Genomic DNA, 288,358 nt, shown 5'->3' on the forward strand with positions numbered 1-288,358 from the left:
AACTTGAAAGAAATTATTTTACTGCTTGTTTCAAAGTATTTCAAAGATTCATTGTACTAGAAATAAAGTTTTTAGGAGCCATGACTTGGTAAGCACTAAAAATGGTATTCTATTTTATTTACAACTAGTTGAAGGATATATATTGTTCTTTCTAGGAGATTTTTGTTTTGAGCAGAATTTCACAGAGTTATTAGTTAATATAAAAATAACCAGAGAGATCAGGATGTCTCTTTAACAAGGGTGTTTTTCTTGAAACACTGAAAAGTTTTGGCAGGCTACATTTAAAGCGCAGATACAGAAATACCAGACTATGTTCCCCTAACTTTCAGGATTTTACTCTTGCAGAAAACTGGAGAAGCATTTGCCAGGCTCAAAACAACGAGGTGTGAAGTGGTTGGAGAACATGGAAAGCTCTGCCAAGGTGGGTGCGCAGCACCCATACCCCCTTGAGCCTGCCCACAGGAACATTTGACATGTCAGCTGGTGGTCTGCACTGTAATGGGGAACAGCCAACCACATGGAACTTCTGGGAAAATTCTGGCTACAAAGTAATTCTGATCCTTCTCTCTACTCTGAAAAAAGCCATCATGAGGAGCACATACAAGAATATATACAGGATTAGGTACCACACCCACATGAACAGACCTTATCACCAGTGGCTCTGCACCTAATACACAAATGCTTAGATCAAATTTGTTTCCAACCTGCTCTGGGCAGATCTGTTGTTATCATAATCCTTTGTGTCCCATATTGCACAGCAAATAAGGCTGTCATGGTTTAAGACTTGTATTCTTCAATTCAGTGCTCTAACGAAAACCATGCTAGTACCTGGTTACCCTCTTCTTTCAGTTGGAGGCACACACAAAAAAAAAAAAGATTCCAAGTTCCAAGTTGAGATAAGAACAAATTATTGGAAATAACAATGATAAAAGGAAAAAAAAAAAGTAGCAGCAACAATTACAAAAGTGTACAAAGAGAGAGGCTGATTTACATGAAAAATGCTCACCAAAGCTGGGGCAATGAAAAACAATGTTGGACAGATCCTCCACTTGCCATGCTTTCCCCCGACCTCCCCTGACCTCAAACTACACTCACCTTTTCTTTGGGACCAATAGTCCATTACTTCTCCCCACCGATGATGATGTGAGGCGGTATAGAATAACAACTTGGACATGTCCACATGGTTCCAGACTCTGCTGCCCTCATGGCTAATGGGAAAAATTAATTCTTAAGTCCTTGCCAAAACCAGGACATCTTGTGAGAAGAAAAGTGGTAAGGCTAAAACATTTTAGTAAATAATTCATTATGTTGGAGTTGCATGTCTTATTGTGTCCATGAACAGAATGAAACTAAATCAATTTTTTTTAATCCACCTAATTCCTTGCTCCCCTTCCCCCAGCTCTAGCAATACCTCTGTGTGTTAGTGTGTAGGTACAATAAAAAAAACAGTTCTCCGGACACACTGCTCCCTCTGCAGCCCAAGATGTTTATTTCTTTGCCCATCCATTCTTCTGCATTCTTCTGTATTCCCTTGTCGCCCTTGAAATCATTCAGGTTACCAGGACAAGGTTTAGTTGTACACAGCATATTGTAATAGCAGTCTCATAGAGAGGTTTTTCTGTTTTACCACGCCTTGATAGCTGCATGATCCTGTGAAGAGGATCTCTCCTGTTTTTTCTGCCATTGGTATGATGTAACTCAGAGAAAAATTTGCATGGCTGAAAGTATTTGGTTATTCAGGTGGTTTTCAGACAATGCCTCTTCTGCTCCTAGCCCTCCTGAGTAGGCTGAGAACATGATGCCCATCCAAAGTAGGTTTATGGGGATGAGCTGTCCACTTGACATTGCCAGATTTTGGGTAGACAAGGTGGCATGGAGGAGTCCTTGCTGTATGGGTACAGACAAATCCAAACCCCTACCTAGCCACTGATGTAGCAATTCTGAAGAGCCAGTGGGGCAGTGCTTACTATTTCCAATCTGCAAGTGAGAAAAATTACCCTGATCTGTCCTGGTACTTAACAATGAAGGGCAGGATTCAGCTCCTGTATAGCCACCGACTCAATTTTTAGGCAAACAGATAAATTAGTCAGATAGGCTCTTTTGGCATGGAAAAAAAAAACCAGTATTGAATTATTCCATCTCTGGAGGTACCTATGCTTCTTCCTTGGTCACAGAGGATATCTACCTGATTAACTTAGGCTAAAGGTCTGCTTTTCAGATGGCTGCTATTTAAATGAAATTAATTGCTTTCTAGGCTTACAACTTTCTGCAAAGTTCTGAGTCCTGGGATAGAGCTGCGAGTTGCAATACAGAGACTTCAACCAGAGTCTGTTAGCAAGAAGTAGATGGCAGCCAAATGAAATTATATTTTGTGCAAGATCTCTTAAAATAATATACAACATATCTGAACTAGTTTTGCTGCATCAGATGTTTTAGGAAGGTGTGGGGTTTTATAGATATATAAAAAAAAAATCTGTCTGGCAATTCCTGATTCACTCACTTTTCAAATAACTTTAAAAAACCAGATTAAAAGAATAAGATAAATGAAAATCTCATTACGGGTTTTGACAACAATGGAATTCTCCTTATGGAAAATATCCTGTTGAATCTCTGACTTTTTAGTAACAGTAAGATATTAGCTTACACTGTATATAATTCAAGGGAAGCTTTTTCACTTCTGTAGCTTAAGTATGCCAATGATTCAAGCATTCACTATGGGAACCTTGTTTTTAATGATTTGGTAGTTTGATCAGAGAAATAAAATTAGTTAATATTGAAATGGAAGTAAATCTGCTACATGCATGTTGATGGTAGGCCTGATACCTGTTGCTCATTTCCTGTAGCATGGCCACTCTACTGCTAGAAGGAACCCAGAGCGACTGCCTTTAAATTCAGCACTTACTATTGTATACCTGAAGCAGATAGTGTGCAAACCTCTTCTTCTCCTCTCTCTCCTTTCAGAGTAGTATTTGCTGATCTAATCCCTCTGTGAACAAGGCAGCTTTGCCTGACCTTGTCTCAAGAGATTGTGTAGAACAATGACCATTGTACTGCACATGCTATAAAAACTTGTTTGTGTCTATGTTGTTTTGGTTGTGGGTTTGTGCTATGTGTATATTTTAAATCATCCTTCTGAGGCTTAATTTCCATTTCATCAAGTAGATCTGTATCAACACAGAAAAGAGATAGTTCTGCAAATAGTATATAGGCTGCATTCATGTGGCATGAAGAGTGCTTTAATCTGGTCAAAATCATTAGGTCTAGGAACTGGGTAGCTGTAGCAGGCAATCTAGTTTTTAATACCTTTTGAAAGTTGTAGTTGTATCTCATTTTGCTTACTTGTGTTTGTATGATTGAAGAAAGAGCAGTTGCCTTAGGGAGGGAATGGCTTGGAGCACCTGTAGAGAATTAGATTGTCCATGTTACCTGGATGCTTCTTAATTTTTTAGATAACTTAATGAGTGTGGCTTTCATGGCAATTCAAACACATTTATTCAAATTGTGTTTTGAATGCATCAAGTGTAAAAATCTGGCCAGAAGTAACATCTGCTGTTCAGGTATACGAGTATACACTCAGGGTGTATGAAAATAGAGATAAGCAGTGCTCTCAACTCCTTTGGGAGGAAGGATATGTAATTAACTTACTGTGTGGAACAACAGGATATTAAAAGCCATATGCTGACATGAGTAGGCTGGCATTCCGGACATTGGCTAAGAAGCTGTTCAAACATGAAAGTTCAGTTTTTCCTCCAGGCTGGAAGCAAAGGAGCAGATCTTGATTCTAAGAGCTAAGGCAACTTTTCTGAATCTGTGAAGTTGCGCTGATTTGCACCATCAAATGATCTGCTTTCTAACTCCGTCTGTTGTAGCATGCACTCGAGATTTTTACATCATAGAAAAAACATGTCGGTGAATTCCTTTAGTAAAATGGAATACATTTAAAACTACATTTGTAGAATAGGGAGGACAGAAGAAGAAAAAATTTCAGGGTTAAGTGAGAGGAAACAGAATAGTGGTATAATGTGTGAATTGGAAAGCAAGTTATTTTTCTATATTTAACTGCTGTTGTGGTTTAGCCCCAGCATGCAGCTGCTCACTCATTCCTCCACCAGGGGCATGAGTGAGAGAGTTGGAAGAAAATGAGAAAACTCCTGGGTTGAGTCAAAGTTTAATAGGTAAAGAAAAAGCCACACACACAAGCAAAGCAAAACAAGGAATTAATTTACCACTTCTGATGGGGAGATAAGTGTTCAGCTATTCCCTCCATCACACGTAATGGTTAGTTGGGAAGACAAATGTCATAAAGCCAGATGTCCCCTGCTTCTTCCTTCTTACCTGCCACATACACTGGGCATGATGTCCATGGTATGGACTACCCCTTTGGTCAGTTGGAATCAGCTGTCCTGGCTGTGTCTTTTGTCAGCTTCCCATGCATCCCCAGTCCCTTTGCCAGCATGGCAGCATGTGAAGCAGAAAAGGCTGTGTCAGCGCTCCTCAGCAGTGATTAAAACATGGGCATTACCAGCACAAATACGAACACAGCCACATACCAACTACTGTGAAGAAAATTAACTCTGCAGCAGTCAAAATCAACACAACTGTGTTGGCTACAGCCCAAAACATCAGTAAGAATGATACGTACTGGGGAATCAAATGGGTTGCAATGACTAGCTCGTTACTGCTGTTCCACTGCGTGGTGACTTTTCAAGAGGGCTAGACGGAAGGAATAAAGGCAAAACCATGAACAAAGTAAACATGGTGCAAGTACCAGGAGGATCAGAAATCTCTCTGGCAAGATAGAAAGGAAATCTTTCAATATCACTTTAATTATGGTATATTCCCACGAATACTGTTGGAAGCAGGAGCCTGTCTTTACCACATGTGTATGACAGAACTGTGTAGTGTTAATTCTTTTGCAACCTGTTTTTAACACTGCTACCTCAAGTTTTATTTTGCTGAGTAATGGTATAAGTTTTATTGGTCCTGATTTTGGTTCACTTGCTTTCAACAGCTGCTTGCTGTAATACAAAGAATCACATTACGCTGGAGAATCATACTTAACTAGTGTGCTGAACAAGACCAAAGAAATAAGACAAAAATAGAAAGACAAATGAAATCTGATCAAGCAGCACTGTTTAGAAAAGACTGGCATTAGAGGATTAAAAATGTTTTGCTGTTGAAACTCCATTATTTTTTTAAAACCCTCCTCCTCCCTTCCCTCTGCCCCCAAACAAAGAGAAAATTTTCATTTAGAAAATTAAACTATACCTGGAGGCAGGGCTGCTTTTGGTCTTCATGGTACCAGGGACTGCAAGTTAGTGTGTGAAGAAAATACACAGGGATAAGTGTATTTGTGGGAATCTCTAGGGCCTTCATGTTCTCTTTTCCTACTAGAGCTTCTTTCCCACTGTTTACCTTTGCAAATATCCAGACCAGATGCTCCTCCACCACTTTGTTTTTCCTGATTGCAAGTTGCACTGGAAAGCTTTATGATTATAGTAGCTGCTAATATTGCATTTTTACTGCACACAGTACAAAAGATGGGCATCACTGCTGCTAGCAAACTGCATCTAGTTTGAAGAGGATCAAACTTACAATATTACTGTTGGCAAGCAATCTGAAGAAAGCATAAGCTATTGCTGATGATCCTGATGCTTAGCTTAAGCCTCTTCACTAAACTATCTCTTCCAGCTCTCAAATGCTTCAGTCTCTCTGGGTATTTAAGAAGGAGCTTCTCTAGAAGAGTGATTCAGATTTTAGGAGCTCCAACTCACCTTTGGGACTCTGTGTTCACTGCAGTGGGAATCACAGGATTCCTCATTTAGGCAACTCTGCCAAGTGACTGAAACTAGATGGTGTAGATTCCTTCTGTGCTTTTAAAGACAATAATGCACTTTCTCTGAGTTGTGGAGCTGCTTGAAATAGTTGAGATGAAGTCCAAGCTCAAAATAATATTACATTTTCTTTTCCTTTTCTGTGCTTTGTATTTACTGGATGCATTTGGATTTTCACCTATGGTGTAAAGCCACTTTAAATAGCACAAAAGGTGTGTTTATTGGGAATTATAAAGTAGCATGAAGCAAGAAAATACTCCAGCAAACTGAAGACTATTCCTTTTTTCAGCTTGTGGCAAGGGAAAAAATGGTGGCAAGCAGAAAACACCAGAACCTGTTGATTTAAACAGCTTTCTTTAAAAGTCATATTGCCTTCTGGCTGCTACACCTAAAAAAACATATATGTGGTGAATAGTCCTGACAATGCCAACCTCTGATAATATCACCACAACATGCAGATGAAATGCGTCTAGAAAATGGTAAAAGCTTTCAGGGAAGAATAGCATCTTTGCATAAACAACCTGCAATACCTAAGTTCATTGCTGATTGTGAGAAATACACCAAGCACCTCAGTGATTGCAGCTGAATTTCTTTTGTGAAGTTGGAAATTTTCTTAAAAGATTTATCAATTTTTAGAGCATCATGCTCATTCATATAACTCTTCTTTGGGATAGTAAATATTTTCAGGTGACACTGAAATTAGTGGTGAGACAGCCCTTTAAAATGTCTCTCAAAAATATATGCTTATAAAAATTATTCAATTAAAGTTTGTGGAAATTCAGTGGTGGAATCAATATTTTCAAAGGCAGGAGCTTCCTTGTGCTTTTGTAGTCTCTCTCACTGGAATCTACTATCTCAAGGGTTCCTTACCACTAGAAATCCTGCATGCTGGGGATGCCTCTGCCATTAATATGATCACACCTCACCTCTGGATTTATAGCCACAAGACTTCAGAATTGATACTGAGTATTAGGCTAAAGAGCAACCAGGTGGTGAGAAGGAGAAAGGTTCAAAACAAACAATAGCAGGAAGTGCTCATGTGATTTGTAGTTAAGCTGCAGACCTTTCTGATGGAGGATGCTGAGGGTGCTGAAGTTTAAGCTGATTGAACAGAAAATTTTGGACTGTTTATGGACACACAGAATATACACAGTCCATGAGGTACCCAAGTTGGCAGTGACTGAATACCAAGTATCACCACAGTCTACCTTGTTCTTGATAATTTTTAACATCTTTATAATTTTTGAAGCATTTACTTTTGAGCACTGATGGAGGTATGATACAAAGCACTGTTTTTAATGGACCTTTGGTCTTATCTAGGATGCCTGTATTTTTTTTTTGTTGTTGTTGTTGTTGTATTAAAAGTCAGATTGTCCACTGACTCAGGATACCAGAAATATTTCTGATAAGATAAAAATTCAGAGATCCTAATTCCGATAACTATAGTGTCTGGCACTACAAAAGGCATATGGGTACCTGAGACATAAATTTATCACTTTATCACTGCACCTGTGAAATTTGCTTGTGTTAGGAACTAAGTAAAGAGGAGCACAGATATGAAAAACCAAGAGGATAGAGCTCCAGCCCTGTTGGAGTGAGTGGGAATTTTGCCCTTGAGATTTGTGGAGCTGGGATTTTATTTAATGCTCTAATTTTCAATTTCTCATGCTACATGAGTCAGGGGATACAAGATTGAAAGAATAAATTATGCCTTTAGTTTATATGAAGAAGTATTTATCCATGCAACTGATTATTTTAGATTATATTTGGAAAGTGTAAACTGCAATTAAAAATCCTTCAGTCTTGCTGAGGCAAATTTAAATCTATATACTTTTTCATGCTAAAGGGCAGAAAAAGAACTGGTTAGAAATAGGAAGTGTTTCCTGTGGCTGTTTTTTCACCACTTTTTCTAGTATGCATTTTGGAGATTAAGAAATGATAGGAAAGATGTACATTAATGTCTTTACAAATAATTTGGTGGGTGAATGTATGGGTGTTAACATCTTTAAAATGAGTCCTAATGTCTCTACTGACTTTGGGCAGCATGTGTGTTACCAGACTCAGACAGTTTGCCTCCTGAAAGAGACAAGGATCTGCACAAGCCTAAACTTTTGAATTTTGGGATAAAATAATAAGTTCAAGGGGGAATATGGATTAGGCAGTTCAGGAAGGCTGTACCTTCCTAGTACCTCAGACTATGGGGGAAAAAAAAGGCAACAAGTGGCTGAGAGTTAGGATAAAATGGAGGCTGCAGCCTCTGAAACCCCGAGTGAGAGAGAGAAAACCCCATGGACGTGTGCCCCTGTGAACACTCTCCCTTTATTTGCATAAAGTTGAAGGACTCCTCTGTCTCCTTTTTGGACGTAAACCTCTGGTTTTTCTGGATATTCCTGACAGATTGGTATTTTGTTTAATTTGAGATGATCATTGGTTAAAATATACTTCCTGAAAACTTGAAAACTCTTCTACACATAAAAAAGTAAAAGGAAAACGTCAAAGCAACTGCTGTTTAATGGGCTGTCAAATCAAAAGTTATTATGCAGACTGTGGCCATTTTACAGCAATAATCATAAATATTTTTGATTCACACTGTGCTTTTTACCTCAAAGAATTCAGGTAGTTTACAAATGACACATCTATTGCTCCACATGACAGTGAACTGCAGCCACAAGAAGTGCCTGGTAATCTATATTGGTACTTCCTGGCAGTGGAAGGTAAACCACCTATACCTTGAATGAATCTGCAGGAATTGTTTGGGAAAGCAGGATGTAAATGCAGACTTGAAATCTAGCTGAGAGCCGAACAGCAAAATGCAAAGAATCAGATAGGACTGGGTATCAAGTTTCTGATACAATTTGGTAATTCTTTGAGAAGCTGGATTAAATTTTAACTGGAGCTGGGAAGAAACTGTTTTCTTCTTGGAAAACTTGCAGATCAAAACCTTTCTCTTTTCACCCCAATGTGATTACCTCTGCAGTTTTGAATGGAGAGAGGATCCCTCTGCAACTGGCCAGTTAAGGGCCCTCTCCAACAGTATGGATAATCAGGCTTCTAAACTTATTTGATCACTTTACTCTCCTGAGTGACTGTCTTTATTCTTTGTGGTGCAAATGTTCACTTTGACCTAAATGAGTTTATCAAACTACTACAAATGTTTGACTTAGTATTAAGTGGACCTTGAACAAGTACTGTAAGGTATCTTCAAAGTACTCAGCCACTAAAGGATCAGATCATTTTCTCTCTGGCAATCTTACAACGTGGCTGAAACACCAGTGAAGGAGCTCAGAAATTAGCATCACAGCAGTAGGTGATCTGGATGCTCTCCTCAGAAGAGAAATGCAAATACAATTCTCCTGCTTCCTGTGTGTGAGTACATGGTCCAAAGCCAAGGAGGAAGCAGGAGTGTCTCTGCCTGCTGTTTTTTGAGAAAAACATTTCTCCTCCAACTTCAGTTTCAGGACTGAAACTTCATCAAATCATCACTGGTATCTTCCCACAATTTTTCTTTATGAATAAGTGTTTTATGGTTTAAGGAAGAAAATGGTGTCAGCAAATAATTAAATTAAAAAAACCCCCAAACCTGATAGTTCCAAAATTTTGAAAGAATTAGGGTTCCTTACCTTTCATTTAGGTAACATTTAACTTTCTGCTTTCTAAATATACTATGAATCATTCTCTGTGCTTTTGCTGTCTTAGGAAGAGCATTGGTGCTTATATGATCTATATGACAGTGACAGACAAAATAATTCCTTAAAAATATTTTATACTTGGATTATTTTCCTGCCTTCTTTTGGACGGGCAGCTGCATGATGGATTTCAGTAAACTGCATGAGCAGTCTTCATTGCAGGGGCTATAAAGTGTCTATAAAGAGCAGCAACTATTTTTAATTCCAGAACTATTGTTTACACTTTTCATTGCAGTTGCAAGTGTTGGAAATGCTATATGTAAGTAGTTGGTTTTGTTTCAAAACAATGACTTATGAAAAAAGCCCAACAAACCCTCACTGCTAGAAGCTGTTTTCTTAATGAACTTGTCTTATATTACTGAACATCCAAATAAATAATAATTAAAAAAAAAAAAGCTCCACTTGGCTGAGGCTCTCCACTGTGATAGAACTAAGTGGAATTTAAATTAACTGCTGTAGTTCAGTAGTGATTCTCTTCCATCCTTTTAAAAGTGCAGCACTCTTATCTGACTTGATCTTTTGTTGAGAAACCAAGGTAGGGCTGAGGTTTATACCTTAAACATGACCACATTTGCTGATATTTTGTAAACCTTTAGGAGTGCATTGAGCAAGCTTTCAGTAAACCGTGTCCTGGCTATTGTTTTGATGGGGGTCTTCTTGCAACTTAGTGTTTCCAAGTGCTTTTGGTCCAGACCAATGCAAAATTTGATGCATTTATGTGGAATTTAAGTTTTTTCTTGGGAACATAAAACCTGGAACATTTAAATAGCACATTTATAGTTTTAATATATATGGCAAGAAAAAAGAAATAATTGCACAGATTTATGTGTTCTGGAATCATTAAGATGTTGACTGTGTTTCCTTAGATGCCTACTAATAAAACTTTGGCTTGCAGCTGGCCTTCTTGTGAAAACTTTGCCAGCTTTGACTCTAAATTTTGTCTGTTCTTAGGATTTGCCTGCCTTTTTCAGTGGATTGCTAGCATGTACTCTGAGTTAACATTTCTAAACATTGCTAAGTAAAAAAACTACAAAGATGAGCTTGCAAACCATGATAAACAACAAGGAGAAGGAAGAGCTTGGAAGACTGTGTTGTGTGTGTGCATGCATGAACATTTTGCTCATCTTATCAACATTACTGCTAAATTACATGTTGTTTACCTGTGTTCTTCTTTACTGATAATCCCTAGTTCTGTGCTCTCAGGGACTCGCTGTTTACATAAGTAGCAGATGACTGATGGTGTAATGTATTTGCGTTGATTAATTATATCTTGAATTATTAAAACACACTGCCTCTCTGAAGAGCTGAAATCTGAGCACAATTTGCTGCAAGTCAGAAATCCTTACGAATAAGAGGAGCCACAGAAACTGGTTCCAGCATAGCAAGGAATACGGAGAGCATCAGCGGGTAGATAACAGCAAAATCTAACCCTTCATTGTTTTTTTTTTTTTTGTGTGCTACCTCCTACACAGAGATTTGACAGCTACAGCTGGCTTATTGACTTGGTAGTTTTGCTCTAATTGACTGCTGGCTTTTATAGGGGAGCCTCTAACCAGTTGAACTCTGAGCAGGCATGCAGGTAACTTGCCAATGAGAGTGTTTGGGGGAGGAGAAAACTTTTGGGTGTGTGTCTCTCAGATCCTTGCGGGATGTGAGGCTGGTGTGTGTGTGCTGCCACAGGCACATCCTCAAGGGCAGCCAAGAGTGAGCTCGAGTGCTTTGCTTCCACAAGGGAGAGAGAGGCAGCTACTGAAAGTACAAGTTGGCAGGAATCATGACAGACCCAAGCAGCAGAAAGGAAGCATTTAAAAAACGCCAAAGTGCTACATTCAGTATTGATGGCTATAACTTCACAATTGGTAAGCCTGATTTTCCTTTTTCCTTTCCTCTCCTCTCCTCTCCTCTCCTCTCCTCTCCTCTCCTCTCCTCTCCTCTCCTCTCCTCTCCTCTCCTCTCCTCTCCTCTCCTCTCCTCTCCTCTCCTCTCCTCTCCTCTCCTCTCCTCTCCTCTCCCTTTTTCCTTTATTTTCCTTTCTTTCTTGGTACAGCTTGACAGCTGTTGTCAACTGCCATTTGTCAATAAGTGCCTCTAAAATGTACAGATGCCTGCAATTTTTTGCCTGAATTAGTTTTGCATTCCATCTTCTGTATTTCTTTTGCCCAAGAAACTTGCCTTTGATATACAGCCACTCTACGTTCTTTTCTTTTTCCCTGGGTTTTGGCCCAAGTTCACCAAGATATTTGCAGTACTTTTGTTTTGGAACCTTACCTCAGGAAAGCCTGGGCTCCAGGATTGCAGGTTTCCAGCTTGCTAGCTGCATTTCCTTCCTATGAACCCAGAATGTCATCCTTGGGAGCCTTGGCTTTCATTGCAATATTTTATTGTTTACTTAGCCAGTATTTCCAAATTCTGTAATCTTTTGTCATTTCTCACTTTGCACAGAGATATAGATGTAACAGTTCACAAACACAAGAAGTAAAATTGCTGAGGCAATGAGAAATATTGAGGAAAGATTAGGAATTTTAGGATGGATTGCTGTAGTTGTTTGGAGAGTGTTTCATGTTTATGTTTGCTGTCTTAGGGGAAAGTGAGGCTTCTCAAAGTGAAAGGGCTTCTAACTTGGGACTTGGTACACAAAATCTGAGGATTCTCTGAGCAGACTGCTTTGCCACAAATGCTTATCTTACTTGGGTGTGCGTACATATATATATGTACCCCTATACATATCCATACAGATCTTAGAAGAAAAGCAAGCTTACATCCCATTTGAATTTTTAGATTAAATCCAAGTTAAAGTATATGGATAACTTACTCATAATAATCAATAGAAATTCCTTTTGAATACTTTTAAGAGGACAGAGATTTCACTTCCTTGCCATTGTGAAATCAGGAAAGTTTTTCCTGGGAGATACTAACATATTTGGGCCAGTATTTCATCTAATAACAATAGATACAAGCTTTTATTGGTGTGGATGGACATACCTGTTTAGCCCTTTTATTCATGAAGAATTTGTTTTTGCAATCATTAACATCATGCAAACATTAGGCTTGTTGAAAAAAAATGGAGATATATGTTTCATTAAAATATCTTTACATAGTTAAGATATCCTAACTATCTGTTAATGTTCATACAGCACTTTAAAGGTGAAACTGCCAAGCCAATGCTACTTTTGAAATTTCTTTCTCTAATGGGAAGGTCCTCCACAGGTTGTTGCAATATGCTCACTTTTGCATCCCCTATCATAATCTCTTCCACTCTCAGCATCATTATTAGTAGTGGGTTTTTATCATTTTGTGTCAGTCTGGTGGATGAACATATTCTTTCTCTTCAGGTTTGGATTTTTTTGGTTGGTGGTTTGTTGCTTTTTGGTTTTGTTTTTGGAGTTTTTTGGGGTTTTTTGCTTGCTTTGTTGTTTTGTTTTTTTTTAATTCAGGAACAAAGCAACAGGATTGCTGGGTTGTTGCTCTGCTGTCTTTATTGTTACTCATGCTCGCAATACAACAGGATCAATTTTAGGGTCAAATGACTAAGGGTTTAGAACTGAAGGTTGTCTTGGGCAATCAAAAATGTTATAGTATTTCATATCTTTCTGAGCCCAAAAATTGTTACTGTCTCTTTGAGGTTACTGTCTCTTTAAGGTGGCATATCTGGAGGTCTGGAGCCAGACTCATGGGGCAGGCAGGTGTGGTACACTTTAAAAGGTTGGGGCACACAGGCAGAGTTCCCTTTTTCACCTGTTGTCTTGCTTTCTCATCCCTTGCACACTTCCTGGCTTTAACCTTAAAGCTGAGGTAGTGTGGGCAGAGGCTTCCTTTTTGTGTTCTCATGTGTTGTGGCATTTTGCTTAAGGCAGAGGTTGTTTTGAGGGGAGGGGGAAGGAGTTCTGGGCTAGCTACCAGAAAAAACTGCATTTCTGCAATCCAAAACTCTTTCAGAGTGAATTCTGCAAACCTCTATTGGCAGTGCAAAGCTTGAGCTGGTATCTCACCGGGCCAGCCCGTGTTGATTCTGGGAGACTGTTTCTCTCCAATTCAACACACCAGTGGCTCCGAGGACAGCAGCACCAGCACTGCTGGAATACAGTGGGTGACAGAAAGAGGTGGTGAGTGGTGGAGCTGACAATTCTCATACGCCACTAGAACTGCTTTGTAAGCTCCTACCTTCCCAAAAAGGTTTACTGCCATCCTTTCCCCTTTGTCTCCCCAACTGCGTGGTTGACAGCAAATGCTGCCATCTTGGTCAGATGCTGTTTCTGCTTTGTCTCCCTACATGCAGCTGCCTGTGATGGATGCCATCTTGAAAGGGGTACTTTGCCATTTTGGATTTTTCTTTGTTCTCAGGGAGTTTGTGAGATTTATTGTTTGTATCTAGTGAATAATTACTGTTATTTTCTGCCTGTTGCAGTTTGGCTTGTTAGTAAACGGTTATTTTTTTCACTTATATTTACTCAAATTTAGTTTCTCCTTATTGGTGGAAAGGGATTGATAAAAACAGTGGGAGAGAAATCATGTTAGAGTGATGCCCTTTAAATTGTCTTAAAGCAAGATTCAAGTTTTTTCTGCTTCTTGGGACAGTTGTTGCATTGCAGCTTCTGTACTACTTTTTTTCATGTGCATCTGTATTTGATGCACACAGTATTGATTCTGTGACCTGTGTATTATATAATATTTATTCTTGTATCTGGGCATGTTATGTATTGAATCACATAACCGCAAAAACTTTGTAACCATGCTGTGTAGTATTACCATCATTCTGTGGTAGATTGACCTAAATGATTCAAGTATTCGTTAATCACTATACTGAAGAAAATAAATCTATCCAAGAAACCCCACAGTAACATTAGTGTGTTAGGGATGGGCTTAAATGTATTTTTTTCCATCAGACGAAAATTCTATTTTTTGTGGCCTGATGGTTTTTAAGTTCTTGGGAAATGTTGAGCTGCTGCATCTGCTACTGTAGTATTAGCTGAGAGAGAAGCCTGATACCCTTGAGGAACAGAGAAATATCAGTTTGAGAGGAAGCAGCTTCCCTTTGGGTACAAAATGAATCATACTAGTTGTCATGCAAGATTTGCAAATTGTTGTCCAACTCTGTTGCAGACAGGATGGGAACAACGCTCTGGGAGTTTGGGTAGGTCCATGATGAAATATCTGTACTATTAGAAGGGAAGCATGGTAATAATTGTAACTTCTATCTTCACCGTTGTCATCTCTAACTGCATGGTTGAGAGCACTGGAAAAGGATGTGTGGTCATTCCATTGCTTCTTTTGGTGTATTTGGCAGTGTACAGTTTGCAATTGGTCTCAATGGTCTTAAATGTCTTTCCCAACCAAAATGACACTATGAAGAGAAAATATTATGTATATTGATTCACATTTATACTGACTTCCAAGAAATCATGATCTTCACAGTGTTTTGAAAACTTGAGATTCACATTTGTACTGACTGATATACTGATCATGAGACCTAATAAAAATTTAAATGAAAATTAGTGAAAGATCAGGCCCTAACATCGAACATGAAGTTATGAAGGCAAAGAAGAAACCTGGTGCAATAAGAGCTACTTGCTGAAGGCTTGTAGTTAAATTCCCTTGTGTCTCTAGAGTTGGCCAGCATCTGCTTACAGAGCAGAGCAAACTAGAGCAGGTTCTCAACTGTTCTGATTTTCACTTTAGCTGCTTACCACATTGGTGTTGGGACACAGCAGCTGTGGGAACTGCACACTTGCCAAAGACTTCACAGATCCCTGCAGAAGAGAGGGATGTGCCATAGCAGAAAGGCAAACCTTTGACAATACTATGTAGCTTTCATCTGTATAAAGAAACAAGGTAGTGGCAAATCCTTTTCCTCTAGATGCAGCTGTTTTGACAGAGACTCTGAAGAGGACTGAAGTGCACTGGCCCAGCGAGGATTTTGAATATTCCACTTTTATGGACTTCTTGCACTGGTGGTTGATGGAAAGCCACAGTGTGAGCCATTTAGTAGGACTATTCAAGAACTGGAATCATGCAACTTAATTTGATCTAGAAAGCTCAATCTGTCTCAGATGAAGGCTTCAAGATCTTTATTTGCCATTGTTTATGTTACAAATTTCAGAGTACATGGGGTTTTATATACACAAGATACTGTATTTGAGCTCTTGTTTGATTTTGGCTAAGTTTTCCCCCAAGAAAAGATAACAGAGAGAAAATTAAGGCCTTTTTTTTCCCCCTGTGGATTGCCTTATCACTGCTGTGCAAATGAGAGACTACTAGCTTAGAATTCCAGTTAATTGTTACTTGCTGTTGTAATTGACATTCTAGAGATTGGTCCACTGTCTTTAAACCTGGGAAAATGATAAACATAAATATTAATAGGAAGATATTTTCCTCAAACTCAAATTTTCTGCTTTTTATATCCAAAAGCATCTGGCAACGCTGTCCTATCCATTGTATAAAATAAATTTTTAAAAATAGATTTATAGAATGAAGTGAAGTGGTGAGGAGTTCTACTGTAACTTAGGTGTTGTTGCAGAGGAAGGATGTGGCACTGAAGCACTTGGTCTAGCTCACAGCAGTTCTTTATAAATCTTGTAGGTAATTTTCTTTATGAAAACACTCTATAACACTTCTTGCATGTAAAAACTTTCCCTCCAGTTACTATGGAAGTGCTGAGTTTTGCTTTGTAGTGATTTTTGATCCAAACTCAAGGTGCAAATAGGGCAGAAGGTGGAGACACCTGGCTGGAGATGCGGACACCTATTCTCCTTATGCCAGCCTCTAGACCAAGAGTTTGTCCCCCTATCCATCTTCTGTGAAGGAAGGAAAAAAATGCAGTCAGGCCTCTTTTACAGACAACAAATGATGTTACTCCCTACAAGGAGGGACCCGATCTTAACATGATGAGAAATAACATTGCTTCTGCTTTTTTCCTCTCTGGTTTTTGGCCAACTATTCCTGCTCACAGTGCCTTCTGAATTGATACAAAGGTATTATTTTAAAGATTTAAATTTTCTAGAATCCCTAAATTTCAAAAGAAATAAAGAAGTGTGAACTCTTCTGTGCCTTTTGAGCAGTTTTAGGCAGGCAAGCAGGCAGGCCTGTTCCTGAGCAGGCAGGCTCTGACAGGGAGAACCTTCTCTCAAGAGAGTTTCTTCTCCCATGCTGAAAACCAAATCTCCTCCTCCTCCTCCCCCTTCCCATCCCCCAGTTTTCTCCTCCTCCTCTCCTTCCCCCCTGCCCTCGCTGCTGCTCAAACTCTAGAAGCTTTCAAACTAACTGCCTTTGGGGATTTCTGGTTTTGCTGCAAATTTTCTCTTTCAAACCCTTGTGCTCTGCTAATTTGTCTATTGTTTTCATACAGTGTAAATACAAGTTCATTTTTCCTAGTTCTGTAGCTTTGCATAACTAAGAAAGCAAAAGGCTCCTGGACATATAATTCAATTATTTGTGTACTAGTGCAAATCAAATCAAGGGGCAGAATCCTAACCAGCAGTAAACATTCATCATGCCACTGCAGTCAGGAGAACTGCAATGATTTAAATGCGAAAAGGATCTGTCCTGGTCTTTTCCAGTTAAAGTTGCTGTATGTTGGAGAAGGAACTATCCTGAATACAAGGCAAGCAAATAATGCAGCTTTTCCATGGCTTGCTTGCAAGACTTCAGCAAGGTTATGCTGGTATCGTTTTGCTCCCTAGTTCTCCTTGCCAGGTGACAGAGCTTGTACCTAACAAATCTGCTGAAACTCAATTCCAAATTTCTAACAGCTACAGGCTTGAAATTTTTAGGACTGAGAAACGAACCCTCATGATTACATCCAACAGCTCTGTGCTATGACTATATGGTAATTTAGAGTTGTGGTGCAGGGAAGGATGCAGTAATTACTGAATAGAAGCACTTAATGAAGTCTCTACTGGCTTCCCAGCTGGTGAGTAGAATGGTTCACTGGAACAACATGAAACAGTCACTTGGGTCATTATGTCACATCCTCTCTCTTGTTGTCGTAGCAGCTGCAACCAGTCCCCTGAACATTTTTCTTATGTGCAAACATCATCTCTTTCCATTAAATGGCAGTGCATGGTTTTTCTCTTGCTGCGACTGCTGCATGATGATACATTTCATGTCTGTCGATTCAGTACCTTTCCAATCACCTCACTCCTCCTTCTCACTGTTGTGCAGTGATGAAACCTGCCAAGTGTATTGGGAAAGGAGAGAGGGTACACAACTTGCTCAGTCAGTACCACTTAATTCTGTTTCCACCCCAAAGACTTAAAGTAGATTTATAGCCATTGGAGACAGGGATAAGGATTCTGGATTAATGTCGCATATTCTTTCTCTTTTAGTATTGATAGTCAGTCATTATCAGGAGTCAAAGCATTCAAAAATCAAATTTTATTTGTTTCTTCCCCACATACATGAGTAGCTGAGGTCCTTGCAGTTCTGCTATATGGCATGCTGATTGCTTTTTATGGACTAAATTTTTCACATTCTTTTTTTTTTCTTTCCATTTTTGGGTCTTGCATTCTTGAAGTGTGGTAATAGATCTGGTCCCTAGATTTTGTTCTAGTGTTTTCCGCTTTATATTTTTCTCCCTTTTATTTTGTATTTGTAAATGCCAGTGTGATTTAGTTTAAATCACTTTAGTTTTCAGTCAACTGAAAACTAAACTTTCTTGCTCTGGTCTCCACACATAGCTAATCACATACAGAGAATTTCTAGGGAATTTTTTTATTGCTCAAGTGGAGCAAGTCATTTAACACTTTTGGAAACAGACTTGAAGTAGAGATTATAAATATGTTAACTTTCTCTGAAACTACTTACAGTAATTTTTGCTGTTTAGAAAATAGAGTTGCAATTCTGTTCTTTTTAAAAAATGGATCTTTAGATGAAGACAAATAATTTACACATATGAGGCAGACAGCCTTAAGAAAACCTAAAAGGCGACTTTACTTCAAGACATGATTCTGTTGTTAGACTTGCACATGAAACCTTACTGAAGTAACAGGATTTTCCAAACAAGTCGTCTTCAGTTAGTTACAGGATGAGAAGTTCTGTTGCATAGTGATTAAATGAGAGTAATTGCTATTCTTAAATGTCAAGTTGTTGTAATTGTAACTCTCTAGGAAGTGAGCAAATGGAAAGCCCAGGAGAAAAAAGACTCTCTGTGCTTTATCAAGGACCTTGCAAGCACAGTGAAATAAATTATTGGACTCAAGCCTTGGGTCTTTTCTTCTTTTATCACAGATTGGCATCAAATGGATGTGAACCTAGTGAACGTTTTAAAGATATAAATTTTAGATTTATGTTGTATTAAGACAAAACTGTCTCGTTTTAAGTGGGAAGGCAGCTTTGGGGAAAGTGTTACATTACACTTGTGACTGCTTTTATGGGTGTTGGTAGTTTATGTGAAGTAATATTGGTAACTCTGGCAAGATACTTCCAGTGGCATTTTTCATGTCTGAAGTGCTTAATGGTTTGGCTATACTTGCTTCAATGTAGACATTTAAAAGAAGGACTTAAAAAAAAGTATTGATTTAAAATGCAGAACATATTTGTGTGACTAAATGCTTTTGCATCACAACTGGACACCAGTTGCTAGAAAGGTGTCTCTGAGAAGAGCTGTCTGCTGGTACTCACCAGCAGATTGCCAGTGACAGTGAACTGTGAAGCAGCACTTGGTTTCTATATAAACCAGAAGTTTCTATATACACTTTAGTCATCAATCTTAAATTCAATTGCTTGAAACAACTATATCAGATGGCATCATGTCACCAGCCCACCTCTGTTACAAGCTTTAGAAAGCACACAACCTCAAAAGAAAAAGGATCAGTGGTCATAGTCCTAACATCTGCTCCAGCAGCTTATGAAGTGGTGTATTGTTACTGTATGGTATGGTTGACTTGCTGTATTGAATATTAATGAGAGGTTTATTTACCTGGATTATCTTTTGTAGTTTTTTGCACATATTGTTCTTTGTGAGAAACTCTTCCTATTTGTTCCACCTGGCAGGTGAGCCAAAGCAGCATTAAATTTTGTTAAATCAGATTTGATTTCATGAGTTGAAGGTGGCAAATCCTGCCCTGTACTTCCTCTCTGAAGTACAGGCAAAAATGCAGTCTGTTTGTATCCTGGTTTTAAGGTCATACTGTACTCCAGGGCAGGATTTATTACTCACATATTTTGACTCCTGAATGGAATCCTAAAAAACTCCTGAAGTCCATTATATCTGATCCCATGCTGCTTCAAAGGTACATAAAGAGTACAAGCACCAAAGTGTTTATATGGAAATTCTCAGCAACATCCATAGAGTGACAGTGAATAAAGGGAGCCAGAAACTTAGTGCATTTCCATTAAGTGAACAACTTTTGCAGTATTTCTAGATCCACAAAGCTGTTCACATTCAACCTCATGTTCCTGAGACAGTGCACAGAAGAGTGAGAAGGGAGAATTCTCTGATGATTAAAAGTGAGTTGCTGAACAGTTAAGGGGAGGAATTATGAAGAGGCCTCTTCAAAAAAGAAGTTGTAATGCTCCTTTTCTACTGCCCATGCAAACCTACTGGTCTTGGTAGATGAAAAAGCAGTAAACTTCAGGGCATTTTCAGTCAGAGCTACCACTAATATACTTGAGCTGTGAATCCACTCTGCTGTGTGGCATGTGCAATAATCAGCTATACAGGATTTATGTGATTAAAGGAGCTAGCCGGTCTGCCACTTCTTGTCTTTCTGTCAGTATGCAGATGAAGTGCTGATGTTACTGGCAAAGAAAGGACTTTCTTAGGCCTCATTTTAAATATGCATGTGTGCATTTGTTCAACTTTAGGAAAACAGAAAGGTAAAGCAACTATGCAGCAATTGTACAAAAATTTAGGAGAATTACAAATGATCAAGGGTCAAAGTCAGAGAAAACCTGGGATTTAAAGGAGATCCAAACAGAGGAGTCGCAAAGGCATCATTCACACTGAATTGCCTTCCTTCTTCTGTCCTGTTGGCTTTTTGAATTTCATGGGGAAATATTAGAAGTGATATGTCGGAAAAGGGGAATGGAGAAAATTACATGTTCAGGAGTAGATATAGGTGTCCTCCAAGGGAAACACAGAACAAGGTGTGGGCTTCCTGACACGTTTCCTCAAGTATTATCTAGGTGTGCTCAGGGTCACCTCTGGGCTTGGATGATTGCTGAGGCCCCTTCTTATCCAGGAAGGGAGGGAGAGCAGGCACCAGAGGAACTTCCTGAGAAGTCCCATTCACAGCCTAAATCTGTTTTAACCCCATAGGGCTAAATCTGGATCCCCTGGGATTTTGCAGAATGAAATAGAAGGGCAAAGGAAATGGTGTATAATTAGTCCCTATTGAAAACAATTGGATTGTTGCCTTGTAAACACAAGTACTGCATAAATAAAACTTCCAGAGACTGCATGTTTTGAAGTTCCTTTAAAGTGAACTCTCCTTGGAGCTGAGAGACAGTGCCCACAGCATGCTACTGTTTTGCAGAGCCTGTTCACGTGTAGGAAGATATCTGATGAAAACCCAAGTGGGAAAAGTGATGATCCCAGGGGTGCATACCGATTAAAAATTAAAATAATATACTGGGTAAAAAAATTATGTAAATCACATGCAAATCATGCAAATAGGAAAATAGTGAGTTTATCTCTTGAGAAAGAAAACTCAGAAATGCCTATTGCCTTTCCCAGTCATCTCTTTGTCTGATACAAACAACAGAAATCAGAGGCAGTGGATCTTCTTTTCCCTTTGGCTTTTGGAATAGACCCAGTGGGAGAAAATGTAGACATAGCCTGGTGCTTGAAATGTGGGTTTGACATATAGTTACCTGAAAGTCTTTTATGTGTGTTCTGAGCTCACATTTTTACAGGAAAAACAGCAATAATTAACAGGAATAGTAGCTCAGCATTTATACAATTTGTTCATTGTAGCACAGAAGTATATCCAACTAATGGAAAAAAAAAATCAGATTAGCCATGTTTCTTTTTTTAGTAAATCAACTAGCCTGAAATGCTTGTCTTTATGTACCATTATGGAAATCAGTCCAATCCAGGCTGTTGAGTATTGCAGTCTTTGCGTAGAGGGAGGATGAAAGATGATGTGTGTCCTAAAAGTATGTCCTATTCATCTAATGTACATAGAGAAGACAATATAGAGGAAGATCACAAGAGCTGACAGGTTTCTTTAGAGCCTCTGAACTCTCAAGGAGGTCTGTCTGCTCAGTGCATCTTGTAGCTGTGGGAAAAGGTGAAAGCATACAGAATCACAGAGTGGTTAAGGGTGGAAAAGACTTCTGGTGGCCATCCTGTTCAATGCCCCTGCTCAGGCATACCCACCTATACCAGAACTGCCTAACAGCATGTCCAGATGGCTTTTTAATATCTTCAAGGAGGAAAGACTCCAAAAGCTTCTGAGCAACTTGTGCTAGTACTTGGACAAACTCACAGTAAGAAAAAAAAGACATCTTTATGTTCAGAGGGAACCCCCTGTTCTTCAGTGTGCACATATTGCCTTCGGTCTTGTCATTGGGCACCACTGTAAAGAGCCTGTCTCTGTCCTGTCTGCACCCTGGTCCTACAGGTATGGCTACACACTTATGAGATCCCCCTAAGCTTTCCCTTCACCAGGTTGAAGAGTCTCAGCTCTTTGACTTTGCTTATCCGTGAGGTGCTTCAATTATCTCTGTTGGTTTTTGGTGGATTCTGTGTCCATCTCTCTCCATCTCTTGCTCAGGGAAGTGCAGACCTAGACCCAGCACTCCAAACGTGACCTGATTAGTACTGCATAGTAGGGAAGTATCACCTCCATTGACCTGCTGGCAACACTTAATGAAGCCCAGGACACCGTTAACTGCCTGTGATGCTAAGGCAAGTTGCTGGCTCATGTTCAAGCCCAGATAGTCATCTTACCACCCATCAGTGAAGCCAGGCTTTGCATCTTTGACATGACACTACTGTGACATCTCCTCTCCTTTATGAACCTCTGTGCTAGGGAAGAGAGAAATTGTGGCACTGCACAGTGTACTGGCTCCCTTCAGGTGTCCCAGCTGGAAAATGTATTTTCAGGCTGCACTCCTGTAGCTCCTCTCCAGCCTTGAAATGCCTCCTCCCATGGCATTGGGTTATGCAGTTGAAATAGAGCCGCTGGACAGAAGGTGTGCACACCTGTGCTGTAACTGCTGTGGGGGAATCAATCTAATACTGTGTGATCTCCTGTGTTTTGTTTTGTGGCATATATTGGGCAGAATCAGGGCAGTTGAAAACAATCCAGGGCAATCAGGAGTTAAAGGGAAATGCAGAGTACTGTGGTTAGGTTTTTTATTCTTTGAATGTTTCTGTCACTGCGAACATAGCCTAAGATACTTTTACTATGGATACAAAGGCTCTATATCTCCTAATTCTTCAGGAACAACTTGTTTACACCTGGCTGCACTAAGATCATAAAGATGCATGCTGTTGTTGATAGTTATCAGAAGCCTTCTGTCTTCATAGTAAATGACATTTACAAAAGCTCCTAATCAAGTGGCAGCTGGGGCTCTGCTGTCAGGTGTGAATACAAGCACTTATGCCTCTGTGATCCTTAAAAGTAAGACTTGCTCTCCCAAAGCATCACTTAATATCTTAGTACCAACAGAGAGCAATGCATCTGTGAGTCTTGTATTTCCAGGTAACAGAAGTGCTTCTTCAGCTGAGTGAGGATGCAGTTGTATCACTGCCAATTTAAGTATCTATCAGTAAAGTGCTCTGGAGTTACTGCATTTTCCCCATGCTAGAGAATAATTTGATTTGCTGTTGTATTAGAGCTGGCAGGTGCTTAAGGTTAAGGTTTGTTGCTCTTTGACAGTTACCAGATCCTTTATTTTGAAAGCCAGTTCCTTTGATGAACAGGAAATCCCAAACATCACACATCAGAGGCTGAACTTCTAGTCTAGCATTCCTTTAGCTGTGCACAGCTCAGTGAGTTTCTTTTTATATTCTTCTTCTTCTTTTTCTTTCTTTGTCAAGGATCACTCTGTTTTATCCCTGTAGCACACATTGTTTAATGTTTTTTGTGCATGTGCAGCAAAGGGAAAAATGTGCCTTTGAGAAATTAGCTGCTATTACAAAATTCAGATCCAGAGTCACAGCCACAAGAGCTTATGGTCAAACTGTACTCTCTCAATGAATAAAAAAAAGTTTCCATGGTAACTTTCTAATGAATCTACTTGAGAATCTTTCCAAGAAGAACTTTTCCCCATCAGATTAGACATTTGTGAGGTTGAGCTCCTATGCTGTAGCTACAACTGCTACATGGTATTGCTGGTAGTTTCTACATAGCCCAACTATTTTCAAGGAGAGAATCTCAAGCATGATCTGTACAAGCAGCATACATAACCAGGTCAGGGCAGGATTTCACTTAATTTAAGGCATCATCAGCTGAGGTAATTATGTTGGCTTCCTTTAGAATCAATGAAGAGAAATAGATTCTTTCAAGGTGTTGTTCATTTGGCTTGTTTTAGACATCAGTATTAGGCTGAGTTGAATCATGCCCTAGAAGTGACATTTTCTATTTTCTTTAAAAGGAGCTGGATAATTGTATCATACTTGTCAATATCTGTATCTGGAGAAATATCAGTATCTGCCCCTCTCACTCCCTATACACTTTTGTAATCTAGAGGTCTAGAAAATATGCTTTTAGCAAAAAAAGGGTAGAGTGAGTAATTAAATTGTCTGTCAAAGGTAAAATGAGGGACATGCATGCAACAGTTTTCAAATATATAAGTCATCTGAGAAGAACGGAAAAGTGATCAAACTGGACAAAAGTAGTGAACTGAAGACTTCTAATAAGGATAGAGAGACATCAGTGTTTCACTGAAAATTACTGAGTATCTACTTTTTTTTTTATTTTGAAATATTCCACAGTTTGTTTCATTTTCCAGAACTCTGCAAGTTCCAGCCTTCTACTTTAACAGAAAGTTACTTACTGATATTCATTTTTCCTGTTGTCTTGACTGCACATGCTTGTATGCCCTCACTTTGTTTCTCAAGAATGTAAAAAACCCCAAGCAAATGTTTTTTATTTTTCTTTTATCTTCTTTTCTAATGTTTTCTCCTTCATTGTAAAGGGATTTTTTAAGCAAGGGTTTTATGCTGGGATTTTCTGAGAGAGTGGCTGACAAAGATTTTTGTCCACCTAGGATATAAGAAGTGTAATAGCGTTTGAATGGAAATAAATTCTGAAAAATACGGTTAAAATATCAGAAAAGCTATTAAAAAAAGTGTATATAGTATCTACAAATTACAGGGCCTCATTGGACATAGCGGGGATGTCGCATGAAAAGGGGATGCTTCCTTGACTTTTAACGGGGAAATGTACTTGACCCTTACTATTTAATTTGGCTGTCAGTTCCCCAGGAAATCTGAGAACCTTGTGCCCAACCAGTCTGTCAGCATCCTGTTAGGGTGACTGACCCTTTAGTGAGCGGTCCTGCTGGATTGGAGGGTGTTTAACTGAGTTAGTCAGAGAAATAAACCAAAACAGCATATGGGACACTCCTCAGAGGGTCTTCCTCTTTATCTGAGTATATTATTCACTGCTGGTGAATGCTAGTGCCCATGAAGGCTTCCCACTAACAGTTTAGGGAATTACACTCTTTATTAATATAAAATTGTGACAAGTCAGTGATAGTAGCTGACTGTAAAAACATATTCAAAGCAATACTCAGACAAGCTCTAATCCTCAGCAAAAGTATTCAGCATGCATAGAGTATGATTCTTACCCTATAGGGGAGAAGACAGGTTTAGCCCATCAACTAATCCTAGAAATTATGATGGAGTCTTCCTTAACTTTGCCCCCATTCTCCACCTGCTTTTATAGTGTTTTTTGTATCTTCCCTCATTCTTCACTTTCTTTTATACTATTTCTTTGTGTTTAGGTAGAGCTTGAGTGACTCTAGTCATGCATACCTTTGTTAGAGATTGGTGTAAAATTATCTTGCTTTGCTTTTAAAGTACAGTCAAAAATATTATAGAGCATGTGCTCTATTACAGCTGGGGGTTTTCAGGGTCGGTTCAACCCCAGCAGCTGTTGGTGTCCCGGATAGAGAAGTACTGATAAGTACAACTTGTCCAGGTGCCTCAGGCAGGCTCCCAGCCACAGGCAATCTTAGCAAGCAGCTCAGCCTTTAAGTGAGACCAGCTCTTTGGTGGATTCAGCTCTTTAGTGATTTCAGCTCTTTGCTTGCGAAGTACCTCAGCAGGCACAGAGGTGAGAGAGGAGAAGCACTGTATGAAGTTCCACGGATGTGTCTTTATCGGCAGCTTCTGCGAAGGGTGACAGTGACAGCTCTTCTGCCAAACTAGGCAGAGGCAGGGATTCACATACAGAGGTGTAGGGGTTTTGGGAAACAGTCCCATAGTAAGGGTCGAGATGAATATGACCTATCATCTTACAGAGAGATAACGAGGGTTCAAAGGTGGAAGAGGAGTTTCTTTGGTCCAGTCATCATGACTAGGCATTTCTTATCTTAGGCAACTGACCGCCAGGGAGGCCTTGCAGGCCCTGTGGCCCTGTGGCTGCTACAGTACCCAGTAAGGTGTAGTTGTAGCATGTAGGTGGGTAACTTTGCAATTGTTAATATTACAATTAGGCTTTAATGAACCATGTTCATCTGAGGAGAGTGATTTCCCCACAGCTGTTGGCTCAGCAGCAGGACATCTTTCCCTATATCTCCTGGATGACAGGTGTTATGTGCTTTATTAGCTGAAGAGTACTATTCTGTTCCCTGGGGTAATCACATATCATCTGAACAGAGAGAGACATAATTCCAGAATTCTCTCCCAGGATTTTCCTGGGAAGCTGTGAGAAAGCTCACAGAAAACAATTCTTATCTCCACTTGCTGTCCCTGTTGTTGTGCACATGTGGAATGTGTTATGGAGATCGTTTACCAAAGGGTGGTTTCTTAATTGGACTCTGGCAATAGTGTTTTGGTTGATTGACCAATTAGGTCAAAGCTGTACCAGACTCTACCAGACTGTCTCACAAGGGTGATGGGTTTTTCATATAGTATAGCACAGTGTAGTGTAGTAAGAATCAATGCTCATTATTCCCCCATTCAGGGAACCAGTGCCACAATGCTTGCAGCCCTTCCCTGCAAGCATTTCAACAGTGACTGGCCTCGGTGTCTCCGCTCCACTTCTTCCTCCATTCCTTCCTGCTTAGCAGGAGCTTAGAGTTGCAGATCATATGCATAGGGAATCATCATGGAATAAGTTTTGAGCATGCCAACCATATTCCATCCTGGAGTAGCAACTGTATTTTACCCTATAATTTCCATAAATTTATAACTTCTGTTAGGATGCAAATATAATTTCTAAGTTTCCTCTAATTTTACCCCCAGCCAGCTTTCCACAGGGAAGATTTCACATGTTTCAAAGCAATCAGCAATAGTGCTATTAAAGATAAGTTTAAAACCTCTTTCTCATTCCTCTGGTTTACTGGTTGTATTAATAGGAAATTAATTAGTGAGATAATTAGAAATATGACATTGTATGTTTTTACTCTGTATATTACTTTTTTTTGGTCCCTTTGTACCAGTAGAAGTGAGTCAGTCAGACAAAAGATTTTTGACTGTACAAGGTGTTTCAAACCTCTGGTACCATCGAAAGAAGTAGTTCCGCTTTCTCATCACCTTCAGCAACTGCAGATAGTACTGCATCTGGTAAAGGCACCAAAATTAGGAGTTAATCCTGGATAAAGTCAGTGTCTTTGCTTTTCTTCCAGTGTCATCTTGGTGCAGATTAGGAAACAAATGCAAGACGAAAGGATGGGACCGCCTCCTTTGGTCACTAATGTAAAATATTGGTAAAAGCAGGAATCCAGTTGAATGACACTTGTTTATTTTGACTACTTTGTGGCCAGTAGTTGCTGCCTTCATCAGTAGTTGACATATTTTATTAACTTGGCCAAGGGTGAAGTTTAAATAGTCTTCTAATTGCAAAATACTGGGAGCAAATTGTACTATAACAAGAAAGTACATTTTCATCTTCCTTTTTTTTCATCAAGGCATCATGTGAAAACCTCTTAATGGCTTTAGAGTGGTGACGTCAACCTAGACCTGCTGTTGTGAAATTGCTGAATGAATCTAACTAATACTTGTCTACTGTCTTCCATGTGCTTACAGGTGAAGCAATCTTTAGATACATTGAAGTGACCTCCTGTTTGGAGAGCAAGCCATTTGCAAGTTGTCTCAGAGGAAATTTAGCAATTGAGATGACAAACATGGATGCTACTACTCTGTTGTGTAGAGAGCTACTTCAGACTGTAGTTTTTAGCATTACAAATACAGCTGAATTTTTTCTGGAAAGAAAAGAAAAAATACTTACAAAAATGTATGTCAAAAATACTATGATTTTGTTTTGGACAGCCAAGTTCTGACATTGTGTCTATTAAGCTTCATTTTCCAGTGTGCTTTTTCAAAGCAAAGAAGATATATTTGAAAGGGTGAAAATGTAATTTCAAATTTGGTCGTTATCCTCTATTATTTTTCTGTTTGACCCAAAGATCAGTTCACAATTTGATCATGATGAGGACATGCTCATTTCTGCAATAGTTAAGTTTCCTCAGAGATTAACCTTTGATTTCTGGATTGCTAGCCCAAAATTTACTGTGAGTTGGTGCAAGCTTCAGTCAATTTGACATATTTTCTTTTCTTAAAATGTTTAAGCTTTCAAACTCCTTTTTCAGTTCAGAGACCGAGAGCAGAAGGTGAGTGCAAATCCAATAGCATATATTCTGAAATACTTTGAAAGTTATACTACGTAATTTGAGACTTTCTGACCATTACCTTGAGCACTTTTCTTGCCTCAAGTGTCTAAAATTCACAGCTATTATGCATCAGCATTTAGAACATCAGATGGAGCAAAGGTTTACAACCTGCATCCTCCTTGCAGAAGAAACAAAGTGAGAGGGAGGGAAACCACTGAAATTGCTCCCACTTTTAAAACCTCAGAAAGAAAATGCATGGGAATTTCCAAACCTTTTCTTAAACTGGAGACCACGAACTTCTTGTCCATTACCAGTGAATGAGAAGATGATAGTGAAACTTGGAGAAAAACAGATTTATGTAGGGGACTTGCTTCGGGGACAGTAGTACACCTTCGTGCACTGGAATCAGGCACATTTTATGTGTCAAAGGCTATTAAATATGATATGTGCTGGAATGTTGACTATGGATGTTGCAGATTAGTGGCAGACTGGAAGTTTTGGAGAGAACTAATGGAATTGTACAGGCACCCTCTAATGAGTGGCTGGTGGACTGTGTTAGTTTTGTGTGGCCTGGTTTTTGGTAGTGGGGGGGACACAGAGCTGGCTTCTGTGGGAAGCTATTAGAAGTTTACACCATGTCCAGCAGAGCCAATCCGTGATGGCTCTGAAGGTGGACATGCTGCTGGCCAAGGCTGGGCCAATTAGAAATGATGGTAATGCCTCATTGATGGTAATATATTCAAGAAGAAAATCAAAATAAAGTGAGAGGCCATTTGAATTCCAGCTAGACAAGAGAAGGAGGTGAAAACATGTGAGGGAAACAACATAGGAGACACCAAGGTCAGTGGAGAAGGAGGGGCAGGAGGTGCTCCAGGCACCCAAGCTGAGATTCCTCTGCAGGCTGTGGTAAAGACCATGGTGACGCAGCCGTGCCCTGCAGCCCATGGGGGTCCATGGGGGATACAGTGATCCACCCATACCCCATGGGGAAGATGTTCACACTGGAGCAGGTGGATGCATGGAGGGGGCTGTGATCCAGTGGAAGATCCAGTGGAGAGAGGGAGCCCCTGCTCCCAAGCTGCAGCAGCCTGCACCCTGGGAAGAGTGACCCACTCTGCACTTATTTTGTCAGGACTATTCTCTGTGGGTGGGACTCACGTTGCAGCAGTTTTAGGAGGTCTGTTGCTCATAAGATTGGAGCCATGTTGGAGTAGTTAATGGAGAACTGTCTCCTGTGGGAAGGAACCCCATGGTATAGCAGGGGAAGAACTCCTCTCCCTGACCAGTGGAAGAAAACCTTGGAAGACGAACTGACCAAAACTCCTATGCCCTGTCTCTCTGCGCTGTCAGTGGGAAGGAGGGAGGGGCTGAAGGAGAAAAAGGTGTTTTAAGGCCTTATTTTACTTCTCCTTATCAGCTTCTGATTTTGTTAGTCAAAAACTCACTTTGTATCTCTAAGATGAGCCTTTTTTTGCCCTTGGAGAGTTTTCTCCCTGTCCTTATCTCAATTCAAGACCCCTTTGTTAATTTTTTCTCTCCTGTGAGAAATGAAGCTTACTTTTAAAATTTTAAAGGTTTATTATTACTATTAAACTTTTAAAATTTCAAAAACAAGTGATTGGTGTTTTTCATAAGCAGAACCATCCAATTCTCTAATGGTCCAATTGTCCTTAAGCTCCAATGGACTCCTGGAACAGATCCCGTGTACAACTTGTCTGGAGCTGACATTTGTACACCCAGATTACAGATGAATAATCTGGCCAAAATGATTATGAGGATCTTCTAAGTTTCATACCCACCCCAAGCACACTCCTGGAACTACATCACACACTCCAAGCATGCTCCCAGCTCTTATACACACAAATACTCACAATCCTCTAGATCTGCAGCTTTTCAGGGGCTTTTTACTTTCTTCCCCCTCTTCTTTTTCGTTATCCAGTCTTCGTTGTCTTTGGGGTGTCGACCTGCAATCACCGACAGCCCCAGGAAAGGTTGTTTGAGCTGCCAAATTTGGTGAGGGCACAACATTTGTACAAAATCACCTAGGGCCACAGAGATGAGGTTTATATCCTGGACAAGTCCCCATTTGTGAGAAATGAAATTTTAAAATTTCAAAGGTTTTTTCAACGTCTTGTCAGTCAACTCCTTCATTGCTGTCTGTTGGCGGAGATCACTTTCTTACAAGTTGATTGGAGATCAGGTGTTGTCATGACTCCTAGTAACAGCCTGCCCTCCCCCCTTGTGCCTTGACTAGTGACTACAATACAAGGGGGAAGGGATAAAGGACTATGGGGAGAACATACCTAAATAATTTAACTATAAAATTTTACCTCTATAAAATTTTCTTTTAACATGCACATAATATTTTTCTCTTAATTGTGAGAGCCAACTATCACATTATCTATTTATAACATCTCCCCTGCTCAGCTGTAGCAGGGGAGGGTGAATGAGCAGCTTTCATGGGTGCCTGGCATTTGGCCAGTGTCAAAACATGACGTCGACTTACCTCAGTGAATGTCTATAAGGTTGCATACACAACTTAATCAAGCTAGCTGTGAAGTGGAGGGACCCAAGCTGACTTCAGCTCGGAATTATTTTCTCATTATAGTATCACCCTGTCATACTCAAAAAATAACACTTTCTGAAAGCTTACTAATTTTACTTCTTAAACTTTTATTAAATTGTGCTGTTTTGAAAGGGACAAAAGCACTGTAAAGACTATTGGATCCTGAGCTGTTCTCGCTGTATGCTAAACCTGTTCAATGTGTACATTAGGGTTCACATGCACAGACCAATCTAAAGCCAGGTTGCAGTACACTTCATTTAGATTCATGATTTCTCATGACTTTACTTTTACAATTAGCTCATGTGACTCTTTTTATTGAATGAATGTACATATTCAATTTTTTGAGCTTTTCTTATTCAGCTCTTGAAGAAATTCCTGCATCTTAAGGGTGCATTTCAAGAATTGACATATTGAAGCTGAATACATTAAAGCCTTCTTATCTGACACTGAAAGGATACTGCATGTATTCAGGAAATAATCAGTTATATCTGCAGTTCTACTCTGAGAGACTTAATCTGGCTGTGGCTGATTATATCTGCAGCTGAAACTTATGATGTTTTGAGAAATCTTGATATGGATAGTTTGTAATTGTTCTTTGAAGTTTTATAAATTAGTCACGTTTTAAAATTTTAGTTTTCCTTCTGAATATACTGTGTTTACATTCTGGCTTGAATCCCGGGATACTTCTTATTCAACAAATAGTATTCTTTAGACAAGCCTCAAGAGATTAAAAGAATTCTTTCACACTCTTGAAATATTATTATTATTATTATTATTATTATTATTATTACTACTACTACTACTACTATTATTGTTATTACTATTATTATTATTATTATTACTATCCTCGAACGTGACCTTAGAAAATACAAAGAGTTAGGTGACTGGCTGTCATGGTTTAGGAGTGGTACTGCCCAGTTCAGTGCCCCCACCAAGACTCCCAAAGCAGATACTGCTGGTATCTCTCCCCCTCTTCTCCTCCCCTTGTTGCTCTGGGGATGGAGTTGAGAACTGGTGGCACAAAAGATGACAATCATGGGTTGAGGGTTGAGATGAGAGTAATTTACTGGAAGCAGCACCAATACTAATAACAAAAGTGTACAAAGAGAGGCTGATTTACGTGCAAAATGTTCAAGCCTGGGACAATGAAACAGCCTGGAGCCATCCCACCATCTGCAATGCTTGTTCCCCTGGAAAGGAATGCCCTTCTTTTTAGAAGTGGGGGCAGAAAGACAGAAAAAATAAGTTCCTTTCTCTCCACCCCCTTCCCCCTGTCCTGCTTCCCACAAATGATGCGAGATTGTCTTGATTAACTTTTAGCAGGCCCCAGGCTCTGCACCTTCACAGCTACTACAAAAAATTAATCTTCTCCTTGGCCCATTTCTGGTGGTTTGTGGGTGATGTCAAGCACACTCTTTGAGACAAACCAGGACATGTGACAGGCCTGACATTTCCTTGACTGTGCTGTGGGTATAGTGAGGCTGTTACTGCAGGCATACTGATTTTTTTTTTTCAGCCCAGGCTGGAACATCTCACCCAACATTTTGTGGGAAAAGTGAGACAGAGTGGAAATTTTCCAGGGTAGAAATCCATTTTGATTTAGATGGAATGTACATCTTTAAGTATGTAGCTTGCTGTGTAGTCTGGCTGCAAAAAAGCCTAGGCTCAGAGAAACTGCTTCAGTGAAGGACAGAGATAAGGGGGGGAGGAGACAAAGAGTGATAGAGAGAGACAGAGACTGCTGTGAGAGCAAGCCAACCTGACCTAGGAATTCTTTCTGATAAAGAAGAACTAGCGGCAAATGTCATGCAAAATTCATAAAAATGAATATGTATGAACCTGTTGCAGTGTGATGTAATAGCCTGTCTCAGCATCCCGGTTCTCTTCCCAGGTGTGCCAATAACTCCTCCCTTCCCCTCCCTTGCCCCTGCTAAGTGATGTCTGTCAATCTTGACATTCCAGAAAGGGCTTTGAGTGATTGGCGAAGTTCAAAAGCTGCCTCTCAGCCCTGGCAACATTGGGCCATCCAGGTGTCATTTGTCCCCTCAGACTCCCCCCTCCTTACCTGGCTGGTGGGATCCCTACCCCTTCCCTTCCCCTCTCTCTGGGCTTAAAAGACACTGCAACCATGCGGTTCATGGCTTCTGTTGGAGCTGTTGCTGCATTCAGGGGCCTGTGTGCCAGGAATAAAGCTCTGGATCGAAACCCTCCAGCAGAACCTGACTCCTTTTTGCTTTACCTCGCCTAAAGCCTTTCCTCAAGAGGTAAACCTGAGCTCCTGCATGCCTGGACTTGTAAAAACCTTCCATTTAAAGAGATGGCTTGTGAAAGATCAAATTTATAAAAAGTGAAACCAATTAAATGATAGGCCATAACTGACACTGCAGTCAGGTTTTGGCAAGATCTCATAATGTAAGGTGGATAAGCATGAAAAGAAATCTACTTTTATGATTATAAAACATCTAATATAATAGTCTTAGAGAAAAAGCTGCTGGAGTTTTCAGAGATGATATTACTGAAGAGTTTATCCAGATTGTGTATCCAGTGTAAATTCATCTATGTATCTGTGTTCTTCCCTTATCTAATGTATTTTTCCTCTTCCTCTTCCACTGACCATCTTATTAAAAGTGTGAAATTTATAGTTAAGTTTGTCTGCCCTTTGACAGATTAAAAAAAGTAGTCTCCTTGAAAGAATATCTTTACTGGTGTGTGAAAAACACCTGACATTCTTTTACAGACTCTTAGCTGCTTAATGGCAAAATATAGATGATTTGCTATTGTCTGTCAGTGTTGCTGAATCAATGCTATTTCAGTGGTATGGTTTTTTTGCATTGGACTAGGAGTTAGGCAAAGGGTATTGGAAAGCTAAATTGACTGAGGTGGCATTCTGGTGAAATGGATACCTTCTGTAGAAAATGGTGGCAAACTGTAGGAAATAGTTTAATGAGGCAATCACTAAAAAAAGGAACCTGCCTATAAGGTGGGCATATAGTGAACTTGAATATGAGTGATCTATGTTAATCAAAGAACTCATGAAGATATTTTAATAATTGCAGTTTGAAGCTTTTGAACTTTCCAGGCAGTTACAATACAACATAAAACTTTTGAAATTGAAGAAATTTGTCTAAGCCTAGTATTTTGTTGTCTACTTGGATAAGAAAGTACAGAGAGCATGTGAATATTTTCCCATAGTGGATTGATTACAGGATGAAGTCTCCTGCCTGTAAAGGCTGTCTTTCTGAAAGAACAGCTGTTACTTTCAAACTACTTGCACTTTGCTATACCATTTACTGAGATTTATTTGCTTCCAGGTTGGAATGGAAAATGTGCATGGTATTAAAAAAAAAAATAGAAAATGTTGCAATGGAAGTCAAAAGGTGTCACCCATTTAGGAGAATAAAGTAAATATCCATAGTTTTCATGCTGACAGTCTCATCTAATCAGATGAAAATCAGCCTAGACTTCATTCTACAAGACTCAAGAGTTGTTGCAGCTGGAATAGCTGCTAATAAAGTCTGGGGTAAGGAAGCAAAAAGGGCCTTTGCATAATATCCACAGATGTTTAATTCAGCTGCACAGTAAGATGTTCAGGGTCCAAGTGCACACTCATGGGGAGAGTCCAGGTTTCTGTGTATCAAGAGGTAGGGGCTGAACAGGGATATTGGGGCGGTGCAAAGATGAGGGCCAATGGGGGAATAGGGAGGGAGTGGCTGAGGGACATAGATTCAAAGAAAGGAGCCAATGGGATCCAGAGAGCTTTTGAGGGAAGCTTAGTGTGTCTCTCTAACTCAGGGAATGCCTCTCAGGGTCTCCACAGAGTGTGGCTGGAGAATAAGCATATCTAAAGGGACAGTGGTATGAGAAATATACGAAAATACTAGAAATCATCTTTGGTGTGGGTTGTGACTTTTTTGTCAGAAATTAATCTTTTTTCCTGTCCCAGATTGCAAGGCAAGATGTATTCTATTTGCCATCTGTATGGCAGTTGTCTTCTGTCAAGTGGAGAGTTCTCCTTATCTCTTCCACAACCAATCCTCCCTCCGGGGAGACATCTGCTGATAACAGGCTACTGAATGTCACTGCATGACTGATAAGACCTATAGCATCCCATTGTGAGATGCTCTGCCCAGAGGGAAGAGCCAAGCATTCCTACCGGGATATAATCTTGAGATTCTGGAACACCAGCATGGCTTCTCCATTGGATTTCCCAGAGGAACAGCTGCCTCTTCCACTGGATCTTCAGAGGAAGACTACACCCAACACAACCGCACCTGACATGCCAGGAGGACTGCAGCCACAATTCCAATTGGACTGTTACCAACACCCTGACCAACAGGGTGTCAGGTTGTATTCTGACTCTGTCAGTGTTGTTTTGGTTTACTGTATTGTTTATTTTATAATTTTATTTTCTTCCCTATTAAAGAACTGTTATTCCTGCTGCCATATTTTTGCCTGAGAGCCCCTTAATTTCAAATTTATAGCAATTTGGAGGGAGGGGGTTTACATTTTTCCATTTCAGGGGAGGCTCCTGCCTTCCTTAGCAGACACCTGTCTTTCCAAACTAAGACATTTCCCCAGCTTTATTAATTCATACCTGGTTTCACCCAAAAACTTATTACTATTAATAAACTTGAATAAACAAGGTGTTGAGAAGATTTCAGACCATCTGGACAAAAATTCTTATTTACATATATGTAGGATAAATAGGCAGAATTTCCACAGTAAAAATTGCATCAAGTAAAATCTTCTAAGATTTTCACAGTGAGCAAATGCAGAAATGCTCTTTGCTTCTGAATCCTTTCCTTATACCGCATTGGGTCTGGACCATTCCCAGGCAGAGGTTATCTCAATTGTAGCAGGAATATTTCTAGTAATGCAGGTTTAGCATCCCCTGTATTTCTGTTCTGATCATTGCTTTGCTGTTCTCATCACACCTTTGCTCTGTCGTGCATCGGGAATATTATGGTTAGAACAGAGATTTTTCACATTAGCAAGAAAAGAATATTTAATGGAGAGGAAATATGCAATGTACAGTAAATCAGTAAAGTTACCTGTAGAAACTGACCAGCCCACACTAGTGGTATTGCAGAAACAGGGAGTCCTGTAGCTGATGCAACTGCAGAGGCTGCTCTGATGCAATGTAACATTGACTCTGATGGCTGACCAGAGTGAAAGGCTAAATTTAAGACACCAGAAGACTACTTATGAGAAGGATTGCTCAACAGAAAAGCCAATGGGAAAAGTGGAAGGCAACTCAAAATAATGATGGAATTATGGTCATTGGAGCAAAACTAATTCTGCCAAAGAAATACTTCCTCAGCATGGCTGGATGATTTAATGACAAAGCCCATGGAAGGATGGAAGCAATATCTAAACCAGTACAGAAAGTATGGGTGGCTACAAGAATTTTTGCTGCTGCAAAATGAATCACAAATAACTGCCCAGCTTACCAGAAATTCTCAAGTATCAGACTGAGCTCTGAGACCACAGGCCTAGTTGTAAGTGATAGTAGATCATCTCTCAGGCTGGGCAGAAACCTTTCCAAAAAGAAGGGTTGACACATGAGTAGTAAAAGCCTTGCTAAAGGAATTTATATCTGAATATGGGATACCAGAGTAGGTTGAACTAATGAGACAGAGGTGCTCATTTTATAGCAAATATGATCAACAAGCTGTGTAAGTCTTTGGAAATTGAAAGGAAATTACATATGCCATATCACCCACAGCATTCATGAAATGTAGAGAAAACTAATACAATGTTAAAAGAGAAATTAGTAAGAGTATGTGCATCTACTTACCTGAAATGGCCAGAAGCCTTAAACTTGGTTCTGTGAGATGTACAAAATGCTCTACGGTGACCTGTAGGACTCCCAGTGTAAAATCTCTTTGGAGGCACTTAGCTCTGCCAGGAACTTATATCCCAGATAAGACCAACTTATTGGGTAGCACTTGATATAGTGTGTTTTATATATAAAAAAAAGGTTTGAAGAGCAGAGAAAGTATGCACAATGATATCAGAGAATTTCATGGGTTGGAAAGGACCCACTAGGATCATCAAAGTCCAACTCCTGGCCCTGCACAAGACAGTCCCAAGAATCACACTATGTGTCTGACAGCATTCTTGAACTCTGACAGGCTTGATGCTGTGACCACTTCCCTGGGGACCTTGTTCCATGTCCAACCATGATTTGGGTGAAAAACTTTTTCCTGACAGCTAACCTAAACATCCACCTCATACAATTCCCTCAGGTCCTGTCACTGGTAACCAGAGAGAAGAGATCAGTGCTTGCTCCTATGTTTTGTGTTGTGAGGAAGTTATGGACAGCTGTGAGATCTCCCCTTCTTCTAGGCTGAATAAACCAAGTTATCTCAGCTACTCCTCATATGGCTTCCCTCCAAACTCTTCACCCTCTCAGTAGTGATGTGGTATCAGCCCACACCAGCTGAAACACAGGTACATACATGTACAGCCCAGAAAGGAAGCTTTAAATGAGGTATTGTCTAGAAAATCCAGATTAGAACCCAAATAAGAAGGCAAAAAGAGTAGTTGTAATAGAAGACTCATTTTTTAAGGGGATCAGAGGGCCTGATATACAGACTGGACCCAACTCACATGGATGTCTTCTGTCTCCCAGCAGGCAAGGATAAGGGACATCACTGGAAAACTCTCCAGTCTACTAAGACCCTCTGACTATTATCTGTTATTGATTGTTCAAGCCATCAGCAATAAAATAACAGAAGTCTGAGGGCAATGGAAAGAGACTTCAGGACTTCGGGATAATTAGTTGAGGAAACAAGAGCAGAGGCTGTGATTTCCTTGGTCCTTCTCATAACAAGGAATAATATTGATAAGAATGCATCAGGTCAATGTTTGGTTCCAAGCCTAGTGTAATTGGAAAAATTCTGGGTTTTTTGACCATGAGATGATCTCTTCAACACCTGGTCTACTGTCACCTGCTGGGATGCACCTTTCTCAGAAGGGAAGAAGAGTTCTAGCACAGGAGTTAGTAGATCTTGTTGAAAGAGCTTTAAACGAGCATGGAAGGAGGAAAGGGGAAATACCAGACTGGCCAGTGATGAACATTGGGATGGTGTGCCAAAAAGCTGAAGCAACTGTGGACTAATAGAATCCCTCAATCTGCTTCATGAGGTGTTGGCTACACTCTAACATGCATGAAATGTTTCTACACTAATGTACACAGCATGAGGAACAAACAAGGGGAGGCTTTGGCCCAATCCCAGAGATTTGATGTCACTGGCATAACTGAAACCTGCTGGGATGAGTCCTGTAATAGAAGGGTCAGAATGTATGGAGCTCACAGTTGGCACTGGCACAATTGGGGAGATCTGTATAAGAATCAAGGCATAAACAAATAATGTTAATATCATCATGTGAATCTACCAGACCTCCTAGCCAGGATGATGGTACTGATGAATTATTCTTTGATGAACAAAGGGACACTTTCAAGTTAACTGCTCCTGTCCTTATAGTGGATTTCTGTTTGGCCTAAACCAACTCAGAGCTTCACACGGCTGGTCCAGCCCAGGCCAGAAGATTGCTAAAAGCCTGGATCATAACAGGTCCTAAGGAAGCCAACTCAGAAAAACACCCTCTTTGATCTGATGTTTGTCAGCAAAGAGGCTCTAATGAGAAAAGTGATGATTGGCATCCATCTTGGCCACGGTGACCACAAAGTGATTGAAATCTCCACTGACAGGAGGAAAAGTGCCAGCAAAACTTCAACTTGACATGTGGAGAGCAGACTTTGGACTGCTCAGGGAATTAGTATGTAAAATACCCTGGGAAAATGTTTTTGCAGGTGCTGAGGTCAATCAGTGCTCATTACTTTTTAAACATCATCTCCTAAGGGTACAGGAGGTAGGCATTCCCTGTTGGAAGTTGAGCAGGCAAAGGCAGAAGGCTGGCTTGGCTGAACAGGGATCTTGTCTTGGAAATAAGGCAAAGAAAGGAACGTGTATGTCCAGTGGAAGCAAAGTCGGGGGACATGGGAAGAATACAGAGATACTGCTCTCCATTGTAGGAAGAAAATTTGTGTGATCAAAGCTCAATTGGAGCTGAAGCGGGCCAGCAAGTGTAAGACAATAAGAAGAGTTCTAAAATATACATTAATGGCAAAAGACAGTGTAGAAATAACATTGGCCTGTTGAAGGATGAGGGTGGTCATCTCACGGTGACATAGAAAAGGCAGAGGTATTTAATGCATTCTTTGCCTCTGTCTTCAACACAGATGGTGGACCAAGGGGTTCTCAGTGCCCTGAGCTGGAGGACCATGGCTGTGAAAATGTTCCCAGCTGAGCCTGAATTTGTGTGGGACCTGCTGTTTCATTTTGGTCCCTAAAATTCTGTGGGGCCTTCATCCAAGAATCCTCAAAGGTCTAGCTGATGTCGTTGCAAATCTCTTTTGATGGTTTTTAAACAGTCTTGGGAATTTGGTGAGGTCCCAGATGACTGGAAGCTACCAAATGTTGTCCTGATTTTCAAGAAGGGCAAGAAGGAGCACCCTGGAAACTACAGGCCTGCCAGTCTCACTTCAGTGCCTAGTAAATAATTAAAAAGATTATTCTGCGAAGTATTGAGAATCTGGAGGAAGTGCAGTCATTGGTCACAGTCAAGCATAGTTTCGTGAGTGTAAAATCCTGCTTGTTGAATATGACTTCCTTCTACGACAGGGTAACCTACTTAGCTCATCTCAGAAAGCCAGGGGATGTAATCTTTCCAGATTTCAGCAAAGCTTTTGGTACTGTCTCTCACAGGGTCCTTCACAACAAAATGTCCAGCATACAACTAAATAATTATGTTACAAGATGGATAAGCAACTGGCTCACAGGTCAGACACAAAGAGTTATAGGAACAGGGTAACATCAGACTAGTGACCTCTCTAGTGGGGTGTTTCAGGGTTCAATCCTCAGCCCAGTTTTCTTCATTAAGGACTTGGATGCAGAACTTGAGGGAGTATTAACCAAGTTTGCTGATGACCCTAAACTGGGAGGAGCTGTTGACTGCTTGCAGGCTGAGGCCCTGCAGAGAGACCTCAACAAATTAAAGGGCTGAAAAATCAGCAACCATATAAAGTTTAACCAGTCAAATGCCAGATTCTGCACCTGGGACACGGTGTAAGGCTATGATTCTAAATGACATTACTGTTTTAGGGTGTTCCTATTTTGCTGTTAAAATTTTAGGTTAGGAAAATCGGATACACCATTCTTACTTCAAATGAGTAGTGGATAACCAACCAACCGGGCAATAATTAACTTCTGAGAATCCTTTTCTGTATTGGTAATTATTTAAGCACTTGTGCACAAGAATCAGTAATCTTGTACTCTGCCCTATGACAATCATCTTAGCCTGAATTTTGCTATGTTTGTTACTTGTGATAATTTGGTATATAAGGGTAGTAGTTAAATTTCTTGAAATGGTTACATTTCTTGAAATTTCCCTTTTAATGTATAAGCAGGTATGCTTAATAAAAGAAAGAAAAGACTGTTGAGGACTATACCTAGTGCAGATAACCTGGCATGCAAGTTACAGCTTGTGCCAATGGTGTGAGGAAATAGAGAGCCCCAGGCAACAAGACATGATCTGGTGCAGATCATTTACATAAATAAGGGCATGGGGACCTGGGCCATAGTCCAGTGAAGTGAGGATGGTCAGAGTGGCCAGTCACCCAGAGACTCTTGCAAGAGCCAGTGAAGGATGAGAAGACCTCAGAATAAATATCAGTATTTTAATGGGTGCATAGAATGTAAGGGTTAAAACCCCAGGGATTTCTTTTTTGGGATACCTCCCTGGAAGCACCCAGCTTCAGCTGTCATAATGTTGATCACCATGGGAGCCACGGGCGCTATGGGAAACCTGGGGACAAGCTGGTGAGGGAAATCTTCTCTGACTGTGTGATTGTGATGCATGTAGTGAGTCAAGTGGGGTGCTGTCAATTCACCAGGGTTGTCCTCTGCAAAGGGGCTTCAGTCCCAACAATGAAAGTCTTGGATGATTGGAATGTGTCTTCTGATAGTTAGACAGAAAAGTTTGCTAAAGTTTTGTCTAAAGAACAGCCATAACATTACAGGCCCTTGAATAATAACATTCTGTTGATGTTGCATATATTTCTGCTGGTTTTGTGTAGCCATTGCTTGGCTTTGGACTACACGGTGTGAGAGGTTATATTTCTAGCTATTGTAGCTAGAAATACAGCTAGAGGGCTTGGCACAGAATCTCTAGGCTACCTGTAACTCTGGGTCAATACAGTTCTTGCACATTAGGTAGCTGCTCACATTTAAGAGCAAAGAGCATGGAGTTTTCCTGATTACCTGGGAAATTGTCTGAACATAATTATGGAATGGAGAAAGTGGATAAGAATTATTGCTGATCTTCTGTCTTTGTAACATCTAGACTGTGTGAAAAAAAAGATATTTAAGACAATCAGAAAAAAATGCTGCTGGTTCCTGTCCACAGCAGCAGATATTGCTGCTTCCAACAGGATTGTTTTCATAATTAATTTTCTTGACCCATGGGATAACAGCTCTTCTGAGTGGTTTCATCTTGTGTATTTAGTGTGTATTGCATCAAAAAGTAACCCTTAATCCATGTATTAGGTCCACTGGATAATTGATATGAAAGCTGGGAAAATATCAGAAAATTTTATCTAATTAAAATCAGTTGCTGACTTCAGACACACCAGGACAACCCAGGACAGGTGTGAAAGACTCATGTTATCTAATAAAATATATTTATGGGAAGCATTACATTTCTGCATTTGGAATGACCCTAATGTTTGTGCTTATTTCCGCTTTGAACTTTTATTTAGGTTTTCATGCTTATTTCCAAACTGTGGTTATGCAAAGGTAAAATGATAGCAGACCACCTTTATTTTTCAGAATTTTGACATGCTGGGCAATAAGCCTATGAATTTATTTTCCTTCTCATTGTTTTTTCAGGGTCTAAATCACAAAACTGCTTGTGGAACGCCATTATCGGTGGGCTGACCAGCAACCTCAAGGAAAGGCCAAAGCGGACCATTATCAATGACCTGAGGCCTCCTGAAGAAATTTTAGCAGATGAACTACTGCCAGTGGACAACCCTGAGGCATTGGTGAAAGCATCTTTCAGGTCTGACTGATATGAATTTACTGCATTTATCTTTGAGAGGCTATCTGTTTAAGATTAAATCTGTGATGTGAGTTTGGTGACAGAAATTGATACGGAAAGATTCTGTAATGCTGCATATCTTCATACTGAAAAAGAGTGTAAAAATAAATCCATAAATAATAGTGACTGGATTGGCCTTTAATTTCTTACACTTCATTAGCCTCCCCAAAAGATTATTTACTAGGCAGAAAGTCTGTAACTAGTCAAAAAATCAACAAAGACAGCTCATTATACGATGATGTCTTTGAAAGTTGGTACTGTTTCATTTGCAAGGGATTAAATGATGAAAAATTGCACTTTAGGTCATATGATGTGCTTCATTGATGCAAGGGTGAGTTACATCTTTTCCTATTGATGTAATATCTTGAGAACTGCCTAGCATTAATATATGAAGGGGAAGAACTCTGACCAGGGTCTTGCAAAATAGTGATTTCTGCTGTTGCAGAGTGATATATCTATATATAGATCGATATCTATATATTCTTGTGTTTCCCACTCTTTTATTTAATGCTGTCAATGTACAGTTACCATTTTTTTCTTGGAAACATGTTTTCTGAAAAACTGTCTCTCAAAGTGAGGTAGAGAATCCATAGGGCATACAATGGATTTTTGACTGAAATTTGAAAATTGGTGTGAAATTGGTGTGCCGAGAAAAAGCAAAGTGAGTGGCAGAATTGATTTTTCAAAATGTTTTTTCAGCTTATTTTTTTGTTGTTCAAAATTTGTGCTCTGCTTTTCTTTTGTATTAAACATACCTGTGTTTAAAATAATGTTCCTTGATTTGGATAAATTTCTCTGACTGCAGTGATTTTGATTATACCTGAGTCTGTGAAACTTATTTCACTCTTCATATGATTATTTTGAAGAAAATTGATTAAGTCTTTAAATTAGTTAGTTATTTCAGGTATTTGTTCATGCTGATTGATGTTTAAAAGCATAATACCATAAAGTGAGTTTATGCCAGTCTGTATTAATAACCCTGTAATTTCATAGTGGATTTTCAGTCTTTAATATTCACAATTAAATGATAAAGGACAAGGATTTCTGAACCTTACCATCCTTTTATGATGGCCTATGGTATTTAATGACTTAAAAGCTTTGTACCTCTGATATTTTAAATCTATAATTTCAAGAGATCTAAGTATTTGTCAGCTTTTACTTTGGATAACAATATATGAGTAGCAACATTCCTTACATTGCTATTGTCAAGATAATTTGAAACATTTAATGCAGCAAAATAGTGTGACAGCATTCTGAATAGTACAGCACAATAAGGACTGATGAGTTGGAAAATGTTATTTAACAAAACAGTTTTGCTAGTACAGTTTAAAAGGCTTTATAAACATCACAGAATCTTTGTATTGTATCAATATAGGTATTACTGTGTAATGTGGCATTTTGAGGGACTTTATAGATGGAAATCCAAACAAAACTATTGTTACAAAATAAATAGTAAATGCCTAGTTTTCCAAAGAATCAAAGCCCTGCGTGTGCTTAATAGTTTTGTGGAGGAGTGGGAGGTAAGAGAGTTGTCTTGGTTTGTAAAAAAGGTGTCGGTCAAGGAAGGCAGGAACCTCCCTTGGAATGGAGAATATGACCCCCTTCCATTCAAATTATTATAACTTTGAAATTAAGGGGCTTTCATGCAAAGATATGGGAAAAGGAATAACAGTTCTTTACGAATATGTAATAAGAGGGCAAACAACAACAACAATGGCAGCAACAACTAACAAAAACAGAAACCCAAATAAAAATCTTCTCTCAGCTGTCAAACACTTTCCCCTTTGTTGTGATCTGGCTTAAACTCAGAAAAGCAGAGAAAACACTGTGTATAAACCAAATAAATAAACGTCTGTGTATAAACCAGAAATAACTTGGAAGGTTCAAAATATACCCAAAAATGAGATTAAAGCCAAATGACGTTAGATGCTGGTACCAAAAAAATTTATATATTTTATTTAATAGTTCAAGAGGCAAAGAGAAAGAAAGAGAAAAGAAAGAGATAGAGAAAGAAGTGTGCATAGGGACCAGGGAGATGGGGAGAGCGACAGGGCTTAGGTAGAAGCATGTCACCCATCCAAGGATCCCTACATTGTTCCCCTCTGTCATAGACATATATTATTAGCTTTTTGCAAATATTAAAATGGATGCTATATGTATAATGCTAAAGTAACTTTGCTATAAAAATATAGTCTTTATTTTTGTTAGATATAGTAGTGAAATAGCTGATGTAAATATACTTGTGTTAAAATGCCTGCTTGGTTGGGATAACATCCAATGAACATTTGATGAGGACCCCTGCTCCTGATGTGCCAACTATCAGCACTCACCATCTGAAGACAGTATGGACCAAAACCCAAAAACTAGAGGTGATGATAAGAATGGACTAAAACCACAATGAAGAAATGTGCATGCTCCAAAAAGGCAGACCTGAGGAGGGACCACACTAAACAGTTCTTGGAACATGTAAACTAGTTTGGGGGAAAGTTTAAATATGCATAATTGTTTATGAATATGCAACTGGCTGATGCAATAGAAATTGTATATAAATGGTGTTTCCAAAATAGCAGGTGTGCTCTTGGCTGCCTGCCAAGAAGCACCCAACCGTATTGGTCTCTATGTATTAGGTGTTTTAGTAATGATATTAATAGTAATTCCCGGCATACTTCAGTGTGTGTAGCAAATGATGAACAAAACAATCAGAGAAGTTTTTGTCATACAAGAGAGAAAATTAGGAAGTAGAAGCACAGAGAGTGTTCGAAATCTCACAGAAGTGACGGATGAAAGTATAGAAATAGAAGAAAATTTTGAGTTAAGACCCTAGAATCAACAAGAGTTTTTTGAACAATGACTTGTAACTATTGTCAGACGTGATTCATATCTTTTTCACTGGCTGAGCCTTCACAGCATTAAGTTGCTGTGCTGTAACATAGCAATGCTTAGTGTCAGCAAGAACAAGCCTCAAGCAGATAGAAAGCAACAATGCTATAGTAAAGCTATGAAATGCAAGAAGTAAACGACACAGCTATGAAGGTTTCCTTTTAAGTCAACAGAGATGGGGAATTGTGGGAATCCATAAAAATCAGAAGGTTTTAGGAAGGTGGTAAAAAGACAGGCCTCAGACAGCAGATTTGTGAACAGTGCTAAGGCAGCAGAAAAGTTTTCTAAGCTGTAGGAACGACATGGGAAATAGAACAGTAAGAGTTATGTAGATAGGCCTTCTAAATTGCAACAAGTTTATTTAGTGTATATTTTAGAAGGTTAATTATGAATAGAGCTCTGTGCTATAAACAAGTAATTGTGTTAGAGAATAGGCCATTATTGTTTTAACCAGAATTATGTGTGCTTCAGATTATTGGATAGAACTACTGTCAATATACTTTTGTCCTATGTGATTGGCTGAAACTTAGACTGAGACTGTTTTATGGTATGTTGTAAGACTTAAGTTTTTTTGGCTTTCTGCTGAACCAGCGAGCTGTTAGCATCTTTCCTCTCCATTGTCATAACAATGTAATGGGGTCTGATGCTGGAAAAATAAAAGCTCAAGATGCTGATTCCAGTTGCCCCGTCCTGTTCGTGTCTGTATATAAACTGCCAGCGTAACACGTATATCTTTGCTTTATTGTCTTTGTTTCCCATTGTCCTTGATTAAACTTTTAAATTTTACCAGGAGAATGAACCTTGTTTTTCACACCTCCATCTGGTCTTGGTGGTGAAGATTCCCCACTGTGGCTGCACCGCGCCACACTGCACCACAGGCTGCCACACACTGAAGAATATAGAATTCAGTGGATTAATATACACTTTGGGCTAGTTTGGAATGCCAAGTCCCTTGTAACACTGAGGGTCTGTTGCATGAAAAACAGAGCAGTGGCAGAGAAGTGGAAGGGCTGGGCAGTGGCAGCTGGGTTCCCAAACACAGCTGGGAAAGGTGATTTGTGGAAAAACGCAACTTGTGGAAGTTATAAAGTAGGTGTGTAATTATTCAGCACTGTGAAAAACACCATTCACTTGTGTTAAAATTTTAGAAGTTTAATAGTAATAAAATAATAATAAAGATTAAGGCAATAAGAAATTGGACAATCAAACTTAGAACAATAAAAGACAACAAAAAGCAAAGAATTACGTCCAGGTGCTTTTTGCACTCTGCCACAAAAGCAGGCTTTGCTAACAAAGGATTAACCCTTAAAAGCAATAGCCTGTTGCATATTCATATATCTCATACATGTTCCAAACAAAGGCTTTTTTCTGCTTAATTTCTGCTCCCCCGCCCCATCTTATAAATCAATGTCTTGGTTCTTCGCAATCTGGGAGAAGTCTGGATTTTCCCAATAAGGATGCAGTAATTCTTCTCTTAGGATCTTGGTGTCCTGGTGTTGTTATCTCCATGCAAAGAATTTCTTGCTTATCTTATCCATTCCTTGAGCTAGTTACAAAAACTATCTTACATCACAAGTTTGAGCTTACCAATTTAAGGTTAATTTCCCTTTTTCAATAGTTCGTGTGTTTTTCATATCAACTACTGCATACTATCCTATCAACTACTGCCTTTTCTCCTCTTTTTTTTTTTTTTCCTGTACCCATCTTACTGGTTTTCTGTCCTATTTTTCAAGATCTTATCTACTTGTCCCCTGCCTCTGTTTCTCACTTTCTCTGAATACCACCTTCTTCTGACTACACACACAAAAGCTCTTTTTTCTCACAATATTATTCAATACAATACATCTCCCTCCAACGAGATAAAGTGAAGCTTAAAATAAACAATCTACATTACCTATACTTTGATTCATCTACATTTACTGACTTTTATTTCTCATTCACTTTCATGCATTCTTTCACACCCTCAGGACCTGAAGTGGACCCCTGTTGCCAGAGAATCTCTGGTCCATGTGGTCCCCCCTCACCTTGGGGTTGGCCTCTGGGCTTCAGTACTCCTGGGCTTCTGGCAAGGGCCCTGAATCTGGTTGCCTCTGGTGCCTGCTCACCTGTGAGGCTAATTTGTGTGTAACTCACACTCTTTCACCACAGTCCCCCATACTCCCCAGGGGAACAATGGACTGTTTGCGGGTCACATACACCTTTTTCCACAGCCCCCCCTCCGCCCCCACCTGCCTGGGAAGCTGCGGCTGATTCTGTGTGTGACTCACTCTCACACACAGCAAGACAACAATAAGGTACCTTTTACTTTCAAATCACCTCTTACAATCTCAGATGTTACTGGCCAGCCCCAAATGTTTTTGGGTATCCCTCAGTCCAGCTCTGTTGTCCAACCCCAGATGCTCTTGGGCATTTTCATCCCTCAATCCAGCTGCGTTGTCCAACTCCAGATGCTCTTGGGCATATCCTCAATCCAGCAGAATTTTGCTCAACCCTGGATGCTCTTCAACATATTAATCCCTCAACCCAGCAGGTTTAATCCTGGATGCTCTCAGGATTCCCATCCCTCAACCCAGCAGAATTTTTAGGGGCCCCTCCCTTTTGTCCTACTTACCCGGTGGATTGAGCTAGGAAACTCTTCTACTCCCTTCCTCCAAGGGGTCCAACCCCTGGGACCCAGTCCCAGTTACCCTGAAGGATTCTCTCACTCCTTTTATCTCTCACTTCATCTCTTTACTGGCTGTTTTTCTCTCAAAAAGACTGAAACACAATATGGGAGACCTGCACTCAATTAGCAGGTCTGGAATGAGAGGTCTAGCCACCTCTCATTCACACACATACTCATCCCCCTGCTCCGTACCTGCCCCCTGAAAAAGAACTTACCAATCCTTTTTTCTTTTATGGGTTTTCATGCACACTACAAGTCTTACTGTAGTTTTAGGGAGCCTTTTCCCTTTTCTTTGTTTTATTGTCTCTTTTTGTCCACTGGTTGGAACCTGCATCTGCCCAATCATGCCAGAAGAAACAGAGCGAGGCTGCCTAACTTGGCAAGGTACGCCTTCCTCACTTGGAATCCTTTGAGGCCCTGGCAGAGAGGTGTTAATTTCTGGGCTTCAGCACAAAACTATGAAAAAAGCAAATCACTTGTGTTACAATTTTAGAAGTTTAATAGTAATAAAATATTACTATTATATAAAAATAGGAATAAAAACAGAAAAATAGCTATACAAATTAATATAAAAATAAAAAATAGTAATACAAATTATAAAAATAGTAATACAAATTAGAGCAATAAGAATTTGGGCAATCAGATTTAGGATAATAAAGGACAATAAAAATGCAAAGAATTATGAACGTTCGGATGCTTTCCTCAAAAAAGCACGTCCACTAACAAAGGATTAACCCTTAAAAGCAATAGCCTGTTGCACATTCATATGTCTCATACATGGTACAAACATTCTTTTCAAACTATGGATTTTTGTGTTTATTGTCAACTTCCCTGCCCTTCGTCTTGTAAATCATGGTTTGTTTGGCTCTGTGGTGTCTGTAAGGAGGCAGAAGGAGCCTGGTTCTTCCCGATAAGGAGGCAATAATTCTTCTCTTTGGTATTTTAGTGCCTTGTTGCTGTTATCACTATGCAAAGAATTTCTTGATTATCTTATCCATTCCTTGAGCTAGTTAGAAAAAGTATTTTACATCACATAGTTTGTTTTTTTTTTTTAATATTATGTTGTAGTCTAAAACTGTATTTAACACACTACTTAAAAGGATTAATGCAGCATAACTTTCCAACACAACACACATAATATTCATTTTAATATTTGCGAAAAGCCAATCATATATACGTATTTTTCAAAACATCTTATGTTTTGCTAAGGTCTATAGTGTAACACGTTCATCACACCACTATTTCTATAAGTGATAGATAGATATCATATTCATTACACTACTATTTCTATTAGCGATTGCATACTTAAACTGATAGATTATGTTATATTAACAAGCTAAAAGGAGTTATAATTCATACTGTATCTAAATACTTATGATCAATAACAACATGCAAAAGCTAATATATAAATGTGAAAGCCAATATTATATGGTCATTTTTACCTTACTGCATCTGATTCACTGCTGTTAAAGCAGTACATAAATCCTTTCATGCACAGTGTCTTGGGGTGATTTTATGATGATATTTTATTCCCTAATCATCTGCTTTGTGCCCGGAAATGTCTGCTGTAGCTTGAAGATGGACCCGGGGGTAGGGAGCCCTGGGGGCTATGGCAGGGCTTTTGTTCCAAGCATCCTTCTCCAGGGTGCTCTGGTCAACCAGGATGTTGCATTGTTCCTTTTGTTGGATTAGCTTTTCTTGCTAGCTTGAAGCAAGTTTTCCTTTTTTTCCTTCCCCCAGCCTGGAGGCTGTAGAGGCTGTACCAGGAATCCTCTCTGCTTGCTTTTTTTTTTTTTTTTTCTTGTTGGGCCAGGGAGCTGGCGAGGCGCTGTCATGAATCTGAGACCTTGGAGAAGCTGAACCAATATAAGAAAGAACACGAAAACCCACCAGCTTCCCTGGCTTTGAGGAGACTAATGCCAAAAAGGTTCGCATCTATTCTGAGGATCTGCATGAACTCCTGTTCCTGCCCTTCCCTGAGACAAATGGGGGCAGCTGCCATCTTTGCCTCCTGGCCATGTGGTCTGCTGTGGGAGGGTGGGGTTAAGGTTTTGAAATGTTAATATCCAGCATAGAAATAACTGCTCACTTTCAAAATTTTAAAGGTTTATTAAACCTTAACAAAAAAATTAAACAAAGGACTGAATAAGGAAAAATTACAGTGCTGGAAGCCCTCCCTGTGACTACCAGCCAGGTGGCTCATTCACAGAATGGTTGCATTTCCATTCACAAAATGGAAATGCATTTAAACATAAAAGAAGGAATGTGGTTATTTCAACGCTTTCATGTTTAGCTTTCCTGCATTAATAATCCATTGTAATCCAGATGTAAAGCAAAAAAAAAAATCAAACAAAATCAGTCTTCTCTTTACATCTGAAAAACATGTGGTGCATGATCGTTTAATAATTTAGAAGCGTTCTGATGGTCTTTATTTTTCTTGTATAATTATTTTACTATCGTTTTTCTGAAAGAGATTGTCATATATATTTGTTTGCAGTAATGCACTGAATTAGCAGTGCACAAGTAATTTTGTGTCCTGACTGGTTATACAACTGCAGTGCTTAAAGTACAGATTTTAAAATCCCTTCTCACTGGCATTTAGTCTGTTTGTCTATTAAAGACAGCAGAGGTCCAAGTTTGAATTATATTTGAAAATACAGAGGAATTGTAGTGGTTTATCCCTTTTTTTACAAGGGAAAAATGTAATTGGAGACATGGAAGTGATTAGCTGCTTGATCCACTCTTAATGTAACCAATCTGACACATCATTTCCTTTGCACAAACATACAAGTTTGATGTAGAGGCTGCATGCTCTAATTCCAGAAACATAATACCAAATTATAGACTTTTGCACGTAGCAAATCTGTTCTAAGCAGTATTCTGCTCATTGTCTGTAGGAGAATTGATTATAGGACATTAGGAATGAGGCTGCACTGAGCCTCATCCTTAATGGGGTGCAGCTGTGTAAGACAGGTGAACAGCGTTGGAGAAAAAGATGCATGGAATGCTGAGGTGCCTTGACCAATCACAAAAGAGTAAAAGGATACACAGCTGTTATGCACATGAGAGGCAGGGTTTAAAAGGTTGTACTAGGCAATACTGAAGTGCTGATGCTTGAAGCTATTCTCGGTGTCAGTCGTGTGTCCTCCATCAATTGCACTTTCAGGCAATAAAGGGGAAAAGGAACAGATCTTCACAACCATACGTGCTCAGTGGGTTTTCCTTATGGGCAATGAAAGGATGCACCTTAGTATTTTTAAGGTTTTCTATTTGTGCGGTTTTCTAGCCAACTTGTAATTTCAGTCATGCTAAAGCATCTTTTTAACTTCTCTGGGAATGTAAAGGCATTTACCTGGGCACATATTGCACACCTTGGAACATGGTGCTTGGTGCAAGAGTGAAAGACCTGTGATATAAATGAGCATCAGACTGGCAAATTTACAGATGAGGGATATTTTGGAGTTGCATTTATGACTGGATTGCTCTAAAGTTTAGAGCTCACGTTTAAAATTGGAAATAATGATTACAGTGTAAAACAATTGCAATTACGAAAATGAAGGCTCTTGTCCAACTGGCTTACCAATGACAGAGTTCTATGGTGAAGTTTTTAAAGCTATTAGAAATGCCTCTGCCCAAATTAAGGCGCAAATGAAACCATATGCCAAAGTCAATAGTATGGATTTTATTTGAGTAGGTGGTATACTTGTTTTCTCATGTTATGTTTCAGATATGTTTCCTCAGCTATGAAATAAATAACTGATCATTTAAAAGCAAGACATGCACATGTGTTTTATAATCTGAGATGTGCAGTTATAGGACAGGAAGTTCCATACTGCTGGGTAGCAGTATACGGACAAAACACAGCATATATTTGCAGTAATTGTTGGTTCTATGCCTCATGGGAGTCCAGTTTGGCTAGCTCTGGACCCCATTAGTACCAACAAGGACAAAAGCAAAAGACGAGAAGCGCTCTTTCTCCTTGGGAACAAAAGTCCCACAGTTTTATTGTGGAACCCATCCAAGGACGTCCAAGAAAAGAAAGAGAAAGAATGGCTCATGGAAGGAGACTTTAAACCCAGGGAAGGGGGGCAGAGGAGAGGGACCACAGCCAATGGCATACAACTGATGGGAGGGGTGAGGGGAGGAAGTTACCTGGGTGAAGATCACCACCACAAGACTCAGAAGAGAGGGGAGAGAATGGAACAAACCATGTGCTACAAACAAACTTATTCAGTGCAAAATACCAAACCACCCAGTGGAAAATAATAACTAAAGAAACTACTCAGTGCAATACAACAAGTAATAGTTCAGCTAACTTTATGACTAGAAAACATCCTTTCAACAAGTACAGTCTGGGATTCAGAAAGGAAAAAAAGACTGTCAGTGCAGAGTGAAGTATTTTCAATGTAAAATTATGTGCAAATGGTTTTCCTTTGGTGGCAGGGCTACAAGAATATGCAAGTGTACTTGAAGAGCTCTGTAGGCATTTACTATTTTCCTGATAATTTATTCTGGAAAAAGAAACAAAACCCAGTTAAGCCAAAACATCATCTAAGAGGATCCTATAATATACTTATCTTTATCAAGTGTGTATAAGTGAAGAAAGGACTGTTTCATCTCAAAAGAAGAGTCCTCTAAGCTGCAGATGTTTTTAAACAATTAATATAAGTGGCAGTTCTTGCCTTTGAAGAGAATGTTCCAATTTAAGTCCTCTTCTATTTTCTTCTTTCTCACACAGTAAATTCACTGTATCATGTAAGTCTTACTCTCATGTTTTTCTATGCTTTGGACAGACAATGCAGCATTCATCTTGGATGCACCAAATAAGGCTCATGTGTCATACCTCGTTAGCACAGGTATTATCTCACAAATTCCATACTCTATATGTGCAGGTTCCATGGGAATCATATGGATAGCTAGGGTTTGACTACTTGATGTTGACAATGAGACAGTATTAAAAGAAAGCTGTAATGAAACTTCTCTAATAAGTTACTTCACATGGTAATGCATTTCTGAACAAGTGAGTATTGGTTAAAAAGACAAGTAATTAGGATAGTGTATAACAAAAGTCCCTGTATGGGACTTTGTTGCACATATGCCTGTTAGCAGCTACACATCAGGTAATCCCAGCAGAGCATGAACTTACACAGTTGATTTTTATACTTTTTTTAACCCACAAAAACTTGGTTTTGTTAATTCATCAAGATTTTGATACTTTTAGAACTTAGGATCTCTAAATTGCGTAGGTTTTTGAGCTAACAAGAGCAAGTTTAATCTACAAATATTTACCTTCAACAACCTAGTTATATTATCTACAACACATTTCACGATATTCAATTTAATTATGAAACATCTGTGATGGAGGCTGCATAAAATCTCGCCTTAAAGACAGTTTTACAAAAACAGGACCAGTTTAGGAATATTGATGATGATATTTTGAACATGTCAATGATGTTTTGCTAACTGAAGGAGACATACAAGACCATATTGCGAAATATCATTCACAAAGATATTTTTAAGTGTAGAAAGGTGAAATCATTCTGTACTTTCTGAGCAACTTCAAGTAGTGTCTGTGGGTGTGGTGTTTCACTCTGGCTGAAGACCAGGTGCCCATCAAAGCCATTTTAACATTCCCCTCCTCAATGGAGCAGGAGAGAGACAATATAACAAAAGATTCATGAGCTGAGATAAGGATAGGGAGGGATCAGTCATTGATAGCTGTGATGAACAAAACAGACCCAACTGAACAAATTAATTTTATTTATTACGATTCAAAATCAGAGCATGAGAATAAGAAGAAAAACAAATCTTAAAACCAGCTTTCTCCCAGGCCTCCCTCCTTCCTGGTCTTAACTTTATGCCCAATTCTCTATGTCCTCCTCCACAGCACTGCACATGGGGAAAGTTTTGAGCAGCTTCTCAAAGAAGCTACTCCTATAGAACCCCCACTACGACAGCTTTGCCACATGAACTCAATAGAGTGGATCTAGTCAGTTTTTAAATATGTGTTAAAAGCAATCTCACCTCCTGTAAATGATAGGGAAGTTTATTTAGTTTGCCTAAATGGTGAATACATAATGCAGTTACTGGTAAAACATAAATGCAATATAGTTTCTTGGAAAATGCAGAATGAAAATAGCTTTGCTGCTATTTCATTGCAAGTTCTTTTGACCTATGAATCAATCCCTTCAGACAGCTCTAGAGTACGTAATTGGAATTAAGCTTTTTCACTTTTCCTTTAGTCCCATTTAGAGATAAAGGTATTTTACACACACACACACATATATACATACATACACACACACACATAGAAGTATAGTAAAATTTTTATGAGTATGCTTCAATCTTGAGTCTGTTATAGATGAGTAATGAAATGGTTCGCTCTCACAATTAAGGGGTGAACATTATGTGTATGTTAAGAGAAGTTTTGTAGATGTATGGTTATGTTATTGTAATATGCCTTCCCCTTGCATTGTTATGCCTTGGTAGTTGGGGCATTTGGGGTGGGTTGGCTTGTTACTATGGTAATTCCTGACCTGCATTTAAGATGTAAGAAAGTGATCTCCACCCTGGATGGCAAGGAAGGAGTAAACTGATAAGACTTTAGGAGGGAATAGAAGTATAAAAGGTGGAGCATCCATTTTGTGGACAAGCACGTGGTGGTATAATCCGTGCTCCCCGCGCTGCAATTTTTCCTTGCTTAGTGCTTTTGTTGTAGTTTTAATAAAGCTTTTATTAAAATCTTATAGGTTTAATACAGCTTTGAAATTTTAAAAGTGAGCAGTCATTTCTTACAAGTTTATTAAAAAATTTGATCTGATTTTGGGAGCAAAGCTTGGGTCAAACAACATCTGTCTGGCCTTATATAATATTAGTTGAAAACAAAATGCTTTATATATTTATCCACTATAAGATGTGAGGGTTTAAAATCAGCTGCAGAGTACATGAACCAGAATGAGTGGAATTACAGTAAAGATGTTCTGTGGTAACTCTAGTAATATAGGAGATAGTTGTACCCATTTAGCAGTGCAATTCTTCTTTCTTAAAAAAGATGCTGTTGCCTCATAATGAGAGGAATCCTAGTTATGTAATGGTCCAATATTTTGAAGCTTGTGGCATATGTCTGCTAGTGCAAATACTTAATTTACAAGCAATACTTGGTGGGAGAGTGTTGGTACATCTGTGTGTAGTGGACAGCATTGGCAGCACCCTGCTTCTTTGACAGAGAATTAGGCTGTTTACCTTTACACCTGTTTTGTCTGAGACATTTTTAGAGGAAACACATTTCAAAGTGTAGTGCTGTGCTTGCATATGCTAGAGATACACGTTATGGCTTTTCCTTCCTTTGTGAAGAGAAGCAGGTGGCAGTGCAAAGTATAGTGCTGTGCATAGGGTAGGTGTGTAAGCAGGAGGTAATGTGGCAATGGGCCTTCTGCTTGCATGCTCCACCCCAAAGTGTATTCCTGTTCCCTTGAGCTTCTGATGCACTGCTCCATCGACATCCTTTGCTGCTCTCTCAGATCTCCTCTGTAAACCTCATGTCTCTCATACATACTCTTCCAGACTCCTTCACAGAGTGGAAATCTTCTCAGCATTCTCCTCCCACAAGGCAGAAGGGGTGTGATAATACAGATGATAGTTGCTAAATGCAGACTTGCCCTGGGAGTCATCATCTCACCTGCCTCTGCAACTCCATGTCTGGCATCCCCTTCTTCTTCCCCTCTTCCAGAGTCTCACACTTCTCATCTCAAAAATTTTGTCCTCTTGCAGCTCTAGCTTCTGGCACAGATTTCCAATACTTATCTAGCAGCTGTACTTATAAAAAAAATCATTCAGTGAAGACCCCAGTAGCTTAAAAGAGCGGACCAGAAAGAGAAAATGGACCACTGCAGACTTTCTCAGGCCCTTGTTTTCCATTTGAAAAAGACTGTGGTGATAGATGTGTCAGACTCTGAAGGGGAACATTGCTGCAACGGAAGAAGGTGCTTCCGAAGTAGGAGGCAACTGAAGCCTGCCTTGGCAGCATCTGGAGGGGGCTAAGGGAAAAGATTATGAGCAAAGGAGTATCTGTTACAAGGTGTATCTCAGTAAGGAGACCTCTGTGGCACTGTGTTTATCATAGGGTTGTGTTTACCACAGGGACACTTACTGTTTTGTTTCCAGTCTTTATGCTTTTAGAGGACTAGGAAACCAATGGTACTTTGGTTTACATTTTACATTTTGATTTCTTGTTTTTTCTTTCATATTGTCTGCCTAAAGAAAGTGAAGTCTAGGTTTAATCAAGGGCTGTTTTTCTCCTGGAGGCTGATGTAACTCTTCTTAAACACAGATGTTGTGGTTTAACTCTAGTCAACTATCAAGTGATACACAGCTGCTCACTCACACCCCCACTCGCAGGATCACAGAGAGAATTGTAAAGGTAATAGCTAGAAAACAGGTGGGTTGAGACAAAGATAGATTAATAGGGAAAGCAAAAGCCATGCACACAAGTAAAGAAAAAACCAAAAGGATTAGTTCACTGCTTCCCATGGGCAGGCAGACATTTACATTTAGCTCTTTCCAGGAGCTAATGGTGTATAACCGTTATTAGGAAAGACAAATGCCGTCACTCTAAACATTCCTCCTTCCTTCTTCCTTCCAACTTTATATACTGAGCATGATGTCATATGGTATTCAACATCCCTTTGGTCAGTTTGGGTCACCTATCCTGCTGTGTCATGTCCCAAACTGCCATGAACCCACATCTTCCTTGCCATCTCTATATTATCAACACTGTATTCAGCACCACTATGAAAACAATTAATTTTACCCCATCCAAAAACAGCACAAGAGACCAAAAGGATTTTGTTGCAGCTTTTGCATTAGCATTCATGTGTCAAGATTTGAAAATGTGTAACCACACACTAGGCTCTAGGGTTTGAGAGCAGAAAAATGTTTGTCTGAAAACCAAGTTTCCTTTACAGTGCAGGAATCCATTTGTCTTTTGACTGTCATGGGATCTGCAAAGCCAGAAACTTGCTGACTAGATTTCTTCACCCTTACACTGAAGACCTTATTTCAGGGAGCCTATTTGTGAAATGAGCACTACTGCTCACATAGGATGCTCAGAGAGTGATGTTCTGTTCAGTAGAGGAGACAGGACCATCACTTCTGAGGCTCCTTGAGCTATTGCTTTATTTGTAAAGAAGCACTTTCATTCCCATTTGCTATTTTCTTTGTGGAATTTATTTATTAAATGTGAAACAAGGGATGCTTTGTGGAAAACAGATTAACATGGAATATATTTATCTTCCTATCATCCTTGAGAATCCATTTCTCTTAGTATTACAATTTGTTGTCTTCTCTGGCTGAAATATGGTATTATTATATTTATGATTAATATTTATTATATTATTATATTAAGTGCTAAAATTATATACCCTTAAATAAAATTTACATTGAATGTCTTAATATCTGCTGTTTTTTACTCAGGAAAACCAGATGTACCTTCTTAAAAAACCGTATGGTTGCAGATGACTTCACTTATTCCTAAATAGAGTTAAGTAAGCTTTCAACCTAAAGTTTTGTCTAAGTTAATAGCACTTCTCTAAAATAAAATATTTTCATGTCAGCAAGAATGAACAGGAGATAAAGAACACTATGCCCAAATGAAATCATAATGTTGGTTTTCAGGTAGGCATACTGAATTTGGTAAAATTAGAAACATTCCTGCATAACTGGGTTAGTATCTTTCTTATTACTTCTGCATCACCTGCTATGCCAACACAATGGCAACACAATAGGTATTTTCTGCCTGTGGGATATCAGTGCTGGAAGAATGGCTGGAGGCATCCTAAAATTTCTGGATCCGTTCCTCAGATTACTGTACAAAAAGCATTTTCCTAAATTTATCCTATTAAACCCAACAAGTCTGAGTTTTAAAAAACACCTTAAAAAACACCTGTCAGATGTGGTACCATCTGATAAATGTAATAGGGATTAAAATGTTAAACTTTTCTCTCTTAGACACATTTTAATGACATTTCATTATTTGTAACAAGAGAACACACATTTTAAATTTGACCACTTGTAGTATCACAGGAAACTATACCACAGTCACAGGTACTGCCTTTTTTGTGTCTTTCTGTGAGTTCATGATGATATAATACAACAAAAATCTGTTTTATCTCAGTGGCATCTTCCCTAGCTAAAAGTAAACAACCAACATGTGATCTGAGGCACCACATGTTTGCTTGAGATTCCTCCAGAATTTACTGAAGCTGAGGACATTTGAAAGATGAGCCGATGTTTCTAGCTCTGAATTTCTGCCCTAGCATTATTGGCATTTCAAGATGAAAAAAAGAAACTCTTGATAAGCTGCCATGCATAAAGAAATGTTTGCACAATTTCAAAATACAGGGACTGATCACAGGGCAGAGCAGAAATTTCAGTTAATTGGTAGGACTTTCTTTCTTACTTTTTAGCTGTGTTAATCTTCATAAAAGCACTAGAAAAGTAAATGATAGACTGAACCTCTTCCCATGTAGTTAAAGCAAAAGGACTACATAAGGAAAGTTGCAATGTTGGGAACTGCTTGTGTGCATACCACGTGGCTGGTTCCCAGGGCTGCAACTTTTTCCTTATGTAGTCCTTTTGTTGTATTTTTGTTAAAGTTTAATAAACCTTCTTAAATTTTCAAAGTGAGCACTTGTTTCTCACAATGGGGGTTTGTGCCCGCTATATAAAGCCTTTTCGCCTGTGGCCCAGGACATTTCAGATGAATGGCGCCACTGCTGATTTTAGCAGCTGTGCCCAGAGGAGCTAGCCAGAACTTCAAGCTACAGAAACTCCCCTGCGATATACATCAGCGTAGAGCCATAAGAACACAAAGCACCTAGTGAGTGGCTTAGCAGCTGCTTCCACTGGTGTTCTGAAAATATGATTTGCTTTTACTTTCCAAGAAGAATGCAAAGCTTCTTCTTTCTTTTTCTCCTCTTTCTCTTTCTTTCTTTCTTTCTTTCTTTCTTTCTTTCTTTCTTTCTTTCTTTCTTTCTTTCTTTCTTTCTTTCTTTCTTTCTTTCTTTCTTTCTTTCTTTCTTTCTTTCTTTCTTTCTTTCTTCTTTCTTTCCTTCCTTCCTTCCTTCCTTCCTTCCTTCCTTCCTTCCTTCCTTCCTTCCTTCCTTCCTTCCTTCCTTCCTTCCTTCCTTCCTTCCTTCCTTCCTTCCTTCCTTCCTTCCTTCCTTCCTTCCTTCCTTCCTTCCTTCCTTTCTTCTCTCTCTCTCTTTCTCTCTTTCTCTCTTTCTCTCTTTCTTTCTCGCTTTCTTTCTCGCTTTCTCTCTCTCTTTCTCTCTTTCTCTCTCTCTCTTTCTCTCTCTCTTTCTCTTTTTCTCTCTTTCTCCTTTTAACTAATCAAGGAGAAAAGTTCTGTAGAGGGAACTAGTAGTTATCTCAAAGTACTCCATTTTAGTTAAAAGGTAAAAGGTACCCCTTGACAAAACACAGCAGTGTAGGTGTGAAAGGGGTAGGAATACCATGACCTATTTATTTACTCTTTGACCAGTGCATTTGTAGGGATTTCTTGTTCACTGTCACATATTTAGATGTTGTACATCACTGGTCAGTTTTGTGTGCAGATCCAGTTGTGATCGATGTTGTGGGATGGGTTGGGAAGCATCTGCATTGGCATTCCTCTTTCATTGGTGTGTTTGGGATCACTTCATTCGCAAACTTGCAGGGCTTTCCAAGGAAAACAGTTTCCAGGTGCCTTGTAGAGATTTTGCACAGGCGTGCTGTTGGCAGCATGACATCTTAGTAGTGTCGGAGCCGAGCTGTTTTCTCTGTGTGTGGGGTTTGATGAACTGCCTGATTATGTTGAATAGTTTGGGTAGTTCAAAGACTAGTTTGATGAGAATTTTTATGTTGCATTTCTAAGTGCTGTTCATTATATCAGAAATCCTCTTAAATTTTACCTAGCGAGGGAGGACGGATGGCTTCTTGTTTGAGTGGCTGAGAGAAGGAGACTTAGGTTTAGTTTTTGTGTTGCCCTCTCCGAGAGGATATAGTGAGTCTGTACTTGGCCTTAGTGGAGTGGAGGTACAAGGTAAGACATGTTGATGTGTGCCACGGGAACAACTGAAAGTTTGAGGGTTTGGCACCTCTCCATTTCAAAGCCTTCAGTCTCTGCTAGGAAGTGCCTCAGTGTTTTCATCAGTCTGTGGGGAGAATGGAACAACAAAAAGCACTCCATTTTGTGCCCTCCTGGCATTGTAAAGTGAGAGATGGGGGACGAGAGTCCAAGACAGTCTTTCCTTAACCTTTCCTTTAAAACAACATTGTCTGATCCCACCTCAAAGGCACAGAGGGTAAAATACTACCTAGAAGTGTCAGGGTGGTAACAAACAGTAGATATCCTACTACTCTCTTCTCAGAAGAGGTCTGGGGAGTGCTTTACATGTATGTGCCAGTGTGTATCTATGGAGACATGCGTACCAAGGTGTGTGAGTCTGCACATGCGGTACCTGTGTGTGCCGATGTGCACAGCTCTGAGTACACACACAAGCACCAAGTCATACATGTATTGTTTGCATTATTATGTGCATGTGTGTTAAATTTTCCTCTCAAGTATGACTATGTTAGTGTACATCCCTGTGTTTGTGAGTGTGCACAAGCTCTGCAACTGTAAGCATAGATATATGTGTAAATAATATTACACATAATAGGGTGCACAGATTTATATGCTTGTGTTGTTGTACACAAGTTCTACATACAAGCAAGTCTCATGTTTGTGAACACATGCACATTAGTAGAGACTGTACATAAGTGAGTGTCTCTGTGGCACACACAGTGTGCTGGCGTGTGCAAGTAGAGCGTGCACAGTTCCATGGGTGTGTGCAAGTGTGCGCTGCTAAAAGGTACCTCTGTATGCCAGAGCTCTAAAGCAGTAAACAAATACCTGTGTGTGTGTGTGTGAGTGTGTGCTAGTTCTGCACATACCCCTACATGTAGACATGGGCTGAGCACACCCAGAAACACGGCTCTGAATGCAGAGCTCTGAGCATCTAGCTGCTGCCTCCCCTGAGAAAACAAACGTGTGTGTTTGTGTGTGTCAATGTGTATGTATCACTACTGAGCTCTACTGACCAGAGGAGCCCCTAACTCCCTGTGTACAATATGTAAAGTTCAACTTAATTTATAACAGGAATACAAACCGACCTATTCAAACTGTTGTTATTTACATTCTTACCTTGTGCCTTAATTTTGTTGTAGACTTGTTAAAATGTATAAATGTATACTCTACTTTGTGAAAGACACGTGAAAACCTCACAACTACTCTAATTTCTTTAAATAAGTGTTTAAGTAACATTTTTGAATGGGAAATTCAAATTGTATTAGTCATTAGTATAATTGTTCTATGAAAATTGCAAGTATCTGTTAAGGACAGTAACAATAAAAAAACATTAAAATAATTTGCTTTAAACTGAAATATAGTGAGACCCAGAGGGCAAGACCAGGTTGGCCCCTGTACTTGCCACCAAGAAGATGATAATAACCGTGCTGCAGGCAGCAACCCTGTAGGCATGGGAGATGGGGGTAAAAGCCATACTGGACCTCTGCTCACAAACTTCACCAATCATTTTGCTTAAAACTCTTTTCCACTGTCCTCACCCACATCAACAGATGCTATTAAAAATGAGTTAATTACTTGAGCCAAATAACTTATAAAATAGAAAAAGGGGGATTGTTACAGATGGATAATGAGACGATTGGCTCTCGCAATTAAAGGAAAACTATTGTGTGAATATTAAGAAAAACTTTAGTGATGTATTGTTATGTTACTGTAGTTTAGATGTCCTCTGTTCTCCCCATAGTTCCCTTTCCCCCACCCTGTATTGTTGCCATCAGACAGCTGGGGTTGCCCAGGACAGGTAGAGAGAAGGTGTGCACTTGTCCCTTACTTGGGGCAGTGGGGAATAGAAAAGCTTGTTGCTTAGGGGGTGCGGCATGACAACCCCTGATCTCCAATCAAGTTACAAGAAAGCAATCTCCACTGATAAATGGCAAAGAAGAGCTGACTGACAGACTTTGGGAGGGGCCAGGGCTGGCTGATGCAACTCCCAGTCTTCTATAAAAGACTGAACATCCAGGTTGAAGGCGAACCAGTCACATGGTATGCACGCAGGCAGTTCCCAGCGCTGCAGCTTTTTCCTTATGTAGTCCTTTTGTTGTATTTTTCTTAAGGTTTAATAAAGCTTTTTAATTTTTCAAAGTGAGCAGTTGTTTCTCACAGAATTAATATAAATAGGCATGATTAAAAATAGTAGCAAACATTGTTATCAAGATCAGAGGCTATATTGGTGTCTTGGGGATGGTTTATTATCCCATCCCACTTTTGGAGTCTTTGATCCTTTTTGTTTTGTGGCCGGGATGGTTGCGGTCCCTACCCCATCTTCTCTGGCTCTGGGGCTGTCTCAATGAATGGAAGCTGAGCTGGGGTTCCCGGGGGGAGTTGGGGGTGAAGGAAGAGGCAGTCTGCTCTCTTCCAGCAGGCAGCTGGACTGGACATTTGTGGGCAGTATCTCTGACCAGGGATCCTACTGTTTCAGTGGGTTTTGCCTGTTTCTTTTTGGTTTTGTTTAGCTTTGACACTGTGACTGAGCCTGCCGGCTTGGCTTCTCTTGCTGCTTTGCTGTTGGGAAGCCCAGAGCCCTGCCAAGGGTTCTGCTTCCACCTTCCACAGCCAGGATCTGAAGAACCAGCTTTTCTCAGCCAGTGATGAAATAAACAGGGCAGAAGAATTTTTCTCCTTTTAATGCCTTTATTAAAAGTGATCGGCTCAAGATTGGGCAGCTCAACGGGTCTGCAGTCTCCATTGTCTCTCCCAGGGTGACTCGGAGGAAGAGGAATGCACAGCTTTTTCCACTAGGGACAGAGCTGGGGGTGCCATCTTCACGGGAGCACTAGGGCTATACCCCGTGTTTCACAACTCTCCAGTGCCCCCAGCCAGGGTTTTGGCTTCAGCTGAGGTCTTCTTGCTTAGGGCGAGGGGCAACAAAGGTTTTCAGCATCTCTGCAGGCTCAGCACTCTGTTGCTCACATCCAGACATCACTCTAATTTCTTAATTCTGTATTGGCTCATTGTTTTTGGGGTCTTTTCAGTAAGTTTGGTGTAGTAGTTTCCCATTGCATGCTGGTCCCGAGGTTATTTTGCAGTCTCTCTGCTGTCCCCCTCCCACATCCCCTCCCCCCACTGTCCGGGGAGAAGTACAATTTAGCCCCAGGCAGGCATTACTGATACAGAACGAGGAATTAGCAAAAATGACCAGTCATTGTAATAACAAACAAGTAGAACTTCACCTTGCCAACAACTAGTCTGACTGGTTTTGCAACATTTTTTTTCCCAAAAAATTGGCAGATTTTTTGTTTATACCAGGTGAGAAAGGCCAAAGGAGCCTTTTACTGCGTTCAGGATCCGGAGACTGCTACTGCCCAATACCATCCCCCACTTCTCCCCCCCACACTTCTGCCCTCCCTGCCCTCCCTGTACCTCTGCCATTGCTCCGGGTTTGCCTGGAGGTTTGCAATAGAAACCCCTTCTCTATCCCCACCAGCTCAGCCCGTCATTACCGCATGGTCCCCAAACTCACCCTGGAATGCCCCCTGCAGCTGTGGAGGAATCATCGCACCTGCCCTGCCCACCAGTGCCCCTGCCATCTTTAACCATAACTACATCCAAGGGGAAAGTGCCTGCAGCCGAGAGAAGGCTGTTGTTACCGGGCTTTGCAAGGGTTCCTCAGGGTGAGAGAGATAAACGAGAATCTTGACTCCATGATCAGAGGGCTGGATTTATTATTTTATGATATATATGTTACATTATGACTATGCTAATAGGAATAGAGAGACAAGTTCAGAAGCTGCTAAGCTAAGAATAGAATAGGAATGAATAAACAAGGGGTCTCTCTCTGATTCTGTCCCAGGGAAAGCTTGTCTTTGATTGGCCCTTAATTGTACACAAGCAACATGGACCAATCACAGGTGCACCTGTTACATACCACAGCAGCAGATAACCATTGTTTACATTCTCTTTCTGGGGCCTCAGCTTCCCAGAAGAGGCAAAATCCTAAAGAAAGGATTTTTCACAAAAGATGTCTGTGACAGGCTGTCAATGGGTTTCTGGTTCTGTTTGATGTCGCCACCGTTGTTGATATTTTTTTGCATTGTTATACATACTTGTAAAGAATGGTTCTTCCTTTTCCCAAATCTTTGTCTGAAACCCCCTTAATTTCAAAATTACAAGAATTCAGGGGGAAGGGGGTCATGTTTTCCATTCCAAGGGAGGTTCCTGCCTTCCTTAGCAGACACCTGTTTTTCAAACCAAGACAATTGGGAATAAATTTATTGATTAATTCTACAAGGCATGATTTCACTCTCAAATCTTGCTGTCATTTAGTATTGTTAATGACAACATGTTCTTGAGTCATTAAAACAAAAGATCATGGACAAAGACTCTCTAACTAATCAAACTTAGAAAGTGCTATGTTTATTACACTGGCAGGTGGCACAGGAGTTGTCCCTGAAAGGTGTGACCACCCTGTACAAGGTTCTTTACCCTCTATTTATTTCCCAAGATCTTACATACAATACATATTCATAATCCCAGCACCGCCCATCCCCTTTTTGTATTAAAATGAGTCCTTCACACATGCGCAGTTCTTCCCTTGAATTGGGTCAGTGGTCTTGAATTGTGTCAGTGGTCTTGAAGAATGAAGTCACTAAATGTGACTTCAGTGGTCTTGAAGAATGAAGTCACTCAATGACTGTCTGGGACAATCCAAGGTCCCCTGCTTTGTAACTGATTGATGTAAAGCACAGTTACTAACCGTTGTTCTACTGGTTTCAACATGTTCTTATAACGGTCCACTTATTCCACTTTGTTCTATAAGCAAGCTCATAATGGAACAATCAGCTCTAGCATAAGCATTAACCTATTGTCTACCTATCTAACTTATGTCCTGATCAATATAAATTGTTTCTATCCCTCAGCTAAAATCTTAACTTTTTAAAATCATGATTCATTCTCATCTACAATAGTAATGGATATTTGTGCAAGCACACAAACAGTTTTTTCAGCCAGAAGTCTTTGCATGGAGCAATGCATTTGTCAAACGTATGTAGAAGCTCACGTAGATTGTAGTTTTGTACTTATTAAAATACCCCTCCAGGCCGATGTTTTTAATGTTATGGCATGTACAAAAAAATACTCAATGTTTTCTTAGGTGTAACCTGGATAAGTAATTTCACAAGCCGCTTGTGCAGAGTTCCAAAATCTTTTCATGTCAGAGATGCAGTGATTGTAGTTGAGAGATCTTCAAATCATAGTTTTCCATTTTTCCCCCTTTATATAAGTTTTCCCCTTCCCTACTACATTGCAGGTAGATTTTTTTTTTTTTGTCTATATGTGAAAGTACACAGATTTTTGTGTGTTGGCCCTACATGGTGAAACTGAGGCATCTGAAGAGGACATTCATAGTTGCTGTTGTGGATATTCTTGCACAGGATTTGGCTGAGACCTTTCTACGTATTTTCTGCTTATTTGGACATGAAGGTGAACAGTCAAGGCCTGTAAGGAAGGAGTCTGGGGAGTAACCTTTGCCAAATCAAAACTTTGCCAATAAACTGTGAGAAGGAGATTAGTGATGGTGACTCCCTTATGCTGTATATAGGAAACATAATGGTATTTTTTCCTGACCTCTCCTGCACTGTTCCTGTCTATTGCTTCACTTCTTGAATTCTTAAATCCATTCAGTAGTGGCCAAATTTGCACAAATGGGGCCACTACTGAATGGATTTAAGTGGAAATGAGGAAAGAGGTTAGATGTGAGTGTAGACAAAATTTTGCTGAAGTCTGACCCTAATGGATCTAATTTCAATGAAAATTTGAATGGAAATGGCAGGAATTAGCTTAAATGAGAATTTAGGTATATCACCTGTTCTTCCAGTGCAGGATTAATCATGAAGTATGATTTAGTAGATTTCTACTTATTGTTAACTTTTGGTGTTGCCAGTGAAATGCCATAAGACAGTGGTGAATATTATGGGTGAAGGGGAGGTTGTAAATAATTTGTGATCTTCTGGCAGTGCTTGAAAAATCAGTTTAAAACCCAGTCCTTATTGATGTAGAATGAACACTATGACTTTTAGGTAATTTACTGCACAATTTATTTTAAACATTTATTGGAAGTGTAAGGATTTATCTTAAGTTGGTGATTTTCCTTTCACAATGTGGACCAGTAGCATTGAGAAGATGATAAACAAAAGGCAAAAGGGACACTGTAAATCTCTTGCTATTAAGAAAGCTACTTATATTTCCTGTAGTTGTAATATGCAGTTTCCAGGATTTCATAAGTATTCATGTTCTTTGCAATACGTTAGTTGGTCTGTTTTAGGATATTTTTGTGTCCAACATGATAATGAAAAGGGAGAATACCAGTATGAAGCCCATGTAATTTCTCTGAATTATAAAGGCAATCAAAATCCTTTAGCATGTTATGTCTCAATGGGTGCATGCCTGGGAAACATTCTGGTCAAAGGAGACACCATCCACTTTTAGAGAAGACAAGGAGGATTTAATTTCACAGTAGCAGTATGGAGGGTATAAACTGCCTTTGAGTCCTATGTCCTCTGCATCCTGAAATGGGGATGCCAGTTACTTGCCTACAGAAGAGGACTGCTTCAACCCTTCTTCAAACTGTTCTGCAATACTGTTTCCCTGGTGTGAACAACTTCTTTATTTGGAAAGTGTCTGGAGTCGGCTTGGCTACATCCATGTTGTACAAAGCAACACACTCAATTTTCAGAAGGCTTCAAACCTGTTTTTATTTTAGCATGCATCTTTTTATACATTCTTACAAAACTCATAAGTTTACACTTAACTCATTGGTCATGAGAGACAAAGAAAAAGCTTATTAGAATAGGCAGTTAGAGGTTTTTCTTATTTATCCTTCTTTTTTTCTTGTTTTCTATGTCAATGACCTTGGTAGAAAATTCATTCAGGGGTAAACATGGATCCTTTTATCAAACTTCTCTCTGGCTCACAGAAGTTGCTGTAAAACCTCTTCCACACATCCATAAAGTGTTTTCTTGCTATGACATTTTTTCTGTAATTTTTTTATTTATTATAAGTGTTACTGGCTTTAAGCAGTGTAAGAATTAATAATTGCAGTAAGAGTAGTTGCCACAAAAGAGGATGGGGAACATGCCAGTACAGTAAAGTGCTTAAAGTACCTGCAGGCTCACAAAAGTCATATTTTCATCAAAGGGAAAAAGGTAATTCAGGTTTTGAGGATGGGCCTTTCCTTTTTCTATCAGAAGACAACTTATGAGAGTGGAGGAAGTTCAAAAGACCTTAAGCTGTTCAAGGCAGCACAGCCACTGGAGCTGAGAAAAGAGTGGTCTCTGAGGAACACCTTTTACGACTTTAAAGAAGCATCTTCTGTGAAGTAAAGAGTTATTTTTACTGAATAACTATTTGCTAACTTCTTTCCTCTCCTCCCAGAGGAGAAACTCCTGTTACCTTTTTTTTCCCTCTCTGAAGAGTGTGTTGCTCTAAGCTGATTGCCCTCTCCTGTGGTATCTGTCCAAGACCTCTCTGCAGAGGCATCAATATCTTCAGGGCACAAGTCTTGGTGCAGCTGGCTGGGTCTAGCCTGCTGTCTATATAACCCCTGTCTAGCATGGGGAACCTTCATCTTCACTTGAGTGAGGTGGGAATTTCCTTTTGTGCTGTACCCCTCAGGAGACTTTTCCAGAAACTCAGCGCTGAGGTAGAAATCTTCCATCTTTCAAGATGTACTCATGGCCTGTTATTTCATTTTGCTCTTGTGGCAAATTGTTCCTCTAAAGGTAAAGTTTGCTGGTTTTTTGGTTTCTTTTACCCTGGTGCTTACCTCTCATAACGAACAGAGTATTGCAATCCTTTTTAGCCTTCCTTTTGCTCTGTTGAAGCAGCTGATTCCTTAGGGTTTTCATGAGCAAGCACAAGTAGGGAAGACAGGTCAGCTGTGGCAGTAAAGAGTACTGTGAAAGTATTTTACCCAACATCCTCATTTTATGTTTAGCCATGTCCCTGCTAGTATTGCAGCTCTCTGTTCCACTGCCTGTTAAAAAAAAAAAATAAAATTGAGGCCTTCATGAACTCCAGATGTGCTAGATCTGCCACATTTGTGTGATCATATAAGTGGATTTAGGAAGAAAGAGACTAGGTTAATCACTATAAGAGCCTGAATGAGAGATGCAGGACTTCAGGCAGCTCTTCAAAGTGCAGTTTATTATATCCAAGATGCTACAGCAGTCCAGGATCGTGGGTGACAGAGCCTGTGCCTACAGCTGTCAGCTCCAGCTGCACACGAGCCTGAAGACCCCTTAGTTTTGGTTACAATGCATTATATACTTTGCTGAGCATCTTAATACAGAAGAATCAATCTATACCTTAACTTTTACCTATAGCCTATCATACCTACAATAATTACCCTATTCATGTTACTATTCTCCAATCACTAAAAGTGATTAGTATGTTACAGTTTAAGCTAGATGTTGTTTTTCAGTTTTCTTGCAGTGGAAAATTCTGAGACCTTTTATCTACTTGCAACATTGGCAGTCTTGTTGGCAGTGCCTGTGGTATCTTTCTGCTTGATAAAATGTCTTCTTGTTTGAGGTGGGTTTATCCTTTGCTCTAAGCCATAAAAGCCCCTTCTAGCTAACATACCCTTTGCCTTCTTAGTTATCCAGTAAAACTGGCTCAGCGATTCTTTTCTTCTATATCAACACTTGCTTTCATTTCTATTCCTTCTTCAGATTCTACATTCAAAAATCTTTCTGCCAAGCATACATATCTGTTAAACTTTCTTGTTTAACTTTCATCCTTCCCAACACTGGTATTAATGCCTGTGTGGCTCTGGTGTGTCAGTTGCCAACAAAACCCGGAAGTCTAACCTTGGGCAGAAAAAGAGACGAAATTTCACTTGGAAACTACTGTTTAAGAAGTACTAGATATAATTTAATAAAACTAAAAAGTGGAACTGTCTGAATATCTTCCATCACTCACCTAAACCTCAACATGAAAAATAAATAGGGCCAATGCAATTTGGTTACATAGCTGAACATGTCTCCCTCCTCCTAACTCCCTTCCAAACAAAACAAATAAAAAGTTGCTTTTAACTGAAAAGCAGGAAGAAGTTATTTCCTGCTAGGATAAAGACTGGGCAAAATCTGCCTAGTTTATTTTGGCATTAGCAGAATTAGAAGACATGTCCGTGTTTTACAACTGTTTGAATATAGAATTAGCAAAACATTTCGGACTATGTTATTGACTCACTCATCATACTGATATAACTGATGTTCAGGGATCCAACTCAGATTTGTAATAAATTTAGAAAAGACAACCTACTTTACTGCAATTTTGGTTGGACGCATTAGTGGTAATAGAATAAAAAGTATTCTGGATTATTTTTACATGGACAGACATATGAATATATTGTAGTTGTACTAATTATAGAACTTGTTTCAACATTCACACGGGCAATATGGAGCAATCACAATAGGTAATATGTAGGAATAGACACAGGCAATATGTAGGGATAGACAACATGTCAATACACTTCCAGTATCTCATGCTACCCCTTCAGCATGGAGTAGCTTCTCCATTTTGTTGCAGTCTAGCAAGGACTTTATATAACTTGCTGTCTGAAATTATTGTTTCAGTTTGCTCATGCTCACCAAAGTGCTGTTTCTGTCTTGAAGCATTTTTGGATGCCTTTCAGTTGGCCTTTTGAATGTTAATGCTATACCTACTTTGCTCTCATGAAAGTAAGGAGGTCTCTGAACTTTCTCACTGTTTTTCTAGTCTTCATTTAAAAATCTAAAGAAAAGGAACTGTAGGTTCCTTTCCTTCCTTAACTGTAGGTTAAGGAAGCTTGCTGCTGGTAAATTTAACATGAGGACAGAGTTCAATTTGCAGCCACATATGTCCGAGGTGGCTCTGATTTCTCCTTGGGCTATGCATGAGATACTTGTACCACCATTCTGAGAAAGGCAGAGCTACTCCTGCACTCCCTAGTATTTTGACTGTTTTACAGTAATGCCTGTTGTCATGGAGGCACAATGTGGATTCTACTCTTCTCAGCTGCCTTTTACACCTCTCTGCTGTGTGTCAGCATCCTCCTACATCTTCAGTCCTTCAGAACTGAAAGAAATACTTGTAATTAAGACCCTTCCTGCTCAATCGAAAGGCTTTTAACACGGATGTCACTATTGTCCTCAACCGAGGAAGAGGAGTAAAAGAGGACGAAGCCCCCAGATTTGCCCAAATCTGTGTGCTGTGATAAAGGAGACAATCGGTGTAGTGTATAACTGGCCTGCCTGGGACCTCCATCTCTCCATCTCATTGCTCTTCATCCCTTGCTGCCACTGACAGTGCTGACCTAGTGACCTAGGAAGGGAGTTTCTGAGCTGGCTGAGATGGGTGACCTGGCTCTTTTCCTACAGGCAAGCAGAGGAGGCAAGAGGGCTGCTTCAAGGGCCAAGGAAGGAATCATCCTGTGTTGTTCCTCATGCCAGGTAACAGAGCAGCAGAGGGAAATGCAGTGTCTGACTCAAGTTAGACCCGTTTGAAGGCAACAGTGGTGTCCTGGACTCCGCTTGAAACTGCTAAGAGCTATCTCTTGGGGAAGTGCTTGGATACAAAAAATTACTAGGATTAATTCAGTTGGTTATAACATGGGACTTCTAATGCCAAGCTTGTGGGTTTGATCACCATATGGGCCATTGACTTCAGAGTTTGACTCAAAGATCCTTGTGGGTCCTTCCAATTCAGAATATTCTGTGATTTTTTGATTCCAGGGATAAAGTTTGTGTAGTGTTGCTTCAGCCATAGGTGCTCGCAAGGGTACATGCACTGTGCTATCTGCCCTACCAGCTTGGTCATCACCTGTGTAAGGCTGAACAACAGATGTTTCTGACAGGCAGGTGGACATTTGCTCATCTGAGCTCCCCTCTGCTGTAAAGACATGGCTAATCCACCAGGAGGTGGCTTACTGCTTGTATCCATCAAATGGCAATCATGATTGTCAAGCTCTCTAAATGAAGTGAAACCAAGTGGTGCCATTTGGTTGCCTACAACTTGTTGCCTTAATGCAGCAATTAATGTGAGAACTGAAGGAGGGATGCTTACTTGGCCTGTAAATTTTGTCTTCTTGGAAGTTACTCTTTCACCATGAGGTGAGCCATAAGTTTAAGGACAAGGTAAGCAATATGATATGTATTCATGTCAGATACTTATGGCACAAATTCATAACTTTTTACAGCCACTGTCTTGGTGTTTGCTATTTTGATGACATCTATCACAAAATCAGACCACAGGACTGAAACAAGAAAGGGAATCCCAAACTTGAGCTCAAACCTAGTGCTACCAATATTCTTCATTCCCATTTCTCCCAGTTACTTCCTCTGTACCTTAAAATAAAATGTGTGAAAAAAGGACAATATTTTGTTACTATTTACTCACTAATAAAAGGCAGTGATGTATGCAACATGCTGACAGTTTACTGATGGGCATCAGTGTAATGGAAAGTAGACCAAGCAGTGAAGAATAGCACTGTGTTCTTAAAGAAGGGATATAAGAAGATAATATGCCTCAAACTTTTGTCAGAAAATGTGCAGTTCTTTGTATCACTCAAAAGAGATTCCTAGAGCAAACAATTCTTTGTATCGTTCAAAAGAGGTTCCTAGAGCAAACATGCTGGCTTGTCTTTTGTAATCCACAAGGGAAAAAAGGACCACCTAGAGAATTATTCATGTTTTTACCTCCCATAAGTTGTCTCTTTTCTTTAATGTGTACCATGTGTACCAACTTCACTCAGCTGCTCTCTGGTTATATTTGAGAATCTTAGTCAGCTGCAGAAAGCTAGAGATGGTTAACAATTGCAGCAGCACTCTAACTGGGTAACTACTTAAGAACTCCTAGGAAGGGATTGAAACTACTTAGAGTGATGGCTGATATAATTTGGCACCTAGCAATGGGAAGGATGACATTCATTATACAAAGAGCTTTCTGAAAAGCAACATCAAGCATGTCAGAGACCTGCCTTGGACCTAGCACTGCAGACTTATTGTTGAATGTTATTGCAAAGAAGAGGGGACTTCTCCAAGTCACAGGCTACCTGACTGTCTGAGATGCTAATTCTTTCACTGCAGGCTCTATTTCTCAAAAGACAGCTTTTGCAATATGCAGCAAAATGTGTTTTAAGGCTGAGACAATATTTTGACAATTATTTTCCCTCTGCTCTGATTGCTTTGGCTGAAAGCACCACATCAATAAAATTAACTAAAAAGAAGCGTGCAGACATTTTGGCAGAGTTTGAGAGATCACTGATTGGGCTGGTGCAATTAAAGAAATCCCTGTTCTTCCCCGTGCTCAGAGCATGAGCCCTGCAGGTGTAGAGAGGCATGTCTCTGGGGGCCAGTATGGGGATGCTTCAGGGGAGCCAGAGGCAGGCATCTTTTGCAAAACTGAGTTTTAACCTCCACTGTGCAAACCTCTTATTCAAAGACACTGACACAAAGAAACATCTGTGACTAATGTGTTGGACTTGATTTCTCTTCAAGTGACTTATCTTCTGAGCATTTTCAAGCACTGGCACTTTACTGATCTGTTTACTTTAAAAGTGGATTTTGCCCCTGTTGAAACCTTACAGCCCCTGCTTTGTGTGTCTCTCTCAGGAGAGCAGTCTGACTGCAAGGAAGTAGATAGCTGTTTGCCAGAAGTGTGTGGCAAACAGCTAAACTCCTGGCAAACTCCTCCTTTCTGTTATTTCCCCTTTTTCATTTTTTAGTCAATGATTTTTCTTGGTTGGGTTTTTAAGAAAATTCAGTCTTTCTCCAATAGCCTGTTCTCCCTCATCTGTCTGTGGATGTGCATTCACATGAGAGAGAGGGAAGCAAAGAGGGAGGCAGAGAGTGAATCTGTTCTTGGGCTGTGTTGACAGATTAATTCTTCCTCAGTTGTCAGGTTTCAAGCCTGTTTGCAGCGCTGCTGGTAAGTGGGAACAAATACAGCTAGGGAGAGAGGGTGAGGCTGACCTGGTGGGGACTAGACTGAAAGGGGCCTGTGTACTGCCACCTGCACAGCAACAGGCAGTGTGGTAAGGCAGAGCTGCAGCCTTGGGGACCCCTGCAGCTGTCAGACTGCCCACAGCAGCCCCTGCACACACAGCTCACTCGTCAGCAAGGGATTTTCCTCCCCTCCTCCCCAGATAAAGATCCCTCAGCTGCTATTATGGGTTGTATCCTTGGCTTATTGTAAAAGCAAAATGAAACAAAAAACAAAGGGAAAAAATCTGTGTGGTTTTGCAATCTGGAGATGAGCCTTTGATCCTCTCGCTCAGCCTGAGGATGGTGGCATGCTGGCACAACTGCCCCCCATGTACACCTGAGCTCTCCAGATCTGCCCACACAGTTCCATTTGCAGGATGGGGGAGAAGTGTGTGCCAGAAATGTTAACTGGTCCCCATCAGCATTAAAGGGGGAGAGTGTGTGTGTGTGGAGGCAGCAGTTGTCATTGCAGAGCTTTAACCAAAGTGATAATCTGCAGCTATGGAGTCACCGACTAAGGAAATTGAAGAATTTGAGAGCAACTCTCTGAAATACCTACAGCCAGAGCAAATAGAGAAAATCTGGCTTCGTCTCCGAGGCTTGTAAGTAGTACATTTTTTTTCATCTCCTCCAATTTTCTCCCGCTGTCAAAATTATTGTAGCACTTTTTTATTTTCTTTCTTTCTGTACCTTCAAAATCTCCATCAGTTTCCATATCTGTTCTCCATAAATAAAGTTACTTTATTTTAGCAAAAGATTTACTTCCTTAAATGGAACTGCTTCTTACGTTGAACACTTTCAAGTGGAAATATAGAAATGCTATTAATGAAGTATTTTAAGATATAAGTAGTTAGTGGAATGCTAATTACTTCAGATGTTATATTAGTAAAGTTTTGTTATAGCCTGAATGATACTTAATTGAATCCTCTGTTTTCAATAATCTTGCCCTTAGCTGCAGCATAGAGACTTTTCCCCCACTGCAATGTACACCATTTCTAGCACTGGCATGATGCATAAGGACAAAAATAGGCAGTGAAGGCACAACTGGAAAGCATTTCCAATAGCATTTGTAATGGCAGCAAATTCATCTTCCACTGATTTGATTGTACTTATTAATTTATATGTTAAGCCTGACTTGCCATGAGATGACTGTATACTGCCTCCTGAGCAGAAAAGATATCTGTGCTTAAAGAACTTAGCACTGCAGAAAAGAAAAAGTTATAGTGTGTGCCTAGCTTATTTGGAAACAATGTCTGGTGTTTTTCATTTTCTCAGTATGTAAAATCCTGTCAACCATTTATTTGCCAATAATTACTTACCTATGGCAAAGATGAGTGTTACCATATTAAACTACATGCACTTCCTGTGTTCACAACTGTTTATGTTTGTTTTTTTTTCTTCAGCTTCACATGTTAGAGTTATTAAAATTTCAGTCCTCAAGAGAAAGGTAGGGGAGAAGGGACCAAGGAGTCTTGGAAACAGCAGAAGCAAAAGAAATGAAGGAAGGGTAGGCCAATAGTTGAAAACAAATGGGTTCAATTTAAACTTGAGTTGCTTTTTGGGTCTAAACTTGAGTTACTTTGTGTGAGCAACTATGGTATGTTTTGCAAAGCATAGCCAAAACTTCTGTAGGACTTTAAGCAATACAAGAGACATGCATTAACATGTGTTTCTTTCAAAGCATCATTCCAGGAAGCGTGTTTTGTGAAGGAACCTAATCAAAGTAGATGACACCTGTCTTGTGAGCCTTCCTAATAGAAGACACACAAAAGAAACCCTGTATTAGGATTTATTTAATTTGTTTAATATAGAGTTTAGGAGCATGCTAATTTGGATTCTACCTGACTGAGTGTTTTTTTGTGGGAATGCTGAGCAGGTGTATTCCTTGTGCTTGAGGGTCACCATGTTTGGCGTGGGGCTTCCTCCATCTCTGAGTAGTGGGCTGATTAAAAGAGGCCTCTGGGGAGTGCAGCGACCCAGGGCAGGCAAACAAGGGCAGGGCAGGCTCTGAGGGCATGGCACAGCTCTGAGGATGTGGCACAGCAGTTTGTGAAGCAGTTTGAGCAGTCACAGTTGTAGGATTTCTTGCTAATAAGGTTTACTGTGGGTTGTGCATGGCATTTCTGTTGACTGGTAGGTTTTAGCATTTCTGGTAGTAATGGTTTGTACACGATTAAAAATTGTAGTTAATATGAGTGTATGTAATCAGGTGAAACCCTCCAAAAAGGATGCGTCTCTCCAGACCTTTCTGTGTGGACTGCTTGAGCTTATCAGTGGTTTCAGGAGATGTTGCAGAGGAAAGCTGCCTGTGGTGTGAACAGGTGAACAATCTCCTTTCACTGGTGGCCAAGCTTAGAGAGAAAGTTGAAAGACTAAGGAGTATCAGGGAAAGTGAAAGGGAAATAGATTGGTGGAGTTCAGCCCTTCCATCCTTGAAGGAAGCCCACCAAGAGTTAGAGGAATCCCATGCCTCTCACTCTCAGACAATAAAAGGACACCTGGTAGATGAAGGGGAGTGGAAGTGGGTACCTGCTTGAGGAGGTCATAATAAAAATTCCTCCCTACCCCCACTCCCAAGCTAGTGCCACTTCCGGATAGGTACGAACCCCTGGCTGGAGAGTCAGCCAGATGATTTAGAAGAAAACTATCTGCACAATGAGTCTCCAAATTATGACTCATCTGTGAGAAGGATTACTACCTCTAACATCAAAAAGGAAAGAAGGGTAATCATGGTGGGGGATTTCCTTCTAAGGGGAACAGAGGGCCTACCCCACAGAGAAGTCTGCTGCCTCCCTGGGGCCCAGGTCCAGGATATTACTGAGAGACTTTCTGGGCTGATTCAGCTCTCTGATTACTATCCACTGCTGATACTCCAGGCTGTCAGTGATGAGGTTGAAAAGAGGAGTGTCAGGGCAATTGAAAAGGACTTTAGGGCACAGGGACAAGTAGTTGATAAGGCAGTGGTACAGGTAGCCTTTTCCTCAGTCCCTTTAGTGCCTGAGAAAAATGGTGAAAGGAGTAGGAGAGCTCACATTATCACTAAGTGGCTCAAGTGTTGGTGCCACTGGCAGAATTTTTGACTTTTTGATCATGGGGCATCTTTTACGGCACCTGGCCTATTGGAACCAGATGGGCTCCATCTCTCTGTTAAGGGTAAAAGGTTTTTAGCTTGTAAACTGGCCAAACTTTTTGAGAGGACTTTAAACTAGGTTTGAAGGGGGAAGGGAACGTGTCTGGTCTCTCTGGAAGCAGGCCCAAAGGTGATAAACCTGAGTTAGGAGCAATATCAGCAGCCCAGCTGAGGTGTGTGTATACTAATGCACGCAGCATGGGCAGCAAACAAGAAGAGCTGGAGGCCATGGTGCAGCACTGGAGCTGTGATGTAATTGCCATCACAGAAATATGGTGGGATGACTCACATGGCTGGAGTGCTGCACTGGATGGCTACCAGCTCTTCAGGAGAGATAGGAAGGAGAAGAGGTGGAGGGGTGGCCCTTGATCTTAGGGATGCCATAGGTATTGAAACCAATGATGACAAAGTTGAATGCCTGTGGGTAAGAATTAAGGGCAAGGCCAACAAGGCTGACATCCTACTGGGAGTCTGTTATCGTCTACCCAGCCAGGAAAAAGTGGTGGACAATTCATTCTATAGCTGGAGAATGTTTCTGGATCATCAGCCCTTGTTGGCGATTTCCACTTGCTGTACATTTGTTAGGAACTTAGTACAGCTTAAAAAAGACAGTTCAGGAAATTTTTAGAGTTTGCGGAGAACTTTTTGTCACAGCTGGTGAGTGAGCCCACCAGGGGAGGGACTATGTTAGATCTGTTCTTTGTAAATATAAATGGGTTGGTGTGGGAGATGTGGTGGTTGGAGACCTCTTGGGGCATAGTGATCATGAAATTATGAAAATCTCAATATTTGATGAAGTCAAGAGGAACTAATAAGGCTTTTACACTGGACTTTTGCAGGGCAGACTTTGGCTTATTCAGGAAATTTATTCAGAGAGTTCCCTGGGAAGTAATCCTTAAAAATAAAGAAGTTCAGGAAGGGTAAGTGTGCCTCAAAATGGGGATCTTGAGGGCGCACAGGAACAGACTGACCCTATGTGCCAAAAGATGAGTCGACAAGGCAAATGACCAGCGTGGATAGGCAAGAATATTTTGGAGGAACTCGGGAAAAAGTCTGTGGAAGGAGGGTCAGGTTTCTCAGGTAGCATTTAAGAGGGCTGCAAGAGTATGTAGGAAGAAAATTAGGGAGGCTAAAGTTTAGTTTGAACTTAAAATGGCGACTTTCGTAAAGGATAACAAAAAATGTTTTTATAAATATATGAATGGTAAAAGAAAGGGTAAGACTAACCTTTGTTCTTTATTAAATGCAGAAGGGATCTTCGTTACTTTAGATGAGGAGAAGGCAGAGGTGCTTAACACCTTGTTTGTCTCAGTTTTTAGTGAGAAGACTTGCCCTCAGGATAACTGTCCTCTTGGGTTGCTTGATGATATCAGGGAGCAGAATGGTCCCCCCATTATCCGAGAGGAGGCAGTCAGAGAACTCCTAAACTGCTTGGCTATTCATAAATCCATGAGACCAAATGGGATCCATCCCAGGGTGATGAGGGAGCTGGCAGATGACCTTGTGAAGCCTCCCTCCCTCATTTACCAGCAGTCCTGGCTCACTGGCAAGGTTCCAGATGACTGGAAGCTGGCCAATGTGATGCCCATTCATAAAAAGGGTGGGAAGGAGGATTCTGGCAATTATAGGGCAGTTAGCCTGACCTCTGTACCCAGGTAAGGTTATGGAACAGTTTAATTTGAGTGTCATCACACAGAACTTTCGCTCCCTGGGTGCTGATGGGCTGCCAGCTGCCTCTGTACTTTGTTTCATGAGACTGGGCCTGCCTTTAATCAGTTTCCCCTTTTACCTAAGCAGTTCTCACCCTGCAAGAAATGTTTCTCAGAGATGTGTTGATTGTTTGCTTAATGCTCTCAATAGCTGCTGCTGCCAGAAAAATATCTTGAGTCTCTTGCTCTGTTCTATTCTCCTTGCTTCATTGATCCTGTCCAGAGGACAGTCTTTTATTCAGACATGTGTTATTCAGCTCTGGACTTGGACACCATGCAAAGCATAGCCAAAACTTCCGTAGGACTCCAAGCAATTACATGTTAGTCTTCCTTCCACTCTCTAGTGGATGCTAAAAACGCTGCTAAGATTGAAACATTCTGCTCTGCAAAATACATCAATGAAGATTAGTGGGAGTCCCTTACAGGTCACTGTTAGCAGTGGAGCTTGGAGAGCTTTGAAACATATGGTTTCAAAATTGCATGATTGCTTTTCAAGCTGATTTTTTCTCTGTGGAGGTATGAGCAGTGGCGGCTGTGTTGGGGTATTCTTGTTTTAGTACTTGGAACCCTAGCTGTGAGACTTAAAATCCATCTGCTACTTACAACTCTTAAAGCTTCATGAAGTGACTTCAGTTGCCTGCTGATTTCTTAAGAACAGAGAAAGCACTGAAGCCCTTTTCAACACTAGGATTAGATGTTGCATCTGAGGACAAAGAAGAATGCAGAGGCACATATCCAAGGAGCTTTATGAGTTTCATTAAAGATGTGCTAGTTTGTGGAAGCTGAAGATGCAGATTGCAGGTATTTTTGGTTTTATTTTGGTTGCTTTTATGCCATAAAACCCCACCTTTTTAGCTATTACAGTAGTGGTACATCAACACTGGCATCTGCTGGTTCCGTGCTCTGATTTACACATTGAAGGAGGAAAGGAGGAAAAATGGACTTTAACCTTCTTCCCAACTGCTGGGGTTGACTTGCTAAGTCCACAATAAATCTCTTCAGTCTCGGTCTTTCCTCATGCTGTTGATCTCATAGAATCAAGGTTGGAAGAGACCCTTGAGTTCATGAAGTCCACCCATTAACCCAGCATTACCACTGTAGCCCTAAACCACTAAGCCATATCAGCCAGTGCCAGATCCAGACACCTCTTAAAGACCTCCAGGGACGGTGATTCCACCACCTTCCTGAGCAACTTTTTCCAATGCCTGACCAGCCTAACAGTGAAAATTAAAAAAAAAAAAAAAATCTGAATCTCCAGTGTCTCATCTTAAGGTCCTTTCCTCTGGTTCTCTCTTTGCAGGCACAGTAGGAGAGACCAGCCTCCACCTCACTAAAACCTCCTTTCATGTAGTTATAGAGAGTAATAAAGTTCCCCTAACCTTCTTCTTCTAGAGACTAAACAAATCCAGATCTCTCAGCTGTTCCTCATAAGACATGTTTTCTAGACCTTTCATGACCTTGCCTTTCACTGGATAGGCTCCAGCACCTCAACATCCTTTTTAAAGTGAGGCACCCAGAACTGAATGCAGTGCTCAAGAAGGAATGCTGAGTACTGGGGGATGATAATTTCCCTAGTCCTGCTGGCTACACTATTCTTGATTCAGGCCATCTATAATTTACCATTTACCTGCAGGAGACAGCCTGCTCCTGAATATTTAACAATCAATTTTAAAGCACATACAGCATTCCTGGACTCCTTTGCTCCGCAGGACTCACAGAATCTCTGTCAAGCTATATCCAGGTCTTGTGAGGCCCACCTGGTGCACAGCATCAAGCTCTAGGGCCCACGATATCAGAAGGACTGCTGGAGCACCAGAGGAAGCCTTGACGATGATCAGAGGGATGGAGCATGTTTCCTGTGAAGACAGGCAGAGAGAGTTTGGGTTATTCAGCCTGAGGAAAAGAAGCCTCCAGGGAGACCTTATAGCAGCCTTCCAGTAAGTCTACAGGAAAGCTGGAGAGTGACTTTTTACAAGGGCATGTAATGATGGGACAAGGGGTAATGGCTTTAAACTTTTAGAGAGAATGTTTAGTTACAAGGAAGAAATTCTTCTCTATGAGAATGGTGAAGCAATGGAACAGACAAGTTGTGGACACACTATCCCTGGAATTGTTCAAGGGCAGTACTTTGAATGCCTGGTCTAGGTATATATCTGTATATACCTATATCTACTATATATCTCCCATGGCAGGGAGGTTGGATAAGATGATCTTTAGAGTCTTTCAACCCAAACCATTCTGTGATAACAAAGAGCAATCTCTGAACTGTGACATGAATGGGACGCTTGAAATTGTACTCACTAAGAAATTTGATGGGCAGATAAGGTATAGACACATGAAAAGCAGTGCCTTTGAAAACTTCATTCTCTTGCTGAAAATCTGGAACAATAATCAGCATTTATAGCATATCCTTAGCTTCCTCTGCAAAGCACCCTGCATCCTGTCAACAGTGAAGAGGTCCCAATGATAGATCTTGCATAAGAACAACTTTTTATTGAAGTAAATGATGAAGAAACAACTGATTTCATTGAAAAAAGATGAGCTTTGGCAACTGAAAATGATCTGGCAAGTGTTAGTGCCACTGCTGAGTTAGCTGTTTCACTGTCTTATCTGTATGTGCTTTACAATATTTTTAGAATTTCTTAGTTGCAAAATGTCACATAGGGAACAGCTGGTTCTATCTGTGACAGTATACTGATCTGATTAAATTTTATTTATGTGGCCATCATAAACAGGAAAACAGAGAACTCTTCAATTCCAGAAGCACACTCTACATCATGGCCTTTGTTCCTCAATATTTTAGCTCACAGAAAACATTAGGGTTTAATAAAGTCCATCAGAAAATACCACTTTGTTAGGAAGTGTGTAAATACATTGGATTTCAAGTGGAAAATAAGAATATGCTAATTAGTTTCTGGAGGTGAGAGAGTCCCAAAGGCTTTCTTTGGCCTTGGTTTCAGTCCTCCTGAAGGTCCTGAGTTTCTCGGTTTAAACTGAAGCCCTGTTTGCCCTGCGAGCAGAGCAGAGCTACCTTCAATCATATTTAAATGCAACTGCTACCACCCTTTTTCCTCATTTGGCTTTCTTGATGGACATAGAGAGGAGTTATATATCAAAGAACCATGTTAGAAAACTTCTCTGTAGATGCCTTAGGTCCGTGTTTCACTTTCATTATGGTTGTCAGTTCACAGAAGGATTAGGAAAGTCTCATTTGTCAGCCAGTGGATATTGGGCATGTGCTGGAGGCAGCAGTGCAGACTAGAAATTCCTGGTTTGGGTGAGCTGTGGGTATGGATATCTTTATTAGTTTTAGAGTTTGCCAGGGTCTGGTTGATCCATAATATTGTTGTTCACGTAGAGTGAAGAAGGGCTCGATTTTACCAGTAGACTAACATGTAAGTTAGTCGTGTTGTATACTACCCGTGGAATAGTCCATGGAGAGCAATGGGAACAATAGAAGTGTTGCCACCTTCTACTCTCATGCCTGACAAATGGACAGGGGAGAGAATGTGTTCCAATAAATACAAGAACAGAAACTTCAGAAAAAGTAATTAAAATTGATGGTGTTTGTAGCTGCATTTATTTAGTAAACTGATACATTTTGCAACAGTCCTTCTGTTACTTTGTTCCACAGACTGACTTTCTTTTGAATCTTAACTCAATATATGATTCCTGTAGGTAACTAAAGATGTAAGAGTTTGTGTTTATATTAGTAAAATGTTGCCCAAGCAATAATATGCATTTTGATTTTTTCCATAATTATAAAAGAGCTTTTATTCTTCTGAGGATAGTACAAATGAAACACATTCATTCCAAGCCCCAAAAGGAATAAAAACGCCACACTCTGTCATAGAAGAAGGGGTCTCCCTTTGTAATACTAATTTCAGTGCTTTTCAAGTATCACTGCTATAAAGCTTGCAGTCCTGCAAGAAATGAAAAAAAGTTATGTTTACAAAGATGAATTTAAACCCTAAGTCAAGGTGAAATTAAGAGTCTGTATCTGGAATTCTTTTAAAAAGCTGTCTTGGTGGCATAGGATTCCATACAGAAGGATGCAAAACCTGATGGAAGAAATCACTGAAAAGTCCACTGTGTGTGTTTTAAAAGCTGTAAGGAGAGGTGCTCTCCTAATCTGACAGCTTTTGGTGGATTCAAACACTATTAAATCCAAATCAGACCTTGAAAGGATTTTTATTTAATGTGTTTCTGTTTCTTCCTGCAATTCACACAAAATTTTCCTGTTTCAGTCCTTTTGTCTTGTTTCCTCAAAAATCACTTCAGCCTCTTCAAAATCCTAGAAAAGATCTGACTCTGATCCTGACTGGTAGGTGAGGAAAGCTTAAGGTTCACATATTAGGGCTGACCCAGTAAATACTACAGAAACAGTGAAACCTCTACAATGCAAATTATTCTCAAAATCCTGAGAATCTGGATAAAGCAGAGCTGGTCTAGAAGGGCATGTTTCATAAGGATTCATAAGGCTGTTTCTGGTCTCCTGAGCTGAGCTGTGCTGTACTAGAAAGCATTGATATCGATGTGTTTTCAGTTCCTGGTCTTTGGTGTGGTGGGGGTTGTTTTATTTTTTGTTGGGTTTTGTTGTTGTTGTTGTTGTTGTTGTTGTTTTGTTTGTTTATTTTAAAAATTTGTTTTTACTTTCTTTTCTGAGATAAAGCTAGGTTTTCTAAGTAATTCGGTGCTCAAGAAAAGTTTAGCCCCATGATGGTGCAAAAATTTCCTCTGACAGTTTTCCACCCAGAGTTCTGAATTGTAGATAAGCAATAATCCTTTCCCCTGCAGACCCTAACCTTTCCCAAAATTTATTTGGAACTGCCTTGGATATTTGAAAAGCAGATTAAATTTGAAGTTGATTATAAATAGAAAGAAACCAGAACTAAAATTTGCAATATATCAAGAATGCAACTCAAACTCTGGTAAAACTCATTGTAATTAACTCAACAAATTAACTTCAGTGAGCTCAGGATTCCTCAAAACAATTGATAAGGTGGATATTGGGGACTTTTGAATTTTCCTGGCCAAGAAGTTAGGTGCAGAGTTCTTGCTGAGAAATGGATCTATATGGTTGTCACAGAGAGGTTTGAAAGGCTTTGTCTCTACCATGAATTCCAATTCATGTCACAGTAGTCTGGCATGCCTTCTTTGGGAGGACTTCTATGCCTGTCACTCGGTTATGTGGGATGCAGGAGCTCACACAAGCTTAGGTAAGCAGCAGGAAAAGATTGTCATCATCTTTCTTGTCAAGAGAGATGTACGAGACAGTTTAGCTTTTAAGATGTATATAGAAATGTTTGACAACAATGTATGTACAAACATCCGTAATGGCTACTTGTGTTGTTTGGGTCATATGCTGTGTCATCACTTTAGGAGTGATTTCTTACACTAATAGAGATAGATACTGTTCATGCACAAAACTCCTAGCCAAGACATAAAGTTTCACAACATCCATTTGCAGCATGAATCCCGGCTTGGCACAAAGCTCATCTCAACACCAAGATTACCACAAGTTGGATGTAAGATCTGTGCAATTTTTAACAACTAAATCCATACAGTGCCCTTGAGTTACGGCTCTGGCAGGAAGGGCCAAGGATCAGAAGTAGAGCATCCTTGCAAGGCTGAGCAGTTCAAATGGTTGCTGTAAATGATGCTCAGACCATTCTTCCTCCCACGTCTCTCGTGGAGCAGCTGGTTTTCAGGGATTCAGTGGTAATAAGCAGTTACTAGAGTCTGTTAAGCAATGAGTCTGAATACACAATTTAGATATGCTTCTCTACATATATTGATGCAGCAGGGACAGCTATAGCCAGATGGAAGAACTCTCCTTTTCCAGACTTGCTTGAAAAGTAAAAAGGGAGGAACCTGTGGAAATTGAGACTGGGAAGGGAGAATTTGGAGGTCATCTACAAAAGAGCATACTGCATAAAAAGGTTGGAGAGGACAACCAGATAAAGCATTTTAAAAATAGAAATAAGAAAAAGTGATGGTGGGAAAAGAGATAATCCTGTGAGTTCTTTGGATTCCCACATGTAAACACCTGTTAGATTTATATCCTTCCAGATTGAAATAGTTCACAGCACAACATATATGCAAGTCATTTAGGAGTTTGAGTTCTGCCAAAAATCACAGGGACAAGGACTGCTTTCAAAATGTGCTCATTACCCATCTGTAATGGTTTTTTCATCTCTCAGATTTTAGTGCAGACTTTGAAAGAAAGTCTGGTTTCTGCAAGAACCCCACTGGTTGCAACTGCTGCCCAAAATACTGCTTCTGTATTACCTTCTAAGCATGTCCTTGTTCAGAAGAATGAGGATGTCTTCTCTAGGAGGCCATTGCTTTGTTTCGTTGGAAGAAGGAAGAGCTTATTTGGTACTTGGCCACATTTTTGTTGTACTATCTGTCATAATTCTTCCTCCCATGTGTTTCCATTAATGCTGTCTGGGCAGTTATTTTTCCTTTCTCTCATTACACTAGTTTGATATGTGCAGAGAGCCTACAGATTTGGATGCAGTTTGACTGGATGGGTAGGGGTAATTCATAATGTACAGGGAGTGTCTTCAAAGTGCTTTTCTGAGAAAGGCTTTTGCATAAATGCTGAGTGATCTCTAAAAGACATTTCTAATTAGCTGTACTTCAGTGAATATCTTGCAAATGGAGAAGAATGAAATTCCTGAGTTATGTAAATTTGCTGAATAACTTGAAGTAAATTATTATAATGGTGCTCCTAGCCTCATTCTGTGAAATGTCAAATTTCAGTTTGAATAACATATTTACCTTATGAAGGCATACCTGTTCCTCTTCTGAGCCAGAGGCAGGGAACTTGACTCATCCTTATAGGAAGCAAACTTTTAAGAGCTAGATTTGCTGTCTCAAGCATGGTACCTGGTATGCAGAAAGGACAAGACTTACTTATTTAAATATATCTTTATATCTGAGGCTTCTGAAGACATATCCCACTGCTTCCCCCATAGTTTCTGTGCCATCTAGATACTTATGACACAGCTGGTATCAGGATGGAGTTAGGGTCTAAAGAAGTAAAGATCTTGCACAGCCTTCTTCATTCTCTGTGTACATGCTCAGCACATGTTCCCATCTACTCATCTGCCCATCCCAGTTCTCTCTCCCAAAAATTCCTCCTGTATGGCAAGATATTCCCATGTTGGGATAGAGGACAGTGTTTTTGAGCTTGCAAATGGCAGCACTGCCACCTCTCTTCACTTTCCTCACTTTCTTCCCTTTACCCTCATGTCTAATTTAGTGGAACCAGCTGTGTGCCATCACATCTCTGCCATTTATGCCTAGGGAAGGGAGGAACAAAAGATGGGCAACCTTCTTTACTCTCTGCAGAAAATAATCTTGTAGTGATACGGAAATGGTGTGAACAGAGCAGCAGGCATCCTGCAAAAGATGATGAACCCTGCTACAACCATCAGTTTTGGAGATAGGAGCTTCTGTGAAACCACTTCTCTGCAAACACACTTTTACAGCTATCCTAGAAACCCATCATCATTCACATTACTTTCCTCTGTAAATTCTCTGTTCCTGAAGGTGTGCTGAGCTCTAAGAAGCCTAGAAAAAGAGCATTGGCTCTCCATGAGAAGTTTAAAAGTTGCATTTTCCTAAGAGTGACATTTAATATCTGGCCTGCTAGTGAAGAAGCATTATCAGGACAGCAGCAGTCCTGAGTTGCTACACAAAGTAGTGTTGCTAAAAGGCTTGAAGAATTTTCAAAGTTTACCATGGTGCTGAAGGAAGGGAAAGTTTGGATATGGGGATGGGGAAATGAACCTTCTTTTTGAAAGGGAGCACTGCCTCTTTGTGTAGAAACTTTTTCTCCCAGTGTTTAGGCTTGTTCAACAGTAATCCAAGTGTTTTAGATTGTAACCCAGAGTCGGGAAAGGATCTGGCACAAACCCATGAGATTTAAAATTGTGCGTCACACCAGCTGTCTGTTAACAGACAGAAGGGGTAGGTTATGTTTGGGGGGAGGAAGATTGGAGGGGGAAACAGTAACAAGCAACATTTAGATCTAAAAATAGCAACAAATAGATTTACTCAAGCTTAGGGCTAGATGCAAATTTGTTTAGTGACTTTACGCAAACAGCTTGTCTGGCCTGATGTAATTCCAGTCCATGTTTCCTGTCTTCATATTTCACCCAGAGTATGAAGAAAGATTCCCCCCTCCCCATGCATGCTATAACATCACAGTGCCATCCTGCACAAGAAAAGCTGGACAGCTGACAGCTGGCTCCTACAGAATCTGAATATGTTAGATTTACATGGTAGCGATTATTAAAATACATGCTTGTTTCTTTCAGGGTCTAACAGCTTTTTGCCACTGGGAGAGTGGAATGCCTGCTACACAGTATTATGTACTTCATAATACATCATGGCACATCGATATTACAAAAATATGTGCTCTGCAAAGTGCTGCTTTGTCTTATTCCCAGTACACTTCTTGTTGATTCATTTTCATTACTTTCTTCTTAGTGAAATGAACAGCTAAATATAGCTAAAGGATGCCCAGTAAAGACTATGTATTTCCTTTTCCTGAGACATTTTACTAGCAAGGAAAGGGCATCCCGCTAGTTTCCATCCCAATCAGTTGTTGCCATGTAAACACACAGTGAAGCACATTTATGCTACAAACAGCAGCTGGAGGTATTCTTCCCTGTTGGCTCCTCTCATTTCCTTGCGCACTAAGTGCCACATTGTCTTCCAGTGGGAGAGCCTGCAGAATAAGCATATTGAAGTACCAACCATCTTGTACTTTGCAGGCCATCACCTTTACTAATTTCAAAGCTAAAAGTTCCTCAAGTAATTTGTAGTGGCCAGCTAGATAGTAGAACTCAGGCTAAATATATATCTATTTTTTCCAATAATAAATATGTGAAGGCCATATACTATAATGGTTTGACTTTTTTTTTTTTTTTTTTTTTTTTTTTTTTTTTTTTTTTTTACTTTTAAAGGATGAATACTGAGAACTGCTCTATATCCTTTTTAGACCATAGGACTTTATTTCCCTGAAATGTACTGTCCTGTAACTGGATTTTTATGACCCCGCACTTCTCTTGATTTGCATGAGTTACAAGAGAATTTATTAGTTGTGTGCTGTGAAAAAACAGAATGAGCAGTAGATCACATTCTTTCAAAGGGTTAGATTTTCAGAAGCAGACTAATTTTCCTTTTTACTTCATATTTTTCTTTAACTGAATCCACACCAAATACAATAGCAGGAGCTTTTAGTTGTTGTGGTTGGTTTTCTTTGTTTATGGTTTTGGTTGTTTTGTTTCATCTTTTGCAATGATGGAAAACTGAGTAAATACAGACAAAGAACCTCAAAATGTCAGTGGTTGTACTGGCCATGTACAAAATCTACATGAGCAAAATAATATTTTTAGTTTTTAAAACAAAGTTTGATGACTTCTTTTATAGTTGAGAAGCCAAAAGCCCAGTCAGGTCTATTTTCCAATACAAAGCCATTTCACTAGTGAATTTGAATTTACCCTTCTGATTTGGTGGTACTGAAAACTATGGTGATACAGCTGAAGCACTAAGGTGTCCCTGCAGTGTTTCATCTGCTACTTGCAGATCCTTGTGCCTCAGACTTGTGAAAAATGCCAATAACTTGTTTTTAAAATTTTAAACATTTAAAAAATTTAAAATTTTAATAGTAATAAAATGGTTATAAAAATAGTAATATAATTAGAGTAATTATGACTTGGACAATTAGGATTTAGGACAATACAAGACAATAAAAGCAAAGAGTTACGGACAGTCCAAGTACCTCTTTCTGGGCAAAATAAGTTACAAAAAGTACACACGTTAAGAGAGGATTAACCCTTAAAAGCAATAGCCTGTTGCATATTCATACATCTCATACATGATGCATAAATTCCATTCAAACAAAGGATTCTGTATGGTCAGTGTCAATTTCTCCCTCTGAATCCTAACGGAGTCTTCAGGGCTGAGCAAAGCAGGAAGTTTGTTTCTTCTGATAAGGGAGCCATAAATTCTTTTTCTCTGAAAGATTTAGGTGTCCCGTGGCTGCTATCTCAGTGGGAGTCCTTCTTTAAAAAAAGTATCTTACATAGCATAGTTTCTATTTTAACATTATGTTATAACCTAAAACTATATTTAACACAATACTTAAGAAAATGAATACAGCATAACTTTCTAACATAACACATATAATATTAATTTTAATATTTGGAAAAAGCCAATCATAAAATATGTATTTTTCACAGACTGTCCTGCTCAAAACCATCCTAAACATACAGTATTCAATACAGATCAATTAAGTAAACCTTTCCTATGTTGCTTTTTCTCCTCTTTCAGTATACACACTGTGCCATGAAAAAATACACTGAAGTTAGCTTTCCTCCTCTGATAGGTGGTGTTATTTATCAAAGTTTGAGCAAGCCATGATTGTCCTTTATTGAAATGAAGTTAAACCAATTATGTCAATCATTTTTATGTCAGTGGAAAATAAGGTACCTTTAACTAATACAGCTCTCACACTACTGCTGCAATAAAAGTATTATAATTGTATATAGTCCTGTCCAAGTTCAGTAGGGGGTTGATTTTACACTCACCTTGGGAGATAAGATCAAGACATGGGTCAAGTTTGTAGTGCCAAATAGTTCAAGTCAGTTGCATCTTTATTATCTACAGGAACAGATCTCAAAAGCAACTCCCTTCTTACAAGTCTCCTTCCCCCTTCTGCTTTCCCCTCTCCATTCTTGAATCCTGCTTTGCTAGGGAGCTGGTGCCCAGCACTTAGTATGAAAAATGAAGTGCAATTGAAGATCATCAGGTCTCAAGACAGCATATAGTATAATAACATCATTAAACTCAGTCAACTCAGACAGTATCCATAATACCCATTTGTAATACCTCTAGGCTCTGTTCACTCTTTACTAAATGGTAGAGAAGGGATTTCAGCTCTCTTGAGCTTGTACTGTAGAAGAAATTCCTGACTGACTGTGATCACAGAGGTTATTTTGTAAGAAGAATTTAAACTCATTGCCTTTCCAGCTATGATTAACATCTACTCATTACACATATTAGACATGAAATGCGCAATAGGAAACTGATTCTAAGAGCCCTACAGTGGCAAAAGGTCACAGCTAAGCAGAGGCAGAACAAGAGACATCAACTGATCATATGTACTAATGATTGCTATCATTTTTGTAGACGAAGCTGTGCATTTCTTTTTTGTTTTTCTTTAGAAAACTTGGTAGTTAGACTGCTAAAATCCAATGCTCAGCCAGATGAACTAACATTCAGTAAAATAGTACTTTCCTTTGACAAAATCAGACTATATTTTCTGGCTTTGAATTACTTATATACATTATTTATTAACTGTGACCTGTTGGGTTGCTCACCTGTATTGTTTCCATTTCTATTGAAATAATTCTACCAGTTTCAAGCTGTGAGGGCTTCTTTTCTTTCTGTATCTTCACCATGCATACCCATACTTTGGAGCGCACAGGCTTTTCTAATCTACTTCAAATGAGACAAGTGACTGCCTCATCCTCACATGATTTCAGAATGTCCCCATATAGTTCAGGGCCAAATTTAAAATGGTTTCCCTTGTTTTTAAAAAATTCCACATAAACCCTCCACCAAATTGTGAGTATCAGCTGCAATTTTGCCTTCTTTCTTCACCCTTCTTTCTTCTTACTGTTTCTTCTCCTCTGCTGTTAATAGTCTCTGAGATTGTATTGTTTTTATCCTAGCATATTCTGATAAACAGCCCATGTGGCAGAATTTTTTTTTTTTTTTATTATTGACTGGAGTGTGAGTAAAGCAAGAAAGGGCATAATTCTGTTTAAACTAAAGAATTGAAAACCTGTCAGGAACTGATGGCATTGTGCCGTCAGTAAAGTCTGAAGTCTGGTCATCTCAACATATTTCTGAACTCTGGTCAGGGCTCCCATGGGATCCTGTGCTTTGCCTGATGGTGCAGTGTGTGCTGTGAGATTGGGGTTTTGTGAGCTGATTTATACTTGGTTATTAAAATAGGCTTTGTTAATGTAACATAAGTGCATCTCTAATCCTGTGGTGATGATGATTATTTGGTAATGCACTGCATGATTGAGAATATTGAGCTGCTGGGAGAGAAGATTTTCAACTTATTTTAAGTGATCCTGTCAATCAACTTGATCTCAGCCTCCTTTGGAGTGATGTAGAGGGACAATGCCTACCCCGTACTGCTATGCCACTGAGATACACGAGATGGCACCTGAGCTTACGAGCTGGGAAATGCCCTTAAATCCTTTTGTCTTGACATGGTCACCAAGGGAAAATCGTGGGAATTCTGGACCCATTAGCCAGAAGGGCCTGGGGGCAAGAGCAGTAAACATGAATTGTGGTTGGCTCTTATAGAAAAAGGTAGTGGAAGGAGATCATTCAGAAAAAGCATAGATTCACCAATGGGTAAAAAAGGACCAGAAAAAAAATCTTCCAGATGTGACTTGTAGACAGACATTTTTCTCTTTTGCCAAATTTCATTCTTTACATTACTGTTGATTTGCTAAACTACAAAGTAGGATTTTAGTAATGTTATCTTAATATCAATTTTAATATCAAGAAACCCACCTCTGGCAGGAAAGAAAGGAAAAGGACCTGAGAGAATGTGTGTGTTATGATATGGATATTTCACTCCAGTAAGGTATCTTTTTTCTTTCCAAATATGTTGGTCATAGGAGCCCTGCAGGGAATGATTATTAACCCTAGCTTGTGTGAGCTATGGATGTTGTGGGATTCCACTATTAAAGGACATTATTGTGTGCTTTTGTTAACATATTACTAAGCTCCCCCCTCATATCTTACAGATGCTATTATAAAGCTTTTTATATATAGGAGGAAAAATATCTCTTTCTCCTTGAGACTATGAACAACTAATTTTAGCTTGCCAGAGCTTGTGGCAACTATTTTCCTAAACAATTGAGGTTCCTCTGAAGAAGTAGCTTTTACAAAATGATCCTCTTCAAACAGAAAGAACAATCCCTTTTCTCTTATCATGCTTTACAATGTCAATGTCAACACTAAGGGTATGGCACACAAGCTCTGACGATGCTTGTTGCATCAGCTGAAGGAGTTTAAGTACTAGTAGTTTTTCTTCTCTGCAGAGTGGGCCCTAAGGAGTGTATTTCAGATGTGGAAGTACAAAATCTGGCATCTCTGCGAAGGTCACCACTGTTGGCAGTTTAAGGCAAAAGGTTGAACTGAGGCAACTGATGCCCAGAAGTGTCATCTCTGCCAGCTGGGCTGTGGGGGTGCAGACCTGTGGCAGGGCACCACATACAAGGCAGCTGCTGGCAATAACTTTTTAAACAGTGTAGCAGATTTTTTTTTCGCCAGTCTATTGGTGCCCTAAAGAGTTGTTGCCCTCTTTTTCACTAAGAAACACACATCCAGCCTGAAAACACATGCTATGCTAGATCTAGGCTTGTGCACTCTCAGCTGGTGGTACAAGGAGAGCACAAGCCACTGAGTTTTAGGGACTTCAAAAGATCCAACTGCTTTGACCAAGTGTGTGTACCCTCTGAACTCATTGCAATGGCCAAGCAATACTGCCGTCCTGAGCTGGTTTTTGGTGTTTTCCCCCAGCTGCTATGGGTCTGGATAGCAAGGTCCTGTTCAGCACAACCCGTCTGGGCCCGCAGGCAACTCCCAGCTGCAGGCAATCTTAGCAAGCAGTTGAGCTCTTAAGTGATCTCAGCTCTTAGGTGATTTCTAGTTCTTGCATGAATTTCCACAGAGGTGTCCTTTATTGGCCACTTCTGCAAAGGGGGATCAGTGACAGCTCCTTCTGCCAAGCTGGGCAGAGGAGGGCATTTATATAAGGTTTAGGAGTTTTGGAAATTGTCCAATGCTAAGGGTCAAGACAATTATGACCTATAGTCTTACAGAGAGATAAGAAAGGGTCTGAGGGCAGAAGAGGGGCTTTAGCTCCAGTCATCATGACTAGGCATTTCCTATCTTAGGCTGCTGACCACCATGGAGGCCTTGCAGGCCCTTTGGCTGCTATGAAGCAAAACAAAACACATTAGATGAAGCCACTGTGAGGGTTGTGAGCTTCAGCCTTAAAATTGAGCCATTCCACTGTCTCAGCAGCCTAAGGAGATGCTTCTGGTACTTCCCACCTTGAGCTGGGAAGTATCAACCTATTGAAAAGTGTCATCTGCATTCAAGTATGTGTACCTTAGGCCGTCAATCATGCATCCACCAGCTGGTGGCCTAAGTCTGATCACTGCAGTGAAGAAAGAAGCCTGCAGAGCCTTTTCCCAAGGCCCCTAATCTCTAGCAGAGTGTGAGATTAACTTTCAAATTTTAGTATTTATTTTCAAGGATGAAACTAGGCAAAGATCCTTCTATTACTTCTGCAGCACCCACAGGTTTATCCATATTTTGAAAAGGTGCCATTAATACCTAATCCTGTGGAATGAATGTGGAATAGCACCATATTAACCAAACCACTATTTTGAGTAAAAATACATTAAATGTTTAGATAATTTTTCAGAGGCTGTGTAGAAGTAAAATAGCAATTCATGTAGCTAGTTGATATTATAAGTTGTATGGTTATGGTGCAAAACCAGGTCGGCTGACAGTTGCTTAATTCCCCCTACCCCTCTGTCCTCACTTCTCTCTGTAGGTACTCAGTTGACTGATTCAACTGTCTCAGAAGACTAAGGTCTTTGAACATCACTACTAAATGCAGGCACAGATTTTGTATATTTATATTATATTCTCTTCATTTCCAGGTTCCTAGATGCAGAGGAAGGGCAGGAGAATTTTTGAAAAACTTGAATGTAGCGTTACTTTGGCTCAAGTCATGAACTGTTGTGTAAAACCCTATAGACTAAAACCACAACCCTGAAGAGATAATAAATTAATGGAAAAGTTCCTGAAGGGAAAATACAGGGAAAAGCAAATTGGCTGATGCTGCACTGGAATTAAATAACAAAGTCAGAAGCATAACCATGAGAACAGACAACCTTGAAATAATTGATGGGCATCAAAGCACAAAGACAAATTTTTTATATCTATTTATTTCAATGGGAATTGTGTGGCCATACATCATAGCAATCTACATCTTATTGAAGATTAAATACCTTCAAAAATCTGTCCTAATTTTATTTTGGGCCAGTATGCTATTTTTATTTCTCTGGCTACAAGAAGGATTCATCCTCAGAAGAGGAGACACTGAAGTAGTTGACTCAATATTTTTGTTAACTTTATGGTTTCTGAGTTTAAAATTTTCATTTTTCCTACCACTCCAATTATAAAATATCTATCTTTAAGTGTCTTACTCCTTTTTTTTTTCCATTAGGCTCTAGCAGCCTTCTGGTTGAACTAGGACTGACTCACTTCATACTATACTCATTCAAGTGTAACTGTATTAAGTTCAGTGAAGTCATTTTTAGTTTACACTGGTTGTATAGGGCCTATTTAGTGTGAGTCTCTTGATAATTCTCTTCAGCATGAAAAAAACCATACTTTGTTCTAATTATTTTTTTTTTTTTAGTGAAAGCTAAATATAAACCTCTGAATAATACATTCAACAGCTAGTAACAGGAATTGAATGGATGTGGCAGTCAGAGCATGACGGATGCATTGAGAAAAGAAACTGAACTTACACAGATTTGGTAATATCAATAAGCCTCTTTTCGGGCATGAGCACAGGATGGCTCACAGATGTGGGAAGCTGTAACATTACCTCCTTTAAATCTGTCTCATTCTTTCTCTCCTGGGAAAGTGTTTCTTCAAAAAATGAGAAGTCCCTTGCGCTTGACTGAAATTGTGCCTGTTTCCAGGTTTATTCTAGAGCATCTGCTAAAAACAATTTCATGGATAGTTGTCTCTTCATAGATGCATCCTGGGGACATAAATCAAGATATCTTGTCCCAAGATATATTATATTTTTAAATAAACGAACAAACAAAACCCCTCATAACAAAACAACCTCAAAAAACAAAACAAACAAACAAAAAAAACCCTGGAAACCCAACCAAATCTAAATCCAGCCCCCTCCAGTTTCCTCTTGTTAATGCACACATGATTGCTGATTCAAGCCAGTCTCTGATGCTGGCTGTGGTATTAAAGAAGTAATTTCTAATTCCTTTGTTTCTGGTGATCTCATTTAATGGAAGGCATATCTAAGCAGTGGTTTGTAACCATAAAGAAGATAGATGTTGATGCTGTGTTTCCAAAAACAAACTGAAAACTAGATTTACAAAAAATTACTTGTTACCAACACCATTTTTTTCATAAAGTGGCGAGCAGCACTGTTAGACCTTGTTTTTTGAGATGCTGGAAGTTCAAGCATACAGAATTTTTTTCCTGGATATCAGAATTTGCTAATGGTGTTCCTTTTAAAGCATGTGCATGCAGTAGTGATATTGAAAATATAAACAAGTGTTCCTCTAGTTATATTCTCTTCAAGTGTAAATTGCAAATTCGGTCAGTGCTTGGAAAAGCAGTCACTAACTTGGTGCATGTAAATTTTAACTGGTTAGACTGCAGGTGTGAAAACAACAACAACAACAATAAAAAACTGTGTATAAGTTTTTAAAAATTTCTATTACTTAGGCAAATTCTTTTTTTTTCCTAGTACTGTCATCTGTAATAGTACAGCTTTCTAATGTATTAAAAGTATTCTCGAATGAAAGTAACATTAAAGGTGTAACTGATCAGAAAAGTCATGCTATTAATCAAATGTAAAGAACACCTAAGACTGGAGTTAATGAATTTTATCTTTGCTCAAATGTCTGAAAGAGAAACACATTATATAACATTATATGAAAGTCACTAACCAATGAAATTTAAATTAGTTCAGACAGTGTTGGAATGAACCATAAGAGCCTCTCAGGGGAAAAAATTAGCTTGCAAATAACTTCATTTTAAAATTTAAACAAATTTGTATTTCTTGGGAATAAAATCTTCTAATAAGTGTGTATTAGACTGGCCAATCAGATGGCCTATTTTTCAGCAGGTTTTTTGCAAGAAAACATAATGAAATTTTTTATTTGTCAGAGTATAAAGTTCCTAATATACATTCTACAAAACAAAAGTTCTACTTTTCATCCTTCTGAAATGAAAATGAAGAATTCTCATAGAATAAGATTTGTCCAGTTGCATTTCTGCTTTTATGTGTCAACATTAATGTCAGTAAGCTATAAACTTGATACTGCTATGAATATTTTCTCTTTTACTCCTTTGCTTAATTTCAAGTTTAAATAAGTAATTCTTGACACAGTAAATTGTAAATAAAATATTTTTAAAAGTAGCTATTTAGTACTTTTATGATTCCAACGTGGTTGCATTATAGAAGTGGGTATAACCACAAGTACAATTTGTAAAGACATTTGTTGGATGAAACATTTTACAGTCAGGAGATATTATTCATGGCTCTTGTTAAGTAGAAAATAGCACTACATTCCATTTTGCCATGTTTCTTATTTGTAAAGAAAGTTATTCTTTGTTTGGGTTTCTTAGACCCACCCTAGTTACAATTTTCCATCTACAGTAGTATCAGAAATAAAAGTAAACTTGATGCTAATAGCCATACATCTATTTTAAAAATATTTATTTTTCAAACAACATTGAAAATGTTGGCAATGTCTGCTAGTGTATTGTTAAATCACAGTCCACATTGAAAATTGTTTCATTCACTACTTGTGAAGTTTAACTATCATTAATTTTACTTTAGAACATAAAAGCAGAGCTGAGTTCAAGTAAATTAATGCCATATTTAGCCAGCCTCTGTGCAAAGCCTTTGGAAACAGGTGCAGAAACAGCAGCTCACAGACAACATACAGTGCTGATACACCCCTGCAGGTAATTGTATAGCCACATAGACAGCTATACAGAAAGGCATGAATTGCCTTTTTGTGTATTGCCTTACTCTGTTCATTGGCAGCCTTGTCATTGCCCGCTGTTGAAGACAAAATCCACCACGCTAAGAGGTGGCTAAGTAATAGGTAAGTAGGAGGTTTAAGTAGGAGGTTTACAGCCTTTGCTGTAATTGATGTAGTGTGAATATTGGGGTAGAGAAGAGGTCCTATATGCTTATCTGCTTTTGCCATTCCTAGTCCGGGTTAAGGTCTGTAAGTTCTCAAGATGGGTGCAACAAAGTGAAGCTCGGTGGTGTGGTATCTGGAATTTGCTGGAGTACAGAACTTGCTAGGATCTGGACTTTCTTTTTAAAACCACTGAAGTTTTCCACTGAGTGACCACAGACAATATGGTTGGATACATTTCATTACTCCTTGTTAATGGGAACTTCACAGAACTTATCTTACTTATCTGTTGGATGAGAGATGTAAATAGTACAACTAGTAAATACAAGTACATTTCTGACACTTGGACTTCCTGCTGAGTCATTTAGAATAATAAATATTTTTTCCTAGTTTCCTAGTTGCAACAACCCTTTCTCACAAGAAAGAGTAGTATGTGCATACAAGCAAACACAATTTTTTTCTCCTGAATTTAGTTGCAACCACCACTGAGGTTAGTAGAAGGGAATGGCTACATCAGGTTTGGGACAGTTTTATGGCAGAAGTGACTTCACTGAATTGCTCCTGACTTCTAACCCTCTCCTTTTTCCTCCTTTCCTGTGAAGCCTTCTCATCTCAGTTGTATTTTGTTCTTTTCCTGCAGGAGAAAATATAAGAAAACATCACAGAGGTAAGAGTAAATCACAGAGGACTGGAAGGCATTTGTGAGTCATTTCTCTCTTTGGTAGGGGGTTTGAAAAAGGATTTTCCTGTTACCAGGTTGGTGGTTTTTTTCTTTTTTTTTTCCTGGGGAAATGCCATTCTACTGATTGTTTCCCACTTTAAGGACCATCTTGTGCTGCTGCTGCTCCCAATCTCCTTTGCTGCTAATGGTAGTCCTTCCCTCTGATGTTAGTGGTAGTTCTCTCTGAGTACGGACAGAAATATTTGTCTTTGAAGGTGAAATCCTAACATTGCACTGTTTCTTCTGCAAGATCTGCTGGCTCTACCTTGTATTGTTTGCTTATTCTGTAATAACAAAATGAATTGCAGGGTTGTAGACTTACTAATAATCTTTGCCATTGCAGTAGACTGAAGGAAAATGTGAATCCTGTTGGTTAAGAGTACATATTAAAGCCTCCAGATGTAGTTATCTTACTCCTTCCTTGTAGGAGGCAGGCTCAATGGGTGTCTTTGACAGATAAATTTTCTTGTTTTGGAACCCCTGAGCATGCTGTTAAGCCAATGTGATGCCTCAGTCGGCTGAGGCGTCATAGGCACCATTCCTCTTTGCTATAACCCTTTGGTGAAGATTATCACTCTAATGCACAGGACAGGCTATATGCATGCTTGTGTGTCACAGCCACAAGAAACTGAAGTGTGGTGGCTTGAGTCTTGGACAAGATGGGTTTAAGCTATGAGAGTTTAGTAAAAAATATTGATTTGGAGACTTCTATGGCGATCTGTGCAAGAGGGCATTGGATAATGTGAGACACAAGAACAGGGAGAAGATAAATATGGTCCCAGATGAGTCTGACACTGTAGGTCTGCTGTTGCAGGTCTACTTTTCTCCTCATTTCCCTTGCTGCTGCCATAATTATTAATCAATAATGAACATTTCTCTGGCCACAGGTCTTCAGCTGCTGCAAGAAGATTGTTTCCAGAATGAGTGATTGCACTGTGTGTTTGTGTGTATTTGTGAGTGCCTTGGACTGCTAGCATTGTCAAAGCATTGCATTGAGTACTGTGTCTTATTTAGATATCTCTTCTGTGTGCATAACTGTGACAATAGCAAGGTTTGTATTCAGCGTCTCTTTTCTATGGGAGACTTTCTGTAAGCCTCAGAAGAGAGATGTAAGTATGGTCTACAAGTCCAATTGTAGAACATACTTGTACATTCTTGTATTGATGACATACATAGAATACAATATATCAGGTTTTTTAAACATAGCATCACAGAGCTAAGTTTTGTGCCCTGTGGGACTTTGAACTTTGTGGTTTTTTGCTCTTACTGTTACACATGCCAGCTGCCTGCCTGATGGTATGTATCCTTGCAGCAATTTTGCAAATGTGCTTTCACGACCTTCTGATGTCTAAAACAATGTGAGCTCTGCAGAGGCCAAGAGGCCACTGCAGGGACCAGCATCTGGCAACTGCTGAGCAGCTGCTCCTGATAACCTTGCCCAATAGGTGCTGACTGCTGGCCCAGAGGGCTCTGTAGCACAATGGGCTGTTATTTTGGTCTAGGAACGCACATTGGCAGCACCTAGGGAAACCTAGATGACTAGTAAGATTCTGCCTTGAATTTTCCCCCTGCTGAGTGACTAAGTGTGATGCTAAATGGAAAATTGCATATACTGCCACCTGGTGCAAAAGTGTAAAATCCAGCAAAAAGAAGTGGTAGGACAGAAGTTCACTTAAAGTCTGGTTTTAAATAACACCTGTTGATTTAGTAATTCCAGCAATGTGCATAAACTGAAGATTTCAGTCCTGTTTCCGTCTTCATTTCTCACATTCAGGTTTTCTTTTTGCCTTTGATATGTTTTTTCAAAACAATCTTTGTGCTTCCTACATCATTGAGCTCTGAGGGTGTCTGACAGCTGAATTGAAATTATCTATAGCTTACTTTTACATCTTCCTTTTGTTTCTGTTTGGAGAGTGTCATTGCATAAGAATGCCTACATGATAGTAGCAGCAGCTATATAGGAGAACGGTGCTGTCCTTCGTATGTTGTAGTGAGTGTAAAGAAACAGTTTCTCCTGAACGCAGACCTGTTGGGAAGGAAAATCAAATACGTGTAAGAAAATAAATGAGGTACATAAAAAAATGTAATCAGAAAGAGCTGAGGTAAAATTTGAGCCATCCTAAAAGTGTAATTAGAAATGACAGACAGTGACTTTTACATTGATCATTCTGTTAATTGAGATGAGTGCTTTTGTAACAGTAATATATTGGTATGATTTTCCTTATAAACTTGGAAGTTTCACAGCTATCTAGGCAACCCTAACTTCACTAGTCCCAGCCTGAATTGCATCTGAACTACTGAATGTGATGTAGATTAATCACAGCAATGCCAGAGAAGTGGGATATTTAATCTGAACTCAAGTCATTTTATCATTCTGCTGTCTAGTTCCCTTTGGTAATTGAACAGTAGACAGCTTACTATGCAATGAGTGGAGAGGTAGTCAGAAAGAGGAAGAACTAGACAGCAAGCCAATGGTCTGAACTTCCAGGTCCTGAGTTGGTTTTGCCGTTTGGTTTTTTTGGTTTTCCCCAGTCATGTTTGATTTGACTGTTCAGACTCCTAGTTGTTCTGAAGACTGACAGCTAGGGGCTGTCATATATTTCTAGGATATACTCTGTCATATATTTCTAGGAGACACTCAGCACCTTCAGCTTCCTGGAAGATTAGAAGGGAAAGGAGAATTTCAAGTAGCCCTGGGCAATCTCCTCCGAAACTAGGTTTATTCTCTTGGGTGAATTCAGCTAGTGCAGGCAATTTGGCACTTCTAAAGACTCACTAAAGTCCATTTATTGTGAAAAAAAATTGTCAGATAAATAATCTGCATTAGTTTATGTGTCATACATTTTCCTCCATTTGAGTCCACCATCATGCATTTTTATTCCACCAGTAACACAGAATTGCATGTGTTGCTCTTTTAATTCAGCTGCATGTTGGTTAATTGTACAGTTTAATTTTCTATTAAGATACAAATGCTTATTTTACAGTGACCTTACTTTAGCTAAAAGCCAAGAAAGAGGAGTCCTCATATTTTATCTGTCCATTGTGGATGAATGAATTTCTTCCCTCTAAAAGTATCTTTTAATGCTTTACATAAAGTGCAAAGTAGAAAAGGAAATGTTAAAGGAGAAGTCACTGCTCAAACATTCTCACTCCCTTCAGGGAGTTACATGTACATGGCACCCCAGACTTAAACTGCAAGTGCCTTGAATGCATTTCTCAGTCCAATAGTGGGTTTTGTTTTGGAGTCTTCTACCATCTTATTGAATTGTTTCTCAAATGTTCATGCAGGCAGACCATTACCTCTTCATAACTTGTCAAGTTGCATCTTCTAGTGGCTTTAGTTTTCTTATCTTCCAATTTGTCATCTGGCACATGTGGTTGCTGGTAGAGCCTACAAAACTAAAAAAGCCCTAGACACAGGATAAATAGTACTTAGCAATAACCAAAACATCATGTTATTTATATTCTTCTCATACTAAAGCCAAGACACAGCACTATAGCACCTACTATAAAAATAACACAGAATATTAACTATCCCAGCTGAAAGCATATCTAGATGTAACTTCAGAGCTTGTGGCCTAAATCAGCCTAAGTAAGCTACTCAGGCTAAGCAAGTGGAGCTAAGAAAACTAAATTCACACTGAATTATAACTGTGTGTAACTCATTCTGCTTTAAATGTACTTATGCTAAAGAAGTAGTATGTCTCAGCAGGAAATGTAAACGAAGGGGCTTTGAAATATGACTTTGGCCCTGAATAAAAGCATCCTAATGGGTCCTGCAAAATACTAATGTGATTTCTTAAAAAAAAAGATTGTACTCTGATTAAGAAAGGTTGACACCTCATACAAACCACATGGCCAGAATATTAAGACCTCCCTAATCTTCAGAAGAATTTTGTTTTTTCTACTTCAGACAATAAGGCAGGAAACTCGTAAGCAGAGGTCTTTTCCATCCCTTTCTCCTTTTCTTATTCTTTCTCATCTATGTATGCGCTTTTTAGTTCCAGTTTGCTTCAGCATTTGGTTAATATTTTCTTGGAGAAATATATTTATGCTAGTGTGGACCGCAAGAGACGAAACGTAATTAATGTAAATAATTACAAAATAAGTGGAAAAGTGTGTTTTGCCCCCAAATTTAGTTGGTAATCATCAGGGTTGCTTATGCTGATGCCTCTGTTGGTAAAAACAATCCACTGTCACTTTTGAAATATATTGCCTTGCATGTCTCATTCCAAGTAATCTTTAAGTTTTGGCATTTACTTCCTGTGAGGAAAACTCTGTTCTGGGATTAATCTCATTTTTTAGTGCTATTACGCACACTAAAGAGATCTTTATTGGAATGAAGCATCAGTGCTCTCTTAAAGCTGATTGAGTAAGGACATTATAACAGAATGAGTAAAGTTGCAAGGGACCACAGTGGGTCATCTGGCCCAACCTGCCTGCTCAAACTGGGTCATCTTAGAATGTGTGTTAAAGGAGTATGTCCAGTGGTTCTTCAGACCTTCAAGGGAGACTCCACTCCCTCTCTGATCAATCTATTGCAGTATGTGGTCACCCATACAGTAAAGTCCTTCCTCATACACAAGTGGATAGGTAGTTCATTGATTTTTTTCCATCAAGCATTTATAGGGTATGAACTATAGCAACTTGAAATCTGGTCATTTAAATTACCCTAAGATGAAGCATTTCTATGACTAATTCAGACCTCCTATGTCTTAGCTGTGTCTCAAATTTGCTTTGGATTGATAAGGAGTTCTTTTAATCCTTCACTTTGATTTAGCAGTCAGACGTTGGGGAGGAGTGGGAGGTAAGGAGGAAAGAGGTAGAAAGAACATAATTGTTAGTGACTGATGTTATCATTACTTTTAATATGTGAACAAGCTTTTAGTTGGGGACATCCTCAGGGGGCAGGTGATGTAACTGAAGTCCTGCATAAGCTTCCAGACATCAAAAGATCTCACTTCTTAAATGTGTGTCTCTCTTGCAAATGATGACGGGTGAATCCTGAAGCATTTTGTTAAAAATCTATCAAATGGAAGGGACAAGGCATCTTTGCTGAGAGAATTTGCCCTAGGAGAGAATCAGCTTTCTCCCAGCAACAGGACCTTTTCTCAAGTGAAGTTTCTCACTTTTAGTGTGAATTACACTTAAACTATGTACTGGTTTTGGCTGGGATAGAATTAATTTTCTTCTTAGTAACTGGTACAGTGCTATGTTTTGGATTTAGTATGAGAACAACATTGATAACACACTGATGTTTTAATTGTTGCTAAGTGGAGCTAGCTTTAGAACAAGGACTTTTCCATTTCCCATGCTCTAACAATGAGGATGTCCTCAAAATCCAGTGAAGGAGTAGAGCCAGGACAGCTGACACAAACCGGCCAAATGGATATTCCACACCACAGAACATCATGGTTTATCTACAAACCAGAAGGAGCTAGCTAGAAGCTGCTGATTGCTGCTTGGTAATAGGCTTGACATCAGTCCATTGGTGACGAGCAATGGCATTCCTTATTTCTCTTGGGTGTTATTTCTTGCTCTTCTTTTCATTTTATTATTATTACATCTTGCTTCAATTATTATTTTCTTATCTCAATCCACAACTTTTACCTTTATTATAATTCTCTTCTCTATCCCACTGAAAGGGTCAAGAGTGAAGAGAATGAGTGAGCATCTGTGTAGTACTTAAGTGGTAAACTGGGGTTAAACCACAAACAGCCGCTAATAAGCCTTATCAAGTTAGGAAAAACTATAAACCCTCTTCCCTCATTTCCACTTCAGAAAGTCTATTGGTTTGATTTCTACTGATTTAACTCTGTGTTTTTCTTAAAAAAATTGGCAATAGACTATCCAAGTATTTTTTTCCTCCCAATAAATGCATTTTGTTTGCTCTGTTGTCTTGCCTATTTTGAGATAATAACTTGGGGATGGAATTTACTTTAATTAGACGATTGGTGATTAAGTTCTTTGTTTAGTTTCTACATAGATACTGTACTCCGAGCTAAAGGATTTATCACTGTTTTCACATTAAAGTGAAAACATCTTTGAGAGTCTCTTCTGATAACATTGTCAGATCCATGCTGAGTGCCGTATCATCTCCATAAGCACAGGGTAGCATGGCTAATCATGTATTTTGAGAGGCTGGCTTCCAACTGTTAACACCAGAAATGGAAAATAAGCCTTAATTATAAACAAGTATTTGGGCTTCCTTTGTGTGTGCATTAGTTTTAAAAGGAATCACACATTAAAATACTTAATACATGTTTCAGTGAATGCCATCACAGAGAAGAGTAAGAAGCAATTTACTGTAGCTTTTTCCTGGTATATCTCCATTCCTCAATCCCATCCATCTACTGATTTATTAGAAGAGATGCAGACCCTATTACAGAATTTCATGTGCACATTTCCAGGGTTTGAATTCCTATTATGCTCCAGCGGATGATGATGCTATATTTTCATCATACAGAAGAATAATTGTTCTCCTGCTGAGGAGAAGGTTCTCAAGTAGAAACTTCCATTTGTTATATACTTACCTGCACATGTTATGCTTCACAAAGGCTTTGTTAAAAGTCTCAGGTGGATATAAATTAATTGTGGATTATAGGTTTTATCATACTCCAAAATGTGCCTGACTGTGTGGGTGTATAAGTGGGTACATGTACAACAGGTACATTATAGATGCATCTAGATTATTAAGACTGATCCTAAGATCTCAGGAGTAAGATTTGGTACATTAATTTCCAAAGACATAGTGTGGATATTTTGTGTTGTAGTTTTAATTTTTTTTTCCACCTCAGGAAGATTTTGGGAATAATTATGGTACAGAAGTGCTTTGTTTTCTCATGAGAGCAGGATTTTGAGCATCTGAGCCTCCAAGGCCTAGTCAGAAAACCTTTTCTATTGCTAGTATTTTTAACAATTATTGCTACTTATTGCTAATCATTCTGATTCATAGAATACTTAAATCCACATCCCCCCTCACCTAGTTACAATCGTATCTTCAGAGAGGATATATAACAATTGTTTGAACATAATAGAAGTGCTGTAGTTAAAATTATTGTGTGTTTCTGAGGTTATTGCTCTTAATATATACAAGTAACATTTCTGAGCTGCTGTGCCACACATACAGATTTAGTGGTGCATGTAATTAAGGTTCAAACTTTGGAACCTGACTTGACTAATATTTACACAAACAAAGTTTTCAGCTCATTCTATTTCCTGTCTTGTTTCATACAAGTTATTTTTTAAAGAGGAAAAAATATTTCTCTTCTCTTAAGTTTGTTGTCAGAAACAATGCTTCATACAGTACAGACAGTGCTCTTTGGACTTGTTGATCAGTGATACATTCTAGGCTTGTATACCATTGTCTTATCAGGCTGGTTTTCAGACCCTGGCATGTTAGTAGTAATGAGTGGATAGGATGAAAGTGGTTCTTTCCTGGATTCTCACTTGTTCTTTCTGGGAAAATTCACTGTAGATACCACTTATTTTGATTTTTAATGAAAATCAAAGTAAAATTTTAAGAAGTGAAAGATGCTGACAACATTTCAACAATTCCATAAATAGAATTCTATTCTGATTTCTTTGTCTCCCAAGGGCTGGTTTAAAATTCTAGGGTTTTTTCCCCTTGCACTATCAAAACAGATACTACTATAACTGAGTTTCACATGAACTGGTATTTCCCCTGGAGGTTTTTTCAGTTATCTAATAACATTTATACAAACTCCAGTGGTACTGACTTGAGACTTCTTCTCCACTTCTGCCTTTCAATGAAGAAAGGAATGCTTATCTGCTACTGACTGCAAGAATTGAGTGATCCACACCCCAGAACATAGACAGTCCTGTAATTTACATCTTGCGGTTTTGCGAAAGAAGTCATTGGTATTGGAGCATCTGGTTAAGCCCTGCAAAGTGCAATAGCATGTTGATTTTCTTGGGAGTACTCAAGAAATGTCCAGGTGCAGAGACAAAGCTAGTTTACAACAGCTGCTGAAACAAACTCATTGTAGGTCATGACTAAGCAGAGTGATGGAAAAAAAAATTGGACTACAAATGCTGAGTTATGTATGGATGAAGAAATGAGTTTGATTTCCTGGGAAGCCAGTCCAACACCTTTTGATAGGAGCTGTTGATGTTCTGAAAAGTGATTAACTTGTTGCTGCTTTTTTGTAAGTCTGGCTAAGCCGCATGAATAGTTGTACTTCAGCTTTGAAATTCCAGTTGCAATTCTTTTTTTCTTTCACCTGGCAATACTGTGGATGTTCTCAGATCATGGTGACAAAGTCTCCTTCTGTAACTTTCTGCACTAATAAACAGTCACAGCATCACAGAAATGCAGAATGAAGTTGAAAAGGATCTCAGTGGGTCATCTGGCCCAGCCTCTCTGCTCAAACAGCGTCATTGTAGAGTCATAGCAAAGGATTGTGTCCAGATGGTTTTAATATCTTCTGTAAGGGAGACTCCACACCCTCCCTGGTCAATCTACTGCAGTGTGTGGTCACCTCTACAAAGTTCTTCCTCATATGCTGGTGGAACTTCCTGTGCATCAGTTTCTGACCATTACCTCTAGTCTTGCTGCTTGTCACCACTGAGAAGAACCTGGTCCTACTCTCTTTGCACCTTCCCTTCACACCTTCCCTTGCTACTTAGATATTGATAATGTCCCCTCTCAATTGTCTCATCTTGAGGATTACGTGGCCCATCTCCCTCAGCCTATCCTTGTAAGAGATGCTCCAGCCCCTTAATGGTCTTTGTTGGCTTGGACTTGTGATTATCAAGTTTGCCTTGGTTCTGTAACCTTTGAGCCAGGGAAGATCTTTCTTCCAACATTTGTTACCCTGATTCTCCAGGGTCAGACATCCCTGAGGGCTGGTCTTTTCAGTGAGGTTGATCTGCCATTCCCTGTTACCTGGGTCCCCCCCCTCCATTTAGGAAGAGGCCCACGTTAGCCTTTCTTTTCCTTTTGTTATTGATGTGTTTGAAGAATACTTCCTTGTTGCCCTTGGCATCCTTGGCCAGATTTAATTCCAGATGGGCCTTGGTTATTCTTGTCTTGTTTCTACTTATTCTGAAAATCCCTCTGTATCCCTTCTAAGTGGTCTGACCATGCTTCTACCTCCTGTGTGTCTCCTGTTTATACTTGAGTAATGACAGGAGTTCTTTATTCATTTACGTAGCTCTCTTGCCCCCTTTATCTGATTTCTTGCTCATTGGGATGCATTGCTCTTGAACTCAGAGGAAGGGGTCCTGGAATACCAACCAGCTCTCTTAAACTCCTCTTTCCTGCAGAGTCTGTTCCCATATATTTCTTCCTGGGAGATCCCTGAAGAGACTCAAGTTTGTTGTCCTGAACTCCAAGGTGACAACTACCTGCTGCCCTGCTTCCTCTTTCCCCATTACTGAGCTTCACAGTCTCATGGTCACTACAGCCAAGGCTGCTCCCAACTTTGACATCTCCAGCAACTCCTTCCCTCTTTGTTTGTATAAAAGTCAAGCAGCACATCATTCCTTCTTGGATTCTCTATTACCTGTGTCAGAAAGTTATCATCAATGCTTTCCAGGAACCACTTAGACTGTTTGTGTTTTGCTGTGTTGCTTCTCTAGTGGGTAGTTAAGAGAATTTCACAAGAACCAATGCCTATTTCATTCAAGCTGCTTCCAGCTGTCTGTAAAACGCCTTATCATTCTCCTGCTCAAATGACCTGTAGCAAACACCCACAACAATGTCACTATTACTAGTCTATTGGTGATGGAGAGGGGCGGGGAGACTGAGTGATGGTCATCAGAATCTGAATTTGTTGTGGGCTACGTATACTTATACAATTCTAGGAAGGCTAGTAATTTTTTACTACACTGATTGATTTAATCATCACATAAACAAACTTACACATTTTGGAACATCTCTTGCTTGTAGAGTTGACTCAATCTTCCCAATCTGATCCAATTTTCTTTTCCCATCAGTCAGTCTGATTTAATCTTCAAAGTTCTGTTTGTTCTTGCCAAGGTATCCTGATTATCAAATCTCTTATGCTAATCAGGTTCAGAGCACTCTCTGTCCTGCGTGCCTCAATACTAGTCTGATTATTTATTCTAATCTGTAAAGTCCCAACTTGCTCATCATCCACCCCAAGACAGAGCTTGATGCAGTATAAGTGTTGCACATAGAAAGTCTCCCTGGTCTGTCTCTCCTAGACAGTGTGTAGCCCCTCATCTCAACATTCCAATTATTTGAGCTATCCCACCACACCTCCATTATCAAAATTATATCAAAGCTCTGTAACTGCACACAGATCTCAAGCTCCTCCTGTTTGTTCCCCATATTGCATGTGTTGGTGTACAGGCACTTTCTAAAAGTATTTGATTTTATCAATATCCCAGCAAGTGTGCAAAGGGATGTCCCATAGTCCCTGTGCCCAATGTTGGTTATGTCCTTGGCCACTTGTGCTTGATTAAGGTATGATTTTTAAACTTCCTTTTGTTACTAGCATGGTTACTATAGTTCTTCCCTTCCCAAACCTTACGTCTGTTGAGCCTGGCTATGCCTCTGCAGCTTGCTGGTCTTGTGTCCCCTATACCCCGATTCTTCAGACTATGCTGTATTCTGCAATTTGATGACCAGCTACTCTTCCAGGAGGTGCCCCCCCAAGGAGCTGTGTTTGCTTCTATGTGCTCCCTGCCATCCACAGCCTGTGCACTCATCGCTCGGGTCTTGCTCTGCCAGCCAGTTCTTGTCTTGTTTTGTGCTGTCTTGCAGCTGATCGTAGCTATACTTTTTTGCTAGGTGGTGTGTTCAGTTTCTGAGTTTCATCTCACTGCAGGCTGTGATTCACAGCAGGATGTTCTTCTGCAATCAGAGTTTCTTTCACTGCAGACTGCTCACTTGCAACTTTGTGTATTCTGTTCTCAAGTCCTGTCTTGGCTTGGCCCATGTTGTTTTTTGCGGTAGGCTTGGCTGTCGCCTCCCACGATCACGTCGGGGTCACCAGAGATTGGAATAAATCAGGTGATACTCCATTTTCTTCATATAGGAAAAAGCCCATTCTTTATTCATATAACTCATTTCTATACAGTTTTACAGATCTCATGTGTGGCTCCAGTTGGTTAGTAGCTTTCTTGCCAATTACTCTATTGATTAGTAAAATGTATTTTACTTGTCCATCAAACATTCTCATTCTTAAATTGTTTACATATTTTCTTCCCTGATTCTCATGGCTAGATCTAGTGTTTATGCAGATCCTAGTTGTTTTTTACCCAGGAATAGACTGTTATCTTAATGAACTATTCATACCAGGATTGTTTTCACATGGGAACATGCAAAGTGCTTGCTTTACTTAGGAGAAGTGGCAGGCTAACTACTGATCTAACAGAGCAAACCTGATTATATGTGGCCTTTCTTTAATAATTTTAATACTTGACTGCAACAGCATAGCACTTCAACAGGCCTGTGATTATCCTCTGGATTGATATAGTTTGAGAGTGAATGAGAGACTTGCTTGGTAATACAACTGGTAAAATTCCATTTCCCAAAGAAATGGGGCAAATGATGTAAACAAAATCATGGCTACCTTTTTCAGATGTAGACTTTGTGATGTATATATGTAACTGCCCATTCTTAATTTCAAAAATTAATTTCAAAAAATTTCAAAATTTCAAAAATTTTGTTATAATAAGAGCAGACAATATAGCATTCACCCATCTCTTCTTCCAGCTGTTTGTTGAAAGGATGTAATTATAAGAGCATGTTTCTTCAAACCATCATATGCAACACTTATTCATCAGAAGCTTGCAATCTGAATTAGGAGTAGGCTAGCCAGGCATCAGGTTTTATTAACATATGACAGGTTTGTCTCTGTGAAAGGATTTCAACTTCAGGAATGAATGTAGGAACATTGATGAAAGCATGAACTCAATAGGAAACCAAAAAAACCCTATTATTTCTGCTTTGAACTAAAATTTGATTAGAACTAATATTATTAATGTTTACAAACGACAAGTATTTTCAGTGGATTAAGGAGTGGAACTCATGTTTTGGTTAGGAGTACAAAGAGATGTCTTCCAAACGCCCTCTTGGCAATCCTCCTTCAGACCCTTTCTAATAGCTTTATATTTTTATTATATTGCAGTGCCTAAAACTGAATCACTTGTCACTGTGTCTAGCTGAAGTATATTTGCAAATTGGGTTTTACTGAACAAGCAAACTTCTTATAGACACTATAGAGACAATATAGAGTATCAGGACAAATTATTTGAATGTTTTTCTGTAATGGGGAGTAGAAAATCTGTCTGTGAATACAAGTTTGTAGTCAAAGAAGCAAAGGAAGAAATGAGGGGGCAGTACTGGGAAAACAAAAGGGGATTATAGGGCTATTCAACTTTGTTTCATGGTATGAAAAAGTCCAGGTTGCAATTAAAACTTCTGAGTGGTTTATAGAAAATCACCTTGATGACTTAACAGTTTCCCACCTTACATCTATATCACATGAGGAGTACCAAGGTATGATGCTTTTCCTAAATGAGGAAATTATGGGTTCAGTGCATCTTATATATATTCATACTGTGTTTTTAGAAGTCTTTAAGAGTACTCTGCAATGCAAAGAGAAACAAAGAACTCTTGGCTGGCTAATTCATAAAGACAATGTGCTCTGTCTGCTCCAATTGCTTGCAACTTGTTAGCTAATATCTATATATTTTCATTCTGGTATTTGAAAACTATTTTGTTTCAAATTATATCTGTAGCATTATCAGATCTTTTCAGTCTCAGTTGGACATGGATTTCAACACAGGATGTTAAGGAGACACTGGCACAATTTTTTTCTGGGAAAGGCCAGAAACTTCCATTTCCAAGAATACCTTTTCTACAAGTGTAATGACCTCCACCTTTTCACAAAGTGAAAGAATGACAAAGTAAATAAGTGATTAAAAACTATTAAGTTTTTATCAAAAAATGTTGATTAAAAACTGTTAAGGCTAGGAGTGATAATTTTTGAAAACTGGTGTTTTTAAACAGTAGAAGGAGAAATGTGCCATAGACATTTGTTCAGGTCCAAATGCAGTTCTATATGCAGACTGTATGAGAGACAGACATAGCAGTTTTCTCTCACAACACATATGCATGGTGAGAAAACTTCCAGGGAATAATATTTTCAGAAATGTTTTCATTATACATTTACAGTTATCAGTGAAACTAATGGTTGTGAATGAAGAATCCATGAAGCTGATTTACTGCTTGCCCTTCAAATAAATTGTGCTCCTTCACACTGATTGTTTCTAAGCCATGCTAGAGCATGCTTTGTAGACAGCACACAGCCAGTTTTGTTGTGTATGACTGCAGTTTGGTGGCTACTCAGAATCTCTAATTGCTTAAAATCATCCTCAGTGAACTTGTGTCACAGAACACATGAAGCATCTTGGAAGGATTTGGTAGTATTATGCCAGAATCCTGTTGAAATGATAAAGATATAATAAAAAAGGAAAAACAATCCAGGCAACTGAGTAGATTATAAAATACACTGTATAGGTCTTCAAAGGATCAAACAACCTAAACTTAGTGCCCTGAATGGAAATATGTAGTTGTTTATACTTGCAATGGTTCTGTTTTTTTCAAACAGAAACATTATGTCTGAATCATTGCAGAGAATAATAAGCTACAGACCCTGCTAAAGGAAGTTATGTTTGCCCTTTCTGGAAAAATAAATTTGTAAAAAGGTATTGCAATTTGGGTGGCATGACCCTGACTTAAAACTCATATTTCTCCTTTGCTTTGTTTGATATGTTTATGATTGTCGTTCTCCTATTTGACAGTTTGAATATAATCAACACCGGGCTTGAAGATTTGTGCATGTGGAAAATCATGCTGTAAAAAGCCAGTGTCCACAAAGAGGACATAGGAGTCTTGCAACTTAATTTGAGTAAAGGAGAGAGTCCACTAGGCAATGACCCCATGGGGTCTCTCTGGAATTTTTGGAGGATGCAGCCTCTGCTTATCCTAAGCTCCCAGCTGCATGTTGCCCTCTTCCTTTACCCATTGGCTGAGGTACTAGGAAGGTACAGACTTCCTGAACTGCCTACTAAGTGTTCCCCCTTGAACATGTATCACACCCTCATCATGCACTTTATGATCATTAAAATTAGCTTTAAGCCCACCCTGGGCAGCGAAGTTAATATCCATAAATCTATTCAGCCTGTGTATTTTTCCCCAAAGTTCAGAAGTTCAGCGTGTGCTGATGATGATGAAGAGCAGCTTAGTGAACTCTTCTGCCAGCTCCCTCATCACCCTCGGATGGATTCCATCTGGTCCCACAGACTTGTGAGCACTGAAGTGGCTCAGCAGGTCACTAACTGCTTTCTCCTGGAATCCACGGGATCTGTTCTGTTCCCTGTCTGGGTCTACCAGCTTAGGGGGCCAGTTGTCCTGAGGGTAACCAGTCTTACTGTTAAAGACTGAGGCAAAGAAAGTGTTAACTACCTCATCCTTCCTCATCTTTGGTGACTACATTCCTCTCTGCATAGAGATTTTCCTTACCCCTCCTTTTGCCATTAATGTATTTATAAAAACACTTTTTATTATCATTTACAGAAGTGGCCAGATTAAAATCTAATTGAGTAATTTTCTTTTTGCATGACCTAACAACATCCTTAAACACTTCTTTTTCAAAAGATGATACACCCTCTTTCTTACCCTGAGTTTCCATAAAAGCTCCCTGCTCAGCCAGGCCAGTCTTATTCCCACATGACTCACCTTCTGGCATCTAGGGAAGGTCTCCTGTTGCTTCTTGAAGATTTCTTTCTTAAAGTGTGTCCAGTCTTCCTGAGCCCTCTTGTTTTTAATGGCTGCTTCCCAGGGGACTTTCCAAATCAGTGTCCTGAACAGGTCAAAGTCCACCCTCTGGAAGTCCAGGTTTTGTTGATGCCCCTCCTTACATCACCAAGTATTGAAAACTCTATCATTTAATGGTCTCTCTGCCCAAGACAACCTTCAAACACAGCTCCCACCAGACCCTGTCTGTTTGTAAACAGAAGGTCTAGTAGGGTCCCACCTCCACTAGGTGCACTTAGCTGTGACAGGAAGTTACCTTTCACACACTTGCAAGTCGTGAAGAGATGATCTAGTTTTGTGAGTAGTGTATTTCAAGACAACGAATACAAAGGAAGAGTGCATTGCAGGGTAATTCCATATTCCATATATGAGACATTGATTCTCTCACTGCATTGAGCAAGCAAGTCTCTCATAGCCTTTGGCTTGATGAGTTGGGGCTTTCAGCTCTGGTTCAATATAATTTTTGCTGCTGTTTATCTACCTTGATGTTATTTGACTGTGATTGCTCCTGTGCTGTTACAAAAATGAATAGATATTGCAGTGTGCAGCGCTTTTCATTGTCTGATTTTAGGAGGATAGAGTGATCTGATGTATTGCATTGTTATAGAACTTCCTCCAAAACTTAATAAATCAAGGAGAGGATGGACTGGCCATGCTCTTTAGAAATGCCATTCCTGTATTGCTTCAAAATATTTATAGTGCATGGGATTTGTAGCATTTTTTGAGCTTCAAGTGTATACCATTTTAGGATAGAACAGAACCTTACCTGCTCCTGGACTCTTGCAGATATTGTTATTAATACCTTGGCCTTTGCAGTACGTCTGTGGCATGGGTGCATGCATGTTTGTAACTTTTCAGTACTCTGCCATGATTCAGAACAGTCTCACAGCAGCCGAAACAAGGAGCAATGTTGTTTTCAAACTTTTTTTCCCACTTCAGCTGCAGCCTGTTTCTAGTTTATTACTTCTGACTACATTGGAGTACATTAATAATTCTTTTAATATAATCATATTGGTTTAAAAGGACCTTCTGTCAGGGGGAAAAAAAAATTTATTTTGGGACAGCCCTGTGAAAGGAAAGAGGGAAGGTAAGTTGGAGGATACTGGCTGGGTGCTTAAGTTACTGACTTGACCTATAAGAAAATCAAGTTCAAATAGCTTTACTAGGTTGCCATGTTGCCACTAAGCTTTTCTAGTTCTGGTACAAAAATTGTTACATCAAGTGTATATCAGTCTGAAATACAGACTGAATATTCTTCAGGTATACAGAGTTAAATTTCTTCTGGAATGCCGTGCCAATAACTGGCATATAATGGAAGCAATAAGCATAAAACCCACATAGATACCCATTTGTGCTGGCAGAAATAATGGAGTTGATTTTGTGAGGACTTTTTAAAATCACTAGCTAGCAAAATCCATTTTGTTGTTGGTTCTAGGCTTTCCCAGACACCTAGTCACACACAGAATCACATAATAGAATCATAGAATGGCTTGGGGTTTGAAGGGACCTTAAAGATCATCTACCACTCTGCTATGGCTGGGGACACCTTCCACTATAACAGGTTGCTCAAAGCCTCATTCAACCTGGCCTTGAACACTTCCATGGAGGAGAATCCATTGCTTCTTTGGGCAACCTATTCTAGTATCTCACCACTCTCACAGTAAAGAGTTTCCTCCTAACCTCTAATCTCCTCTCTTTTAGTTTAAAACTGTTCTCCTTTGTCCTATCACTATCAAGGATATGCTGAAGAGTGCCTGGTCAGGCATTTGCCACATACTGATACCAATATACAGGAAAAAAATCGTCTACTTTGATTGGCATTAGAGCTGTATATATTTTGCAAAAGGATATGTCTTGCAAGTAGTTCACAGGTCAAAGAACTCTTAATTTGTGCCTTGCCTTTTGTCCCTTTTTGCATGGGAATGTTCATTGCAAAGAGAATTTGTGGAAGGACAAGCTTTTCTTGGTGTGCAAAGATCGTCAGAAAGCAAGTGGATAATGGAACATAATATTTAAAAGATTGAAATAGTGGGCATCCTGCCCTGTGAATTTAGCATTTTGTAGCAACTGTAAATATAAAGATTAAAACAGCTGGAAGAGGATTCTACTGCCTGGTGATAAAAAAACCCCCCCAAAAAAAAAAAAAAAAAAACCAAAAAAAAAAAAAACCAAAAAAACCACCCCAAACCCCAAAAAAAACCAACCAACCAAACAAAACCCCCCCCCCCAAAAAAAAAAACCCAAAAAACCAAAAAACAAAAAAAACCCCAAAAATTAAAATTAAAAACCCAACAAAAACAACCAAACCCAAAAGGCCCCTGTATTTGTCCTGGTTTAGAGCAATTTTGGGAGGAAACCTCCAAAGGTTTTACTCTACAAAGCAAATTCAAGTGGCCCCTCCCCTACGTGGTTTGGGAAAATATTTCCTTGGAGAAAAGTGTAAAAAACCTGTTTATTTAACAGAAAAAGCATTCATCAGCCCAAAAAAAATGAACAATATTAAAGACCAAAACTTCTCACCGCTCTGAAGAGATGACAAGCTCAGGCTGTAGCTCAGCTCACTCAGTCTGTTAGCAGTCCCTCCAGTGCTGGAAATACCGTGGCCCAGGCCTAGCCCGGTGGGCCACAGGAGTGAGCTGCTGGTGCTCTTCTGGGTTTTCAGTCCAGAGCAGGTTTAAACAGGTCCAAGAAAAAGAAAACCCAGAGTCCTGGGAACTTCTCTGCCTCAGCTAACTAAAAACTAACTAAAAAGCAAAGGAGAGCTCTCTCTGGCTGTCAGTGCTGCAGACAGCACAGTCTAGGGGCAGGATCTGGGGAAGCAAGTGCAGTTTCTGATAAAAAACTCTGAGCTTCTTTTTCCCCCTCTCTTCACCCTCAGAACTAGTTTTAAAAGTGCAAAACTTATTTCTGGGCTGAACAGATAAATGTGGATACAAGCATCATAAAGCCATCCCACGATTTCGCCCCTGCAAAACAATCCAAACAAAAAAACACCAACCCCCCACCCCTTCCAAAAACCAGAGAAAATTTCATTTCAAGATGAGAGAAATCAGAGTAGATATTTCTGCATCAAAAAGTGCTGTAAGAAAGCCAAATTAGTACAGAAGTGAATGAGAAACAGCAAGATTATATTGAATGGACATTATTTTACATTAAGGCATACAGAACCACAGTGTGAGATTGAAACGATACAGTTTTTTAAAACCTTTTAAGGTGATGATGGAGGATACTCTTTTATTAAAAAAAAAATCTGTCAGAGTAAGACTACTGTTTGTATTTTATATCTCTTTTCAGTATACAGGATTATTAGAGAAAATTAGCTCCTCTTCAGCAACTGTGCATTTAGTAATTAGTTGTCATTCCGATATGAATTTGATTCAGCTGAGTGATTTTTAAAGAATGTGTGAGTGAATTCCAAAGGGAAATCTATTTCTCCACATTGATCTAAAAAATATGTTGGTTTTTTTTCAGTTGGAGAAAGGGGGAATAGGTGAGAAAAAGGTTGGCACCCTTTTGAAAATCGCAAATGATCCTACACTATTTCGATTTAATTTTAGTGCCTACAAACATTTTCATTAAAAACCTTTTGAAAGAAAGAAACAGGGTTGAATATCTCATGTATCTCATTTTCCAGTGGTGGTTGGTAGAAGGATGAAATTAAAGGAGAGCAAACTAAGGCCAAAGGAAGAAGAGGTTTTTAGACAAGATGAGAAGGTAAAGTGATGGTTTTGAACATTTAACTAGTTTTTCTCATAGGTAGTAGGTTTCTGGATGTTTAAGATGAATTTGCAGTCATTACAACTTGATGGATTGTTTTACAAAGTACAGGAAAATTTCAAAGCTAGTAACTTCGGAAAATGACCATGAAAACTATTTTCTATGTTTCTAATATGCTGTGGCTGTGGAGCAGTTGATCTCAGTGCCCTAACAAAATTCTTGGAAGCAGCAAGCTGGGACGTCAGGATGTTTCAGCAGGCAGGCGGTGTGAGCCTATGGTGCAGTAAAAAGCTTGGAGCAGTGCTGCAGATGCAGTGGGGACAGGGCAGCAGCAGCTCAGCTCCCAGCAGGGCAGGGAGAGATGAACTCAGGATCCTGGGCACCCAAGCAGATGGTGATAGGTCTCTTTTTTTGGTGGGGTAAGTGTTAATAAGGTCCCAGTTCAGCGGCTGCTCTCACAAGCAGAGGCTCACCCATGGCGAAAGAAGCAGGCAGCAGCAGCAGCTCTGACTGGCCTCCTCTGAAGCTGCGAGAGAGAGAGAGAGACAGCAGCTGCTCCAGCCCCTGATCTTTTATCAGCCAAATTCTTGTGGTATCTCTGTCCTTCGGAAGGAGACTCCCAGATAAGAGAAGTGCCACCAGACGCCCGCCTTCCCTTCACTACTTTTCTTGTTTTTCTTAAGCCATTATTGTTTCCTAGCAACTTATGGGGGAAAAAATTCTATAAGTAAAAAGGAACAAAAGGAAAGAAACCTAACCCCCAGTACATGGCATTGCAGAGAGGGCACAGACCAGGAGTGCTGTGCTGAGCAGATGTCTTGGGGAAGGTTAGGACCACGGCTCCCCATTCTCTCCTTGGCATTAGTCTTTTGTGCCCAGAGTCTTCCCATCATGCCTGACCACAGCTCATTCTTCTGAGACATGGGTATAAACACATGCAGCTTGGAAAGCTAGCTAGTCATCAGTCATATTTGTTGAAGAGTAGACCTGCTGAACATGTTGGTGAAAAGCTGTAACTGTTGTGGTGGTCTTTTTGTTGCTTGCTGTTTACCTAAAAGGTTGTTGTGTCTGTGTCTTCAACCCCTGTCTCCAGTATTCCAGTATTCTACAAGGCACATGTGGTAGCTGGCTGTTGTTTGGGTGACTTTACCACAGATAACAGAAGTAGTTACAGTTGGGGAAGTAACAACAGCTGTGCTTATAATAAACAGTATCACTGCAAATATATTAGATGCTTTCTAGTGTGGATTCTACCCTTGGGACCCAAGAAGCAAAAAGGCCTACCTACGTTCAGAGTAATGGCAGGCTCATGTCACCTTAGGTACACAATTTTCCTTTCTTAATTTGATTCTCTATTTTTTCAGTTTTGCTTTCAGACAAGAGTATATGTTCATTAGCTGTGCTGTGAGTTAACAATACTGATAAGCAAATAGCTTACTAGATAGTGTTTTCTGGAATTGTGAAAATTATGCCCCCTGGGAAAAAAAGAGAATCATTCTGAACATGGGCTTAGTCCTTCTGTATTCTGAATCATCATGCAAATCAATATATGCTGTTTTAAACTCATTTGTCTGTAGTGTATTGAGGAAAAAAAAGGATATTGAAAAGTTTCTGAATAATCTTAGCATATACTCCTCATTACACATTTAAATGTGTGTTGTAGTGGGATTTAATCCATGTTTTCCCCTCTTTTGTCAACTTTTGGAATGTGATGTAGCAAGAGAGACAGATTTTTTCAAATAAATTCTTTGTAAATTGCACATTACAGCATATCCTGAAAATTAAATTGCATTTCCTTTGATGGGATGTTTGAATAATGTTTTGTCAACATTATAATGTATTCTTCCATGCTTTATTCAGGCTGGATGTTTTTACATCTCTTAGCTTATTTTGTTACAGTGAATGTTTCTCAAATTTATTTTCTATTATTTTCTGAGCAACAAAGATGCTCTTGGACTCTTCACTACAGCTTATAACATCAAAAGATCAAAAATACTTTTGCTGAGTTAAATTTTGTTACATTTTATGAATCCTCCTTTCTCACATAAATAATGTTATTATTACAGATCTGTTTCTCTACCTTTGCTGTTGCTGACCTCTTTTTAATTGTCCATACCAAAAAAATTCACAGAGGCTGTGAAAGATTAAAGAATAATAGGAATAAATGTTGTGCAGCTGTGAACATTTAATGCTCAGAAGAGTCTTAATGTTTGCTATTTAAACAAATGGTATTCTGAAAGCAACCACTTCTTTTTGCCAACACTCACTTCTGGGAGGTATGAAATAGCGCTCTGATGCTGCTGGGGTCAGCCCTTATGGTGACATGTGCCTGCCAATTATCCCAGCGTCATTAGGCGCAGAACTGTGTTTCCCACATGTTCAGATAATGCAATTAGCTTGCTTATGTGAAACAGAATTGCAACATAGCAAAAAAGAGTCAGAGGCTAGGTGTAACTTGTCCAGCAAACTTTCATTTTGACAAGAAATAGCTGCTGTGCTGATGGTAGCTGCCACAACTAGAAGTGGAAGCTCCTCTCACTGTGCTGGTCTATGTGTCCCAGATGTCACCATCATATTTTCTAAAAAAATTCCTTCGCTAGGATTTCTCTCCTGGAAAGCTGAGAAGCCTCAGAGGAAAAGGAAAACAATAATTTTTCTGATTTGCTTATTCTGTGTTTTGCTGCTTTGGAATGTGGTTGGAGATTATTTATCCAACACATAAATTGTTTTGACTTAATGACAATCACAGTCAGGCTATGTTGGGACTCTGGAAGGAGTCATGAGTTTTTCATTATTATCTTTTAGCCTTCTGTCTGTATCCTTTCTCTATTCTTTAGTATAGTTTATATAGCATTCTTTAACATAATTTAGATAATAAAATAATAAATTAGCCTTCTAAGAACATAGAGTCAGATTCATTCATTTCCTCCTCCAACTGGGGACTCAGAAAATACCACATCCCAGACTCACCAAAAAATTTTGATAGAAAGGGACATTCATAAGCCATGCATTCCAAAATCATGGCCGTATCTCCTACTACTCCAATGGTGATATCATCCACAAATTCAGAAAGGATGGTTGCATCAAATAATCCAAATCAGTGATAATGATCTTGAATAGCATTGCTACCAACACCGTGATCTTGGTGTCTTGGGTTTAGCCATGTCTATGCTGCATTCAGAATGGACTAATTTCTCCTACCTCTTGAGTGAATTTAGTCTGTTTTGGGAGAAGTGTATCGTTGCAGATGGACTTGCCTGTTTCCCAAATTAAAAGGTAGTTCAGGTAGATCTGCTGTAGCATTAAAACATACACAGAGGGAGTTGGGGTTTGATGCACAGCAACTAGAAGAACATAGCACTTTCATGAGAAACGCTGGTATTTTTTTTGAGACATACTCACATTTTTTCACCTTCTGAGTTGCTTTTTTCTTCGTCTCCCTTTGAATACCACCTAGCTTTATGGGGAAGGGAGAGGATCTAAGGGATCCTCCTTTAATACTGCTGTCTGTATTAGATTCCAATTTGTGGAAGTTGTGGCTGAATGACTCTGAGGTGCAGAAAGAGGAAAATGGAAACAGTAGTGTGGGATGCAATCTCTGAAATACAATGTCTGTCAGTGGATCTTAATTCTTGCCTGAGGGAATGTTCTACACTCCTCATGTTTGTGGAGTTTTCTGCTTAAAGGGATTTCTGGCAGAAAAAGTCACTGAACATGTTTTGATCTTTGCTTGCCTCCATGTTCCTAGTGTGGTTGCAAGAAAGTTCTCTGCAATTCACTTAAAAGTTGCAGCAAAATTTAGCCTGAGATGAAATAAAAGTCTGAAACCAGTAATAAGTGTTTGGTAAACTATGAAGGAAAGGCAAGCCTTCCAGGTCTCCAACTAAAATCAGCAGTAGAGACAGGAGTTCTTATAGAGAATGCTTTTGTGAAAAACTCCATTCACTTGTGTTAAAATTTTAGAAGTTTAATAGCAATGAAAATAGTAATAAAAACTAGGACAATAAGAATTTGGATAATCAGAGTTAAGACAATAAAAGCCAATAAAAGCAAAGAATTACAGATGTCCAGGTGCTTTTGCATTCTGCCACAAAAGCACACTTTGGATTAATAAAGGATTAACCCTTAAAAGCAATAGCCTATTGCATATTCATATATCTCATACATGATTCAAACATTCCCTTTCAAACTAGAAGTGTTTCTGCTTCATTTCAACTTCCTCCCCCCATCTTGTAAATCAATCACTTTGGTCCCTCAAAGTCCGAGTTGTCCCCATAAGGAGGCAATCATTCTTCTCTTGGGGTCTCTGGTGTCTTGTTGCTGTTATCTCTATGCAAAGAATTTCTTGATTATCTTATCCATTCCTTAAGCTAGTTACAAAAAGTATCTTACATCACATAGTTTATATTTTATTATTATGCTATAGCCTAAAAACTATATTTACCATACTATTTAAAAGAGATCAATACAGCACTACTTAAAAGAGATTAATACAGCATAGCTTTCCAACATAACATATATAGTTTAATATTTACAACAGTTTAATATTTACAAAGAGCCAATCATATAATATACATTTTTCACCCTTTGAAGAGCTACAGAATGGGTAAGTCTGGAAAGAGCTACAGTAGGTCATCTGGTCCAACCTCCCTGCTTAAACATGGTTATCCTGGAACACATTGGACAGAATTGCATCCAGACAGTTTTCTAATATTTCCAGTGAGGAAGACTCACCAACATCTCTGGGCAATCTCTTCCAGTGCATAGTCACCAGCGCTACTCATATTCAAGAGGAACATCCTGTGCATTAGTTTCTGCCTGCTGCCTTTTCTCCTATTACTTGGCATTGCCATTAAGAGCTTTTTTCTGATGCCTTAGGAGGCTGACCTGGAACAGAAGCTAGACAGAGTTTAAGGAATAAAGTAGGTATTTTTTAAAAGGCCTTCAAGGGATATACCTTGTGCTGTACAAGAGCCTGGTCATGGCTCTACCCAAGATGGACACAATATGGATGACTGATCACTAGTTTTCACACTTTAGTAAGTTTTAGTCCATTAACATATTGGGATCAATTGTCCAATTACAGCTTCAGGTTATGAAGTCCCATCCTCCTGGTTTGCTCTCTTCAATTCGCTGTTGTTTATACTTTCTGAGCCTGAAAGTGCAACAGTGTCTTTGATCCTTAGGCTGTAAAAGGATTGTTTTGTTTAACTAAGCTGCGAAGAAAAAACTTAGTAACACTTCATATGAAGTTCAGAGTTACACTCTAAGACAGTACGGAATCTAAAAAATATGAAAGATAAAACTTTAAGGCATCAATTCCATTCTCTTGACACCCTCCCTTCAGATGCTTATATATATTAATGAGGTCCCCTCTCAGCCATCTCTTCTCAACTCTGAACAGGCCGAGCTCTTTCACCCTATTGTTTTAAGAGAGATGCTCCAGTCCCTTAATCATCTTTGTTGCCTGTCACTGGACCCACTTCAGAATCCTTATGTTTCTTGTTCTGAGGAGCCCAGATCTGGATGCAGCACTTCAGATGTGGCCTCACCATGGCTGAGTTGAGGGGCAGGATCACCTCCCTCAACCTGCTGGCAATGGTCTTCCTAATGTATCTCAGGATGCCATTGGCCTTCTTGGCCATAAGGGCACACTGCTAGTTCCTTGACAGCTTGTTGTCCACCAAGAGCTACATTAAGTTTCTCCTCCTTGCTCTTGTTTGTCTGCAGGAAGAACCTTCTCCTTCCCTCTTGATTATGAATAGTTATGCTCATTATGCCAAAGGTAGCTTTTGTGAATCTACCCTTAGCCCTCATGGTATACAGTTACCACAGCTCTGTTATTGGACTGTCTGGGTTGCACCAAGAGAAGGCATGGGCTCTTTATTCTTTCAGTGGGTATCCTCTTTGTCAGGTCATGTTGATTTTTGCTTTTCTCTAAAGTAGAGCTGTTTGCCTCTACTTTAATGTTTAATAATAGAAAATTGATGTGTAAAAAGGAGCAGTTGTATTATTGTGTAAAGCCCCATTCATTTCCATGTTCCTAAATAACATCTTAAATTCCTGTTACACTTTTGCCTCAGTTGCTCATTATAGTGTTTTCTAGTCAATTCTTGGAAACATGTACCCTGGCATACCTATCTCTTTTTGCATGGGAAGGGTGAACAAACTAAATCCTTTGTTGAAGAGGAGGGTCACAGCAAGATGTAGATGATGCCAAACATAGGGACAAACATTGGGGGTCTTGAAAATGAGTTTGGAACATTTCAAGTCCTTTTTCCATTCAAAGTTGTGATCTTGAGTGGCTGTGTATCTGGTGGCGCTGCTCAGAGGATGCCCAAAGCAGGTAGGATATAGTTGTGCACACTGCAAGGGCCTGAAAGTCATGATGAGGTTATTTTAAAAATGGCCAGCTGCCGGTCATGTCTTTTTGTCTTCAAGTATTTCCCTTAAATTTTCAAGTAAAAGACATCTGAAGGCTAGGAGAGGAAGAGAAGATGAGTTCACCTCAATATGTTTAATTTGGTAAAGGTCTGGTGTGAATATTAAAGGAAAAAAACACTAGTGCCTGTATTTCTGGCAGGGTGTACTGAATTTCTGACACAAAAAACCTGTTGCTGCCTTATGGAGACAAGAAAGTTATGTCAGCTCTGCTACTCCCTTTGTGATTATCATTTGTAATTTTACAGTATTGTATGTCTAATGAAGTATTTATGGAATCTCTTCTTCAGGAAAGATTAGAAATAGAATCATGACAATTATGTTGAAGTCTGTTTCCTTAAATATCATGCTGTAAAAAGGAAGAGACGTTCTTCAGGAAGGTGAACAATGTAGGACAGCTGAGAGAGACGTTAATTATGCATGTGATGAAATGGGGACCAGTTCAAGGTGCTTGCTGAAGGCGTGCCATGCTCTGTAGGTCCTCTCGTGTCCTTTAGAGGGATGTGAAAATCCACAAAAGCACATTTGACTCCTCAGACTCTTCTCAGTTTCTTTATTTAGGAGTGTGGTTTTGCTGCTAAACTGCCTACAAGAAATGACAGTACTGACTTGCTGTTTACATTAATTTGTTTCACAAGGAGCTCTATGGTTTCTAGGAGTTTATTACTGTTGTAAGAAACCCTTCCACCCAGAACCATAAGTGGGAACTGCAAACTTGAATTTATATGTTCTTGCAGGGTTTCTGAAACCTCTGCAGGAGCTGGGGTCAGGTGGGCAAATGAAGAATGATCCTAGGGGATGGCAGAATCTCTGCTTGACTGTTGTCTGAAAGTGTATCTCTACTCAACTTATGTGTTACCCTCCTACTTTTTTTCTTTATAGCACAAATAAGGCTGAGGTAGCTTTAAGGTCATGGTATTTCAGCTTACCCATTATATATACATAAAGTGACAAACACATTTCTTTTGAATAAGTTTCTGCATAATTCTAAAAATGTAAAAGTGTTTTTGCATTTCTTCTGGTTATCTTTTTATTCTTGTTAATTTTAAGAATATGTTAAGCCCACACATATTTTTTTATTATAAAACTAATGTTTATAACTTGCCATTAACTTGTTATATCCTTTGACTAGATTTAAATTTTCAGAATTTTTTATAACATAAAGGATAATGTCTTGAGCAATAGTTTGCAGACTAACAGAACTGTTTTATTAAAATCAGGTAAGGTACTGGTCTTTTTTTAACTCTGTTTTTAAGTTCAGTGAAGGAAAGAATAAAAGGGTAGAGATAAATAACAGAGAGAACAACAGCATAAAAAAGAGAAACATAAAGAAGAGTAGGTCTGCCTGCAACATTCAGGATTAACTTAAGTATTTACTGGCCTTTTTTCAGATTGCAGAATAGTTTAGGTTGAAAAAGACCCCTAAGAACAAGATCAACTATTAATCCAGCATTGCCAAGTTCACCACTAAACCACATATCCAAGTGCTACATGATTTTTGAACACTTCTAGAGTGATCATTCTAACTCTTTCCTGGGCAGCTTGTTCTGATGCCTGACCACAATTTCAGTGAAGAAGAACTTCCTAATATGCAATTCATACCTCCCCTGACTCAAGACCATTTCATCTCATCCTGTCACTTGCTACTTGTGAGAAGAGTCTGACCCCCATATTGTTACATCCTCCTTTCAGGCTGCTGTAGGAAGTGATAAAGTCCCACCAACAGCTCCATTTCTCCAGTCTAAATAACCCCAGTCCCATTAAGCTGCTATTTTTAAGAGTTGTGCTCCCCTCCCTTCACCCAGTTTTGTTGCCTTTCTCTGGGAATGCTTGAGCACCTCAATGTCTTGTAGTGAGGGGTCCAAAATGAACATAGTACTCGAGGTACATCCTCAGCAGTCCTCAGAGGGGGACGATCACTTCCCACATCCTACTGGCTGCACTATTCCTGCTAAAGGCCAGGATGCCATTGACCTTCTTGGCCACGTGGGCGTGCTGCTGGCTCAAGTTCAGACATCTTTCAACAGGCATACCCATTTGCTTTTTCTGCCAGGCATCTTTCCAACTACTGATGCCCAAGCCTGCAGCATTTAATGAGGTTGTTGTGACCCAGGTGCAGATAACTGGCATTTCACCCTGCTGAATCTCCTACAATTGTTCTCAGTAGATGGATCCAGCCTGTCGAGGCCTGTAGAGACTTCTTACTCTCAAGCAGATCAACACTCCCACCTAGCTTGGTGTTGTTTATTGACTATTGTCCATTTTCCCAAGAACTTTGGGCATTTATATCACTAAGTGTATTTCCTTCAGGGAAATGGCTGGCAAGGTCTGTACTTCTTCAGCTTCCCAAGACTGTGCTTTCTTTGGGTTTCACTTCTTTATCAGTGTTGAATTACAGTTTTTCTGAGCTCAACAGTGCTCTTTTCCCCTTTTCTGTATTTAGCACCCATCAAACTTAAAAATAGATGTCTAGTCTCAAGTACAGATGTGCTTTCTGCCTGTGATTTCTGTCCAGATCAACTTAATGTGGGGATATTGTATTTGGTTTGTGTGGCCTGGGTTTTGGTAGCAGGGGGCTACACGGGTGGCTTCTGTGAGAAGCTGCTGGAAGCTTTCTGCATGTCCAGCAGAGCCAGTCCCTGGAGGCACCAAAGATGGATGGGCTGCTGGTCAAGGCTGGGCCAATTAGAAATGATGATAATGATTCTGTGATAACATATTTAAGAAGAAAGAAAAAGAAAGTATGTTGAGCAGTTGTAATTGTGGCCAGAGAAGGGTGAGAATATGTGGGAGGAACAACTATGCAGACACCAAGGTCAGTGGAGAAGGAAGGGGAAGAGGTGATCAGGCATAGGATCCTCTGCAGCCTATGGTGAAGACAATGGTGAAGTGACTGTACATCTGCAACCCATGGAGGACCACAGAGGTGCAGACCTGGTGTGGAGGAGACACATGCCAGAGCAATTGAATACCTGAGAGGAGGCTGTGACCCCATTGGGGGCCGATGGAGATCCCCCACTTGAGCAGCTTGTCCTTGAAGGACTTGAACTCTGTGGAAGAGTGACCCATACTACAGCAGTCTGGGAACAACTATTGCCTGTGAGATGGACTCCCACTGCAGAAGTTCTTGGAGACCTGTCTCCTATGGTGGAACTCCTCAGTGGAGCAGGGGAACTACTCCTCTCCCTGAGCAGTGGGTGAAACCACAGGGGATGAAGTGACCATAACCACCATTCCTTGTCTCCTTGCACTGCTGGGAAAAGAGGCAAAGCTAGGAAGGAAGGAGGGGTTGGGGGAAGGTGTTTTTAAGGTTTTATTTTACTTCTCATTATCCTGCTCTGACTTTGTTAATAGTAAATCTAATTAATATGTCTAATTTGAGCCTGTTATTCCCATGGCAGTATTGGGTGAGTATTTTGTTAAATTCTCCATCTTGGTTGAAGTGTTTCTGAATTTAAAGTACTCAGCAAAAAGTTTAAAAAAAAGTAATAAAAGTCTAAAACCATTATTTTGATCAGCTGGATGGTTTAGCCTTGTGTTTGTCTAATAGGGTAGGATCTCTATTTGTGCAGCTGAAGACAGTCAATGTCTTTGTGCTTGCAGGACCCAACACGAAGAAGAAAATCCAGACTCCTGTCCCCCACAGCAACACAGTGGGGCATGTCCACAACTTCATGCTTGCTGTTTATTATCAACATGACAGAAATCAACTCTGAAATAGAAACTTCATAACTTAAAATAGTCCTGAGCCTATGGGCAGTTACCTAAAAGTGCAGGTTGATGATAGACTTTACCATTGTTTCTGGCTTGAGTGCATGCTAAACACATAGTTCCAGACTAGTAGGGCTGTGTCATGGCGAGGGAGAACTCGGACGCTCAATATGAGTGATCAGCAAGCTTCATTTATTGATGAGAGCATCAGATATTTATGCACAATAAGTAATAAGCTCATACATATTCTGTAAGCCAAGCAGTCAATTGGTTATACTATAGATATCAGCTCCTCTCTTACTTCCTCATTCCTTACGACTTACATCTTCTTTTTCTCATGTCTCTCTCTCAACTACAGCATCTTGTTATCACACCACAGCTATGCTCAAGGACACAGTGTCCTTGCAGCCCTCAGGGACTCAGATTAGCTGGGTCCAGTACTTTCCCAATTCTTGGTCAGCTATCCAGAGCATGTCTACGTGGCCTTTGTCATGTAGCCATTCCTCCACAGGGCTGTTTTGCTCATCATTTCTCCATACGTTGTGTTCAACTCAGGCATAACTCTGTCAGCCTATTACAATCTCTGGAATGATGTCTTCTGGTTCTTGGTGTGTGTTGTTCCTTGGGGTTCTTGCCCCAAAGTTTTGATGCTTCAGCTGCTGTTACTGAGGAGAACTCTGTCAGCCCTTTCTGAATATTGAGAGTTCTTTAGGGTACACACACTTCCCTAAAGGGAACATGCATTTTCTTTAGGAATGTTATTCTATTTATTTAAAAATAAAAAACATAAAAGAAAAACATACTTTTCTGAAAAGTATCCTGGCAGTTGGTTGTGCTATTAAATCTACAAGATTATTTTGTGAAAGTATAAAGTAATATAATGAATGGGGTTATTTTTAAAACATCTTTGTTTTCTTTCTGTATTTCTAGAGCAATGTCAGTGAAGCCATCAATAAATTTGTTGTCTGTAACAGAAAATCTTATTCAGCTCCTTTTACCATATGTTGCAAAGCAGCAATCATTAAAAAAAATCCTCTAGTCATTAATAGTATTGGAAAGACTTATTATGTGAAATGTCTGGCCTTAAAATACACATTACAGTCACCTTGAAGTCCCAGACACCAATATCAATCACATGGTATTCTGTCATTACTTGACAGTGGAATAATTTTGTATGTTGACTTGTATTTTGTATGTTGACTTGTGACTCCTACCACAGTAGGTGCTTGTGAGAACATATTTGAACCACATCTACAGCATGAGGCAGGGTTGAAATGATAACTGATCAGATGAAGCAGGGAAGAACCTTCGTCTGTGCCGCAATTAAAACCAACGTTTTTTGGTACTGTATATAAAGGAAGTTAAGTCTTGAGGAGCCTCTAAATATTCAAAGTATTTTTGATTGACAGTGTTTTTACCCCAGTCCTGGGAACATGCAAATAAAATCAAATTAATAAATTATGTTACTTAGAAATATTTTATATAAATCTGAACATTCAAGACTCTTTATGGATTTGTAACTGCATCCTAATGCTTTTCTTGTCAACACTAATGAGTGTCAGTGCTACAAAGACATAAAAGTGACCATAGTTTTGCTCACCTGCAAGACCCATTGTTTGCTTATTAGGAATCCCATTTTAGTGCTCTTTGCTGAAGTAGGAGCATCTCCCTTCTCTTCTGATGCCTCTGCACTGGTGCTATGCATTCATATATGGCAGCTCTAGTGTCTTATGCCCCCTTTCTTCTAAATTTTTGACTCTTTTGTGAAAAGCTAAAGCCACAGAAAAGTTCTTCAGTTATATTTGTTTTTCCTGGTCTAGCTTGTCATAGTTTTAATTCCAAAAGTTTAACCTGATTCTGTTAATTCAAAGCACCTCATTCAGTGAGGTGAGCTCTTGCGTTGATATGTAACGTGAAATTATCATTATGTCAGAGTAAGGATATTTGTACAATGTTATACCATCTGCAGGCTGTAGAGATAGCCTGCATCTTACACACAAAGATGACAAGTAACTTTGTTTTATCGACTTTTGCTCTTCAACCCTCTGAGGTACCAGAATTAACTCTTTTGTTTAGTTGTGACTGAAGAACAAGGAATTAGTGCTCACCTGAATGGAATTTTAGTGCTTTCATCTAAGCAGCAGCACAACCTAGCAGAATTAGGCTCTACTAAGGAGCTTAAAACAAATACTAAACTGTTATTTATCTGTATGAATAAAGTGGGAGTGAGGCTGCTGAAAGAAAAGAAAGAAGGAAGTGGGAAATTTACACTACCAGAAAGATAACAAAACTAATTTAATTTGCTCAGTTTTAACTTAATATACTTGATTTACAAGAGATTGGATATGTTTCCATTCCAAAATATTAAGAGAACTAAAATTCTGACTCTGCAAATAAATTTCAGAAATTTGAAATTTCAAATTCAGTGAAATAATTTTAATTGGGCTCCTGTGTCAGGCAGGGCAGAATTTTTTGGTTGGGTGATATTGAGCTACAGAACTTTGTGAGTGGTTTTAGGGGCTAACTTGGGATTGTGAACTAGAAAGATTACTAGGCCAAGCAAGTTGAAAGGAAGAAAACAGAAAGCTTGAAGAAAGGCTATAACAGTGAGAAAAATTGAGGACAGTTCTTAAAAAAACATCTTGTGCAATTTTGTTGGCTAATTTGATTAATAGTGGAAAGATAAATTTTGAGAAAGAAGATGGGCTCATCTTAGCAATGTGAAGAGGGAACTAAAAATACCACTTTTTATTGTGTTCACCAACATGTCTGGTTTCTCAGATGATGAATATCTGTAGTCTGCCTGTAGGGATTTGAAGTGATGTATGTTTTATACATCTGAACATAGTCATCCTCTCTAGTCTATTTTTTTGGAAGGTTTTAGGGGTGTTCCTATAGATTGGATTAGATGGGGAAAAAATACTCTGTTGGACAAAATGTTCTGGCCTGCCTTACACTGCTGTATAACAGGTAGACTAAGGTGTGTGGACTTGGAAGAATCATCTCAGTACCCTTTTCTCTTATGTATGTCAGCCAAGGCCTTAAACATGACAGAGGCCACAGAGAGGTGGAAATAAAACAGAGGAAAACAGTCCTTATGAGATAATTTATTTGATGACTTTAACCTTTTTTCTACTGATTCTTGAATGAGTAGTGAACAGAATGTGATTTGTGCCCATTTTTTCATTATTTATAATAATTAGTTAAATGATTATAAGGCTATGGGTATGAGGATATCAGTCTGGATTTGCTTCTCAACGACTCACTGAAATTACTTCTTGAAGCGAAGTTCACTGCTAATTTTCTATTTCTTCTGGTCCACCAAGGGCATGAAGTAGTTCTTTATTCCTGGACTGAAAGACTTTCACATTTTTTCAGATGGTGGTGTTCTTTCCTTATCACCTTGTCAGGGTTTGATGCTGGCACAATGCCAGTGCCCCCATGAAAATACATTCTCCCTGGTGTCTACTGTGAGGTGTGACCAAGAATAGAGCAAAGCAGGCTCCAACTTAGGAACAAAAGGAAAATAAAACCAACTTTATTAACTTACAATATATAAAAGAAACACACAGAACTCAGGATGAAAACCTTCCAAACATTCCTCCTCCCCCCCACCAAATTCCCAATACATCACAGTAAGACAAAACCTTGGATTCTCAATTCAGTTACCATCCCTCAGATCACCAACTCTCAGTCCATCACCACCCTTCAGTTCATCAAGGAGTGAGGAGTCCCTCTTGTGCCATAGGCCCCCCCTGGAAGCACAGTTGAGACCTCTTGTGTTTCCTGTCACATGTGGCATCACCCAGAGATCATTTGCCATGGTGACATCTTCCTTCCATGTCCAGTGCTCTCACCACTGTGCATGGACCAGAGCTGCTTCTAGGGTTCCCCTTTTAAGGATGCTTTGCCCAGTTCCAAAAGTCTCTCACTTTTGGGACACCTGTCCCCCCTCAAATTCACCCCCTGGGGCTGAGGGGTCTCGAGAACAGAGATCTTCTTCTTCCCTGAAGATGGAGGGCACCACCACCCTCCTCACCTGTTGTCTCTGTCCACGCACTCCTTCACATAACATCACTGCACTCTCTTGGCTCTAAACCATTGCCTCCCCTTAAATGCAGTCTCTGTGTCACAGGAAAAATGGTTCTGTCCATGGCTATACAAGAAAAGTCCAGCCAAAGGCCATTCCATCATCTCCTCCCACCTAAGATTCTTCTCAACTTCTCTCGGACATCTTTCACTTGCACAAACTTGCATCACACTTGCCCATTTCCTGCTATTTATCCCTATCTCCCTTCTCATTCAACTCCAGGAGGATCAACATCTGTAAGGTTTCCATCATGCAAGGAAAGGGTTAAAAATCTCAGGCTCTGCCTGTCCAGAACTCCCATGGCTGCCCTGCTGGGCACCTTCTGGCTTCGCCCTCCCTTCTCGACCCGGCTGTTCTATCAAATTTCAAGGTGGCACACAAACAGACACCAGCTCTCTCTCTCTCTCTCTCTCCTGGTGGGTGGGTGGCTGCCCGATGCCTCTTGATGCTCCTCCACCCTTCCATCCTGCAGGGGCCTTCACCTCCCTTCTCTGTCCAAGGCCTGGCCTACCTCACCGGGCCGCACGGCTTCCCCTCTCCCGCCCAGCCCGCAGCCGGGCAGGGGAGCTCCGACCTCCCTCACGGACTGGACAGAACCCAGGAGAGCTTCCCCCTGCGAGTTCTCTGCTTTTAACCCCCTGTGTTCTCAGAGGCGTATCCATGTCTTCAGTGGCTGCACCAGGTGCCAGTATTCAAATATGAGCACCCATTGGTTTGACCACAGCATCCCAAAAAACTCACTTCCTCTCAAACCAGGACACACCTGATTTCTAAGTGCTCATGTGCACATGCCATTATGCCCTTTAATCCCTTGGGGTTTTGTCCAAATATTCTATTGAGTATGAATTTTTTTCCTCAGAGACCTGCATCAGTACTGAAAAGAGTTCAGGAATGTTACCTTTTCCATCAATGGTTCATGATTTTTTAAAAAATGAACCCAAACTTGGTTTTTCAGTGCTTGGCTTGTGTTAATAAGTTACTACCGCACAGCATTTTATGCAATGAGTAAATAACTCTTCCGGGGATGGAGGATAGGAAACTTTTTTTATCTATTAATAAAATGGCTTGTAACTTTCATTTCAAGGCAAAACCAAAGATTAGTCTAGAACAGTTTTATTAACTTCTAAATAATGTCTTGTAAGAAACACTGTACCTTTTCCCCTTAGTTAATTTTCATTTAACATTGGAATAGTGGGTTAACATTGAAAATAGTGCATCAGAAACAGGTTACCAGCTGTGGAAAAGGGACTCCTTTTTGTTCCTCATTTAAATATAATCATGTCCACTTATACTCCTGTCCACTTCTATTAGGCCCCAACTCACACATTATCAATGCACCACTTCTCACTGTGTCAGGGAATTTTAATGAGTGCCCTTTTGTTGAGCATTCCTTAGGATTTCTCTTTAGTCTGTCCTTCATAGTTGTATGCAGTAACAGATCAACTGAAAGAGTATCATGAGGGATGAACCTATGGGATTATAATTAGATTTTACTTGGTGATTTTGTTTCACTGAATATGTAAATAAAAAAGCATAAGCAATTGCTTTGCTATGAGGCAGCAGACACTGACCAATATTCAGTGGTATTGCTGACTACTCATGAGCAGATGTCTGTTTCATGAAGTGCAAGTCATCATGCTACTGAGCTTTGAAAATGAAGCTGAATTTTGATTTCAAGCTGCAGTTGAACAGGAGATGTTTTTAAAATGCTAAAAGCTTTTCTTTTGCAGTTTTACTTTTGCACATCCTGCTTCTGTGTCCTCCTCCTTCTCTGGCTCTCAGCAGCCCCATAGGAATGAGGTCTGCTAAGATGTAGAAGTGAGTAATTTTCCCCAGAAATGATATATGCCTCTCATTTCTCCCAGACTCTGGAAGAATATAATTTCTATTTCAGCAGGCAATAGCTGAACTTTGGTTTCCAAATGATGAGGTATCTAGAAGGATTCAGCACAGTGTAAGCTCTACTATGTCAGTGATTTAAAAAGTGATTTGGAAGGAGGCTGCTGAAGTGAAAATTATAAAATTTCCTTTATTTTACAAACGGGGCAAACTGCAAATCCAAAACCTAATTTTGGCTGCTGCTTTAATCTAGTAAATGTCACTTAAAACAGTATTTCCTATTTTGCATAAAAGGGAGGCTTAAGTGAAACATTTCTCTTGTCAGCTTTCATGCTACCAGAGGAAAGTTTTTCCTTAGTATCTGGGGTCTCAGCTAGCGAGGGGATCAGGACAAGGAGTAGCTAAGGGAGGCAACACAGGTCTAAACAACTGCTGATGTCTCACTCTTCCTCCCCACCAGTGGTGGGAATTACAGCCTTGTGTCCTTGGGACCAGAGATTCCAAAGGCATCTCCTGATGCTTTCAGGGAAAAAGGCAAATTTGGGCAGAGACTGAAACTGGAATAAAAATATATTATAAGCCCTTCCCTGCTCTATTTCACTCTTTAGTGGTGTGTGAGAGCTTTGAATTCCTATGAGTGAAGGGTTTTTTGTGAAGAGTCAGTTGACTGTAAGGAAGAGTGATTTGGCAGGGTGGTATTTTAGGCCCCAGTAGCCAGTAAGTTGCAGTGGTATGTGTTATGAATGAGTGAGATTGCTTAAAAAATCACTGGTAAGGGTATAACTAAAAACTGATTAAATATTAAGTGACAGCACAACAACATTTGTTGGCAAGACTCAATCTACTACTTACTGGACAGTGGCACACAAGTGAAAAACCCAAAGAACAAAATCCAGTCTGTGTGTGTGACAAAAGGAAAGTGAGGGCAAGGATAAAAAGGAATATGGCCTAAAAGTGTGACAGTACTCAAACCTAACAGTACTTAACCTTTACTTATAGCTTAACCTTAACAATTTAACAAAGGAACAACACTTAGCTTAAGCCTAACTTAACTGATAACTTATAACTTGACTGTAATAATAAAACAGAAAAATTACACTTAACACCATTTAACATAACTTGTAGGTGAAACTTAGCAGCTTAGAAAGAAACAATACTTAGCAGCATTCTACTTAGCTTTTATACTTACTTAGATATCTAAGGTACTTAAAAGTCTAAGAAAGCAGCATTTCTCCCAGCTTTGCCATAGCATATGCACATGTGTATCACACAGAATAACAGGTTAGTGCAAGCAAGGTACCTATGAAAAAATTCTCCTTGAAGGTAAGTGAAATACTTGTCTTGGATACCTTTGCATTTCCCCAATGGGTGAAAGGTTGAGTATTGAGGAGTGAAGATATTGGCCTAGGATTCATCATTGTTCGTTGATCCTCCAAGTACAAAAACCTGAGAATTCACTAGCTCAGAGAAAATTCACTAGCCCACTCAGAAAATTTCTGGTCAAAGCCTGCTACACTCCAGGAGAGCCCAAAGCCCATTTTGGCTGCTTTGTCAAAGATTTCAGACAGGTCTGTTCCCCTCTGCACAGTCAGGTTGATCAATTAAGAGTCATCCTCTAAGGTGTCTGTCAGCAGCATACATGCCGACTTGTCCATGGACAAGACCATTGATTGACTGAAGCTACAGGTATTGGAGGAGTTTCAATTCTCAATAACTGACCAGCTTTATTCTATACAGCTCAAAAAGTTCAGCTCAAGGAACTCTCAGTTTACTAGTACCAGTGTTTTATATCTTGTTACAGTCATTTTTGTGTAATACATATTCTTCAAAGTAGAGTAACAAATGCAGTCAGTGCTCAGTATCACAGTGGAGGGAATTAATTCTTTTGAGATAACGAACTTGTCATCAGTGATAGTAGCTTTTGTGTTACAACTATCTTGTCACTGGGGTATACAGTTTGACCCACACACATCCTGCTGTTCACTTGACAGGAAATTTAAATCCAGTAATTCTCAAGAAAGCATAGGTTACTAGAGAGCATAGTAAGAGTTAGGTATTATTAGTTGCATAAGTAATGGTACTCACAAGTTTCTGCTGCTGTTACAGGTTAGGTTTTGACTCACTTCTGCTCAGGCACCTTTTAATTAAAAAATGTAGCCACAAAAACTGAACACAAACCTTTAACATGCCAAAAAATCATTAGCGTCATTATGGGACAACGAATTATAAGTAATACTCATAAATTCTGGTCTCTCTGCAGCTGAGGGGATGAGGACCTGGATCTCCATTCTGTTTTTCTAAGATAATTAAAAATCATCTTTGTACTGCATTTTTCTGTCATCTTCCATACTTAGGGAGATGCAGAGGTTTCTTTTAAATGACAGGAACTTCACAGTTTTTTCAAAAAATAAAGAAGCCTAAAGATTTATTTGGAGATTTGTTTTTAATCCTGGGACCTGCTCCTTGACCCAGGAAAGTAAATTGCTTACTCTCCTCTCCGTGGAGGATTTACTCACCAGGGCTGTCTCATTGAGATCTGTGCTGCCTCTAGTTTCCATGCCAATGTACCTGGCTCAAGGTCAGCTGGGACCGCATAGTCCTGGACAGTAGAATGATTTGTTCATCATCTAAGAGGAGCAGGAAGCAGTTGGGAGCCAGATAGCAATAAGTATCTGCTCTACTGTGTGATCAGAAGTGCTAAGTGATTGGCTTGGCATAAAACGCAGCTAAGTGTATATAACGAATTTTTTCCACCTGTACTTATTCTTTTCTTGGTTTTTAATTAGTTGATAATTTTTGTCCAACACTGCAAAGCTGAATGGAAATATGAAAACAGGGATCTCTAAAGGAGATATTTCTATGGAATTTAGAGAAAGAAAAATGTTAGGTTAAATCTGTGCTTACACTTGCCTTAATCTGGTGATTTCAGTGGTGCCCTTCTGTTCTCTGATGATTTGTGGAGTACACAGTGTTTCATGTTGTAGATAACTCCAGCTCAAAGCTGGGACATGTTGGTTTTAATAAAATGCAACTAATCCTTAGAGCCATTTAGCATCTGGAAAGCAAGTTGTTAAAAACGTAAAGTACATCTAATCCTATGAGCTGCTCAGAGACTAGAAGAGGAGCTTTTTCTTTATGGAGTGCTTTAAAGATGTGAACTCCTGCAAGTCTGCAAGTCTGGAGTGCTATTCAGGTTGTTAGGATTGTCTACCAAGTGCTGCATGAAAATGTTTATAGCATTGTCTATTACGTTCTTCATTTAACATATGTATAACTAATATATATTTAGAAACAGAGAATGACAATGAGTGCAGAAAAAATAAGCATTCTTTTTAAGAGTACATAAAGAGAAAATGCAAGAATATATGAACATCTGCAACAAAGATTTTTCCCTGCATTTATGATATTTTCCTGGTTAATGAAAAGGACTTTGTTCTTCTCAGCAACGTACTGGCAGTTTGTGGATTCAAACCCCTTAGCTGGTGAATATGAATTTTTTTTTTTTGCTCTAGCAAAAAACTAAAAAGTGAGAGCCCTTTCATTTGCTTTATTAAACAGCCATATATAATTCTCAAACCCTCTAGACTTACAGACATTGATCACATCAGAAGTCAAACACATATGTGAATACAATATAAAATAGTATTTTTAATTCATTCTTCATAGTGCTAAGATGAACCCATATTCCTTCTCAAAATTTGTCTTTTCACTATTTTATTCGTCATGATAGAAAACAAAATTGCACAACCTGTTTTTTGTTATCTTTCTTGAATTGACTTGACTGTTATAGCCTCTACTCAAGCTTTCTGTTTGCTTCCTTTCAAATTATAGTTTATAATAGGATACAGTGCTATAAAATATTCCTTAAAAATGAGGTTTAGAATTGTGTGATATGTAGTAAATATGCTTTTACTCCATCTATGCTACAGAGTAAAATATTTAAGAATATATTTTACCAAAAAAAGCTGTTTTGTTTGGTTGTGTAGGAAGTTGGGAAGCAAGAAATATTAAATGTCTTAAAAATGAGAAGATAAAATTCAATATTTTTAAAAATTTCAGAAATAGTTATATCAAAAAGATTCACAAAGTCAAAGAATCAACTATGTTCGAAAAGACCTTTGATATCATCATGTCCAACTTATGACCTAACACCACCTTGTCAACTAGACTATGGCACTAGGTGCTACATCCAGTCTTAAACACCTCCAGGGATGGTGACTCCACAAACTCCCTTGGAAGCCCATTCTAATGCCCAGTCATTCCTTCTGTGAAGAACTTCCTAATGCTCAAGCTGAACTTCCCCAGGTGCATCTTAAGGCTGTGTCCTCTTGTCCTGTCACTTGTTGCCTTGGAGAAGGACTGACCCCCACCTGCCTACTACGTCCTTTGAGGGATGTGTAGAGTCAAAAGGGCTCCCCTGAGCCTCCTTTCCTCCAGGCTAAACAGTCCCAGCTCCCTCAACTGCCTCTCACAGGACTTGTGCTCCTGACCCTTCACCAGCCTTGTTACATTTCTCTGGACATGCTCCAGCATCTCAACATCCTTCCTAAATTGAGAGGCCCAGAACTGGACACAGTACTCAAGGTGTGGCCTCAGCAGTCCTCGGTACAGAGAAAGAATCACTTCCCACATCCTGCTGGACACACTATTCCTGGTACAGGGCAGGATGCCACCGGCCTTCTTGGCCATGTGGGCACACTGCTGGCTCATGTTCAGGCTGCTGCCAATCAGTACCCCCAAGGTCCCTTTCTGCCTGGCTACTGTCCAGTCACACTGTTCCCAGCCTGTAGTTCTGCAGGGGGTGGTTGTGACCAAAGCGCAGGATCTGAAATTTGGGCTTGTTAAACTTTATATTGTTGGATTCATCCCATCAATCCAGCCCGTGCACGTTGATCTGCAGAGCTCTCCTACTCTCCAGCAGATTGATATTCACAACCAATTTGGTGTCATCTGCAAATTTGCTAATGGTATACTCGATCCCCTCATCCAGATCATCAATAAGGATCTTAAACAGGACTGGGTCCAGCACAGATCCCTGGGGGACACCGCTAGTGACAGGCCACCAACTGGGGACAGCACCATTCATCACCACTCTCTGGCCCGACCATCCAGCCAGTTCTTAACCCAGCAAAGAGTGCACCTGTCCAAGCCATGGGCTGTGAGCTTTTCCTGGGTGGGAGATTCTGTGGGAGATGGTGTCAAACACTTTGCTGAAGTCCAGGTAGACAACATCCACAGCCTTTCCCACATCCACCAGGTGGGTCACCTGGTGATAAAAGGATCAGGTTGGTTAGTCATGGCTGGCCCCTCCTAAATCCATGCTGGCTGGGTCTGAATCCCTAGGCCATCCTGTAAGTGCCATGTGGTCACACTCAAGATGAACTGGTGCATAATGTTGCTGGGCACTGAGGTCAGGCTGACAGGCCTGCAGTTCCCTGGATCCTCCTTTTGGCCCTTCTTATGGATGGGCATCACACTGGCCAGCTTCCACTCATCTGGGACCTCCCTGGTTAGCCAGGACTGATGATAACTGATGGAGTGCAGCTTGGTGAATCAGCTCCCTCATCACTCAGGATGGATCCCATTGCATCCCATAGATTGTGCCCAACTGAGCATCAAAACGGCTCAGTTGGTCACTAACAGCTTCCTTGTGGATTACAGAGGATCTATTCTGCTCCCTGTCCTCATCCACTAGCTCAGAAGGCTGGTTGTCCCGAGGAACACATCTTATTGTTGAAAATGGACAAAAAGGTTTCAAGTACCTTAGCTTTTCCTCATTTTTGATAACTATGTTTCCAACAATGTCCAATAGAGAATGAAAGCTTTCCTTGCCCCTCCTTTTGTATTAAAGTGTTAATAAATCTGCTTTTTATTATCCTTTACAGAAACGGCTATGTTAAGTTCTAATTGAGCTTCTGCCTCTAATTTTCTTTCTGCATGACTAATGACACACTTAAACACTTCCTGATTTGCCTGCCCCTTTTTCCAGATGTGACATGTCCTCTTTTTTCTCCTGGCTTCCTTCACAAGCTCCCTTTCCATTCAGGCTGGTCATTTTCTCTGTCAGCTCATCCTTCAGCAGATAGGAAGAGCCTGCTCCTGTGCCTTGAAGATTTCTTTCTTGAAGTATGTCCAATCTTCCTGGATGCCATTGTTTTAAAGGCTGTTTCCCAAGATACTGTCTGAATCTGCATCCTTAGTAGGCTGAAGTCTCTTCTGATAACCTTTAGCCATCCATTGCAGCACTCCAGTCATGCAACTCATCCCACCATGTTTCTGTGATGCAACTACATCATAGCTTCCCTCCTCTACAATGGCTTCCAGCTCCTCTTGTTTGTTACCCATATTACATGCATTAGTGTACATGCACTTCAGCTGGGTGCTGATTTCACCCCTGACTCTGGCTTGCCACTCTTGGGCTCCTCTCTGGAGACCCTGGTTTAATTCTCTTCCCCATTCAGACCTAATTCAAAACCCTCTCAATCAGCCCTGCCAACTCACAGCCTAGAATTCTTTTGCCCTTAATTATGACCTCTGTTCTACTTTACATAATGAAAAGACAACAATGCACCAACATAGTCAGCAGTGATTAAATTTGGGGCAAGAATAATGTGGGGTTTATAATGAATTTTAAAGTACTTATTGACCTGTAGAAGTGTGTTCAACAGAGTTGTTAACCAGGAGAGTTTAATGACAAGGAAGCCTGATGTGGCAGGCTAGAAAAATATATTGCTTTATTCTGAATATTTCAGTCTAGAAATATGATAGAGAAAATAAAGGAAAGATTACTTGTTCAGTTTAGTGAAAAATGCTTTTAAAATTCTCTTTTATTTTGCTCTTGTCTTTTCTGTTTAAGGAAACAAGAAGTCTTTTTCCCAGTTAGTTATAATGAGATTCATCTTGAAATAGGGTTTTCTTCAACCTATACAAAATGGATCTTTTCCAGCTAAGAGACATTAGTTTTTCTATATGCAATATAAAAGAAAATTTATGTCCTCTGGAAAAAGACAAATTTTAGTACAGTGAAGGTTAATTATTAGCTGTGGATATATTATTTTTTTAACGTGCAGGCTTTCCATCAGGAGGGGAGGCTGGAGACAGATGCATGTAAATCTCTCAAATTAAGGGATGTTGAATGAGTAACTAACTCTGCTTCTCTTTAATGACAGATTAATGACAATTAACCATTAACCTTAGGTTTCAGATGTTAGGAAGGCATAGCAGCCAAACTAGCTCCTAATAAAGTCCAGGGTAAGGAAGCAAAAGGGCCTTTGCATAGATCACAGATGTTTAATTCAGCCACGTGGTAAGATGTTCAGGGTCTAAAGGCTCCACTCATGGGAAGAGTCTAGGTTTTTTGTGTATGGAGAGGTAGGGGTTGATCAGTGCAATGGGGCAGTACAAAGATGAGGGCCAATGGGGGAATAGGGATGGAGTGGTTGAGTGACATAGGAGCAAGGGGAAGGAGTCAACGGGGTCTAACAGAACAGGGTATCTTTTGAGAGAATCTTCTTTTGTCTCCCTAAGCCAGGGAATGTCCCTCAGGTTATCCATAGGAAGGCATAAAAAGCATGGTAACAACTGCTCTCGACGTTATTAGTTCTGGCATCTCTTCTATATATTTAGCCCCAAGGATTTAAGAAGAAACAGGGTCTTAAAGAGAACTTCCATAGCTTTTAGGCTCATTTTAATACAAGTGTTTGACATTTGGATTTTTATCTATCAATCAGATTTTTTATTTTGTCTTTTCATGAGTTTATCCTTGTTTCAACCAACTCTACTATTTCTTTCTTTTTATGACTTTCTCAAATCGTAATTCATCAGTGTTAAAATAACTGAAATAAAGGAGTCTTCTCATGGGATAAAAGAACAGGTGTACTGTTAGCAACAACACTAGGAAGATGCAATTTTAAACACCTCATGTTTGGGAGTACAACAACTGAATACGTAGTCTTAGCAGCACTGTACAAAAAATGTAATTTTTAAAACCTGTGAAGGAAAATGGGTAAAAATATCAATAGAAGGAGTTTATATAAAAAATACATAATACAGACCGATTGGGAAGGTTTTATCCCTTTTTACTAGTTCAATTTACTGAAGGGGGTTACTGCTCTTGACTTTCCAGTAGTAAACAGGTATGGTGATAAACATTATACCCAAGAAAGACTGGTTTCATGTGGCTCTGGGGCCTCTTATTAGACAGATATAGCATCCAAAAACATTGCAGGCTTTTTTATGTCTTTGAAACATTTACAGTATCACTGCTACTTGGAAGCCCTGAGGTTTAGTAAAAGTTGTGCTAGTACTGATACCTCTCTCAGTATGCTTCTGTATATAGGTACTACTCAAAACTTAGAAAGTCTGTAACCTGATCAAGAGGGTGATCACACATCACCTGTGTATAAACACCCAAGTTTTAAAAAGAAAAGGATAGTATCTTTCATAGACCATTTGGAGAAAAAGCAAAGTATTTGAGACCTGAAGGTTTTTTTAAGTTAATAGCATACTTTTTTTCCCTTCAGCTCTTCTAGGTGATCCAATAAAATATGCTTCCTCTCACAATTAGCTTTATGGTTTTGCAGCCTTAAAACCTTATGTCTGCAGCCAGGATGATTACACTCCGACTGGTGTAGGAAAATGAATAATTATCACAATATCATTTTCCAGGACTAAAATGAGCAAAATTATTAATAATCTGTGTTCCTCTTTTTACTTGCAGAGGCCTTATTGTCACATAATTGCTTGGCTAACTTCTATATGAAACACACTCTCTGGGGCTAAGAAATATACCCCCACTCTTTACACATGTAGCTGATTATTTTTGTCTCTTGCATTCATCCCTCTTGATTATTTTAGCAGTAACTTAATGTTTTGTCTGTACTGACTTCTAAAGATTTTGTAAGATTTCTTTTATAATAACTTTTTCAGTATATAGTACCCTAAAGTATCAACAGTATTTAGTAAAGATCCTTACTCTTCTAAGAGGAAAATCAGTGTTGACTTCCATTAGAAATTGACATCACTGAGTGGAAAATGTCAAACTTGAGAGGAGACCAGAGAGTTTTGCTACTACTATTCTTCACAGAAGTAGCCTACCTTTTGCTTGTGTTGGGTTTCATTTGCAGAGTAATTTCTGCTCACTGATGTTAATGTTGTTATGTTCTTGGACCATGTGATAACACATATTGATAGTGATAGATGCTTGTGCTTGTGGTGCTGGAATGGAGAGCCAATTGGATCAAAGGGATGTTTTTCCCCAAAACTGACCATTTAAAGACTGAGCTCTCAGTCATACAGACTCTCTTTAGCATTTGTTCTACACTGAAGCTCAGAAAGTTACAGTGGTGTCAGATGTCTCTTCACTTGCATTTGTAATCTGGACTATATATTCATTCCTCTAGGCCGAGAAATGGGCAAATTGTGAGTGCACTATATACTTATTATTTTCCTCTTCCATTATTATTTGAAGGACTAATTTATGTAGATGCATTTTAAACAGTTTGGATAGATTCACTCCTTTTGAAAGCTCACCTTTTCATATAAGCTCAAAAGCTTTGCCTGTATAAATGGATAATCTTACTGACAAATTGAACTGTTGCTGAATGCCCTTGACAAACATGATAATTTTGTTTCTAAAGCACTTATTTTGCTCAAAGGCTTTCTATTTCTCCGATCCTCTTGCATGCTCATGGACAATATGAAAGAAAAGGAAGTATTGGCAAACAAGAATCAATCCAGCTCTATCTCTGTCTCAGTTTGAACATGATCCTTTTTGATTTCTTTTACAAAGTCCAACTTGGGTCAAGTAGTTAGTCAAAAGTCAAGAACCTATTCAATTTGAAGGCTGGAATCTGGTCACTGCCCATACTAGGAGGAAGGCTCCTTCTCCTGAAGATTAGATGATGGCAGGAGGATTGGCACTTTTACAACAGGAATAAGGCCCTGGAACTAGAAGGACAGACAACTGATGAGATGGACAAAGGTCCTTCTGGGATAAAGGGGCAAACAAAATCTACCCCCAAATCGCAATCTCCTCTGCTAAGATGAAATGAAGAGTAATTGTCATAGATGACTCCCTTCTAAGGGGAACAGAAGGTATGCAGCATGCAGACCAGACCCAAACCATGGGGAATTCTGCTGCCTCTGAGAGGTTCAGGTAAGAGACATTGCTAGATAACTCTACAGTTTAGTAGGGCCCCCTGATTATTATCTGTATTGGTTCTTCAAATGGAAGTAACAAGATAACAAAGAGAAGTGCAAAGGAAATCAAAAGGCATTTCAGGGCCTTGGGACAATTGCTTGAAGGTTTAGGAGCACAGGTCATGTTTTCTTTGCTTATTCCACTGGCAAGGAATAATATCAAAAGAAGTAGACAGATCCATCAGATTAATGCATGGCTTCAAGGCTGGTGTCATTGGAAAATTTTTGGGTTTTTTGGCTGCAGGATGATATATACAACTCTTAATCTACTGACATCTTGTGGGATGTGCCTTTCTCAGAAAGGCTCATTGACAGAGCTTCAAACTAATTTAGAAGGAGCAAAGGGACAAAATCTGGCTTGCTAATGATGAGCAATGGGATGTATGCAAAAACTTGAGGAAGTGAGCTCTAGTGGTCTCCCTCAGTCTGCTCCATGAGGTGTCAGATGCAGCGAAGCATATCTGAAATGTTTCTATACAATGCATACAGCATGAGTAATAAACAAGATGAGCTCAAAGCTTTGGCCCAGTCCCATTTGACATGAATAGCATAAGCAAAACCTGGTGGGATGGGTCCGGTGGCTGGAATGCCATGTTGCCACAGGCTCTTTAGAAAGGATAGGCAGGGCAGGTGAGGGAGGGTGGATGGTGTTGTATATAATCAGGGGACTGGCTTACAGTTGGTGATGGCATGGTTGAGAGCTTCTGTGCCATGGCAGCCAGAAAGGCCAGCCATGTCCTTGGGTGCATCATCCCTGGTCAAGGGAGGGGATTGTCCCACTCTGCTCTGCACTGGGGAGGCCTTGCCTCTAGTCCTTTGTGCAGTTTTGAGTGCCAAAATACAAGAACTATTTAAAGCTACTAGAGAGGTCCAAAGGAGGGCTATGAAGATGGTGAAGGGTCTAGAAGGGGATGGTATACAAGGAGGGGCTGAGGTAATTTGGTTTGGAGAAGAGGAATCAGAGGGGAGATCTCATAGCTGTTTACAACTTCCTCACAAGAAGCAGAGGGGCAGGCACTGATCTATTCTCTGTGTATTCCAGTGACAGGACCTAAGGGATTGGTATGACACTGTGTTAGGTGAGGTTTAGTTTAGATATCAGGAGGAGGTTTTTCACCCACAGGGTGGTTGGGCACAGAAGCAGGCTCCCCAGAGAAGTGGTCAAAGCACAAAGCCTGCCAGAGTTCAAAAAGCATTTGGGCAAAGTTCTCAGGCACATAGTGTGATACTTGGGACTGTCCAATGCAGAACCAGGAGCTGGACTTTGATGATCTTGATGGTCCCTTGCAGCTCGAGATGTTTTATGATTCTATGCTTCTACCTGTGTCAACACTAGTAGCTGAAGTCAGAGAGTAAGGGTCAGGCATATTATGGCTTTTACACTAAGCTAATTGGGATGGTCTTTAATATATTCTGATTTTCTAAATTAAGAAAAATTCTTTGTCTTCCCTGGTGGCAGAATTAGACTAGCTCTGAGCATAGTAAAAACTTTTTCCCTTTTTGGACAAGTCGGAAATGAAACTCAGGCTGTCACAGTTGCTGCCACTCAGGTTTGCTGGCCAAGAGCCAGAGGGCAGAGTGCTTTTGCATCTTTAGCTGAATAAAAAAATTTTTGTTCTCCTTCCTGAAACAAATATTACTTTTTACTATACAAGGTGATTAGCTATTTAGCTGAAATCTCAAATGTTTTAGTGAACTATAACACTATCTAATGTAACTGTATGATTGATTGATTTTTCATATAAATATTCCTATCCTTGCTTGTAAAGTGTTGTTAGCATGGTTGAAAAATGTTTAGTGAACAACGCAGGATTTGGGATTTGCTGCAGACACATGAAAGTATTTTTTTTTACAATTTGATGATAAACTGACATGCTGAGGCTGTCAAATCAAAATAGTGAAGATTCCTTCAGGATGTGCATGCAGCATATTTTAATGCAGAAAGGCCCCTCCAGGTGCGTATTAGGTTTAGACAGGATAGTACATGCTCCAGAATCATATTGCTGATCCAGAATAAATGGCCAAATCCCTAGTTTCCAGCTATCAGACCTGTGTTTTAATTGTCATGGTAATAAGTCCATGTATGTTTTTAAGAAAGCACACTGATTCTGGGACACAGTAAGACCATATTACATACTGAGGTCAGTGAAAACTAATGAAGCAAAGAAATTTTAAAAACTGTCCTGTAGGAATCTTCATTATTATCCTTTACCTCAACTTTAAGACCAGTTCAAATCTATGTTTTATTACTTATCAAATACTACTTTAGAGGAGTTCTGGGTCTTAACCATCTAGTGCTCCCTCTAATTACATTTGATTTATAATTCCTTAACTGTGTTCATTGGTTCTCCTGTGCTCTCAATCTGTTTCCAGAAGCTTTCAGTATCCCACTCTCTGCTAATTAACTCTTACTGACAAAATAGTTATGGTTCCTTCATTTCCTCTTTTGCAACCCTGAGGAAGACAGAGTGTTGTGGTAACAAGCACAGGTATTTCAGAAAAACATGTAAGTCTCTTGTCATCTCAGAGATTATAGTGAGAAGGAGCATGAGCTATTGGTGAGATTACTAGTTATTAACTCAAAAGAAGTTTAATGAAATGCAGACAAAATTAAAGTTACAAGGGGTTGTTAATTGTTAGAACTGAATCTGAAACAGCTTAACTTTAAGAACACTTCTTATTTGAGATAAAATTTCTCATTGTCTAAGGTGATCCACATGATTTGGGAAAACAGTCCCTCTTATCTGAAGGATCTATAAACCGTGTTTATGTAATGTTAGACATTTTAGCTTAATGAAGCACATTCACACCAAAGCTTTATTGGTTTTGTTGGTGGCTTGTTAGACTGTGTTACTAGTCATTGAGAAGCAGACAGAAAGATTTTTCTATATACAGAGAAATGCTAATATTTTCAACTGTGTATAAATATAGCTGTTGATTTATAGCTGTTAAGCTGTTAAACAGCTGTATAGCTGTCTCTCCTTATTCTGTTGACTCCAGTGTTACCTGAACAATTTAATTTTTAAAAGAGATCATCTTTTTCCAAACGATGTAGCTATATAGTATTCACCCATGTCATTAAGATCTGCTGCAACAGATCTTAATGATGTGGGTGAATACTATATAGCTACATCAAAAAATACAACATTTCTGTTAAAAACCCCATTTCCCTAAAATAATTTTGTTAAATTTTATACTTTTCAGTATGAAATGGGACAGGAGGCTTTTTCAGTTCTGTTGTATCTTTGACCTATACAAAAGTGTTTTCTCAGGCTGCAGACATGTTTAATTACTTATATTGCAGAAAATTGTAATTGGGGAGCTTAAAAGCCATAAAAGTTGCTCAGTCAACTATTGTCAGTGTGCCATTCACTATTTCATGTAGTTCTAACTCAACAGTGTGGAACCCAAGTTCTTATGTTTCAAGTATGCAAAAGATTTAAAAAGTAACTTCATAGAAATGCATTTATGTATGGCAATTTAAACACAAAGCAGAGAAAGAAGACACAGTATCCCACAGTGAAACAATGAATACAGATGGATCCACATTTATAAATTTTTGCATAAGCATTGCCTGTGAATCTCTTTTTTTACATTTTCTTTCCCAAAGTTATCAGTCACCAAGAAGAGGAAGAATGAACAGTATCATTCATGGGAAAAAAAAAATAAAAATAAACACCAGAAAAAACAAAAACCTAAAACTGCATGCTTCTGTGATTTTTTTTAATTTTTTTTTTTTACTCACTGGAAAGCAGAGATGGTAATTTTATTGGTTCTTCTGTTAATCACCAACTCTAAAAGGGCTTAAATTATTGGACTATGATACAGTAATATTTTTAGATGTTGACTAGTTTATTTTTAGGAATCTTAACAGCTCCTTCTGCTCTGCAAAATTAATCTCAAGGCATTTTACAGAATGTTTATTAGAAATCATCTTATAATTAGAAATAAATTAGTTCAAAACCCTATAGCTGAGGCAGCTCTTCTGTTTTTTTATATGCAGCAAACAATTTATTAGGGCTGTAGGAACCAGCATGTCAGGCGCCACCATGCCTAGCTGGTGGAAGAATGGCTCCTAGCTGGAGACCAGCACATGGAGATAATTCATGGTGTATCATTACTCCTGGGGCTTTTTAGAGGGTAAGGTGCTATAACATCTGAAGAACTCAGTACTCTACCTTTAAAATAATAATTAAAATGCTTACTATTTATTTTGTGATCTAGTATTTAGACCACTGTCATTGATAATGCCAAGAATTTGGCTCAAGGCCCTACATCTCAAAATACAATTTACATCAAGTGACACAGCTGGAAGATCTCTAGCCCAAAGAAGTGTCAGATTTGTGAGGCCATACAGAAAGAAAGCAAGAAGAAATCACAGAATATTCTGAGCTTAAAGGGATCTGCAAGTCCCTTAGGGAATGACCCATACAGGAACTGAACCCACAACTTTGGCATTATTAGGACCATGCTCTAACTGAGCTAATCTCCTAATGGTTAATGTTGAAAGAAAGATTTCTGGATGCTAATTCCAGCTTCCTACTTGGTTAATACTTTTGCTCTTCTCCTTTATGAAAATGGTAATCTTTAGCAACAAGGCCGGGCAAAACTGTACTTTTGTAGATGTGACAATCAAATTATTGTTGTGCTCTATTTTATTTAATCTGTATTCTAAAGTTACAAGTCAAAACATCATGTCTAGTTTCATAGACACCTAAAGGAAGGAATTTGAGGATCTAAGTGGGAATTGGATCTTCTCACAGCATGAAGTAGTCCACCACAGATGAAGTATCATGTTTTAAGAAGCAGGATGGAAAGCAAGTAGCTAAATCTTGGCTGTGGCATTCCAGTTAAGCCACCTGCTGGCAGGGAGCTGAGTTTAAACCTTTCATCACTGTTCAGAAAATATTAAGCTTCCAGTTTTCGAGTCATGAGATCAAAGGGAATTACTGTTAATAAGACCTTGAATTTAATGTGTGAATTGTGCCATGGTACCTGATGCTGCAAAACTGGGTTAAAGGCTCCAGGGGTGGATGTGGAGCATTGTGGCAGGGATTGGCAGGCCCTGCCAGGCTGGGATACTGGCTCTAAGGGGGTGGTGTATGCAGGACAGTGTGCTGCTTCACCAAGGCAAGGCCCAACCTGTCTCTTCCCCTCTGCATGCGTCCCAAAATGTCCTGAGACATCAATCTTTCCAGTCTCTCACATCCTGCTTGATTGCAGTGTATGTTTTACAGTTGAGGATAACCTGAGAGACAGTGTCTGTGTTTATGTCCCCTGCTCAAACATGAGCCTGCCTGTATGTTGCATGTCTTCCTTAATGGCTTAAGGTGTCATGGGTCCACTAAGCCAGAAATAATTCACACTTATGCTGTCAATCCAGATCCACCTGAGACACTTTAATCTTGGCAGCTTGATCCACCTATCCATTGTTGTGGTGTTCTTCAGTAGCCCTACTGTTGGGTATGTGTGCATCTCCATAACGTACCTTTACAGCCAAGTTCTCTACCTCTGCAGTGATGTGCTGCCACATTTCAGCAGCCCAAATTTGTTTCCCTCTGTGCTGCCAATGCGTCTTTCTTTCCATAGGTCTAACTATCACATAGAGAATTTGCAACAAGTCAGTCTTGGAGTAGAGCACTGGCCATTTATCTCTTTCAGTCACATCAGTAAAATGCAGCTGGACAGCTTTCAGCTCTGCAACCTAACTTGATCCACCTTCTTCCTTAATAGCTTCTGTGACTCACTGCATAGGACTCCATACAGCTTTTAATTTTTTATGTATCCCTACAATACAGCAGGAACTGTCAGTTAAGAGGATGTATCACTTTTTCACGTGGTTGATTATATGGTGTGTCCCCCTTAGCAGATGACATCTTTTCCTTTTCATCCTCTGCAGATAGTTCAAAATTTTTCCCTCAGGCCAATTCATGATGATTTCTGAGATCCCTGGGTGACTAGGTTTTCCTATTCAAGCTTGCTGTGTGATCAATGTGATCTACTTACTCCATGTATCAAAAGAGGCATGATGTGTGGAAGGGACTTTCCTTTTGAACATTCAGCACAGCAGTGGCTGTCAGAGGGCCAAGAGGAGCTGGTGCCAATCACTTCTTAAGCAGCTTGAACCCCTACATAAGCTGCCAGTATCTCTTTTTTGGCAGGGGTGTAGTAGGCTTTGCTTCTTTTGTATTCCTGACTCCATGGCTACTGCATGAACAGTCTCCTGTTTATTTGTTTAAAAGGTTGTTGTTGTTAAGGACCCCATTTGAAACCATTCTTCTTCCCCATCACTTGATAGAGAGGGCTTATGATCTGACTGTAATTCAGAACATGGATTCTCCAAAAACCCACAGCACTGAGGAAAACTTGTCTTTACTTTTAGCAGGTTGGCGGGGACATGGCTGCAATTTTCTTGACCACAGCTCTTGGAATCTGATGATATGCCATTTTATCCCTAAAAACTGATAATCTTGGGCAGGTCCTTTGACTTTGCTTTATGGCAATACCAGCCTTCAGGGGGTATGAATTATTTTCTCCCCTTTCTCAAAACTTCCTCAGCTGTTTTGCCCCACAAGAGGTACTGCACTGTTCTGGAGCCTCACCCTTTTCCAGTGCAGTCTGGATCAGCCCATGGCAAATAGTGGAGCTGTATTTCCTCCCTTTGGACAGCTGTCTTGCTAAAGGAATGGAGAAAAATGCATTAGCAAAATATCAGTGGTGGCACCATTTTTCTGCCTTGGACTCCAGTTTGTACTGAAGCTCCAGCATGTCCACAACAGCACTCAGAGGTGGTGTGACTTTGTTCAGGTCATGATAGTCCACTGTCAGCTTCCTCTCTTCATTGGACTTATGCACTGTCATATAGGGATATTAAAGTGTTGCTCTCCAGTTTATGAATCATCTCATGGATGGGGGTGACAGTCCTGGCTTGTTTGGTACTGTTGGTGCACTGTTGTGATAGCAATCAGTACATGTTGTTCTTCGATCATCACCCATCCCACAGCAGAAGATCCTCTGAGAAACCAAGCAAAGTATTCAGTTAATTTCCCTATCTCAACAACAGTTACCCCAAAATCCCAACAATCAACAATGTCCTTTTGGATCCTTGAAATACCCTCTCTTGAGTTAATATATGCCAAGGACACTCAGGGCCTCTTGGCCAATCAGAATTGGAGTGTTTTTGCCATTCATTCCCAGTCCGGTTTGTTTCAGCTCCTATCCTGTCAGCTGTCACCCCAGAAATAGAGATAGATTCTGCCTCTATAAATCTTGATGGCATCAGAGTACATTGTGTGCCAGTGTCAACTAAAGTCTTATACTCTTGCAGGTCTGATGCACAAAGCCATCAGATCCGCATAGTCTAATAGATCAGATTGTCCCTTTCCTCCTGCTGGAGGCACAGCTCCTCTAGTTGTAGTCATAGTAGTCATTGTTCGTGTCTTGTAAATATTAACTTTAAGTTCCTTCAGGAGGATCAGAAATAACATTCAGCCCTTCTGTTGTGTCTGACAACTAGCCCACTGGAAACTGGAGCAGCATTTATCCTTGAAGAATTTTCTGTGGTGGTTGTCCTTCCTCTCAACTCACACACCTGTGCTGCTGGGACAGAGATGGGTTTTCCATCCCACTTCCTCACGTCCTCTCTGTGACCATGCAGGTAAAAGCACAGGTTACCTTGTGGTGTGTACTGTTTCTCAAGAGCAACTGGAATTGTAGTTCCCAAGTAAGAGTCTACTGAGACCCTGCAAACCATGCTGCTGCTCCTTTTGCTTCCCCACCTCACCCTCCCTCTGCCCTCTGTGGCAGGCTGGAAAGGAGAATTGGAGGTACAAAAAGTAAAGGCTATGAAGATAAGAACAATTTACTGGAAACAGCATTTAGATAAGAACACAAACATAACAGCAACAATACTAAAAACAGAGGTGTACAAAAGAGAGAGATTCACATGCAAAATGCTCAATGCAGAGCCAGACCCAACTGTAGCCACATAAAAGACCAGAAAAGACCTCTTAACCCTGTAGGAGACTCCCTTTTCCTCTGGTAATGATGTGAGGTGATACAGAATACCCTCCAGGTTCTGGCCATGTTCCCTCTTACTTACTGCAAAAATCTTCCCTGTCCTTGCTGGAACCAGAACAAGTTTCAAGTCCTCTGCCATAAGCATGGACTTCTCCCCCGAGAACAGGTTACCCAGAGCCCCATCCTGCACTCTTAATGTTTTCAAGTATGGAGAATCCACAACAACCTGTTCCAGTACCTCACCACACTCACAATAAAGAATTTATTCTGTATATCTAACCCAAATTTCCCCCTTTGAATATGTTACTCCTCGTTCTATGTCTAGGGGTCCTAATGGAGAGTCCCTCTCCAGCTTTTCTGTAGGCCTCCTTCAGATAATGGAAGGTTGCTATGAGGTCTCTATGCAGTCTTCTCTTCTTCAGGCTGAACAGCCTTGACTTTCTCAGCCTGCCTTCATATGGGAGGGACTCTGATCCCTTAATCAACTTTGTGGCCCTCCTCCAGACTTGTTCCAACAGTTCCATGCCCTTCTTATGTTGGGGGCACTGGAACTGTATCCAGTATTCCAGGTGATGTTTCACAAAAGCAGGGTACAGGGAGAATCACTTCCCTTGACCTGCTGACTGTGCTCCTTTTGATGCAGCCCAGGATTCGATTCACTTTCTAGGCTGTGAGCATACGCTGCTGGCTCATGTTGAGTTCTTCATCACCTGTCACAGCCAAGTCCTTCTTCACAGAACTGCTCTCAATCACTTCTCTGCCCAGCCTATAGATACTCCTGTGATTGCCCCAACAAACATGTAGGACCTTTCACTTCGCTTTATTGAACTTCATGAAGTTTGCACTGGCCAACCTCTCAAGCCTGTTGAGGTCTTTCTGGATGGCATTATTCCTTCCCTCCATCATATTGAGGTGTGCAGAGCTTGGTGTCAACAGTGAACTTGCTGAGGGTGCATCAATCTCACTGTTCATGTTGCCAACAAAGATGTTGAACAGTGTCAGCCCCAACACCAGTTCCTGAGGGACACCACTTGTCACTGGTTTCCATGTGGACAATGAGCCATTACCACACCACTGTTTGGGTACAGCCATCCAGCTAAGTCTTTATGCACTGAGTGGTCCATCCATCAAATACATGTCTCTCCTATTTAGAGACAAGCGAGTCATGCAGGACAGCGTTGAGTACTTTGCACAAGTTCAGGTAAACAATGTCAATTGCTTTGCCCCTATCCACAAACTCTATAGCTCTGTCATAGAAAGTCATCAAACTTATCAGGCATGATTTCCCCTTAATGAAGCCATGTTGGTTAACACCAGTCATCTCTTTGTTCACCAACATGGTTTCCGGGAGAATATGCTCCTTGATCTTGCATGGTACAGATGTGAGACTGAATTGTCTGTAGTTCCTTGGGTCTTCCACTTTCCCCTTTTAAAAAATGGAGGTTATATTTCCCTTTTTTTCAGTCTGTCATGGTTTGATACTGGCCAGATGCCAGGCACCTACAAAAGTTTTTTGCTTCCTCTCTTCTGCTGCAGTTCAGTAGAGGATAGAAGAAATAAAAATTAACAAAGGGCTCATGAGTTGAGATAAGGATTGGAAGAAAAACACTCTAAGGGCAAAACAGGCTCAAATTTGAAGGTATAAGGTAAATTTATTATTAACACAGTCAGGGGAGGATATGAGAGATCTTTTCCCCCCAGTTCTCTCCCTCTTTTCCACTGACAGTGCAGAGAGACAGGCAATGGGGTTTTGGTCAGTTTGTTAATTGAGATCTTCTTGTGTTTGCTCAGAGAGAGGAGTCTTTCCTCTGCTACGCCATGAGGTCCCTCCTATGGGCAAATACTCTTCCAGAAAACTGTTGTAGTGTGGGTCACTCATCCAAAGGGTGCAGTCTTCTAAGCTACTCTAGTTTGGAAGCAAAGACCCTCTCTATCTCTGGAAGCAGGGGCCCTGTCTCTCTATTCAGATCTCCCAGTGGATCACAGCTTTCTCTGACATCCACACGCTCCAGCATGAGCACTTTTCCCACAGGCTGCAAGTGTATCTCTGCATCTCCCATGGACTTGATGTACTACAAGGGGACAGTTTGTTTTGCCATAGTCCTCACCACAGCCTGCAGTGGAATTTCGTCTCCAATGCTTGAAGCACCTCCTCCCCCTCCCTTGTTTTCCACTGAACTTGGTGTCACCATGTTATTTTCTCTAACATGTCCTCACTTCCTCCTCATCTGTGACTGGAAAAAAACCTGCTGCTTGTAGGTACTATTGGCGACACGTTCCACTAATTCAAAGATCTTGCAAGATCTTGCAGTGCTGAGAGGTCGATCTCATCTAGGTTCTGTGTTGAGGAGTTGCTTGTTATCTTTTTCTGCTGCTGGCTAGGTGACCCCGCCACCATTGTGGGGGCAGTGGTGGCTGCTGTGGCACTGGTGCTATTTAACGCCTCTCCTCATGTGGGGCACTGGGAAGGAGAAGCCGCCAGCGCTGCCCCTGCCCTTCTGCCTGCGGCATGGCTGGCTAGGGGCAGCCAGGCAGGCCAGGCTCTTGGGGCCACACCAAGATGGTGGTGGCTGCAGTAGCGCATCACCACTGGCTGTGCCAGGATGGCCCCTGGGGGCGCCTCGCCATGCCTGGAAACAAAAACTGCTTGTGTACTATTTTTATTTTCTTCTTATACACTTTCACAGGGGTGGTAACAACCTCTTCTAATTGGGCCAGCAGCATGTCCATCTTCAAAGCTGTTAGAGATTTATCCTTGAAGACTTTTCTGTGAAACTAAAGCCTCTTTTTTTAGTTTTGGGTATTGCAACATGATCTGGCTTTCTAGGTGTGTGAGACACAGTGAAAGCTTCTAGCAGCTTCTCACAGAAACTACCCCTGTCGCGCCCTACCCGCTACCAAAAACCAGGCTGTGCCAAATCAACACACAGTCATCAAGAATTTCACCTGACTGCCTCAGTTTCTCAAATATGGTGGATAATAGCTTAATAACTTTGTCTACCCTTAGGACCCATGGATGAATCTCATCAGATCCCATAGACTTGTGCACATTCTGGTTCCTTAGATGGTCTTGAACTTGATTCCCTCCTACAGTGGGCTTAGGCTCTTCACTCTTGCAGTCTTTGCATTTCCCTTTCATGACTTGGGCAGGGTGTCTGGAGCACTTGCTGTGGAAGACTGAGGCATAAAATTAATTTGGAATCTCAGTCTTCTCCATATCCCAGGCCTATCCAGGTAGCCACATCTCCCACTTCCTCCTAGAGAGGGCCCACATTATCCCTAGTAATTTTTTTGTTATCACAATACCTATAGAAACTTTCTATTGTCTTTGAAATCTCTGGCTAGACTCAATTCTAACTGGGCTTTAGCTTGTCTTTGCTTCTACCTTCAGTAAACTTCTTTTTTATCTCTGAGGTACTCAGCAGCTCCTTATACACATATGGATGCCTCTTGGCATTTTTGCCCCATATTCTCTTGTTAAAATGCATTGTTCCTGAGCTTGGAGGAAGAGATCTTTGAATATTAGCCAGTATTCTTGTGCCACTCTGCTCGACAGGGCTCTACCACAGGGTACTCTATGACACGGGTTCCCATAGATACCAAAGTCCGCTCTCCTAAGTCCAGGGCAGGTGATCTTATTGTGTATGGTTTTATTATATGTATAATATATTATCTATTTATTGTATATTAAATATATTTATTGACAGTTTCTTTCAGGTACCTATTTTTAAAGATGCAAATTAAAAATTGTTAGATTTCTGTGTGATGTGTTATAATGGATGTTGTTTTTTATAAAAGGCAACAGTGGTTTGAAAATGCTTAATTCTGGAAGGTATAGTTTGTTGTGTTTGGATGTCATTGTCAACAAATTCAGTGACTATATTGTGCTTGAACAGTTTCCTTGAAAAACTAATTCACACTAATAACTCAAATAGAACTAGTCTGCCAACAGGAAGGCATGCTTTGGGAAGTACTGATTAGAAGACTGCTGGTTGTGAAAAAAGAATATAGCAGCCTTTCTTTCTCTCCCACATCTGAAATTTATCCTTGTTCTGTTCTCACATTTATTCAGTGGAATGACTCATCTCACCTCATCTTAGCCTTCTGAAGCCACAATGACCACCTAAGATAATCTCCTGGCTCATTTCTTCCACTAGTGGGAGAAGGCAGTGCACACTTTCCTGAGGAAGTATATGACAGACAGGTGGTTTATCATTGCTATCCACCCCCAGTGACTTCCATTAGCATCTGTATGTCTGATTTCTATAGAAGGTTTGTGCTAGATGAAGCAGTTGACTTGAAGTAAAAAAAAAAAAAAACAATAAAAAAACAAAACATGACCAATCCTTTTAACTGCTTATAATTGCTCATTCAGTTCCCAAAGTTCAGAACCTGAGAATGAGGGGGGTGTTTGCATATTGGAGGAGTTCCTTTGGACTCCTTTGGAGTTCTCAGTAGCAGGACAGGGAGACAATGATAATTCGCAGGACTTGGCGCTGAGGAAGTGCCTAGGCTGTTGTTGTATTGAAAATCATTCAGTAAGCCAAAGTTTGCTAAAGTTTCCAGTGCAGGACTTCCTTTGATAGGCTTGAAGGATTTCGTAAATGGGAAGTGAAAACCTAAACTATTTAATTTCACTTATAGTTGATTAATGTTGTCAAAAGTTTATCTCAACGTTCTTTCATGTTCCACTCAAAGTGAGTTGAAACAAGCTTTTTACCATCCTGCCAAGGCCACTGAACTTATCGTTGTTGTACTTTCATGCTTCTAATAATAATAAAAATAATTGATTATTTAATTTTAAATGTTTGTATTTTATTCAAAGGAAGGAGAATATTTCAGGAAACATGAAGAAGGCAAAGCAATTACTTGGGAAATTGCATATAATTTTTTTGGATTAAAATGTGTAGCAGTACTGTGTGTTTGCTCTTTGCACACGTTTTTATTTCCTCTGAATCTTGTGACTTGCATTTTTTTGTATACAAAAGCAGTGACAGAAGATAGCTATCAAGCCTTATAAAAATTCATTTTGTCACAGGTTACCAGTTACTCTATTTTTAGTTTCAAGAATTGCAACATGATCTAGCTTTCTAGATGTGTCTTTTCCACAGTGAAAACATTACATATGTATGCAGAGCCTTACATTAAGATGCGGAAGAGTGTGGAATGAATAATACCCACTGACTGCTGTAAAAAGAGGTGTTGAACTTCTAGGTTACTTCTTGTGTATGCTGTGTTTCTCCCGCCAATTCTCTCTTGGAAAGGGTTTCAGGGACTTGCTATACTGTTGGGGAAGATGAAACAGGGAAGCCTTACAAATATGATTGTCTGGCAAAAGATTTTGAGAATATAGAAACTATAGGCGAGATTGAAATGAAAGCAACCTTTGAGACACCTTAGTTAGTGAACAATTGGAAGACAATGGTGTGGCTGGCTGAAGGTAATCCTCTTTTGATGAAAAAATACCCTCTGCTTGCAGACAGGTCCAAGGCTCAGAGCAGACCCTACTAGCTTGGCAGAAGGGGTCCAAAGAGTAATTTTTAGGGTTTAAAATGTAACACGGTATGGTAATGTAATGATTCTTGTAGGCTGTATGTAAATGCTGTAAGATTTATATATTGTACTAGATTGGTTAGTGAGAATTAGAATATTCAACACAGAAGAGGATTTATTGTATTATAACGAGAACTTTGCTCTCTTACCCCTTTTACTCTCTTATGCTTTTGCTCTCTTACCCTTTTATGCTCTTACCCTCTCATCCTCTCGACCCCTCTCTTTTCTTGGGCCTGCTCTGAGCAGTGGCTGGCAGCTCCCAGCAGGGCCCTGCATCCAGGCCCTTTGCAATAAACCCAAAGTTCCACGACCTGGCTTCAGAGATCTCTCATCTCCGTCCGTCCTGACCGTCCTATCCCCCAACACTCCTACACTATGTGTACACTGTGTGTACACTGAAGACATCTGTCCACCCAGCTGACTGAAACTACTGCACATGTGCATTACATGCATAACCAGTGTGCGCTGGATACTTTTGGACAGTGTTAAATAGCCTGTGTATTTGCTTTACAGTTCTTTTACACCCCAACAGGCAGACAGATACTGTTGCAGGGCATCTGTCACACTGTCTATGTGCTTAGATAGTCTGCACATGCTCTTTAACTTTGACATGACTCTCAGAATATCCAAGTTATCAAGCTTGTCAATTATAATGAGATGACAGACGCATGCCTATTTCTACATAGGAATTCTTTGATATGGTTCACTGCTTCTCAACTTAGTAAGAATTTCTTACCAGTAATTATGGTGGTTTTCCAGAGGAGAGCGAGGAATGTGCTGAAGTTCAGAAGGAAGAGTTTGTCTTTCAGTTCAGCTGATGCTCATTTTCCAAAGTTTTTTGTGTGTATACTGAAGCCAGCTTTTATGCAGTCAGGTCTATTTCTGATAATTATTTTGTTAATTTTTAAAGTTTGTTGTTGGTTTTACTTTTTTTTTTTTTAAAGCTATTTGATCTGACTCTCAAAGGAATGTTATCACAAATGAGTTGATCTTAGACTTGACTGCTAAGATCATTGAGTCTAACCATTAACCCAGCACTGCCAAGCTCTCACTTAACTGTGTTCCTAAGTGCCACAGGTGAATTTGATTGAATTTCAAAATTATTTCAGCCACCTTGAAGCAGAATTTTTCCGGCAATAAATTTACCTCGATTCTCTTCAGTCCATTTAGGATTATTTAAAAAAAAAACCAAAACAGATACATTAAAGGCAAACTATCACCAGGCTCTTATTTAATACAATTAATTGGGAGTAGCTGCTCAATGAATAGAGTAGTGACTCAATGAATCAGCAATAGTTAAAGATAATGGATGGTAAGACAAAGACAGTGTAATTTTTTCACATGATGGTGTGAGAAACAACAGTACTTCATTTTTTCTAAATGATTGATGCACATAGTACTTTGCATAATCTTCATTGAAGAATGTTGGTTTCAAGAAGCAATCATTACTCACTGTGCTATTATTGAACATGAATTTTGAATGAGTTGCAGCATAAAGCTACCAATTACTTTTATCAATTAGGTAAAAGTCAGGAAGAACCAAAGGTCATGTTCTTTCTGTAAAATTGACTGCTGTGGCTTGTACAGAGTGTTTCTGGTAGCTAGTTAAGTTGTCATAACTGCAGACTCCCCATACATGGAATGAAGAAAAAAGGAGGCATATGCAGCAATGCTTATTGTTCAAATGTGAAAGTAGTGAGTACTGTTTAATATACATGAGATATATGGTGGCTGCTTGATCTAATGAAAATCATAGCATTTCCTAACCTTGTATAGTATTTCTACAATAGTATTTCTAAGTATAGTCTAATAGAGTTTTGCATGTGTATGTCAATCATTAGGACTAAGAGTAATTTTTTTAACAGATACTATTCAAGAAGTTCCTTCTTATGACTGAATTGAAATTGTCCTCTCTTAGCTCCTGTGTTAAATTTAAAGTAATTTCTATTTTTACTTATTTCAGTTTTGAGTAGGGAACAGATGGCTGATCAATGGAAGTGATTGTCCTGCCCTGCTCTGCACTGGTATGGCCTCACCTTGAGTACTATGTGCAGTTTTGAGCACCACAATATAAGATATTATACTATTAGAAAGTATCCGTAGGAAAGACACAGGTATGGTGAAAGATCTGGAGGGGAAGCCTTACAAAGAATGACTGAGCCCACATGATCTGTTCAGACTGGAGAAGAGGAGACTAAGAGGAAACATTGCAGTCTTCAACAATCTCTTGAGGGGAAGTGAAGGGGTGGATACTGATCTCTTCCCTCTCATGACTAGTGACAGCACTCAAGGAGTCTGAGTTCAGAAGCCTTTGGGCACTGCTCTCAGGCATATGTTGTGATTCTTGGGGTGTCCTGTGTTGGGTCAGAGGCTGGACTCATTGATACTGATGGGTCCCTTCCAACTCATCATATTCTATCATTCTGTGTTGGTATGATTCTGATTCTGTGATAACCCATGGAATTATGTATATTTACCTGGCATCATTGTAACTGATCTTTAAAAAGTAATTTTTGTTGACTTCCTGTGTCAACATGAAAAAAAACTTCAAAATCTTGTAGACTTCCAAAAGTTCTCACCTGTCAGGGTGTATGCAAGGTCTCATCCTGGGAACTGACACTCACTTTAAACCTATATTGTTTTATACTAATCAGATTTTTGTTTTCCTTTCTTTAGATTACGGTCTTTGGTAAAGCAATTGGAGAGAGGGGAAGCTTCAGTTGTAGATCTAAAGAAGAATTTGGAATATGCAGCGACTGTTCTTGAGTCAGTATACATTGATGAAACTAGGTGAGCTAACTACAGGCATCAGCACTCATATCTAGCAGCAGTTGTAATTTACACGCCAGTTGTGAAAGTTGGTTGAGCCAAGATTTATTACTTGTAGACAATATGGTTTTAATCATTAGAATATTGTATTCTGCTTAGAAGAGATCTTCAGTCCTTCATTTATAAAGTTCTTTAGTTTCCTGGAAAAGGGAAGGAGATCAAAACCAAACATAACTGTAATACACTTTTTCTTAGAGAAATGCTTTCATAGTTATTGCAGCCTGAGTAGACTCAACTATTTCTTCTGAACAATGTTAAATTTTTCACTTGTATGATGTCTTTGAAATTAAAAAAAAAAAATTACTCACGAACAGAGGTAGACTGGCAAAACATTGCAGAGGAGTTTCCCCCTCTTGGTTTCATGCCATTTACCCAGTGATTAATGCACTTCTAGAGTCAACACAGATGACCAGAATGGGAGAGGAGAGGACTGTATGTTACTAACTCAGATGCTAGAAATTCCCAGAAATGACCATAAATTACCTTTGAAAGGCAGAAAGCTCAGAAATATGATGAGCTGAAGATGTAAAGATATTAGAGGATCACGTAGTTTTGCTTCAGAAGGCTGATACACCTTGTTCCTCAGCCGAGTAGCGAGTTCCACAATCTGAAATGTAAGTATATAAGAGAATAAACAGACAGTTGAAGAGTTGTACTAGTGTGTTTTGTTAGGGCTGATGAATCAAAGACTTTTAACAGCTGCTTTAATTAGAATATAGATGAGTTTCTTTTTAAATAATGTTGTAGTGCTCTCTAAAGAACTCTGTTTACCCTTCTGTTTCCTCATGCTTCTAGGCGTTTACTGGACACAGAAGATGAACTCAGTGATCTCCGGTCTGACTCTGTGCCCTCAGAGGTCCGTGACTGGTTGGCTTCCACCTTCACACGGCAAATGGGGATGATGCTTAAAAGGACTGAGGAAAAACCGCGGTTCAGGAGTATCGTCCATGCAGTGCAAGCTGGGATATTTGTGGAAAGGTGAAGTGTTATGTAATTACTTTATTCTACTATCTACCCAAGTACTGCAGTTTCACCTATAGTTGTCATGGCACCATGACAGGAGGTGGAGAGGAGTACCTTAGGCCAGAAGACCTCAGAGGACTTGCAGAAGACTGCTGAATGAAGGACACTTTAGTGTGCTTCTGTTAATGTTTCTACATAGATCTGGGAAACACCTAAAACCATGTGATTTAGTAAACGACTGCAAACTGAAACAGTACCTAGTCCTCTGTTCTACTATAGTACGGATGTAATAGCACACGGCATAATTTTGATGGACAATATACACTTCTGCATAGTCCTAGATCAGGAGTGACAGCATTTAAAATTTGGACAGATCAAACTCTCCCTTGCTTCCATTAACTTCTGTGGTCTAGTATTTCTTATGAAGAAGTTCTAAGATACAGAAAAAAGTCCTTTACCATATTATTACTGGAGCTAACCATAGATAAAACTGATGTGAAAATTCTGGACCTTAGAGAGGATTTCAAAAAAGCCTCTGAGTTCTCTAAGCCTTCCCTCTTGTGATGTACATCACAACCTGTTGCTAAAACTGATTTTACTTTTTTAACCCTTTAAAACATTTATTCATTTCAATTTGGACTCCTAATCTTACCTTTTCTTGTCAAGTAACCACTCTTCACTGACCTTTGTTTAAGCCAGGAGGAGGGCTGGCATGTGTGAAACTGTCAGCATTCTTTGGACACCCTGAAAGATAGCAGCTCTTATATCTCTGGTGTAATTTTGTAACAGCAAAATTCAAGTCAGGAGTGGAAGAGCAGAACACCTTTCACTGTTGATCACAATCACAGTGACAGCCCAACAGCCCTCTGTGCAGGAGGTTATGCATATCAGACAGTGGACCACAATCCACACAGACTCACAGAAGCCTCCTTTGTCATGACTATAGCCAATATTTTTGTCTGTGCACTAAAGTTACCGTACATGTGTTAAGAGCAGCAGCAAACTGTAATAAGACTAAACCTCTAATTTCTCCTTGGGACAGATTTCTCCAAGGTTTGACAGGCTACTTGTGAATTAACCCTCATTCTGTGGGGCATTTGCTCAACAAGGAATTAAATGCAGAAAGCTGGCTCAGTGGGCTCTTTTCCAGTTGACCTGGATCACTGTGATCCAAAGAAGGAAGTGTTCAGATATAATATGGCACTGGAAGAGGGTTGTGACTCTCCTGAGCTAAGGGAAAGGGGCTCTACCTCAATTGTCTCTTAAGAGAATGCTATGGAGCTTCAGACTAGAGAAAGGAAGGGATAAGAGATTGGGAATGGGCGAATATAAGTCTCCAAAGGTGAATGACTTTTTTCAGGTCTGAGTGCAGAATATGACAAAGAAAAATGGCAGTGAAGGAAGACTTTGCACAGGATCATTCAGAGATGAGAATTTTCCATCATCTCCTTTTAGTCCTACAGTGCTTTAGGGCAAAAAAAAGGTGACCTGTGGAAAGACCTAGCTATGACAGAGTTTCTACATTTCCCAAATCCTGTTAAGCACAGTGTGTCCTGAAAACAATTTGAAATACTTGTACCTACTTTATAATCTGTTTAAAATATACTTTATAATCAAGTTTAAAATCTGGTACATTGCATACTTTGTTTAATATGGTTACAGATGTTGATTATTGCCTTGTTCTTTTTCTCTCACTCCCTGAAACACAGACACATGGCAAACACTGAAAAGGTTTTATACTAATCTTGAAAACATGCAGACAAAAATAACAGCTGAATCACACTGAAGTTGATTCATTTCATACAAATGATTTCTGAAGTACACTCAGAATTGGCTTGCATGTGGGCCAGCAAGGACTAAGGGAATGGAAAGGTCAGTACAGTTAGTGCAATGGAAAATGGGGAGCACTTTGTTAATTTGAGTGTAGCCTTTCCATCTGATGAAGACTTGGTTCTGGCAAATTCTTTGTAATGTTCAGCTCAGTAACCAAGCTGTGAGATACTGGGGAGTGTATAATCTCAAATTAAGCTATACAATAAGAATGGTATTGAGAATATTGGGCAAGTTAGGAACAAAATAGAAGGAAAAAAGGTCCATATTCCAGTTAGGGTTTTCTATGCTAAACAAGGTCTCCTGTAAACAAGGTCTCTTTGTCAGTTGTTTTATGAGTTTTGTTGATTGTTTGTTTTGTTTAATTTAATTATATTTATGTGTTGCTTTATCTATTTAATCTTGGTAGAATGTACAGGCGTACTTCAAATATGGTCGGCTTGAGCTACCCACCAGCTGTAATTGCAGTGCTAAAGGTAATCCCAATAAAAAGGTGTTGAAGGGGGGTCTGTACAAAGCATAAAAATAATACTGTGATATTTGACAGGATACGGGGGGATCTTAATACTTGGTCTTTCTTTCTTTCTGACATTCAGTTAGTTCACATACATTAATCATTTAACAGGCCTAAGGGATTATCCTTTCAATAAAAGAAAGAATGAATTTTAAGACTGCGGTCATTTTCAGGTTGTGAAGGTTGCAATTCTATTCTAGATTACAGTGATTAAAATGAAGATTTAGGAATCACTCATATTTCACAAGGAAGAAAGAAAATGCAAATGGAGAGAGATGGAGAAGGGAAAGGATCTGTTGATGTGAGAGAAGGGAATTTCTTGCATTGTTCAGCTTCAGGTCTTCAAAGTGGCAATCGCTTTATAAAAATGGACCCTTCTTTGAGTTTTGAGGTTTCAGAGTGAAAACAGTTAGTCAGAAGTAGTCTGAAAAATAAACAGTGCTTCAATCCATGGGACAGATCCTTGACTTAGGCAGGAATTATCAAAACTACAAACAAGTTGACAACTATCTGCCAGTTCTGCAGATTACATGTTGCATGTGGTTCAACCATGTCATGCAATGGTGAAAAAAGGTGATATAGTGGAGCAATACCGAGGGGTATTAAGTATAAAACTCATTAAGACATCTTGCAGCATTTCTCCACACTGGAAAGATTTGCAATTAAGCTATCCTTTTAATTTGAATAATAGAACTCATCAAAAGATGTGGTGGAATTGCAAGAATGATCAAACATGCCCTTCCTATACAGAATCAAAGTGTTCACCCGGACCTTTTTCCGACTGCATGTTGACTAGTGCTAGCTTCACTTGCTTCACTCCTGAAAGGGGATATAAATTCTTTGTTCTTCTGCAACTACAGTCTATAGCATCTTATGAGAGAAGATATCTATAATGGTACCTCTTCTCCTAAATTTCTCTGCAGTAACAAGACAGTTGAAGAATCATCACCTACTCTCAACCGACTTAAGCCTTATAGAATCCCTCCATTTTTTCTATGTTTTCAAATGATTAGATTGTAAAAAGAAGTGATCATGTTAGAATAAGTTAAAACAAACCAATAACAGCAAAGGCATTGACTAATTTTCCCCAGAGTGAAATAGCATCTACCTGGTCATTGTGCACTCTAGAATATATATATTTTTTCCAAAACTGTTTTGAGAACATGTCTTTGCTTGGATGTTTTTGGAGTTGGTAATGGATTTGGTTAAAATAGGAGTTACTTTGAAGAAACCAAAACAGTCTCCCTAGCAAAGCAGTCACAGCACCAAGCCTGATGGAGTTCAAGAAGCATTTGGATGATGCTCTCAGTCACAAGGTGTGACTCTTGGGGATGTTCTGTGAAGGACTAGGAGGTGTACTTGATGATCCTTGTGGGTCCTTTCCAACTCAGCATATTCTATGATTCTGTGAAGTCTTCTGTCTTAAAAACCATATTTCGTCTGAAATTTCTCAGTCCCATTTCCTCCATTGAAAGTGGTGTATTTTGTTGCTTGCTTCAGTCCAGTAAGGTCAATTAAAAAAGCCTTACAGTGACCTGACTGCTCAGTGTGCTCTGTAAAATGACCTGATGATTTAAGCATGCAAAAGGATCTAGGAGTGTACCACACACACACCTTCAGCAGTTCTGAAATGCCCTAATCAACATTCCCCTCAGTCATGCTAATAAGGACAAGGACTGAGATGAAATGAAGTCAAAACAAGCTTATTTTTTAGCTACAAATTCTCATTTTTGCTGCTGAGGTCAAGAGGACACCTGCACTTAATAACTCAAAGCTGCGGAATCACAGCTTTGCGACAGAGGTTGGTTTTAAAAAGAATGGAATACTGCAATTTCTACAAAAAAATGAAGGCTGTAGCAGCACAAGTTCTAGATGTGTAATCTTTCCCATTTTTTCAGTTGATGAGAATTTAGGCTTTTTTTTAATTTAGTGCACAGCATCCCTCTCTCTTTATATATATTTTATACTAATTTTTCTACTGCAGTAATCTGTTGCCTTTCTGTGTGACATGGGTGTGAAGATAAAAGACTGGTTGCCATAAAAGGACAATCAGCCTTGTCTTTCATTTGAATAGTGGTTATACAACCCATTCATAGAGACATGTTTACAGAGTACACTGTGGTGATCTGCTGTTCATCAGTCTAGTGCTAGAGATGGAATTTCACCGTCTAACATTAATTACTGCTGAAGGAGTTACATGGTTTAGAATTGAATTTTTCAGCCTTTTTGATGACCATGCCATGACAGGAATATTTTCTAGGCTAGCAAATATACAGGTAATGAACACAGAACCTGTAGTCACTTACAATGTCTGCAGTATAGACTTCTGCTTAGCTGTGGCTACAAAAATGTTGTGCCTTCCAGTAAGGTTGAGCAGAATAACATCTATCCCTGAATTTGCTTGTTGACTTATATATCAAGTCCTCAAAGATTAAGAAGAGACAGAAAGCTAGGAAACTGAGCATTTAGAAAGTAGAGTTTCTCTTCATCTCTTGATAGATAATGAATGCTGTCACCTCCCACAGCCTTCCCTAACATTTGAGATTCACACTCAAACTTCTGCAAGAAGATTAGACCTTAAAGTTTAGATGTAATGGCTGAGAAGTGAACTTGCCCTCCTTGATATCTTGACTGACCAGCCTGAAACACTAGTAGGTAATTTACAGCTGACTGTAACTTTCCCAACTGGAATTAGATATTTATTCTTCTGTTATAAAGGTTAGAATTTTATATAATTGTTAGCACTTAGTGTATCACATCAGCCCAAATAGGACCATCTCAATGTCTCAGGTACTAAAACAAATAAGGATTTTTACCTTTTAGGATTCATCTTTTGGTGATTAAATTCCAGTGTAGAGAATTGCTGTGTTTAGAATAAACAAACAGCATATGTGTTCTTAATGGAAGCTTCTTAAACATAAATCACACTGCACTAATACGTATACTGATACATATTCATTGGTTAAATGGATTATGAAGAATATATTGAAAAATAAATTATACCTCTACATCACCACTGGAATTCTCAAATTGTGGGAGAAAGTGAAGAAATGGAATGATATTGTAAAAACCATAACCATATTAACTGCATTTTCTACCTCCTCTTGCAGAATGTAGACAAATGGTCCTTTGATGTATTTGCACTAAATGATGCCAGTGGGGATCATGCACTGAAATTCATTTTCTATGAACTTCTCACACGCTATGATCTGATCAATCGTTTCAAGGTCAGTAGTTAGAAGATGGGTATTTTTTTCAACTTCCCTCTCATCTTGCTTTTTTCAATTAAAAATGCAATTTTAGTGATCTTTGAAGAATTTGTGAACATTGCACTTTCCCTAATAAGCAAAAACAGATGTGATTTAAATAGTACTGTCAATGGCAATGACATGCCATGAACTAGGTGGGGTTCTAAATGAAATCCATCGGAAATACTGCATTTGATCCTCTGAGAATGATGGTGTCATTTTCCTGAGCTTAATAGGCACAAAAGAGAACAGGAGAGTATGAAAGAAAATTCAAATTCATTCCAATTAGATTGGCCAGCAGGTTAAAGCAGGTGATTCTACTCCAAGCTCTACTCTCATAAGACCCTATTTGGAGTACTGCATCCAGATCATCCAGGTCTGGAGTTCTCAGCACAGGAAAGATATGAACTGTTGGAGCCATTGTAGAGGAGGGCCACAGAAATTATCAGAGGGCTGGAGCACTTTCCTGTGAGGAGCGGCCAACAGAGTCAATGTTTTTAAGCCTGGAGAAGAGAAGGTTCTGTGGATTGCTTATTGCAGCCTTCTGGTACTTGTAGGGGACGTATAAGAAAAATGGAAGAAAACTTTATAGCAGGGCCTGTTGCAATAGGACAAGGGCTAATGATTGTAAACTACAAGTGGATAGATTTAAACTAGATATAAGGGAACATGTCCCTGTTCATTGCAGAGCAGGTTGACTAGGTGACTTTTCAAAGTCCCTTCCAGCCCAAACTATTCTATAATTTTGTAATTGTTACAGAGGTTTCCTCCAACTTTGAAGAGGAAATATTGCCATCCAGTTCTTGACCGCTGTCCCCATGCAGATACTCTGTCATCCCTTCCACTGTTGACATTTTCATTTTCGAGGGGTTCCCAACTCACTTTGACTGGAAGGAGTTTACAGATGCCTAGATTTTTCAGGAACTGCCTATGCCTGATGAAACATCAAGATGCCTGCTTAGAACTGCATCCTTTGCTTAAATGTACCTAAGAGGAGAAGAGCAGTGATCTTTTATATGGAAACCTTAGCGTTTAATATATTTGCTGTCTGAGCAGAGGAAACTGGAGAACCCATGTTGTCAGTAACACGTTACCACCTGCACAGTCTCCTTTCTAGAAATCCCCTTAATTGCATTTTGTCAGGTAATTGCAGTTACTCTTGAAGGCAGAAAAACATGGCAATCCCATTTGATGGGCAGGCTAGATTTTGCTGTGAAAACCCAGAGGTCTGATAAATTATAGTCCTCTTAGACTATCTAGGATTTGCTATATCGTGTGTTTCATTAGAAAATTTTAAATGTGAATAGTAAAGCAGAGATATATTCCAGTTGATTGTGAAGGAAACAGGCAGTTGCTTGCAATCTATTTGGAAATATTTCTCCATGGCAATCAATCCAGCTGTTGCTGTTACTTTTCATACTCTGTTCTCCAGACAACATTTCATAGTAGATATATTTTGTGTATTTATTTGTGAGAAGGAGTCACATGTAATGTAATTATGGATGGAAAAACCAATTTGAAGTAGTAACCTGAATTCACTCTCTCTCTCTTGAATGACTATTTAAAATGTTCTAGTGCTTTGTTTGTGAAGTACATATGGCTCTTGGAGAACCTATTATCAAAATACTCCTGTCTGAATGCTAGCCATTAAAGCTGGGAGTTTTTGTGGGGTTTTGTTTGTTCGTTTGGTGATGCTTTTTTGTTGTTTTTATTTTCCCCTTCCTTTGTTTCTGTGCTGCTTTACTTAGATTCCCATATCTGCCTTGGTGTCTTTTGTGGAAGCTCTGGAGGCTGGCTACAGTAAACACAAAAATCCTTATCACAACCTAATGCATGCTGCAGATGTCTCACAGACAGTCCATTACCTCCTTTTCAAGACAGGCACTGTGGTAAGTAAAAGACTTGGCATCCTGAATATATAGTGAGTTTACAAAAGTTTCTGATTATTAATTGAGATAATGCACAGTGGAAGCTGTCTATACTGTAGACACACTTAATTCTATATGGCTGGACTAATAAAGGTAAAGACTTTGGATTATTTAGGAACAGAGGATAAATGAAGTTGTTGATTACTCTTTTAACAGTTATGTTAGGATGAATGACAGGATGAATGAGAAACCCAAGCTTGGTTTTTCATTCTGCCACAGATCCTCTGTGTGAATTTGCCAATGCACATTTACTGGAATTCATTTCACCTAATATGAAGAATTGTATAGTCTAAGCTTTCTTCTTAACTTAAGTTAGGGACACAGTACATCCAAGTGATAATTCATTCCACTTATCTGAGCATAACAAGTGCTGGGATCTGGAAATGCTGGAAATGCTGACCTCAATCTACTTCTCTACAGCAAAAATATCTGGCTTGGCTTGCACAGAAACCTACAGACAGCTGAAGTCTGACAACAATGACAGGAATGAACAAGGGCATAAAAAAAACCTTAGTTCCCACAGTGGCTCTCAAGACAAACAAGAAAAATACATTTGAGGATGGACTAGAGAAATTGAAGGAAGATGGATTCCAGAGTGAAGTGATTCCATTACAGTTTGGATTTAGCTGGAGGCTCAGAAAGTTGCTGGCCCACACGGTTGGGGGGAGAATAAATAGCAGGGAAAGTTCAAAGGATACTTATGTATTCATTCTATTCTTTCTCCTGGCTACTGCTGCAGCCAGAAAAAAGAATGAAATTACCTTTAGTCTGATTATGTGGAGCAGATCTTTTCCCCACATTATTAGCCTCACTTTTTTCCATGCACCTAATTTGCCCTTGCTCTTGCACTGGCAGAAGTGTAGAGGCCAAAGTGACAGTGAAAGGGAGGTTAATCTGTTAAATGCTTACCAGTTACCTCCTGTTATACCAGGGCCCTTAAGTGCTTGTTCTGTTTGTGGCTGGTACTTGAATACATGTAATTCTGTTCTATTGCACTTCATTTCTCTGAGGTCCTTTCACTAAGCAGTGTGCAGTTCCAGGATCATGGAGTCTTTGTATTGCAGAGCAGACACATGAACCCAGGTCAGCAGATGTTGAGGCTCTTACTGCAGCTCAGGCCTTCTTGAACACTCCCCAGTTGTTACAAACTCTGTGTCTGGAACTGTTGAAAAAAAGGGTAAGGAAAAACCAAGTGCCTCAGTCTAACCAAATTCTAACACTTGCTCATGCAATGAGCACCTTTGATCAACTATAAAAATCACTATAAAAATTGTCTGTCAGCAATGATTGTGGTGATATTTGTTTGCTGATGATACATTTTTCTGTGCAGCTCAATAACAAACCCAAAAAACTGCCACCAGTGTCTACTTGGTGATGGAGTATAAGAGAGAGAGGTATAAGCTAACAAGGCATAGTGCAGCACTTGGTATGTCTTTTAGGCTAGTTTCAACCACTGTAGAGTTGCTCACACTTGGGAACTGTTTTGTGCATATGATCTGTATTTCTGCAGTTCTTTGATTGCCGCAAAGATGTTGCTTTCAATTCTGAAGCCAGAACTGGATGTTCTTCCTTGAGGAGTCACACAGCCTCCTGTTAAGTTTCCTGTGTTGAATGTAGATTACACTCGTGAATTGCAGTCACACAGTAATTAGAGCAGTAAATGCTGCTATTTATCAAATGCAGATTTGGAAGGACTTAGGTGCTATCTGTCTCAAGAGGTGATTCAGACAGGCTGATCCTGATGGAAGTTGTGTCACTTGCTTCTGATTGTGCCTGAAGTAGAAAGCACTTAGGTCAGAATTGCAGCTAATACAGTTACCTACTCAAAACCGCCTGTGAGATACTAAATTGATCACTGTTGCTTTTAGGACATTAGTTACGGAAAATGCACTGCAAGCTGTAGTCAGTAGGAACAGGTGCAATGTCGAGTAATGTGAATTGTATTCTAGTGGTATTCCTCTAGAATTGTATTCTAGAGGAAATGGATTTGCTTTTTCACCCCAAAACAATGGAAGAAGGGCAGTTTTCATGCTCCAAAAGACTACTGGATTACAAATATAGCTGATCTCCATCCTATGCATGTTCAGAACTACCTTTTTTTCCATCTTGCTGCTTCTTGATCTGTTAGTCATTTAGCAACAACTCAGATGTGAGTGAACAACTAGTATTTCGTTCTAGCCTGTGATGCACCAGTGCTGAATGGGGTTTCCTATGCTGCCTCTGAGTGCAATAAAGCAAGGAAAGTATTAAAAAAAAGACAAACAGAAGGACATGAAAATACATGAGTAAGCGATGGAGAAATGTGGACTTTTTTCCTCTGAGAGAGAGAATGCAGCAGACTAAAAAGAAATAAAAACCAAACTTAAAAGAACCCCCCCAAAACCAAACTGAACCAACCTCTGTTTCAGAGGAAAAGATGATCTGAAATCATAGAACAAACCAGATTGGAAAAGACCTTTGAGATCATTGAGTCCAACCCATGACCTAGCACTGCCTTATCAACGAGACCATGGCGCTAGGTGCTACTTACAGTCTTTTCTTAACCACCTTCAGGGATGGTGACTCCGACACCTCCTTTGGCAGCCCATTGTAATCCCCAATCACTCTTTCTGTGGAGAACTTTTTCCTAATGTCCAGCCTACACCTCCACTGGTGCAGCTTAAACTGCTCTTGTCCTGGAGCTAGTTGCCTCAGAGAAGACATCAACTGCCACCTGCCTGCTGCCTTTGAGAGAGTTGTAGAGAGTGATAAGGTCTAGAGAGACCATTGTAATCCCCAATCGTTCCTTCTGTGAAGAACTTCCTAATGCTCAAGCTGAACTTCCCCAGGTGCATCTTAAGACTTTGTTCTCTTGTCCTGTCACTTGTTGCCTCGGAGAAGGACTGACCCCCACCTGCCTACTACGTCCTTTGAGGGATGTGTAGAGTCAAAACGTCTCCCCTGAGCCTCCTTTCCTCCAGGCTAAACAGTCCCAGCTCCCTCAACTGCCTCTCACAGGACTTGTGCTCCTGACCCTTCACCAGCCTTGTTACATTTCTCTGGACATGCTCCAGCATCTCAACATCCTTCCTAAATTGACAGGCCCAGAACTGGACACAGTACTCAAGGTGTGGCCTCAGCAGTCCTCGGTACAGAGAAAGAATTCCTTCCCACATCCTGCTGGACACACTATTCCTGGTACAGGGCAGGATGCCACCGGCCTTCTTGGCCATGTGGGCACACTGCTGGCTCATGTTCAGGCTGCTGCCAATCAGTACCCCCAAGGTCCCTTTCTGCCTGGCTACTGTCCAGTCACACTGTTCCCAGCCTGTAGTTCTACAAGGGGTGGTTGTGACCACAGTGCAGGATCTGACATTTGGGCTTGTTAAACTTTATATTGTTGGATTCATCCCATCAATCCAGCCCGTGCACGTTGATCTGCAGAGCTCTCCTACTCTCCAGCAGATTGATATTCACAACCAATTTGGTGTCATCTGCAAATTTGCTAATGGTATACTCGATCCCCTCATCCAGATCATCAATAAGGATCTTAAACAGGACTGGGTCCAGCACAGATCCCTGGGGGACACCGCTGGTGATGGGCCACCAACTGGGTACAGCACCATTCATCACCACTCTCTGGCCGGCCATTCAGCCCAGTTCTTAACTCAGCAAAGAGTGCACCTGTCCAAGCCGTGGGCTGTCAGCTTTTCCAGGATTATTCTGTGGGAGACGGTGTCACAGACTTTGCTGAAGTCCAGGTAGACAACATCCACAGCCTTTCCCACATCCACCAGGTGGGTCACCTGGTGATAAAAGGATCAGGTTGGTTAGTCATGGCTGGCCCCTCCTAAATCCGTGCTGGCTGGGTCTGAATCCCAGGCCATCCTGTAAGTGCCATGTGGTCACACTCAAGATGAACTGGTGCATAATGTTGCTGGGCACTGAGGTCAGGCTGACAGGCCTGCAGTTCCCTGGATCCTCCTTTTGGCCCTTCTTATGGATGGGCATCACACTGGCCAGCTTCCACTCATCTGGGACCTCCCTGGTTAGCCAGGACTGATGATAACTGATGGAGTGCAGCTTGGTGAGCTCTTCTGCCAGCTCCCTCATCACTTAGGATGGATCCCACCTGGTCACATGGACTTCTGAACATGGAGGTGGCTCATCAGGTCACTAACAGCTTCCTTGTGGATTTCAGGGGATCTATTCTTCTCTGTGTCCCTGTCTACTAGCTCAGGAGGCTGGTTGTCCTGAGGATGACCTGTCTTATTGATGAAGACTAATGTGAAGAAGGTTTTAAGTACCTCAGCTTTCCTCACCTTCGGTAACTGTATTCCCCACCATGTCCAATAAAGAACAGAAGTTTTCCTTGCCCCCCTCCTTTTGCCTTTGATGTATTTATAAAAACATTTTTATTACCCTTTACAAAAGTGAATCTGTGCAATATGCATAAATATGTGCAGCGGTAAGAGAATGTACACATCCCAGACTTCCATCTAGAAAATAGGAACTGGAGTGTGTGTGTTACAGACATCTTTTCATAAAAATCCTTTCTTTAGGACTTTTCCCCTTTCTGAGAAGCTGTGGCCTCAGCAACAAAATGTAAACAATAGTTAGCTGCTGCTGTGGAATGCAACAGGTGTACCTGTGATTGGTCTTCTGTGAGTGTTTGGATTTGCTGACCACTCACAGGAGAGTTGTTCTTGCTTTCTGCCTGGACACAGAACTTTGTTAATTCATTCCTATTCTATTCTTAGCATATCAAGCTTCTGAACTTTGCTCTCTATTCCTATTAGCATAGTCTTAATGTATTATATATCATAAATTAATAAATCCAACCTTCTGATCATGGAGTCAAGATTCTCATCTCTCTCTTCACCCATGAAAGACCCTTGCAAGCCCTGTAATGTGTGCTTGCAGGCTAGTGTGTATATTCTTGCACTGCAGCCAGTGCCTGAACTGAGCCCATTACTGCAATTAGCTACATAAACAGTAGTCCATGCAAACCAGTATGATAGAGTTGTGGTCCAGAGGAGTGTCTTCTGCTTTCCAGGAATCATTCCCACACCCACATAATATCTGTAATTTGGTTTAGGATCAAATATAGCACAATAGGAAACCACTCCACAAACTCACAGCACTGTGATATTTCAGCTTTGCTTCTCTTGTTTAAATGCTTTTTTAAACTTAGATTTTAGGGTTTTTTCTTTCTTCTTTGTTTTCGCCTCACCTTCCCTAAACTATACAACCAATCTCAAAGTGCATAGAGTAACGTAGTTTGAAAATGAGAAGTTATCAGTCCTAATGTCCTGCTGACAGCAGGGCTGACCTCTTACATGCATAATGTGCTCACACACAATAAAGAAACATAAGATAAATTTTCCTCTTTCCAGGATTTGCTCACATAACTATCTTATCATTACTGTAGCATGTATCGTTCTTTAGTTCATCACTTCTACAATATTTATGTAAGTAACTTGGACATGTTGGAATACAAGATTTTGGTTTCAGAAGTATGTTAGGGCCATTGGTTTAATTCTTCACCAATGGGATAAAGATCACGTTTAAAAAGTTTTATACAAAAATAGGAAAAAAACCCCTCATTTTTCTTGCTAATCTTTCTAGTTAATTGTAATGTGGAAAATTGCTTTTTTCATATTTAAATAGTCCATATAGTTAAAATTTGTGCTAGTCTTAAAAGTAAGAAACATGTTTCTGTTTTGTCTTCACATGGTTCATTTGCCTTTGTCATGCTCCCTGTTATTTATGAACTCTCTGAAGAGTTTTGTTTCATCTCTCATTTTTTAAAAAAATTATTTTCAATTAAATCTTCTTTCCCTCCCCTTTCACAAAATTTCATCAGCTTTCCTGTTATTTTTTTCCCTCAGGATGATGCTTTGAAGTTAATTTGTTATACTTTACTGTATGAACTACAAAGATTTTGGCTCTCTCATAGACAAAATGTTGAAAGAGAATTTGGAATTAATCTGATGTTTATCTGTCCTGCTTTAGGGCAAATTTGGGAGAAAACCTCCAAAGGAGTTTCTTCTAGCAAAGAAGAAGTGGCCCCTTTCCCAGCCAGTCTGGGAAAAGATTCCCTTGGAGAAAAGTGGAAAAAAATGTTTCTTTAACAGGCAAAGCATTCACCAGCACAAAAAATGAACAATATTAAACAACAAAACTCTTACCACTCCGAAGAGATAATAAACTCAGAAAGTCCCCTTCATGGGTTGTAGCTCAGCTTACTCAGTCTCTTGTCAGTCTCTCCTGTGCTGGAAATGCCATGGCACAAGTCTGGCCCAGGGGCCACAGGTGTGAGCTGCCGGTGCTCTTCTGGGCGTTCAGTCCAGAGCAGATTTATACAGTCCCAAGAAAAGAAAAAAAACAAACAAAACAAAAAAACCCAAAAAACAAAAAACAAACCACAGTCCAGGGAACTTCTCTGCCTCAGCCAGCTAAAAACTAACTGAAAACAAAGGAGAGCTCTGTCCCGCTGTCTGTCTGTCCACAGACAACACAGTCCAGGAGCAGGAATGTGGAGGAGTGACTGCATTGTTTGAAAACAAACTGTGCGCTTCTTCTCTCCCTCCTCCCCTTTGCTCTCAGAACCAGTCTTAAAGGTGCAAACTCATTTCTGGGCGAGACAGACAAATGGGGATACAATTCAGCATCATAAAATCACCCCATGCTATTATCTCATAGCGGATTGGCATACAAGCATGATTTGCAGGGACAGCTTCCAAGAGCTGACACACTTTTTTGCTTATTTCATTCCTTCCTTTATTAAACTCTGTTGTTCAGCTCTGATTATTACTTTCTTTGGTATTGTTCTCTGATTAATCTTTATTACTGATTGGAAATATCACAATTTCTTTTTTAACCTACACAATGGTGGGAAAATTGTAAAGCTTAAGATTTCTTTCTCTGATACTGACAAGAATTACAGGAGACTATTTCCTGCAGCAGACTTGAAAAACTATGAAAGCGCAGGACTTCTGTCACATATTTTAGTACTAAAGGGAAGTGAGATAATCTTCTCCACTAGCCTGTTTTGATAATAAGCATATCATCATAAGCTTTGAAAATACCTGCTTTTGAATAGAATTAATAAACTCTTGGGAAGGAAACTAGTTAATTACATACATTATAGCAATTTCTTGGAAATGCATTCTTTTTTTGTGAGATTTGGATACACTACTCTTTCTTCTTCTTTCTTCCTTCTTCTTTCTATATTCATCGATCCTTTTGTTTACATGCAAATGAGCTACCCTAGGAGCTAATGCTTCACATTTATTGTATATTTTTGAAAGTCAATTATGCTTCCTTGCCCTTTGTTTTCATTCTGCAAGCAAATACTTGGTATTTCATGCTTTTTATCCTTCACCATTTCTGACCTACTACCATCACAGAAATTTTGATAAGGTTTTATTCTGGATTGGTTTTATTGGCCCTTTAGAAATCAAAACCTTTTACATTTCCTTGCTCTTTTCATCTTTTGTGATACAGTCCTGCTGGTCTTGATGGCTTTGTTCTTTAAAAATTAGCTTTCTGTTTCCATGATGAAATCTACTACAAAGCAGTGAATTGTAAAGCCAGCACTTTGATGGAGATGGCATCCTTTCTCTTCAGGATCTTTGCTGTCTTGTTTGCTTTGTCTTGCAAGGTTGTGGCAGGAGAAAAGGGACTAAGAGTTTCCAGCTACTTCCCTTGTGTTACTCACAAGCCTATTTTGACTTTGTTCTACTTACACTGCTTTATTTAATACCAAAAATTACAATCTGTAATTCCAGTTTTATTCTGGGTGATCTTCCTGGAATGCTGTTATGATACCTAATACTGCTAATAAAAGATACCGATAATAATAAGATTTACTACACCATATTTGAAAACCTTCCTTACCCAAAATTGTTTAACAAGAGATGCTTTGGTAAGGTATGCAAGTCAGCACTTTCCATGTATGTGCCTTAAGAGACAAGGTCGGAAACCTCAAACCTATTAGTGATGCTGTAAGACTTGGGTCATGAGATCTTGTTAGTGTGGGAATCATCAGATGCTGTCCAGGTGGTCTGCAGTGAATGTGTTGGACTAGCTGAATGTGTCTCGAATGAGTTCTGCAACCATAATACAGACTTGCTCTGGCTGTTTCTGAGCATGTGTGCCCTGATTTTTTTCTATCATTTGCAGTCTCTCCTTTTGGGAAATGGCAGACCCTTGTGGGCAATGAAAGTCCAGATCTAGACATATAGCCTGGAAATCTTAGTTCCATTCGCAGTAGCTGGGAATTGTTGCTTGAAAGTTGAACTAATGTTCTTAATCATTTGGCAATCATTCCTTGTTCACATGTCACACCTGGAAACAAAATTGAACAGACTTCTCCACCATCAGTGCTCTCCAGTCATATCCTGGATCAGTTATGTGTAGATATGAGAAAACAGTGACATTTCTGTTTCTGATAATTTCTTGCACTCCTCACCATGCTGTCTCCCTTGCTATTAAAAAACCCAAAACAAACAAATAACAACAACAACAAAAAAAACCAAAAAACAAAAAAACAAACAAACAAACAAAAAAAACCCACAAAAAAACCCAAAAAAACCCAAAAAAAACCAAATCAAAACCCACCAAACAAAAAGAAACAACCCAAACCAAAGAACTATCTTGATTATGGTCAGTAGCATTTGTGCAAAGTGTCTTTTCAAAAACATCTACATCTTTAATGTAAGGGGATCTTTAATACTGAGACTTGCTCCATTCTTCACTGGTTATGCAGAGATGACTGTGAAACACAGATAAAGAGCTAGACAGGTTGCTATGTGCAGTCCCGTTGTTACTTGTGCTTCCCTGCACATGCTTAACATACTAGCGGTGGCCCCTGAGCTCTAGAAGATATCTAGAATAGATTTTGGATGCCTTAGTGCCTTTGCTGGGCCTTGAATTAAAAGGCAGTTTGTATATGAATGCCTGTCAAAACATTTGCAGGTTGACAATGAGGTGTTACAGAAGTATTTGGCAGTCACTGTGATAAAGGCTTTACTAAATGCAATACATTTAAGCATTTCATACAAATATTTACAGCATCTACAGTATCTAAAACCTTTGACTCCTTTTCCACCTTTTCTGTGGAAAACCAGACAATGAAATTATTTGCCTGAGATACAAATTATTAAAAGCATCTGAATAACTTATAAATCTAAGGCAAAAGTGACTTAAGCATTGTCTAGGGAATTAGGAAAAATTCCACAAACTTCAGAGCTTTCTCAAGTGTTTTAAAAATGATAAACAAATAACAAGAGGTACATCTTTTGTAGTTATCTTCCTTGTTCTCCTCATGATTCAGTGATTGACAAAGACTTTTGTTTTCTGGAAAATAGTGACATTCTTCTGTATCTGAGTCTCTGCTTCTCAATTAAACTGAACTGAAAATACATACCATGGTGGTATGCATTTACCTGCACATATATCATCAAGTTCCCCTTGATGAACCTTGACTTTCTTGAGTTTTCCTCATTTCTCTCCTTGAAACATGGCTCTTTCAGAAGGGCACAGTTCCCCTTTCTCTGCCTTAGACCTTATTTGCTGTAGTTCAATTTACTTAGATGAAAGCCCAGGACGAACACTGGTTTGGCTTTTACGTATCAGCCAGAGAAGTTTCCTTTAAAACAGCTGTCAGACTTCAGGGGAAAGGTAATGACATGCAACACTGACTTTCAACAGAGGATAAATAACTTATTTTAGAAGACAAAAGCCTGAGAAAATGACACCTTACCTGATTGCACTGTAATCTCTTTTCAGCACTGGCTGACCGAGCTGGAGATCTTCGCTATGATTTTTGCAGCTGCCATACATGATTATGAACACACTGGAACCACCAACAATTTTCACATCCAGACAAGGTGAGGCCACTGTAAATCATGATGAAGGGTCAGGAATTAGAGGGAAAAATCTTTGGAGAATAACAGCACAGCCACCTTGGAAAAGTGCAGGAACTTCTGCTTTCAAGTGTTGCGGGAGGAAAGTTAACTTTTCCAGGTTACATTTGATTTTCTCTTGTTCAAACATTCACAATGGAATGAATGTATTCATCATTCTAGAGCGCTGTTTCATATTAATAACCAGGAAAAAGAAAGTTCCAAAAATATTTCCATGTAAAGTTTTCAAAGACATAAGGCTGTATAGAGTGATGTATTTTGACAAAGTATTGAAGAAGCTACTGTAATTTTACAGTTTTTTCTCCTTGTTGAATTTGAGGATTTAGACAATATTGGCATAAATCAGGCATTCAGTCATGTTTGTTGCATTCATCAGTGAATATGAACACTACACATACTATTTTCACTTCATTGGAAAGCCACACCTGCAGCAAGGGTATATGCTTATCACTACTTAATCAGGGAAATACTTTTTTAAATTATCATAAATTGCTAGAGCATAATTAACTGATCACAACCTAGACGGAGCTATGTATTTTATAAAGCTTCTGGGTTGATGGCAGAGAGGAAAATAAGATGAAGATGGCAGCAAAATTCAAAAGTGTGCAAGATTATGAAGTCTCTAGTTTCAGTGATGATTGGACATCCAATGTCTGTGTATAATTTTAACATTAGGAGTGTACTGGTAGAAATGCCAAAATGTCTAAATGTCCTCGACTGACACTGCATGCTTGGGCATTTTTAAAATGCACTGTAATTGAATTAGATTACATGTTTGTAATAAAAATAGATGTCTGTAGTGTGTTAGCTGAATCATGCTGTGCATCAATAATAGTTTCCAGGATAAAGCACACATATGCACACTAAAGACTGGGAATGTAGAAAGAAGTCTCTGTCTCTATTCTGGATGAAGCCACACTACTCTTCCTACAACTTTATGCATACAGGAATTAGGGATCTGCTGTACTTTCCAAATACTTGTAAAAATATTCAAGGAAGGACAGTTGTATTTTAATTTTTCTAACATTAAACATCAGATGGTGTGAAGTGTCAGGGAATAAAAATATACACTGCTCTCTTTGAAGCAGGTATGAGTGACAACTATAACAAAATTTATCACCTTCTGTTGCTGTTAAATTCTTTGTCTTCAGACCAGTTTACCCATTCATCAATCACAGATCTCTGCTCTGGGGCTTAACATCAGGCATGAGGTACCTTTGATCCTACTCTGTCCCACTGGCAATTGCCTTTCCAGACAGTATAGTCTAGCACACAGATGTCAGAAATCAGTTGAGTTATATCTTGCTTACAGCCAGTTTGCTGTTCTGGAAACTGTATTGGGTCACATCTTGCAATTGCTTACTTGGGTACAGTCAGATTTTAATATCATAGAGACATCCATAAGAGTTAGGAAAAAGCCACATGGTTCTACTCTAAGTTTATATATCTCTGACAGCATTCAGTACTTGTTTTCAAGTATGTAATGAGGCAGTTAGGTGAGTCTCATCCAGTGAAATAGATTTTTCAGTGTTCTTTAGATTCTTTTACTGAGTAACAGCAATTAACATAGTATTACAAGAACTTTTAAAATGCTCATATCTATTCTATAGACTTAATTGCTGTAGCTGATCAAAGGAAAATTCTGAGTCTCTTTAGACAGGGAAAAAACAACCTTTTCCATCTTTTCTTTTAAATGCTAGGTCAGACTCAGCCATTCTATATAATGACCGGTCTGTGCTTGAAAATCACCATGTTAGTGCGGCGTATCGTCTTTTGCAAGATGATGAAGAGATGAATATTTTATCTAATCTCTCAAAGGATGATTGGAGGTAAAAATGAGCATGGTGGCTGCGTAGGAATATTGGAGCACCATCATAGACTGGTATTACCTTGTTTGAATAAAAATATGCATTATTGTATATTGCATATTAGTCTTTCTATACTACAAGACAAAGAACTTTAAAAGGTGTTTGTTTTGTTTATTGCTGCTTTCAATTTTCACTTCTGATAGTAAGACTAGGCTTTGTGACAATGGGTTATAGGATACATGGGTTGACTCCCATATAATTATTAAGTATCACAGAGACACTCTTTGTATACATGTAATTAAGTGTAGACCTAGCTGTTTCTTTGTCCTAAAGTATAAATATAACCTTTATCTAATTTAACACTTCCTGTCTGGAAATTATAAATGGGACTGAAAGCAAAACATAATCCAGTCCAGGGAGCGTAGATCTACTACATATCCTTAGAAGATTTAGGAAGCTGTAATTTAAAATAAGCCTCATGAAATATATGATTTATGTGCCAAAATGAGCCCATGATTAACTTTCTAATAGCCCATTATTAACTTTCTAATAGTTCAAAGTGAGTTTTCTGTTTTTCATTAATTTGAAGGGGTGATAATTTAAAAACAGCCTAGTGTGCTAGACAGGAAGGATCCAGCCCCATGGTCTTTTTCATGGGAGTGGAAGCAGCTTATGAAATCCTATGTGACACACAGTGCCTTCTACATATTCTTAAATGTAGCATAGTGCTGTGTAGTTGTTTAATCTAATTTTAATATAAATGTGGGGAAATAAGCCTGCCTCTGGGGCTGACTTCTACCAAGATGGTCAGTAAAGGCTCTGCTTGCTAATGTGTTTCAATTGAGTTTCCTATTTATTTCAACTTGTCGACAGTGATTTGATCTTATAGTCAAACACCAGGAATTTATAGTGCTGATTTCAGTCAATGTTGTGGAGGAATGCCCTGAAAATTCTACTCTCCATATATAGAATAGTGTCATGACGAGCAGCAAAAAGAAACAGAAAGAAAATATATCCACTGCAATGTCAAAAATCTATTTTATGTACATATGGAAATGCTTTGGCAAATATTGGCAGAAAATTACTGCTTCATTTAATGTTAGTGACGAAACATAAGGAACTAAGTTACTAGAAACATCAGTCTTAGACCCACCATCTACAAGGAAAAGTCATGTTTTGGAGTGGAGCAGCTAATTGATTATGCTTCATTGCATAGATACTGACTTTAGGAAAAGACTTTAGCCTGATTTTGAGCTGATTTTGAACTGTTTAAAGTTTCTGATTGAATCAAAGCCGGTTTCAGATATTTCTCATTGAGTGCCAATGTGTGTGTTCTGCTGATAAAATGTACTTAGAACCAAAGTTCTAAAAATTAACCCATCCCTTTAAAAATATTTTGACTGCCTGAGCAAAAAATATTCAATGCTTTGGGTTGCTTATTTGTTCTCTCTCAAGTATGATTTTCTAGCTGGTAATCAAACAGCAGTGCTGAAAAATAAAGGACATTGTGTGGAAGTGCTGTAATTCCAAAACATTGTGATTTCTATGTGCTTTTCCTTTGACTGCCACTACAAAATCCCATAGGCAAACATTTGGGAAGTGCTGTAAACATCAACTGACTACAGCAAAGCCTGTTGAAACATAAAACCCAAGAAGCCCAGAGTTTCCCCATTCTAAGACTTAAAAGTAGGACTCTCAGTATTGAAAGATGATTTGGGCAACTAATATGATATGCCCAAATTAAACTTCGCATTTGTAGACTGATAAATCTCCCTCTGCAAAAGGCCTAAGTGATGTTTTTTGGAATATAATTCTTGAGTACCTTTCTGAGCTGAGCCCTGACTCCGTTTTTCACATTACTGGGAAAAGAAGATCTGATGATCTGCAATCCTAGGTATCTGTGTGGATTTTACAACTTTTTTGTATTCTGTCGTCTAATTAGGGAACATATTTTTCAGGAAAGATACATAGAAAATTGGAGACACATTTCACAGTTGAAAAATAAATGGTCATGGATTTTGTAAGGAAAGCAGATGAGAATGGAAGAGAAATTTTGGGCTACAGTCAAGAAGAAAAGAGTTGAATGCTTACTAGTGCTCCATAGAGAAATATGTACATTTCTCTGGTGCTTATTAAATATTAGAAAATTAATTGAGTTGCTGCATTTTGTGAATCCCATTTGTGCAAATTATAAAATGAAAAAACTCTAACAAAGCCAGATGACAGTGAGCTAAGAAAAGCTGCAAATTGAACATATGTTTTCCAATATAATGTTACAGATATCTTTTTTGACACTATATTTAATTGTTAGTAAGTTCCATGCAGTTTATTAAAATCTTTACTGCCAAGTATAAAATAAAAATAATAATTAAAATAAAGAGGTTGAATAAAGGCTGAATAAAAAGATATCTGCAAAATGTTTAGTTGTTTAGCTTTGTATAGGAGTACAACTTCAGGAAGTAACTTTGAATTCAATACTAACTTTCTCAGTAAAGCTGCCTGGTGTTTTGCCCCTCAAATAAATCTGAACCCTCTTTGTCAATCACTTTTATTTGTTTCAAGATTGTGGTGAGAAACTATGATTTTTTTTCTACTGACTTTGGTCATATGCTTTTTTTCATAAGTCATAGTGTGTGAGTGGTAGCAGGATCATGTAACATTTTCTTGTAAAATTTTGTTCCTATGCACTCAGGATGGGCACATGCATATTCTGAGTTTTATACCTTTAGTGAGAATTAGCCAATGATATTTCTTCTAATGTAGTGTTTTCCTAATTATTTCTGTAATAATAAAGTTCTGAGACTTTGACTGAACAAAATTAACCACATAGATCAGTTCAGGAGACATAATTATTGTAACTGTGCCGTAAGTTTTCCTGGTTTAGACTTCTATAAATTCTTGTCACTGTTAGCAGACTTCATTGTCTGTGGGTTTCTATGTAAGCCAGCTGAGCTCGTTTGCTGTAAAGACTGATGGAGATCAGCCTTTAGATTGTGGCTTTTGTTTTCTTTGAGAAGTGGAATTATCCTTTGAATTATCTCAGCTTAGTGAGAAACATGAAAAAAAATGATGCCACCAGTGGGTACTGTGTGATGAAGTATAGAAGAGAGAAGTGCAAGCTAACAATGTGTAGTGCAGCTCTTGGTATGTCTTTTAGGCCAGTTTCAACAACTGTAGAGTTGCTCACAGTTGGGAACAACATTGTGTGGCTATGATCTGCATTTCTGCAGTTCCTTGATTGCCACACAGGTGTTGCTTTCAATTCTGAAGCCAGAACTGGATGCTTTTCCCTGAGAAGTGTCTTGGTTAGAGACAATTCATGGGGTGGAGCTTGGGAAACAAGCTACCTTCTTTATCTGTTTAACCCCTCCCCTGTCACCAACAAAGAGAGACAAATGCAAGAAAATATAAGTTGAAAAGTAAGTTTGCTAAAATAAACCCAGCCATAATCAAAATATTTTTTTCTAAAATAAATCCAGCCATAATCAAGATAACAGTAATAACCACAAGATACAAAGTTCTGAATCCTATGGACTCCCACAAGAACAAAGAAAACAAGATGACAGAGATGCCCCTCCCCAATATGGAGACTTTTGTAGAAGACGATATCAGCCAGACAACAAAGACAAGATGGTGGAGAAGATCTGTTCTCCCAACCATGTGATAGAGAGACAGAGCAAAGGAAAAAAAAAAAAAACAACCAGCAGTACAACTGAACCTCCATGATTACAAAACTCCCTCTTGCCCCAAACAAAAACGAAGGGGGAACAAGGATAAAAGAAAGGAATCCTGGAGAACTTGGGGAGCTATTCTTGTTCAAAACCAGTCAAATTTTACTGAACCATTTGCTCCATACCACCTGACAGGGTTTTTCCTAGTGGTGGCAGCTCTGTCAACAGTGGCAACTGGATCGGGGGCAGCAGGTGAGTTACAAAGCTGTAACTCGTGGAGGAAGAGGGGAGGATCAGTTTTCAAGCATGACTGTCCTGCATGACAGTAGCAAAAACAAAGCTCCCAAAAAACAGAAAAGGTCCTATTCCAGCTTCAGGGACAGGGATTCCTTGTGGCAACTGTGACCAAAAAAGTTGTTAGGACATTTCCTCCAAAACAGTCTAGGATTGACAAATGCATTTTCTCAGAGACCTGCACCAGGCAATTTTCCACAGAGTTCAGAGAGAAACTAAAGAATGCTTCTGTTTCTCTCTGCCCTGGCCCGGAGAGTATGCCCAGGAAACTCTCTTGGCAGCCCACAGAGAAACAAGAAAGAGAGCTCTGCCTGCGTTCCCCCACTCTTAAAGGGACCCTGGCACCTCCAGTCTCCATGGACCCAAAACACTGGTTCTGGATCCACTTCTGATCCCTAGGTCTTAATGAGACAGTAACACAAACTGCATGGACTGACATAGAGGAATAATAGAACACAATTCCCATTTTTTGGGTCGCCCACCCAAGACTAGCCACTCTTTATTCCATATCATCTATATCATGTCCCAATTAATATATTTTAACTATATGTATATATATATACACATAAAAACAACTACATACAAATACAGGTATTGTTTCAGTAGTCACTAATGGTTCGCCCAAGATGTGGATTGAGTTCATTTGGTCCATGACTGATCTAATGGGAGCAGTTCATTCTCATTGTTCATGTTATTTCCAACATGGAGTCGCATTGCCATTCAGCAACAAATGTTACATATGCAATTCAACATTACAGACTGTTCTCATCCAAAGTCAAATCCCCTCAAGGTACATGACATGTTTCCCTGTCCCTCTGCATTACTCACCATATGTAACCAGGTCCTCAAGCAAAAACAACTCCATGACAGGGTTTGCCTTTGCTTGAAGTGGGATTAACCCAAACTGTTTTTCCTGACATCACTCTCATACGCGTCATGAGACATTATCTCCATCTATTGTGCACAGAGGTAATGATTGGGCTAGTTCAGTTAATTGAACCTCTGGTGTTAACTAACCAGATAGATAGCCTTTGCTAAATGCAGATGCCACAGCTTGAAGGCGCCATAAATCATTGCCATCAGTATTGTTTTTAACAGTCCATTGCTCTGCTTGACTTCTCCAGCAGCTGGTACAGGTGTCTGTCTATAAGGCTATTTATGGAATGACTCCCATTGTCTGACTTAATTCTTTCAGGCGTGCCATGCTGCTATAGGGCCTGTTTTTCAAGGCCCAGCACAGTGTACTGGGCAGTGACACGAAGCAATGGGGAACATCTCCAGCCATCCAGTGGTAGTTTCTACCATTGTGGGCACACAGCATTTGCCTTGGTGGGTTTGTAGCAGTGTGATGTAATCAATCTGCCAGGCCTCCTCATACCTATATTCTGACCAATGCCCCCCATACCACAGAGACTTTACCTGCTTGGCCTGTTTGATTGCAGCCCATGTCTCACAATCATGGATTACTGGGGATATAGTGTCTGTGGTCAAATCCACCCCTTGGTCACAAACCCATTGGTGTGTTGCAACTCTTTTTCCCTAATGACTTGAGGAATTATGGGCCCACCAAGCTAGAAATAACTTATACTTGTGTTGCCAATCTATATTTGCCTGAGACACTAATTTTGGCAGCTTGCTGTACCTGTTAATTGCTGTGAATCTCATAATCAGTTTGACTCTTAGGCACATATGTATCCGCATGACGAACTTTCATGATGATTTTCTCTACCTGGTCAGCAATGTCTTGCCATACTTGAGCAGCCAAGATGGGTTTTCCTCTGTGCTGCCAATTGGTTTTTATCCAACTTTTCAGCCACCTCTATAAAGGTTTGCTACCAGCTATGAGTCAGTGTAGAGACAGAGTTTTGGCCACTTCTCTTACTCAGTGATATGCATAGCCAGTTAGATGGCTTTCAGTTCTGCAACCTGACTGAATTCACCTTGTCCATTGGTAGCTTCCACAACTCACTGTTTAGGGCTCCATACAGCTGCTTTCCATTCCCTATTAGACCCTGTGATACAGCAAGAACCATCAGTGGAGAGAGTGTATTGCCTCTTACTCTCTGATAGCTGCTTACAGGGTGGGGTATCCTCAGCATATGTCACCTACTCATCTTCCTCTTTAAGTGATACTCCAAAATTCTCCCCTTTGGGCCAGTTCAGTATGATTTCCAAGAACCCAGGGTTATTAGGATTTCCTGTCTAAACTTGCTGTGTGATGAGAGCCATCCACTTAATTCATGTAGCACCAGTGGCATGATATGTGGAAGAGACTTTCTGTTTTAATATCCAGCCCTGCACTGGTAGTCAGTGTGTGAGAATGACCAGTGCTTCAGTGGTAATCACTTCTAAGGTGGCTCAAACCTCTTCATAATCTGCTAAGATCACTTTTCCTGTTGGGGTGTAGTTGGCCTCATATCCTTTGTATCCCTGAACCCAAAGGTCATCCTTGAGTTTCTGCAGGCACCTTCTGCCAGAGGCTCCAGGAAAGACCATTCTTCCCAGCTGCAGTGTAGAGCATGTTCTTCTCATTCTGTCCTATCCTGACTGACCCAAGGGCTACTGCATGGGCAATCTGTTCAAAGTACTGTTGTTGTTCCACATTAAATAATTTTTCTTCTGTGTCACAAGGTAGAGAGGGCTTACAGTCTGGCTGTACCCTGGGATTTGCATCCCCACAAAATCCATGTTGCCTAGGAAAACTTGTATTTCCTTCTTGCTGGTCAGAGGGGACATAGAAGCTATGTTGATAATCACTTCTTCTGGAATTTGTTGATGTCTGTCTTGGCACTTCACTCCTAGCAAGTGAATTTCTTGTGCAGGTCCCTTGATCTTACTTTGTTTGATGGCAAAACCGACTTTGAGGACAATGTGGATTATTTTTTCCCCTTTCTCAAAAACTTCCTGTGCCATTTTACCCCAAAGGATCATGTCATCAATGTACTGTAGATGTTCTCGCTCTTCACCTTTTTCCATGGCAAATGGTGGGACTCTGCTTTCACCCCTGGGGTCATTGTTTCCAGGTGAAGGGAATGCCCCTCCAAGTGAAAGCAAACTGTGGCCTGCACTCTGCTGCTAAAGGAGTGGAGAAAAATGCATTAGCAATGTCAATGGTGGCACCACTTTTTTGCCTTGGATCCCAATTCGTACTGAAGTTCTGGCATGTCTGACACAGCAATACTTAGTGGGGATGTGACTTCATTCAGGCCATGATTAGTTGCTGACTGCTCCCTGGATCTCCAGTAATGGATCATCATACTGATCGGAATCACAGTCTCAGTCAGTGTGGTATTGTCAATGGTGCACTGTTTGGCAGCAGTTGGTACCTGCTCTGTTTCAACCCTCAGGTGTCCTACTGAAGAAGGGTCCTTTAAAAGACTAGGTAAGGTGTTTAATTGTTTACTGTCTTCTGTCTCCACAGCAGCTATCCCAAAAGCCCAACAAAGTCCTTTTGGGTCTTTGAAATAACCACTCCTAAGGTAATCTATGCCAAGAATACATGGAGCCTCTGGACCAGTCAAAATATGTTGTTTTTTCCATTCGTACAGTACATTGATTACATGATCCTTTGGGGTAAAATGGCACAGAAAGTTTTTGAGAAAGAGGAAAAAATAATCCACATTGTCCTCAAAGTGGGTTTTGCCATCAAACAAACGCTGTTAACTATGCAACTGATTGTACATATGGGTTGGGAGGAGGAGGTGGTTATAGGGGGTGAAGATCAAAGCAAATTGATACCATCAGTGTTGCAGAACTGTGATGGTGAAGCATCCATTATGTGCCACCCATGGGATTAGGTAAGCACAGCTGTCTTGAGCCTGTGCACTGTGGTGGCCTGGGGCTGGAATTTGAGCACAGTTACTATGAGCAAGAGAGGAATCATCAAAATAGACTTTGTGAGACGTTCATAAAAAGGACAGTAGTGATTTCTTTTAAAATGAGTGCTGACCCATTTCAATCTTCAAAATCTTGAGCTGGTATGCTAAACTTGAGCTGTTCTTCCTCTGGTAATCTGTAGAGACTGAATTGAGAGAAAGAGAAAATAAATTTGTATTGTGTGCTAGATTACGACATTCTGGTATTTTAAACTGTTTAGGAACATCCATATCACCTTCAGAGAAATTTCAACTGGAGCCTAAACTACTGTTGTAATACTACTACTAATGGTGATGATGATAATTATGATAAGAGTAATGAAAATATGAGAGAGAGAAATAACATCCAAGAGAAACAAGTGATGAACAATACCATTGCTCACCTCCTGCTGACTGATGCCTAGTCTGTCACCAAGTAATGATCACTGGCTCCAGTTTATATATTGGGGATAACGTTCTATGGTATAGAGTATGTCTTTGGCCAGATGGATCAACTGTCCTGGATATGCTCCCTCCCAGCTTCTTGTGCACCTGCTCACTGTCAGAGTATGGGAAACTCCAAGGTCTGTGTTTTGGAGTAAGTACTACTTATCAACAACAAAATCATCAAGTGTGTTATCAATATTATTCACATATTAAGCCCAAAACACAGCATTTTACCAGTTAAGAAGAAAATCAACTCTAGTCCAGAAAAACAAAACAAACAGGACAGCAAGTTAGCTTTACAAAATCTCATACAGGAATATTTTGAATTAATAATAGCAGGGAAGTAGTGCAGGTTCTCAAAGGTCTTTATTTCATATATGCATCATATACACTAGGCAATTTTTTTAATGTGGTGAGTTTCCACCATATGACTCAACTTTAAACATGCATATTGTTCAGCTGAATCAAGGTATCTCATTCTGAGGCTTTAAACAGTCTTTTCCCTTCCTTCTAAGAATGCCCTAGAGAAGAAAACAATTTAGGAAGTTTGTGCTTAATTGAAAAAGGAATACTAATACCAATGTGCTCTTCAGAAAACATCTAATATTTCTCTTACCAAAGATTAGCCACCTGGCTTCATTTGCATACCTCCCATTTCTATGTTTGTGCAGAAAATCCTTCATCCTCTTCCCCATCCCTGAAAAGGAATGAAGAGTTACATACAAAATCATTACTGCCAATAATTTGCAGATAACAAAAGAGACTGGAGTGTGTCTGATGGTGGTTTTTGTGCTTCTCTTTCCTTGCTGCCCTCACTGTGATGCTATCCAAAAGGGAATTTAGAGCTCTAGTCATTGAGATGGTGTTGGCTACCGATATGTCCTGTCACTTCCAGCAAATCAAAGCTATGAAGAATGCTTTGCAGCAACCAGAAGGGTGAGTCATTTCACAACATAGCCTAGTGAGGGGGCTGCATTTCAGCTGGTGCTTTGCCAATGTGCTAAACTTCAAAAGCACCTCTCCAGAGGCCTTCTCTTTCTTTGATATCTACAGCAATTTTCTTTCTGCTGGTGAGTTTTGAATTATTTCACTTATGAAGGGATGGGCACATGCCTACATGCACATCTATATTCTTGCTGGTGGCCCAAAGCTTTCAAATGTCACCATTGTTGGGACCAGCCTCATTGGGCATTTCCCTGGTGGGTAACATCAAGGACATGACTAATTAGAGTAACCTCTATAACTGAGTATGACTTAGGTTATAAGACCTGCAGAACATAACTTGCACTTTGCCATCATGCAGATGGTATCAGCTGCCACCCCCAAAAGGGACCTTCTTCATAAACAGAGAACAGATGAAAACTTGAGATCCACTGAGGGAAGGACTGGAAAATAACAGATGGAGCACTATGGGGAAAGCCTTTTCTTCTCCCAGTATGCCACTGGGAGCTGTAGTATTTTGCCGACAGCTTTTTCCCAAAAATTCCTTCTACATTGCCTTGAGTGATGGGCAGTTATTCACCCTGGACACAGATATACCAGAATTATACCTGTATCAGAATTATATCTATATCAGTATTATACCTGTATCAGAGTGGGGTGTTGCTGGCCATCTGGTCCCCTCAAAAGCTACAACTCCTTCAACTATTTTGGATAGCCAAAAAGCAGAATTTAAAAATGAGAGCACCCATACCAAGAAAGCATTATTTACTGGGTTCATGGGCTAGCCTCTTAGGTTATGATAATCAGAAATCACCAGCACCTTTTTTCTGTGAAATCAGGATTCCCTTCTGTACTCATACTAGTCTTCTATCAGAGAAAAATTTGTAAGTTATTGTCTAGGTTTGTCAGAGCCCCAGATATCCCCACTGTTCATTAGAGTGGGATGATAGGGACTATTTTCTCTTCTAAGATGAATAAATACAGCACTGATTAAATGGGGAGCACAGCAGCTCTGCAAGACCATAACCTAAGAGGCTAGCCCAAGAACCCAGTAAATAATGCTTTCTTGGTATGGGTGCTCTCATTTTTAAAATCTTTACAAGCAAGCCTGTAAAGTTTCTGAGCAAAGCTGAGCAATATTTCTTTTTGCATTTCTTAGTATCTCTTTTAAACCAGGAATCATGTATGTTGGAGAAATAAGACAGTCTTTCACAGTTGTTTGATTTTATGATCAAAGAAACCACTTCACAAATATCCTGGCCAAAGATTATAATTACCTTATTTTCCTGTAGGTAAGATTTTTGTCATTCTTCCCTGCAAGAGCAGACAATTAATTTTTTTGATCCTTTGGGTTTTCAGAATTGACAAGCCGAAAGCCTTATCACTGTTATTACATACAGCAGATATCAGTCATCCAGCCAAGGCCTGGGATCTCCATCATCGCTGGACCATGTCTCTGCTAGAGGAGTTCTTCAGACAGGTAAAGCTAGGGAAGTTCTTTTCTTTTCTGCAGTTGAGAGGGAGTGTGTAGGATTGGGTAAGGAAGTAGGAAAATGTTAACACGGATATGTTTCTTTTTCTCTGATGTTTTTAAGAACCTCCCAAATAGTATGGAGCTTTGTCCTCTGGCACAATTAGCACTGGCTATTATGCCTCTTAGGCATAGGAAGCTAGTGTCTGATACAATCCCTATAGATTTAAACATTACCTACATAGAAAAAATTCTAATTTGGGAAGCTAATAAGTCTTTCAAATTAGGAAAAGATGGAATATATGTCACTCAGCTCTAGAACCATAAAACCATGTTTGTGTGTGTAGGTGTACTTCAGAGAACTCTACTTTCATTGTTGGAATGGATGTGAAAAAGGCCTACTTTGCCCTTACTTTAAAAGAAGTGAACTGATCAAAATTATAGTTAATTGTGGATCACCTGTTGACTGACCCACAAATCTAGACAAATCATTGAGCTCTGTGTGATGATTATAAGGTTCTCAAGTGATTAATAAAAAGTATTTAAAGAATTAAATGAAAACAATAAGTAAAAGCAAACAGAGCACTTAAGGAGTGTATAGGATACTTTTCTCCAGTGTGAGTTGCTAACCTAAGCAGTGCTAGCACTTAAGTGCTTATTTTCTCTGCAAAGTCCAATAACTTCATGTTCTACAGTAAATCTAAATGCAAAAGGGGAAAATATGACAATTCTTTAAAAGATCAGACAATTTTAAAAAATGGTATCTGTTTTTAAAGACACTGCAGTAATCCCTGTTTTAACAAGGATATTGCAAAAATTTGCTTTGAAATTTTTCCTTTGGTTTGTTTTTCAAACCAAGAGTTGTTTTACTGGGTGGAAGCAGATAGCTCATACCTGCAACTCATTCTGTCTTGCCACACAGGAGGCTCATGCATGTAGGATGAGGTTAACATGAATTTTAGGGAAAATCTGTGCATATTTATGCTTTTCTAGCTCAAAGTTATACTAGATGTGATAAAATACATGACTGCCAAAGACTTATGAGGAAATTAAGATTACTTCACTTTAGGATGTGTGACCACAAAACTTCCAAGTTTTGATTTATTTTACACATGTAATGAAGACAATCTATTATTTTATATGTTTTAAAGAGTATTTTAATTTCAGCCAACAAATTCTACCCTAATTTAGTAGACAGATTTATTTTTTTTTTAGATAACGCTATATATAAAACTCATATTCTAATTCCAAATTCAGATGCAGTAATAATTTCCTCTTCAGGAAAACCATTAAGCTTACCATGAAGCATAGACATGTGTTCATTGAAGTTATTGAGTACTAGATCAATGAGTACATCCCTACTTAATATTAGAAGAAAAACTCACATCTCACAAATTGCTGTCCTAGTTCTGGCCATGACAGAGTTACATTTTGCAGTAGACAGGAAGTGGCATGGCTAGGACCTGGAGGTTATTCTATCTCACTTCATTTTCCAGGGATGAAGGAAGGGCTGTTTTATGAGTTGGGGTGGTGTTCAGTGAGCATTTCCATGTGAATCACTTCCTCTCTCTTGAACTTTCTTATCTCATTGCTGTTTCCAGTAGATTACTGTTATTTCAATTGCTAATCTTTACCTTTGTGCCTCCAATTGTCCTTTCCAGCCCACTGCAGGGGAAGGGGAAGGGAAAGGGGAAGAGAGGAGTAAGTGAGCAGTGAGCAGTCATGGTTTGGAGTTTTTTGGTGGGAGTACTAAATTTAAGAATACCATTCTTAAACCAAAACAGCCTAGTTTGGCACCCACTGTGGGACTCAAAGAATTGAGATAACAGCAGATGTGGCCCCAGAGTGTTGGAAACAAATTTGATCTAGGCATTTGGTTTACTATGTATGGAGTGGTCACAGTGTTGCTTGGTCTGTTCACAAGGTTGTGGTACCTAACCCTGGTAGTGAAGCTATGCCACTGGGAGCCCTGTCCTGGGTGTGGGCATTGACAAAGGGTTTGGGAAGAGAACAGAAACTCTTAGCCTCTGGAGCAGCTCCATCAAGTGTGAGAGAAAGGTATTAATTCTTGCCAGTATGTTCTAGTAGTGTGGTCAAGCAGGGGGAAAGCTGTGGAGAAATGTATCTAGTACCTGAAAGAATTAGCTGCACTGTAGGTACCTATAAGGGTTCAAGAAACAAGCAGTCCCTTGCAGACTCAGATCAGGTCCAGCTTACACAATCCATGTGGCAGAAGTTTGTATGCAGCACACCATTGTTGTACACAAACTCATTAGCATTGATATCAATGAAGGAAAGATAATAAAGAGGGCTTCAGGTGACTACACTACCGTGGCAATATAAAATAATTTTTTTCCTTCCCAACTGCGGACAGACTCGAAAATTCAAGCATGTTAGAGGGGAAATGCCCTATGCAACTCCAGTATGGGCCACAGTCTCTGGAAAAGGCACACACCATGAGATAACCTGCAGTTTTACTTGACCCCAGAGTAGACATGAGGAAGTGGGATGGAAAATCCACCCCTACCCTAGCAGTACAAGTGTGTGAATTGAGAGGAAGGACAACCACCACAGAAAATTCTTCAAGCATAAATGCTGCTCCAGTTTCCAGTGGGCTAGTTGTCAGACACAATGGAATGGAATCCGTTCTTCTGATCCTCTTGAAAGGACAACCAGTTCACATTTACAAGACATGAACAATGACTATGACTACAACTAGAGGGGCTCTGCCTCCAGCAGGAGGAAAGGGACAACCTGATCAATTGGACTGTATGGATCTGATGGCTTTGTGCATCAGACCTGCAGGAGTATAAGGCTTTAGTTGACACTGGCACACCTGTACCCTGATGCCATCAGGATCTATAGGGACATATCAACAAGAAAGCTAAATTAATAAATGCAAAAGATTTTATTTTCGCGACTGAAAATACGGTCCTCAGAAGCCACAGTCAAAGAGACAGCGTCGAGCCTGGGATCGACACTGGGTGCACCTGGATCTGACTTCTGTCGCATCAGATCTCCCTCTGATCATGAATGCCATCTCCAGCAGGGCTATTTTATACAGTTTTTTATGCCTGAGGCAGAGGTGCCCCGATTTCTTTTGTTACCCTGCATTTGTATGAAGTTTCTAAAATTTTACTGTGCAGAGTTGGACAATTGCTGTTTCCTGGGTAGTGGCAGGCACTGATCATGTCAGGGGAAGTCGTATATTTAGATGTATGTTTATCGAAGACTTTGGTTATCTTGATTGATGGTATCTATCAAACACTGATTGTCCTTGGGTGTTCCCTGATGGTTCCAAGGGAAGCCCATCTCCACACCAGCCACGTTCTTTTATTAGTAAACGAGTCATTCTTCTCCTGCTGCCACCAGGAGTTTCGTAACTTCAGTGTGGTAATCTGTCTCCAGGTTGTCCGTGGTCAGAGTCTCGGTGGATGTTAAATTTATTTTACAATTTTTATTTTTATACTTTTTCCCCCTAAGCATGAATTACTTTACATTATATATTACAGACAGAATCTATTTCTGTGTCTGTGGTGACAGGGGGATCCCAACAGATGAATGTACTGGAAACAAAAGGCAGAAATACCCCATTCTGATTAGCGCAGAGGTCCTGAGTGTCCTTGGCATAGATTCACTCAGGAGAGGCTATTTCAAGGACCCAAGAGGGCATTGTTGGGCTTCTGGAATAGTTTCTGTGGAGACAGAGGAAATTAGACAGCTGAACACCTTGCCTGGTCTCTCAGAGGACCCTTCTGCTGTGGGACTGATGAAGGTTAAAGAACAGTAGGTACCAGTTACTGCCACAGCAGTGCATCATCAGCAATACTGCACCAGCCGGGACTCTGTGACCCTCATCCATGAGATGATTCATGAACTGGAGAGCCAGGGAGTGGTCAGTAAGACTCACTCACCCTTTAAAAGCTCCATATGGCTATTGTGTAAGTCCAGTGGAGACTGACAGTGGACTGTTGTATCCTGAACACAGTCACAACAGCACTGAGAGCTGCTGTGTTGGATATGTTGGAATTTAAGGATGATCTGGAGTCCAAGACAGCAAGATGGTGCCATCATGTACACTACTAATGTGTTTTTCTCCATTTATTTGTCAAGAGAATGCAGGCCACAGTTTGCTTTTGCCTGGAGGGGTGTCTCCTACACCTGAAACTTATGACCCCAGGAGTGGAAGCCCCACTATTTGCCGTGGACTGATTCAGACTAAACTTCAAGAGAGTGGGGCTCCAGAACACTTGCAACATGTTGATGACATTATTGTATGGTGCAACACAACAGAGAGAGTTTTTTTGGAAAAAGGAATATAATCCACATCCTCCTGAAGGTCAATTTTGCCATAAAGCAAAGTCAAGGGACCTACCCAGGAACATCAGGTTTTAGGAGTAAAATAGCAAGATAGATATCATCAGATTCCAGTGGATATGGTCAAAAACATAGCAGCTATGTCCTCACCAGCCAGCAAGAAGGAAACACAAGCTTTCCTCAGTACTGTGGGTTTTAGAAGGATGCATATTCCAGATTACAATCAGATTGTAAACCCTCTCTAACAAATTACCCAGAAGAAGAAACATTTAAAGTGGGGTCCTGAACAGCAACAAGATTTTTAACAAATTAAACAGGAGATTCCTTGGGAGCAATAGGCCCAGTTAGGGCAGGACAAAATGTGAAAAGTGTGCTGTACACTGCAGCCAGGGAGCATGATCCTTCCTGAATCTCTGGCTGAAGGTACCCTGGGAGACTTGAAGAAAACCCCTGTGATTCTGGAGTCTGGAATACAAAGGATATGAGGCCTGTTACCTCTCAACTGAAAAAGAGCTACTGGCAGTTTATGAAGAATGAGTTCTAACTGCTTCAGAAGTGATTGTCACTGCCAGCTCTTTGTGGCACCCTGATAGTCTGTTTGAGGCTGGATATTGAAAAGGAAAGTCCTCTTCACATATTCAGATGCATGCTAAGTGGTCTGTTCTGATCACTCAGAAACCCCGAATTGCCCAGGGATATTGGCCTGAAGGCAAAACCACAAATCACGAATTGGCCTCAAGGCAAAAATTTTAGACTATCATCATCATTGGAGGAGGAAAAGACGACATGTGCTGAGGAGCTCCCACCATATATAATCAGCTCCCAGAAAATGAAAAGTGATATGCACTCTTTACTGATGGTTGTTTTGTAGGAATATACTGAAAATCAAAAGCTATTGTGTGGAGTTCTATGTGATGAGTTGCAGCAATTAGACAAAGTGGATTTAGGCTGCAGTTGTTAGATGTCCAGCTGGCTTTAGATTTTTCTGAATGAGACAAATGGCCAGCACTCTACCTCTACACTGATTTGTGGATGGTAACAAGTGCACTGTGGGGGTGGCCCACAGACCAATGGAAAAAGACCGGTTGACTGTGTGGAGTAAACCCATCTGGACTGCTGAAATGTGGCAAGACACTGCTGCCTGGCTTGTAAAACTAAGTCACGTAGATGCAAGTACACCCAAGAATTGGGTTACTGAAGAGCAATGCAACAATGGATGAGTGGATTGAGCAGCCAAGATTAAAGTGTCTCAGGTGGATCTGGATTGGCAGAATAAGGGTGAATTATTTCTGGCTCGGTGGGCCCATGATACCTCAGGTCATCAAGGAAGAGATGCAACAGGGAGGAGATGGGCTTGTAACTGAGGGTGGACTTAACCATGGATCCTGTCTCTCAGGTTATCCACAACTGAGAAATATGAACTGCAGTCAAGGAGGCCAAGTGCGTAAACCCTCTGTGGGATGGGGGACAATGGTTGAAATATAAATATGGGGAGGCCAGGGAGATTGTTCACAAAACACTCGCTCAAACCCACCAAGTAGTATGTACTGACAGTAGTGGAAACAACCACTGGAGATGTGCTCACTGCCTGTAATGCCATCCTGGGCCTTGAAAAACAAGTTCTGTGGCAACATGACACCCCAGAAAGAATTGAGTCAGACAACAGGACTAATTTTAAAAATCACCTCAGAGACACCTGGGCCAGAAATCATGGTATATCATGTTCACTATCATGCACCAGCCTCTGGGAATATCGAATGGTAAAACGGGCTGTTAAAAAAGACATAGAAAGTAATATGTGGTGAGATATTCAAGCATTAGGATCTACATTTTGTGGAGGCATCTGGTTAGTCCATACTAGAGGCCCCACTAATTGAGCTCCTCCTGTGCAATTAAAACCCCCACATACCATATAAGGGAGCAAAGTCACTGTGGTGCATATGAGGAATATGTTTGAAAAGAAGTTTGGCTTAGCCCTGCTTCAAGCAAATGTGGCATTGTTTTGCTGAAGGATCTGGGTGCACTTGGTGTGTAATGCAGAGTGATAGGGAAACATTACCTTGAAGGGATTTGATTTCTGGGTGAGAAGACTCTGTAATGTTGAATTGTATGATACTGGCTGCTGAATGACACTGCCACTGTATGCCATAAGCACCATGAACAGTGGATATGGACTGCTCCAGATACACCAGTTGTGAGCTCCTGATGCATCTTGCACACACCCAACAGAACACCAGCCTTCCTGCCCTTGAAGACATCTAGGATGGATAGAATCCACAGTCATGGACTAAATCAACTTAACAGATATCTTGGAGGGATGGCCATTGACTACAAAAATTATAATAGTGCTTGTAAACACATACATATATATATATTTTCTCTAAAATGATATAAATATATAGTTGGAAAGTGTAAGGTCTTGGCATAATGCAAATGGTATAGAATAAGGAGTGGGTACTGTTCTGGTTCAAACAGGACAGGGTAATTTTTACAGCAGCCAGAGGAGGCATCACTAGGACCTGGAGGTTATTCCATACCACTTCACATAATTTTCCTGAGATGGGGGAAGGGCTTTCTTCTGGGTTGGGGTAGTGTGGCAGCAGTCAGGTTGGGCTCCACGCTGAGCATCCGCATGTGAATCACTTGCTGTTCTCTTGTACAATTCTGCTATTCATATTGTTGCGATTATGGTTTGTTTTCTTACCTCATTGCTGTTTCCAAGAGATTGTTCTTAAGTCTGTATCTTTTTTTATGCCTTCAATTCTCCTTTCCAACCTTTCACTCCAGAGGGAGTGTAATGGGTAATAGGTTGTGAGCAAGTAGTGAGTTTTGAGGTTTTTAGTGGGAGCAGTAAATTGGAGAATACTGTCCCTAAACCATGATATTGAGAACTACTACTAGCCAAGGGGACTATGATTGTAAGGAACCTGCTTGACCTAGGATTGGAAATGTATTTCCTTATGGTCACTTATTGCAGACCCTTTCCTTTCCCTTATGCTAAGTGTTCTTCAGAGACATAAAGCCTGACTTAACCTATATTAGAAAAGATCCCCAGCTCTGTTTATTTCCCAGTATTTTGAGATGTGACATGGCACAGGTCTTGATACATCAAGTGACCATGCTGTGGGTATGAAAGATTCTAAGAACAAAACTGTTTTTTTTATACTCAACATGTTTGAGCATTTCTTAAAGCAAACTCTAATTAATTAGTTCTACTAATGCATTTTAGCTAGCCATTAGGAAGCTGCTCAAACAGCTTAGAAACCAAGTGTCTTTCTGAGCAGTCACAAAGGCAGGCAGGTGTTCTTTCCAAGATAATTAGCCACTGTGATTTTTAGAAGGTCTAAGGAGTAAGAGAAGAATTATGAGCTGGCATTGAGAGATGCATCATTGAGAGTGACACAGTTGACACAGTAAAGGAATGTTACTTAGAAATATTTCTGTGTTTAGTTTGTGTTCTACCCTGATATTTGTATATCAGGCTCCTAACATAAATCAGAATTGTTCTGCAATAGAAGGATACTATTGCTTGTTGTTCCACACAAAATCCTAACAGAAAATATGCATCCCTTTTATGTATGTTATATTAACAAAAATAGGAATTCAGCTCTTATATCCACAGAAGACTTTCTGTGCCTATGTTTCCTGAATATTAGCTTCTATTTGACATTGGTCAGAACACTGGCAAGAAATTCAGCACAATTATAATGACCTGCTAATTTAAGTAAATTGTTTTACAGTATATTTAACAGGCTATTTAAATTTGAATGCTCTGTGGGGAGTACTGCAGCTGTGTCATCCTATACATATCTTCTCAACACAAAGCAATGTTACAGAGTGACTGAATTAAAATAACAGGCCTTTTGGACCATGTGACTTGAAAAACTGGAAAACTGGGAGATATGGGGTTATAACACTTGATCTTCTACCATCTTGTGATTCTAGAAAAGGACTTTCACTTCTGAGGGCTGGTAGGCAAGTTTGGATTTATGTAGTTAAAATGTAAATGTAATCTAAAGGTAATGTGAAATGTCATATTCACAGCATCATAGAATACCAGGTTGGAAGGAAGCTGAAGGATCATCTGGTCCAACCTTTCTTAGCAAAAGCACAGTCTAGATGATCCAGCACCTTTTACAGCTGAATCTTCAGAGTGTCCAATGCTAGGGAATCCACCACTCCCCTGGGTGGATCATTTCAGTAGCTGATCTCATTGTGAAAATTTTTTGTCCTATGTCTAATCAGAATCTCTTCAGGAGTAACTTGTATCCATTACCCCATATCTTTCCATGTGCCTCCTTGTAAAGTGGGGGCCTCCATCTTCTCTCTAGCCACCCTTTAAATACTGGAACCTGGTGATAAGGTCTCTTTTAAATTTTCTTTTCTCAAGGCTTAACGATGCAGTTCTCTCAGCCCTTTCTTACATGACAGGCTTCACAGATGCTTCATCATCTCTGTAGCCCTTCTCTTGACCCTCTCCAGCCTATCCACTTATTTTTATTTTTTTTTTGCATGGGAGGACCAAAACTGAACACTGTATTCCAGCTGTGACCTGGCAGGTGCTGAGTAGAGTGGAATAATGATTTCATTATCTCTGCTGGTGATGCCGTTGTTGATGCAGCCCAAAATTCTGTTGTTTTCTTCACCAGAGCACCACATTTGTATTAGCTTTTAGTCCAACAGGACCCTCAGGTCCTTTTCCACAGAGCTGCTCCTCAGCTGGGTTGTTCCCAGCCTATGTTGTGGTCCTGGATTATGTTTTCCCAGTGGTATCACCTTACATTTGTCCCTGTTGAACTTCATAAGGTTCTTGTAAGCCCACTCTTCCAGCCTATCTAGCTCTACCAGCAGGATGGCTCTCCCTTTAGAAGTGCTCCATTTCCCACTTGGTTTGTACAATCAGCAAACTTCACCAGGGTACACTTGATCCCATCATCCAGATCATTTGTAAAGATATTAAACAGCATTGGGTCCAGTATTGAATACTGCAGTATCCCACTTGTGACAGGTTGCTAGTTTGAAAAGATGCTACTTACCACCACTTTCTGACAGGCTGGGGCCTGTCAGCCAGTTCCCCACCTGCTGCATGCACCACTTGTCTATACTATAATGCATCAGTGTCTTTAGGAGGAGGCTATTGGAAATCATATAAAAAGTCTTGGAGATATCCAGGTAGACAATGTCCACAGCTTGTCCCAACATCAACCAAGCACGTTACTTTCTCATAGAAAACTTAGTGTTTTCTTTGGAAAAAATTACTAATCTGCATCCAGCCAGTCTTATCTAAAAGATGTGCAAAGAACTGCAAGCCCTGAAAAATCAGTCCTGACAGTGATCTTTGCTCATCAAAGATTTGCTCTGAGAACCGAGATCTCTGGAGAACTGCAGTGAGAAGCATTCTTGTGCTCAAGGGGTTTTTTAGTTGGTGCATAGAAGTACCAAACAAGCAGGGAAAGGTCTCATGAAAAGTCACTGGAATCAAGATATTAATTCACTAAGTTCTTCTTGGACTATAACTTTTCCATGAAGACTCAAATTCTCCACAATTTATGTTAAAAAACTGCAATCTAAACAAAATCCAAACTTAATTAAAGAAAGTAAAATGAGAGGCTTTTACAGTCATGACATAATATATGAAAAGTGCAATGTGTTTTGTCTTTTTAAAATTTCTTCTCAATTTTTTCCTCCAGGGTGACAAGGAAGCAGAACTAGGGCTGCCCTTCTCTCCTCTATGTGATCGGACATCTACTATGGTTGCTCAGTCTCAAATAGGTATGTCCCTTTTGGTGCATGCAAAGTAGCATCTTAAAAGAAAAACTTCATCTTCTCAATAGTACTAAGATCCTAGTGATATAATTTGGATTTCTATTAAAGAGAGGAAATAAGGCACAATGGCATTATTTTCCCCAGATCAACAATTCAAAGAAGAGCCATTAAATTTATGGTGATGGTTCCAATACAGTAATCAAATTACCTCTGATGTGTTTGCAGAAATAACTACAGTACCTGGTTATGACACTTACTCCATGATTTCATGATTTGTGAAGACAGGGCACACATGAGAATATCATGTGAATGAATGTCGTTGGTGTACATGAAAAGGGAATGCCTGCTCCTTTGATGACCTGGACAAAATATTTTATTCCTTTCACCCTTTCCCTCCCGATGCTTTAAACCAAACATTATTTTTCACTGAATCCAAGCAACTAGCAAATCTTTTTCTGTGCCCGCAATTCAGAAAAAGAGATCTTTCTACAGACTCACTAACAGCACTTTCTCTACCTCTTCTTCAGTTACTGAGTGAAAAAGCAGGGGAAGCATGAGGCAACAAGCCTCACATTTAGTGAAAGAACAAGAGGCGCTAGTAAAACTATTCAGGGGCCTTCGGACAATGAAGAGAACATGGAAAAGGTGGATTTGTGGGTGGATTTTATACCTTTGAAGTAAGTGAAGAAGATAGATGAATATGTTCCAGCCTCAACTGGAGAATAGGTAGCTAAATGGAATGAAAAGGGAAAGATAACATGGACACTAAAATTGAGAGAACTGAAAAAACCAGAAAGATAGAAAACATATTAAAGAAAGCAAACAAAAATTTAAAGCAAGAAATTTCTCTCAAATAATGAAAGAAAGATTTCGCTGAATCTAGGAAACTATAAATTCATATATTTGGCTAAGAGCTATTTCTGTTTAAAATTACTTCATTGTTCCTGGTAAGCAAGCCATTATCTCAGAGACAGCATCCCAGACTTTTCTGGCTTTGGAAATTTAGACAATTCACCTAAGAATCTGAGTCTGAAGAGCCCTATACAAGCCTGGCCTGGTTACCAGGCTTGTAGCATTTACTCCTCTGGAACAATAACCTACCAGAAACTGTGTGTTCTGCCAGTAGCTCGGTGGAGGAAAGCAGCAACAAAACTTGAAGTGCTACAGTCTCAGATGAAACTCATGTTGAAGACTTCTGGACATAGGCTTATTTCTGTGCTGTGGGAAAAGAAAAACTCTCCCTCTCTGATTGCTGTGAGAGAAGTTACAGATAGATACTTCTCTTACACATCTGTTTTATCAACTTTCAGACATGTTCCTCACTCCTTACAGGGAAGATGAGTTTTGCCTTCCCCAGGGTCCCTCCACATAGGGTTGTGTATGCTTGGGACCCCGTTCTCCTGGTCCTCTCCTTTCGGGCTCCTTTGCTCAGAAAGACCAGAAGAGGAAAGAATCTTCTGTTCTGATGCCCTTTGTGTGAAGCCACTGAAAAATTATTGTTATATTAAACCATCAGAAATACAATTTACCATAGAGGCACTTGTCAGTAGGCAAAGGCAGGCTTATTTAGTCATATATTATTTCATTTGTGCAGTTTAGTAATCCATTGACATTAATAGACTACTCTTTATTGTTGCCTTCTACCATTGTAAAATTATTAATTTCTCAGTCTGCTGCACTTTTTGACAGTGTCTTTCTTTATGTCCCTTTTGTTAAATTGCAACCACTTATTTTCTGGCTATCTGCTGAGATAAGACTTTCAAAGTTGTAGGGTAGATTCTCAGACAAATAATCTCCTTTCATTTATTAATTTACCCAATTAATAGTCTTAAAAAAATGTTTCCTGGAATAGTAATTACATTTCTTTGCAGGAGTAAGTTCTTACTGAATTCCAAATTGTGCTATTATATGGTTGGACTTTACGATCTTAAAGGTTCTTTCCAACCTTAGTGATTCTATGACTGTCATCTGCACTAAGGACTAAGCCATCAATTCTCACAAATTAAAAACTTTCATTCTTAGTGAAATATAATTGTGCTTTTGGTTCTATCAAGGACACAGCCTAGAAATTGTGTTCTAGTGGCTCAATTTGTTTGTAGTTGCTGGTTTGCTGCTGTAAGGTCACTGTAGATGCAACAACAGTAGGCACACATTTTCACTAATTAAAGATTCTCACACAGATGGCAGGGTATGGCAGTATGGTTGATAAAATTAAGCAATCCAACAGAAAAAAAACTCCTCAAAGGAAAGAATGTGTTTCTCCTGTTGTGCCAGGTTATGAAAAAATTGTTCAGTTTAAGCTGATAAATAAAAACCCAATGAATATAAATTATTGAACTTTATTTTGAAAACCTATTAATGTTAACAATGATCACCAATTTATCATCCCTTTTCTTATTCAATAGAATGAATATGGCAAGTGTTTCTGTACCATTGTGAAGTACAAAAACTGGGAGAGTTATGTTTGGAAGTCAAGCTGCTTGTTCATAGTGGGGGAGAGAAAAAAAATGCAAAGAAAACCGGACCAAGACTTTAATATTTTCCAACAAGCATATCAGGAGCTAAAACCTCTCTGGCTCAAACTCTAGGAAACTAGTGTAACTGAAGATCAGCCTTTATTGTCACTGTCCTCTTTTCGCAGCTGATATATGCAAGAGTATATTTTTTTGTCCTTTTACTATCAAGAAATAAAAATGTACTTTCAGAAAACAGTGGATGAAGGCTAATGAGTGCATGCTGCTGATTTTTTGCTTTATGGTGAACTTTAGAGAAACTGTCCTCTATCCATTTTTTTCAATGTTGGTGTTCACAGGTATAGCGAGTGAACACTAGGCATATGCCTGGAATTCACTCTTAACATGCAGTATTAACTGGTGAAATCATCTTAGTCTCTAGCATACAGAAGTGTTTATCATGTTCATTCTGTTGAAGGAGAAAAATGTTAAACTGGTCATTACCACTAATAGGTTTTAAAACTCAGGCTAATTTGATATTCAGGGTTTTAAATAGCAAACTAAAATACTGTGTTTAAATCTCAGTGTCTTCAGGTAAAGAGGAAGAGGAAACAAGGGGAGCAAGGCATGTGGGAATATGGCAAAAGTTACATAATGCTTAATAAAGTCCTAATTTCTTTTTCTACAATAGCAGATTATGATTCCAACTTTGTTATAATCCCTATTTTAAAGTAACATAGTTGAATAACTTATTAATGTTACAGGTAATAGAGGAAAAATATGCCACTTACCAAAGAAAAGTTGTCCTATGTATTTGAGTTTGTTTACTTGTGGTCCCTTTTGGGACCTCTGCTCACCTTTTTTGATGAGATGCAAGACCTGTCACAGGGAAAACATGATTCTTAAACACAACTGTTTAATGTGTTTATGTGTAACTGTTCAGTATCTCAGGAAACAGATCCCACCATCCTGCTGCTGAAGTTAGTGATGCATTCATCTGTCTGGTATCAGAGATTTGCATGTCTCAGGGTTTTTAGTGGTGGAGGAGCAAATGGCAGTGGTATTACTTGCTGGGCAAAATGACAAGGTGCTATGACTTGGGTTTCTTTGGTCATTAAGAGGTAAATAAGTTTTTGAGTGAAGGAGAATGGAAGAGACATATCGACAGCCAGACACACAAATGCCACAAAGGCGTAAATCAAGTCCTCATTATCCTTATGATTTCTGTGGCACATTTAACACTGTTCTAAGTTGGTTGCTTAAAAAAATTACATTAATTTTGCAGGGACTATCAGCATTGTGGTCTAGCATAAAATTTTCTGTTCAAGTTTTATACTGCATGCATTTCTGATTAACTACCTGGGAATTCTTTTTTTCTAAATTTTACTAGATAAGACTGATACAGTGTTATGCAGGCATGTGATTCACATGTACAGATAAGACTGCATGTGTCCCCAGATTTACAGCCTATAACATAAAAGTAACATTTTTTATTTGATTGTCATGAACATACACCTAATAGTCCATCCTTTTCAAAACTCAGCAAAAAGATGGGGAGGGAAATGGAACTAGCAGGATACTTAACTTCTTTGCACTCAAGATGTGGATTGAAGCATGAATTCAGGTGCCTGAACCATATGATCACTTCTTTTGTTGTTCATGTTATCATCAAGAATCACCAGTAGCATATAAATATATCATGACTTGCCCAGAAAAATTAAAATATTGTTAATGAAAAATTAATTGTTAAAAATTTAAAAATACCTAAAATTTGTAATAGTGGGGGTTTGTAACAGTAGTAATTGTAACCTGAATTTCAACGTACCTTAGGAGGGATCAAAGACTTTGTTGTTTTCTTGGCTACCTGCAGCACTAAGTAATTTCATAAATGAAGTACTAAAAGAATTAGGGAAATATGTAAGCTACTCACTTCCACACTTTATTCATGTATCTTGGGTTGGAAATGGAAGATGTGGTTTGGGGTGTATATTCTATTGCCATCTGTTAGAGGTGGAGCAGTTATCTTCTGTTAATTTGGCCACCTGTTAAAACCAGGTGGGACAGTTTTCCTTATCTCTTCCACAACCAATCCTCCCTCCAGAAAATATCCTCTGTTAAAGGACCATTGCGTCTCACTGCATGACTGATAAAATTACATCATCCCATTGTGAAATGCTCCACCCAGGGGGAGGAGCCAGGCATTCCTACCTGGATATGATCTGAGATTTGAAACACCAGAGTCAGCCTTTCCACTGGATTCCCTGAGGAAGACCAGGCCCATCTTCACCACCACTGGATCTTCAGAAGAAAACTACACCTTTCTACAGGATCACTGCTTTCAAAAGAACCATATCTATCACTTCAGGATGACTGCAGCCACCATTTAATCAGACTACTACCACCACCCTGACTGACAGTGAGTCAGGTCATATTCTGACTCTGTCAGTGTTGTTTTGTATTACTGCATTTTTACTTCACTTTTATTTTTTGCCTAATAAAGAACTGTTATTCCTACGCCCATATCTTTGCCTAAGAGCCCCCAGTTTCAAAATTATAATAATTCAGAAGGAGGGAGTTTACATTCTTTATTTCAAGGGAGCCTCCTGCTTTCATTAGCTGACACCTGTCTTTTCAAACCAAGACAAATTTTGGCACCCAACGTGAGGCTTGAGGGCACTGAGAGAAAAAGGGTAGAAAAAGGAATAACAATTCTTAAATATATAATTTTTGTGTCCTGGACATAGAGACATAGAAGGCTCTTTAGGTGTCATATTATGTGGTCTAGCTTACCCTGATAAGGGTACGTGGTCATGACTATATTTCTCCCATTTGCAGGGAGAAATATCAAATCATGGGTCCTATAACTAAGGCTACTGTGGCTGTTATCCAGTTTATGGGTTAATAAGGTGAGAAAATCATGGATTTTTAACTTCCTCTGGAAGGCGGACGCATCACACACTAAGTGTATTTTTCGAAAGTTACTACAATAATGGTACTTACTGCGACTAAATTACAGTGGGGCAAATTTTCTCCCAACCCTTATAACAGCTCTGGGTCTGCCCCACCAGTTTCCAATGATATCATACACGGCTAGTGTTTCTGATATGCCCATTCTATTTAGCATTCAGAGATAAGAGAAGATTGACTTGGATAACCACCCTGATATCTACCCCAGAAAATAGGGATGCTGCCCCCGAACCTGCTGCTGCCCCAGAGACTAGGGATGCTGCCCTACTGCATGACCCTGCCCCACAGCCTGCCTTACAAATTAACCACCCAGACTGGGTGGTAGTTCTGGTGAAGGAGATAGCCAGGTGCTGAAGGAGTAAATTTCCCCAGATGGTGAGAAGCCCTCCTCCTGCCTCAAAGAAGGAGAGTCTAATACTGCAGCAGTGAAACCCACAAATGCTACAACTTTTCAGGCTCCAGATGAACTGCAAGGGCAGTCACAGCCAGCAGCAGAGATAGCCAGGTGCTGAAGGAGTAAATTTCCCCAGATGGTGAGAAGCCCTCCTCCTGCCTCAAAGAAGGAGAGTCTAATACTGCAGCAGTGAAACCCACAAATGCTACAACTTTTCAGGCTCCAGATGAACTGCAAGGGCAGTCACAGCCAGCAGCAGTCACCCCTGTGGAAATGAGGAAGTCTAAAATGAAATCAGTGCACCCAGATAAGGATAAGAAAGGAGGGCCCTTGCAAGCCACAGGAGAGTCAGAGATTGTGATTATTTCCGAGTCCTTGCCATAGGAAAATCTCTGTAATCTGCACAAAGACATTGTACAACAGGAATGTGAGGCATATACAAGCTGGTTACTTCAGGTCTGGGATCTTATGGGTACAGGCGTGCAACTGGAAGGTGGTGAGGCCACCATCAGGCCAGGAATTCAGGGTCCTTGACCCAGGACTCAGGTGTGAATCAGATATTCGTAAGGGAACCAGGGTCCCTTTCCTTCTGGGAGCAGCTTTTAATGAGTGTAAGAGAGAGGTTTGTCCACAGAGAGAAAATGCAGGAGTATCATCATAGAATGCACTGCAAGATCCTTGAGGAAGGGATCCAAGAGCTGAGAGAAGTGGCAGTACTGAAAGCACTCTTTGGGAAGGATGGATAGCGTGATAAAGACCCTGTCAAGGTCAGGAACACAGGGCAAATGTTTTGAAGTCTAGCAAATCTAGGGTCATCTCAATACATCACCTTCATTGCAATGATTAATGCCAATAACAACCGAGAGACAGTGCGTTCTGTCAACAGCAAGCTTAGAAATTACGAGAGTATGATCAGTGGCCCAATGCAGGCTCATGTCTCTGCCATGGTTATGGATCTTGAAGAGGAGTTTAAAAGGAGATGAGGAAGGAGGTGAGGAAGATTAATGCAGCACCAGTGCAACTCATAGGCCCCAAAGTCAGAGCCCAACATCCCCCAGCTAGAGAGAGGGTACACTCCACAAGCTGACCTCTAGTTCTTCCTGCACGACCATAGGGAAGACATGGGAAGGTGGGATGGGAAACCCACTTCTGTCCTGGCAGCATGGGTTCATCAACTCAAGGAGGAAAACACTAACTGAGGGAGTTCCAGAAAAGTGAAGGTAGCCTCAGCCTCCCATGACTGAGCTACTGGGTATGATCAGTCAGATCCCCTTGAAGGTATGTATGCCCAGGAAAGAAATAATAACCAGGGCTACAGGGGCCCTGCCTCTAGCCAGGAGGAGGCACAGGAAAACTGAGCCTTTTGGATGGTATGGATCTGACAGCCTAACATATCAGGGCCACAAAAATATGAAGTGTTAGTTGATACTGGTGCTCAGTGTACCCTAATGCTACGTGGGGGCAGAACTGGTTTCCATTGCCAGAGTAATGGGGGATCACAGAAACTGACCCTGTTAGAAGCCAAGGTGAGCCTGACTAGGAAGGAGTGGCAGAAACATCCTATTGTGACCAGCCCATGTATTCTGGGCATAGACTTCCTCCTGAATGGCTATTACAATGACCCAAAGGGACTCAGGTGGGCGTTTACAATAGCTGCTGTAGAAGCCGAGGACATTAAGCAATTAAACACATTACTGGGACTGTTAGAAAACCCATTTGCAGCAGGACTTGTGGAGGTGGAAGAGCAACAAGTACCAATTACCACCTCGACCGTGCACTGCTGGCAGTATCTGATGAATCAAGATGCTGTGATTCCCATCCACAAAATGATCCATGAGCTGGAGAGCCAAGGGGTGGTCAGAAAGACCTAATCACTCCTCAACAGTCCCATTTGTCCTGTGTGCAAGTTTGGAGATTGACTGTAGACTATCATGGCTTGAATGAGGTGACTTCACTGCTGAGCGCTGCCATGCCAGATATGCTGGAACTTCAAACAAGTTCAAGTCCAAGGCAGAAAAGTGGTATGCCAATACTGATGTTACTAATGTGTTTTTCTCCATTTCTCTGGCCACAGAGTGCAGGCTTCAGTTTGCCTTCAACTGAACGGGTGTGCAGTACACCTGGAACAACTGCCCCAGGGGTGGAAACACAGCCCCACCATCTGCCATGGACTGATCCCAGCTACAGTGGAAAAGGGTGAGGCTCCAGAACATCTGCAGTCAATCAATGAAATCATTATGTGGGAGAACACACCAGCAAAGTGTTTGAGAAAGAAGAGAAAATCATCCAGATACTGCTGGAAGCCAGCTTCACCATCAAGAAGAGCAAAATCAAAGGACCTGCCTGAGAGATCAAGTTCCTGGGAGTAAAGTGGAAAGACAGACACCATCAGATTCTCACTGAAGTCATCAACAAGATCACTGCGATGTCTCCACCAACCAGCACCAACAGGCTTTCCTGGGTGCCATGTGTTTTTGAAGAATGCACATTCCTGAATACAGCCCAATTGTGAGCCCTCTCTACCTGGTTACCTGCAAGAAGAATGATTTCCAGTGGGGCCCTGAGCAGCAACAAGCCTTTACACAGATCAAGCAGGAGATTGTTCATGCAGTAGCCCTCGGCCCAGTCAGGTCGGGACCAGAGTGAAGAATATGCTCGACTCCGCATCTGGGAGCCATGGCTTGTCCTGGAGCCTTTGGCAGAAGGTGCTTGGGGAGATTTGAGGCTGACCACTGGGATTCTGGAGCTGAAGTTACAGACGTCTGAAATCAACTACACTCCCACAGAAAAGGAAATCTTGGCCACCCATGAAGAAGTTCAAGTGGCCTCAGAGGTGACTGGCACAGAAGCACAGTTCCTCCTGGGATCCCAACTACCCATGTTGGTGTAGATGGTTAAAGGAAAGATTTCCTGTACCCACTATGCCACCTACAATTACATGGAGCAAGTGGATTGCCCTCATCACACAGCACACCCATACTGGAAACCCGAATCACCCTGGGATTTTAGAAATAATTACAAACTGGCTGGAAGGTGAAAACTTTAGTTTCACTGATTAAAAGGAGCAAGAACGAGTGATATGGGCTGAAGAAGCTTCACCATACAACCATCTACCAGCAGAGGAAACACACTACGCTCTTTTCAGTGATAGTTCCTGTGAAGCAAATGTGGAAAGCAGTTGTAGGGAGCCCTACACAAGTTGCACAAGCCACCAAAGGAGAAGGTAGATCAAATCAATTTACTGAACTCAAGGCCATTCAGCTGGCCCTGGACATGAAAGAAGGAAAGAAGGAAAGAAGGAAAGAAAGATAGAAGTGGCCAAAGCTATACCCTTATACCAATTTGTGGATGGCAGCTAATGCTCTATGAGGCTAGCTGGAAAGGTGGAAAAAGGCCAACTGGCAGCATAGAGGAAAACAAATATGGGCTGCCTATGGGTGGAAAGACATTACCACTCTGGTAGAGAAGCTACCTGTAGAAGTCTGTCGTGTAGGTGCCCATGTCCCCAAGAGTCGGGCTAATGAGGTACACCAAATCAAAGAGCAAATAGATCAGGCTGCAAAGATAGAGGTGTCAAAGATAAACTTAGATTGGCAACATAAGGGAGAGTTGTTCCTAGCCCAATGGGCCATGATGCCTAAGGTCATCACTACCTATAAGTGGGCATGAGACTGAGGGGTGGATCTAACCAGACAGTATTTCTCGGGTTATCCATGACTGTGAGACATATGCTGAAATCAAGCAGGCCAAGCAAGTGAAGCCCATATGGCAGTGGTCCAAGTACAAGTATGGGAAGGCCTGGCAGATTGACTACATCTCACTGCCCCAGACATGCCAGGGCAAGCGCCACGTGCTGACCAAGGTAGAAGCCACCACTGGATAGTTAGACCTACCCTGTGCCTCACACTACTGCCCAGAAGACCATCTTAGGCCTAGAAAAGTGCTGTAGAGACACGGCACCCCTGAGAGGATCGAGTCGGACAACGGGACCCGTTTCAAGAAAAGTCTTATCAACACCTGGGCCAAAGAGCATGATGTTGAATGGATATATCATATCCCTTATTATGCGCCAGCTGCCAGGAAAGTTGAACAGTGCAACAGACTACTTAAGACTATCTTGAATGCGCTTGGTGGGGGAACTTTTAGAAATTGGGAAATTACCTTAGCAAAAGTCACCTGGATGGTCAACACCCACGGGTCCATCAATTGAGCTGGTCCTGCCCAGTGTGAACTCTTGCACACAGTACATGGAGACAAAGTTCCTGTGGTACACATGAAAGGTATTTTAGGAAAGACTGGATTACTCCCATCTCAGGCAAAGGCAAATCCATCCATGGGATAGTTCTTGCTCTAGGACCTGGTTACATTTGGGTAATGCAGAGAGATGGAGAAGCCCATTGTGTACTACAGGGAAACCTAGTCTTAAGTGAGAATTGTGTGTAAGGTTCCATGGGTAGAGTTTATTGATTTGGGTATGATGCAGATGGTACTAGAATAAGGGGTGGATAATGGGTTGGATCTTGAGTTGGAAATGGAAGATGTGGTTTGGGGTGTATATTCTATTGCCATCTGTTAGAGGTGGAGCAGTTATCTTCTGTTAATTTGGCAACCTGGTGGCCAAAAAACAGGTGGGGCAGTTTTCCTTATCTCTTCCACAACCAATCCTCCCTCCAGAAAATATCCTCTGTTAAAGGACCATTGAGCCTCACTGCATGACTGATAAAATTACATCATCCCATTGTGAAATGCTCCACCCAGGGGGAGGAGCCAGGCATTCCTACCTGGATATGATCTGAGATTTGAAACACCAGAGTCAGCCTTTCCACTGGATTCCCTGAGGAAGACCAGGCCCATCTTCACCACCACTGGATCTTCAGAAGAAAACTACACCTTTCTACAGGATCACTGCTTTCAAAAGAACCATATCTATCACTTCAGGATGACTGCAGCCACCATTTAATCAGACTACTACCACCACCCTGACTGACAGTGAGTCAGGTCATATTCTGACTCTGTCAGTGTTGTTTTGTATTACTGCATTTTTACTTCACTTTTATTTTTTGTATTACTGCATTTTTACTTCACTTTTATTTTTAATAAAGAACTGTTATTCCTACGCCCATATCTTTGCCTAAGAGCCCCCAGTTTCAAAATTATAATAATTCAGAGGGAGGGAGTTTACATTCTTTATTTCAAGGGAGCCTCCTGCTTTCATTAGCTGACACCTGGCCTTTCAAACCAAGACATCATACAATTTAGATTTTCCTTCATCTCATAACCTTATGTCCACAGAGCTCATCAGTCTGCATTTCCCAACATTCAGATCAGGCCCATATTCATTTCTGTCATAATATATACTGAAGTAGAAAATATTTTTGTCTTTATTTTCTCTCTCTTTTTTTTTTAATATTAAAAAATGTGGGAAAAGCATCTAGATCTCTTTTATTGCCAGCAAGAAAAAACTGGCCAAGCACTGAGGAGAGGGAATTCACAGCAACATATTGATGTTGTAAATAAGGGAGGTTCCAGGTTATTGGTATTATTGCTGTTTCTTCTTTAAGAGAGTTCTTCTTTGAAGGTGAATTTTAAGTTTTATCGAAATATACTAGGAATTTGACTTTAAGATCACACTACTCCTCTTATAAAATAAGTCTTGATGAGTTTATGTTCTGATTTGCCAGAATTTCTTTCCAATATTTAAAAATGTTCTTTTCATTGCATGCTATATTGAGGGTCTTGGGTCAGGGATTAATGTATAATTCAGTTTTCCCTTTCTAGTATTTGCCCGTCCTTCTTTCAAGGTATAATTTTTTTACTGTCATTTACAGTGTGGTCATCTGTATTCACTGAAGCAGAGATTCCACATAAATCTTCCTCTTGCCTGCTTGACTCTGCTTGTGTTTCTGCTCAGGTTTCATTGATTTCATTGTGGAACCCACCTTTACTGTGCTGACTGACATGACAGAGAAAATTGTGACTCCGCTAATTGATGAAGCTTCCCTCTCTGGCCTGTCTGGATTTAGGCGTTCCAGGTGAATAACCTTGCACTCTGTCCCTTCACTCTATGAGTTGCAATCAACTGCCCTGATTTCCCCCCTCTTCAGTGTATGTCTTTCTTGTGGCTTAAGGACCTATTGTCAACACTGCAGCTCACCTCGTGAGGTAACTTTGTGCAGGGAAAGTGCAGCCTGGAGGAGGTCCAAGAGGGAGGAGGGTGGCATCAGCCTGAGTCATACCTTCTAAGGCAAGAAGCACAAATGGCTGTAGCCATGCACTCAGATACACTCTCAGTGCTCTCTCAGTCACTGTCACAGAGAATGTAATGAGAGTAATTGGGAGGAACTTGTTTCTCCACGCCTAGGAGTATGAATGGGATTGAAACAGAAATGATAGCTGGAAAGAATAAGCACACATTTGTGACAGTATTTAGGGTTATGCAAATGTGCAAAGAATCACCACAATTCACCTGGAGTTTAGGTGTAGGAAGTCTTGGACCATTCAACCTGTACTGCTGTTTTAGAGATACTACTCTTTTAGTAGTTTAGTTGACAAGGCATATCTTGGAATTCAAATGCCACGTGGCTAGTGATCCCTAGAGTAGGGCTATCAATTCAGGATTCGCTTTCCCAGCTGACTTTGCTCTTGGGCAAACAAAGACCAAACACTAATATCTTTCTATGTCAGTAATCTTGCTGTCTTTGTTAAAATGTTCACAATAAAGCATCAAAAGTCAGCTGTAGAATCTGTAACAGAAATGAATGCCTAAGCCTCAGGTGAGGTCCCCAAGCCCTTAAATGAGATTTACCTGTGCCTAATACCTGCCATTGGTGAAATTAGGAGATTCCTTCTGTGACATATTTGATTTCTAGAATTGGCTGACTCTCCGGTAATATTTAGGGAGTGGAGATACACAAAAAAAGTAGTTACAGCACTTAGTGAGAATGAATGCCAAAAAATAAGATGGGGAAAAGCAGCCCTTTATTTCTAATATTGGCTCAGGTTGTACTCTTTACTTTAACATTGTTTGTCCTGGGGTGGGAGAGATAGGAAGGATAAGGGATTCAAGCTTAGTTTTTCCAGGGTAGCTCTGTTATCTGACTTTCAACCATTATTTTTTCTTAGCTGTATTTGAGTGTATGGGATGCTAATTTCTTCTGTGTTTTGTGATACTGTGTCCTAGTTTGAATAGCATTAGTCACTCTGAAGTAAAAAGATCAAGTGTCAAGAGCACTGGGTCCGAAGGAAGTGCCTCACTCAACTGCTCCATACTCACTGAGGACTTCAAATGTTTTAAAGCCACCTGGACTGAGGTGGTGCAGCAGAACAGGGAGAAATGGAAAGCACAAGCCACCAAAGGTAACAGCCAGGGTTCTTAGTGAAAGAATAAAATTCTGTTGACCTCTTCTTTCTCAAACTCATCTTCAGTCCAACCATTCTCAAACTGTTAGTTGGAAAGAATCCACCTATTGAGTTCAATGACCCACTCTGAATCCAGAAAGATAGGAACATTGGGATTCATCTGTGCCTTATATTCTTCTTATGCTGTGTAAATGTACATAACAAAGAGAATGTGAACAATGGGAAGAGAAAAAAATTTAAAGGGAATTCCCCTAAAGTCACAGATCAGACTCAGTGGGTGCAAAAATAGTTGGAATGGTATTTGTAAATCTATATTTATCTATATTTATAGATAAATATAGATATAGATAAATTTAAAAGATATATAGATAAAAATATATAATTTTATTTATTTATTTATTCATTGTTCAGGTTGCAAAGGGGTGGTACTTTTAGAGATGGATGGTAGTTGGGGGATAGTTCAGAGGAGGACAGAATATTCTCTATTCATAGCTGGTTTCGTATTTCTGATGATAATTTGGTAAATTAATTAGGAAGCAAGCTGAAATGGTGTGTGGTGTCATCGGTCTGGGAAGGACTGCTAATATTTCAGAAGAATATGAGGGCTGTGTTGGTTGAAGGTTGACTAGGGTTCAATACTGTCATGAAACTGAAAAACATCCTGACTAACATCCTACCATCACTGAAAAAAACCAAACAACAAATCAAAGCAACACTCCCCACATACACACACTAAAAATCCCCCCAAAAGACTTTGCTTCTAGGACCCCTTTGGCATTCTTCTCACCTTTTCAGCAGTGACAAGGCCCTCAGTGTTATCCTGTTTCCAGTTTTGGCCACTGCAGTTGAAAAAACATATGAACCAGTTGTAGACAAAGCAGAGTACAGCAATGAAAATTATGATAACTTGTTTATTGCTAAGAAGGTGAATAGCTGAAAGCAGATTTTGAAGACTACTGCAGCTGCAAAATAAGGAAATTATTTTTTATTCAAATATCCTGGACCATTAAGAGGAGAAACAAGTGGCAGGTTATTATAGACATTATTATAATGTCTAATAAGTTAGACATTACCAAATCTCTATTATTTGAGATCTTTCGGAAATACTGAGAGCCATCTTTTGAGAATTATTTAGGTATAAATTTCCCTCAGCTCAAGGGTATGAATGATTGTGCAAGGTATCTTAGAGCCCCTAGGTGATTCAGACCAGATTTGGAGCGAAAAAAAAGAAGGAATAGGTCACTGTTTTTTCTTTTCTCCATGAAACTGTGATACAATTTATTCTCTGATCTGAATGGTTGTTGCTCAATCCCTTATTTAATGGAGTTGTTCTATTTCATATAAATGGAAGGAGTTTGATTTTAATGTAATATGTGACTGTGATTTAGGGATTTGGCACAGTTCTCCAAAGTGTCAGAGCAGATTTTTTTCTCTCCAATTGAAAGACCTGTCTTAAGATTCAGGAAATCATGTATTATTCAAAACAAGTTTTCCTTTGTGATTTAAACTTGCCATTTAGGAAAAACTCTTCATGGGCTTTCCATGAAGATGAAAACAAAAGCATAATTTAAAAATCTATTTCCCAGGGAATTTTTTTTTTTTTTTTGGTTGTTTAGATTTGGTTTGTTTTTTTTTTTTTTTTTTTTTTTTTTTTTTGTTTGTTTTTTTGTTTGTTTTTTTCCCTGGTGTGTGTTTTGGGGTATTTTTTTGCTTGTTTTTGGGTTTTTTTGTGGGTTTTTTGTTTGGTTGGTTTTGTTTGTTTTTTTTGTTTTATTTAATATCTAGCAGTTCCCTATGGACCAAATTAAAGCTAAACAAAAAAGCAAAGCATGTAACATGTTCAGTGTCTTGCGATATAAAAGTGATGAGTGAATGAAGTTGCAATACAGGTAACTAGTTTTAAGAATTTAATTTCACCATGTACCACATATATTTTCTTGACTAAGCATAAACGGTATAAAGATGCTATGTGCAAGACAGACTTGTGAGGGACTTTTACATAATTTCTGTGTTTCTAGGTACATTTAGCAGTACAAGCATGCATATTTTTTATATCCTGAAAGAGTTATACAACTCTTGTATATCTATACAGGAGTTATAGCCCAGAATATCTTTGTATGGGCTAAGGACTAATTAACTGGTTTTGCACTCCACTTGCCCTCAGTATCTTTGCTCAGCTGCTATTTTCTATTGACTTGCAGCAAGTTTTCTGCATCACCCTCCTTGCCTGCCTTGTAGCAAGGCCTACCACACAGCAGGGGCTTAAATTGCTGACCCTTGACAAACTGGTGTCTTGCAATCAAGATGCCTTGCCAATAAAAAAAAATATTATTAAGAGAATACAGAAATATTCACTGTTTGTTGACAGCAAATAGTAATTTGGGGTCAGAAAGGAAGGAACCTATTAGCGCTATTTTTGTAGCTAATAGTATAATAAATTATTTGTAAAATACTGTATTCCCTTTGGTAATGGCATTGTCCCTAGAAGCCTCAGTGAGCTGTTTTTAACCTATGATATTTATAAAAATTTCTCATACTGTTTGATAAAATTGAGATAATTTCTGATTGGGTTTTTTTGCCTAAATGGTCGTCATGAAAGAGCAACAAACAAAAGAACTGACAAAATAAACACTCTAGTGTACAAAGCACCATTTAGATAAAGTATTTTCTGACACTACTTTTGACAAGAGACACTTATCCAATGGTGTTGTAGCAGGTCCAATTCTCCTGAGACAAAGTTCTGTCCTGTAGTTCAGGTGCAGAATAAAGCTTTTTTTTCAGATCTCCAAATGAGAGGAATGCTTCTGTATGCCATGAGACCCTGAGATTAGCTCAGTTGTTTAGAGCAGAGCTTGACCTCTGAATGGCTCATTCACTTAAGAGTTGCATTCTATGGATCCCTTCGGACTCAGAATATTCTGTGAAATCTGTGAGACATCCCTACAGCCTTCAGTAGCTAGTATCTCTTTTTGCCATTCAAGAATTTTGGGTTCACCTTTTCAAGGTGAACTTTAAATGGGAAGAAAAGGACATACACATAAAATACATTTAGGACAACCAGGGTTGTCCCTGAAAACCAGTTGTTTTTAGAATATTTTGTTAAATGTCCTCTTATGTTCTTTTTCCATTCTCAGATCAGTTCCTGTATTTATCTAAGTAAATTTGTTTCATGTGAAAAGCTGAAGTAGATTTAGATACGTGAGTTGTGCTTGTCAAATTGACTGATAGCTGTGACTTCTTTCCTTGCTTGGCTGCCCTCTTTGCTGAAGATGCAGAAGAAAAGGCTAAGAGAGAAGCAGAGGAAAATGCTTATCAGGGAACACATGAAAAGGAAAGAGATGAACATGATGTGAAGCCAGGTGAAGATGTCACAGAAGCAAAGACAGAAGAGAGTAAAGAACCAAATCCTGGGGAAAGCAAAAGGACAGATTCCAGTAAGAATCCTGTAAATGGCACTTGGCAAAGTGGCATGAGCAAGCATGAAGCCTATCAAGGGAAAAATGCAGCTAGGACAGATAAGAAAATGGATCTTCATCATACTGTGGGAGAAGAGAAACAGCATGTCCAGAATGGTGAGTTCTTTTCTTCTACTTCTCTACTTCAAAACCTAAATCCAGCCCTAAAATCAGTAGCTCACTTTAGTGATAGGGGAAACTGATGCCCTGAAAAAGCACTCCTGGGCTCAGAGTCTCTTCCTGAACATAGGCATAGTCACCTACATATGGGAATCAGAAACTAAATTAAATTCCAAGTAGTGTTCTTCTGTAGATGCGGTTCACCATCCTTGCTTGGAAAAAGGGAAAATTAGTTTTTTCATGGAACTGAAGTATCCTCTTATTATACAGAGCATGAAAAGCTGAAACAAATAACCTGCTTTAATGAACATTGTCATTGCTTGAGTAACTGATAGGAGAAGCCAAAGTGGGCTTCTAAACTCATTTTAAAGCAAATTAAATGCATCTTTGATTTGAACCTCAGAACAAAATATGTTTTGGAACAGAGAATTTTTCTCCACTCTTTTTTTAGGATTTATTTTATCTATCCTTCCTTTGTTCAGTTTATTTTTTATAAGGACAACCACTAGCCTTTATTTTTTGAGGGTTGTTTTCACAGAAATTTTATTCCAGTTTTTTTAACTTGCTGTGGAACTGAGTTAAAATAAGAATCCCATTCTGGACCCAAAAAAAGGTGGAAAAAATGTTTGAAAATTCCATTAAACATGAAAAAAAACTTATTAAACCCAACAGAAGAGATCCCTTGTCTCTCAGCCATTACACTGTCCTTTCCTGCACAGCTCCTGCTCCCTGGAGCCAATATCAAAAAATAGCATTACAGCCGCATGTGTCTTGTCACAAACTTGGCTAGTATCATGCAGTCCAAGAGCAGCAGTAAAACCACTCAGAAGCCTCTTTTTAGAAAAAGACTGAATGGGCATTTAGGCTTTGAAAGTCCAGGCTCAAGCAGTGAGTTTAGATGGCAGGAGATGCAGAAATTCTGTTTAAAACATTCCTGATATTATTCTTAGGGTTGCTGGTCCAGTGATTCCTTTTTAATTAGGGTATTTTTTAGAATGGAACTGTTGCGGCATCAAAGCTGTCAGTCTCTCTAATGTATGGGATGTTTCTTCAGACAGTGTTACATGTGTGAACATGAATGGGCCCCTCGGGAAGACAAAAAGGTCAGGGACATATGAAATGCGAGTTAGACTACACCAGACTTTACTTCTGCAATCTTTCGTTTTGCCTGCTTCTAGCAATGTGGGAACTAAGTGTGCTCTAGTGATTTTGCTTTTTTCGACAGTCTGTCCCTGCTGCAGGTGTCAAAAGTGCTCTGAAAGGAATGATAATGATTTCTGAAAATTAGTGTCTTCCTCAGGAAAAGAAATTCTTCTCCTTTATTTATGGGATAAGGCCTTTATGAGGAGCAATCACTGCAGAGTCTCTGGGGACTGATGAAATCTTAACATTCATATGTCTAGATTTACCACGGCTTCCTTTATGCCTACATGTTAATATCTCATCTAATATATTTGTCTGATTATTTCTCTGCCTCTGTAATCTCTTTCAAAAAGATCATTATAATCATTATTCTGCTCTGCTGCTGGCAGGGTAGATATTACATTACTTAAAAGTCCCCTTTTCATAATATTCACTGAAAGTTCAGAAATTGTGTTATGCAGTGAGTTTAAAGGCTCTCTGTCATACACTGCCCTGTGCTTTCTCTGAGAGATCAAACTCTGAAACAGTGCATGTGTAGATGTTCCTGCATTTTTTCCTGCACACACTTAGGGTCAAGCAACTTTTTAATGCAATGGTTAAAAAAGGTTTGTTAGCTTATCATTACCATCAGCTGTATGATGGTGGAAGAAATGCAAGAATACTTTTGTGCATGTTAGTTTCAGTTGAAGACTATGCCATTATTTTTTAAGACCACCTTAATCAAACAGACACCTAAACTTGGTTGGATCTGCTCATAACCTCTTTGTACGAAGACCCCAGGTCACTGGCAGTCTAGGCAGCTGAGGAGGGTGCTGCTTGTCCTGTATCATCTTACATTCATTTTTTTTTTCATCCACACAGTGAGCTTAGGAAGATAAACATGAAAAATTTTGAATAAAAACTGAACAGAACATACTTTAGTTCCATCTTGTTAAATATTTTAGGGTTTGAAAATCATTCCTCTTTTATACTATGATGAAATGTAATTGGAGAGAGAGATTGATCCACTACCATCCAAGAATAATGAATACGCTAATGGTTAAGGCACATGGTGGAAGAGGGAGACCTCATTTCTCTACAATTTTTCTTTTTTTTGAGCTGTTCCAAAAATAAATATCCACTGCCCATGAGTATTTGGAAGGCAGATAATATCCTCTTTAACACTTAATACCTTTAATCTTGATCTAAAGACTAGGAAGTCGTTATAGTACCAAAAATAGTAATAAAAATGGAATAAGCATCACTGTAATACAGCGTCACATGTAAAAATTCTGAAGTGAGACTTTTACAGCTTTTTGTGTTGAGGTGTGCATCACAAAAGGAAAAAGACCATTCTTGCTGTTTGGATACTGCAGCTAAAATATCTCTATTCTGCTACAGCTTTCCATTTAAGTTTTTATTTGATCTAGCATGCAACATTCTCATTCAGTGAAGGGGTGGTCTGGTAAGATCTGATGTGCTTTGCTGTATGGCTAATAGAGGACCAAAAAAAGAGTCACTCTTGGTTGACATTCCTAGCTTCATAAATTGCACCCCATCTTAAGCTGCTATTTTCATTCTGCATGAACCATTGCTGTGCCAAAGGCCTTGATTTTTTGTTTGCTACATAGACTCTAAAGGCAATGATCAATGCTAGGATGATTGTTTCCTGATACCAACACAAATGAATCGATAGATAAAAGGAATCTGGTAAGAGAAAATAAGGCAAAATTACATAGGCGCGTTAAGGGTATCTAAGATGGTTCTTTAAAACAGACACTTATGATGAAGCCTTGCAGGTTCTCATTTCTTTGGAAAGCGTGAATGTTTCAGACACTGAAATGAAGCTTATGATCAAGTTTTTAATGGCCAACACACAGTCAGAGACATTGTGAGTTTGCATATAACTTTATAAGTGGATTTTAAATCTTGCTTATTTGTAGGAGTTGGATACATGTTTTCTGGTGCTTTGTTCTATGGAAATGAGTTAATTAAGTTCTTTTTGAGCTCAGACCTTTCCTCCTAAGGAACAACATCTCCTTTGGTGTTGCAATTTCATTGAGTTACAAGCATTAAAATGCACTCTGCATGCATTAAAATGCATTAAATGTTTCTTATTGCTTCTTTCTAGGTGAATCAAAGGAAGACAACAAATTGGACAGAAAATATAAGTGTAGTGTGGGGGATGAATCAAAGAAAACAGATGGTAAGGACAACATTTTATTGGATTTTTGACATCTATTTTTATATGTAATCTGTTGTTTCCTTAACATCTCCAGTTTATTCTAAAATGAAAAAAATTGTGTGGTAACCAGAAACAAACTTAAACAAACAAACCAGAAACTGTCATTAGATTTGAAAAATGCCATTGAAGCATTATGAGGGAAAATCATTCCTTTCACATAATGCTTAGTACTACTAAGTTCTGCTGGTAAGCCTTATCCATCAAATTTTGTGCAGAGCCTGAAAGAAAAAATCCTGGATTATTAGAGTTGCTTAATGGGAAAAGCAGATTTTTGAGATTCTATCCTTCTGACTTTGTTCTGGCCATATTCTTCTGTCTGTAAGAACAGGACACATTGGACACGAAGAAAGCAGGCTGAAAAAAAAAAAGCTGCACAAGAGATTCTATTAAGGATGCTATTGAAAAGGGAGACTGCTGAAATATTTTTAAACTGTAGCAATCCCAAGCCATAGGATGGTTTCATGGGCATCTGGGAATAATTTCAAGTGAGGCTGAGCCTAGTGTAGAAGTCCACAGCCTCAGCAGTTTGGAAAAACATCTCTAAGTTCTGCAGTGTGTTTATACTTTTGCACTTCCTCACCTGTGTACCACAGGCCCATGAGACGGTATCTGAACCCACATTTCTTCAAAGACTATTGGTGAATTATTAGGTAGCACAAGAAATGCAAACAAATTTTTCTAGCATTTTCTTTGTGCATGTATCAGTGAAATTCACTGAAATGTAACTATTCCTAAGTAAGTATAATACAGTGCTTTGTTTTGATAGTCAAACAATCAAAATTATTTAATTTCCTACTGCCCTAGCAAAGTGGTAAGTAGGAAGAAAATATAATAACTCAACTAAACACATAGAAAATTTCATCCAGAAGCATGTATTAATTTCAGACACATAATCATGTACTTTTTCTTAAGAGGCCCCTTACTAATAATTGTTTAAAAAATCAGTTCTTTAAAGAGGTCATGTTACTTATATACTTGAGTTAAATGTTTGTCAGGAAAAAGTCTTGAACAAGTACCAATCACAGCTCTTACTGCAGTCATGCAGAAACTAAGTCTAAACACTGAAATACCACGTGACTCTCCAGCTTTTCAGGTGTATGTGCAGTTCCACATGTAACTATCAAGACTCCAGAAAGATTACGGGGCAGAATGACTGCTCTCCCTACTCGGATGGGTGGTGGCTGAGCAGCAGTTGTGCTGGAAGGGTGCTTCCTTGCAGGACCAGGTGAATGCAGAAACACTGGTCCAGAAACGTGGGCTTTTTAGGAGGACTCAAGAGCACCAGCTCAGCCAAGAGGGCAGACCCATGACTCTCTAACTTTGAGGAAAAGGTTACATTTGAAGGCCTTCACTCTCAAGGTCTTAGAAAGACTAGGGCCACGTATTTATTTGGGCTTGAGGACTATGAAATGAATGTGTCACAGTAACTTAAGGTTGAAGATTGAGGATGTGAATTTGGTCTTTGCAAGTTGCTTATCTTTGGTGTTATTTATATTCGTTATCTATTGTCCTGTACAAGATAGCTAAGTTAATCTCTTTAGGGAAAAGACTGGTACCATGGGACCAATTGATTACAGCGAATAAGCAATTCTGATCATGCAAAAACAATTTGTAGGCAGACTGCTTCTGTCATTTAGACAGTGTAGAGGCAGATTATAGCTAATTATCTAATTGATGAAAATCAGAAAAAATACTGTGAATTATGCACCTTAGAAAGAAAAACACTGGAATGGCACTTTGCCAAATACTGCACAACCTGTTCTATCCATTACCCACTCCAGAGCGAATCTCCTTACCAGCCATGTGAGGGGTGTGGAGAACGGAACATTATCCATGGATAATACATAGCTGTTGGCAGACTACTAAAATGTTTACTTGAACATATGCTTTCTCTTGTGCCAGTGCATGGTCTTTCACACATCACATGCTGGAAAAAAGATTAAAGAATTAGAAAGATTGAGATTACGGCTATAATGTGCTTACCACATGCAATTTGCTGCTGGGTGAAACTCAGCCTGGACTATTTTCAGGGTCTAGGGTTCTTGAGTTTCAAAACCTCTGTTCTGTTCTTGGGTTTTACAACCTCTGTTCAGTGTGTAGCTGGGGAATATTTGTATTAAAGAGGCCCATTTGTGTATGTTTAAAATAAAAGCTTTAGCTTTCTCACCACTACCCTTTTGCATCAGCTGACAACCTGAACCCAACTGACAACACTCTGTCCTACTGCACAGGGATCTTGCGCCCAGAAAAGAAAGCTGCAGATAGTATTTTGCATAAATCTTTGTAGGATATGTATCCAAGTTGCTTTTTAAATTATATACAAAGGAAGATATTGTAACATCTACTTATAGACATACATAAATGCCACAATAATTCTAATATGTTTGGCCTTCTACTACATGGGGAATCTAGTGACTAGTCTTCTTCTCATGTTAATCTGATCCTCATATTATTGTTGTTGGTTGTTTTTTGGTTTGGTTTTTTTTTCCTGCAGGAGATACTGCTTGTTATCCACTACCACCTTTTTTCTGTTTCAAGAAAATAAATATGGGGATGCCATTTCACAAATAAAGATATATACCTGTCAGAAACATCATCAGCACAAGTGTTTCCTGTGAGATAGAACATTGTTAAACCATTTTGGAAAACTGAATTTTCTCATGTGAAATCATTGCTTGGCAAGTCTTTGAATGGAAAATTATAAGCAGCCCATGGACATAATTTTTCTTTACTTTCCAAACTTTTTTAAAAATAATATTATTTTTTAATAAAACTAACAGCAAATGAAAAAAAATATTCTTCCCCATCACAGACTTGATGTAAGCAAGAAATTTTTTACAGTAATCATGGCATTACTACTACTGGAACATTATTTCCATTGAGGTGGTAGAAACCTCATTCCTGGAAACATTCAAAGTCAGGTTGAACAGGGCTCTTAGCAACCTGATCTAGTTGTAGATGTCCCTGCTCATCATTGGGGTATTGGGCTATATGGCCTTTAAATATCCCTTTCAAACCAAACTATTCTGATTGTATGATCCTATGATTAACACTTTCACAGGTGATTTCTACCACATCCTCATTTTTTTTTTCCTCACTGGGAAAGGATTCTGCAATGTTAATGCAAAATTTTCAGTATAACTTCTTGTTTTGGGGAAAACAGTCAATTCAATCAAATTACTGTCTCAGGTACCAACTGTACATAAATATAAAGTTCCCTTTTTGTGCGTTTGTTCTAGGAACTTATTACTCTAGTGGTAATGCGCATTTTTAGCATGGAAATATACAGGATGTTTGCATCTTCAACAGCTGGTACATACCGTGAAAGCCTAATGCGCTCTGGCCATGTGATGAGCCGTACTGCCACCTCATGGTCAAATCAAAACGGGTGTTTTGACAGATCTGCTTCAGTACTGCATTCTTCTACGCAGTGCAACACACTAGAATAGAATATAGTCACTATAATATAATGTAATATAATACTACATGTAGACTTTTTAATATATGGACTATATTTCAGATATGGAGGTTTTAGCTTTCTTTATTTTGATTTTTTTTTTAAGATATAATGTTGCTTTTAAGTAGTTAAAAGCTTTTCCTTTGAGTTTTTACATTGCCCATGCCAACATGTAGAGCTACCTTTCAGTCTTAATTTTTCTTGATAATGATTTCTTGATCAGGAAGTTAAATTTTTCTGATTATTAAGTTAAAGCCTTCATTTCTTTCTATCCCAATTATCCCAAAAATAAAGTGGCAGAGTAGCTGGCACAGAATGTTATCTGACAATGCCTTTGGTATAGGAAAATGGTGGTGAAAAGACCCCGTGATAAGGTCTCTACAATTATTCAGAGAGAGTTGAATTAACAGGATTCTTCCCAGTTTCATTCGTCAAAACCTCTCAACCATTGAATATTGACTGTCTTTGCAGCCTTCTGCAAGATGCAATTTTTGTATGTGTCAATCTAGCCAAGACCCCGCCATAGCAATGAGCACTAAGCAGATGTCTAATGAAATCCTGGTTATGTAATATTCATGATTCTGATGTTGTTTTAAAGCAGGTTACTCAAACATATAAATAAAGAGCATGTCTATGTCTCCTTGAGAGAGGTAAAAAGGTAAATTACAGGTCATATAAATAATGGTGTCATTTCTAATTCTGCTTTGAAAGATAAACTGATCTCTCCATTATTTTCAGAAGTAAAAAATCCATTTCAGTTTATAAGGCAAAGACATTATATTTTTCCTTGCTGCTTGATAGTGCTCTGCATATTATGTGTCATCATCCAGCAGCACAGGAAAATTGGAATGACTGTAGTTTAAGTCTACTTACTAAAGACAATTTCCTTCCCTTTCTCACTTCTTTTTTTATGGCCTGTTACCTGAATTACATTAACAGCTATGGCTCCAAGTTACAAATCAGAAAGGCTTGTTAGGTTCTGGAAAAACTTGTTTGAAACATGAAGGAATTCTGCCTTCCCAAAAGACATATTTCACTGTAATCTGTCTCTGCTGAGCAATCGTTCCATAGTATTGCAGTATAGGATAACTGAGGGGGGGTGGAACAGTTTCTGTGCTTTTTAAAATCCTCTTTGTGCTTTTTTGAAAGAAACCGTTTGCCTAATTTAGCAAGTGGCACCTGAAGCAAGCTGGAATTTGCATAGAAGAATGCATTCTGAAGAAGGTTTTATGCTGTTTTAATAGCAGATAAACATGATCTTTGATGCTAAGTGCCAAATGCATTGTTAGTATCTAGACAGGCCAAACAGTACATCACCATGGTATGCCTGCTTGGTGAGAAAAGATACGGAATATGTAGAAAGGTATCTTTTATAATTATGCAGATGATTTTGCAACATTTTTGTTTTGCGTGTTTGTAAGTCTCACGGAAGACACTTGGTTTTCCTTTGAGACTTTCATGTGTCTCTTGTTTAGCCTGCTTTTTATTACTCATAGGAGGCTAGATACATGGTCGTTAAGATGCTGGATTGCTTTTTGAATCTACTTTATGTGCATGGTGAAAAAAAATCGTCACTGGAGGCAACTTAACTAGGGTTTTTTGAGTAGTTACCTGTATGGGGAACATTTTTCCACATTAAGTCTGGTCCTTTAGATATATTTCTGCTCAGAGGTGACACATGGTTGCATTGTTCCTCAGGGATAACATTCATGGTCCTAGAGACATGGAGCAATGTGTAACTTATACAGTGCATTGCAGAAATTGTTCCTTGATTTTGTACCATCAATTAATTTATTGCACCAGTCAGGGAATACAGCTGTGATTTTGCTTCTATTATAGTCCTTATCCCATTTAGGAAAATTTGCCTGTGCAATGATGCATAGAAATTTTCCACTTCAGCAAGAGGAAAGTCCTCCTTGCTGCCAGCTGCAAGAATTATGTTTGGTAGAGTGACAATCAGGCTTCTTTTTCCTGATGCAACACTTAGTCCTGAAAGAGAAACAAGATCATGTCTTCTCATGAGAAGAAGGAAGAATATGAAATGGCTCTTTAAAAGACATTGGTGACATTTAGATTGCATTTTCAACAACTCACAAAACAGCTAACTTCCAATTTGAGCACACCAGCTACAGGAACCAGTCAGGACGACTCTTATAAGGTGTGGCATCCCATCTCAAAAAAGCAACATGCACATACCCAGATATTCATGTCTGAAAATTCTAGTCTTTATTACTTATAATCATTAATTGATCCATCACTAGGCTATTCATTATTTTCTCTCCTTCTAAACCACTTCTTTCCTTTTCTTAACTTCAAAACCTGGTACTTGCAGGCAATAACAAATATAGAAGAAAGACCACAACTGTTATCAGTTGAAAAGTGTTTTTTTTTTAGTCAGGCTGAAGTTTTTAGGAGTTTAAGTGGAATTAAAAACAAGTGATAAACAAAAACTGAAGACATATTGAAAAAATCGAAATGAGAATTTTTGCTTTGAAATGGTGTTTCACATTTTTTTTCACCATTATGTAAATGGTAAATAAAAAAAATTTGTTTTAGTTAGATGAAAATCTCAGGTTGATCTTTTATTTTCTATCTATCCACCTCACTACCCTACCCAAACCCCAATCTCCAACAGACATTTGGCCATGCAAAAATACACCATTTCCTTGTGTCTGACCCAGAGCTAGGCATTATCCTAATTTTTTTTTGTTTTGTCACTCAGCCAAAGATGCCCAGTGTTTATTACACAATTCTAATTCACATATGTGGCTGGAAACCTTGCTGGCTTTGATTCTCCTAATTCCTGTGGAAGGTTCTATGATTTGCATGGTTGGAAAACTGGCTTTTCTGCTAGCTTCTTTCTGCTAGAAGCTTCCCTCATGTCTGACAGAGCCACTCCCAGCCAGCTCCAAGATGGACCCACCCACCAAGGACAAGCCCATCAGTAGTTATGAGAGGAAAGGGCAGCAGAGACAATGTTTGAAGTATTGATTCTAACCTCCATTCTCCATCCTTCTGTTCCTTATGGAGGAATAGGTAGAGAATCAAGAATATAGTTAAGCCCAGGAAGGAGGAAGAGGTGGGAGAAAGATGTTTTAAGATTTGGTTTTACTTCACATTAGCCTACTGTGATTTTAATAATAAATTAAATACATTTTTCCAAGTCAAGTGTGTTTTACCTGAGACAGTAATTGGTTAACGATCTCCCTCTGCCCTTATCTCAAAACATGATCCTTATATTTTCTCTCCCTGTGCCAAGCTTAGGAGAGGAGTGATAGAGTAGTACCTTGGGTCTAGCCAAGGTCAACCTACCACACAATTCATCCCCCTTGCTCCTTGAAAAGGACTGGGGTTCTAGTTTGCATCCACAATGGAATATGTCTTTATGAAAACAATTATCTAGCTTTTACCCCAAACACATGCAGAAGTTTGAATTATGTTTGATTGTCAAATATAGAATGAGATTTTGCACCTAATTTTCTAGGTGGCTTTACCTAATAGGTATCTAATTCCATTCATACATGCTTTATTCAGGAAACTCAGTGTTTACTTTGCATAATCAAACCTTTGCCAGTGTATTAATTATATTTTTATCTGCTTAGATATATTTCCGTAATATGCTGGCAGTCAAATAACATATATTAAACCAAAACTGATCTCTTTCATCACTGATGTTGTCCTAGGTCAAGTGGAATGCAAACTGTTAAGCCAACATAAAACTCAACATTAGTGTGAAAAGAACTAGAAATTTTTAGCTTCATGAATGATTTAGGCACAATTATGTGCCAAAGCTCCAAAAGCAGGATACCCTCTATGCTAATGCTATTTCTCATCATAGAAAAATTGATATTATGCGCTTGAGTCATGTGCTAAATTGGAGTGATGTTATTTAAATTCACTTACTAAACAAATATTCAAAACTTTTTCCCAAGAGCATTTATTCTTGTTTTCCCTTGCTTTAAAGAGAATGGAAGCACCTTCAAATAGCATTTTGTTTTCTTTGAAAAAATAATCACTCCAAAATTTCTCATTCATTAGACATACCAATAACAGAGATGAATTAACTTATGATGCATATTTCTTCTTTATTTCATTGATCTTCTGGACTTTGCTTCTTAGGCCGCATACATCTCTCAGGCAATTGAAGAAAGAAAATACCATACTATACGGAATTTATTTCTTCATGGCCATAATTATCTTTGAAAAGGCTTTCAAATGGCTTCAGTAGGAGACAGGGTTGTCCAGTCTGAGAACTGAGTTCTTAGATTTCAACATCTTTGTTTTATTTTGAGCACTAGAAATAGCTTCAATGGTCCTTTTCAGGTGGAAAAACTGCAGATTATGACTAAACTCACTTTAGTACTCAGGGAGAAAAAAATAACAGGTTTGGGGGAAAAAGCTTACAAAAAAGAAAATTCACTCCTTTACAAACTATAAGATGCTGAGTGAGTCCACAAAGGAATTAAAAAGGAATTAAAAGTGGCAGATTTGGTAATCTGTCTCAGCAACTGCAAATACTTCTGTCATTCGTGGTGGGAGAGACTGGATTATAGATTATGTGAGATGCAGTTACTCAGACTACTATTTCACCTCATTGTCCACTGCATCAGTAGTAATTGTTTTATGATATCAAAGGCCATACAAGAATTTGCAATTTCTTTTGTCATTTTACTCAGCGCTTCGATGGAGCTGGGTTCTGGAGACACCAGGGCTTGCAATAAATAATCTCATTTTGAAAAACCTGTGCTTTTAATTAGTTGGGATAGAAGCTACTTTCAAACACCATGTCAGCTTTGTTATGAAGGCTTGAACAACCTCACTGGTTGTTCAAGCGTTCATAGACCAGATGTCCCTTCAGCTCTCCATCACCTGCATGACAACATTTCATAGAAGAGACCTTAATGAACAAAAACCAGAATTAGAGCAATGGGTGTATCCCACTACAATGATGTGTTCCCACTACCCCTTCTGTTCCAGAGGGCCCAGGTAGAGGTCAAATCTCTGACTTGGATACACTCTAATGAATCTATTACTTCATTACTTTGTCAAATTATCTTTGGAGCCCTGGTACTTTTGTATACTGGGCACTGAGGCAACACAATTCAAAATTTACACAGGCATTATGTGATAAATCATATCTTTTTATCCTTCTCAAATTTACTGTTTGTAAGTTTGTTTGGTAATTCCCTTCTTGGATTGCGAGAAAGAGTGAGTAATTGTTACCTTTCACATTCCTGGTACCACTAATAATTTAATTTACTTTTTATTAGACTCTCTCTGCAACTCTGTTTCTAGGCTAGAGTCATAGCACATGAACTTTGTGTATTGAACTTTCCTTCAAGTGCAACCCTTTTGCTAACCGCTATGTTGGGATGTAACACTGACAGTCTGTGTTACACGTGTTTATTGCAATGTGACAAGAGAATCTCAGGTTAATGAAAATGAGATAACCTCTCTTTTTCCCCCTTTTGTTTTCAATAGTATAGTCATGGATAATTGTGCTGCCCTCCTGTTCTTCCTTCAGAATTAAGTATGCTTATAATCCTTCAGAATCTGAGCAGAGAAAACAAGGACCCTGCAAGAACCTCACACTTTCATTCATGGGGATTCAAGCAGGCTAAATAGATGGTGACAAAAATGCCGAAACCCCTGCCCAAAGACTCCTTAATCTACACCATACTTGTCCCGCAGTCTGCATTCAGCATTTATTTTTTTTAGGAGAGAAAAGTGATTTTTCTTTTAAAAGCAATTTGAATACCATAGGGCTTGATAGGGGTCCTGATAGCCTGGCCTGACACTGGATGCCCCTGGGAAGTGTCTGTCTTGGTTTAAAATAATTTTTTTTAATTATTGTCTGCCAAGGAAGGCAGGAACCTTCCTGGGATGGAAAATATGACCCCTTCCCTCCAAATTATTGTAACTTTGAAATTATGGTGCTTTAAGGCAAAGATCTAGGAAAAGGAATAACAGTTCTTTACTTTTATATATATATATATGTGTCTGTGTGTGTGTGTGTGTATGTATGTATGTATGTATGTATGTATATAAAACAAGACAAACAAACAACAACGACGGCAACAACAACACACAGAAAATCAGGAGCCCAGGAGCGGCCTGTCTCGGCTGCAGGCCCTTTCCCTTTTGTAGTGTAGTTATAGTGACAGCCAGCAGGGGCGCTGTCGGCTCAGGGCCGGACAAGGCAGGTGTGCTAATTCCGCCGCGGCTGCAGGGGGCGCTGTGGCGCAACTTCAGCCCCTCCCCGCATGGCAATGGGGGCTTGGGCGATGAGAGAGAAGGGAAAGGGGCTCCCCTTGCGAAACTTACGGGGAGCCGCCGGTCTCAGTGCCTCTTGGGTAGTGAGCTGGTCTGCAGGAGGAGTCTCGGAGCAGCAGGCTGTAACAGGAGAGACAACCACACCCCAGGTGGCAAACAAAGTGTAGAAGAAGCGCCAAAGCCATGGCAGGAGCAGCAAGAATCCAGGTGGATGAGGGGTGTCGAGTTAAACTGTAGCAAACCCCCCCGAATTAGTGGCAGAAAACAGCAGGTACAGGGCGAACCGAGGACGAGAGAGAAGGTAGAGGGAAGGTGTTGTTTCAGGTTTTCCTTTGGCTCTCACATCTCCTGTGTGATATCCTGGGAATATCCGCGGCAGCCGGACTCCCTCAGGCAACCCGGAAGTGCTCCCTCCAGAGGGTGGCCGGGGGTCCGGGTTCCGAGCTTCGCCTGAGACACGCAAGCAGATGGTGAGGGTCCCTCCCAATGAGGTGAGGTGAAAAGGTCTCACTTCAGTGATCACTCTTGCTAGCAAAGGCTTACCCACGGCAAGGAGAAGCAGTGAAGGACAAAACTCCGCAGTGGCAGCAAATCCTTCAGGCAGCAGCAGTCTGGCACCAAAACCACAGCTGTCAGCCCTCTGATCCAAAGAGAAAGAGAAAGAGAAAGAGAAAGAGAAAGAGAAAGAGAAAGAGAAAGAGAAAGAGAAAGAGAAAGAGAAAGAGAAAGAGAAAGAGAAAGAGAAAGAGGCCAGCCCCTCACCCCCAGCCATGGCTCCTGGCATCTCTGCGCTTCCCAAGAACGCTGAGCTTCCCTGCCACCACACTCACTCCCCTAGCTGCAGCAAGACTGAAGCAAGCTGCATCCCTTCCCTGCCCTCCCCTATCCAGGTCACATCTTTTGTCTCTTAAGTACCCGTCATTCCCATCTCTTAGACAACAAATGGTAGAAGACCCTAGCATTCAACAGTGTCCTAAGCCCTCTCTGAGCAGTACCATGGTTTTGGCAGCTGGAGAGGAAGGGGAGGAGGTAAAAGGCGGGCATTTATCTCGAGCAGCAGAGCTGGCCGCTACCAGAAGCAGTGCTGGGAGAGGTCAGCTCTCCACTTCCAGTTGGTGGAACCAATGTAGTAATTATGTATCCTCTGAACAGAGACAGACATGATTCTCCCAGGATTTTAGAAGCTGTGGGAAACTTAGACAGAAGAATTCAAACAACTGTTATCTCTTTCTGTAACCATTGTTTGTAGATATGGTTCTTCAGAGTGTGCTATTCAAAGTTCACCAATAGTGTGAGAGAAGATTCCTAAAGGCCAATCAGGTCTTAGGTCCACCATTGTTTCTATAAGAACTGTAGATTTCTAATAATAAAGTGTCTTTTCATGTCTTCTGAGAATGGAGTCTCTGTATCACCTTTGGCTGCCCCTGATACCCCTTCGGTGATAGAACCAGTACCACGTCTGTGAATTATACTTGGTGAGGAGAAGGAGTCAAAACAGAAAAGATACTTCTGAGTTAGTTTAAACTCTCACCACAGTCTAAATGTTTCTGTGTGTCCTCCAACTGTGTTGAGAGAGCAGATTTTGAAAGTTTGATCTGGAGCAGATTTTGAAAGTTTGAATTAGACAGGCAGAATAAATGCCAACTGTTAAAATGGAAAGATCTTCTAAGAATTTGGACTCGAAAACATCATTAAGAGAGTATAATTACTGTGCAAATCTGACAGTCAGCTTTCTTGCTGTATGGGTATGCTCATACACTAATTCTGTGTGAATTAGCAGGCAAAAGTTAAAAATGCCTCAGTATAAACTAGAAACTGATAGCAGAAATGGACTCACAGTGGGTGCTGGTATCACAACATGGAAAAGTTGTAGAAGTCACTGGCATTCACATTAGCAATCAAAGTGAAGGCCAGTACTCACCCTTGACAATATAAGTTCCCCACAGACACTGAAGGACTGAGATGTGTATCCAGGCAAGGCTATTTCAGATAATGGTAATCAATATATGCTAAGTGGACTACTTAAAGTCTTAGATGTACAGAGCACTGCATATTCATTCTTTTTCCTCTTTCCACTACCTCTGTTGATACATGCTAGTATTTACACTAGAGCTGTTGTATTTAATTGAGAAAGAGGCTGAATCTACCCAAGCTAGGGTAGTTGAAGGAAGTTCTATTACATAAAATGGGAAATTTGGCAAGAAAACCAAAACTTCTGCTCCACCAAGCAGAAAAACAATTCAGAGCAAGATCTATGCTGCTATGTTCTTGCTGGAGCTGATGAGGTAGCTAACAGAAAATAAAAAGCTATCACAGAATCATAGGAAATTAAGGGGTTAGAATGAACCTTAAAGATCATCTAGTCCTAACCTCTCCTGCCATGGACAGGGGCATCTACCACTAGACCAGGTTGCTCAAGGCCTTAGCCAATCTGGCTTTGAACACTGCCACGGTTGGGACATCCACAGCCTTTCTGCATTGACTCAGTTCTCCACAGGCAGGGAACTTCCAGAGAATGGAGAAAACTGCATTTTGCCTTGCTTCATTAACTGGGATGGGAGGGGTTAAAATTATTGTAAATGTGGATGGCATAGGAAGAGAAGCATGTGTGAGGTGGTATTTCGAGCTCTGTTTCAGATCCCTGGTGTGATTCAGCAAATCCGTTAAGAAGTTCAGAAATACATACTGCTCAAATATGTCATTTAGTCCACCTGCCCCAAATAATTACCCTTCCTTCTGGGTCAGTCTTTTCTCTTTAAAATGTGGCTAATTATAAGTGTCATGGGATTGTTATGATCCTGTTAATGACAGTAAATCAGGCTGAATGTTTCAGCTGGGAAACATCATGGAAATGTACTACTGTTGTTATGGCTGTTACTACTGCCTGTTGTAGATTATGCTGGAAATGTGACAACTCATTCTAAATAAATCAAATAAAATGCTGAAACCCTAATTCTTCTGAAACCCTAATTCTAATGTCTTAGAATTGCATCAGTGAGCAAGATTTGGTAGCAGCAACTTACGGGGGACCATCCTGAAAGGAAAGGTTCCCCTGCTATCTTTGTGGTAGAAGATACCAACTCACTAGTAGATCTGTGCAGTTGCTGTATACATTCAACACAGACAATGCAGTCCAGCAGTAAAAATCTTTGTTTTGGCAGTCCTTTTTCTCCTTTGCCTAAATGCCATTTAGGAAAAAAAAAAAAAAAAGATTATTGAATGCAAAAGAAATTGGTTTCCTGAAAGGAACCAAAAGATATTTTGATGCAATAATGTCTTCCAATGCATGCCCAGCCCTACAGGTACATTCATCTCTCCTTGGGCTGAATGTCCTTGGTTGAGAGACGCTTTCAAATGTTCTTTAAAACTCCTCTGGTATAAGCATTGTCAGAATTACAGCAGGTGCCAAGTGTACTCAGAAAGCCAGTTAGAACAGCCAATATAGAGTAAAATAATCATGTTCCTGTTTGAAGCTTTTCCAGAGGATTTCTAGTGATAGTTATGACACAAATTGGATGGACTCTCCTCTTTAATTAGAAACTGTCAATTTTCACCAGAAATAACAAAAAAATTTCTTGTCTATACTTCTTTCTCAAGGAGATCTGTTTATTGTGAAGATGCACTTGTAGTATAACTACATAGAAAACAGTTATGTTTGTATATTCAGGATAATATTAGTCAAACATAACCTAATTATGAGGCCAAGGGATTATAAATATTTGACAGAGGAGTCAAGCAGATTGTAAAATATACATCTTTTGTTATATCTTTGGTGCCTCTCCATACTTAAGGCTGTGTTTTTCACTGAAAGCTCAATGGGAGAAAACAGCTTTTAAAATGTAGCATTATTTTATGTTTGGAGCATTTTCTTCATTTTAAACCACATGTACAATGTTCTTGCCTTCATAAGCAAAAAGGTGCTGGAAAAGCTGTTGATGAAAGATGATAAGGGAACCCCACAGCAAAGAAACCTAATAAAATCTCTTCATCTATGCATGATGGACTCTGTTATGTGATCTTCATTCCTAAGTTTGAATTCTAGTTGGATTAGTCTGATCATAATAGATTTCAGTTTGTTTAGGACAGAATGATATTTCCAGTTGTACCTGTAAGAGGAATGCATTAGCGTGCCTCACCTTGTACGCTTTCAACAGTTACGCAAACTTCACTGCTTGCAGAAAATAAGGCTGTCTAAACTGGTACCCTTGTTTTACTTTCCCAGATTATCTACCCCTTGGACAAAGTGGAGAAAGGCAGCATTTGACACTTTTCTATTTATTTTTCTTTTTTTTTCTTTTCTTTTTCCAGATACGGAAGAGTAAAAATATATTTAAAAAGCCACTGCAAATCTCTTTCATCATTTTATCTGACCTTCATTCCTGTTCTACTCCTGCAAAGACCAGATTCTGGGAAAGGGATTAAACAGCTTTCAAAACACTCCTCCTCTCACTGGCTACTTCACAGCTATTGAATCTGGTTCAAGGGTGGGGGCCTTGGTTTTTTTGTTAATTTTGTTTGTTTATTCATGTATGCACGTTTTTTATTGTTGGTTTTTCTGGAGGGATTCTTGTTAAAAGGTCAAATTGTGATTTCATTGTAAGTCATTCCATTTTACTGGACAGGTCAAGCAAATAGAAAAAAAGTATTCTTCAAAAGCTGTTTTTGCCCTTTGCTGTGCCTCAGCTGGTGAAGCCAACACTAGGATGATGCAAAAGGATATAAAAGAAAAAAAAATCAAAAACTCCCTGATAATAATTAACTTTTTCTTTTTCTTTTCACTGAAAGCCTTTTCCAATTGCTACGAGACAGAATTTGACATCAGTTTTATGCCCATAGAAGATTTTATTATTAAGAACAGTGAATTTGTAGAGCCATTTGACTATTTCTTGGGATTTGGTATCTTTTGCACGTAATACAATGACAGAAAAATGTTTTTCTTTCTAAAGAGCAGACTCCCTCAACCCTTGATTTTGTTCTTTATTTGAAGTTAGGAAAGGAATAACCAATGAAAGCAAAATTCTCTTGAGGCAAATTTTGTTTGTCAGACTCTGAGCACATGTATTACTGTATTGTGTGATGTGCCTGTATAACTGGATATTGCAGAAAACTCTCTGTTTCCCACATTTTTTCATGGTCCACTAGTAGTAGCTGTTTGTCTGACCTGAAGATCTAGGAGAAGAGGAGCATCAGGGAATCACATGGGTCAGTTCTTACTTTCATCTCAATATCTGTCTAAACTTCCATCACTGACTGAATGGACAGTCCAATGAAAAGGAAAAGCATTGTTGGATAAGGATGGACAAAAAAGAATCAAAATAAGAATGTATGAGGAACATCAAGCATGTTTGTGTTTCTGGCTTGGTATCTTAATTGGAATCCAGTTAATGGTAAGCAATTTTGCCTGTTTGTGTGGAAGTCAAGACAAACATATACATACAATATACATATACAATACATACAACGATTTTTGCTGAACAACTTGCTGTTCAGGATGAGATCTTGCTCTATTACTCATATATGTATTTTTTAAGGAATCATACTCCTGTCATGGAACTTTTCTATGTAGAATGTACATGCAAAATATTAGCTTAGGAAGGTAAATCTTAGTATTTCCTTTTCATGTTCAAAAGCCCAGAACTTAGCAATCAAAATTTGGGTCTCTGTTCCTTCTTAAACTATGCATATATAGGGAGGTGCATCCTGTGATACTAGGAAAAATTACAGCAGTAAGCTTAGACTAAATCCATTTAAAAGTGAACATATTCATACTTAAGAGTGTTTAGTATTTGGGATTTTCATTATTTGGGCTAGAGATATTTTAAGGGTTTTTTTTCTACTTCAGTTTGAATTTTTTCAAAGCCAGAGATTTATATTATATTCATGCTGTGAAAAGGTTGCACTTCAATCACGTGTTTTCAGAAAGAAGTACAAAAATAATTCCCGAAGTTTTTGGAACTCTCAATTGGCTTCACTAAACCAGCTCATTTAAATGAAACAGAAGGGGAGATAGTGTTCCCATTTGTGAGTTTGTGGTTCAATAGTAGCTCTGGTGTAAATTTTTGAGGAAAGGGAAGGGCTGGGAGGGCAGTGGCTCCACCACCTACACTGAGTACATTCCATGTTGTGGCAGGCTGTCATCTCTTAGCATTTTTTTGACTCCTCTTTTTCTTCCTCCATCAGCATTCAACCCCAATGAGAGTAGTAGAATATTAATTCCAGCCCTGAGCAGGTTCTTTGAAAGCACATTGATCAAATAACAATGATGCTCAACTAAATACCATAGTGGTGACAGTCTGTGCTTAGTTAGACTTCTCTGTGGAGTCAGGGAAAATATACCCTAACAGAGTGTTTGATCAGAGATGCAAAATGATTTAGTCAGTATTTTTTGTTCCTCTTACCTTTTACAGTGGCTAAAATGCCTTAGATTAGGCACATTAGAAAAATAACATTTTTTTAAAAAAACTATATCGTTTTCTTCATCTCTTTCTGATATATACTTTCTTTCTTTCTTTCTTTCTTTCTTTCTTTCTTTCTTTCTTTCTTTCTTTCTTTCTTTCTTTCTTTCTTTCTTTCTTTCTTTCTTTCTTTCTTTCTTTCTTTCTTTCTTTCTTTCTTTCTTTCTTTCTTTCTCTTAATAGCTGGTCAGGCCTTGTTTATCATGCACTGGCACAAAAGTGTGAAATCAGGCTGGAAAACATTTTTCCTTGATTATTAGGTTTATTCACTACTGACAGGAGCTAGTAAAGTAAGTGGTAGATTTAATATCTCTTAGGGGCTGCAAATCAGACTTGCCGTTGAAGAAGAGATGCTATAGGGATACTTACTGATCTCAGAACAAAGGTGTACAGCAGAATGCTTTTTAATATATAGACAGTCAGAGACAGGCCTAACAGTCTCCTTCTTTTAACTTATTTGTGTAAGCTACAGTGGATTATTAGAATTTTTTAGATTATTTTTGTTGTTTTAAAAAAGAAGTGAAATCTATTAGCTGGGAAAACATATAAAGTGAAAGTGAAATCTAGAAATCAAAACCCTACAAAGAGACTGGGCCAGGTGAAAGCATCTATTGTGGGGTGGCCTCCTTACTTTTCCCCCCTCACCTTCCTGAAACACTCTGTACCCTTGTGCTGGTGCATCAGGATCATATATGCATACATAACTTCTGGGTATTTTTCAACACCTCCTAGTTAAGCTAGAGATCAGCCACTGTGAAAATGTGCAAAATAATAATAAAAAATAATAATCAAAGATACATAGATGCTTTTCTCTTATTTTATTCCAAAGGAATCAATCAAAAACTGGAAAATAATTAGGTGTTCATCAGCTAATGGCCTATGTTTATAGTGTGAGAAAGGATTTCTGGTTTTGCATCTTTACCTAAATTTCCTAGGTGTATAGAAATTTTGTTTTCAAATGCCTTTCTTTCCCATCCTCAATAAGACTACACAAGCAATGAATAAGCCGAAAATTCTTCAAATATTGGGTTCATTTGCCTCATACCATTTGCCTCATGCTGAAATTTTTTAAAATTATATGGGAGAACCCATCTGTAGGCACAAAGGAGGCAGAGTGCTTTTTGCAGAGGGCAGACCAGGCTAGGAGACTGTGTGATAAAAATGACATTCTTCCACCTCTGCACAGAGACTGCTGGTGCTCTCAGCAAGCTCTGCATGGCTGAAAAAGCACCACATGTCTTCTGCTTCCCAGAAACTGATATATAGTTTGAGAGGAGGAATCCAGGCACTTTCCCTTCCTAAAACAGAGAGGATGCAAGTATCAGGGTTTTGTTCTTTATCTGGGGCTTGTATTCAGAGAACTAGCAGACCTTGGACTCGTGGTGACATAGTGCTTGGATTCCTGAACACACTATAGAAAAAGAAGTGTCAGTGTGTTTTCAGAGAATTCTAGTATTAGAGTAATTTTGGTTGAAAGGGACATAGAGGATATATAAAGCCATCTATTCCAAACCCTCCTGCAATGTACAGGGACATCTTCCATTAAGTAAGGTTGCTCAGATTCATCCAACCTAATCTTGAATGCTTCCAGGAATGGGGAATCTACTGCCTCTCTAGGCAACCTGCTCTAGTGTCTCACCAGTGTCTTAGTGTTTCATTGTATCCTGCTAATTATTTAAATGTCTCAAAGAGCAACAGATTAGGGAGGTCACTAATGTTTTCCATGTTTGAGAAAAAGTATAGGTAAGGGAAACCAACCTTTTTATTTTTCCTTGGTAATAAAATATGAAGTAAATTTTTTAAAAAAATTCAATTTTAGATTGATTTAAAACATTTCAGATTAATCAAAGCAGACAGAAGCTAGCTGCAGCCTTTTGTATAGCTCAGGCTAGAGTAAATACATTTCCTATTTCTACTCTAGGATGTTTAGCATCAGAAGGAATCTGATATTTGGGGACCTGGTTCCTGATGTGTGGGTTAAGGAGACTAATACCTTTTTCTAGGTGTTTCTTTTTTCAAATTTTGTAAATTTTGTAGTTGGACAGAAGCTTTCCAAAATGTGGTTTGTTATGCTAGAGAAGAATGGTATACAGTGGTGTTTTTTGCAAACTACCCTTCGAGTATGAAAATATTTGCATGTGTACATACAAAGTCTTACAAGCTCGGTCTGGAAGTAAATATATTTCAAATTAGATAGCTGATAGTGCTATGCTGCTTTGTAATCAGAAGGTCCAAAAGCGCACCTAGCTAAAGGTAAATGCTACCTGAATTTTCTGTTAATACTTGCAATTTCTACAAGGGCTCCCAAATCTGCTTTTTAATTGAAAAGTGCAATGACCTATTCAAATTAGTAAAGATGGAACCTGACAAGTATAGTAGTAGTACCCATTTATACTCAGAAAATGAGAGATTATCAAGCCCTTTTCTTTTACATTTTTACAATCTATCACTTCATTTAATAATTAAAAACAGAAGGATACTTTGCTTTCATGTATTGAACCAGTGATGATCTCAGAGCTTTACTGGCATGGTGTCAGAACATCATCACTCAAAAGCAGAAACATGCTGGCTGAGGAAGAGAAGGATCCCTGTGGCACTGACTACTTGCAAATTACTCCATGGACCTGACATCAGTGCTGGCCAGATAGAAAGGAGGAAAAAATCTTTGTCCTTTCACTTTTCATAATTCATCTTCCTCTGAAGTAAGTACAGAGGATTTTCCCAATTGTGTTAGCCACAACACGAGCAGGTCTTTTCAGTCTCAGATTGCTTCCTAATATGACGAGCAGCTTCTCCTGCTCCCAAGGGTTGGTAAGTTCTGTGATCCCAGATATCCCTTTTTCTGTCTGACTACTATGAAAAGCAAGGTCAGCACAGAAGCAGCACAAGTGACCACTGCCAAGGTCATTATTTTCTGTTAAAATTAAATGCTCTCTGTGCATGTCCACTTGATGAGAACTGCTTTCCTGTCACTGAAATGTCTCTTTTGATCCCTAGTAAGCACAGAGGATTCTGATCTGTACCCAAGCAGGACCAGGATGCAGGCTTGTTTTGAGGCATCAGCTCACCCTGCTCTGCAGACTTAACCACTACGTAGAATAAAACTTTCATGCAAGCTGGCTGAGGACCTCAAACTAAGTTTTAGCAAATTTATTTACCCTTGCACCTAAGCGCAAGACTGCACACACTCACAAGTTTCATAGCACACTCTTGGCATTTTTTATTATTTTGGTTCTGTCTTCCAAGCACATATGCATTATAACACCCTGAGTTTAGATGTTATCCAGTGGCAGGAGGAGAATATACAATTCCATTGTCTTTGCTGCTGGTTGTAGGAGTGCATCTATCAGACCAAATTACTTATTGGGGTTTTCTAGTATAAAATCTAGCAGTAGAATGACAGAGTAAGCATTTTGCTTTTCTTCTTGCTTGGTTGATATTTTATACAATTTTATATGCAATCTTTAAAAATCCTTACTGTTGTTCTTTTAGTGTTCTTGTTAGGCTTTTACCAGGTCTGCTGGTATTCTACAGGCCCAGATTCTCACAGTAATATTTCACTGCCCTTTTCTCCTCCCTATTCTTACTTGGGAGACAAAAGTCTTTGCATTTGCATATAAGCTTAGTGCAAAATAATACTTAGGTCCTGACGACTCTTTCAGTTGCACTGAAATCAAAGGACATTTCCTGCAAAGTTCTTTTAGTCCCACAGTAGCATCTAGGTACAAAAACTAAACAACAAAAACATATACAGCTCACTGCATACAGGATATTCTGTGTAAAGGCCATCAGGGTGGGGCCACCTTCTTGTTTTGTGGTAGGAGCTGATTGCACCACCATGAGTTTTAAAAATGACAGATTATCTGTCTTTGTTCCAATTATACAGTTCATAGTCTTGCCCTAGCGCACTGTCTACCTTCAGGTAGGCACTGTGGTTTATTTGTGACAGCAGATTTCACTGCTCTTATGGTTAACCTGACAGTGACACATTTTAAATAAAGTTAAGAAACATTAAACCTCTTGTTTAAGGGGAGTAAGGGGAAATTAACCAAATTCAAGGATCTTATAAAATGACCTTTTCTCAGCTGGCATTTTGCAGTGAATTCCATGTATGAGATTGATAATATACTTTAGAGTAGGTTTATATAAGCCAAACTGATAATAGAGATGTCTTTCCTGAACTGAATTAAGATGAACAAAAGACTACTGTTGTCTAACATTTTTCAAGGAAAAAAAAAAGGCAGGTTGTAATGCTATATTTTATATTCAGGAAATAGAAAACAAGTTAAAATGCAGGCTGAAAACAAAACTCAGTGCAAGTTTGCTCCTGGGACTGAGTGGATAAAGTAATGAAAATACCTATTTGGCTTGTAAAGACTCACAAGGGAAAAAATGGAAAACCAAAATGAATGACACCAAGTAATGGCAAATATTCTCAATTGTTCTGAAAAAAAATTTTAACAATATGCATTTATTGTTAGTTCTTGATTTGAATGAAGAGGCTTGTGGTCTCTAAAAGATTTTTCAACATTTCCAGTTTTTCTGTAACTGAGTTTGTGTATGTTCATCCTATTTCTAAATATAAACAATGAGATCTCCCCTGCATTTGAATTCAAGTTGTAGAAGGGTTAATTTTTTTTTTTTTTTACTTTTTACATCTGATGCAGGCATGGTTCTTGCTGTTTACTTTTCAGCATCTGGTGCCCCAGAGAGTCCTAGTAATAATCAAGGTATTTTTAAGCATAGTGAGAATGTTGCTTGGACAGCTGTTATTTCTTACCACTTGCCCCCTGGGAGTAGTTACTGTCATTACCAATGTAATTTCTAAAGATAGGGAAACTGATGTGGAGAATTCAACTAGCTTATTTAAGGACCCCAAGGTAATTCTCACCTTTCAACTTGTCTCTTGACTGAAATCACAATCTGAGAGAGCATCTCACCAAGAACAGCACACTGCAGCTCAGCAGCCTTTAGCTTATCCGCTTTAGACATGCTATTAGTACTATAACTTGTTAGTTTATCCACAGTTCCTTTATTGGGAACTTTGTCTGTCCTCACTGGTGCCAGCTTCTGTCTGAAAAGAGTTGGAATGTTTAACCTTGGAATTGTTGAGTCAGGTTACTCTCAGCATTCTTCAACACCAAAAGCAGCTTGATCCCCCTTATCCATCCACTGCTGATAACTTTTGCAAATAGGGTAAAGGTAAAGCTGCCCACTTTGGCAGAGCAACCTTCTAGAGTGGCTACTACTTTTGATCACTCAGGATTTTCTTGCAGGTGGCATTTAGAGGTCTTGCTCTTTGGAGAGATCTTGGAGAGGTCTTGCTTTTTGAAGAAAAACATTGTTTTAAGGAATGAATGAAAACATTAATGTCTCTCTACACCTATAAGTCTCATGTAATATAAGCAGATCTAATATTAAAACTGACTAATTTTTATACTTGTTGGCATATTTGCATTGGTTTTTTTCGTTTATTTTTAATAAGAATGCTTACACAGGACTTTTCATTAATTTCTCCAACTCTATCCCACTTTTAACCCATTGATCCATTAATGAGAACCTGCAAACAGCAAATTGCACATCCCTTATATGTGGTTCTTCTGAGCCTCCTGACCACCATTATAATAAGCAGGTCGAGGTATAAATAAGCAGACTGGCAGAAGAGAAGGTTTTGGCATAATGCTGTAAGTCCCCAAACAGCTTGCTCCATGAGGTTTTGAACAGGGCTCAGGGTTCTTCATGTACTCTGAGTTAGATGATCAGGAGAAATATGGACAAGATATTCTCAAGAGGTCAAAATAACAAAAAAGACTTTGCTGACAACTTCAGAAGATCAGAGGAATTTGGCAAAAGGTTTAGTACAACATTCAATCAGCATAAAACACTTCTCAATCGATGAACTTGGCCCTTCAGCTTAGGAAATTCTAAGCCCATTCTATTTTAAGTTACTCAAAAATTCCAAGAAAAGAGAATTAGAAGAAGAAAGAGAGAGAACATTTAGAAAAGCACACACATAGCTACCAAATTCGGAATTCCAGTTGTGTTTAGATAGAAATTCCAGGAGGTGGTAGGGTGAAGACATGATTTCCTCCTTAAATACGGCCTTAAATACCCCTTGGTCTTCCTGGGCCCATCCCCTCAGGTGGGACTTCTTGTCATTTGGCCACTCAAGAGTTTGATTAGGGGCTCCAGAGGTGAGTGAGAATCATTGCCTCTGATAGTGGGGCCCTGGAAAATGTTAAAGATGAACTCTGAAAATGTTAGGCTTTGTGTTTTGCCAGATCATTGCACCTGCATAAGCAGTATGACAAATTATATAATTGTTAGATGTGATGATTGTTTAGTAATTAAATATAATTACTGTATAATCATAAGAAGAATCATGAGAAACTATGTTAGAAATTTAAAGGGAGGCCACAAGGAGCCATGCTTGACTGAAATCTATGCATACAATAGAACAATAAAGTTTAATGATTAACATGAAAGTTATATAACGATAGAATATAAAAACATGTTCATCATGAATGCATGTATGAGTCAGATTTGGGTTTGTACCCCTGACACCCAGAGCTCTTCAATAAAGGCACCTACATATAATTGCTCTTGTGATTAAAGGTTTCTGAATGCTAACACCTCCAGGGATTGACAGGTTCTGCCAGACTGGAATACAGGCTCCAGGGTGGTATGAGGTACAGGGGTAGTGCATTGCCTTGCCAGGGCAAGGGCTGACCTGCCCCTTTCCCCACATACATGCACACCAAAATGTCTCGAGACATCAGTCTTTCCAATCTCTCACCGCTACCAAGTACAGTCCCTTCATTATGGCTTGCTAAATGACCTTGCTCAATTTCTTCATTTGTTTGAGAATTTGAGAATGATAACATTTAATCCCCTGTAAACGTATCTCCCTACTAGGGATCTGTTAGCTGTTTTGATTAGAAAAATAGCAGTAGGGAGGATCCACCTTCAAAAGAGGGGAGCAATCAACCTAATAGTGTTCCTTTTTTGAAAAAACACATTGAATTTGTTGCCAGGTATGCCTTGCTTCCAATAGCAATGCTCACTGTGATCATGTCTCCTTAAATTATAGAAAGGTGCCTTCTGTCTGGCACTTCCACAAATGACTAGCCAGTGTTTTATTTCTCTCTTTGTTAAAGATCTACTACCTCAGTGTGTGTTTTGGCACCAATTGGATTAGGGATAGAGTGGAGGTTTTTCTGACTTGGCTATTTTAACACTGGTAACTTCCAACCCATGCCCTGTTACTGTGGCTTATACAGAAATCAACTTGCTCGGGTGTGGCATGAAAATCTGCCCTTTTTGTGCAGTTATTTACAGTATGTGCTGGGGAGTAGATAATAGTACAATGTTTTCCATGCATATAGTCCAGTGCTGATGACATTTTGTTTTCAGCCATTATTGTGTGGTTTTTCTATGTTCTATATAGATCTTGTTTTGGGAGGGTTGGTTTTTCTGGAAGTGACCACTAACATGTAGTTAGGAAACAGTCTGGTGTTAATACACACATACAATACTCTAATTGAGTAAATGTTATTGTCTTCCCGGTTTTTGTGCAAATTGCACTCAGTATCTTGAATTAAAAAGGGAAACTTTATAACATTTTGTTTAATATCAATTCTAAAGGTGTGAGGGTGACCAAAAAAGGCATGTGTGTGTATGATCCCATCCATCTCTTTGTCAGCAGGCCAGTCTGCCTCACTGCTGTGTTTTGAATCTGTACCTTTGTAAATTTTAAGTATGAGAGAGGAAGAATCACCCAAGAGGTCACACAGCTGATCAAGTTTTATGAGGTGAGGTAGCCACATACAGGAGAGAGCCCTGACAGTGTTCCTACCTTGACTTGACCACTGGTCAAACCAGAGTCAACTGGCAACTCAACAGCATATCACAGCACCATAGGGAGCCCAGAGGCCATGGGCACATCTTCTGCTTCTTAGAATGACTCCTTTTTTGAGTACAAAGTGGTTGAACTAAACATTTCTTCAAGGAGCCTGGACTAAATGTGGTGAGAAAGCACAGCAGGGTTATTGATGTACCCAGGTTGTTATCATTTGCCATCACTGAATGACCATATTTTCATTTCTGTGGCTTGGAAATGGAAGTGCACATAGTTCTCAGTGTATCCGGCCAGCCTTACCCAATACCCCCACCATCTTCCCCCAAGGATCCAGGGCTGATCCGAGCTCAGACTGGAACTTTCAGTCTGTGTGCTCTGTCCCTGTCTCCTGGAGAGGCCTGGGACCTGCACTGCAGAGAGCGGTTCTCCAGGATGGAGCCCTCAGACCTGGATCTTAGCTTGTCATAGAGAATTCTAGGAGTAACACGCTCTGTTCTATTTCTAGATCTATTTCTATTCCTATTTCTAATTACTATTAGAATTTATTTCTATTTATTTCTATTTCTATTCCCTGCACACCACGACTTAAATGGTGAAAAGCAATTTCATTTGCCTGAAATGCCATGGGTTTTTCAGTCCCAAAATTGCTTTCAAGGACACACAACGCAAAGGCTACAACTGGAATCAGGATTTTATTTTGGGGGTTTTTTTATCATTATTTTTCTGAAACCATTTCACAGCCCTTGCTCACAAGTGTTAACACAATGCCCATGTGTAGCCTGAATCTGGGTGATGCATTTCAATTTAGTTTAAAAAAAACATCCTTTGCAGTCTGTCAGTCTAACAGAACTACAGAAAGCTTTCTGTATTCATTAGAAGGAATACAGGCCTAGAAAACCCTATTTTCTAAAGAGAACATGAATAATTAGTTTCAGTAACAATCACACAAAGGAAGAAGACAAAAGAAGAATGAATGTGGGGCACAACAGTCTATCTTCACGGTGCGTGAGCAGCAGGCAGCAACCTGGCCAAAAGGGATTGGAGGAGGCTGACCAGTGGTCAGGTTTGATACTGCGGAGAAAGGCAAAAAGCCCCCAGGGATGAGTGCAAATCTGCTCAGGGGAAAAATTGCTTTCTGACCTCAGCATTAGAGGTTTATTATTCCCTGCACATGAGAGAAAAATCCGCTTCCACTTCATCCCACAGGTTGGTCAAACCTCCCAGGAGATGTCCAAACCCTATTCTCCCTCAGACTGGAGCTATCTCAGGGGCCACAGTCCCTTGTTGGGGGAAGAATTCTTCCCATGCCTGGCAGCAGTGGGTGCTGCAAAGCACTTGGAACACTGGTGACATCTCTGCATCCCAAATCTCATAGCTTCTGCTCCTGGTTCCACAGAGGAGACCTCTCTAGTGGTCATATTAACTGACCAAGAGCTAGCTATCTTTGAACTTTCGTTGAGGTGTCTCATTGGAAGAAAGTGAATTTTGTATAACCACAGATTTTCTTAACACTCCTGGGAGACTGGGTCTCTCTAAGTTTAGATCATTTCTTTAATCACTCTAATGAAACATAGGCTTGGTACTCCTGCTCCTCTGTCCTGCAGATCTTTCTGATAATTACAGCAGAAAACCTCCTTTCTTGACAAAGGCTGCAAAAGGGAGAAAGATGATTTTTATTAGCAGACTAGGTTTGTTTTTTATGTGCAGTTGTCTACTAAGCATCAGCTATGACATTTTTTCTTTCATCTGGTTTGCAAATCAAGGTGTAATGTAAACATAGGCCCAGGTGTTTATATGCATTGGCATTTGTCCAAGAAGCAAAGAAAGAGTTGTATGAAGGAAGGGTTAAGAGGAAATACGATGTGCATGCTATCCTAGCCAAATCTGAGGTTTCAAATATAAAATGCTGGGTTGCACATCCCACCGGTCAGAGCAAGCAGAGCAGCTCATGCACTCAGCCTCCTTGCTGAGTTAGTGTCTAGCACACAATCTGCATGATGTTACTGGTGTAACTATTCTTGTGCACACTGGCACTACCAACATAGTGCTACTATGTTGCCTTGATTATAGACATGATCTTAAAAAATAATTATTTTCCCTAAATTAAAATGGAAAAAAATAAAAGAAAAAAATACTTGCATCACTCCATGCACGAAGGTCCTGAGAATCACAACCAACCTACTGAATTTTAATGAATGTGAAACGAATCTAGTTGAGAACAGGAAGGATTAGGATTATGCAGAAATCTGGACACACATTTCTAAAGTTTAGAAAATCCATAACTTTTTGTTCCCCAATACATTTTAGGGTATGATTAATCTCTTGAGGAGTTTAGCAAGATGGAGTGTGACTGTTGTAGCATTTGAATCAGTGATGTTAGCTAGCTCCCACAGTGGAATATTTTTTGCTTCTCAGGATTCCTGCTAAGAGCAATGAAAGTTTATTTTTAAATCCTTGTCACACTAATTATTCAATTGGTCATTTTGCAAATAATAAATAAGCATAAGATTAAAATATTTTGATCATGGTCATGGTTAATTTTTTAGTCTATCTATGTAAACAGGTAAGAAAGCAAGATGCAGGTTCAAATAAACAGAGTCAAGAAGTTGAGAATGGTCAGATTATTATGTAGACCACTTCAAACTTTCACAATGGCCTGTAATTTATTGGAAAATCAGACAAAATGCCTCAAATCCACCTATTCGAGAATTCTGAGAAACATTATCTCAAATCAGATTTCTTGCCTTAAAATTACCTTGACCAACAACATTTTGAAAATAGTGAAGTGTTTTGCTGTATATATGTAGATATGTAAGTATAAAGTTGCTTCTTCATTTAGTTTTGGCAGTTTCATCTACTGTCTAAACTGTTGTTTACTAACCACAAGAATGTTCTTTCCTGTGCTGATGTAGTCTGCTGAGATGTAAGAATAAGGGCATGATTTCAAGATTCAGTATTCTTAGTTCTTAATTGCCCTACTTTCAATTTTGGAGTTGTCTATGTTTCATTTTAGAGTTTTACATCTATAGTTAAGATTTATATTTTTAAACTTTTTTTTTTTTCTGTGAACTTTTTCCTAACTGTCTGTAACTGCCCATTAACCCAAAAGAATCCTGGCTCTTAGGCTGAGAAGCACTCTTTTGCACAGACAGGCTATGGGATGGACACAACTTCTGAGGAATCCATTTCTTCTCCACAAGTGAGTGAAATCTAGGCACAGTAACCATCATTGTTCTTCCTTTGTCACCACCAGCCATCAGACCTCAACTGCATTACCTCAGGAGGCCTACTCACAACCCAGGAGAGTATTTCCCTGTTTTACAGAAGAAATTGGAGGAAAATCCAGTGAGAGGTAAGGTGTTTGACACAAAGGGAAGAATGAAGAAAATTCAACATATTCCCCAGAGTTGGAAGAGGAAATAGCAGAAAAGGTAAAGAGGCCTTCTTCTGGAATGGCAGACAGAGAACATTGTGGAATCATTGCACAGGCTACACTGCATTGACAGCAGCAGCAATTTAACTAAAACCAAGTCTATGATTTAACTATACGATATAATGGACATTTTGTTAGAAATTACTTCAATAGCCTTATTATTGCAGCATATGCTCACTTAGTACTAAAATATTGGTCTGTTACCTTAAAAGAATTACATACACAAAGTAATTGTATGTGACTTACCTCCTATCAAATTAAGTCAATGCTTTCCTAGATTGTTGGTTTCCTTATGGTGTTCTCAATGTGACCTTCTGCCTACCACAGTTAAAACTACTCCTATTTCAGACTGTGTGGGAAATTTTTTTCTTTCCTAACAGTACTGAGAATAAATGTCCTCCTCTCAGTGTGATAGGTATTCAGGAGGATGCAGGTAGGAGGCTGGATTACAAAGGGTCCTCTGTCTTCACTCACTAGAAAAGGAACATATAGCACAACATTAAAATTGTTCTTTGCTCAAATTCTGTTGAATGTTAAATAATGCTGATTGTCTTTTATGACACTAATTAAGTTCGATTTGATCCCATGCATTCTTTCAGCACACAGTGTCCCATGGGCCTGAGTTTCACAGTTGAACATGTCCCTTGTGAAAAAGTTCCTCTCACCCCCAGATTTTTGCACTTTGAGAAACAGTGGCAAATTGTTTCCCAAGAGGAAAACAATTGTTTCTCAAGCCTCTTTCCCCAAGCCCTGGTGATTTAGATACTACTTCAACTGTCCCTTTGCAGTCCTCTTTTTACTTTCATCACAGGCAAACCTAGTCTACTGTTCATTTTTCTTGCTGCTCTTCTCTATATCCTTGTTGGTTTTAATCTCATTTTGAAAGGAGAGAACAAGCACTGCACACTGCTCAAGTTGCAGGTATACCAGAAATGTTTAAAATAATGTAATTACACTTTCTGTTCTACCTTCTATGCTTTTCTGAATAGATTTTAAAGTTGTACTTTCATTTTTGAACCTCCTTCAGGACTGAACAGTTTCTGTAGAATTTTCTGTAAAAAATCCTAATTAATGTTTAGCCCAAGTACACACGTGGACATGTGGAGTTAGTGTTGCCTCTCTCTATATGCATCTTTCTGCACTAACCAACCCTGAATTGGTGGATTGCCAACTACACTTAAGTAAGCTGCTGCTTCTTCATCTTTTCTACTTCTTCACTTTTTCTTCATTTCTATTCCCTACTTGCTTTCTTCTTCCACCCACAACTTTTCCACATCATATCTTCCGGAGAAGCACATTGAATAGCAGAAGCAACAATCCTTCTTTACTATGAATGCTGACCATTTCATCACACTTTTAAATTTACTTATGGATTTTGATTTTTCTCCCCATTGTTATCTAGTTATTTAACCAATTTAAGATCATATGTTGCAATTCTCTTTTAATCCATGACAACTCAGTAGCTTTGACATTGTTTGGATCAGGACCTTGGAAAAATGGAGAAAACCATTGTTGGCTCCTCCAAGGAGTGTCAAAGTTTGTGAAGCAAAATTTGTTGTATAGAAACCTGTCTGAACACTCTTTGTTTTAAGTGTTCTTGTTAGAAGTATCCCTGACAACTACCAATTCTATTATTTCTATTTCTAAAAATTTGCTCACTGTTAATTAGCATTATTATACACTACAAGTTTGTAATCATGTTCAACATTAAAACTGCACCAGCTGTCACCACTAGGTACCACTAGTGCTTTACAGTCACGTTAAAATCAAGGCTGATTGTTGCATGAAAACAGCCAAGGTATTTTCCCAGTGTTAGCGATGCCCTTCACTCTCTTAAGAGAGGACCAGTTCAATTTCAGGTGCACTCCCCTCAAGATTCACACCTTTTTATAATATTTTGCTGGTCATATTCACTGCCCAAGTACTCTGATGTTACCATGTTTCAGTTACCTTCATCCTTTATACTCTGCTTCATGTTTGTGATGTTGATCTTAACCACCACTGGAATTTGAGCCTCCAGCAGCAGGGCTGGGTCACTGCCTAAACACAATGCTAAAGGAATGCACTTTAAAGCCTCCTGCTTAGGAAATGTGATTTTTATCTAGGAATTTTCTAACAACTGTATTTTGCTTGTAGAATACCCTAAAATGTTTTACTCAAATAGCCTGTATACTGCATATATTGTATCCATATATATATATGTATATGCACAAAATTAGATTCTCTTTCCAAATATATTTTCTGTCTGTGTCATTTCTTCCCCACAGGACTGTGGCAGCAGCTCTCTGGCCACTGAGAGAAACATAACCTTCCCAGGCATCGTCCTGGGGAATGCTATGAGAAGATCAGAGAAAAGAATGAGAAACAATTTTTATTTTAATTTGCTATACCTGGTATTGTGAACATGTGGAATGGGTTATGGAGATTTGTTTGCCAAAGGGTGGTTTCTTAATTAGCAATTAAGATGGTGTTGGTGATGGTGGTGGTGTTTGGATTAGATGACCAATATAATTAATACCTATAATTTATTAGTGGGTTTGCCATTCATTAGGGTTTTTGGGATCCCTTTTTGTAAGCCCATATTCCACATGGTATTTCTTTTTCCTTGTGTTCTTCCCCTGCATTAGCTCATCCTCCTTGCCCAGGGAAGGACATGGCCTTTTGGAGTTTTACAGTTGTTTTGCACTCAGTGTGTTGAATTGATTTAAAATCAATTTTACTTGAAGGTATTGGGTCATATTTTCTTCCATAATAAATTATTCTTATGCCACCTACCCCAGGTCCAAATTTTCTCTCAGTTATGGTTGGGAGTAATAGCTTCCTCCAAGGTGGCTACAGCTCTTTCCCCTTTCATGAGCCTTTCTACTTGTCCTTTTAGCTGGATGCCCATGCTTTAGGGCAGCCTCTCATGAGAGGTATCATTATTTCAGGATCCACAGTCATAATCATAGGGGATTCATGCATGTTAACTCCCTATCATGCATCATTTGTAAACAAGCAGCCTCTTTGTGCTTTTTACAATCTGATTAATGTTTCCTACTATAGCCAGGGGAATCTCCTCTCTGCAGGGGGTTGAATCCACCAGCCCAAAAAACTGCTTTTTGGGTAAGAGATCAGGGTCATTCCCCCCCAGAACCCTTCCCTCTTTTTCTGATAACAGAATTTGGTCACTCCAAGAAAGAGAGACTCTCCACTCAGTCTCAGATTCTTTAGGGGTTTCCTTTTCTAATTTAACCAACTCAGTAGCCATACATGGGATTTCTTTCATGATTATATGAATCAGAGAGGCAAGGTGGTCAGTGCCACTACCTTCCCCACAAGCATCCTTGGAGGGAGAACGTTTGGGCAGGCACACAACAATCACGCACTAAAGCACTCAAGCACACCACAGCTAGCAGGCAGATGAGACACAGAAAGATCTGTATGGGGTTCCAGCGAGGGTTTGTTAGGGTCCGGCGCTGAACGCATCCAGGAACAGAAGACAATGGGCTGTGGAGGGCCCAGGGTATAAATATGCAAAAGAGGAGGTGGAGGAAAGCATCAGAGCCAATCAACTGAGCGCATAGGTGCAGTACAAAGGGCAGGAGCCAATAGGGAGTGCCAGGGTAGACAGGCGGGTTTACATTAACCAATGGGGAAACAGGGAGTGGGGAATATTCTAGAACAAGACCATGTAGGAGTAAAAGAAGTAGAGATGGCCAATGGGAAATGCAGAACTGGGGTAAATTAGCATAGTACTGCAATGCACCATGGGGAAAGCCTTCTGTCTCACCCTAACCTAGGGGGATGTCTGGAGCCTATGGTGTATTCCTCCAGGATATTGCCAGTGCCCTTTTCCCAATGGGCTCACGGGCCTCCACAGTTATGTTAAGGTGTATCATCATCCAAACCCATGTGTTCTACCTTATTTAAGGGACAAAGTGAGACTGGCAGCTTCTCTGATTGATTATGCAAAGATTCTAAGTCAGAGAGGGGATATGTGGTTTTGGATAGCTTCAGCTCTACCTCCCCTTTTTGTTTCACTGGCTAATCTCACATGCAGCTCCTCTCGAAGCACATGGGTGGTAGCTTTCTGATTTCTTATTTCCTCCTGGAGGAGAACATGGGTGGTAGCTTTCCGATTTCTTATTTCCTCCTGGAGGAGACAGGTGTTAGTCTCATCTTCTTCTAGCTGCAGTTGTGACACTGTAACCAAATCTTGTAATGATGCAATAATTTCCATATCAGCTTTTTGTTGACATTCATTGTGTTCAACTGCAGCTAAGACAATAGCACCTAAGACAGAACAAACAATAGGTTTTCCTTTATTTTGTTTTTCACTTTTGCACCTGCATGCAGGGTAGAGATTAGCTCAAAAATTTCTTGGATATTACACCAAGTAATTTTGTGCCCATTCCTGGAGGAGACAGTTTGGCACCAAATTCATCCAATAAATTGACCAGAGCTTGTGCATTATGTTTCATGTTACCACAAAAATGTGGTAGATTTTTCTGGAGGGTACCTTGTGTAATTTCTAAATTAACCCTTTATCTCTGGAATAATATTTTACAAAGTTGCATAACGAAGATGAAGTGATTGTTTCCAGAGGGTACCTTGTATAATTACAGATAATTTTCAAATTTAAATCCTTCACCCTAGAAAGACACTTTGTATACATTTCATTAAAAACACACAGGGGTGATCATTCCTGAGGGGCACCTTGTTTAAATTATTTTTCAATGTCCCACTCCTTATGCCTCAGGAGCACCTTATTTTAAACACTTAAACATAGTAATACACTCACTTTTGATGGGCACCTTGCATTAATGTCTTCAAAAAGCAAACAGCTACAATGTTTTACAAAGCACTTTACTAAAGAAAAGGAAAAAAAAAGAAAAAGAAAAGGAAAGAAAAGGAAAGAAAAAAGAAAAGAAAAGAAAAGAAAAGAAAAGAAAAGAAAAGAAAAGAAAAGAAAAGAAAAGAAAAGAAAAGAAAAGAAAAGAAAAGAAAAGAAAAGAAAAGAAAAGAAAAGAAAAGAAAAGAAAAGAAAAGAGAAAGACTTATAAGGGTATCTTGCTTTGTTTCTCTAACACAAAATGATCAATCATAAAAATTAGCAATTTATTGATTTTCTGGAATTAACACTCGAGTTTTAAGGGTTTTGTGCCTTGTTATTAAATGCTGCAGTCCACTTAATTATGGAGGAGCATTCACCCCTGTGAGCTGCGGAAACCATTTCAGGTTCAAATATTCCCCAAAACATAACTAAAGCACCAAAGAATTTACATGTTGGTACCAAAAAAAATTTGATATTTTCATTTTATTAACTGTAAAAGAGGCAAAGAGAGAGAAAGGGGGAAGTAGAGAAAAGTTGGAAAAAAGCTAAGATTACTTTACAAGCATAGGAGAGTTTACCAACCACACTTGCTACCTTTCCACTGAGGGGGGTGGTGGGCAAAGCAGTTTTTGCCCCGTTTTTTTTGTCTCTGCTACTTATCTGCTTTTCCAGTATTGTAGGTTAGCAGCTTTGATGGAATGCAGTCACTTACCTTCTGAAAAGTAGATGCAGCATGTGGTCCCTGCAGCTGACTTTGGTCCACTCTTGTTGCTCACATCGGAGGATGCAGGAGCAGAAGAGGGTTTTCACAAGTTGTGTGTGTTGCATAGGTTACTGTTTTTCCCAGGCTGGAGGCATCCAAGGCTTGGTGGCATCTCAGCTTTTGGAGGCTTTAGGTTCTTTTTCCAGCTGTGAAAAACCTTGGATGGCAGCAGTGGAGGCGGGGGCGGGGGGGTGAGAAGGCAAAGGCCAGAGTTTCTGTCATTTTCTTCCTCCTCCCTAGTTTTGCACAAGTTTTGCCTTCCTTTTTATGGACCTCAAGGTGGGCTGCTCATAGTGTTCAGGTATTCAAAGAGATAATGATAATGATGAAGCCCTTTTTGAGGCATTATTTTTACTCTCAGATCCTTACAACTCCTTGCTACAAATATTAAAAAAACTCCTATTTACTTAATTGATCAAGTGAAAAATTACTTTTAATTGCTCATGTTGATCCTGGGTGGAGAAAAAAAGAGAAAATGCTGAATTGGCAGGCTGTGAATATGCCATTTTTAAAGGAAGCAGTAGCATTCTTCTGTCTGGGCTTCAATTTCATCAATACGGGGATGATAAATTAGGCTGCTGTGCCATTAGAGATGTCACTCAGACTGTAACTCCTCTTCACCAAGCAATATACAGTGCTACGCTTAAAAGAGGCTCTTTTTTATTATTATTTTTATTTATTATTTCCCATAAACTGTGTCAGCATTTTGCAGGTTTGGAAACAAATCCTTTTCAGAGCAGTAAAGTCAGTCACATTATATCTGTGTTCCTGCTTTGTATTGTTAAGCTCCTTCATGCCTAAACATGTCAATTTCATGGGTAATCCATTGCTGATGTTAATTTGAATATTTTCAGGACGCCACACTTCACTTGCTTATTGTGCTGTATTGGGTCTAGCTGAGATAAAGTTCTTTTTGCCTTAGCAGCCCTCACAGTGCTGTGCTTTGCACTGGTAGCCAGACAGTGCTGGTAACACACCAGTGTTTTTGCTACTGTGGAGCAGCACTGTTCAAGGAACTGATGGGAGGCATGAGAGTGAACAGTGCTGCTGTGAGCACTCTCAAGTGAGCAAGATCCTGGTAGGGGACACAGCTGTGCCAAAATAGCTGACCCAAATAAACCAAAGAGATATTCCCTACCATATGACATCATCTCAGATATAAAAGCTATGAGAGAGAGAGGGAATGGGGGATATTTATTATGTTACCCCTTTTGCCTTCTGAAGCAACTGTTCCAGAAGTGTGTGCTGAAACCCTGCTTCTCAGAAGTGGCTAAGGTCAACCCACTACAGTCTTTTTGGCATCCAATGTGTGCTGTGAGTCAAAATCAGTAATATATAAATATACATATTTATAAATAGCATTTATCAAGTAGAAAGCTTATTTATGGGACATGGAGTTTGTCAGCTGCATTGCTTATCTCTCTTTTGAGTTTCGAGAACATGTTAATACAAACAGCGGCTGTGTGCTTTTCCTTTACACTGATGACCTTGTTATGCTGGGGGAGCTATCTTCTGTGGAGGATGAAGTAATATACCTCCTTCTCCCTGCCCGAGACTGATTTGAATGCTTTTATAATGCAGTCTTCCAGAGTCTTTGCTCATCCTTATGTAAGCTATTTTATACTGTTAATAATATCAACTAATACTGCTGGTTAACTATGGAGTTTATGTAATCTGGTGCCATCCTGATGTAACAGAAAATAAATTTTGTGAGGAGATAATGAAATCTGCCCTGAGGCATTCAGTTTCTGGGTGACAGAGTGCATGGAAGGTTTCGGGCCTATTTCTAGGGTAATTATCACCTCCCATTACTGGGGCTTTACAACTGAACAGGTGATCAACCCTGACAAGCTGGCTCATCAACTGATAGAAAAGTGTCTTGCCTACACCAATGAACACTAGCAGCTTCTCACCCTGCACTGGGGCCTGGCCTGTGCCTACTGAACCATAGTTCTGTGTTCTCAGAGGACTGTAGTTGTGGCAGGAACCCAAACTGCATTTGAGGACACCATAACTGAGACAGGGACTCAAACCACAGTAACTAAAGTAATTACCCCAGCAGTGAAAAAAAAAAAAAATGACAATGTGAGTAACAGGCCCATACCTTTGATTAGTAAGGGAGGAAGAAGAAGAGGAAGAAGAAGAAGAAGAAATAGGAGAGGAGGGGCCAGATGGAAGAAGCAGGTCCTTCAACAGTATGTCCTTCAACACAGAAATTTAAAGGAGTGAGGCAAATCAAACAGGAAACCCAAGTTATTCTGACTTCATCAGAACTTTGAGACTTGTGAAAAGACTACAGTCACCAGCCAGATGAGCACATTTCTTTGATGCTGGGATGATGGAGCCAACAGTCAGCATTTAGAAGGACATGAAGTCCAACAGCTGGGATCCCTTGTTAGAGATCAGGAAGTTGAAAGAAGAATTGGAAAAGAAAGAGCAATTTTCAGCCTCTGTAGACAGCTCCTCTCAAGTGTGAGGACAAGATATTAATTTAAGGAAGATCTTTAAAGAGCATTTATGGAAGCCTCACTATTTGCTATGGAACAGGGTAGAGCTCCAGAACACCTGCAATGTCTTGATGATATAATTGTGTGGGGCAATACAGCAGAAGAAGTTTTTGAAAAGGGAAAGAATAAAAAAATCCGAATCCTTCTGAAAGCTGGTCTTGCCATAAAACAAAGTGAAGGGAACTGCACAAGAGATCCAGTTCTTGGGAATAAACTCTCCAGGAAAGTGGACCACTACAGTTGAAGTTATACAGTATCTGAGAGAATTAGCAGTGCTGGAAGTCATCTATAGAAATCTAAAAATGGATAAGATCCCTTAAGATCCAGAGGTTGTCCCTTGCACAATGGCCATGTGGAGGAAGGTGGTTCAAAGAGCCTCTGCATCATATTCCATCAGCTTCATATCATATTATTACCTGAAAATGCATTCATCAGCTGTAGAAATTGAATTCTCCTGGTCTGAAATGCAGCATAAACTCTGCATACTTTCGCACACCTCTGAACCAGCAGCCCAGCTTTTAGGGGCAGCCCAAGAGATCAGTTCTGTCCTGCCTCGCTCAGAGAGAAGGGAAGCCCCAGGTGGAGGCCAGATAGCTAACTCTGGTTCTTTCTTCATGACTGGGGAAGGACATAAGGAAGTGGGATGGCGAATCTTTAAGCTAGAAGCTTGTGTCTGTGGACTGAGAGGGAAGAGAGACAGAAGAAGTCACCCAAGAAGACTGTCAGTGTAGTTGCTGCAGAGAGACAAGAAGGCAATCAGCAATCTCACAGACATAAAAAAACTAAAATAGTTTCCTTTAGCCCTTAAGAGAGACCTTCTGATCTGGCATTGCAAAGGTCAGATATTGAATATCTCTGACCAGGAACAGAAATAGAAGGTCCCTGCCTTTGGCCAGGAAGAGGAAAGTGATGGCCAGACTATATGGATTCAATGGCCTGGCACATCAGATACACAGAAGTCTAAAGCTTTAGTACACACTGATGCCATCAAGGCACAGGAGTGCAGAACTCATCTGAATCTTTGAAGTGATGGGGGAACACCAGGAGCTCTCTGTATTTGAGACTGAGGTAAGTTTAACAGGCGGCAAGTGGGAAAAGCCCTCCATTGTGACTGGCCCAGAGGCCCCTTGTATCCTTGGCATCAACTGCCTGAGGAGAGGGTACTTCAAGGATCCCAAGGTGTATTGATGGCCTTTTTAGTGTAGCTACAGTGAATGCAGAGAAGATCAAACAGTTATCCACAATGCCTTACCTCCTATAGGAGCCCTTCATTGTTGGATTGCGTCAAGTTGAAGACCAGCAAGTGTCAATTGCTACCAGGACAGTGCACCAGAGGCAATATTGCACCAACAGAAATTCTTTAACTCGTATCCATGAACTAATTTGTCTACTGGAGAGCCAAGGAGTGATCAGCAGGACACACTCATCCTTTAACACATGGCCAGTGCAAAAGTCTAATTGGGAATGGAGGCTGATAGTAGACTATCTTGGCCTGAATTAAGTCACACTGCCTGAGTGCTGACATACTGGACATATTGGAACTTCAGTATGACCTGGAGTCAAAGAAAGCCAGATCGTATGGCACAACTGATATTGCTAATGCATTTTTCTCAATTTCCCTGGCAGCAGAATGAAGATCACACTTTGCTTTCACTTGGAGAGGTGTCCAGTACACCTGGAATCAACTGCCCCAGGGGTAGAAATACTACCCAATTGTTTGCCATGGATTGATGCAGACTGCACTGGAACAGGGTGGAGGTCCAGAACACCTGCAATGTCTTGATAATGTCATTGTGTGCGGCAATACAGTAGAAGAAGTTTTTGAAAAAGGAAAGAAAATAATCCAAATCCTTCTGAAAGCTGTTACCATAAAACAAAGTAAAGGGAACTGCACAGGAGATCCAGCTCTTGGGAACAAAATGGTAGGATGGATGCCGTCATGTGCCTTTGGATATAGTTAACAATATAGCAACTAAGTCTCCACCAGCTAACAAGGAGGAAATCTTTGTCTAGGCCTTGTGGGGTTATGGAGAATGCACATTCCAGGTTATAGTCAACTTGTTAGCCCCCTCTATCAAGTGACCTGGAAGAACCAAGTTGAGTGGGTCCTTGAGCATCAACAGGCCTTTGAGCAGATCAGACTGGAAATAGCTTGTGTGGTAGCTCTTGGACCTGTTTGGACAGGATCAGCCATGTGAAATGCACTCTACTCTGAGCTAGGAAGCATGGTCTCCTCTGGAGCCTCTGCCAAAGAACATCAGGAGAAACCCAAGGTCAAGGTTTTAGAGCCGAGTTTATAGACCATCAGAAGCCGACTATACTCTGATGGAAAAAGAAATATTAGCAGCCTCTGAGGAGTTTTAAACCACCTCAGAAGTTTTTGGAACATAAATATGTCTCCTTTTGGCACCGTGATTATCCATGCTATGTTGGATGTTCAAAGAAAATACCCCTTCGACATATAATATAACCAGTACTACATGGAGTCAGTTGGTATCACTGATTGCACAACGAGCCTGAATGGGAAAAGCCAGTTTCCCTGGAACACTGGAAGAGATTATGGACTGGCCAGAAGGCAGAGATTTTTGAGCATTGCCTGAGTGATGACTAGTGCCCAAGAAACACCACCATAAAACAAAAGAAAGAGAGAAAACGAAAGAGTCTATGCCCCGTTTACTGATGGATCCTGCTGTGTGATAGGAAATCATCAGAGGTGGAAAGCTGCTGTCTAGAGTCCCACACAAGGAGTCATTGATGCTGCTGGAGGGGAAGGTGAGTTGAGCCAATTTCAGAAGTGAAAGCCATCCTCCTAAGCCCTTGAGATTGGTGAACAAGAAAAGTGTCCTGTACTCTATCTCTTTACTCACTTCTGGATGGTGGCTAATGCCCTATATAAGGGTAGCTGCAGCAGTGGAAGAAGACCAATTGATGATGCAGGGGTAAACCCATCTGGACTGCTGCATTGTGGCAGGACATTGCTGCATGTGTAGAAAACATAACTCTTAAAGGATGTCATGTAGATGCTCACATGCCCAAAAGTCATATCACTGAAGAATATCAAAATAATGAATTAATAAATAAGTGTGCTGGTTTTTCATTTGAGCCACCCATGGAAGTGAATTTTTCTGAGGAGAGCTACTGAGAGCTTCCTCTGTATGTAGCAACACCAATTGCTAGCTAGCTTTGAGAACAGGCATGTTTATAAGCCAATTAAAAGTTAGATACACCTCTGTGACATTCACATTTTAAGACAAGCAAACCCCCAGGAAGCTTTCTTTACTTCCTGCTTTCCTGCATTTTCTTCCCCTTCCCAGTTATGCTGGCCTGTGCTGGGCCCGTGCAGCCTGGCCATTGGGATGGGGAGGGGGTAAAGAGACACCCAAGCCAAGGCAAGCCAAGGCAAGGCAAGCCAAGCCAAGCCATGGCACAGGCTGTCGCTGAGCCCTGCCCGCAGTTGCTGGGTTGGGCCAGCTCTGCTGCTGGGCCATACTGGGTCCGCCAGGCCCTGGGAGCAGCCCAAGCTAGTTCTGCTAAGCCCCAGGCTGGCTCAGCCGTGATTCTGCCACCGTTGAGGCTTCTCCCTACCACTGGGCAGGGGGAGAGGAGGCCATCAGCCTACAGTTGAAATTTAACAAAGCAGGGGCCAGAGACAGCCGTGTGACCAGAGCAGCTGCTGCCATTCTGGCCGGGCCCCCTGAGATCCTGACTCAGCCCCCCAGTGCAGCCTGAAGATCCATCATTGCACCTGCTTCAGCCGCCCACCACCTGGCTTGGGTCACACAACCATCCACAGGCCCCAAGCGAGACATTAACTCTTTTAGTGCATGGATGAAACCTACAAACATCAATTATCTCTCTCAAGTGACAGAAAAGGAAAGAGTGAAGATACAGAGAGAACAACATTAGACATGAAGGTCAGTAAGAAGCCACGTCTCAGATGGGAGGGATTGAGGAGATGCCTCAGTCCTGAGCTGAAATCCTCTTGTCAGGCTATGGAGTAGATATAATCGATACATCAGACTCTTTTTCCCTGTAACTCATTGAAAAGTACAGGGGATGAAGTTCAAATTGAAGTTATGAGCAAAGGCATCTGTGCTAAAGATGGCAGATATTGAAGTAGCTGTGATCCCATGAGAAGTTTTAACAGACAGAGAGAGGAGTGATGAGGACACTTTACCCCAGGGAAAGAAGAAGAAGACAAAGACCTCTGTTCCCAGAGATGAAGATGATCTCTGGGAACAGATGAGAGATTAATAAAAATAAATTAATTAAATCAATAATTAATTAATTAAATGTTCTCTTTATTAATCTCTGGAAAGAGATTAATAAAGAGAACCTTTGCTCTTGAGCAGTTTGTCCTTAGAATAATACCCTGTAAGCTGACATGGCCCATGAGCACTGCTGTGGGAAGGCTGCAAGAGCTGGGAGGGGCTTCACAATTGCAGATTCCTGGGCAGCTGTTATTCATGAACATTAAAAGCCATGAGAGAACAGTTTTCTTGTAGGGAAGTCTCCATAGCATGACGAGAGACTCCTCTCCCCAAGTGAACTGATGAAAGAATATTCTAGAGGTGATAAACTGACTGAATTGTTTTTGTATGTTGTTAGGGGGAAAGAAAAGAGGGTGTGAGGAGGAGTGTTCTAAAGGTTTTATTCTGATTCTTGTTATTCTTTATTTTAGTTACTAAATAAAATTTTCTAATACTAATAAAATTTTCTTTATACCCTTTTAAAGTTTTGAGCCTGCTTTGCCTTCCTTCTAATCCTATCTCACAGGAGGAAATGAGTGAATCATTCTAGGGGGTACATGGACATTTAGCCAGGACTGAACCCACCACAGTAAGGCTGCCAAAACTGGAATTGCTCAGCTGGACCTAGACTGGGAGAGAAAGACTGAGCTATTTATAGCCCAATGAGCCCATGAAGCATCAGGATATTCAGGAAGGGATGCAATATATAGGTGGGCTTGTGATCGAGGGGTGGACCTGACTATGGAAGCTGTCACATAGGGTATTCACAAATGTGAAATATGTGCTGCAATCAAGCAAGGTAAGCAGTAAAATCTCCTTGGAACTGAGGGTGGTAGCTGGGTTTCCATTATGGTGAAGCTTGGCAGATTGACTACACTGGACCACTGCCACAAACATGCCAAGGCAAGAGCTATGTACTCACCATGGTAGAGGCCACAACTAGCTGGCTGGAAACATAAACTATAAACCATGTCACTGCTCAAAACACTATCTTAGCCTTTAAAAACACATTTTGTTGTGACATAGTACCTCAGAGAATAAAATCAGACAATGGGACTCATTTTCAAAATAGTCTTGGAAACTCTTGAGCAAAGAAACATGGCATTGAGAGGATATATCACATCCTTTATCACTCACAAGCCTCTGGAAAGACTGAGAGAAGGACTGCTGAAGACTATGCTAATGATGTTAAGGTAAAAGGGCATAAATTTGCATTAGGATGCAAATTTAGCAGAAGCTTAAGCTGGTTAACAACAGCGGATCTGCTGGCCACCTGCTCCTGCCCAAACAAAACCCTTCCATACTGTGGGAGGAGATAAGGTCTGCTCCCTACACATGGAGAGGTGGCTGGGGAAGTTGGTGTGGATTTCTCCTTCCATGGGAAAAAGCAAACCCATTTGTGGGATTGTTTTTGCCCAGGGACCAGGGTGTATTTGGTAGGTAGTGTGGAAGAGTTGGGAGACCTGCTTTGTGACTCAAGGAAATTTAGCCTTGTGGGGAAAATAATCTGTGGCATAAATTATGTGTTGCAGGAAGTAAAGTAGCAGGAATGAATTGAACTGATGAAGAATTAATTTTGTGAAGGGCAAGGAGGATGCAATGATGACTCAAGCCAGGCTGGTCTTGGTGACCGATGATAAAGTATGCTTCTTCTCCTGTCTTGACTACCCATCCTGCTTGAATGGAGCCCAAGTCATGGATCTGGAAAAATGGAGGAAGCCCATGAAAAGGGAAAGTAATATCAATCTGTGAAAGGACAGGGGTAGTAGTTAGTGAAAGCGTATATTGGGTATAGAGATGGTTGAAGGATGTAGTTTAAGTTGTAAGTGTGGGTAGAAAGAGATTCCAGTAATGACAAACATAATGGAAGAATTGGAAGATATATAAATTATGTGGGATCTGAGTGGGACGCAAATGGTATGGAATAAGGGGTGGAAATTGTATTGGGACTGACAGAAATAGAGTTCATTTTCCCACAGCAGCCCTCACAGTGCTGTGCTTTGCATTGGTAGCTGGAAAGGTACTGGTGACACACCAGTGGTTTTGCTACTGCCGAGCAGCGCTGGCACAGCATTGGCACTGTCTCTAACAGTGTCCTGGTAGGGAACACAGCTATGCCAAAATAGCTGACCCAAATAAACCAAAGGGATATTCCATACCATATGACATCAGCTCTGATACAAAAGCAATGGGAGAGAGGAGGAGTGGGGGACGTTTGTTATGTTACCACTTTTGTCTTCTGGAGCAACCATTCCAGAAGTGTGTGCTGAAATCCTGCTTTCTGGGAAATGGCAGAATATTGCTTGCTGATGGGAAGTAGATATTAATTGTTTTCCCTTTTGCTTATGCATGTGTAAACTTTTACTTTTCTTTTTTTTTGGTTCTTTGCTTTTTTAAACTGCCTTATCTCAACTTACTAGTTGTTTTGCATCTTATTTTCTCTCCACTGTCCTGCTGTAAAGGGGAGTGATAGAGCAACCTGGTGGGCATCTGGCATCCAGCCAAGGTCAATTCACTACACATGCACTGAAAATATTCACTAACTTCACTGGTAAAGGTGAACCTGAGTCACATATATTTCTTGTCACGTACTTGTTGTGACATACTTTACTGTAGAGGCAGTTGGTCGGGGGTCTGATGGCTCGACCTGGATGCCACAACCTTCTCAGAGAGAGGTCCTGCAAGAGACAACTTTCTAGGAGCCTTAGGAAGTCCTTCAGCTGCCGGGTAACCTCAACAAGGGGCAGCTAGCTCAGCTCAGCTCTTAGCAGTGATTTCAGCTCTGCCTTGTGAGGCGTACCCTGGCCAACACAGAGACAAAGAGACAGGAGAGCCATGTGGTTGTTCCACAGAGGTAGCCTTTATTCCAGCACCCTGCAAAGGATGCCAGCAACAGCAGCTCTCTCCTGAACAGGGCAGAAACTGGGTTTTTTTCTGGGGAAAAGCAGGGGTGATACAATGAGGGAAAAACCAATCAGTCCCAACAAATCTACATGGGGTTCCAAAGCATGCTGGGAACTCACCATGACCAAGGAGGATTTCTCAATCCATGAGACTTTGAGAGGATCTTATCTTATCATAACCCATTCAAGGGATACCTCTCCAAGGGAGAGGGCTGGCATGCACATCTGTTTCCACACTTTACTATGGATCTTATATTAATGTTGTTACTTGAACTATTGATTGTTTATATTTTAAGTATTGTCTTATGTCACTGTTAGATTAATAGGATAAAAACAAGTACACTTTCTAAGTAAGAGGTATCCCATTAATCATATAGTGGACCTCTTGTGCATTTTAATATGCAATTATTTATTGTAAGCTCATTGATTACATCTTGAGAGTATACATTCACATATATATGTGAATGGAATGCATTCTCATGAAAGATGTTGGGTCAGTTACAGTGGCAAATGGAGTCCAAACTAGTATGGTCCTCAGCTGTCTCTATAAGCGACTTAAAAAGATAACTAAATTCAGTCTGCCAGGCTAGATAATCTTCAACCTCTCTGCTTACTTCCCTAAGGGTTCAGCTGGCAGTGCTACTCCATCTATCCCAGAGTTATTAAGATAAGCACACAGTGTCCTGTTCTATCTTTTTTTTTGGTAAAATATTCTACCAATACCCATCTCTCTACAAATGCTGTAGCTAGCTGTGAAAGCAATTCTTGTTTGAATCATTGAGGTAAACTATTTAAAAAGTCACATGATGCTCTTCTACCTTGCAGTAAGCATATGCCATTAAGTAACATTATTCCTTTTACTCGATTTTTACCTTCCTGCTGTGATTTTGAATTTTTAAAACCTCTCCTAACTGATTACCTAGGATTCAATTTAAAAAGCAGATGTGAAAATAAATTATTTGGAGCAAAAGCATCAGCTATCCCACAATTTTATCTTTCAGCAATCCAGTGGAGACAATTACCAGCTGGCATTGCACTTCCCTAGTGTTTCTCCTCTGAGATCTCTGCTCTCCATCCTGTTTGATGTATCTGTCAACGCTGAGAGCCCTTAGGTGTAATTTTAATTCTAAAGTAAATTTATCTTTTCCTCTTTACAGACACAAGTCATGAGCAGATACAGGCAGAGGAAATATTTGCTTTGCTTTCAGAGACTCTAGAATTGAATCCTGACCCTCTCACCTTCTTCATCTATCCCATCAAGTCTGCACTTGGGAATTTTCACTGTGGTCAGTGTTATTCCAGGAAATGAAAGCTGAACAAATTAGGTCAAGTGTCAGGCAAAAAAAGCAATTTGAATCACTAGCTGATGTTTTACTACTCTGCGTTACCACTTCTAGTGCCGGGTACTGTGTGAGTACCGCACCGCACAAAACTAGATCTGATCTGAGGTGGATTCCTTCTTGACAAAAATGCTAGGAAGCCCCTTCTAGTAAACCGACAGAATCCTTCAAACCCTGTGTAACTGAAATTTCTGCTATTCATGTCCAATAATGCTTGCTGGGAATTATGAGATGCAGATAAGCAGATAAGCACTTGGTGGTAGTTTAAATTCAAGTGTACAACTGAGAAAATTATTTATAAAGGTGAAAGGTCTTTTTTAATGTGCTGCCACTTTGAATGACCCATGATTATTTACATTGTATTATTGAAATATCATTGTAATCTAACTGTGGATAGTGTCTCCATCCTTTTCTTCATCTTCCATAATCACTGTTTGTTCTTCTTCTGTAAATAGCTTAGTGCCTTAAAAAGAGAAGAACACAAAAAACAAACAAAGAAACAAAGAAACAAACAAACAAAAAACCAAATAAAAAAAGGTGGAAAAGTGAGTTGATTTAATATACTACTTTCTAGAAAACATCAGGCAAAAGAGAATTTTCACTTTTCTCTTATTTCTTGATTTTACTGTCATCACACGAATTACTCCTCATTTCTTTTTGGCATTTCAGTCCCTTAATACTTACTGAACTAGAGTTGAATCACTGCATTTTTAGCAAAAATTATTAAGCATTCTTAAATTCAGTATATTTTTGCTATCTGTAAAAAGAGACTGAAGTTTCATTTGGGAACCTGTTTGTTAGAAGGGTTTGGGTAGCTAAATAAGGGAAAGAGCTTGCATGATGAAGCAAATACTGTAATTAATCTTTGTAACAGGAACAGCTTTTATGGACAAGTAGATTTTCTCTACGTCTATAGCATATTACTTAGATCTTGCAAGTGCAGGTGAAACAAGAGATGTTTAAATACCCACATGACAAGTGCAATCTCCACTGAAATGATAAAGCATCAATAAATTGCAAAAGCTACTAAATGAAGAACAATGTGAAAATAGACTTGGATTGTAGATCATACTTCCCACAAATCTGTCACTTCTCCTTTCTCTGTGTCTCTCTCTTTTTCTCTGTTAAACCAGTAAGTCTGTCCTTTGAGGATCCAGAGGCTTTTATATAATACCCAGATGTAACAAATATTGTAACTGCTTTCCTCATTAAAAAAAAAGTAAGAGTAATGGGAGAACAATGCATTAGATACAAAATATTTACCTATAATGCCCTTCATTTAAGTTAGCTCCTGCTTCATTTATATTCTTGTAAACTAGCTGGTTTCAGCAGCACTATGAGATAAACTGAAAGGCATAAATTATTAACATTCATTTATGTCTTTCAGTTAATTTGAAACACAAAGGACTTCATTTGTTCAAGCAGCAATTAAGTAGCTCTTGTTAACTGCAAAGAATGATCACATTTTATGGAGATAGATGTAAATATTCCTCACACAGATTTCTATTCCTATAGGCAACCTAGGCAAAGATAGACAAGGGTTTTTTTTCCTGATGCCTTTGTGTTTTGGGTTGTGTGTGCTGCAAAGGAGAGTGGGGGTTATTTTTTGTTGGTTTTCAATGGCCATTGAGGGGCAGGGAAAACATAATATGTGCTTAAAATGTACCTTCAACTGTGTGATGAAATTCAATCTATATGCATTTGCTATTGAGAGAATGACAGAAACTAATGCAATTTTCAGTTACTTTCAGTTATACCTCCAATGACACTTTGTTGCCTGCTGTTGAAACTGCCTTTGAACACTTGGCATGGAATCAAAGCAGTCTGCTAAGATGCTGCCTGTCTGTACAGAGCTTTTCAGATCCTGTATTCTGAATCTGTTTTCAAGTGATTACCTGCCTGTGGCAGACTGGTGCCTGTGTCAGGCAAAATAACCTATGTATTTAAATGCCTGAATTCTATTCCCTTCCTATTCTAAGGATGCATATTTAACTTTCAAGATACATCCAAGGTACATCATTCTGCCAGCTGAAGTTCACCAGTGATGGCTCCATGATTTGCTATGAAAAGCCTTTGGTTGAAGGCTGGCCCAATATTTGCTACTTATTTACTTTCAGATTTATTCCATCTGGTAGCACACACAAAGAAACTAAGCTTTTATGGAACTGCTGTGCAAAACAGAACCTGAATTATAAACTTGGAGACCTGAGAAGACCCAGCAGAGCTATGTGAGCTAAGTAAATATAGACAAACCTTTCTGTTCTGTCTCCTTGTCATTAGTCTTGCTGAAGTAAGCAGCACTCAGTGCTAAATGGTATTGATGTCTTGGAGTGGCTACCTAGAACAGAGGCTTGACAGAGTTAAGAGAATAAAGTGGGTATTTTTTAAAGGCCTTCAATAGCTACACCCAAGTGTAAAAACCTCATGGAGGCTACACCCAAGAGGGACGGCAGTCAAAGGTTTTTCAAGCAGATAGAAGTTTTGTCTGTTTGCATTTCAGGGGTTAATTCTCCAATTACAGCTTCAGGCAATGAAGCCATATTCCCACAGCTCGCTCCTCCCCAACTCACTTTTGGTTATCTACTTTTCAGGGCCCGAGGCTGTGGTGTGTCCTTGGATCACAGGTCCAGAGGGATTCTTTTGTCTAACTAAAATGTAAAGATAGTTAACTACACTTTATATGCCACCATTTCTAATATTTCTCCTTGAGATCCCCTGCAAACCACTTCTAGATACCAATTCAAGAAACTCCACTTAATTCTAGTAAAAGATCTTATTTAATAGTCTCTTGAACAGCTGTCCACAAAAATACTTTTTTGTAAATGCAGCGAAAATGGCAGATGTGTTATACCTCTTTGTTTTGACCAGCACTCCTAGGACAGTCCCTCTCCCTTCTGGGTGGTCTGAGAGATTTTCTGTCACAAATAAAAGCCAGTCAAATGTACTGTGTAAAATTAGGAAAATTAATGTATCTGCTAGGTGGCATGTGGTCCAGATGAGAAGCAGAATCAGTTTTACACCTCGAGAACATCCAATCCAATTGGGAAATGCAGTTAAAGAAAGGGGCCTACTAAGTTAGTTATCTGAAATCTCCTCTACAAGGGTCAGGCTTCTAAATGTATTCAGCCTTCAAACTTCTACTGAAGTGGCACAGTTAATGTTATGCCACATCAATACAAATGAGTCATGAGCAGATGTCTCCTTCAGTAGCAAGTTCTCCTTCAGTCAGCCAACACCTTGTCTTTCTGAAGGAATTAGACCAGAAGACAAAATATAGGCAAATTTCTAATGGTAATTTTTTCCATATCACTTGACAGTAAATGGCTTGAATCTGATCCAAGCCTGTAGTCAACTCTGGAACACTCTGTTGCCATCCCCGCTTAGCATTATATAGTCCATTAACTAAATTAATGGTCTTTAGCCCTGTGGGTTTGAGCTAGAATGTAAATACATGTGTAAATATGGGAATACAGTTCCTGAAATGTCACTGAGGTTTCCTAATCAAATGAGAGATAAGTTGTAAACTTAGTTTCAAATCCTCATTCTTTCTCATAGCTTAGAAAACCAGTTAAGGCAGCTCCTTTAGAAAAATACCACACTCCCATTGAAAACATCTGGGTAAGAAGAATGGAAGTTTAACTATTCACCTCTTCCCTCTCCAGCTCAGCTGCAGGCATTGTCCCTAGGCAGTCTGTAGGCATGTGCTATCTTGTTTCTCTGATTTGTAGCCCAAGAGGTATGGCTTAAATCTAGGTGGCACCTGACAAATAAATGATTTAAGACAACTTTTTCTGTCTAGTTTTTAGCTTTCTAACAGAAACACTCGTGTTTCTGTGAGCCATTGTGGTTCTAGAGTGTACCTAAAAATTGCAATTACTTGCAAGTTCTGTTGGGAAATTATGGTGATATTGTATATTTACCCTCTGTTTTCTTTAGCCAGATTCCTTGGCAGATATTAACAGAACAATCTAATAATCCTTAAAATAGATCTGCAGGATGAGTTGCATTTCATAATACACACAGCTAGGGAAACAGAGGTAGGGAGGCTAAGTGACTTTTTAAAACAGCAAACAGAGAAAGACTAACTTACAAATGTTTAGCAAATCAAACATGCTTCTCACTCTTTGAAACCCAGAACTTCCAAACTGCATTCAGTAAAACACATTTTCTTCACAAGTGATCAGAGGCATCATATCAAAGAAAAAAAAAACGTTTTCCCAGTGTTATACAAATCACTACCATTTTGACTTCCTGTTTGTATTCTCTTTCTGTTGTTTTGCATTAAAATGCTAATTTGTCCTTGAAATTGCTGGTGGTCCATGGAAAATTTATAACATGCATCTCTGGACTGCATCCCTCTGAGCTTTGAATCCTGAACTCTACTGGGAACCTCTGGAGTTCATCAGTTAGCAAAGTGATTCATTGCTATTTACCGTGGTAAGCATCAGACACACTACTAATATGGGTTCCTTTTACAGCTGGGGACCTCTGTTTGGGCCATACACTTAAGCTGTCTCTAGAATCTGCTCTAAAAAAGCTGGTTTGTATGCTATAACTAGGTAATCAGAATTACATAAATATACTTTTCCTTCATCACTTCTTAATTTAAATAAGAGAGGGAATTTGTTCATAAAGCATGATGCAGCTTTATTTAGTGTATGTTCCTGAGCTCTGACTCCTGAGTTTACCCAAAAAGCAGGTTAGCTCTTTCCAAATGATCCATGGTAAAGTTTCCCTTCCCTTCCCTTCCCTTCCCTTCCCTTCCCTTCCCTTCCCTTCCCTTCCCTTCCCTTCCCTTCCCTTCCCTTCCCTTCCCTTCCCTTCCCTTCCCTTCCCTTCCCTTCCCTTCCCTTCCCTTCCCTTCCCTTCCCTTCCCTTCCCTTCCCTTCCCTTCCCTTCCCTTCCCTTCCCTTCCCTTCCCTAACTTTCCCCATTGGCAAGTAACATGGTGTCTATGTCATTCCTGATACACAGAATTATCTTTAAGGTGCTGCTAATGAGAAATTCATCACCACTTGGCTACATCAGTGCCTGTGCCTGTCAGGGACTGCCAAATGAAGGAGGGGATTAATCAGTACAGCTTTGCTCCAGGTTGTTGGAGGCATTTTAGTGCCGGTGACCTAAAAATTTCTATGTGCTTAGGTTTGAAAAGCAGGGCAGTAGTTGGGTTTTCAGAAAAGTAGGATTGCAATTTGCAAGAGACAACCAAGTGACCAAATGCCTATTCTTTCTACCTGTTCTTTCTATCCTTGGAGCTTGAACATGGGATATGTATTAGACCTTTCATTTTCACCCCACTATTATTATATACTTAGACCAAATAGGTCCAGTTCAAGAACTGCTACTCTACTGAGCAGAGGGCAACCTCCTTTCAGCCTTCTAAGTATATCTCTGACACTAGCCACTTTTTGCTGCCTCCTAGGAGGGTCTTTACCTAAGTTTCTTACCCATTATCAAAGGTGGGATGTGTATTGCAGGTGTATCTTTTCTTCTGGGCTTTTTCTGCTCCCGTCCAGTGATTTGAGAGACTGGAGACACTCTCTCTCTCTGTGACTTCTCTGGGATACCATACCTTTTCAGCAGATTTTCAGATGAGTCTGAAACTATGCCTGTAAGCAAGCAATAAAGAAAATGCTACTTTAGCCTGTTTACATTGAAGAAATTTCCACCTGTGTAGCTCTCCCAAAGACTACTCTGAAGTAGAGTGGCACAACTGCATGGTCTGCTGCATGATGTACCTACCCTACATTTCTTTCAAATTCATTATTTCCCATAGGCTCTAGAAAATGATGCTATCAGGCCAGCTGGCTTCTGATTATACATAATGCACTAAAAATCGTGGGACAGATGAGTGTAATCTCCTATTCCAGAACTTTAGACATCTTACCACAGTAACTTAATCACACAGACGTTCAAGAGGTTACTTGGGAGCAATATGACCACACAGAAGAGGCTAGTGAAAAAATTTTTTCTTTATGATATGACAATTGCAGGAAGTAAACACAGCTCTCCAGCCTCTGAGCTGCTCTTCCTAAGAGAGAATTGCTGATGGAAGGTACATGTGAAAACTGAACAGAATCAAATATCTGGATTACAGATACTGGAAAATCCCGCTGCTTATTTTTGACTTGGTGAATTGTTGCAGATATACAGAGAAGCACACAAGTAGTTTCAGGCTAACTCCTCCATGTATGTGCAGCATGGGAAGAAGAATTCAATAATGTAAGAGCACAGCTCTCTTGATGGAAATTATAACACTGCTTATTAGCTGAGAGTGACAAACATTTATTCCCACTGCTGGTTTTGGATCATTAGGTTTCAGTAGAATTCTCCTGCTTATTCTTCCCTTCTCCAGGTTGGTGGCATTTGGGTCTCAAATATCTGTATTTGTGCCACAGTAGGGAGCATTCCACAAGAAGCCCCTTCATTGCTGTGATGTTTTCTGGCTTCCTGAAACACCTACCCTTTGCCAGAGTCCCCATAAACACATGATCCCTGTGATTTCCGGGAGAACCATCCTGCAGGTGGCTTGTGTGCTTGACTGGTCTACTCCAAGCCTCAGCCCCAGCCTCCTGCTGGGCACTGGATGCAAGTTTCATGGGAAAGTGCAAGGGCTGGACTGGATCCTTTTTTTGATTTTGGACCATATCCAATTGGGACATCTAGTATGGCTCAGCAGCTGCCAATACATAGACATAGTATCACGCAGTAATGTAACATTATTTATCAGCAAGTCTATGAAATCCACGGAAGCAGGTTTTTCAGAGCATAAACCTATCCACCTTGGTATTCCCAGAAGTGAGACCAAACCCTTCAACTAACAGGAATATCTTTGAGAAAGACAGACCTTTTTCTTCCCCTGCCTTCCCAGGTGCACATGCAGGAAGCTGTGTTCGTGTTTGCATCCAAGGGGACATAACTGTTTGAACGTTCCATTGACTTTCATCCCTCTCCAGTCCCCAGACATGAATTGGGATTTCAAAGTCAAGAGATTTACTGCTCACATGTTAGAGGTGGTGGAGTATGCAAAGCAGGTGTATCTTTTCTCTTTGGCTTCTTTTGCTCCTGTTCAGTCTTCTGAGAGGCTGTGAGAATTTTACCTTTTCTTGGTTTATTTTTGAGGTCACAGCTCTTAATCAGCTGCTCTGAAAGATCTTCTGCAGGGAAAAAATATAATGGAAATTAAAACTTAGGGGACATAAAAAAAACAGATGGTGGAAAGAATAACTTTGATAATAGTGCTTTAATTCAAATGCCCAGGAAGAAAAATCTCTTAAATATTTAGAAAGCAAACAAAAGAGGGCTCTGTGCCATACTACATGGAAGTCAAGTGACTTAGGAAGTCCTTCTGTGTTGTTGGCAGTACCCATAAAACAGAGAGAGTTGTGGGCAGCTTGTGTGTTTACATGTCAGAGGAGAGGCTGCATCATTGTGTGCAGAGGTTCCATAGCCACCCCTGTTTTATCCAGTGGTAACTGTGTGGATTGTATCTTCAAGAGTTACAAGGCCAGTTCTGTGAAGTAAAGTTTTATACATATATAGGGTCTTTTATACATATATAGGGTCAGTCTATTTGTAAAATGAGCCAGTCAGTATATTGTTCCCTTCAAGAGTTACCTTTATTTCCAGAGCTAATGAGCAATTGGTGTTTGCTTTTTATTTACATAACATGATGCTGGATTTTTGGTTTTCCTTTAAAACAATCCTTTACTCAGATCACCCAGAAGGTCAACATGACTTTTTCTGCAAGGGTCTGTATTTCTGGGTGCTCAGGCAAGCTGAAAATACAGAAGATAGTTTGTTGTGGTAGTACATCCTTCTCCCTCAACTTCTCTTTAGGCCTGCTCTACAATCTCAGCAGCTTCTGATAAGCCTTAGTGTAATCAGCTGAGTGGTGAGGCGCCCCTTAACTGTGCCACTTGGGCACTGAAGCATCTATGACCATCCTGGGTGCTCTTGTATGGTAAAGGTAGGAACTATTCTGACCATACCAGGAACATGAGCAGTCCGACCAAAGTAAGGAACAAAGGATAATCAGTCATTCTTATTAGCTTTGGTAAGTCATTTACCCAACTGAAATGATACCATTGTTATGAGACTTTTTCAAAAAATTAATCATAGCCTGAGTGTAATAGTACTATTTTTACTGGAAGTTTTTGGAAAAATCATCTTATAATGCTACAAACAGCAGTGTAGCAGCAAGGAGAGCTGTTTGAGCTCTCCTTGAACACAGTGGGCCTCTAAGTAGGATGCCTCTTGGAGCTTGCAAACCCTCAAGTTTGCAATACTTGAAAGACTGTTGCTGATAAAAAGGTCTAGGCAGATACCATCCCCACACATACAATCTCCTTGAAGTGCAGCCCAGGCTGGTTGAGAAACACTAAGGGATTTGATATGATTACTGCACTGAGCCTGACAGGAATTTTTGATAGATACCTTTACACTTGTTAATATAGATGTATACATCTTTGTTCATGTGTTCATGCAAGTGAATAGATCATGGTATGAATGTTGTTATTTTGAGTATATAATTAACTCACTGTTATAATTGTAGCAAATCTATTGAATTATTTTTTCAAATATAAAATTAGTCAATGATTAAGTGCTTTTGCACCCTTTTCTTACATCCATATCCTCTGCACCCTTACCCTCTTGCATCCCCAGTCTTCATGTAAATCATTCCAAGTTGCTTCTAATCCAATTTACTTATGTATGCTTTGTCTACATAGTAAGTAATAGAATGAACTTTGCCACTTAACTCTGTTAAAGTTGCATTCTCATGAATTCGTATTAAACTCTGCTTTTTGCCAATAACCTTGACAACGATTCTTTAAGCATTTTAACCACTCATTTGTGAACATGTCATTAGTATCATCACAGAAACCACTGTTTTGAATTCTTAAAAGCAGCTTGTTTGCCTTCAGCTGGGCTCCTCACATGGTTACCCAGCCCCTGGCTGCAGACTTTCAGGCAAGCACAACTTCATTGCAGGCTCTTTCACACTATGTAAGGCAGCTGTTATATCTGTGAGCCTGCAGGTAGATGTGGGAAGGATGGCCTCTGGGTTAAGTCCCTGGAGATGTGGGGCTTTTTTCTGACCTTCATAGGCTTTCTTCATAGTCCTAATGAGATCGTTTACCCTCCCATTGCCTCTGTTTTCCAACAGTATAAAGAAACTCATTCTGTATATATTTAAATAAGCAATTTTATGGACCAACTATGGTATACTAGCAGTTGTAAAAACAGTGTCTGTGGCTAGAAATGCCACGTAGCAGAGATAGAACTAGGATACCTTCCTTGCAGTACTAATAAACAAAATTTATGAAACCCGTGGTGAGACTTTTTTTTTACAAGGAAGTGAAATTGCATTTGTGTTTCATTATTGTTGTCACAAAGGTAACAAGCAAACAGATTTTTCTTTCTGGGTTGCTAAATCTTCAGGACAATTTTGTAAGATAAGAGTGAAATCATAGCACTAGAAGCAGAGGCAAAGACCATGAATAAGCAAAAATTTATCTATCAAGCATGAAATCTAGTATTCTGGAGTGTGACAGAGCAAAGACAATCCTAGTATGCTCATTGTGAAAGCTGTAAGAAGTAGCTTCAAGAAAGGAAACTGATGAGGAAGGAGAAAACTGTGGGAAAGAGTGAAGGAAAGATGATTTTCACAAAGCTGGAAAAGCAGGCCTGAGAAGGAGAAAGAGCAGAGAAACTTAGAACTAGCTACAGCTGCAAAGTCTGAAGGTAGAAAAAGTTACAATGGTATAGCAAGCAAGGACATGAAACAATAGCTTGAGTTTTAGGTTTGGCTAAGATAGACCTTAAGACTACAGAAAATTATGCTTACCAAGATAGTAGACAGTTTTAAGCTTAATAATGGTGTATGGTGTATAGTTAATAGAAAGGAGACAAGCAAGCATTGTGTGAAGCAGGTGTACATGTACTTTTAGTAATTGGCTAAAACAATTGTCTGTAAGCTTTAGCAATACACTGTTGGCTAGGAAGTATTTTAAATGCTCTGTAACAAAGATGTCTTTGGCTGTTGCTGGCAGTACATTGCTGGCAGAGCTTCTGCCATCTTTCTATTGTCTCAACCATGTAATGAGGCTGCAATAAAAGCTCAGGGAATGTTTCCCAGCAGTCCCGTTCCATTTGTGAAAAGAAAAAAACTTCCCAACACAGAAAACATTTTTAGAAAGCTGTCTCAGTGATGGCAAATTGAATGCTTGAAATCTTTTACTCAAATTGCATATGGAAGATATATTTAGGGAAAGTTCAGCTATATCCTAACTTTCCATTTGCTGTGGTATAAATGAAGAAACTGCTCTACCAGGGAAAAATCAATGACTCTTTTTCCTTTCTCCTCTTTAATTAACTTCACTCTAGAGATTCAGCTGATATTTATATGCAGAAAAAGTGCTCTTTGTCTTTCCATCTGGCACTAGAAGTGTCAGCAGAAGGTGTAATCTATGTGTTTTCCTGGAAGGTTAGTTGTATCACTGGACTTTATTATGTGAAGACAATACCCTCATTAGAGCAATGACATCATCAAACAACACTTACCTAAATGGTTACACTGTGAATTTTGCTTGTCCAGTCTGTCATCTGGGATATCAAGTGGCTGAACACATTCTGTTGACATCATTGAAGCAGCCTTTTCTCCTCCTATGAAGATACTACACCACATTAATGAAAAAAAAAATTAAAGAAATTCAGCAGCATGACATAAAACAAACATATTGGTGTTACCTAACAATTGATGAAGAGTTCTTGTCTTCCAGCAGTCTGCTGACCTGATTTTTTACTCATACATGCTGCGATTCACTGTCTTGGTTATACACACAGTAATCTGTTTCTCCACCTACCTTGCTATAAGCAACCCACACTAGCATAGATTGACTCCACAGAAAAACATACTTTTTATTTTGAGCACATAGAAAGTGCTATCTCATACACAAAGTAAATGCTAAGGAAGAGGATGTTTTGTTTTGGTTTTCTTCTCCACTTGTTCTTAACAGTAAACTAAGGATCATATTTATTATATGAACTAACTTAAATCATTAATTCTGTTGACTTGGTCTTTTAAGTCCAGCTTCACTAAGATACCTTACATACCAGAAAAATCAGCTGTAAAGTGCTGCCTCAGAAAGATGGCCAGTGCTCACAGATCCCAAAGCCATCATGAAGTAAACTTACTCATCACTTTGGTAAGACCATGGGAACCCATTTCATGGAGCTATTTAAGTGTCCATGCTCTGTAAGTCTCACTGGATTGCTGTTTGGGCTATTTCGTCTCCCTTTACTTATAGCTGCAGTGGGTGTAGAAGTGCATCCTCACCCATCCTCCTACCTGAGCTTCCTCAGCACCTTGCAAGCTGAGACTTGATCCTGGGGCTGCCACAGATGCCACCATAGAAAGAAGAAAATTAGACCATTTTTCACTGCTGATCATTTCTATTGTTGCTTAGCAGAAACTCATCAGAATGACAAAGGCAATGTTAAAGGGAAGCAACCTTTAACCTGAAGGTGCAGTCCAAGTGATCTAGCAACAACTGGGGTAGTTTTTCATTCATAACCTCCTTCTCCATTTTCAGGGAATAAGAGCAGAGTATGACTTCCTTGTAAGGAGAAGAAAGGCAATGAGGAAAAGAAAAAAACTGGAGACATTATGAATAGAAGATGAAAGAAGTAATTGAGGAAAAAAAGAGGAAGGGGAGGTAGAGAAGACAAGGCAAATAAAAAAGAAAAGTAAGAAAAGAGGCAGTTGCAGAATAACAGTGAAAAGGAGGATGGGAAAATAGGAGACTAAACTCTGGGAGTTTGGTTTTATCTTGCTGGAGGAAAAGAAATTACTTATTATTTCTTTGTAAATTGCATTGGTTGTTTGCTGACAAGGGACAGAACAGTAAGGGAGTTAATCTCATTTCCATGACTAAACTTGCATCTATGTGAAGAACAATTAACCCTTGAACAAAGTATTTGCAAAAGAAGGTGGAAAAGGTTGCACTGATGTAGTTCTTCAGTGAATGGAACACGTCTTAAATGACAGTGACTTACAAATAAATAGAATAACACTGCTGTTATGATTCTATGTGTTGGTTTAGATAAGCCCTTGCCTTTTGCCCAGGCCTCTGACAGCAGGCAATAGCTTTATTGAGGTAGCCAGCACCCCAAAGCTCACTCTCATTCACAAGTTCTTTAATATAGGCTGATTCAGTCTATTATAGAATGAATTTTTTATGTAATAGACAGAAAACTAACAGACATAAGATTTAAAACAAAGTAATACTACAGAGGAATAAAGATCAAAAAAAAGACTAATAGTAGACATATACAGAGCAAGGTTAAATGTACCTATTAATGTTACATCTAGCAAAGAAATAATTTGGATTCAATGTATCTTACCATCCATTTGGTGATGGGGCACACATCATAATCCTTTCCCTCAATCCTCAGGGAAGTAACTACGGGTTTGAGTCCACAGTCCAGGGAGAAATCTCCCACAATTTCAGGGTGTGTGTGTAGAAGGTTTCTACCTGTGTGATAACTCATATATCTCTTACAGTTTGTAAAACACAGTCTTTCAGTCAAAAATATTTCCTTTATCTCTTCCCACATCTGCTCTCTAGACTAAGATGCTGATTCTTAGCTGAGGTCTGAGTACTTTTGGTACCAGGGATGACCTCTTGCTGGGCCTTTCAGCCCTTAGGTTATCTCTTTATAGACCAAATGTCAGTGGTAGAGAGGAGGGTGGGATAGATGTCCTGCCACAACTGGCTGGCAGCATCAAATTTGACTCAACTCATGTCAACATCAAAAGTTAACATTGACTGATAATGTATATATGGAATTAATTCCCTTATGTTTCACTATTTAATTTGTAATATTCTACAAATTATTAAGATCTTACTGAATCAGGCCTTGATGAGGGATTTCACCTTCAAATGTTCACTATAGAAATGTCCCAGTCCAGCCTCACATCTGTACTAAAGTGTTACACTGGCTGAAGGCTCATTTGCCTTCACTACAAGAAAAATTCCTCACTTAGGAAGACTCTAGAGAAAGAAATCTTTGAAAGCACCTTGAATGGTTGCTTGATTTATTCACTGTATAAGTAAGCTACAGCTGTGGTTTAAAATAAAGCAGATATCATTTTATTTAATACAAAACTTATCTGTCCTTATGAAGGCTTGCACTACATTTTGTGATTTGAGGGTGTTTTATTCTTTTGATGCCATTTGATTTTACTGGATTTGGTTAGGGCATGCTGGCTAAATATTATGACTGTAGGTAAAATGTTATTTTCAGAAGAATACTCTGTTTACAAGGTTTTCAGTGAAATCAGGGATATTATTTCAGACACTATGGACATTTTTGTTTTTAACATGTCTTAAGGCAGAAAAGACTGGGGATAGATAGCAAAATTTAAATGTAAGATTGGTAGTAAATTATATTTAGTGGAAATAGCTTATAAAATATGATTAAATTAGGTTAGATTTCAATAAGTTGTTTCATTGAATTATTTCACCCAATAAAATTTAAGCTTTGTAAAGAGACTTAATGTAGGATTGCTTCATTATTTTTTCTTATTATGGTAGTTTGGAAAATATTATCTAAAATACATCTCTTAGGTCTGTGTTTATATTTTCACTGTCACACATGCCAAGCGCTTGGCATCTTCAGTGCTTTAAAATTCTGGTTTGCAGGCTAACTCATGACACTCCCCTTCCATTTCTTTTCTTTTGTAAATCTGCCCTGAAGCAAGCATTGCCTTGCTTACTAAGCAAGCACTGCACTTTGTAACAGTCTATGTGACAAAAGAATAAAAAGATAGAAATTGCCAAAATAAATAATGGATTTTGGTATCTTGGGTGCATATACATTGTGTCTGACGTGTGAACCTGTGAGCGCTGTTACATCCTGTCATCATGGATTACACACAGAGCTCTCCTTCAAAGGAAAGTTGCTGCATGTGACATTGTTATTGTGCTTTCCCAAACAACTCAAATCAGTGCCTGCCACTAAGGAAACAGATTCCCCAGTAACATTTTATGTGGGAAGAGAGCCTGCTATCGGGGCTGTATGAAGCCATTAATATGGCTTTACAAATTGAAGCATGTTCTCAGATTTTCACGCATTAGGTGCAACACTTTTCTTAGCAGCCTTCACATTAGTGTGGTTTGCACTCTCTGCTGCCATCAGTCACCTTGGTAGCAAATGCTATTCATGTGATGAAGTAAAGTGTTTTTTTCTTGTGCCCTGTTATGTCTCTTGACATAATGATCCACATTAATCCTTTGTGAATCTGTAATGGTTACATTGGTGGGCTGCTTCACACACAATAGAAGATACTTCCTGAGATACTATAGATTTTCCTATATGATTTAGGATTCAATTGTCATTTAGCCAGAGACTTTGGTACAGTGCAGCTCGGCTGTACCACCTTCTTCGGAGATATGTGCCTAAATGAGTCACTTCAAGTCTCTTATTTCTTGGAAAAGAGAGAGCTGATAAGGACAACTGAAATGCTTTGCTTAAAGCTGAGGCAAGTTCTATCTTTGCCTACATAGTTTTGCTTGTTAAAACTTTTGGCATGAGATTGGATTGGCTCTACTTACAGACAGAAGAGGGCAATGAATGATAAGGCAGACTGAAAAGTCCAAGTATTACTAAAAGCTGCTTCAGCCTCATGTTAATGAAATCTCATGCTGCATCACTGTCATATAACAGCATGACTCCCTTAGGCATACACCCTTGTAAGATGTGGTGATTCAGATGAAAAATATCTGAATTTTTCACTTTCTGGATATCAGACTTTTGGATTTTTAGATAAGTTAAAGCACATACTAATTTTTTTCAAAATTCTCAGTTGTTGTACCCACTTGATTAAAGTGTCCAAATAAAGCTATCTTATCACTCACTAACACAGTTCTAAAACACACAAATATTTGCAAGTATATGATTGCTTTCTTTGTTTAAAATTTTGATTTCCATAACAAAATTCACTAATGTAACCAGTTCCAGGCTTCAAATAGGTAAAAATATTTTGCCAGATACAGATAAAGATACCTGTTTTAGTTAACTATTTTAAACACAGTTGGTTTAATGTAGATGTGTGCCACAAGTAATCAGCTTAGAGTTTAGGGAATACTCAGCACAGCTACTCCCACATATTTATAAGATTATGTAAGTCTTTCAAGGCCATCTGATAATGTGACATTTAAACTGACTTAAAATGAAATCTCATGAGAAAAAACTCACCTTGTAAGATAGAAAACTAAAGCTTTGAGAACAAAACTGAAGACCTGGGCTTATTTCTCATTTGATCTTGAATAAGGCATGGAAATGGCTTGGGGGGAAAATCTCCATTTCTCTTAGGGTTTGAAGGGTTGTAGGGGCTATGCAACTATGTGGATATTAGGTACTATGGATAGTTGTATGTAATCTGAAGGGACAATGCAGTTCTCAAATGAGTCACCCATAGGTGATCATTCTTACCTATAAGATGGAGAAATGAAGTTGTGATATGGAATTCTTATAAAAGTTTACAGGGGTTATGTGGGCATCAATGTCAGTACTCCTTATCATTGTACATTAAGGCTCATTATTTCTTTGTATATTGAATACTTAGAATATCTGAACTTGCCCTTTATAAGGTATCCACAACCTGCGCCTCTGCAGATTTCAGTAGACCATGTGGTGTATGTGGTATTGTATGTGTTGTTTGAACTCTTGTTCAGGAGAGTGTTTTGTTTCTACAAATGACAATATCCTGAAGAAAAATGCGCTAATCTCCAGGGCATGCATAATTATTAAACAAACCATGGGCATGTTGACATGGATGCTAGATAAATAAAAGTACTTGTGAGAGCATCCTTGTTGGGTGACAGCAGTCAATGTGAATTTAATAACTTCATTTTGATAGTTGGTAATAACATTGCCACAGAAGCCTGTTTGGCCCTATGTATTTATCTTCTGAAGCCAGAGCAATTCCTAAGAAGAATTCCTCTATTCTTATAGAGGGAAGCAGAGGCAGAAACAGAGGCAACTAAGGTCCTAGGGTGGTACAGTGTGCACACTTGTTTGTCCTCATTCTCATAGGCAGAGCCTGACCTTGCTGCTGCTGATGTACTCAATAGCTGGAAATGAAAGTAAATAGGGAGTATCTCAGAGGCTGCTGCCCAATGCAGACACGAGGCAGAGGCTGGACTTCATCAGTTACAGTCCAGACTGGACAAAAATCAGCATTTTGCTGCCCTGCCCAAAGAGCTGCTCTGGCATGGGGGTTTACCTTTTAAGACTGGTGCCTCCTCTCTCACTAAACATGCACTTACAGTTTCCTGGGGGAGTTGATTATTATATCATTTTAAATTGGTTTGCCCCTTTCTGTCTGGTTGAAATGAGCACATAAGCAAGGAGGGACAAACGGGCTCCCAACATCCTTACCTGCTCCTTTATCCCTGCAACCTTAAACTTATGTGGGAGGCAAAGAGCAAGACCTGTCATTCCTTCTGTAGCATGTCCCCTGTGGAGGGCCCTAAAATGTGAGTAGGCTCGTTATTTATTTGAAGTCATTTACAAATGCAGAAAGAATGAATAAGATATTGGATGAAGCCATCTTGCACACATCTGCCCTATTCAGAAATAATGTGAAACAGGACATGGGGAATGTTACAACATCTGGCTGCATTTGGCTTCTTCCATCTCTACTCAGCAGGCAGCCTTGGTACCTTTATCAGAAAAGATGCACCTTCACCCATACCCCATCCTATCTCAGCCCATTACAACTATTTCCTGGCAAATCATCTGAATAAAGCAAGATTACAAGTCAGAGGAGAATATAAATGTCCTACAAGTAGAAATTCTCAGTGTTGCTGCTCCAAACCTTTTAATTACAAGTTTTACTATATGTTTAACATTATTCTACTGGAGTGATGCCTTCGAGATACAGGAGACACCTTCATGTTAATGCACAAACTTTCTTCTTCAGTTACTTGGGCACTAGGCTGCTCTCCACAGGCATCCTGTCAGATTATTCACTTTTATAGCATATTTAAATCTTCTTAGCAAACTGATATTTGAAAGCCTGATCTGAATATCTCCCTCTATCCAAAACTTTTGCTACTAATACTAGCATGGGTGAAGTACCACAGAATTGTCTTGGAGCAGTTTCTTCTCACAGACAGTGTGCTTCTGGGTGGTATTTCAAAAACTGTGGCTGGGTGGTAGACTAATTCCCATTACTAGCTTGTAAAATAAACTCGTAAAATAAAAACATTTATTTGTTTGATTGAAAAAATGCAAGATACATTTGCACAAGTTCTGGTTACAAGTCTTTGTCTTTGGAGATCATAAAAAATACAGTCTTCCCCAATTTTTTCCTTGAGGTATAAATTAACGCCTTGCACATGCCAGACTTAGTAGTGAGATAAGAAGTGCTTAATACTAGCTCCCACTTTGCTGACTTACAAATTTGGTTGTGAACTGTCCCACCAGTTAGTGCTTTAGTTTGCTCTAAAACCCTCTCCTCCCCATTTCCCTATCCACAAATCCCAGACTCGGTAGGTCATACCTTAACTTTCCCCACATAGGACCATCCCCAGCCCATTCCCTATGCATTGGGGATCCTGTGCTTTCCTGCTCATCCCCAGAAGTGATAAGGCAGCTTGCTGATGGTGGCTGCTAAAAAACCCAAAACAAACAAACAAACAAACAAACAAACAAATCCACACACCCCCTCAAAAAAAAAGGAAAAAAAAAGGAAATCAAGAAGCCAACCAGCTGGGAGGAAAACACATTGCTGAAGTACTTACTGAGCGGTGTGAGGGGAGGGTGCAGTTTGTCGTTGGGGCTCACTGGAGGATCTTTCTCCAACCCAGTATTGGGGCTGCAGCTGATGCTCTTGCCTCTCTTATCTACGAACAAGTGGAAGCTGTCTCTGTGGCAAGGCCGCACTTGGGCGTCCTCCTGGAGGCTAGGGAGCAGCAGCACCACTCCCTGCCCCACCAGCAGATTCTAATCCTGTTTCCGTCCTCTTCCACAAGCTGCAGGGGCCAAAGGAAAGGCAACAAGATGCGTGGGAGACCAGCAGTGCCTCAAGGCTGAGGCATCATTCCTGCCAGATGATCAAGAGTCACAGATGCTGATGCTCTCAAAGAAGAAAGAGAGGATGTGAAAGCTTTGGCACAGAGAGCCAAAAGGTGAGCTGCAGCTGCTCGGTCTAGAGCTGCAAGAAAATCACAAGGGCAGGGAGTAAGGCTGATGCTGTCAGGGTCCCAGGGGAAGGTTGAGAATAGAAGTGGAGCAAGAAGGCAGGGCACACATCTAGAGCAGTACTATAAGCACAGAATCTGATGGACACTGTCTCCAGCACTGAGATTCAGTGATGACTGCATTTTTTTTTGTATATATATCTGGCACAACTGGTTATACAAGCATGGTGTTTATGGGGCCAGGCAGGGAGTCTTCCGTGGCTGCCAGTTGTTTGCCAGCAGAGCCAGTCTCTCCTATTTTAGCCCATGCCTTTGGATGGAACTGTTATTTCAGCTGAGAGAAAAACATGCCTGACATTGGAAAAGCTCTGGAAGAAATACTCTAATCTGTGGTGGGACTGTGAACTGCTCCTCTCTTAGTATTATTTGCAACAAAAATGCCTTTGTCCATAAAAACTGTGGTGGCTCACAGTTGTCATTGTCTTATCTTCTTTTCCCCCCACTCAGTGACTGCAATTCAAATGTGCATGGCATACTTTCTTTCATAAACAGAATATTGTACAGAAAGCCCAAACAGGCAAACTGCTAATTGCCAGCCCTGCAAACTATGCTATGCCTATGGGTCCTTTAAGTATCATATGTGGTTCTACAAAATGCCAGGGATGTTAAATGCTCTAAAGGAACAACCTAAAAGAACTGTAAGCTTTCTTCATCAGTGCCTGGGTGAGACAAGTATGTTCATTTGCTTGCAAAGTGTAAGTTACCTGTGCTGATGTGTCTCAGTGGCCCATCTTTAAAAGTAAGTTCATAAATGTTTAAATTATTCCTGAAAAAAATGGAGCAGAGGCTCCTAAGAATTTTTTTGGTGAAGAATAATACTTCTAAATTCAAAAAAACCCCAGAAAAACAAAAAAGCAAAACAAAACAAAACAAAAAAACCCCCCAAACCTCCAAGATCCTCAAATCACACAAAGCCCAACCTTGCTTTTTATGAGTTGCCCACCTCCACCATTGTCCAGACCTCTCTGTTGCAGTGAATTTTAAATTAAAAACTACCTAATTTTCACTGAAATGTATTTTATTTAAATACAATTATTTCTTATTTTTCTATGAAGTCAGAAAATCAGAATGAGGTGGATGAAACAAAGTGGTCAAATCAGGAATATATTTTGAAACTCAGCTGAAGATTGCCTTTTTATTGTCCTGATTGAAAAAGTCAGCCAGTCATTTATAGCACTAAAGAATTCTCTGAGGGTAAGAAAATAATTTCCTGTTCTAGGCACCAGATCCCAAGGTTGCTTTGGGAATGTTACAATATAGGTTTAGTCAAAAGGAAAGCAGCCTATCACCTATCTCAGCAACATTGCACATCCAACCCTGGTGACCTTTTAGGTTTGTTAGCTACCATAATGCCATGAGGCATTTAACTGCACCAGCCGATTTATCCCAGTCTCTACAGAATGTCTGTTGCTTTATCAGTGTGATGGAGGATTTACTGTCAGATGTGGTCTTTTAAATGTCTGCAGTTGTTGTCCTACTTGTAGGAGGGTTGGGACTCCTGCCATATTTCTAATCTTCTCTGTTCAGTTATTTCACAAACACAACCTGGAAAATAGTCTGAGTTTGTAATAAATCTGCACTTTAATCCTCTTCACACGTACACAAGTGCTCCCAATCTTGGGAAAAGTAGCTATTGGAGAACTACTAATGTAATTAAAGATAAGAACATGTCTAAAAGTTTCCAGGCTAATGCTTTAGAAGATAAGCAATGCAAAAGGAAAGTAGGAGAAGATCTAACTAAAAATTACACACACACGCGCACACACACGCACACACACACACACACATATATACACACATGCACATATGTACATATATACATGCATGTATGTATATATAACTATAACCTTTCTGTGCATTTGTTATTGGTCATGGGTGTGGAACAGAGCATCTGATGCTACCTGAAGAGGCTAGAATGAATCTGCTGGAAAGGAGAGAACCAAGAACACTAGACATCACCAGGTAAGCCACATCATAGTACCTTCCCATACAAAAACTTGTCTCTAAAGAGTTAAAGGTGAGCATTATTATCAGTACCAGGAAGGCCTGTGGCCTTAAAGATTACATAGTTGTCACCTCTGTATGTTCCATATCTACTGCACATGGTTATGAAAATCTTACAAAATAGTATACTGCTAATCTTGTGTACAATCCAAGACACTGTGGCTCTGTGGGAGTTTGTTACATGAAGTTTACATTAAGGTAAGATTTTACTATCAACCCTGGCACTATTTTCAGATGAAACAAGAGATGCTGATAAGGTGAAAGTGAAGTGCTATTTTACTTTAACTGATCTTAGGTATCTAAAAACTCCTCGTGATTCAGCCTCTGTGCAGTAGCATGTGGTCACATCCAAGATAATACTCACTTCAGGTAAGAAAACTCAGGGCTCACACTCTCCTGAAGTGCTTAAACCCACATTCAGCCTGTGATGTGTAAAGCAGTACATAAAGTTTGCTCCAGATTTATGCTAACACATAAGCTGCTGCATGCATGTTCACGCTCAAAGTAAATGTATACATGGAAAATCAGGGAATTGTATCTTGTAAGGAACAATTTATTAATTTAGTCCCTTTATAAATGCTGCCATATGTATAAAACAGACTAAAAAAACAGTTGATTAAATAAAACAGTTGATTAAATAATTTACTTTGCAGCTGCAACAGTTTGATCAATAGGTCAATGGGCTGTGCTGGATTTTTAATCAAACAGATTGCCTCCTATACAGTGAACACCTGTCTTTGGCAGTTTCCCTTTAAGTGGAGGTTAAAAGTTCAGAAGATCAAAACCTGCACTCAGTGCACCTCACTTTTCACACTTATTATTATAAACTCCTACATTTCCCCCTATATGTAATTGTATATCCATATAGGGACACAAGTTGCATTTATCACAGACACAAACATAAAGATATGTCATATTTTTGAAAAAGAAGGCTTGATGAAAATCATTGCCACATCCTGAAAAACTGCATATTTGTCCCAGATCCGAGAGGGAAATAATTTGTGTTTATTTTACTTCTGAGTAAAGCCTTTAAGGCTGTAACACTAAGGCTCAGAGGAGTCTGGGATTTGTATCTACCCTGATGGATGACTATCATGGAAATGTCTTTCCTGCTGCCCCTAAAAAGGTTAGGGGCATTACCAAGGAAACCTAAAAGTCTGGAAGACAGTAGCCCCATTTGGAGTGGCAAAGGAAATTTCTACGTCAAGAATAAGGGTCATGCCCAGATTCCCTGTGCAAAGCCAAGGAGTAAAAACTACCACACAAAGCCAAGGAGAAAAAACTATCACACTAAGGAGAAAAAGCTGACATGAAAATTAGTACAGTTTAACCTGTGCTTCACATTTAGACTAAAAATTAACATTTTCTGATGTATCTAGTTTACAACAAAGTCTTCCTTCTTATTTCAGAAGAAGCAACCCAGGAGAAAAGATGAAAAGAAAAAGATGTGGCTTTTCATGAGGGAGAAAGATTTTCAAGTTTGGTGCTTGTAAAGACTCCAGTGCACATTTTTCATTAATCTTTATGTCAGAGGGCTTTGGGAGAACTAATTTTAGGGAAAGACAGATGTAAAATCCAGCAAATGGCAGATGATAGCAAAAAATTATGTTCCAGGGAGACTTAGAACAAAGCAGTAGCAGATGACCTCTGATCCATGTAATTTGTGCTTCTCCTTATATCCATCAGTCTTATGCAGCATGGAGCAAGGTGAGAGCTGGGATGAAGTTAAAGCTAGCCTTTACCTCCTAGAGAAGTGTTTCTCCCTCTCTTTCCAGGGGCATTAGAATTGCTCCTTTTCCTGGAGTTGCTGCTTCTCACTCTTAGCTCTTGCTCTGGTTAATTATGTGCTGAACAAGTGTCTTCCCGTGTATGGATACAAAGGGGTTTGTCTGCTAAAACCCTGTGGGCTTGTCAAGATTACATAACTTCCAACTCTACATCCAAGGATCTTTTTAAATAGCATCAAAGTCCTCCTGCACTTAGAGCTTAAAATATTAGACAGCTTCTAAAACACCACTGTGTTCACTCTTCTTTTTAACCCCTTCCACATGGTATGCTTTATTTCATTAGACTGAGAACCTGGAAAGAAAACAACTTCTCTGACTGGAAATTGCACATATGAATGTGAGAAACATCAGTGCCTACAACATATGCCTATCTCTCAGATTAGAGACAGACACTCATTGGTGAACTTAGGCTGTCCCTCAGCCTTTTTGTGCCTTGCAGAAAGATGGCAAGAGTTGTGGATGTCTGACACAGTCTCTGAACTTCCCTGGCAAAGAATATTTTTGCATGTGTTATCCAATAAACAATTTATTGAAAGACGAATACACTGGACATGATTGAAACCACACCAAAACTCTATCAACACAGAACATGAAACAAAGAATCAAGAAGCAGAGCGATCCACATAAGAGGGTCTTCACAGAAACTCAGGGAAGGTGAATACTGCCTCCTCTCAAACTTCCCTGAGTTTCTAGTTTACTGCAAGCATCTTGAAAAATCCTTACTCACTCTCTGTTCTTAACATTACAGCAGCACCACAAACATTTTGGTAGTTACTTCCCTGTCTTGTGATGAGACTGCATTGCTGTGCTGACAAACTTCCAGTTTGCAGGTGACTCAGGTCTTGAGAAGGATATATGGCTGATTTGTTTAGCATTGCTCAGTCAGTGGTAAGGTGTAAGCTGCATCTTTGCATTTTTCAGCACTTCCCCTCTGTAGGAAGAGACAAGAGCATACCTTTCCATTCCCTGAGTATTTGGTTTTTCCCTTACAGCTTGAGAAAAAGACGGTCTGAAAAATGTAGTAGATGAAAAACTGTAATAGTTTAACTGTTGCTGGCTCAAGAATATAGAGGATGAGATTTCAAGGGAGCAGTCTTCTACATGGCCTTGTTACATCATTCTGGGTATCATCAGAGATTACTCTTAATCCTCACCTGGTCAACTGGCTGGCCAATTGGAGCCATGACAGTCATCATGTAGTCCTGATTTCTGAGGAGCATAGCTCCTCTGAAAGCTGTCAAAGAAGTGAGGGGAAACAAGGGGATATTGCAACCTGTGCTGGATCCTGAGAAATCTTAGCTGGTCCAGAGGACAGCACTGGTGATACCGCAGTGGTGGCAGACATGCAGGGCTTTTGCCATTGTCTTCATCCTACATCCCAGACTTTCAGACTGATGTTCCAGCCCACACAGCAAAACTGAGGGAAGGAGGAAGGAAGTGTGCTAGTGGTCCTTTCTTGGGTCCTATTGCTAAGCAGATTACTGCCTGCTATTCAGAGCAGGATGGTATCCTCTGTCTGAGAACATCTGTCCCATAACAGGAAATGGTACTAAGTGGTGAGGCAAAGTATTTCTAAGGGAGAGAAGAACCCTTCCATAGGAAGAATTTGAAAGCAAGTCTCAAATGCCCCTAATTTCACTGCCTGCATTTCAAGCTTGTAATTGTAGTAGCAAAAAGCTGTGTTAGTCTTTAGCATTTTATCATTCATTTCTATAGTTTCATTAGAACTGAGCCCACCCAAGCAAGCTGTTGAGCCCAGCCTGAGTACAACATATTTCATTCATTCAAGACATACAAACTCTACGTCATGTGGGGGTATTTGTGTAGACAGAAGATTGTGCTCCTATAGTTTCCATTCCAATTATTATAGAGTGCGCAACATACTAAATCTACTGCAGTTTAAGACAAAACTCCTACTGGTTTAATAGGGCCAAGATGTCACAAAGTTAATTCCCTAAGACAGCATAAAACCTGAACACTGTTCCAGAACAGTGATTTCAATGGAGTCTGGACCTCAGGAAATTAAATTCACAGTTGGCTCAGAAAAACAAATTTTGTGCCTTACCAGAAAGATGCTCCTAATGACGCAGTCATTAGAAGAAACATTGCCATGATACACATAAAACATGCTTGATTAAACAGCTTAATGTGATCCCTTTTTTGTTGTGCACACAGAGTTTGGACATCACCAGGATAAACTGGGTAACTTCATTCTCTAAAGGCAGTCACAGATATTTTCAATTTCAGCAGTATTATTCTGACCCAGAAGACATTGAAAAAATGTCTTTCCTGAAGTAGCATCATAGTGAAAAGTGACCATTTGGCTTATATAGAGAGAACAATGCCAGGGTAATGTCATAGAGAGGCATGTTTGTGAAGCTGATATGCAGCTGTTGGTATCTATTTCTGTTACATTAATAATGACTTCAGTTCAAGCAGTGCCCAGCCATAAAGTAACTCTTTGCCTGTTATTTAATTAAATGCTTGTTCTTTGGCTAGGTTATTTCAATAACTAATCTATGATGAAACAGCAGAACAATATCTGCTGACATTAGGAAATTTTGAAGGACAGATGAGAGCTGCCTCTTTTTTTTAATGGTCCAGTGACATCGCAAATGACTTATTTTTCTTTGCCAAGGCCAGAAGATAATTAATATAAAACATGAAAGAAAAGGCAGACAGATCTTTCAACATATTGCTTTTGAAAGCAAGTTTGTTACCAAACACTTGGTAAAATAAATAACTCCTTAACACCAATGTAGCATTAAGAAGCAGGCATTCTTTATTCGGCCAGATGCACAGGGGGACAGCTCCTCCCAAAAGCCTACCCATACTGGGTACATGAAAGTTTCTGTTTCTATGTTGTATTTTGCATATATATTCATTGATTGTCCTGGACTAAATATATATATATGATAATAATTTTTCCAAAATCATCATATTTTCCCTCCCCTTTACACATGCATTTTTCTATTCTGGGGGTCTCCCTGGTAGACCCCAATGTTCCAGACCACCTGGCTGAGTTGGCAGGACACTGAGGCTGATGAACTTCCAGTTCTTCTTCAATGGGCATTGTACAGTGTCCATGGGCCTGTAGTTTTGGAGAACAAGCGTTATGTTAGCTCACCAGGTGTAGGCCATTTATCATCCGGTAACAAGTTGAGCTAAACCCTCTTTTAACTACATAAAGTCTTATCCATCAAAGGTATGATGCCTGTTAAAACCAAAAACTGGGAATTTCCAGCCACAAGCAAACCTCAATGAGGATCCTGCAGAAGACTAATAGCAGGGTGACAACTTTCTACAGCCATTATCACAAATGCTCTTATATATGTGGAAGGAGGACCAAAGATATTGTGAAAGCAGCAATGTGGGTCCCTGCTGAAGGTGCTCCAGTGAAAGTAAATCCAATCTTTCAGTTAAATATTTGGATGCACTTAAAAACCCCAAATAAATGCTCAGGTGCATTTCTGTAAAGCCAAGAGGGAGGAGAAGCGCTTACTCTCTTCCCTGCTCCCTCTGCTGCCCTCCTCTGGAATAGTATTTTTACAGCTTCCCCATTAGAGCAGCAGGAAGAGGAGGAGATGGTGTTAGAAAGATGCAGGCGAGAAGGGTGGACATATGCCAGTGTGTGTTCCATTTAATATTCAATTTTTTTATGTAAAGTGAAACAGCTCCATCAACTTAGACTGCTTGCATTC

The 288,358-nt window shown here is 39.7% G+C and overlaps 2 protein-coding genes across 4 annotated transcripts; one reads left to right on the top strand and one right to left on the bottom strand.

Annotated features, from left to right (window-relative positions):
- The first annotated feature begins 11,294 nt into the window (after positions 1 to 11,294).
- Positions 11,295 to 218,529, top strand: PDE1C (phosphodiesterase 1C). The gene is made up of 17 exons (XM_058021381.1): positions 11,295 to 11,379; positions 41,768 to 41,939; positions 96,166 to 96,192; positions 157,308 to 157,421; positions 158,256 to 158,438; positions 160,663 to 160,729; positions 163,878 to 163,994; positions 165,764 to 165,904; positions 175,718 to 175,818; positions 177,555 to 177,683; positions 186,763 to 186,864; positions 188,230 to 188,350; positions 198,349 to 198,430; positions 210,150 to 210,270; positions 211,419 to 211,594; positions 214,873 to 215,169; positions 218,426 to 218,529. Exons 1-17 carry the CDS (start codon positions 11,295 to 11,297, stop codon positions 218,527 to 218,529), a joined length of 2,139 nt encoding a protein of 712 aa, XP_057877364.1.
- A 43,590-nt stretch (positions 218,530 to 262,119) lies between these two features.
- PPP1R17 (protein phosphatase 1 regulatory subunit 17) lies at positions 262,120 to 280,742 on the bottom strand. 3 transcript variants are annotated; one of them, XM_058032114.1, is made up of 6 exons: positions 275,000 to 275,087; positions 273,158 to 273,270; positions 269,599 to 269,751; positions 268,042 to 268,203; positions 265,446 to 265,509; positions 262,995 to 263,057 (listed from the first exon to the last, which is right to left on the bottom strand). In XM_058032114.1, the coding sequence occupies exons 1-6, from the start codon at positions 275,026 to 275,028 to the stop codon at positions 263,051 to 263,053; spliced, it is 528 nt and encodes a 175-aa protein (XP_057888097.1). In that variant the 5' UTR covers positions 275,029 to 275,087; the 3' UTR covers positions 262,995 to 263,050. The 3 variants fall into 3 exon arrangements, with proteins under 3 accessions (XP_057888105.1, XP_057888087.1, XP_057888097.1); XM_058032122.1 differs by lacking the exons at positions 265,446 to 265,509; positions 275,000 to 275,087 and adding an exon at positions 280,408 to 280,742 and having other exon boundaries at positions 262,120 to 263,057; XM_058032104.1 differs by lacking the exon at positions 265,446 to 265,509 and having other exon boundaries at positions 262,120 to 263,057.
- Between the last annotated feature and the right edge of the window lie 7,616 nt (positions 280,743 to 288,358).

This window comes from Melospiza georgiana, chromosome 1 (genome assembly GCF_028018845.1).
Source record: "Melospiza georgiana isolate bMelGeo1 chromosome 1, bMelGeo1.pri, whole genome shotgun sequence".
Taxonomy (NCBI): Eukaryota; Metazoa; Chordata; class Aves; order Passeriformes; family Passerellidae; genus Melospiza; species Melospiza georgiana.

Coding starts and splice junctions, on each gene's coding strand:
- PDE1C (XM_058021381.1), top strand. CDS start 11,295: ATGACAGACCCAAGCAGCAGAAAGGAAGCATTTAAAAAACGCCAAAGT. Junction 41,940..96,165: donor TTGGTGAAAGCATCTTTCAG/GTCTGACTGATA, acceptor CTTTTCCTGCAG/GAGAAAATATAAGAAAACAT. Junction 157,422..158,255: donor GTATACATTGATGAAACTAG/GTGAGCTAACTA, acceptor TCATGCTTCTAG/GCGTTTACTGGACACAGAAG.
- PPP1R17 (XM_058032104.1), bottom strand. CDS start 275,028: ATGATGTGTGCCCCATCACCAAATGGATG. Junction 269,752..273,157: donor TTCACAGTGTAACCATTTAG/GTAAGTGTTGTT, acceptor TTTTCCCTGCAG/AAGATCTTTCAGAGCAGCTG. Junction 263,058..268,041: donor CATCCCACCTTTGATAATGG/GTAAGAAACTTA, acceptor TCTCTTTTTAAG/GCACTAAGCTATTTACAGAA.